The sequence below is a fragment of the Anolis sagrei genome, chromosome 5, assembly GCF_037176765.1.
Source record: "Anolis sagrei isolate rAnoSag1 chromosome 5, rAnoSag1.mat, whole genome shotgun sequence".
NCBI classification, from domain to species: Eukaryota; Metazoa; Chordata; class Lepidosauria; order Squamata; family Dactyloidae; genus Anolis; species Anolis sagrei.
Window position 1 is genome coordinate 197,965,503 of NC_090025.1, and position 220,098 is coordinate 198,185,600.

At 45.4% G+C, this 220,098-nt stretch overlaps 7 protein-coding genes across 11 annotated transcripts in view; 4 read left to right on the plus strand and 3 right to left on the minus strand.

The window, feature by feature from the left end:
* Positions 1-15,332: 15,332 nt before the first annotated feature.
* SCO2 (synthesis of cytochrome C oxidase 2) lies at positions 15,333-19,986 on the plus strand. 3 transcript variants are annotated; one of them, XM_060776341.2, is made up of 2 exons: positions 15,333-15,404; positions 19,000-19,986. In XM_060776341.2, exon 2 carries the CDS (start codon positions 19,015-19,017, stop codon positions 19,927-19,929), a length of 915 nt encoding a protein of 304 aa, XP_060632324.2. In that variant the 5' UTR covers positions 15,333-15,404; positions 19,000-19,014; the 3' UTR covers positions 19,930-19,986. The 3 variants fall into 3 exon arrangements, with proteins under 3 accessions (XP_060632324.2, XP_067325498.1, XP_067325499.1); XM_067469397.1 differs by having other exon boundaries at positions 15,334-15,430; XM_067469398.1 differs by having other exon boundaries at positions 15,334-15,426.
* A 6,377-nt stretch (positions 19,987-26,363) lies between these two features.
* Positions 26,364-62,243, minus strand: NCAPH2 (non-SMC condensin II complex subunit H2). Of its 2 annotated transcripts, none has more exons than XM_060776340.2 (21): positions 62,075-62,243; positions 59,600-59,796; positions 55,516-55,617; positions 55,199-55,254; positions 54,355-54,436; positions 53,618-53,689; positions 50,109-50,188; positions 49,864-50,009; positions 48,568-48,663; positions 45,426-45,544; positions 41,347-41,418; positions 37,700-37,766; positions 36,790-36,897; positions 35,029-35,082; positions 34,791-34,861; positions 32,714-32,822; positions 32,550-32,615; positions 29,623-29,678; positions 27,402-27,503; positions 26,945-27,094; positions 26,364-26,642 (listed from the first exon to the last, which is right to left on the minus strand). In XM_060776340.2, exons 2-21 carry the CDS (start codon positions 59,714-59,716, stop codon positions 26,502-26,504), a joined length of 1,866 nt encoding a protein of 621 aa, XP_060632323.2. In that variant the 5' UTR covers positions 59,717-59,796; positions 62,075-62,243; the 3' UTR covers positions 26,364-26,501. The 2 variants fall into 2 exon arrangements, with proteins under 2 accessions (XP_060632323.2, XP_067325500.1); XM_067469399.1 differs by lacking the exon at positions 62,075-62,243 and adding an exon at positions 61,413-62,061.
* Positions 62,244-63,681: 1,438 nt separating this feature from the next.
* LMF2 (lipase maturation factor 2) lies at positions 63,682-114,038 on the plus strand. The gene is made up of 14 exons (XM_060776338.2): positions 63,682-63,834; positions 80,597-80,850; positions 90,137-90,165; positions 92,975-93,171; positions 93,718-93,896; positions 95,495-95,633; positions 97,032-97,166; positions 100,023-100,128; positions 104,029-104,125; positions 104,383-104,565; positions 106,869-107,037; positions 108,373-108,484; positions 109,702-109,810; positions 111,803-114,038. Exons 1-14 carry the CDS (start codon positions 63,732-63,734, stop codon positions 112,187-112,189), a joined length of 2,199 nt encoding a protein of 732 aa, XP_060632321.2. The 5' UTR covers positions 63,682-63,731; the 3' UTR covers positions 112,190-114,038.
* A 1,518-nt stretch (positions 114,039-115,556) lies between these two features.
* On the minus strand, positions 115,557-132,707 carry MIOX (myo-inositol oxygenase). Of its 2 annotated transcripts, XM_060779668.2 has the most exons (10): positions 132,690-132,707; positions 130,378-130,458; positions 127,747-127,827; positions 125,483-125,645; positions 123,036-123,103; positions 121,546-121,655; positions 120,374-120,441; positions 119,656-119,705; positions 117,460-117,572; positions 115,557-115,775 (listed from the first exon to the last, which is right to left on the minus strand). In XM_060779668.2, exons 1-10 carry the CDS (start codon positions 132,705-132,707, stop codon positions 115,667-115,669), a joined length of 861 nt encoding a protein of 286 aa, XP_060635651.2. In that variant the 3' UTR covers positions 115,557-115,666. The 2 variants fall into 2 exon arrangements, with proteins under 2 accessions (XP_060635651.2, XP_067325503.1); XM_067469402.1 differs by lacking the exon at positions 132,690-132,707 and having other exon boundaries at positions 130,378-130,762.
* Positions 132,708-137,609: 4,902 nt separating this feature from the next.
* On the minus strand, positions 137,610-162,166 carry LOC132775610 (guanylyl cyclase-activating protein 1-like). The gene is made up of 4 exons (XM_067469401.1): positions 161,581-162,166; positions 153,949-154,098; positions 143,186-143,276; positions 137,610-140,008 (listed from the first exon to the last, which is right to left on the minus strand). Exons 1-4 carry the CDS (start codon positions 161,773-161,775, stop codon positions 139,875-139,877), a joined length of 570 nt encoding a protein of 189 aa, XP_067325502.1. The 5' UTR covers positions 161,776-162,166; the 3' UTR covers positions 137,610-139,874.
* Positions 162,167-168,771: 6,605 nt separating this feature from the next.
* On the plus strand, positions 168,772-188,941 carry LOC137097148 (golgin subfamily B member 1-like). The gene is made up of 5 exons (XM_067468532.1): positions 168,772-168,850; positions 179,502-179,598; positions 183,569-183,721; positions 185,756-185,896; positions 188,720-188,941. Exons 2-5 carry the CDS (start codon positions 179,509-179,511, stop codon positions 188,939-188,941), a joined length of 606 nt encoding a protein of 201 aa, XP_067324633.1. The 5' UTR covers positions 168,772-168,850; positions 179,502-179,508.
* Positions 188,942-191,039: 2,098 nt separating this feature from the next.
* GOLGB1 (golgin B1) overlaps positions 191,040-220,098 on the plus strand; it is a 34,188-nt gene continuing 5,129 nt past the window's right edge. Inside the window, exons 1-12 of the mRNA XM_060776336.2 lie at positions 191,040-191,228; positions 191,423-191,536; positions 193,697-194,078; positions 196,436-196,533; positions 196,644-196,737; positions 199,787-199,860; positions 204,437-209,379; positions 210,844-212,740; positions 214,341-214,498; positions 216,167-216,296; positions 216,434-216,583; positions 218,384-218,542. Coding sequence (XP_060632319.2) covers positions 191,055-191,228; positions 191,423-191,536; positions 193,697-194,078; positions 196,436-196,533; positions 196,644-196,737; positions 199,787-199,860; positions 204,437-209,379; positions 210,844-212,740; positions 214,341-214,498; positions 216,167-216,296; positions 216,434-216,583; positions 218,384-218,542 — 8,373 coding nt within the window. The 5' untranslated portion in view covers positions 191,040-191,054. The remainder of the gene's footprint in view (positions 191,229-191,422; positions 191,537-193,696; positions 194,079-196,435; positions 196,534-196,643; positions 196,738-199,786; positions 199,861-204,436; positions 209,380-210,843; positions 212,741-214,340; positions 214,499-216,166; positions 216,297-216,433; positions 216,584-218,383; positions 218,543-220,098) is intronic.

The window sequence follows — 220,098 nt, forward strand, 5'->3', positions numbered from 1 at the left end:
TCTTCCTCATGTTCAGATGGAATCTCCTCTCTTGTAGTTTGAAGCCATTGTTCCATTGCATCCTAGTCTCCAGGGAAGCAGAAAGGAAGCTTGCTCCCTCCTCCTCCCTGTGGCTTCCTCTCACATATTTATACATGGCTATCATCATGTCTCCTCTCAGCCTTCTCTTCTTCAGGCTGTGAATCCATGTGAAGCCTTAGCATTGAATGGTTGTGTAGTTAAAGTGGGAAGTATGGAACCCTGCACAGACGGTTGGTCAATGCGACTTAAGCAAGGTGCTGTCATTGAATTCTTGACAGCAGAAGGTGTCACCCCAAAGGAGATTCATCAGAGAATGCAAGCTCTTTATGGGGATTGTGTGGGTGTGAGTACTGTGCATCGTTGGGTGAGTAAGTTTAAAGATGTTGAGGTGGGAACATCTGACTTGCGTGACAAACAAAGAGCTGGACGTCTTGTGACAGCAACCACTGAGTTTCACAAGCAAAAAAATCCTAGAATCATAGAATCCTAGAGTTGGAAGAGACCTCCTGGGCCATCCAGTCCAACCCCATTCTGCCAAGAAGCAGGAATATTGCATTCAAATCACCCCTGACAGATGGCCATCCAGCCTCTGCTTAAAAGCTTCCAAAGAAGGAGCCTCCACCACACTCCCTCTGGGGCAGAGAGTTCCACTGCTGAACGGCTCTCACAGTCAGGAAGTTCTTCCTCATGTTCAGGTGGAATCTCCTCTCTTGTAGTTTGAAGCCATTGTTCCCTTGCGTCCTAGTCTCCAGGGAAGCAGAAAACAAGCTTGCTCCCTCCTCCTCCCTGTGGCTTCCTCTCACATATTTATACATGGCCATCATCATGTCTCCTCTCAGCCTTCTCTTCTTCAGGCTGTGAATCCATGTGAAGCCTTAGCATTGAATGGTTGTGTAGTTAAAGTGGGAAGTATGGAACCCTGCACAGACGGTCGGTCAATGCGGCTTAAGCAAGGTGCCGTCATTGAATTCTTGACAGCAGAAGGTGTCACCCCAAAGGAGATTCATCAGCGAATGCAAGCTGTTTATGGGGATTGTGTGGGTGTGAGTACTGTGCCTCGTTGGGTGAGTAAGTTTAAAGATGTTGAGGTGGGAACATCTGACTTGTGTGACAAACAAAGAGTTGGACGTCCTGTGACAGCAACCACCGAGTTTCACAAGCACAAGGTTGACAGATTGATTCACGACGATCGTTGTATCATTTGGAGAGAAATTTCTGGCATCATCGGCATTTCACAAGAACGTGTGGGTCACATTATTGCTTTGCTTGGCTATTGGAAGATCTGTGCACGATGGGTACCCAGGATGCTGACGCTGGTTGTGGAAACAGAATGTCGACTTCTTCCGTGACGGGTTCAGGAAACCTGTTCATCGTTGGCAGAAATGTATCTAATTGTCTGATGATTATGTGGAAAAGTAAATAGTGGGAGTTAAAGAGCACATTCTCAGGATTATTTCTGCGTTAGATGTATTAAAATATTCCCATCCAAACCCAAGTAACGAAGGTGGAGGGATTACTTTTCATTCAACCCTCGTATGAACCCCACTTGCTTAGTTTCCAGCCAACACCTCAGCCTCTGAGGATGCCTGCCATAGATGTGGGCGAAACCTCAGGAGAGAATGCTTCTGGAACATGGCCGGGCACCTCGGAAAATCTCACAGCAACCCAGTGATGTTTACCTGTTCTTTAATGCTTTTGGATGGAGTTTGCCTGGAAAAAAATGTCTGCTGGGAGATCCTAGATGGTGCCCTCATTCGCAGCAGAAGAGAAGCCATTGAAATCCACAAGCATGTGGACAATTTCAACAGAAAGGAGGAAACCATGAAAATGAACAAAATCTGGCTACCAGTATTAAAAAAAACTCTAAAATTACAAGAGCAAAACAACAGAGAGGAAACAAACAAGGACATCTAATCACCTCTCAACAAAAGATTGCCCTGGTCACTGCCAGGCCATCAAATGCTAATCAAGGTGGTCAGTTGAAACATTCACACCTAGCTCCAGCAGACAAGAGTCCTTTGTCCCACCCTGGTCTTTCCACAGATATATAAACCCTTTGTCCTAGTTCCAACAGACTTCAATACCTCTGAGGATGCTTGCCATAGATGCAGGCGAAATGTCAGGAGAGAATGCCTCTAGAACATGGCCATATAGCCCAAAAAAACCTACAACAACCCGCATTCACACCTAGCTCCATCAGACAAGAGTCCTTTGTCCCACCCTGGTCTTTCCACAGATATATAAACCCTTTGTCCTAGTTCCAACAGACCTCACGACCTCTGAGGATGCTTGCCATAGATGCAGGTGAAATGTCAGGAGAGAATGCCTCTAGAACATGGCCATATAGCCCGAAAAAACCTACAACAACCCGCATTCACACCTAGCTCCGGCAGACAAGAGTCCTTTGTCTCACCCTGGTCTTTCCACAGATATATAAACTCTTTTTCCTAGTTCCAACAGACCTCACTACCTCTGAGGGTGCTTGCCATAGATGCAGGCGAAATGTCAGGAGAGAATGCCTCTAGAACATGGCCATATAGCCCGAAAAAACCTACAACAACCCGCATTCACACCTAGCTCCGGCAGACAAGAGTCCTTTGTCCCACCCTGGTCTTTCCACAGATATATAAACCCTTTGTCCTAGTTCCAACAGACCTCACTACCTCTGAGGATGCTTGCCATAGATGCAGGCGAAATGTCAGGAGAGAATGCCTCTAGAACATGGCCATATAGCCCCAAAAAACCTACAACAACCCAGAAGAGAAAGCATTGGGGGGACCTTCCAGCTCTGGGATTGTATAATTCTACTGAATGTACCCAACTTCCAGACCGTCTCTGGAGCATCTAGTGGAAGTTCCTCCCCAACGTTGCCCAAGAACAGAGGAGCATCCTGGAAGGAAGAGGGTACAGATGGTGGTCATGGGATGGTTTTCCTCGTTAGCCCTGAAGCCCTGACCAATATCTTCATAGGAAACCTCTTTAGTCTATTTTTATCTTATCTCTGACCAGGAGAAGTGGAAGCTAAGCAAACAGTGACACCCTTCACTCTGTTTCTTGAGAGCATTCAAATTTTGGAGTCTGCAAACATTGGTGGCATCACAAAGGGCTTGGCCAGCTGCTTCTCAAGAAACAGGAGGAGCTCTGCAACACCCTGGAAGGGCACAGATGGCCACCGAGACCCTTCCCTTCTCGGTTCGCTTGCCATGCAAATGCAGACTCTTCACAAGGATCCCGCCTTGGCTGCCGCCTTTCCTTAGAATCATAGAACCACAGAAAACCAGCGTGCATCCTTCCTTTGACTTTGGTCTCCCTTCTCTCTTTCCCTTGTGCAACCCTGCAGGACTGAAGGACATAAATGAGGAGATTCCATCTGAACACGAGGAAGAAAGGGAAAGAAGGAGGGAAAGAAGGAGGGAAGGAGAGAAAGAAGGAAAGAAAGAAGGGTAGAGAAGGAAGGAAGGAGAGGAGGGAGAGAATGAAATAAAAAAGTGAAAGAGGGGAGGAAGGAGAGAAGGAACGAAAGAGAGAAAGAGGGAGGGAAGGAAGGAAGGAAAGAGACAAGGAAGGGTGGAACCAAAGAGCAAAGGAAGCGAGAAAAGAAACAAGTAGAGAAGGAAGGAAGAAGAAGAGAAAGAAAAAGAGGGAAGGAATGAAAGAGGGAGGGAGGGAAGGAAGGAGAGAGAGAAAGAAAGGAGAGAAAGAGGGAGGGATGGTTGGCCACAGCAACGTGTGGCGGGTACAGCTAGTCTATCTATCTATCTATCTATCTATCTATCTAATCTATCTATCTCTTTCTGTCTATCTATCTATCTATCTATCTAATCTATCTATCTATCTCTTTCTGTCTATCTATCTATCTATCTATCTAATCTATCTATCTCTCTCTGTCTATCTATCTATCTAATCTATCTATCTCTTTCTGTCTATCTATCTATCTAATCTATCTATCTCTCTCTGTCTATCTATCTATCTATCTAATCTATCTCTCTCTCTCTGTCTATCTATCTATCTATCTATCTAATCTATCTCCATCTATCTATCTATCTATCTAATCTATCTCTCTCTGTGTGTCTATCTATCTATCTATCTATCTATCTAATCTATCTCTCTCTGTGTGTCTATCTATCTATCTATCTATCTAATCTATCTCTCTCTCTCTCTGTCTATCTATCTATCTATCTATCTATCTAATCTATCTATCTCTTTCTGTCTATCTATCTATCTAATCTATCTATCTAATCTATCTCTTTCTGTCTATCTATCTATCTATCTAATCTATCTATCTAATCTATCTCTCTCTCTGTCTATCTATCTATCTATCTATCTAATCTATCTCTTTCTGTCTAACTATCTATCTATCTAATCTATCTATCTCTCTGTCTATCTATCTATCTAATCTATCTCTCTCTCTCTGTCTATCTATCTATCTATCTATCTAATCTATCTCTCTCTTTCTGTCTATCTATCTATCTATCTATCTATCTAATCTATCTCTCTCTTTCTGTCTATCTATCTATCTATCTATCTATAATCTATCTATCTATCTATCTATCTCTGTCTGTCTATCTATCTATCTATCTAATCTATCTCTCTCTTTCTGTCTATCTATCTATCTATCTAATCTATCTCTCTCTCTCTCTCTGTCTATCTATCTATCTATCTATCTAATCTATCTATCTCTTTCTGTCTATCTATCTATATATCTATCTATCTAATCTCTCTCTCTCTCTCTTTCTGTCTATCTATCTATCTATCTATCTATCTAATCTATCTATCTCTTTCTGTCTATCTATCTATCTATCTATCTAATCTATCTCTCTCTTTCTGTCTATCTATCTATCTATCTATCTATAATCTATCTATCTATCTATCTATCTCTGTCTGTCTATCTATCTATCTATCTATCTATCTATCTAATCTATCTCTCTCTTTCTGTCTATCTATCTATCTATCTATCTATCTAATCTATCTCTCTCTCTCTCTCTGTCTATCTATCTATCTATCTAATCTATCTATCTCTTTCTGTCTATCTATCTATCTATCTATCTATCTATCTAATCTATCTATCTAATCTATCTCTCCCTCTGTCTGTCTATCTATCTATCTATCTAATCTATCTCTCTCTCTCTGTCTATCTATCTATCTATCTATCTATCTAATCTATCTCTCTCTCTATCTATCTATCTATCTATCTAATCTATCTATCTCTTTCTGTCTATCTATCTATCTATCTATCTATCTATCTAATCTATCTCTCTCTCTGTCTATCTATCTATCTATCTATCTATCTAATCTATCTCTCTCTCTCTGTCTATCTATCTATCTATCTATCTAATCTATCTCTCTCTTTCTGTCTATCTATCTATCTATCTAATCTCTCTCTCTGTGTCTATCTATCTATCTATCTATCTATCTAATCTATCTCTCTCTTTCTGTCTGTCTATCTATCTATAATCTATCTCTCTATCTATCTATCTCTGTCTGTCTATCTATCTATCTATCTATCTAATCTATCTCTCTCTTTCTGTCTATCTATCTATCTATCTATCTAATCTCTCTCTCTCTCTCTCTCTGTGTCTATCTATCTATCTATCTATCTAATCTATCTATCTCTCTCTGTCTATCTATCTATCTATCTAATCTATCTATCTCTCTGTGTCTATCTATCTATCTATCTAATCTATCTCTCTCTTTCTGTCTATCTATCTATCTATCTATCTATCTAATCTATCTCTCTCTTTCTGTCTGTCTATCTATCTATAATCTATCTCTCTATCTATCTATCTCTGTCTGTCTATCTATCTATCTATCTAATCTATCTCTCTCTTTCTGTCTATCTATCTATCTATCTATCTATCTAATCTATCTCTCTCTCTGTCTATCTATCTATCTATCTATCTAATCTATCTCTCTCTCTCTGTCTATCTATCTATCTATCTAATCTATCTCTCTCTTTCTGTCTATCTATCTATCTATCTATCTAATCTCTCTCTCTGTGTCTATCTATCTATCTATCTATCTAATCTATCTCTCTCTTTCTGTCTGTCTATCTATCTATAATCTATCTCTCTATCTATCTATCTCTGTCTGTCTATCTATCTATCTATCTAATCTATCTCTCTCTTTCTGTCTATCTAACTATCTATCTATCTAATCTCTCTCTCTGTGTGTGTGTGTCTATCTATCTATCTATCTATCTATCTAATCTATCTATCTCTTTCTGTCTGTCTATCTATCTATCTATCTAATCTATCTATCTCTCTCTGTCTATCTATCTATCTATCTAATCTATCTCTCTCTGTGTGTCTATCTATCTATCTATCTATCTATCTAATCTATCTCTCTCTTTCTGTCTATCTATCTATCTATCTATCTATCTAATCTATCTCTCTCTCTGTCTATCTATCTATCTATCTATCTAATCTATCTCTCTCTTTCTGTCTATCTATCTATCTATCTAATCTCTCTCTCTGTGTCTATCTATCTGTCTGTCTGTCTGTCTGTCTATCTATCTATCTATCTAATCTATCTCTCTCTTTCTGTCTGTCTATCTATCTATAATCTATCTCTCTATCTATCTATCTATCTCTGTCTATCTATCTATCTATCTATCTAATCTATCTCTCTCTTTCTGTCTATCTATCTATCTATCTATCTATCTAATCTATCTCTCTCTCTCTGTCTATCTATCTATCTAATCTATCTCTCTCTTTCTGTCTGTCTATCTATCTATCTATCTATCTATCTAATCTATCTCTCTCTTTCTGTCTATCTATCTATCTATCTATCTATAATCTATCTATCTATCTATCTATCTCTGTCTGTCTATCTATCTATCTATCTATCTATCTAATCTATCTCTCTCTTTCTGTCTATCTATCTATCTATCTATCTAATCTATCTCTCTCTCTCTCTCTGTCTATCTATCTATCTATCTATCTAATCTATCTATCTCTTTCTGTCTATCTATCTATCTATCTATCTAATCTATCTCTCTCTCTGTGTGTGTCTATCTATCTATCTATCTATGTAATCTATCTCTCTCTTTCTGTCTATCTATCTATCTATCTATCTAATCTATCTCTCTCTCTCTGTGTGTCTATCTATCTAATCTATCTCTCTCTCTCTGTGTGTCTATCTATCTATCTATCTAATCTATCTCTCTCTCTCTGTGTGTCTATCTATCTATCTATCTATCTAATCTATCTCTCTCTCTCTGTCTATCTATCTATCTATCTAATCTATCTCTCTCTTTCTGTCTGTCTATCTATCTATCTATCTATCTATAATCTATCTCTCTATCTATCTATCTATCTATGTCTATCTATCTATCTATCTATCTATCTAATCTATCTCTCTCTCTGTCTATCTATCTATCTATCTAATCTATCTCTCTCTCTGTGTGTGTCTATCTATCTATCTATCTAATCTATCTATCTCTTTCTGTCTATCTATCTATCTATCTATCTAATCTATCTATCTCTCTCTGTCTATCTATCTATCTATCTATCTATCTATCTAATCTATCTCTCTCTCTGTGTCTATCTATCTATCTATCTAATCTATCTCTCTCTTTCTGTCTATCTATCTATCTATCTATCTATCTAATCTATCTATCTAATCTATCTCTCTCTCTGTCTATCTATCTATCTATCTATCTAATCTATCTCTCTCTTTCTGTCTATCTATCTATCTATCTATCTAATCTCTCTCTGTGTGTCTATCTATCTATCTATCTGTCTGTCTGTCTGTCTGTCTATCTATCTATCTATCTATCTATCTATAATCTATCTATCTATCTATCTCTGTCTATCTATCTATCTATCTATCTATCTAATCTATCTCTCTCTTTCTGTCTATCTATCTATCTATCTATCTAATCTATCTCTCTCTCTCTGTCTATCTATCTATCTATCTAATCTATCTATCTCTTTCTGTCTATCTATCTATCTATCTATCTAATCTATCTCTCTCTCTGTGTGTGTCTATCTATCTATCTATCTAATCTATCTCTCTCTTTCTGTCTATCTATCTATCTATCTATCTAATCTATCTCTCTCTCTGTGTGTGTCTATCTATCTATCTATCTATCTAATCTATCTCTCTCTCTCTGTGTGTGTCTATCTATCTATCTATCTAATCTATCTCTCTCTGTGTGTGTGTCTATCTATCTATCTATCTATCTAATCTATCTCTCTCTCTCTGTCTATCTATCTATCTATCTATCTATCTAATCTATCTATCTCTTTCTGTCTATCTATCTATCTATCTAATCTCTCTCTCTGTGTCTATCTATCTATCTATCTGTCTGTCTGTCTGTCTGTCTATCTATCTATCTATCTATCTATAATCTATCTATCTATCTATCTCTGTCTATCTATCTATCTATCTATCTATCTATCTATCTATCTAATCTATCTCTCTCTTTCTGTCTATCTATCTATCTATCTATCTAATCTATCTCTCTCTCTCTGTATATCTATCTATCTATCTATCTAATCTATCTATCTCTTTCTGTCTATCTATCTATCTATCTATCTATCTAATCTATCTCTCTCTCTCTGTGTGTCTATCTATCTATCTATCTAATCTATCTCTCTCTTTCTGTCTATCTATCTATCTAATCTCTCTCTGTGTGTCTATCTATCTATCTATCTGTCTGTCTGTCTGTCTATCTATCTATCTATCTATCTAATCTCTCTCTCTGTGTCTATCTATCTGTCTGTCTGTCTGTCTGTCTGTCTATCTATCTATCTATCTATCTATAATCTATCTATCTATCTATCTCTGTCTATCTATCTATCTATCTATCTATCTATCTATCTATCTAATCTATCTCTCTCTTTCTGTCTATCTATCTATCTATCTATCTAATCTATCTCTCTCTCTCTGTCTATCTATCTATCTATCTAATCTATCTATCTCTTTCTGTCTATCTATCTATCTATCTATCTATCTAACCTATCTCTCTCTCTCTGTGTGTCTATCTATCTATCTATCTAATCTATCTATCTCTTTCTGTCTATCTATCTATCTATCTATCTAATCTATCTCTCTCTCTGTGTGTGTCTATCTATCTATCTATCTATCTAATCTATCTCTCTCTCTCTGTGTGTCTATCTATCTATCTATCTAATCTATCTCTCTCTCTCTGTCTATCTATCTATCTATCTATCTAATCTATCTCTCTCTTTCTGTCTATCTATCTATCTATCTATCTAATCTCTCTCTCTGTGTCTATCTATCTATCTATCTGTCTGTCTGTCTGTCTGTCTGTCTATCTATCTATCTATCTATCTATCTATAATCTATCTATCTATCTATCTCTGTCTATCTATCTATCTATCTATCTATCTAATCTATCTCTCTCTTTCTGTCTATCTATCTATCTATCTATCTATCTATCTATCTATCTAATCTATCTCTCTCTCTCTGTCTATCTATCTATCTATCTATCTAATCTATCTATCTATCTATCTATCTATCTAATCTATCTCTCTCTTTCTGTCTATCTATCTATCTATCTATCTATCTAATCTATCTCTCTCTCTCTGTCTATCTATCTATCTATCTAATCTATCTATCTCTTTCTGTCTATCTATCTATCTATCTATCTATCTATCTAACCTATCTCTCTCTCTCTGTGTGTCTATCTATCTATCTATCTAATCTATCTCTCTCTTTCTGTCTATCTATCTATCTATCTATCTAATCTATCTCTCTCTCTCTGTGTGTCTATCTATCTATCTATCTATCTAATCTATCTCTCTCTCTCTGTGTGTCTATCTATCTATCTAATCTATCTCTCTCTCTGTCTATCTATCTATCTATCTATCTAATCTATCTCTCTCTTTCTGTCTATCTATCTATCTATCTATCTAATCTCTCTCTCTGTGTCTATCTATCTATCTATCTGTCTGTCTGTCTGTCTGTCTGTCTATCTATCTATCTATCTATCTATCTATAATCTATCTATCTATCTATCTCTGTCTATCTATCTATCTATCTATCTATCTATCTATCTATCTAATCTATCTCTCTCTTTCTGTCTATCTATCTGTCTATCTATCTATCTATCTAATCTATCTCTCTCTCTGTGTGTGTCTATCTATCTATCTATCTAATCTATCTCTCTCTTTCTGTCTATCTATCTATCTAATCTCTCTCTGTGTGTCTATCTATCTATCTATCTATCTGTCTGTCTGTCTGTCTATCTATCTATCTATCTATCTATCTATCTATCTAATCTCTCTCTTTCTGTCTATCTATCTATCTATCTATCTATCTATCTCTGTCTATCTATCTATCTATCTATCTATCTATCTATCTAATCTATCTCTCTCTTTTTGTCTATCTATCTATCTATCTATCTATCTATCTATCTAATCTATCTCTCTCTCTCTGTCTATCTATCTATCTATCTATCTAATCTATCTCTCTCTCTCTGTCTATCTATCTATCTATCTATCTATCTATCTATCTATCTAATCTATCTATCTCTTTCTGTCTATCTATCTATCTATCTATCTATCTATCTAATCTATCTCTCTCTCTCTCTGTGTCTATCTATCTATCTATCTATCTATCTATCTATCTATAAATGCTCTGTGCATAATGAGTACCTTAAAAACAAAAGAACCAATGAACGAAATCACACCAAATTTGGCAGCAAAACATCTCACAACACAAGGAGTGACCATCACTCAAAAAAATTATGATTTTGTCTTTGGGAGGTGTAGTTGCTGGGATTTATAGTTCACCTACAATCAAAGAGCATTCTTAACTCCACCAACGATGGAATTGAACCAAACTTGGCACACAGGACTCTCATGACCAACAGAAAATACTGGAAGGGTTTGGTGGGCATTCACCTTGAGTTTGGGAGTTGTAGTTCACCTACATCCGGAGAGCACTGTGGACTCAAACAATGATGGATCTGGACCAAACTTGGCACAAATATTCCATATGCCCAAATATGAACACAGATGGAGTTTGGGGGAAATAGAATCTTGACATTTGGGAGTTGTAGTTGCTGGGATTTATAGTTCACCTACAATCACAAAGCATTCTGAACCCCACCAACGATAGAATTGAGCAACCCACACAGAACCCCCATGACCAACAGAATATCCTGGAAGGGTTTGGTGGGCATTGACCTTGAGTTTGGGAGTTGTAGTTCACCTACATCCGGAGAGCACTGTGGACTCAAACAATGATGGATCTGGACCAAACTTGGCACAAACACTCAGAGAAAAAGTAGACACAGACTCCAGTACTGGGTTTTATAATAATTATATTGGTTACATAGACAAAGGGGGAATATTGCATCAACGTTTACACATATACTCTAACATTCAATCAGTCATTCATCATCCATTCATTCATCAAGCATTTTTACCATTCTTCTTGCTGAAGATGATCAGCTTCTTGAGAGGAGGCGGCTGTTCATGACGGTGTTCAGAAATGGTGTTTCTGAACTACAAGAGAGGAGATTCCATCTGAACATGAGGAAGAACTTCCTGACTGTGAGAGCCGTTCAGCAGTGGAACTCTCTGCCCCGGAGTGTGGTGGAGGCTCCTTCTTTGGAAGCTTTTAAGCAGAGGCTGGATGGCCATCTGTCAGGGGTGATTTGAATGCAATATTCCTGCTTCTTGGCAGAATGGGGTTGGACTGGATGGCCCATGAGGTCTCTTCCAACTCTTTGATTCTATGATTCTATGTTCGGTTGGTCTGACACACACTCTTGGAGAGAGAAGGGTCCCTTTATGTAGTATTTTCTGTTGACGTGGTTCTGAAAGTTGCAAATTACTGACAGACAGATTCCATCAGTTCCTGGACAGATGTTGATGTTGTTTAATTGGCTTTCCTTATCAAGGAGGCTTGTAAACATTTCTGTCAGGAGCCACAGGGTTGACTTCCTTACTTAAGAGAGCCATTGTCTTTGGCAATGTCAACAAGTTGTTTTTCCACCAAGAATCATAGAATCAAAGAGTTGGAAGGGACCTCCTGGGCCATCCAGTCCAACCCCCTTCTGCCAAGAAGCAGGAATATTGCATTCAAATCACCCCTGACAAAAGGCCATCCAGCCTCTACTTAAAAGCTTCCTAAGAAGGAGCCTCCACCACACTCCGGGGCAGAGAATTCCACTGCTGAACGGCTCTCACAGTCAGGAAGTTCTTCCCAATGTTCAGATGGAATCTCCTCTCTTGGAGTTTGAAGCCATTCTTCCATTGCGTCCTAGTCTCCAGGGAAGCAGAACACAAGCTTGCTCCCTCCTCCTCCCTGTGGCTTCCTCTTACGTATTTATACATGGCTATCATGTCTCCTCTCAGTCTTCTCTTCTTCAGGCTAAACATGCCCAGCTCCTTAAGCCGCTCCTCATAGGACTTGTTCTCTAGGCCCTTGATCATTTGAGTCGCCCACCTCTGGACACATTCCAGCTTGTGTTTATGTGTGTATTTATGTCTATATATGTCTGTTTGTGTGTATATGTGGTTTTGCACATGCGTTGTAATGCAATTTTTGTTTTTTGGCTTTTTAAGTCTCTTCTGCTGTGTTTTTTAGTGTTTTTATGAGCAATGATCCCTCATTGGCCAAATTTGTTGTCAATTTGCCCAGTGATTTTTGAGTTATGTTAATCTCACAAAGAAACATTACATTTTTATTTATATAGATTACATTATGTTGTTGTTCATTCGTTCAGTCGTCTCCGACTCTTTGTGACCTCATGGACCAGCCCACGCCAGAGCTCCCTGTCGGCCGTCACCACCCCCAGCTCATTCAAGGTCAGTCCAGTCACTTCAAGGATGCCATCCATCCATCTTGCCCTTGGTCGGCCCCTCTTCCTTTTGCCTTCCACTTTCCCCAGCATCATTCCCTTCTCTAGGCTTTGCTGTCTCCTCATGATGTGGCCAAAGGACTTCCGCTTTGTCTCTCGTCTCCTTTCCTCCAATGAGCAGCCGGGCTTTCTTTCCTGGAGGATGGACTGGTTGGATCTTCTCGCAGTCCAAGGCACTCTCAGCACTTTCCTCCAGCACCACAGCTCAAAAGCATCGATCTTCCTTGGCTCAGCCTTCCCGAAGGTCCAGCTCTCACATCCGTAGGTGACTACAGGGAAGATCATGGCTTGGACTAGGCAATGGATCTTGGTTGCCAGTCTGATGTCTCTACTCTTCACTCTTTGATCGAGACTGGACATTGCTCTCCTCCCAAAAAGGAAGCGTCTCCTGATTTCCTGGCCACAGTCTGCATCTGCAGTCATCTTTGCGTCTAGAAATACAAACCCTGTCACGGCCTCCACATTTTCTCCCTCTATTTCCCAGTTGTCAATCATTCTTGTTGCCATAATCTTGGTTTTTTTTATGTTTAGCTGCAACCCGGCTTTTGCGCTTTCTTCTTTCACCTTGATTAGAAGGCTCCTCAGCTCCTCCTCGCTTTTGGCCATCAGAGTGGTGTCATCTGCATATCTAAGGTTGTTAATGTTTCTTCCAGCAATTTTCACCCCAGCCTTGTATTCGTCACATTATATTATAGGATTCAGCATTAGTATATATTATTGTCAGTATTATATTGTATTTACATTATAGAATATATTCACAATTGATATGCATTGCATCGCATCACATCGCATTGTTTTGCATTACTGTATATTCAGCATCCTTGAACACTAACAGCAGTCTGCTTGGGTTGTTGTAGGTTTTTTCAAACTACAAGAGAGGAGATTCCACCTGAACATGAGGAAGAACTTCCTGACTGTGAGAGCCATTCAGCAGTGGAACTCTCTGCCCCGGAGTGTGGTGGAGGCTCCTTCTTTGGAAGCTTTTAAGCAGAGGCTAGATGGCCATCTGTCAGGGGTGATTTGAATGCAATATTCCTGCTTCTTGGCAGAATGGGGTTGGACTGGATGATGATTTTAAGAACTTCCTGACTGTGAGTGCCGTTCAGCACTGGAACTCTCTGCCCCGGAGTGTGGTGGAAGCTCCTTCTTTGGAAGCTTTTAAGCAGAGGCTGGGTGGCCATCTGTCGGGGGTGCTTTCATAGAATCATAGAATCATAGAATCCAAGAGTTGGAAGAGACCTCCTGGGCCATCATCCAGTCCAACTCCATTCTGCCAAGAAGCAGGAATATTGCATTCAAATCACCCCTGACAGATGGCCATCCAGCCTCTGCTTAAAAGCTTCCAAAGAAGGAGCCTCCACCACACTCCGGGGCAGAGAGTTCCACTGCTGAACGGCTCTCACAGTCAGGAAGTTCTTCCTCATGTTCAGATGGAATCTCCTCTCTTGAAGTTTGAAGCAATGGCTCCATTGCGTCCTAGTCTCCAAGGAAGCAGAAAACAAGCTTGCTCCCTCCTCCCTGTGGCTTCCTCTCACATATTTATACATGGCTATCATATCTCCTCTCAGCCTTCTCTTCTTCAGGCTAAACATGCCCAGTTCACTAAGCCGCTCCTCATAGGGCTTGTTCTCCAGACCCTTGATCATTTTAGTCGCCCTCCTCTGGACACATTCCAGCTTAGAGTCAATATCTCTCTTGAATTGTGGTGCCCAGAATTGGACACAATATTCCAGGTGTGGTCTAACTAAAGCAGAATAGAGGGGTAGCATTACTTCCTTAGATCTAGACACTAGGCTCCTATTGATGCAGGCCATTGAATGCAATGTTCCTGCTTCTTGGCAGAATGGGGTTGGACTGGATGGCTCAGGAGGTCTCTTCCAACTCTTGGATTCTATGATTCTATGACTGGGAGAGCCATTCAGCAGTGGAACTCTCTGCCCCGGAGGGAGTGTGCTGGAGGCTCCCTCTTTGGAAGCTTTTAAGCAGAGGCTGGATGGCCATCTGTCAGGGGTGATTTGAATGCAATATTCCTGCTTCTTGGCAGAATGGGGTTGGACTGGATGGCCCCGGAGGTCTCTTCCAACTCTTGGATTCTATGATTCTATATGGCCATGGTCTAGAGGCATTTTCTTCTGACGTTTCGCCTGCATCTATGGCAAGGATCCCCAGAGGTAGTGAGGTCTGTTGGAACTAGGAAAAAGGGTTTATATGTCTGTGGAATGACCAGGGTGGGACAAAGAACTCTTGCCTGCTGGAGCTAGGTGGGAATGTTTCAACTGACCACCTTGATTAGGATTTGATTGCCTGGCAGTGCCTGGAGCAAACTTTTGTTGAGAGGTGATTATTAGATGTCCTTGTTTGTTTCCTCTCTGTTGGTTCTCAAGAAAAAAGGCTCCCTCTGCTGGCCACCGCGAGTAACTGCATCCTCCTTCCCCCTGGGGCGGGGCGAGAGCAGCTGGAGCCGCCTGTCAGTGCGCATGCGCCACTCCGAGGCGGGCGGAACTATTGGCAGAGCCAGAGCGGGGGTGCGCGGAAGAACCCGGAAGTAAGCCTCAAGGGGGAACCACGTGGGTGAGGCTTTGTTTTGGGAAGGAGGGCTGGGGGTCATTTGGGGGGAAAGGTTTGAAAAGTTGCCTATTAGACTGCAAGTGATCTTCCTAGGCAGATGTATTGGCCTTGTTTGTAAATTCTCATGACGTATTCAGCCAGTGGTCCTCAACCTGGGATCCCCAGATGTTTTGGCTCATTTCTGCTTCCCTGGAGACTAGGACGTTGACTCTAAGCTGGGATGTGACTCAAATGATCAAGGGTCTGCAGAACAAGCCCTATGAGGAGCGGCTTAAGGAGCTGGGCATGTTTAGCCTGAAGAAGAGAAGGCTGAGAGGAGACATGATGAGAGCCATGTATAAATATGTGAGAGGAAGCCACAGGGAGGAGGGAGCAGATCAAGGGTCTGGAGGACAAGCCCTATGAGGAGCGGCTCAAGGAGCTGGGCATGTTTAGCTGAAGAAGAGAAGGCTGAGAGGAGATATGATGAGAGCCATGTATAAATATGTGAGAGGAAGCCACAGGGAGGAGGGAGCAGATCAAGGGTCTGGAGGACAAGCCCTATGAGGAGCGGCTCAAGGAGCTGGGCATGTTTAGCTGAAGAAGAGAAGGCTGAGAGGAGATATGATGAGAGCCATGTATAAATATGTGAGAGGAAGCCACAGGGAGGAGGGAGCAGATCAAGGGTCTGGAGGACAAGCCCTATGAGGAGCGGCTTAAGGAGCTGGGCATGTTTAGTTGAAGAAGAGAAGGCTGAGAGGAGATATGATGAGAGCCATGTATAAATATGTGAGAGGAAGCCACAGGGAGGAGGGAGCAGATCAAGGGTCTGGAGGACAAGCCCTATGAGGAGCGGCTTAAGGAGCTGGGCATGTTTAGCTGAAGAAGAGAAGGCTGAGAGGAGACATGATGATAGCCATGTATAAATATGTGAGAGGAAGCCACAGGGAGGAGGAGGGAGCAGATCAAGGGTCTGGGGAACAAGCCCTATGAGGAGTGGCTTAAGGAGCTGGGCATGTTTAGCCTGAAGAAGAGAAGGCTGAGAGGAGATATGATGAGGGCCATGTATAAATATGTGAGAGGAAGCCACAGGGAGGAGGGAGCAGATCAAGGGTCTGGGGAACAAGCCCTATGAGGAGCGGCTTAAGGAGCTGGGCATGTTTAGCCTGAAGAAGAGAAGGCTGAGAGGGGATATGATAGCCATGTATAAATATGTGAGAGGAAGCCACAGGGAGGAGGAGGGAGCAAGCTTGTTTTCTGCTTCCTTGGAGACTAGGACGCAATGGAGGAATGGCTGCAAACTACAAGAAAGGAGATTCCATCTGAACATGAGGAAGAACTTCCTGACTGTGAGAGCCGTTCAGCAGTGGAACTCTCTGCCTCAGAGTGTGGTGGAGGCTCCTTCTTTGGAAGCTTTTAAGCAGAGGCTGGATGGCCATCTGTCAGGGGTGCTTTGAATGCAATATTCCTGCTTCTTGGCAGAATGGGGTTGGACTGGATGATGGCCCAGGAGGTCTCTTCCCACTCTAGGATTCTATATGTGTTTGTATTTATATATGTGGTTTTGCACATGCGTTGTAATATAATTTTTACTTTTCGGCTTTTTAAGTCCCTTCTGTTGTGTTTTTCAGTATTTTTATGAGTGATGGTCACTCCTTGGCCTGATGGGTGTCTTGTGTCCAAATTTGGTGTCCATTCACCCAGTGGTTTTTGAGTTCTGATAATCCCACAAACAAATATTACATTTTTATTTATATAGATAGATAGATTATTATTATTATGTTAATCCTACCCTGAGCTGAAAGGAGAGGTAGGTATTTATTTATCGTGTCATCAGCAACCATACCATTGTATTACATTTCTAACAAAACGAAACAAACAAACAGATTAAAACAAACCACAAATTTTGCAAGCTTGGTAGTTGATTAAATGTCCTTTGAGCAGTATCTGGCCCCGTGGAGTGCCTGTGGTGTTGCCACAAGAAGGTCCTCCATTGTGCATCATGTGGCAGGGCTCAGGTTGCATTGCAGCAGGCGGTCAGTGGTTTGTTCTTCTCCACACTCGCATGTCGAGGATTCTACTTTGTGGCCCCATTTCTTGAGGTTGGCTCTGCATCTCGTGGTGCCAGAGCGCAGTCTGTTCAGCGCCTTCCAAGTCACCCAGTCTTCTGTGTGCCCAGGGGGGAGTCTCTCATTTGGTATCACCCACGTATTGAGGTGCTGGGTTTGAGCCTGCCACTTTTGGACTCCCGCTTGCTGAGGTGTTCCAGCGAGTGTCTCTGTAGATCTTAGAAAACTATTTCTTGATTTAAGTCATTAACGTGCTGGCTGATGCCCAAAGAGGGGATGAGCTGGAGATGTCTCTGCCTTGGTCCTTTCACTATTGGCTGCCACTTCCCGGCGGATGTCAGGTGGTGCAATACCGGCTAAACAGTGTAATTTCTCCAGTGGTGTAGGGCGCAGACACCCCGTGATAATGCGGCATGTCTCATTAAGAGCCACATCCACTGTTTTAGTGTGGTGAGATGTGCTCCACACTGGGCATGCGTACTCAGCAGCAGAGTAGCACAGCACAAGGGCAGATGTCTTCACTGTATCTGGTTGTGATCCCCAGGTTGTGCCAGTCAGCTTTCGCATGATATTGTTTCTAGCACCCACTTTTTGCTTGATGTTCAGGCAGTGCTTCTTGTAGGTAAGAGCACGGTCCAGGGTGACTCCCAGGTATTTGGGTGCGCTGCAATGCTCCAGTGGGATTCCTTCCTTCCCAGGGAATAATCCTCAGAGCTCGGGATGCTCGTCTGTTCTTGAGATGAAAGGCACATGTCTGTGTTTTAGATGGGTTGGGGATCAGCTGGTTTTTCCTGTAATAGGCAGGAAGAGCACCTAGAGCTTCGGAGAGCTTCTTTTCAACCATCTCAAAGCTCCCTGCTTGAGCGGTGATGGCACGATCATCAGCCTAGATGAAGCTCTCTGTCCCTTCTGGCAGTGGCTGGTCATTTGTGTAGATGTTGAACATGGATGGAGCAAGCACGCTCCCCTGAGGCAGGCCGTTCTTCTGTTCCCACATCTGCTTCTCTGGCCCTGGAACTCAACCAAAAAGCTCCTGTTTTGTAGCAGGTTTCCTATGAGGCGGGTGAGGTGGTCGTCCTTTGTGAGATTATACATTTTTCTCAGGAGGAGGAGAGGTAGGTAATACATGATGATGATGATGATTATGATTATGATTATTTGAAACATAACAAGATTATTGTTGTTGATTCGTTCAGTCGTCTCCGACTCTTCGTGACCTCATGGAGCAGCCCACGCCAGAGCTCCCTGTCTGCCGTCACCACCCCCAGCTCCTTCAAGGTCAGTCCAGTCGCTTCAAGGATGTCATCCATCCATCTTGCCCTTGGTCGGCCCCTCTTCCTTTTACCTTCCACTTTCATAACAAGATTAGTACACAGGAAACAAGATAACTCTGATAATGATGATGATGATTATGTTAATCCTGCCTTGAGCAAAACATGCATCTTACAATTGAGGAATCATAGTAATAACATTAAGATGCAGCAAAACTTTGAATGGACGCTGACCTCTTCTCTCTCCTTCCAGCTCAGTCTTGTGAAGATGCTCCATTCCTTCGGCTGTCGGGTCCCTCGCTTGACCCTTTGGAGAGGACACCATCCCATCATTGGCCAGAAGTCCATGTCCGAAGGCCACAACTGGTTTGCCATATTGGCCGGTGCTATGAGGAAGCGGCAACCCCCTTTGCAATTGGGCAGAGCCAACTTTTCCAACTCGACCAAGAGTGTCCTCCTTGGAACGAGATGGACTTTGAACTGTGACGGAAACCATTGCCGTTACTCACAGGGAAGCGCCAAGAGTCCTGAATCCGGCCCCCGATTTGCGCTGAGGACCCGCATCGCGATCACTTTCCTCATTGGGAGCGGGATCGTAGCCGCTGGGCTGTACGTCCGGTCCGAAAAGGCCGAGGCGGAGAAGCGGAGGCGCATAGAGGAGTTGCGCAAGCTGTCCATCGGTCAGGGAGACTTCCAGTTGGTGGACCACACTGGCCGTCCGCGCTCGAAATCCGACTTCCGTGGCCGCTGGGTCCTGCTCTACTTTGGCTTCACGCACTGCCCGGACATCTGCCCCGAGGAGCTGGAGAAGATGAGCCGCGCGGTGGAGATCCTCGACGGAGAGGCTGACCTGCCCCAGGTCCAGCCGGTCTTCGTCACGGTCGACCCCGAAAGGGACGACGTGGCTGCCGTGGCCAAGTACGTCAAGGAGTTCCACCCGCGGCTCCTGGGCTTGACGGGCACGGCCGAGCAGGTGAAGGAAGCCGGCAAAGCCTACCGCGTCTACTACAGTGCCGGCCCCAAAGACCAGGACCAGGACTACATTGTGGACCACACCATCATCATCTACTTGCTCAGCCCGGACGGGCTCTTCATGGACTACTACCAGCGTAACAAGTCGGAGGACAAGATCGCGGAGAGCGTCAAGAAGCACATGCAGACCTACCAGAGCCTCTTTGGATGAGCATGCCACACAGAATTGTCCTTCATTAGCGGACACTATAAAATCTATGATACTATATCTCTATGTGTGTGTGAATCATATATATCTATATCCATGGCTGGATGGCTCTCTGTCAGGAGGGCTTTGTTTACGTTTTCTTGCTCTGGTGAAGAGAGTTGGATTGGATGGACTGGATGGTCAATAGGGGTTCTGTGTTGGAAGTTTGCCCCAATTTTGGCGTTCGAGTGGTTCAAAATTCTCTTTTGATTGTAGGTGAACTATAAATCCCAGTAACTACAACTCCCAAATGTCAAGGTCTATTTCCCCCAAACTCCATCTGTGTTCATATTTGGGCGTATTGAGTATTCATGCCAAGTTTGCCCCAATTTTGGTGTTCGAGGGGTTCAAAATTCTCTTTTGATTGTAGGTGAACTATAAATCCCAGTAACTACAACTCCCAAATGTCAAGGTCCATTTCCCCCAAACTCCATCTGTGTTCATATTTGGGCGTATTGAGTATTCATGCCAAGTTTGCCCCATTTTTGGCGTTCGAGTGGTTCAAAATTCTCTTTTGATTGTAGGTGAACTATAAATCCCAGTAACTACAACTCCCAAATGTCAAGGTCCATTTCCCGCAAACTCCATCTGTGTTCATATTTGGGCGTATTGAGTATTCATGCCAAGTTTGCCCCAATTTTGGCGTTCGAGGGATTCAAAATTCTCTTTTGATTGTAGGTGAACTATAAATCCCAGTTAACTCCAATTCCCAAATGTCAAGGTCTATTTTCCCCAAACTCCATCTGTGTTCATATTTGGGCCTATTGAGTATCCGTGCCAAGTTTGGTCCAGATCCATCATTGTTTGAGTCCACAGTGCTCTCTGGATGTAAGCGAACTACAACTCTCAAACTCAAGGTCAAACTCAAGGTCCTCCCTTTTTCTCCCACCAAACCCTTCTAGTGTTTTCTCCTGGTCATGGGAGTCCTGTGTGCCACATTTGGTTCTATTCCATCATTGGTGGAGTTCAGAATGCTTTTTGATTGTAGGTGAGCTATAAATCCCAGTAACTACCACTCCCAAATGTCAAGATTCTATTTATCCCCAAACTCCCATCTGTGTTCATATTTGGGCCTATTGAGTATTTGTGTCAAGTTTGGGCCAGATCCATCATAGTTTGGGTCCACAGTGCTCTCTGGATGTAGGTGAACTACAACTCCCAAACTCAAGGTCAATGCCCACCAAACCCTTCTAGTGTTTTCTCTTGGTCATGGAACTCCTGTGTGCCAAGACTGGATCAATTCCATCGTTGATGGAGTTCAGAATGCTCTTTGATTGTAGGTGAACTATAAATCCCAGCAACTACAACTCCCAAATGACAAAATCATTTTTTGAGTGATGGTCACTCCTTAGGTTGTTAGGTGTCTTTGAATTCGGTGTCAATTTGTCCAGTGGTTTTTGAGTTTTGTTAATCCCACAAACATTATATTTTTATTTATATAGACTAGCTGTACCCACCACATGTTGCTGTGGCCAACCTTCCCTCCCTCTTTCTCTCCTTCTTTCCCCCTTTCCGTCACTCCCTCTTTCCTTTTCTTCCCTTTTCTCCTTCCTTCCTTCTCTACCGCTTTCCTTCCTCCATTTTTATTTTCCTTCCCTTTCTCTCCTTTATTCCTTCCCTTGCCTCTTTCCCTCCTTCCTTTTTGCTTCCATCTTTCCTTCTGTCTTTCCTTCCCTCCCTCTTTCTCTCCCTTCTTCCTTCTCTACCTCTTTCTCTCCTTTCTTCACTTCCTCTTTCCTTCATTTCTTTTTCTTTCCTTCTCCCCTTCCTTTCTTCTCTACCTCTTTCCTTCCCCTTTTTTCTTTTCCTCTTTCTTTCATAGAATCATAGAATCAAAGAGTTGGAAGAGACCTCCTGGGCCATCCAGTCCAACCCCATTCTGCCAAGAAGCAGGAATATTGCATTCAAAGCACCCCTGACAGATGGCCACCCAGCCTCTGTTTCAAAGCTTCCAAAGAAGGAGCCTCCACCACACTCCGGGGCAGAGAGTTCCACTGCTGAACGGCTCTCACAGTCAGGAAGTTCTTCCTCATGTTCAGATGGAATCTCCTCTCTTGTCGTTTGTAGTTTCCTTCTCTACCTTTCCTTCCTTCCTTTGCTTTTTGCTTCCATCCTTCCTCCTGTCTTTCCTTCCCTCTCTCTTACTTTCTTTCTCCTTTTCCTTTGCTCCCTTTTTCCTTTCCTTCTTTTTTCCTCTTTCTCTTTCTTCCTTCTCTAATTCTTTCCTTCCTTCCTTCCTTCCTTCTTTCTTTCTTTCCATCTTTCTTTCTCCACTTCCTTCCCTTTTTTCCTATATTGTCATTTCGCTTTTTGGGATTTTTATGTCCTTTCCACTCTTTTTGGGGGGTGGGCCAGGGTTATGAATGATGGTCACTTGTTGGCCTGAGAGGTGTCTTGTGTCCAAATTTGGGGTCAATTCCCCCAGTGGTTTTTGAGTTTTGTTAATCCCACAAACGAACATTACATTTTTATTTATATAGACTAGCTGTCTCCTGCCACGCGTTGCTGTGGGCCACATGGGGATTCTGTGTGGGAGGTTTGGCCCATTTCTATTGTTGGTGGGGTTCAGAATGCTCTGTGATTGTAGGTGAACTATAAATCCCAGCAACTACGACTCCCAAATGTCAAGATTCTATTTTCCCAAAACTCCATTTGGGTATATTGAGTATTCGTGTAGAGTTTGGTCCAGATCCATCATTGTTTGAGTCCACAGTGATCTCTGGATGTAGGTGAACTACAACTCCAAAACCAAAGGGCACTGCCCACCAAACCCTTTTAGTGTCTTCTCTTGGTCGTGGGAGTTTTGTGTGCCAAGCTTAGTTCAATTCTATCATTGGTGAAGTTCAGAATGCTCTTTGATTGTAGGTAAACTATAAATCCCAGCAACTACAACTCCCAAATGACAAAATCTTTTTTTTTTTCTGACTGAAGGAGATACATTGGGTTGTTAGGTGTCTTGTGTCCAAATTTGGTGTCAATTCATCCAGTGGTTTTTGAGTTCTGTTAATCCCACAAATGAACATTACATTTTTATTTATATAGATTGGTGTCCAACCTTTTGGACTCCCAACTCCCAAAAGCCCTGTCCAGCTTTTCCAATGGTCAAGAGGTCTGAGAGCTCCAAAACATCTAGAGGACAAACAATTGGACACGACTGATTGATACTATTGGGATGTTGTCTTGCACTGAAGTCACATTACTCCAAACTGGGATTCTATAGCAAGAGTGTCTTTCTTAGATGCGTTTTCAAATCAGAGGCCAAGATGGCTGAGAACACCAAGAGGCACATGGAGACTTTGGGTAAACAAATGGGTTGTTGGTTGGTTGGTTTGTCCAAGAGCCATCTGGTTCTTTACAGAAATACAAGATTGGAACATCTTTTTTAGTGATGAATGGAGGGATAAATAAATAGATCAATAGAGGGATGGATGGATGGATAGATAGCTTCCCTTGACTCCACGGTGCTGAATAACTACAGGCCGATCTCCAACCTCCCCTTTTTGGGTAAGGTGCTGGAGAGGGTGGTCGCCTCTCAGCTCCAGGGTTTCCTAGACGATACCAACTACCTAGATCAGTCACAGTCTGGTTTCAGGCCTGGTCATGGCACCGAGACAGCCTTGGTCGCCTTGGTGGATGACCTCCGCAGAGAGCTGGACAGGGGGAGTGTGACCCTGCTGGTTCTCTTGGACATCTCAGCGGCTTTCGATACCATCGATCATGGTATCCTTCTGGGTCGTCTCTCCGGGATGGGCCTTGGGGGCACGGTTTTGTCGTGGCTCCAGTCCTTCCTGGAGGGACGAACTCAGATGGTGAAGCTGGGAGACGCCTGCTCGGACCCCTGGCCTTTGACCTGTGGGGTCCCGCAAGGCTCTATTCTGTCTCCCATGCTTTTTAACATCTACATGAAACCGCTGGGAGAGGTCATCCGGAGTTTTGGAGTTGGGTGCCATCTCTACGCGGATGACACACAACTCTACTACTCTTTTCCACCTAACTCCAAGGAGGCCTCTCAGGTGCTAGACGAGTGCCTGGCCGCTGTGTCGATCTGGATGAGGAAGAACAAGCTGAAGATCAATCCCGACAAGACAGAGGTCCTCCTGGTCGATCGTAAACCGGATCGGGGTATAGGGTGGTCACCTGTGTTGGACGGGGTTACACTCCCCCTGAAGCCACAGGTCCGCAGTTTGGGCGTCCTCTTGGATTCTTCGCTTACACTTGAGGCTCAGGTGTCGGCGGTATCCGGGAGGGCCTTTGCGCAACTGAGACTTGCGCGCCAACTGCGACCATACCTCGTGAAGGCTGATCTGGCCGGGGTGGTCCATGCCTTGGTCACCTCTAGAATGGATTACTGCAATGCGCTCTACGTGGGGCTGCCCTTGAAGACGGCTCGGAAACTTCAATTGGTCCAGCGGGCAGCAGCCAGGATGCTAACCGGGGCTCATTATCAAGAGAGGTCTACCCCTCTGTTCAAGGAGCTCCACTGGCTGCCATTTATTTTCCGAGCCCAATTCAAGGTGCAGGTGCTTACCTACAAAGCCCTAAACGGTTTGGGACCACCCTACCTGCGTGACCGCATCACCATCTACGAACCCACACGCTCGCTTCGGTCATCTGGAGAGGCCCTGCTCGTGATCCCACCCACGTCGCAAGCGCGCTTGGTGGGGACACGGGACAGGGCCTTTTCTGTGGCGGCCCCCCGACTTTGGAACGCCCTCCCAAAAGATCTCAGACAGGCCCCCACCCTAGCCGTTTTCAGAAGGAATTTAAAAACTTGGCTGTTCCGTTGTGCCTTCTCAGACTAGGAATCCCCACCCCAAGTCCTAGTAACACCTTAGCATAACTAATTGTCGCTGCACACTGCACTTTTAATCCCACGTGCCTCCTGCCATTTCAGCACTTTTAACCCTTGTACCCCAGTGCGCCGGCCGAACCAGTTTTAATAATGTCTTGATGTACTGCTATTGTGGTTATTTTGCTTATTGTTTGATTTGCTTAGTTATTGTGGTGTTATGCTATTTTGTTTATTGCTGATTTGCTTGCTATTGTGATGTTATGCTCTCTATTGTATTGTTGTTTTGAGGCTTCGGCCTGTGTAAACCGCATCGAGTCCTTCGGGAGATGCTAGCGGGGTACAAATAAAGTTAATAATAATAATAATAATAATAATTAGATAGATAGATAGATAGATAGATAGATAGATAGATAGATAGATAGACAGACGAATGGATGGAAGGAAGGATGGATAGATGAATGGATTGCTGAATAAATGGATTAATAGATCAATAGATAGACAATGGATGGATAGATGAATGGATTGCTGAATAAATGGATGAATAGATCAATAGAGGGATGGATGGATGAATAGATAGATAGACAGACAGACAGACAAATGGATGGATGGATGGATGGATAGACGAATGGATGGATGAATAAATGGATGAATAGATCAATAGAGGGATGGATAAATGGAAGGAAAGAAGGATGGATAGATAGATGAATGGATGGATGGATGAATAAATGGATAAATAGATCAACAGAGGATGGATGGATGGAAAGATGAGTGGAGGGATGAATAAATGGATGAATAGATCAATAGAGGGATGGATGGATAGAAAGATAGACGAATGGATGGATAGACAGACGAATGGGTGGAAGGAAGGAACGATGGATGGATAGATGAATGGATGGCTGAATAAATGGATTAATAGATCAATAGAGCAGTGGTTCTCAACCTAGGGGTCCCCAGGTGTTTAGGCCTACAACTCCCAGAAATCCCAGCCAGTTTACCAGCTGTCAAGATTTCTGGGAGTTGAAGGCCAAAAACATCTGGGGACCCAAGATTGAGAACCACTGCAATAGAGGGATGGATGGATGGATGGATGGATGGGTGGGTGGGTGGGTGGGTGGGTGGATGAATGGATGGATAGATAGATAGATAGATAGATAGATAGATAGATAGATAGATGAATAGATCAATAGAGGGATGGATGGATGAATAAATGGATGAATACATGGATAAATAGCTCAATAGAGGATGGATGGATGGATGGATGGACGGACAGACAGATGAATGGAAGGATGGATGGATAGACAAATGGATGGCTGAATAAATGGATTAATAGATCAATAGATGGATGGATGGATAGATGAATGAATAAATGAAAAGATAGATGAATAGCTCAATAGAGAGATAAATGGATGAATAGAGGGATGTATGGATGGATAGTTGATAGATCTTGTGCATTTGCCCTGAAGTCACCTGTCCACTTGTGTGTGTGTGGTTGGAGTTACACTTCAAAATACACCTGTTCCAACTTACATACAAAATTCACCTTAAGAGCAGACCTTCAGAACCAACCTTGTTCATAACTTGGGAGACTTCTTGTACAAACATTTTTTTGTTTTATTGGGAGAAAAGGTGAAGCAGATAGAGTTGAGTCTGAGGAATACACGGGGGGGAGGGAGCGGGGATGAGCTGTACAGAGACCCTATATACAAACATGTACACGTGTGCGGAGCAGGCGGCCGAGAGGGGTTCACTGCTGGGCGAGGGAGGGGGCCGTATAGGTGCGGAAGCGCTCGTGGGCCTTCTCTTGGGTCAGCAGGCGCAGAGTCGTGGTGTCCACCCGCTCTTCCAAGCCGGGCTTTTGGGAGACCTCCACCGTGTAGTCGTTGGCCTGCGGGGGGGGGGGGGGGGATGCACAAGCATTTCAGGATGAGGAGACACACACACCAACCTCCAGGTGTTTTGGACTTACAACTCCCACAATTCCTAATAGCTATGATAGAGCAGGACAGTGTCTCCCACTCTTTGGTCCTCCAGGTGTTTTGGACTTCAACTCCCACAATTCCTAACAGCCTACCGGCTGTTAGGAATTGTGGGAGTTGAAGTCCAAAACACCTGGAGGACCAAAGAGTGGGAAACACTGTTCTGCTCTCTGACTGCTGGGCTGCTGACCTCCCCTGACCCGATACTCACCAACTGGAGGGAGGCCAGCATGTAGCGGCAGACCTCAAAGGCCGGCTCTCCGGCCACCAGGCGGGCAAAGGACTGCCACTCGCCCACGCGGCCCAAGCGGGACACTAAGCGGTCACCGTAACTGTGGATGTCGAAGGCGGCCCGGGCTTCCTGCGGAGAGGAAACACCTGACAGTTAGGGAAGCCATTCAGAGAATCCTAGAGTTGGAAGAGACCCGGTGGGCCATCCAGTCCAACCCCATTCTGCCATGCAAGAAAAACACATTCTGACAAATAATAATAATCTATATAAATAAAAATGAAATGTTCGTTTGTGGAATTCCCGGGCCGTCTTCAAGGGCAGCCCCACGTAGAGTGCATTACAGTAATCCAATCTGGAGGTGACTAAGGCATGGACCACCCTGGCCAGATCCGACACTGGCCATGTCCTGGAGCTCCAGGTGCCTCCTCCTCCTCACCTGTTCTTCCAGCTGCGGCCCCATCATCTCCTCCCAGTCCCTGACGCGCCGGGACAGCACCGTCTCTCTGGCGTACTTCTGGGAATGGGCAATGAAGAGCTCCTAGGGACAGGCAACATGAGAACGCATTCAGAGGGGAAGAAGTCCCATGCAGTTGAGAGGCATACTACGACTTGCTCATGGTTATTACTTTGTGACTTCAAGTGATCTCCAACTGAAGGTGAACCTGTCACAGAGGTTTCTTGGCAAACAATCAGGACAGAATGTAATCAATGGAATGTGTTATATGGGGTAAATCATCATCATCATCATATATCATTGTGCATATGTATTGTCGAAGGCTTTCATGGCTGGAATCACTGGCCTGTTGTAGGTTTTCCGGGCTGTCTGGCCATGTTCCAGAAGCATTCTCCCCTGATGTTTCACCTGCAACTATGGCAGGCATCCTCAGGGGTTGTGAGGTCTGCTGGAAACTAGAAAAATGAGGTTATGTGTAGGCATCGAATTGTGCCGGTTGTAAGCTGCCCTGAGTCACCCCTTGGGGCTTGAGAACGAAGAGGTGCAAATGTTTGAAATCTATATAAATAAAAATATAATGTTCAATGTATTGTTGAAGGCTTTTATGTCCGGAATCACTGGGTTGTTGTAGGTTTTCCGGGCTATATGGCCATGTTCTAGAGGCATTCTCTCCTGACATTTTGCCTACATCTATGGCAGGCATCCTCGCTACCTCACCTCACTACCTCTGAGGATGCTTGCCATAGATGCAGGCAAAACGTCAGGAGAAAATGGGCTAAATGGCCATGTTCTAGAGGCATTTTCTCCTGACATTTTGCCTGCATCTATGGCAAGCATCCTCACTACCTCACCTCACTACCTCTGAGGATGCTTGCCATAGATGCAGGTGAAACAACAGGAGAAAATGCCTCTGGACCATGGCCATATAGCCCAGAAAATCTACAACAACCCAATATAATGTTTGTTTGTGAGATTAACATAACTCAAAAACCACTGGACACATTGACACCAAATTTGGACACAAGACACCTAAAAACCCAGTGTATGTCCTTCACTCATCAAAACACTGAAAAACAAAGCAGAAGGGACTTTAAAAAGCCCCAAAAAAACAAAATGACGAAAAGCTAAATGACAATACAGGAAAAAAGGAAGAAAGAGGGAGAAAAGAAAGAAAGAAAGAAAGAAAGAGGAAAAGAAAGAAGGAAAGGGAGAAGGAAGGATGGAAGCAAAGAGAGAAGGAAGGAAAGAGGTAGAGAAGGAAGAAAGGAGAGAAAGAGGGAGGGAAAGAAAAGGGGAGGGAAGGAAAGTTAGAGAAGGAAGGAGAGAAGGAAAAAAGGGAAAGAAGGAAGGAAAGAGTGAGTGAAGGAAGGGGGAAGATGTAGAGAAAGAGGGAGGGAAGGAAAGAAGGAAAGGGAGAAGGAAGAAAAGAGAGACAGCAGAAGAGAAAGAAAAAGGGGGAAGGAAGGAAAGAGATAGAGAAGGAAGGAAGAAGAGATGGAAAGACAGGAAGAAAGGAAGGAAGGGGGAAGATGTAGAGAAAGAGGGAGGGAGGGAGGGAGGGAGGGAGGGAGGGAGGGAGGGAAGGAAGGAAGGAAGGAAGGAGAGAGAGAAGGAAGAAAAGAGAAACAGCAGAAGAGAAAGAAAAGGGAAAGAAGGAAAGAGCTAGAGAAGGAAGGAAGAAGAGAAGGAAAGACAGGAAGAAAGAAAAAGGGGGGAAGGAAGGAAAGAGATAGAGAAGGAAGGAAGAAGAGAAGGAAAGATGGGAAGGAAGGAAGGAAGGAAGGAAGGAAGGAAGGAAGGAAGGAAAGAAGGAGAGAAAAAGGGAAGGCTGGCCACAGCAACGCGTGGCGGGTACAGCTAGTCTATATGAAAAAAATATAATGTTCGTTTGTGGGATTAACAGAACTCAAAAACCACTGGACAAACTGACACCAAATTTGGACACAGCACACCTCTCAGGCCAACGAGTGACCATCACTCATAAAAACACTGAAAACCCCAGCAGAAGAGACTTAAAAAGCCAAAACATAAAAAATACATTACAACACATGTGCAAAAACAGGGTAGATACATACATATATACACAGAAAAAAAGAAAGAGAGAAAGAAAAAAGAAAGAAAGAAAGCTCAGTAAAGGTGTGGATCCCAGAACAGCCTGAAGCGATCCCTACAACATGCCATTTCTTGGGAGCAAAATACGTACCACGTTCTTCTGCACCAGCTCCTCGTAGCTGAGAGAGGCGGGGATCCCATCCAGGTCTGTAAAGCAAACGCAGGAATAAGAGCCCTGCCTGAGTCAATGGAAACAGCGTCCGAAAAAAGCTGTGACGCACACCACATCAATACGATACTAGGCTCCATCCATCCATCCAAGTGTAGTATCTAGACCAAGGGAAGTCCTAGTCCACTTGGTTCTGCTTTGGTCAAACCTCACCTGGAGTCATAACCCTGTGTCCAGTTCTGGGCAAAGCAATTCAAGGAGATGGACTAGATCAGTGATTCTCAACCTTGGGTCCCCAGATGGTTTTGGTCTTCAACTCCCAGAAATCCTGACAGCTGGTAAACTGGCTGGGATTTCTGGGGGTTGTAGGCCAAAAACATCTGGGGACCCCAGGTTGAGAACCACTGGAGTAGATGGAAGGTATCTAGAGAAAGAGAACCGAGATGGACAAAGGCCTGGAAACTATGAATCCCTTTGAGAAGCAGTTGAGGAAACTGAGGATAGTATGGCTGCTCACCTGTAACCATGTTTCTTTGAGTGGTCATCTGTGAAATCTACACTTATGTAGTTCAATGCACCTGTGTAGCATTTCGGAACCTCAAACAGCTGTTTGGATTTAGGCAATAGCCCCGCCCACCTTCCCCTGAAGGTATATATATTCCAGGTGGGACTATAGGCCCAGGTGGACTATATGGCTCCATAGAATCATAGAATCCTAGAGTTGGAAGACACCTCCTGGGCCATCCAGTCCAACCCCCTTCTGCCAAGAAGCAGGAATATTGCATTCAAATCACCCCTGACAGATGGCCATCCAGCCTCTGTTTCAAAGCTTCCAAAGAAGGAGCCTCCACCACACTCCGGGGCAGAGAGTTCCACTGCTGAATGGCTCTCACAGTCAGGAAGTTCTTCCTCATGTTCAGATGGAATCTCCTCTCTTGTAGTTTGAAGCCATTGTTCCATATCCCAGTCTCCAGGTCAGCAGAAAACCAGCTTGCTCCCTCCTCCGTGGCTTCCTCTCACATATTTATACCTGGCCCTCATCATGTTTCCTCTCAGCCTTCTCTTCTTCAGGCTAAACATGCCCAGCTCCTTAAGCCGCTCCTCACAGGGCTTGTTCTCCAGATCCTGGATCCTTTGAGTCACCCTCCTCTGGAAACATTCCAGCTTAGAGTCAACATCTCCCTTCAACTGCGGTGCCCGGAATTGGACACAGTGTGATACTAGGTGTGGTCTGATCAAGGCAGAATAGAACAGAGAGATAGCATGACTTCCCTGGATCTAGACACTAGACTCCTATTGACGCAGGCCAAAATTCCATTGGCTTTTTTAGCTGCTGCATGACATTCCTGGCTCATTGTATTGTCGAAGGCTTTCATGGCTGGAATCACTAGGTTCTTGTGGGTTTTTTCAGGCTATAGGGCCATGTTCTAGAGGCATTCTCTCCTGACGTTTCGCCTGCATCTATGGCAAGCATCCTCAGAGGTAGTGAGGTCTGTTGGAATTAGGAAAATGGGTTTATATATCTGTGGAATGACTGGGGTGGGGCAAAGAGCTCTGGCTCATGTTCAGCTTCTTCCCCACGAGGACTCCAAGATCTTTTCCACACATCCTGCTCTCGAGCCAGGCCTCATCGCCCCCCATTCTGTTTCTTTGCATTTCCTTTTTTTCTGCCTAAGTGGAGTCTCTTGCATTCATCCCTTTTGAACTTCATTTTGTTAGAAGATGCCGATAAAATAAATGTTATATGAAGTGAGATGTTTATCAGTCTAGGTGCCGATGGAAATGAAGTGAAGATAAAATGGTGCAAAGTGGAAACAATAATAAAAAATTAAAAATATTAAAATAAATGTTAAATGAAGTGAGATGTTTATCAGTATAGGAAACATAATCAATATAATGTATTATATGGAGTAAATAATAATAAATCATTCTGCATATGTATTGTCAAAGGCTTTCATGGCCACAATCACTGGGTTGTTGTGAGTTTTCCGGGCTGTCTGGCCATGTTCCAGAAGCATTCTCTCCTGACATTTCACCCACATCTACAGCTAAAGGCATCCTCAGAAATATGATGTCCAGGGTGAGAGAAAGAACTCTTGTCTGTTGGACTTGAGTGTGAATGTTTCAATTGGCCACCTTGATTAGCATTTAATGGTCTAGCAGTTTCAAGGCCTGGCGGGTTGCTGCCTGGGGGAATCTTTTGTTGGGAGGAGATTAGCTGGCCCTGATTGTTTCTTGTCTGGAATCCCCCCGTTTTTGTGTGTTGCTCTTTATTTCCAGTTATAATTTTAGAACTTCTTAATACTAATAGACAGATTTTGTTCATGTTCATGGTTTCCTCCTTGATAGATACCAAATCATCTGATAGACAGAGAGAAAGCGATACATAGATTGATTGATGGATAGATAGACAGATAGAGGCTACACTACACTCTACTATACTATAAGTACCAGATAGCGGCTACACTACACTCTACTCTACTAAAGGTACCGGATAGCGGCTACACTACACTCTACTCTACTAAAGGTACCAGATAGCGGCTACACTACACTCTACTCTACTCTAGGTACCAGATCAATTGACTGTTCTGTTTGCAACTTTGAGAAATAAATATCCTTTTTGATGTCCAGAACTTGTAATAGACTCGGTTGCTGAAAATCTCAATCTTCTCAAGAAAAGCACCAGCAGTTCGCCCAGACATAGGGAACAGCACATCGTAGTTTTGTTTTTATAAAAGCGTCTGGGTGTAACAGCACAGTCTAGGTGCCACTGGAAACCAAGTGTAGATAAAATGCTGCAAAGTTGAAACCATAATAAAAATATTTTAAAAATAAAACATTTTCCAGAGTACACTTCGATATGTTTTGGTCGTGGCTTCAAATCCTGCAGTGTCATGGCTTTTATTTACCTGTCTCTGGTACTCCTCCGGGGTCTTCTAGCGGGGCGCCATCGTCGTCTTCTAGAAAGTCATCATCTGCGGAAGGAGACAAAAAGACTCTGGTCACGACGGAAGCGCTAAGAAGGTCTCCCCAATTCTTTCAACCGCAATTCCCAGGCTGCGGGATGACATACCGGCTCCGATGCCGCCTTCAATGGGATTCTGCAAGGCGTCCTCCTCCTCCTCTTCTTCCTCACGTTCCTCCTCCCGGGCTTCCGGATCCTCAGAGGCCCTGGCCAGCGTCTTCAAGGGGAAAACAAAGGACAATCCCAGTGTGTCTTTGCTTTTGCATTAATTAAGCATGGATGCTGGAGACTCCTTTTTGACTATTCTGTTTGCAACTTTGAGAAATAAATTTCCTTTTTGATGTTCAGAACTTGTAATACACTGAGTTGCTGAAAATCTCAATCTTAAGAAAAGCACCGGCAGTTCGCCCAGACATAGGAAACAGCACATCATAGTTTTGTTTTTATGCCAGAAATGCCATAAAGGGAACGGCATGAAACCAGGAGTGAATATAGATTACTTGGGAGTCTAGTGGAGCCTATATTTATATGTATGTATGTATGTATGTAAATATTTTTATAAATGTGCTAATTTAAGAATTTTTAAAAAATGTTCCAAAGTGGAGATTCCACCTGAATATTAGGAATAAACCACCTTGGAGGGTAAGAATTCTCCCTTCTCTGGAGGTTCTTAAGCAGAGGCTGGATGATCATCTGCAGGGAGGGCTTGAATGGTGTTTTCCTCCAGTTGGAGGAGGCTGTGTTGGATGACCTTTGGGGGTCTTTTTCAAGTCTAACAGAATATCGATTACTTGGGAGCCTAGTGGAGCCTATATTTATATGTATGTATGTAAATATTTTTATAAATGTGCTAATTTAAGAATTTTAAAAAAATGTTCCAAAGTGGAGATTCCACCTGAATATTAGGAATGAACTACCTTGGAGGGTAAGAACTGTCAGGATTATTGAAAGTATGCATGTATGTTTTTCAATGTGTCTCAATACGTTTAACAATGGTGTTCATATGTATTCAAAATGGATTCCGTTATGTTCAATTGTATGCTGGAATTGTTGTTGCAAGAGGCAGAGAGAGTAAAGACCTTGACAAAAGTTAGATAACACATTTTTCCTGCCTGGGATGAAAAAGGGAGGATCCCGCCAGAGAGAAATGAGATAAGCAAATGTTCTGGAAACTGTTGTGTGCTGTGCTTTGTAGTCTTCACAGAATCATAGAATCAAAGAGTTGGGAGAGACCTCCTGGGCCATCATCCAGTCCAACCCTTCTTCCAAGAAGCAGGAATATTGCATTCAAATCACCCCTGACAGATGGCCATCCAGCCCCTGTTTAAAAGCTTCCAAAGAAGGAGCCTCCACCACACTCCGGGGCAGAGAGTTCCACTGCTGAACGGCTCTCCCAGTCAGGAAGTTCTTCCTCATGTTCAGATGGAATCTCCTCTCTTGTAGTTTGAGTCATGATGTAGCCCGCTTGGAGGTAGACCTGTCTTAAGATGTGCTAAGTAAACTTTGTTATTTTTGAAACTGAAAACTGCAGTGCGTCCTGTTTTGCGTCTGTGTGATCTGGTAACCTCAATTCCGCTGTGCATAGACCCCAAGGGTCTCACTCTTAGAATCATAGAATCAAAGAGTTGGAAGAGACCTCATGGGCCATCCAGTCCAACCCCATTCTGCCAAGAAGCAGGAATATTGCATTCAAATCACCCCTGACAGATGGCCATCCAGCCTCTGCTTAAAAGCTTCCAAAGAAGGAGCCTCCACCACACTCCGGGGCAGAGAGTTCCACTGCTGAACGGCTCTCACAGTCAGGAAGTTCTTCCTCATGTTCAGGTGGAATCTCCTCTTGACAAGAACTCTCCCTTCTCTGGAGATTCTTAAGCAGAGGCTGGATGGCCATCTGTAGGGAGGGCTTGAACGGTGTCTTCCTCCAGTGGGAGGAGGCTGGGCTGATGACCTCTAATGGAATATCAATTATTTGGGAGTCTAGAGGAGCCTCCTTCTCTGAAGGTTCTCAAAGAGGCTGGATGGCCACCTGTTAGGAGAGCTTGTGGTTTCCTTCATAGCAGAACAGGGTTGGCCTGGATGGCCTTTGGGGGTCTCTTCCAACTCTAAGGTTCTATTATTTGGGGGGAAAGTGTAGCCAAAGGGCCTCGTTTTCCCCATGCCAAAATAAATGACCCAATTTCCTCACCATCCTTCTCTGCAGCTTCTTTTGGGCAGCAAAGCGCTCCTTGACGTTCTTCCAGTAAAGGACGTCTAGATCTGCAAAGAAAGGTTTATGAGACCTTATGGAGCCAGAAATGAGATTCATGCCACACCTTCCAAGGCTGTTTGGATAATTCTGACCAAACGTTGTGCTTCCCAAGGAGAACTTCTACTTATATATATGTCTTATTTGTATGCTGTCTTCTTCCTGGAATGGGACTCACCTGCAAACGTTGGGCCTTTCCTCCTGCTCCGTGGGTTGCCGGCTCTGTCGTGCTCTGGGGAGGGAAGTCAAAGGGGCTTAGAAGGGGGAATCCCAGGCCCATTGGCCCCCCAAAATATATACCTAACAAGAAATTCATGGCGATAGGGGGAATCATACAGGACACACTTAGGGTCATCTAGTCCAACCCCTTTCTGCCAGTCAGGAGGACACAATCCAAACCCTCCTGACAAATGGCCATCCAGCCTCTGCTGAAAAAAAACTCCAGAGAAGGAAGGCCATATTTTCTGCTCTGGACAAGATTGAAAAGGTCCAGAGAAGGGCCACCAAAATGAGCAAAAGTCTAGAAAACATGAGTTTCCCTGAGGAATAGCTGAGGGAGATGGGCATGTTTCGCCTGGAGGAAAGAAGACTGAGAGAAGGGGACAAAAAGAGCCATGTTGGAATATTTGCAAAGAGGTCATATTGAGGAGGGAGCCATTGTTTTCTGCTGCACCAGGTTCAAGTTGCAGGAAAAGAGATTCCACCTCAACATGAGGAACAGCTGAACCAGGCTCTTCGACAATCTTGTAAAAGAGTCTGGTAGAGCCTCCTTCTATGGAGGTTTTTAAGCAGTAGCTGGATGGTCATCTATCAGGAGGGCTTGGATTGTGTCTTCCTTTATGGCAGAATGGAGTTGGATAACCATTGGGGACCACTTCCAACTGTAGGCTTCTATGATTCAAGTTTTCCTGGAGAGGCCTTTGGCCTGAGACACCACCTACAAGCCACTCTAAACTCCTTCGCAGAAGCATACGAGAAGCTCGGCCTGTCATTGAATATCGAGAAAACCAAAGTGCTCTTCCAGCAGTCACCAACCAACCCCTCTGCAATGCCAGAAAGACAGCTTAATGGTGTCACATTAGAAAATGTTGACCATTTCCGCTCCCTTGGCAGACACCTCTCCACCAAAGTCAACATCGACACCGAAATACAACACTGCCTGAGCTCTGAGAGTGCAGCATTTTTCTGAATGAAGCAGAGAGTGTTTGAGGACCAGGACATCCATAGGATACCAAAGTGCTTGTCTATAAAGCTATTGTCCTCCCAACCCTGCTACACGCCTGCGAAACGTGGACTGTCTACAGACATCACATGCAACTCCTGGAACAATTCCATCAGCGCTGCCTCCGGAAAATCCTGCAAATCTCTTGGGAAGACAAGTGGACAAACGTCAGTGTGCCGGAAGAAGCAAAGACCACCAGCATTGAAGCGATGGTCCTTCAACATCAACTCCGCCGGACCGGCCATGTTGTCTGGATGCCCAACCACCGTTGCTCTACTCCGAACTCCAGAACGGAAAACTGAATGTTGGTGGGCAGGAAAAGAGATTGAAAGATGGGCTCAAAGCCAACCTTAAAAACTCTGGCATAGACACCGAGAACTGGGAAGCCCTGGCCCTTGAGCACTCCAGCTGGAGGTCAGCTGTGACCAGCAGTGCTGCAGAATTTGAAGAGGTACGAATGGAGGGCGAAAGAGAGAAATGTGCCAAGAGGAAGGTGCGTCAAGCCAACCCCGACCGAGACCGCCTTCCACCTGGAAACCAATGCCCTCACGAAGGGAGAAGATGCAGGTCAAGAATAGGGATCCACCAGAAAACTGATCCTGGAAGGCTATCCTATTCAGCCAATGAGGGATCGCCTAAGTAAGTAATTAAGTAAGTACATCCCCATCTCTGCTTCCTTCTCTCCCGACTCCTTCCAGCCCAGTCCTTGGCTCTCACCTGTGGCCGAAAACCACGCTGTGAACTCCTGCAGCCTGCTGGACAGCCTCCTTCTCCGCTTGGTGCCGGGCACATCCTCCGTTCCTCGGGGCAACGAGAAGGGACGGCCTGGAGCAAGGAGACATGGGTGAGTTATGCTTTATTGACTTTGTAATGATCGTATGTTCATGCCGTTGTTTTTAATTGATTTAAATGTTTTATGATTTTTTGAGCATTGAATTTTTGCCACTATAAACCACTTTGAGTCGCCCGTGGGCTGAGAAAAGCGGTATATAAATACAGTAAATAAATAAATAGATAATACATGGTCAAGTGGTCCCTGGTCAAAAAAAAAAAAAAAGGTTGCGAACCACTGATTTACAAGAAGGTTTCCATAACACAAATAGCTTTACATGGAGCAGCCTTCACACTGGAGCTTTCTCACACGAGGCTTCTCTCACACTGAAGTTGACCTCATACTTCTCAGGACACCACTAGCTTTGGCCCACTCTTTCAATGGTTGACTCACACTTTGGTAATCAAAAATACCCAGTTAATTTTTAATATTTCTGGCAGGACATCCTGCTATAACACATTTTGCTCTAGTTTTTCAATGAATGTCTCATGGAGTCTCAACTGATTCAATGAAGTTTGTGGCAGCCACAAAAAAAGAAAAAACAAACAAAGTTCCTGGAGGAGAATGATGACTTTCAAAGTAAGGAGTGCACAATTAAACAAGAAATAACACTTTCCAACAAAAAAGAGAATTTTTTTCTGTGCCAGTAGGCTGCTAGGAATTGTGGGAGTTGAAGTCCAAAACACCTGGAGGGCCCAATTTTGCCCTTGCCTGCCCTAAGGCCTCTTTAGGAAGCCTTGCAATTTCCACCTGCTCCCCCAGCCTCTGACCCTCCTCCTCCTTCCCTCCGTGTACCTTTCTTGGAGGGCTTGTCCTCCGAAGAGCTGAAGGGGTCCAGGCTTTGCCAGGGGTCCCGCACCTCCTGAGGAAGAGGAAGAGACGCTGAGATGAGGAAAGCATGGCCACAAGTGTTGCAGCAACAAACAGAAGAGGAACAATATATTGTCGAAGGCTTTAATGGCCAGAATCACTGGGTTGTTGCAGGTTTTTCGGACTATAAGGCCATGTTCTAGAGGCATTTTCTCCTGACGTTTCGCCTGCATCTGTGGCAAGCATCCTCAGAGGTAGTGAGGTCTGTTGGAACTAGGAAATTGGGTTTATATACCTGTGGAATTATGTCCAGGCTGGGACAAAGAACTCTTGTCTGCTGGAGCTAGGTAGGAATGTTTCATCTGACCACCTTGATTAGCATTTGATGGCCTGGCAGTTATTCAGTGTGGCTTGTTAGTGCCTGGGGCAATCTTTTGTTTGGAGGTGATGAGATGTTTTAGATTGTTTCCTCTCTGTTGTTTTGCTGTTGTGATTTTAGAGCTTTTTAATACTGGTAGCCAGATTTTGTTCATTTTCATGATTTCCTCCTTTCTGTTGAAATTGTCCACATGCTTGTGGATTTCAGTGGCTTCTCTGTGTAGTCTGACATGGTGGTTGTTGGAGTGGCCCAGCATTTCTGTGCTCGATGCAGCTGTGGACAAGTCTACATAGGGACCACCAAACGCAGTGTTGCCCAAACACGCATCAAGGAACATGAAAGGCACTGCAGACTACTTCAACCAGAGAAGCCAGCCATAGCAGAGCACCTGATGAACCAGCCTGGACACAGCAGATTATTGGAGAACACAGAAATGCTGGACCACTCTCACAACCACCATGTCAGGCTACACAGAGAAGTCATTGAAATCCCTGGAGGCACAGCGGGTTAAACCGCTGAGCTGCTGAACTTGCTGACCAAAATGTTGGTGGTTCGACTCTGTGGAGTGGGGTGAGCTCCTGCTGTTAGCCCCAGCGTCTGCTAAACTAGCAGTTTGAAAACATGCAAATGTGAGTAGATCAATAGGCACCGGCCCTGCGGTAAGGTAAAGGTCCTCCATGCAGTCATGCTGGCCATATGACTTTGGAGGTGTCCATGGACCCACCATGAATAAATAATAAATAAATAATAAACATTTATTATGGTCAATGACCAGCATCAAAAAGGTACAAATGACAGTGTGTGCAAGTGTCAGAATATGCACACATGTACAAGCACATATACAGAAGTATACAAGCGTCAGGTTACACACACATCCGTATATCAGGAAACAATGTTAAAACAGAGTTTAAAACCCAATATTGAATCAGGTAATTAAAATGGTGTTAAACATTTAAATACTAAAATATCAATGGTAAAATATATGTTAAAACTTTCTAAGTCTGTGTCAGCCTCTTGGGGCGACAAGCCATAGCTGCTGCACAGAAGCTAGCCACCCTGACAGTGACCTTGGGGTGTTGGTCAGACAGGCCCTTGAGCGCTCCAGCTGGAGGACAGCTGTGACCAGCAGTGCTGCAGAATTTGAGGAGGCACGAGTGGAGGGTGAAAGAGAGAAACGTGCCAGGAGGAAGGCGCGTCAAGCCAACCCCGACCGGGACCGCCTTCCACCTGGAAACCAATGCCCTCACTGCGGAAGAAGATGCAGAGCAAGAATAGGGCTCCACAGCCACATACGGACCCACAAGGAAATCCATAATGGAAGACCATCTTACTCGTCCAACGAGGGATCGCCTAAGTAAGTAAGGTCAGACAGGAGATAATCTGTATAAAACCTTGCAGATCTTCCTGGTAGACTTTCTAAAATTGGATTTATAAAATGTTTACGAAGGTCACGGTAAAAAGAGATGTACAACAAAACGTGCTCCACAGTTTCCACTGTCTCGTCCTCACAGGGACATAGGCGCTCATTGTATGGTACTTTGTTGTATCTTCCCTCCAATACAGCAGAAGGGAGTACATTGTATTTAGCCAAAGAGAACGCCTTCCTATGTTTAGGGATAGTTAGATTGCCTAGATACTCTGCAGGTAGCAGTGCCCTTCCATTATCTTTAAAGACTGGAAGAAAAGAGGCTGCGCTTAGATAGTTTTGCAGCTCAGTGTCCCAGATACGCTGTCGTATGTTTTCTTTGGCTTTTGTATAGCCCATGGTCAGAATGGTATTAACTGAGAATCCAAGGTTTAGGATTTCCTCTTGAACTATCTTTTTCCACCTTGATTGGAATAGATCATCAAGGGTCAATGGAGCCAAACCTTTGGGCAAAAATATTAGTTTTAACCGAAGATTTAATTTATACAACCAGATGGGAGACTCAACAGAGATCTGACCTGTCTCCAAAAGTGAAATTACGTTACGCACACAGCTTGGGAGGCCAAGGATGCTTCTTATAATTTTTGTCTGGATGGTTTCTAAGGCCTTGACACTTTTAAGTGCACACAGTTGTGCTCCATATAACATTTGAGGCAGAATCTTAGCATTGAAAACTTGAATTGCTGAAAATACATGCTGGCCACCTTTTCCATAAAAAAAAAAAAATGATAAAAGTGAGTTGTAACTCCTATGGACCCACCAGAGTCAGACACAACTAGACTTAAATGTCAGGGGAAAACCTTTAATATATTTTTGTTGTGCTAGAATCATAGAATCATAGAATCAAAGAGTTGGAAGAGACCTCCTGGGCTATCCAGTCCAACCCCATTCTGCCAAGAAGCAGGAATATTGCATTCAAATCACCCCCGACAGATGGCCATCCAGCCTCTGCTTAAAAGCTTCCAAAGAAGGAGCCTCCACCACACTCCGGGGCAGAGAGTTCCACTGCTGAACGGCTCTCACAGTCAGGAAGTTCTTCCTCATGTTCAGATGGAATCTCCTCTCTTGTAGTTTGAAGCCATTGTTCCGCGTCCTAGTCTCCAAGGAAGCAGAAAACAAGCTTGCTCCCTCCTCCCTGTGGCTTCCTCTCACATATTTATACATGGCTATCATATCCCCTCTCAGCCTTCTCTTCTTCAGGCTAAACGTGCCCAGTTCCTTAAGCCGCTCCTCATAGGGCTTGTTCTCCAGACCCTTGATCATTTGAGTCGCCCTCCTCTGGACACATTCCAGCTTGTCAATATCTCTCTTGAATTGTGGTGCCCAGAATTGGACACAATATTCCAGATGTGGTCTAACCAAAGCAGAATAGAGCATGGGGAGCATTACTTCCCTGGATCTTGACACTAGGCTCCTCTTGATGCAGGCCAAAATCCCATTGGCTTTTTTTGCCGCCACATCACATTGTTGGCTCATGTTTAACTTGTTGTCCACGAGGACTCCAAGATCTTTTTCACACGTACTGCTCTCGAGCCAGGCATTGTCCCCCATTCTGTATCTTTGCATTTCATTTTTTCTGCCAAAGTGGAGTATCTTGCATTTGTCACTGTTGAACTTCATTTTGTTAAACATTTAAGAAGCAAATAGCGAGTACAGTTATAATGTATTTAAAAACACAAAGTTAAAAACCGGGCTCCCAGGGGGAGTCAGAACTCAAAAGGAAGGATTTAAAAGCACCAAAAAGGCTCAATGTTTTGTTTTTTTTTGAGGAAAACATCAGAAAACGAAAACACAGTTTCAAGTGTTTGTTGCTACTGCATTTCCTACCTTGATGCGCTCCCTGGCCTCCAGGGCCGGGGGTCTCTCCCGCAGCATGTACCCTTGTCTCTGGGGGGCGCTCTGGAAGAGAAGGGGAAGAGCAAGGATGTCACAAGAGCTAGGAAGACCCCCCTGGGAAGTAACAGCATTTTAGAAGTGAAGAGTCATCGACACTTGCATCTAGAGCAACGTTTCTCAACCTGGGGGTCGGGACCCCTGAGGGGGGGGGGGGTCGCGAGAAGGTGTCAGGAGGGGTCACCAAAGACCATCAGAAAACATTGATGGTTGGCCATGGGAGTTCTGTGTGGGAGGTTTGTCGCAATACTATTCTTTGGAATGCTCTTTGATTGTAGGTGAACTATAAATCCCAGCGACAGCAACTCCCAAAAGTCAAAGGTTTACTTTCCCCAAACGCCACCAGTGTTTACATTTGGGCATATGGAGTATTTATGCCAAGTTTGATTGAGTTCTATCATTGTTTGGGTCTACAGCAATCTCTGGATGTAGGTAAACTACAACTCCCAAATCCAAGGACAATGCCCTCCAAACCTGTCTAGTGTTTTCTGTTGGTCATGGGGGGTTCAGCGGGGAAGTTTGGCCCAATTCTATCGTTGGTGGGGCTCAGAATGCTCTTTGATTGTAGGTGAACTATAAATCCCAGTAACTACTCCCAAAATATCAAGGTCTATTTTCCCCAAACTCCACCAGTGTTTATTTATTTATTTATTTACTTTGCTTATATACCGCTATTGAGTATTTGTGCCAAGTTTGGTCCAGATTGTTTGAGTCCACAATGCTCTCTGGATGTAGGTGAACTACAACTCCCAAACTCAAGCTCAATGCCCACCAAACCCTTCCAGGCTTTTCTGTTGGTTGTTGGAGTTTTGTGTGCCAAGTTTGGTTCAGCTCCATCGTTGGTGGGGTTCAGAATGCTCTTTCATTGTAGGTGAACTATAAATCCCAGTAACTACTCCAAAATATCAAGGTCTATTTTCCCCAAACTCCACCAGTGTTTATATTTGGGCATATTGAGTATTGAACCCAAGCATTGAGCATTGAACCCAAGCTCAATGCTCATCAAACCCTTCTAGTATTTTCTGTTGGTCATGGGAGTTCAGTGTGCTAAAATTGTTTCCATTACATTATTGGTGGAGTTCAGAATGCTCTTTCATAGAATCATAGAATCATAGAATCAAAGAGTTGGAAGAGACCTCATGGGCCATCCAGTCCAACCCCCTGCCAAGAAGCAGGAATATTGCATTCAAATCACCCCTGACAGATGGCCATCCAGCCTCTGCTTAAAAGCTTCCAAAAAAGGAACCTCCACCACAGTCCGGGGCAGAGAGTTCCACTGCTGAACGGCTCTCACAGTCAGGAAGTTCATCCTAATGTTCAGATGGAATCTCCTCTCTTGTAGTTTGAAGCCATTGTTCCGTGTCCTAGTCTCCAAGGAAGCAGAAAACAAGCTTGCTCCCTCTTCCCTGTGGCTTCCTCTCACATATTTATCTTTGATTGTAGGTGGACTATAAATCCCAGCAACTACAACTCTCAAATGACAAAAATCAACTACAACTCCCAAATGCCAAATTTGGTCCAGTGGATGAAAATACATCCTGCATATCAGATATCTATATTACATTAGCAAAATTACAGTTATGAAGTAGCAACAAAAATAATGTAATGGTTGGGGGTCATCACAACAGGAGGAACTGTACTAAGGGGTCACGGCATTAGGAAGGTTGAGAACCACTGACCTAGAGAGCAATCAGGGACAGAAGGGACCCTGTGGGGAAAGCCTCCTGCCTTGTTTTCACCTTTTTCCTTGATCTATGGGACTCAAGGTGTTCTGCTTCCTGCCATTTTCCCCCTTCATCTCCTCCTTCTCCTTCTTCCCAAAATTATTTAGTATGCTTCCATTTCCCTTTGTTTGAAAAGGAGCATCATGAGATTCTCCTCTGCCTCAATATGGCTGACACATGGAGACAAGAGTCAGCAACATTAAAATCTGACCGAAAGGTCATGAGTTCAAGGCGAGCCCGAGTCGGAGTAAGCTCCCGACCATTTGTGTAGCTTGCTGTCGACCTTTGCAGCCTGAAAGACAGTTGAATCTGTCAAGCCCCCACCCTAGCTGGGTCTTTCTTAAAACCTGGCTCTTCCATTGTGCTTTTGGAGAATGACCACTCAACCCATCTGGAGCAATCTTTTGTTGAGAGGTAATTAGATGTCCTTGTTTGTTTCCTCATCTAATCACCTCTCAACAAAAGATTCCCCCAGGCACTGCCAGGCAATCAAATGCTAATCAAGGTGGTCAGTTGAAACATTCACACCTAGCTCCAGCAGACAAGAGTCCTTTGTCCCACCCTGGTCCTTCCACAGAGATATAAACCCTTTTTCCTAGTTCCAACAGACCTCACTACCTCTGAGGGTGCTTGCCATAGATGCAGGCGAAACGTCAGGAGAAAATGCCTCTAGAACATGGCCATATAGCCCGGAAAAACCTACAACAACCCTATATGTGCATTGTGATCCGACCTGAGTCCCCTGAGGGGTGAGAAGGGCAAAATATAAATACTGTAAATAAATAAATAAATAAATAAGTCGGAAGAGACCCCCAAGGGCCATCCAGTCCAACCCCCTTCTTTCTGCCGCACAGGAAAAGTGCACTCAAAGACCTCCCAGAAGATGGCCATCCAGTCTCTGCTTAAAAGCCTCCAAAGAAGGAGTCTCCATTGGACTTGGAAGCAGTGAGTTCCACTGCTGAACAGCTCAGGATGCTCTTCTCCGTGTTTTATGGATTTTAAATATATATATACATACATAGAAACATACAATCTTCCTAATTCAACAATCGAAATGCAAGTATTATTTCCCCAGTCCCACAACCTCCCCATTCTTACCTATGAACCCCCACCCTTGTACAATTGGTATCTGGAACCCCAGGTTTCGGCGGTGACCAGGGGAGCATTTGCACAGTTAAAGCTTGTGCGCCAGCTGCGCCCGTACCTTGGGAAGTCTGACTTGGCCACGGTAGTCCACGCTCTGGTTACATCCCGTCTAGACTACTGCAACGCTCTCTACGTGGGGTTGGCCTCGAAGACTGCCCGGAAGCTTCAATTGGTTCAATGTTCGGCAGCCATGATACTAACAGGAGTGGCACTCAGGGAGCATACAACTCCTCTGCTCAGCCAGCTCCACTGGCTACCAATTTGCTACCAGGCACAATTCAAAGTGCTGGCTTTGGCCTATAAAGCCCTAAACAGTTCTGGCCCAAGTTACCTATCCGAACGTATCTCCGCCTATGAACCCACCAGGACTCTAAGATCTTCTGGGGGGGCCCTGCTCTCAATCCCGCCTGCATCACAGGCACGTTTGGCGGGGACGAGAGACAGGGCCTTCTCAGTGGTGGCCCCTCGGCTGTGGAACGCCCTTCCCATGGACGTTAGATCTGCCCCCTCTTTAATGGTGTTTCGAAGAAAACTGAAAACCTGGCTATTTGAACAGGCGTTTGGATAAATAGTGCAATGAATACAATGAATATAGAAAAACGGAATTTATGGATGACGAGATGGATCATGATTCTAGTTACGAGATGTTAATGTGTTGTTATTGATATGTAAGTTCTTATTATATTGTGGTGTTAATTGTTTTTAAATAGTGTATGTTGTTAGCATTGAATTTTTGCTCTTGTTGTGAACCGCGTTGAGTCGCCTACGGGCTGAGAAACTGCGGTATACAAATAAAGTAAATAAATAAATAAATAAATAATCTGACTAAATACTATTTTCCCCACTGTAAATAATAATAATAATAATAATAATAATAATAATAATAATAATAGTTGGATCAGCACGTATTATTTGCCGATGCATGACACAGTCCTGGACACTTGGGAAGTGTTCAGTATGTGATCCAGTCAAAAGCCAGCATTGGGATCTTGTTTGCTGTGGACTCATCTTGTTGTGTATTGAATAATATCAATTTCCCCTCCGGTTTCCTCCCATGAGCCCCTGTACAGCCCTGCCTGCGCTGTGCTCTCCTCTGCCATAGAGACCAAACTATTCCTAGACGACAAGGCTTCCTTTCCATACCATCTGTCTGGCCACGTGCTCCTCGGCATCCTCGGGAGGGGCATCCAGGGATCGCTCCAGAAGGTCCGGCAGGACGCCATCGCAGCCGCCATCGTTCTCACAGAAAGCGTCGTCCCCTCCTGCGTTTGGAGAAGAAGGAAGAACAAGGTGAGCCCAGCCCTGCAAAGGAGCCCGGCCTTGCTCTGCATTTCCAAGCGCAGGAAAGCGTGCCAAAGCCAGTATTTGGCCTCGCAGGAAGTTAATGCTACGAGCCATTCTGAGAAGGTAGAGCCTAAATTAATCCTAATTCACAAGCTTCAAAGAATCTGTAAGGTTTGCATGTGTATGTGGAGAGAAATACACAAGCGCACTGATGTGAGCAGGTATAATATAGACTGCCACATTGTGAAAGGTGTATCAAAGCACTGGATACCGAATCTAACATAAAGGATACGGTCAATAAAAGTCTGTTGGAGCAGGTAAGAAATATGTCAGTGTGTGTGTCAACTGTAAAATAAGATACACAATTGAAGGGAGATGTTGCCTCTAAGCTGGAATGTGTCCAGAGGAAGGCAACTAAAAGGATCAAAGGTCTGGAGAACAAGCCCTATGAGGAGCGGCTTAAGGAGCTCGGCATGTTTCGCTTGCAGAAGAGAAGGCTGAGAGGAGATATGATAGCCATGTATAAATATGTGAGAGGAAGCCACAGAGAGGAGGAGGGAGCAAGCTTCCTTTCTGCTTCCTTGGAGACTAGGACACGGAACAATGGCTTCAAACTACAAGAGAGGAGATTCCATCTGAACATTAGGAAGAACTTCCTGACTGTGAGAGCCGTTCAGCAGTGGAACTCTCTGCCCCGGAGTGTAGTGGAGGCTCCTTCTTTGGAAGCTTTTAAGCAGAGGCTGGATGGCCATCTGTCAGGGGTGATTTGAATGCAACATTCCTGCTTCTTGGCAGAATGGGGTTGGACTGGATGGCCCATGAGGTCTCTTCCAACTCTTTGATTCTATGATTCTATGATTAAGATACACAAATGAAGGGGGAAGTTGCCTCTAAGCTGGAATGTGTCCAGAGGAAGGCAACTAAAAGGATCAAAGGTCTGGAGAACAAGCCCTATGAGGAACGGCTTAAGGAGCTAGGCATGTTTAGCTTCCAGAAGAGAAGACTGAGAGGAGATATGATAGCCATGTATAAATATGTGAGAGGAAGCCACAGGGAGGAGGAGGGAGCAAGCTTGTTTTCTGCTTCCTTGGAGAACTAGGACGCAATGGAACAATGGATTCAAACTACAACAACTTAAATCTAGAAATAGTTTTCTAAGATCTACAGAGACACTCGCTGGAACACCTCAGCAAACGAGAGTCCAAAAGTGGCAGGCTCAAACCCAGAACCTCAATCAATGGCTGATACCAAATGAGAGACTCCCCCCTGAGCACACAGAAGACAGGACGACTTGGAAGGCGCTGAACAGACTGCGCTCTGGCATCACGAGATGCAGAGCCAACCTCCAGAAATGGGGCCACAAAGTGGAATCCTCGATATGCAAATGTGGAGAGGAGAAAACCACTGACCACCTGCTGCAATGCCACCTGAGCCCTGCCACATGCACAAGGGAGGACCTTCTCACAGCAACACCGGAAGCACTCCAAGGGGCCAGATACTGGTCAAAAGACATTTAACCAACTACCAAACTCACAAATACTGTATTTTATCTGTTTGTTTGCTTTGTTCTGTTAGAAATGTAGTATAATTGACTGGTTGATCTGACACGACAAATAATTCAAACTACAAGAGAGGAGATTCCATCTGAGCATGAGGAAGAACTTCCTGACTGTGAGAGCCGTTCAGCAGTGGAACTCTCTGCCCCGGAGTGTGGTGGAGGCTCCTTCTTTGGAGGCTTTGAAACAGAGGCTGGGTGGCCATTTGTCAGGGGTGATTTGAATGCAATATTCCTGCTTCTTGGCAGAATGGGGTTGGACTGGATGATGGCCCAGGAGGTCTCTTCCAACTCTAGGATTCCTTGGATTCTATGACTAAAATGATCAATGGTCTGGAGAACAAGCCCTATGAGGAGCGGCTTAAGGAGCTGGGCATGTTTAGCCTGAAGAAGAGAAGGCTGAGAGGAGATATGATAGCCATGTAGAAATATGTGAGAGGAAGCCACAGGGAGGAGGAGGAGGGAGCAAGCTTGTTTTCTGCTTCCCTGGAGACTAGGACGCAATGGAACAATGGCTTCAAACTACAAGAGAGGAGATTCCATCTGAACATGAGGAAGAACTTCCTGAATGTGAGAGCTGTTCAGCAGTGGAACTCTCTGCCCTGAAGTATGGTGGAGGCTCCTTCTTTGGAGGCTTTGAAACAGAGGCTGGATGGCCATCTGTCAGGGGTGATTTGAATGCAATATTCCTGCTTCTTGGCAGAATGCGGTTGGACTGGATGATGGCCCAGGAGGTCTCTTCCAACTCTAGGATTCCTTGGATTCTATGACTAAAATGATCAAGGGTCTGGAGAACAAGCCCTATGAGGAGCGGCTTAAGGAGCTGGGCATGTTTAGCCTGAAGAAGAGAAGGCTGAGAGGAGATATGATAGCCATGTATAAATATGTGAGAGGAAGCCACAGGGAGGAGGAGGAGGGAGCAAGCTTGTTTTCTGCTTCCCTGGAGACTAGGACGCAATGGAACAATGGCTTCAAACTACAAGAGAGGAGATTCCATCTGAACATGAGGAAGAACTTCCTGACTGTGAGAGCCGTTCAGCAGTGGAACTCTCTGCCCTGGAGTGTGGTGGAGGCTCCTTCTTTGGAGGCTTTGAAACAGAGGCTGGATGGCCATCTGTCAGGGGTGCTTTGAATGCAATATTCCTGCTTCTTGGCAGAATGGGGTTGGACTGGATGGCCCATGAGGTCTCTTCCAACTCTAGAATTCTAGGATTCTATGAAATGGATTCAAATTTCAGGACAAGAGATTCCACCTGACTATTAGGAAGACCTTCCTGATGGTCAGAGCAGTTCAGCAGAGGTATATGCTGCAGCCTGGAAGCCTGGTGGAGTCTCTTCCTCTTGAAGTTTTAAAGAGGCTGGATGGCCATCTGCCAGGGGTGCTTTGATTCTATGTTCCTGCATAGCAAGGGGCTATTTGGTCAGGGATTTTGATCCAAAGCTCACCTCCATCATCAGAGAAGTCCAGGGCAAGGATGGGCGTGTTACATATGCTGCCTTCCAGAGGCGTGGCTCCTGTTGCAGGGACGAGGCTCTGGACTCCTGCAAGGAAGAAAGCCACGACTGAGAAATCCACTCAAAGGTAATCTTAGCACATACACACACCTTCCTTTTAACTATCAACATGGTTGCAAATAGAAGTCAGAGCCATAGCTGTGTCAGTCTGGAAAATCATATGCAAAGGCATCAGTTATTTCCTTAGAGCAGGCACGGGCCAACTTTGGCCCTCCTCCAGGTGTTTTGGAACTAGATCAAAATTCCAAAAGCAATACTATAAAAACCTGGAACCTGTTAGCATTTCACTAACCGTACTTGGAAACTAGAAGCCTCTGGGAATGCAGGCCATGGGAAACGGGAAACCTGCCAAGGTATTGCCTCAGTCTAAACAATGCTTGATCTAACGAGACAACCCGGGGGGAGACACTTTAAACTAAAGAAACTGTTTCGGGACACGCCTCCAGGCTTTGCAGCCTGTGCCTCCCTTTCCTTTAATCTGCTTGACCTTCGCAGACTCTGCGATTCACTCCTGTTTTTCCAAATCTGTCCTTTTCTATCCTCATTTTTTTAAAAAGGCAGGTGCTAGCTCCTCTGGAGAGCTTTCACCGCCTGAATCTGAAACATTCTCATCAGGATGTGCAGTTTCACTTTCCAAGCCACTGACCTCAGAATCAACCGTTTCCAAACCATCAGGGAAAAAATACATGTTCAGTATCCTGTTCAGTTGCATCAGGAAATACAATCAGAGAATCAGGTTCAGGTTCACACGCAGGCTGAACCCCAACACGCAGTCCAACCTAATCCAATAGTAAAGTGCATTTTGAGGACATATTTTCCTTATTCCAGGAAGGCACACTGGAACAGCCACGTTTTCAGGCTCCTCCTAAAGACTGCCAGTGTTGGGGCATGCCTGATGTCCTTGGGAAGTGAATTCCAGAGTTGGGGGGCCACCACCGAGAAGGCCCTTTCCCTCGTCCTCATCAATCGCGCCTGCGAAGGAGGCGGGAGCATGAGCAGGGCCTCTCCAGAAGATCGGAGATCAAAGATAAGACATAGTAAGAAAGACTAGATGTGTTGATAAGAACTTTGTACACTGCCAATTGTCCCTTCTCCCTCTCTTCAACTCCCTCCTTCCCTTGGCTGTTAGAAATTGTGGAAACTGAGGTTCAAAACACCTGGAGGAGGGCCAAAGTTTGGCCCGCGCCTGCCATAAGTGAACAAGGGCAGTGGGTGGGTGGTCCTTACCCATGGATTGGCACTCTCTGTCGCGCCTGGGTGGGCACTGGGTGGGCGAGAGGTCCGCCAGCTGCAGCATGAAGGTGCCGTTGACGTGCGGGGTGTAGGTGTTCATGCGGAAGTCCCTCCGGCTGGCCAGCATCTCCCCTTTCTGGCTGCGGGGGGAGAGAAGGGGGGCCAGGCAGAGATAAAGCAAGCAGCACACACCCTCAGCACACCTGGCAATGATCGCCACCTTCCTTCCTGATCCTTACCTGAAGAGAGGGTTGCCCTTCTTTTCGGCCTCCTCTGGTGGGACCAAGGCCATCGGCGTCAAAGGCACAATGTTGACTGACTAGAAAGACAAGGCAAAGTTGATGGAGAAAGGACATTTTTTTGCTTTTTAAGTCTCTTCTACTGTATTGTCGAAGGCTTTCATGGCCGGAATCACTGGGTTGTTGTAGGTTTTTTTGGGCTGTATGGCCATGGTCTAGAGGCATTCTCTCCTGATGTTTTGCCTGCATCTATGGCAAGCAACCTCACTACCTCTAGACTGGATTACTGCAATGCACTCTACGTGGGGCTGCCCTTAAAAACAGCCCGGAAATTTCAGATGATTCAACAGGCGGCAGCCAGGCTGTTAACTGGGGCTCCTTACAGGGAGCGGTCATCCCTCCTGTTCAAGGAGCTCCACTGGCTGCCGTTCATTTTCTGGTCCCAATTCAAGGTGCAGGTTCTTACCTACAAAGCTCTGAACGGTTTGGGACCTGCCTACCTGCGTGACCACATCTCTGTATACAAACCCACACGATCCCTTCGATCATGCGGAGAGGCCCTGCTCTCGATCCCACCTGCATCACAGGCGCGATTGGTGGGAACAAGAGAGAGGGCCTTTTCAGTGGTGGCCCCTCAACTCTGGAACTCACTCCCTAAAGACATCAAGACAGGCCGCAACCCTGGCAGTCTTCAGGGGGAGCTTGAAGACGTGGCTGTTCCAGTGTGCCTTCCGGAATAATGATCCCATAGCACTTTGTCCTCCAAAGCACTTTACATTTCTTTAGGTCTGCTCGTATGCCCTGCCACAAACACCGCTATCACCTTTCGTCCATGCCCCAGCATTATTTCCAATTTTAACTCTACATTTGGCCTTCTCACTGTTTTTAATTGTGTGTTGTCTTATTGATAATGTTGTGTATTTTATTGTCTATGTTTTTTAATTGCTTGTATTGTTGTAATTATTGCTTGTATTGTTGTGTAAGCTGCACCGAGTCCCTTGGGGAGATGGTGGCGGGGTACAAATAAAGTGTTATTATTATTATTATTATTATTATTATTATTATTATAGATGCATGCAAAATGTCAGGAGAGAATGCCTCTAGACCAGGGGTCCTCAAACTTTTTAAACAGAGGGCCAGGTCATAGTCAAACTGTTGGAGGGCGGATTATAATTTGAAAAACAAAAAGAATGAATTCCAATACACAGTGCACATATCTCATTTGTAGTGCAAAAAACCACTTAAAAATACAATAATTAAAATGAAGAACAATTTCAACAAATATAAAATTATTAGTATTTCAATGGGAAGTGTGGGCCTACTTTTGGCTGATGAGACAGGATTGTTGACGTTGTTGTGTGCTTTCAAGTCATTTCAGACTTAGGTTGACCCTGAGCGAGGGCCAGGTAAATGACCTTGGAGGGCCGCATCCGGCCCCCGGGCCATAGTTTGAGGACCCCTGCTCTAGACCATGGCCATACAGCCCGAAAAAACCTACAACAACCTCTTCTAATGTGTTTTTCAATATTTTTATGAGTGATGGTCACTCATTGGCCTGAGAGGTGTCTTGTGTCCAAATCTGGTGTCAATTCGTCCAGTGGTTTTTGAGTTACGTTAATCCCACAAACGAACATTACATTTTTATTTATATAGATTGTATAGCAGGCATAGACAAACTTTGGCCCTCCGGGTCTTTTGGACTTCAACTCCCACAATTCCTACTGGCTGTTAGGAATTGTGGGAATTGAAGTCCAGAAACACCTGGAGGATAAAGGTTTGTGCAGGCCTGCTGCATAGTGACAATAATAAAAATGCAAAACATGCTCCCCTTGCCATTTTTTGAGCATGAATTTTAAACTCAGTGTCCTGTGTTTTTAATCTCTGTCCTTTGTGTGTTGTGGTTCAGCCAGGTGAAGGTGAGGGGTTTGTGGGTTCTGTAGGTGACCAAACTGAGGAGGTTTCAGAACAAAAAAGGTTCTGTAAATGAGGGAACGGAGGGGGCTTTGGAGCAAGGTGCTGTTGCTGAGACAGAGTGTGAAAGTGGAACTGTTTTGGAATCCAACAGGCAGGGAGCGGAGGATAACATGAACTCATCCAAGGAAGCAGCCGGCTTAGAAAGAGATACCAGGCTGCTTCTTGGGGGGGGGGGGGGGGGGGGGGGGGGGAGAGATTCGGGTGCAGGAAATCAGGAGGAATCCGTGAGAATTTATTTATTTGGGTTGTTGTAGGTTTTTCCGGGCTATATGGCCATGTTCTAGAGGCATTTTCTCCTGACGTTTCACCTGCATCTATGGCAAGCATCCTCAGAGGTTGTGAGATCTGTTGGAAGTAGGAAAATGGGTTTATATATCTGTGGAAAGACCAGGGTGGGACAAAGGACTCTTGTTTGTTGGAGCTTGGTGGCCTTTTTCCTACTTAGAATCATAGAATCCAAGAGTTGGAAGAGACCTCCTGGGCCATCCAGTCCAACCCCATTCTGCCAAGAAGCAGGAATATTGCATTCAAATCATCCCTGACAGATGGCCATCCAGCCTCTGCTTAAAAGCTTCCAAAGAAGGAGCCCCCACCACACTCCGGGGCAGAGAGTTCCACTGCTGGACGGCTCTCACAGTCAGGAAGTTCTTCCTCGTGTTCAGGTGGAATCTCCTCTCTTGCAGTTTGAAGCCATGGCGCCATTGCGTCCTAGTCTCCAGGGAAGCAGAAAACAAGCTTGCTCCCTCCTCCTCCCTGTGGCTTCCTCTCACATATTTATACATGGCTATCATATCTCCTCTCAGCCTTCTCTTCTTCAGGCTAAACATGCCCAGTTCCCTAAGCCGCTCCTCATAGGGCTTGTTCTCCAGACCCTTGATCCTTTGAGTCGCCCTCCTCTGGACACATTCCAGCTTAGAGTCAATATCTCTCTTGAATTGTGGTGCCCAGAATTCCAACAGACTTCCCTACCTCTGAGGATGCTTGCCATAGATGCAGGCAAAACGTCAGGAGAGAATGCCTCTAGACGATGGCCATATAGCCCAAAAAAACTACAACAACCCTGTGTTTAATTCTGTTTTAATGTTTGCATATTTGTGTAAATGGCATAGTAATGCTTTCGTGTCAAGCTGCTTTGAGTCCCCTTTGGGGAGATAAAGCAGGGTATAAATACAAATATAATAATAGAAATAATTCAATATTGAACCATACAATGTGTTGTGCTTCCTAAGTCTTGGGATGTGGGAAGAAAGTTAGTGCTTGTTGTTACCTGCGGTCAAGCTTGCTTTGACAGATGGCAACCCTATGAACGAGAGGCCTCCACAAGTCCTGAGCATCCACTTATAGCCTTGATCGGGTCTTGCAAACATAGAAGAGCCTCTGCTTCACCCACCTGCACTATGACCTCCCTCTTTTCCTATTGTTTTCCATTGTAACCAACATTTACCATTGTCTACTGCACCAGAATTCTTGAACGTTCTCCCTAAACATGACAAATATCCCTTGAAAGCGAAGGCAAGAGTGCACAAATGACTCACACTGCGCTGCTGGTCATCCCGCAAGTCCATGCTGGCTCTGCTGGTTTCTTGGTTGTCGTCCAACGGGAGGAACTGCAAAGGCAGAAATTCCGTTAATGGCACACATTTTTGAGAGGAACAAACAGGCAGAAGAGAAGCTCAAGGCCACAGGGCATGGGTTGCAGGGACGGCTAGATCCCATATCTTCTGTTCGTTTACATTATTTCTGCTCATTGAATTTTGTTTCCAGTTCTAGGCACTACGGAGCCTGAAGGATGTTAAGTAAGAGTCCTGAACCGGTGCTTGGCAGCTGTGACGGTCTGGATGAGGGCTAAGAAACTGAAATTGAATCCAGACATTGAAACCAGGTCCTTCTGGTCAGTCGCAAGGTCAAACAGGGCATTGGGTTACAGCCTGTGCGGGATGGGGTGACACTCCCCCTGAAGGTCCAGTTCGCAGTTCTATGATTGTCAAGATCATTTTGAATTCTGCTCCAGTTCTTCTGGAGTATTGCCTCTCCCTCCCATCTCTTTAAACACAGGCTGGATGGCTATCTGTCAGGAGTGTTTTCATTAGGTATTCCTGCCTGGCAGAACTGGGGTTGGGATGGATGGCCCGGGAGGGTCCCTTCCAACTCTAGGAGCTTATGAACATGATTCCAATTGACCACTGATGCCGTGATGGGCATTCTCCACCACGGCTCTTCCACCAGGGAAGAAAACAACCCCGTCTCCAGCCCTTCCCTGCCCAGATCTCACCTCTTCCTTCTCATCAGCCGGTCCAGCACTGGCGTCCGCGTCGGCCCCATCCGCTCCCACTGACGTCGGCAGCTTATCGCGCCTGATTGGTTGGGAAGGAAAGTGAAAAACAAACAAGGAAAATGTATTGTCCAAGGATTTCATGGCCGGAATCACTGGGTTGTTGTAGGTTTTTTCGGGCTATATGGCCATGGTCTAGAGGCATTCTCTCCTAACGTTTCGCCTGCGTCTATGGCAAGCATCCTCAGAGGTAGTGAGGTCTGTTGGAACTAAGAAAGTGGGTTTATATATCTGTGGAATGACCAGGGTGGGACAAAGAACTCTTGTCTGTTGGAGCTAGGTGGGAATGTTTCAATTGACCACCTTGTTTAGAGAAAGAGGGAGGGAAGGAAAGGAGGAAAAAGAAAAGGAAGGATGGAAGCAAAAAGTGAAGGAAGGAAAGAGGTAGAGAAGGAAGGAGGGAAGGAAAGAAGAAAGGGGAAGGAAGGAAAGAGGGAGGGAAGGAAGGAGAGAAAGAGGGAGGGAAGGTTGGCCACAGCAATGCGTGTGTACAACTAAAAGTCCAATAGGACCCCTGTATCTACAGGAGATACATTCCCAGACTTTGCATGCATAGTGAAAATAGCAAACCCTGTGGAAATGCAGGATTTCCAGCCCAGGAACACCACAGAGTTACATTGAGGACCTACAAAATGCCTGGGGGTACCTTATCTTATCATAAGTGGATAAATGAAATTAAGGGATGCTTGTCCTGCAGATCCATGGAGGTTGTTCCATACAGGACCTTCCTTTCAGTTCAGAAATGAAAACTGATTTTCTTCCCGCCCCAAAAGCTTTCACTCACTTCTTGTTGGAGATGAAGTCGAGGGCCTGGTAGACCAAGGAGTAGAGGTACTCCACCTGAGAAAACAAAACAAAAGAGGATGCCAAAGGGGCAACTAATGCAGAACTGCTCCTACAGCCCAGATCCCACCATCTGGAGACAAACCCTGCAGAGAAGAAGCAAAAGACAAGCCAATGGAATCGGCCATGTTTTCTGAGAGGGAAGTCCCAGAGGGCCTGGCATCCGTATCTTTGGCTAAAGCCAATTCTCCTCGTAGTAGAAACGCTATTCCATTAGTTACACCCACATCCCTGTGCAACAGAATACCTCCTCCTCACCTTCTTACTGTAAATGCAGGCTGAACCTTGGATCAGCAGCGCCGCTTCGATAAAATTCATGGTGGTTTTGCCGCCATCAAAGGAAATACAGATCTGTTCCAGCTGCGGAATTAAAAAAATGCAAGGTCTTCACAAGGGAACCACAGAGACACATTATTATTATTATTACTATTATTATTATTATTTACAGCTTTTCTATTCCGCCCTTCTCCTCACCCCGCAGGGGACTCAGGGCGGATTACAGTGTACACATATATGGCAAACATTCAATGCCAATTTCTGACATACAAACATATACAGACATACACAGAGGCTATTGAACTTTTTCTGGCCACCAGGGGAGCTGTCGCTTTCCTCGTCCATCTGCGACGCTGATGAAGTACTTCCACATTCCCCACATGCTTTTGCTGGAGTCTTTTTTATGGCCTCATAAATTAGTTAATTTAGCCTCCCCACACTTTAAGGTGGTACCTTATTTTCCTACTTGACAGGGGCAACTGTCTTTCGGGTTGCAAAGGTCGACAACAGGCTACACAATAGTTGGAAACCCACTCCAACCCGGGCTGGCTTCGAACTCATGACCTTTTGGTCAGAGTGATCATAATGCAGCTGACACTCAGCCAGCTGCGCCTCAATCCCGGTGTCCCTCCACATTTGCAAGTTTTAGCTTTTGCAGATTCGATTATTTGCAGATTTGAGGATTAAAAAGGTTATTTCTAGAAATCCCTCCATCCTCCAAGGTGATCCTATGGTCAACTCCCTCCAGTCAGACCGGAAGGCCTAGAGATTTCTGGAGAGAAAACCTTTCTGGATCCTCCAGTTTGATTCTATGTTCAATTTCCAAGAGAAGTTGACTATTGAGTGATATGAGAAGACAAAGAAAATCCTAAAGAGGTGTTCCCTTAGTTACAAATACAGTCATTTATGTCTGCTTTTTCACTTTCGTGAAGGTTCTCCTCTGCTCCCAACCCCCAAAAATGTGGTTAGCTGACTGCATGACTCATATACTCTGAGCTGGATTGAAATTTACAATGAGTTGTGCTTTTCTGAGATGTCTCATTAGGAACTAGCTGTACTCACAATACATTGCTGTGGCCAACCTTCCCTCCCTCTTTCTCTTCTTTCTTTTTCTCCTTTCTTCCCTTTCTTTCCTTCCTTCATTCCCTTTTCTTTCTTTCTTTCTTTCTTTCTCCTTCCTTCCTTCTCTTCTTCCCTTCTATTCCCCCCCCCCCTTTTCTTTCCCTTCCTCTTTCTTCCTTCTCTACCTATTCTTGGACTGCATTTCCCAGCAGTTGGAGTTGAAGTCCAGAGGAGGGCGACTAAAATGATCAAGGGTCTGGAGAACAAGCCCTGTGAGGAGCGGCTTAAGGAGCTGGGCATGTTTAGCCTGAAGAAGAGAAGGCTGAGAGGAGATATGATGAGGGCCATGTATAAATATGTGAGAGGAAGCCACAGGGACGAGGGTGAAGATCAAGGGTCTGGAGAACAAGCCCTATGAGGAGTGGCTTAAGGAGCTGGGCATGTTTAGCCTGAAGAAGAGAAGGCTGAGAGGAGATATGATGAGGGCCATGTATAAATATGTGAGAGGAAGCCACAGGGATAAGGCTGAAGATCAAGGGTCTGGAGAACAAGCCCTATGAGGAGCGGCTTAAGGAGCTGGGCATGTTTAGCCTGAAGAAGAGAAGGCTGAGAGGAGATATGATGAGGGCCATGTATAAATATGTGAGAGGAAGCCACAGGGAGGAGGGTGAAGATCAAGGGTCTGGAGAACAAGCCCTATGAGGAGCGGCTTAAGGAGCTGGGCATGTTTAGCCTGAAGAAGAGAAGGCTGAGAGGAGATATGATGAGAGCCATGTATAAATATGTGAGAGGAAGCCACAGGGAGGAGGAGGGAGCAAGCTTGTTTTCTGCTTCCCTGGAGACTAGGACGCGGAACAATGGCTTCAAACTACAAGAGAGGAGATTCCATCTGAACATGAGGAAGAACTTCCTGACTGTGAGAGCCGTTCAGCAGTGGAACTCTCTGCCCCGGAGGGAGTGTGGTGGAGGCTCCTTCTTTGGAAGCTTTTAAGCAGAGGCTGGATGGCCATTTGTCAGGGGTGATTTGAATGCAATATTCCTGCTTCTTGGCAGAATGGGGTTGGACTGGATGGCCCATGAGGTCTCTTCCCACTCTAGGATTCTAGGATTCTATGATTCTAAGTCCAAAACACCTGGAGGGCTGAAGTTTGCTTTGTTGTCAAAAGCTTCTATGGTCGGAATCATTGGGTTGCTGTGAGTTTTCCAAATGTAATAATTAAAATTTAAAATGCTGGGCATGAATAAGGTAGGGTAAATGAAAGAAAGAGGAGGGCGCGCAGACAATCCTAATCAATATTAAAGCGCATTTGAGGACATATTGCTTAGAGTTTTCCTTATTCTGGGAAGGCACACTTGAACAACCACGTTTTCAGGCTCCTCCTAAAGACTGCCAGCGTTGGGGCATGTCTGATGTCCTTAGGGAGTGAATGAGTCGAGAGGCCACCACCGAGAAGGCTTCATGCACAAATTAAATTATTGTATACATTTTTTAAAAAAAACTCTGACATTATTTTCCATAGTGAACGGAGCAGCCACTTCTCAGGGCTGTTACAGGCATCCTGACAGTTAACACTTGGCCATGAGGCTAATAGGCTAATAGGGATTCCAAAATCTCCACACAGCTGCCAGGTCCCTGCTGTTATCAACAGACCGGATGGCACAGAGCTAACAAGGAAAGCCTTGTTAGCTCTATCAACAGAAGGGTTACAGCCTGTGTTAGACGGGGTGACACTCCCCCTGAAGACGCAGGTTCGCAGCTTGGGAGTGATCCTGGACTCATCGCTGAGCCTGGAACCCCAGGTCTCCGCAGTGGCCGGGAGAGCTTTTGCACAACTAAAACTTGTGCGCCAGCTGCGCCCGTACCTTGGGAAGTCGGAGTTGGCCACGGTGGTCCACGCTCTTGTTACATCCCGATTAGATTACTGCAACGCATTCTGCATGGGGTTGCCTTTGAAGACTGTTCGGAAACTCCAACTAGTCCAACGGGAGGCAGCCAGGCTGCTCACTGGAGCGTCATACAGGGAGCACACCACCCCCCTGTTGTGTCAGCTCCACTGGCTGCCGATCCAGTTCTGAGCACAATTCAAAGTGCTGGTTTTGACCTACAAAACCCTATACGGTTCTGGCCCAGTCTGATCAGATCTCCCTCTACGTCCCACCCCGGAGTCTAAGATCTTCTGTGGAGGCCCTGCTCTCGACCCTGCCTCTATCACAAGTGAGATTGGCGGGGACGAGGAGCAGGGCCTTCTCGGTGGTGGCCCCTCACCTGTGGAATTCACTCCCCGGGGAAATTAGATCTGCAACATCGCTCCTTTCCTTACGAAAAAACTGAAAACATGGATTTGGGACCAGGCATTCGGACAACTGGGCAGATAAAGAAAGGACTTTGACAATGGTCAGGAAATGATTAATGGAATAGAACTATGGAACTCTGAAAAACAAAACGCTGAGCATGAGAATAGTTTTTATATGATATGTTATATACTGATTGCTTTGATTGTTTTAACTGTGATAATTGTCTTAAATATGGAATTGTACATTATGTGTAATTTGTATAGGCATCGAATTGTGCCTTTTTTGTAAGCCGCCCTGAGTCCCCCCTCAGGGGTTGAGAAGGGCGGGGTAGAAGTACCCGGAATAAATAAAATAAATAAATTTGAGGCACCAATGGAGAGAGTCAGAACCCATCTGAAGGGAAGAGACCTGATGGCCTAAAAAGAAGGACTGACATGTTTTAGACTTCTTTGACATCCTCTGCTGCTTTTGTTTCTCCACCTCCTTTTTTGAGAGAGAAGCATCAACTTTCTACCTGCTTGAATCCATCAGGCTGAAATATACAAAACTGCAGGCTTTGGGGAACTCGAAAAACCTCACATTTGTTTTCCTTCCATTCAATCACAATGAAAACACCAGTGGGCTTGGAAACTCGTGTAAAAGCTTTGCATGCCTTCCGATCGGTTGAATGAAGCCGCCCCCAGTGTTTGTTTTGGGTTCTGAACCTCACCTCCTCCAGGTATTCTCCCAGCTGAGATGCCACATCGACCTCCCAGTTCTTGGTGAGGTCCCGAATGGGCTGCAGGAAGTGCATGAAGCGGGACTCGGCGTCTTCCATGGCGGCCATTCCCCACCAGGCCAGAAACGCAATCAAACACCATCAAACGAAGGCATTTGGGCCTTGGAGGGTTCCAGCTTGGACTACACCTGAAAGGTAAACATTCAGGTTAGGAGCACATCGAAACACGGGAGAATGGAGAAGGTCTGGAGAGCATGAATCTCTCTGACGAGCTGCCAAAGCAGGTCTGGGCAAACTTCGGCCCTCCCTCCAGGTGTTTTGGACTCCAACTCCCACAATTCCTAACAGCCGATAGGCTGTTAGGAATTGTGGGAGTTGAAGTCCAAAACACCTGGAGGGTTGAAGTTTGCTTTGTTGTCAAAAGCTTCTATGGTCGGAATCACTGGGTTGCTGTGAGTTTTCCAGGCTGTCCAGGCATGTTCCAGCAGCATTCTCTCCTGATGTTTCACCTCTTCAGAGATTCTGTTGGAAATGAGGCAAGTGGACTGTCTGTATCCCTGTGGAATAATGTCCAGAGTGGAAGAAAGAACCCTTGTCTGTTGAAGCAAGCATGAATGTTGTAATTGCCAAGCTTGATGAGCATTAAGTTGCCATGAAGCTGCAAAGTCAATCAGTGAGGATATCTGTATAGAGGTAGCCTGGCCTCTATTGCCTGGAGGCACCCTTTGGTTGGGAAGTGTTAACTGGCCCTTGATTGTTTGCAGTCTGGTGTCCTCCTTTTTCTGAGTGGTGTTCCTTATTTACTTTCTTGATTCTAGTGTTTTTTTAAATACCGGTAACCAGATTTTTAAATACTGCTAACCAGACTGATTGATAACTGACAAAGAGAGGGAGAAAACGTGGAGGCAGTGTTGTTGTTGTTTATTTGTTCAGTCTCTTCCGACACTTGGTGCCCTCCTGGACCAGCCCAGGGCAGAGCTCCCTATCAGCCGTGACCACCCCCTGAGGCTGCTTCAGAGTGATGCCAGTCACTTCAAGTACACCATCCACCCACCTTGCCCTTGGTCAGCCCCCCTTCCTTTTCCCTTCTATTTCCCCCAGCATCATTCTCTTCTCTAAGCTTTCCTGTTTTCTCATGATATGGCCCTTCATCTTTGTATTGTTGGAGGCTTTCTGGCTGGAATCACTGGGTTGTTGTAGGTTTTTCAGGCTATATGGCCATGTTCTAGAAGCATTCTCTCCTGACGTTTCGCCTGCATCTATGGCAGGCATCCTCAGAGGTTGTGAGGTTGTGACCTCACAAGCTCTGAGGATGCTTGCCATAGATGCAGGCGAAACGTCAGGAGAGAATGCTTCTAGAACATGGCCATATAGCCTGAAAAACCTACAACCCTCACAACCTCTGAGGATGCCTGTCATAGATGCAGGCGAAACGTCAGGAGAGAATGCTTCTAGAACATGGCCATATAGCCTGAAAAAACCTACAACCCTCACAACCTCTGAGGATGCCTGCCATAGATGCAGGCGAAACGTCAGGAGAGAATGCTTCTAGAACATGGCCATATAGCCCAAAAAACATACAACAACCCAGACTTCATCTTTGCCTCTACTATCCTTCCTTCCAGTGAGCAGTCGGGCTTTATTTCCTGGAGGATGGACTGGTTGGATCTTCTTGCGGTCCAAGGCACTCTCAGCACTTTCCTCCAACACCAGAGTTCCAAAGCATCTCTCTTCCTTTGCTCAGCCTTCCTTATGGAAGAGTGTGTTCAAGTAATCTATTCGGGATGTAACGAGATGTAATTACCAGTTGTCAATCACTCTGGTTACTAGTATTTACAGGAACCCCCGGTGGCGCAGTGGGTTAAACCCCTTTGACGGCAGGACTGACAGGTTGCTGGTTCGAATCCGGGGAGAGGCAGATGAGCTCCCTCCGTCAGCTCCAGCTCCTCATGCGGGAACATGAGAGTAGCCTCTCACAAGGATGATGAAAACATCAAAACATCAGAGTATCGTCCCCTGGGCAATGTCCTTGCAGACGGCCAATTCTCTCACACCAGAAGCGACTTGCAGTTTCTCAAAAAAAAAAAAAACCCCGCCGGAATCAAGACAGTAAATAAGGAACACCATTGAGAGACAGGAGAACACCAGACAGCAAGCAATCAAGGGCCAGTTAACCCCTCCCAAAGAGAGGGTGCCTCCAGGGCACAACAGCCAGGCTACCTCTATGCAGAGACGACCTCACTGGTTGACTTTGCAGCTTCATGGCTACTCAATGCTCATCAAGGACATTATTCCACAGGGATACAGACAATCCAACGGAATCTCTGAAGATAGCACTGGCAATAGATGCAGGCGAAACGTCAGGAGACAGTGCTGCTGGGTTTTGGAGTTGTAGTTCGCCTCACTGATGGGCCTGGCAGTCTTCGAGGCTTCTCAAGGCTATTCCAGCTGGAAAAGAGGCCTTACCTCGCTCGGCATTCCCTCTCAACGGAAGAAGGCTGGTTCTTTTCGTTTTTCCCGCCCGACGCGCCTCGTGACGCCATCCACAAGCGTCGACGGCGCCCAAAAGGTGACGTATAAGGAACGCGACGCAGAGTGACACCTCCCTCTTCCCTGCCTATTGTATCCACCTTGAAGCCACGCCCACAAGCTCGAAGCCACGCCTACAATGATGGAGGAACGTTGCCGCTTCAAGCCCCGCCCCCTTTTGGTTTCCAGGCCACGCCCCCTTCGGTGCTCCTCAGTCACTCTTTCTCGTCCCGCCCATCCCGCCCCTCATTGGTTAATTCTTCTCTCGGCGCCGCCTTTCTCGCGATTCTTAGCCAATCAGCGCCATCTTTGAGCGTTCTGAGCCCTACCCCGTGAAAGCGAGGCCAACGCCTTCTTGAGTCCCCGCCCCCTTCTCTGATTTGTTATTTCTTCCCTCAGTTGGAGACTCAGCCAATAAGCGTGCTGCTAACCGACGCCATGCCAGCCCTCCCCTTCGAGACGTAGCCAATCAGAGGCCAAAGCTTTGTAGAGTCCCCACCCCCTTCTCTGATTAGTTATTTCTTCCCTCGACTGGAGATTCAGCCAATCAGCGCGATAGCTTTCTGGAGCCCCGCCCCTTCGTTTGTCATTCGTTATTTCTTCCTTCAGTTGGAGATTCAGCCAATGAGCGTGCTGCTCACCGCCTCCGTGCCCGCCCTCTCCCTCGAGACGTAGCCAATCAGAGGCCAAAGCTTTGTAAAATCCCCGCCCTCTTCTCTGATTCGTTATTTCTTCCCTCAGTTGGAGATTCAACCAATAAGCGTGCTGCTCAATGCCTCTGTGCCCGCCCTCTCCCTCGAGACGTAGCCAATCAGGGCCCAAAGCTTTCTATTGTCCCCGCCCCCTTCTCCGATTCGTTATTTCTTCCCTCAGTTGGAGATTCAGCCAATGAGCTCGAGACGTAGCCAACCAGGGGCCAAAGCTTTGTAGAGTCCCCGCCCCCTTCTCTAATTCCTTATTTCTTCCCTCAGTTGGAGATTCAGCCAATGAGCGTGCTGCTCACAGCCTCCGTGCCCGCCTTCTCCTTCGAGACATAGCCAATCAGGGGCCAAAGCTTTGTATTATCCCCGCCCCCTTCTCTAATTCGTTATTTCTTCCCTCAGTTGGAGATTCAGCCAATGAGCGTGCTGCTCACCGCCTCCGTGCCCGCCTTCTCCTTCGAGACATAGCCAATCAGGGGGCAAAGCTTTGTATTATCCCCGCCCTCTTCTCTGATTCGTTATTTCTTCCCTCAGTTGGAGATTCAGCCAATGAGCGTGCTGCTCACCGCCTCCGTGCCCGCCCTTCCCTCGAGACGTAGCCAATCAGGGGTCAAAGCTCTGTAGAGTCCCCGCCCTCTTCTCTGATTCGTTATTTCTGGAGATTCATCCAATCAGCGCGACCCCCGGGCGTTCTGAGCTCTCTCTCCTCTGTCAAAGCAAGGCCCAAGCTTTCTGGAGCCACGCCCCTTCGTTTCCGATTGGTTACTTCTCCGTAGGCCACGCCCTCCCAGTGGAGCTGGACCAATGGGCGCTCTTCTGGGAGTTGGGATCCCACCCCCGCGGCCTGAGGGGATTTTTTGGGAAGCGGTGTGGAAGGAAGGACGGGAGTCGCCATGGCGGGCGCGGAGGGTCAGCGTCTCTCCCGGCAGCTCTTCCTGGCCGGCCTCGCCGCCGCCTTCCTCGCCGCCTTCGCCTCGCTCTACCTCCAGGCCCCCGGTGAGCAGACCTGCATCGATAGAGATATAGCTATACCAGGCCTGGGCCAACTTGGGCCTTCCTCCAGGGGTTTTGGACTCCAACTCCCACAATTCCTAACAGCCTAGCGGCTGTTAGGAATTGTGGGAGTTGGAGTCCAAAACCCCTGGAGGAAGGCCCAAGTTGGCCCAGGCCTGCAATAAAAATACAATACATGAATGAATTTCATACATAAAAGCAATATATAAATATATGATATATGTGTGTATATATATATATATATATATAATGAAAATATAGTGTATGTTCTTATCTATGAAAGTTAATTATTTATTGTGTTTTTGTTGTAAAATTACATTTGACTTTAAATACAATATATATATATATATAATAAATAAAATAAATATATAATAAAATGTATAATATGTATGTAATATATATATATTGATGAGCATTGAGTAGCCATGAAGCTGCAAAGTCAATCAGTGAGGGTCTCTGCATAGAGGTAGCCTGGCCTCTATTGCCTGGAGGCACCCTCTCTTTGGGAGAGTCCTTTTTTTAGGCTTATACTAAAGTCTCCCCTGGCTTATACTGGAGTCAATGTTATTTATTATTTTACTTTGTTGTTGTTATTATTATTATTATTGCATTTATTATTTATTATTGTTGTTATTACATTTATTACTTTAATCTATTATTATTATTATTATTTTACTCTATTTATTATTATTGGACATGTAAGCTTGGGTAACCACGGAAAAATTTGGTTCTAAACCCGTTTTGTTTTTAGGGGGCCCTTGCGTTTCGTTTTTTTTTTTTTTAAAGAATTCCAAAATTCGTGATTCGTGAATGGCGGACGCGATTGCGCAATATGCTAAAAAAAAACCCTCCAAATGGGACAGGGGGAACTTCTGAAGTTTCCCTCTCCCTCTGTTGTTGATTGTTGGTGTGATAAAACAAACAACAACTATAAAACTTGCACCAGACATGCGAAAATAATTATGAAATATTTATTTATTTATTTATTTACTGCGCTTATATACCGCAATTCTCAGCCCAGGGGCGACTCATTGCGGTGTACAACATAGAAAAACAGGTGCAAAATACAAGACATAGTGCAAATACAATCCATAATTCATCATTATCAAAAACCTCCTAATCAAAAACATCAACATTACTACAAAAGCCATTCCATGTCGTCTCATCGTCAAACCCACAATCCGATATCATTTCCATTGTTCCGTTCCTATGGTCAAATTATCAATCATTGCACTTCTTGTTCAAATGCCTTCTTAAACAGCCAGGTCTTTAATTTCCTGCGGAATATCAACAGGGAGGGAGCTAGCCTGATGTCCACAGGAAGGGTGTTCCACAGCCGTGGCACCACCACCGAGAAGGCCCTATTTTTACGAAATTAGGAAACAATTACGAAATAAATTGAAACAATTGTTTCGAATCTAATTTACTCCTCACACTATTCCTGCATGGCTCAATATTGGATCATAAGCTAATTTAAATACGAATTAATAACGAATTACGAAATTAACGAACGAAACCGCCCAAGCCTAGTAAGCATATTTATATTGATGAAGGTAATAATAATGGTTTAATCAGAGTTAGACAGTCTTATCTTGAATTACAGTTTTATGTAAATATTCAAAAACATTTAACCTACTAATGCCTAAATTAATATAATGTTATTGGTATCTATTTTTATTTTGAAATTTACTAGTAGCTGCTGCATTTCCCACCCTCGGCTTATATTCGAGTCAATACATTTTCCCAGTTTTTTGTGGTAAAATTAGATGCCTCAGCTTATATTCGGGTCGGTGTATACTCAAGTATATACGGTATTTATGATAATAACATACAATATATTTCCATGTGATAGCTGTCCCCTGCCATGCGTTGCTGTGGCCCAGTCTGGTGCTCTGGAAAATGAAGTAATGAGAAAGTGTTGGTTTCTAATATATGTAATTGTCTGTCTTCTTGTGGGTAAACAGAATTTCTTGCTGTTTCTTTGTCAGTGTAGATATGGAGAGTGTCTGGTTTGCCTACTCTGGAATATGCAACATATCATAGTCCTTCTTTAAGGGTCCCTTTCAAATCTATAATACTTTATCTGTGTGTGTGTGAATCATATATATCTATCTATATCTATTGCTGGATGGCTCTCTGTCAGGAGGGCTTTGATTACGTTTTCTTGCCCTGATGAAGGGAGTTGGATTGGATGGCCTTAAGTATTTTCTGTTCTCTGTGTGGGAAGTTTGCCCTGATTCTGTCGTTCGTGGAGTTGTAGGTGAACTGTGAATCCCAGTGACTACAACTCCCAAATGTCAAGGTCTGTTTTCCCCAAACTCCATCTGTGTTCATATTTGGGCGTATTGAGTGCTTGTGCCAAGTTTGTGCCAAACTCAAAGTCAATGCCCATCAATCCCTTCTAGTTTTCTGTTGGTCATGTGAGCCATGTTTGGCTCAATTTTATCACTGGTGGAGTTCAGAATGCTCTTTGATTGTAGATTAACTATAAATCCTGGCAACTACAACTCCCAAATGGCAAAATCAACTTTTTTGAGTGATGGTCACTCCTTGGGTTAGTAGGTGTCTTGTGGCCAATTTTGGCAGCAAATTGTCCAGTAGTTTTTGAATTATATTAATCCCACAAACAAACATTACAGTGTGTATATATATATATATATATATATATATATATATATACACACACACACACACATGCACACATACATACATACCCACACACACAAATAGATATGTGAATAATATTGTGTGTGTATAATCAAATGAAAATAGGGTTTACGATAAAAATAACAAATTACCAAATTTCTTAGGGAAAAGCATAATATTATTTGTATTATATATAATATATAAAATATTTATTATATATAATGTTACATATATGTATTATATGTGATTTTATCTGTGAAATGTAGTAATTTGTTGTATTTTTATGTTCGTGTTCAGGAGAGGTGGGTAATAAACAAAATGTATTATTACTAATGCTATGGTTCATCTTGTTTATTATCTAAACTTAATTTTACAATTTACATTTTATTGTTTTCAACCACTTACTGTATCATTTTAAACTTATGTTTTATAATAATAATAATAATAATAATAATAAACTTTATTTATACCCCGCCACCATCTCCCGACGGAGACTCGGGGTGGCTAACATGAGACCAAGCCCAAACAATTACAACAAATCAAAGAAAATACATACAGATGAAATATAAACAAAACAAATTAATACAAAATCAAATACAAAAATTAAATAAATAAAAAATCAAAATAATGTAAACTCTAAACTATAAACTTCCATTTATTATTGCTATTAATGGATGTTAAATTTAATATTAGTGTCGTTATTGTATTGTTTATATCTCTATATATGTATGTATAGACAGGCAGGCAGGCAGGCAGGCAGGCATACAGAGATACTAGCTTGGGGACGCAGGAGTGCCGAGGTTATTTGAAAAGGGCATAGTTTGTTTGCTTTGGGGTTATTTATTTGTCATGTCAGGGCAACCAGTCAATTATATTACATTTCTAAAAGAACAAAGCAAACAAACAGACAAATACAAAATTTGTGAGTTTGGTAGTTGATTAAATGTCCTTTGACCAGTATCTGGCCCCTTGGAGTGCCTCTGGTGTTGCCGCAAGAAAGTCCTCCATTGTGCATGTGGCAGGGCTCAGGTTGCATTTGCTCCTCTCCACACTCGCATGTCGTGGATTCCACTTTGTGGCCCCATTTCTTGAGGTTGGCTCTGCATCTTGTGGTGCCAGAGCGCAGTCTGTTCAGCGCCTTCCAAGTCGCCCAGTCCTCTGTGTGCCCAGGGGGGAGTCTCTCATTGGTATCAGCCATTGGTTGAGGTTCTGGGTTTGAGCCTGCCACTTTTGGACTCTCGCTTGCTGAGGTGTTCCAGCGAGTGTCTCTGTAGATCTTAGAAAACTATTTGTAGATTTAAGTCGTTGACGTGCTGGCTGATACCCAAACATGGGATGTTTTGGGGTGTCTGGCAATACCATTTAGTTAATTAGTAACACTATTTATTAGGAAAAAGCCAGTCTTCGATTTCAGTTTTTATAAATGCTTCCATTAGAAAATGCATAAATGATGTGGGTGAACTAGAATTCCCAGAATCGTGAGTCAATCATCCCCAAACCAGGCATGTATGCACAGTTGGCCATGTTGTGTATGTGTGCCAAGTTTGGTTCAGATCTTTCATTGGCTGGGTTCGTTGCCCCAGGATGTGGGGGGTCACAGTACTCTGCCATGATGCAGGGTGAACTATAACTTCCATCCTGTTGAGTCAGTCCCCCAAACCCCTCCAGTCTGTTCAGTTGCTGATCAATTCCTCTGTGTGCCATAGGAAAAGGTAGGAAAGGGTTAAGGGAGAGGTAGTGGGTGGGGTCATGCAAATTCCAAACAAGGAACCCTGGGATGCCTGCCTGTGGTGGAGGAAACGTCAAATCTAGGGTGAAATTGTCTCCAAAGGAAAGCATTATATGGCTCGTGGGCCGTTGTGCTTGGGAAGCATTATTTACATTTTGGGAAGCAAGGACCTTGGCAGCATTTGGACTACATGTTCATGTTGCTCGCTATAACCTGGAATGTCAATGGAGGGAGTGCCTTTGGAATTATTTTAATTATTGATTTTAATTGCGTCATTGTGTGTTGTTAATGTCATTGCTTTGTTTTTTGAGTTATTTTGTTGTTAGGTTCTTGTGGGTTTTTTTCGGGCTATAGAGCCATGTTCTAGAGGCATTTCTCCTGACGTTTCACCTGCATCTATGGCAAGCATCCTAAGAGGTTGAGAAGGTCTGTTGGAAGTAGGAAAAATGGGTTTATATATCTGTGGAATGGCTGGGGTGGGGCAAGGAGCTCTTCCCTGCTGCAGTTAGGTGTGAATGTTTAGCTGATCACCTTCATTAGCATTTGAAGGCCTGCCTGAGTCTGGGAAAATCTGTTGCTGGGAGGTGTTAATCTGTGCCTGGTTGTTTCCTCTCTGTTGTTTAGCTGTTATAATTTTAGAGTTTTTTTAATACTGGTAGCCAGATTTTGTTCATTTTCATGGTCTCTTCCTTTCTGTTGAAATTGTCCACATGCTTGTGGATTTCAATGGCTTCTCTGTGTAGCCTGACATGGTGGTTGTGAGAGTGGTCCAGCACTTCTGTGTTCTCAAATCATATGCTGTGTCCAGGCTGGTTCATCAGGTGCTCTGCTATGGCTGACTTCTCTGGTTGAAGTAGTCTGCAGTGCCTTTCATGTTCCTTGATGCGTGTCTGGGCAATGCTGCGTTTGGGGGTCCCTATGTAGACTTGTCCACAGCTGCATGGTATGCGGTAGACTCCTGCAGAGGTGAGAGGATCCCTCTTGTCCTTTGCTGAACGGAGCATTGGTTGGATTTTCTTGGTGGGTTTGTAGATTGTTTGTATGTTGTGTTTCCTCATCAGCTTCCCTATGCGATCAGTGGTTCCCTTGATGTCTGGCAGGAACACTTTTCCTCTGGGTGGATCTTCATCTTTACTCTCGTGGCTTGTTCTTGGTCTTGCAGCTCTTCTGATGTCTGAGGTGGAGTCTCCATTGGCCTGGAGAGCCCAGTTGAGGTGGTTCAGTCCATCTTGGAGGAGGTGGGCTTCCCAGATTCTTTTTGCACGGTCTGCCAAGGCTTTAATGGGGCTTCTTTTTTGACTTGAGTGATGGTTGGAGTTTTTATGTAGATATCTCTCTGTGTGTGTGGGTTTTCTGTAGACGGTGTGACCCAATTGTTGATCTGGTTTGCGGATGACTAGGACATCTAGAAAAGGCAGTCTTCCTTCCTTTTCTTTTTCCATGGTGAACGGGATGTTTGGGTGGATGCTGTTGAGATGGTCCAGGAACCTGTTGAGTTCTTCTTCTCCATGGCTCCAATTGGTGAAGGTGTCATCCACATATCTGAACCATATCGTGGGCTTTTTGGTTGCTGTTTTGTTGTTGTTGTTATTGTTTTTACTATTGTATTTGGGCTCGGCCTCTTGTAAGCCGCACCGAGTCCTTCGGGAGATGGTAGCAGGGTACAAATAATAATAATTATTATTATTATTAATTATAGCCTGTTTGTGGAGGCCAGAGGCTGTCTGTGTAAGCGGACACGTTCACCACATACACATATTTCACTTTTATTATGTTTATAGATAGATAATAGATAAGATATGGTCCTTTGTTTTATTATCTACATGTTTTAACAATTTACTTTATTATTTTAAGCTAATTAATTATTACTTGAACACTATATTTAAATTAATGTTGTTAGAATTGGTGTTTGAATCTTTGTTGTATTTTTAAAATAATATATTTTTATGGCCATTTGTTTTGTTACCCACATATTTAAGCTATGCTGTGCCCAAGCCTTGAGCTGTGAGAAAAGGTGGGTTGCAAAATGTAAATAATAATAATAGTAGTAGTAGTAGTAGTAGTAGCGACTTGCAGATTCTCAGGTCGCTCCTGGCATGACAAATAATAATAATAATAATAATAATAATAATAATAATAATAATTTCTTTCCTGACTCTCCTTGTGGCTCAAGGCAGGTTACAGCATAATTAAAACTCATAAACATTGCAAAAAATGCTATAAAGACACATATTAAAATGTATTTCTTTAAACGATATGTATTAAAACGTATTTCTATAAAATACATATTAAATACATATCATTTTTAATGAAATATTCTTATTAATATTATTGATATGTATTATTTTCTAGTGAATCTTTTGAAGGATGATTTTGGGGGATTGCAAGCACATCCTAAAATGATTCTTCTAAAAGAAAGGGGGAAAAAAACAATTGGGTAGGAGCCAGGGACGTGGCAGGAAGTCTACTTCTGCTTTTTGGAGAAATGTGTTTTTCAAACCTCTGTGCAAAGAGACGGTATAGATAATAGTATACAAGCAGTCTCCAAGTTATGAACAAGAGAGGTTCTTGTAGGATTGTTCTTAACCTGAATTAGTTTGGAATATGTATATTTTTGAAGTGTAACTCCAGCCAAATATAGACATTTATTAGCTTTGGGTTGTATAGGAAAGGTTGAACACTTATGTGGTGTTTCCTTTGCTGTTTGTGACCCTGTTCAGAAGATTCCTCCTTACTTGCTGTCCCTGTGAGAATTGGATTTTGGAAAATATGGCTTGTTGTGGAAACAAGGATTAGTTATTTATTTCTCGTGTCAGGGCAGCCAGTCAATTATATTACATTTCTAACAGAACAAAGCAAACAAACAGAGAAAATACAAAATGTGTGAGTTTGGTAGTTGATTCAATGTCCTTTGACCAGTATCTGGCCCCTTGGAGTGCCTCTGGTGTTGCTGCAAGAAGGTCCTCCATGGTGCATGTGGCAGGGCTCAGGTTGCATTGCAGCAGGTGGTCAGTGATTGGCTCTTCTCCCCACTCGCATGTTGTGGACTCCACTTTGTGGCCCCATTTCCTAAGCTTAGCTCTGCATCTCGTGGTGCCAGAGCGCAGTCTGTTCAGTGCCTTCCAATTTGCCCAGTCCTCTGTGTGCCCAGGGGGAGTCTCTCATTTGGTATCAGCCATTGGTTGAGGTTCTGGGTTTGAGCCTGCCACTTTTGGACTCTCGCTTGCTGAGGTGTTCCAGCGAGTGTCTCTGTAGATCTTAGAAAACTATGTATGGATTTAAGTCGTTGACGTGCTGGCTGATACCCAAACAGGGGATGAGCTGGAGATGACTCTGCCTTGGTCCTTTCACTATTGGCTGCTACTTCCCGGCGGATGTCAGGTGGTGCGATACTAGCTAGACAGTGTAATGTCTCCAGTGGTGTAGGGCGCAGACACCCCGTGATAATGCGGCATGTCTCATTAAGAGCCACATCCACTGTTTTAGTGTGGTGAGATGTGTTCCACACTGGGCATGCATACTCAGCAGCAGAGTAGCACAGCGCAAGGGCAGATGTCTTCACTGTGTCTGGTTGTGATCCCCAGGTTGTGCCAGTCAGCTTTCGTATGATATTGTTTCTAGCACCCACTTTTTGCTTGATGTTCAGGCAGTGCTTCTTGTAGGTAAGAGCACGGTCCAGAGTGACTCCCAGGTATTTGGGTGTGCTGCAATGCTCCCGTGGGATTCCTTCCCAGGTAATAATCCTCAGAGCTCGGGATGATTGTCTGTTCTTGAGATGAAAGGCACATGTCTGTGTTTTAGATGGGTTGGGGATCAGCTGGTGATAATCACAAGGATTGGTGATAAAGCTTCAGTGGAGGCACCTTTTCCCCCTGATAATAACTCTTCCATGAGTGGATTTTCCTTTCGAGGGGGAGATTTCACTCCCTGTTATCTCAGCCACGTTCTTAACTAGGAATCATTTGTTAGGTGGATATTTGTAACTTCGCGACTGCACACACGTATTTATATTATATTATATTATTTATTTATAGCATTTCTAGCCCGCCCTTCTCACCTCCGAGGGGTTGTGTGGTGTATCTTCTATATTTCTTTCCTGTGGTACTAAATGCAACTCTCAGTTTGAAACTACTAATAAAAAAAGTTAGAAATCATTACATAAATTACCATATCAAACAGTAATGCTCAAATGGTAGGAAAGGTCGTTCAGAACACAATTCAAAGCTATTAATAAAAAATTTATGAAACATTATAAAAATTATATCACAACATTAATACTGAAGTAGTATCAAAGATAGCTCGCAACATAATTCAAAGCTATTTATAAAAAGGTTAGAAAACCATTATAGAAATTACCTTGTCAAGACATGAATGCTTGTGCACCAAAGGTAGTTCACAGCATGATTCAAAACTACTGATAAATATGTTGCAAAACGATTGTATAAATTATCGTATCAAAATATTAATACTTTCATATTCAGATAATGGGGTGGGCTGTAATTTAGGGCCTGAAGGGATACCCAAAATAGGGATGCGTAGAGGATTATATTATATACACAACAAGATTACCGTATTTTCTGGTGTATAAGACTACTTTTTTACCCAAGAAAATCTTCTCAAAAGTCAGGGGTCATCTTATATGTGGGAGCCATCTTATATGCCAGGTGTCATCTTATAGAGCGGATGCTGAAACATCCAATCCGGATTGGAGAATCTGTGGTTGCTGCATATGGTGAGGGGAGCTCAAAAATGGCAGTGGCCACGTCCTTGCGGTATGCAGCGACTGTATGAAAGCATTAAGGGCAACGCTGTACAAGTATGGTAGAAGAAAATCTATTAATCAGGATTCGTGGTCTTCATGCGGTCCCGATGGTGAGGGGAAGGGGCTCCTCACCGGGAAGGTGTAAGTGAAGGGCAGAGCAAGCTGCAGGGGTCCGGGTGCCCGGGGTATGGAAAAAAGAGATAGAGTGGCTCTGGGCCCAGAAAAACACACCTCTTTTACCTGTCTGGCCCGCCCTTGTATCCTATTACCGTCCCTCCTCCTCTGCCTCTCAGATCTCTCTCCTGAAGACTGCAGTGAAGTGGTGCAGGTGCGCATGTGCGAGATCTGAGAGGCAGAGAAGGAGGGACAGCAATAGGAAATATTGAAATCAAATCTGATGCTTTTAAAAATTTTATTTGGTGTGCATTGGAAGAGGGGTAGTCTTATACGGCAGGTATATCCCAAACACTATATTTTAACTGGAAAAATTGGGGGTCTTATATGCCCAGTCTTCTTATATGTTGGAAAATACAGTAATACACAGCAAACAAAATCACTATGCTGGCTTTTGTATTCAATCACACATTTGACAGTCTAGGATTGTGTGATGTATCACTGAATAATGCATGCAGATCCGAGTAGGGTGACCCTTTGCAGCTGACATGTTAGTTTCGTCAGTGCCAATTGTTTTCAAGTGCAGGCCAAGGTCTTTAGGCGCTGCACCCAGTGTGCTGATTCCAACTGGGACCCCCTTGACAGGTCTTTGCAATTCGATCTTTAAATTCTTGTATCATGCCAGCTTTTCCAGTTGCTTCTCATCAATCTCAAAACCTAGCTTTTCCGTTACACTTTTGGAGAGTAGCCATACAACTATACACAGTTGCTCCCCCTCAACGTTTTGTTCCCAGAGTATATTTTCCCCGCTTGTATGAAGGCCTGTTTTTACGACCCTGTTCCTTTATATGTTTCTCCCTCACAAACAATCTGCTCCATTCCTATCTCACCCTGAGATTTTAGCATTTTATCTTGCACATGCGACCTGCTCATTGTCACTGTGATTGTGAATGATTTTGTTTTGCATTCTATATTGTTTATTGCATTCACATGTTTCATGTATTTCACTGTGTTGTTGTTGTGTTTTGGTTTCTATTTTATTGTAATATGCTTTTGGGCTTGGCCTCATGTAAGCCACCCCGAGTCCCCATTGGGGAGATGGTGGCGGGGTATTAAATAAAGATTATTATTATTATTATTATTATTATTATTATTTCAGCTGTCTCTTGGGATTACAACCTATTATTTATTTACTTACTTCATTTTTATCCCTTCTTTCCGCACTCAAGGTGGCTGACCATAAATATGACACCATGCAAACTAAAACACTGAAAGACATCTATATAAATAAAAATGTCATGTTCGTTTGTGGGATTCATAGAACTCAAAAACCACTGGGGGAATTGACACCAAATTTGGACACAAGACACCTAACAACCCAATGTATGTCCTTCACTAAAAAAAATTGATTTTGTCATTCGGGAGTTGTAGTTGCTGGGGTTTATAGTTCACCTACAATCAAAGAGCATTCTGAACCCCACCAATGATGGAATTGAACCAAACTTGGCACACAGTTCTCCCACGACCAACAGAAAATACTGGAAAGGTTTGGTGGGCAGTGTCCTTTGGGTTGTTGTGGGTTTTTCCGGCCTAGAGGCATTTTCTCCTGACGTTTCACCTGCATCTATGGCAAGCATCCTCAGAGATAGTGAGGTCTGTTGGAAGTAGGAAAAGGGGTTTATATATCTGTGGAATGACCAGGGTGGGACAAAGGACTCTTGTCCGCTGGAGCTAGGTGTGAATGTTTCAACTGACCACCTTGATTAGCATTTAATGGCTTGGAAGTGCCTGGGGGGAATATTTTGTTGAGAGTGATTTGATGTGCCTGATTGTTTACTCTCTGTTGTTTTGCTGTTGTAATTTTTGAGTGTCCTTTGGTTTCGGAGTTGTAGTTCACCTACATCCAGAGAGAACTGTGGACTCAAACAGTGATGGATCTGGACCAAACTCTACATGAATACTCAATATGTTCAAATGTGAACACTGGTGGAGTTTGGGGGGAAATAGAATCTTGACATTCGGGAGTTGTAGTTGCTGGGATTTATAGTTCACCTGCAATCACAGAGCATTCTGAATCCCACCAACGATAGAATTGGGCCAAACTTCCTACACAGAACCCCCATGTGGGCCACAGCAATGCGTGGCAGGGGACGGCTAGTTTAAAATAAATATACAAATTAAAAATAACAAAACCAAAATGCATTAATTCAAAGATGTAGAAGGTAGGCGCAAGAACCCCCCTTCCAGACAGCGTAGAGGGCATTTCATTGTCTTGCAAGCTGCCTTGCTGGGTGAGTCATAAACATTTCAATAATTGAATGAATGAATGATCCAAGATAAAAGGAAGTTGGTTTTTCTCCCTCCCCGTGCTCTATGCTGCAAGCTTTAAAATGTGGCCCAGTTAAGTCGGAGGATGTTCCTCATTCCAGAGTGTTGGCACCGATTAACATTTTGGCATGTGGTCCCATGGTTGAATGCCCAAACCAGGGCTCAAGATTATTCCCTCCTTTGCTGACTTTTGATTTTGAGAGCAGAGCGGCCAAGAGCAAAATTTGCAGAATCATAGAATCAAAGAGTTGGAAGAGACCTCCTGGGCCATCCAGTCCAACCCCATTCTGCCAAGAAGCAGGAATATTGCATTCAAATCACCCCTGACAAATGGCCATCCAGCCTCTGCTTAAAAGCTTCCAAAGAAGGCGCCTCCACCACACTCCGGGGCAGAGAGTTCCACTGCTGAACGGCTCTCACAGTCAGTTCTTCCTCATGTTCAGATGGAATCTCCTCTCTTGTAGTTTGAAGCCATTGTTCCGCGTCCTAGTCTCCAAGGAAGCAGAAAACAAGCTTGCTCCCTCCTCCTCCCTGTGGCTTCCTCTCATATATTTATCCATGGCTATCATATCTCCTCTCAGCCTTCTCTTCTTCAGGCTAAACATGCCCAGTTCCCTAAGCCGCTCCTCATAGGGCTTGTTCTCCAGACCCTTGATCATTTTAGTCACCCTCCTCTGGACACATTCCAGCTTGTCAATATCTCTCTTGAATTGTGGTGCCCAGAATTGGACACAATATTCCAGATGTGGTCTAACCAAAGCAGAATAGAGGGGTAGCATTACTTCCTTAGATCTAGACACTATGCTCCTCTTGATGCAGGCCAAAATCCCATTGGCTTTTTTTGCCGCCACATCACATTCCTGGCTCATGTTTAACTTGTTGTCCACGAGAACTCCAAGATCTTTTTCACACGTACTGCTCTCGAGCCAGGCGTCCCCCATTCTGTATCTTTGCATTTCATTTTTTCTGCCAAAGTGGAGTATCTTGCATTTGTCACTGTTGAACTTCGAAATTGTTGCTTTGCCCCATGAGTAGAAGCGTACAGGATCCCATAGCCATATAAATAAGCATAATTGAGCCAAGACAGTTCAAGTAGAGTCAATCAACCTTCCTTCCTTTCGCAGTGTTGATACACCCTTGTGATGGAGGGTCTAAGAATCTCTGAAGTCCCATAAAATCAAGATTCAGTTTTGGGATGTTTTGATTTCCAAATAATTTTGAGCTGCGATTGGTTCAGTCTGTGGATACGGAGGGCCGACTGCACATTCTGTTGCTTGTTTATAACCTTCCAAAGGCACAGAGGATTTGTCTGAGCTGCAGTGTACCAGACTGAACGTTACGTGTGAGAAATGCAGCTTTTGTACAGAGCTGTGGCTTGTGTTTGTGGACGGAGCCTGTGTTGAAGGAATGAACACCTCGTGTTCAATTATAAATGTGGGAAAAGAGCTTTTGTACAGATGAGTCATCCATATATACAAATAGATTACCTTCAACACAACTGCCTTGAATGTTATGCTTGAAAAACCTTGGCAGAGATGAACAGTTGGTGTGTCTGCAATAGGGTGTGTATACACTGTAAAGTTAATGCAGTTTGGCACCACATTAACTCCCATGGGCCAATGCTAGGGAATGCTGGGAGTTAAAATTTTACAAGGTCTTTAGTAATTTGGGTACAAGTATACATGAGTTGTTGGGTTTCCCGTTTGTGTCCCCTTTGGAAAGATAAAGTGGGCTATTACTACTAATAATGATAATAGTAGTAGTAGTAGTAGTAGTAGTAATAGGTGGTCCCAGTGGTGATAGGCACACTGGGTGCAGTGCCTAAAGACCTTGGCCTGCACTTAAACACAATCGGCACTGGCGAGATTACCATCTGCCAGCTGCAAAAGGCCATCTTACTGGAATCTGCACACATTATTGCCAATACATCACACAGTCCTAGACACTTGGGAAGTGTCCAACGTGTGATCCAATACAACAGCCAGCGGATTGTCTGCTGTGGACTCATCTTGTTGTGTTTCAGATATTAATAATAATAGTTTTTACACCTTTGCCCATTCTGGTTAAGTTTCTCTGGACACCTTCCATCGTGTCTATCTTCTTGAATTGCTTTGGCCAGAATACTGGACACAGGGTTATTATTCCAGGTGAGGTCTGACCAAAGCAGAAAAGAGTTGGGACTATGACCTCCCTCAGTTTCGACACTATTTTTGTCTGGATACAGCTTAGAATCTCATTGGCTTTTTTATCTCCTCCATCACACTGTTGACATGTTTAGCTTGTGGTCTGCTAAGACTCCAATGTTTCCAAGCCAGTGTCCTATATCTAGACATTTCATTTTTAATGCCTAAGTGTAGTATTCATATATGCTTTTATGGATTTAATCTGAATTTTTTTTATAACTAATGATGTTTAATACTGTTTTAATATTGTATATTTGTATATTTTAAATTGCATTGTAATGTTTTTAATGTCAGTCGTTTTGAGAAAAAATGGGATTATTATGATTAATTCTATTATTTTACTGAAGCACAGTATGTCACAGCAAACGAGATCTCTATGCTGGATTTCGTCTCACAAAATCACAAGTCAAACACTTCTCAAGCATCTAGGATTGTGTGATGTATTTTTGAATGATACGCGCAGATCCAAGTCAGGTGGCCTTTTGCAGTTGACAGATTGAGACTTTCTCGATGTTTATTGTTTCCAAATGCCGGCTGAGATCTTTTGGCATGACACCCAGTATGCCAATGACCACTGGGACCACCTGGACTGGTTGATGCCAGAGCCTTTGCAGTTCGATTTCGAGGTCTTGATAGAAGCTGAATTTTTCCTTTTGTGTTTCCTCAATGCGACTGTTACCCGGTATGACAACATCAATAATCCAGACTTTTTTCTTTTCCACAGTTGTGATGTCTGGGGAATTGTGTTCCAAAACTTTGTCAGTCTGGATTCAAAAGTCCCACAGTATTTTTGCATGTTCGTTTTCCATGCATGACCTTTGTGGGTTTATGATCCCACCATTTCTTTACTGCTGACAGGTGGTCCTCGTGACATAAGTTCCAGTGAGTCATCTGGGCCACAGAGTTGTGCCTCTGTTTGTAGTCCGTCTGTGCGATTTTCTTGTAACATCTGAGGAGATGGTCCATGGTTTCAATAGCTTCCTTGCACAGTCTGCATTTTGGGTCATCCGCTGATTTTTCAATCCTGGCCTTAATGGCATTGGTTCTGATGGCTTGCACCTGGGCTGCAAGAATCAGGCTTTCTTCTGTCTCCTTCTTCAGGGATCCATTTGTGAGCCATCACCAGGTCTTCTCCTTGTCAACTTTTCCTTCAATCTTCTCAAGGAACTGCCCATGTAAGGCTTTGTTGTGCCAGCTGTCAGCTCTGGTTTGGAGTGCAGTTTTCTTGTACTGACTCTTTGTCTGCTGTGCTTTGAGAAGTTGCCTATTATTGCTATTATTATTATTATTATTATTATTGCATGCCAGCCTGTGATTGTGTGTGATGTTAATGTTGATGTTCATGATGGGAATTATGTCCATGTTGTGAATTATGTGAATGTTGATATTCATGATGGGAATGGAGATGGTGTTCCTCATGATTGGCCTGGGCTTCAGGGTTTGTTCAGCCCTGAGTTAAGTTCAGAAGAGAGGCCTGAGCAAGGCCACATTCCTGGGAGTGACCTTTCACTGCTTTTTTCAGAACAACTGTCTGAAAATGATGCTGAGATTTATTTGCCAGGTGCAGGAGTTAATGAGGGAGAGGATAGTGAAACTTTGGACAGAAAGCAAAGTTTTAGTAAACAGGTAGAACTTTCAGAGACTGAGGCGATCAGAAAGACAAACTTATCTGGTAGGAAAGTCAAGAAGAATGCTTTCCTTTCAGTTTTGGGTTCTGGAAAAGATTTATGATTTATGGAAGACAATTGCCTCAGTCGAGTCAATGTTGTTACGTTATCACGGTTTTGCTTTCAAGGGCTCTGAGTTTCATGTACCAAGTTTTTGCCAAGCTTAAGTTTTGCCTATGGGATTTTCCTGCTGTTTTGTTTCATGGTTTCAAGTGACTTGCTTCATGCATTTCTATGTACTCCTGGATCTTGCTTCCCTTTGAAGCTTATGGACTATCTTAGATTTTGGACTTTTATTGTTTTGCTGGTTTTTTTATAGCTTTCCCTACATATATTCTACAATAAACTTCTTGCTTATTTTAGCAAGCTGGTGTGGTGTTTAAGGTCAGAGGTGTTCCTGCTCTGCTGTAAGACAAATAATATAGTACATTTCTACCTGTTGAAATCAATTTTGTTAGTCTTGGCGCAGCTCTGTACTTTGATAAGGTCATTTGGAATCTTGATTCTCTCCTCAAGGTGTCCCATTTGGGTCCCATTTGCACATTTGATAAGCACGCCTTCTATTCCGAGGTCATGCAGGTGACACTTTTCCAACAGAAAAGTGTTGGAGCCCTTTCTGCTCAAGACATTTTTAGGTATATAAGTATATAAAATAGGTATACAAAACAAACATTTACAAACATTTACTGATAACGTATTAGCATTTCCAAGGCTTGCTAAACAGGCTGGTTTTCCTATTTGTGGAGTACAGTTTAAGCATTTTCTGCAGAGTCCAGTAGAAACGCTGCATGTTGTTGCTAGCAGATTTGTGTAAATGAATGGCATTTAGAAACCTTTTATGGTTGCCAAATTTTTCATGACACCAACACTGAGCTAAAGGTTTAAGAAACTGTGATATACATGACGAAGTGGAAACGAGATCCAAATTTTAATGTGTTCAATAGTCACTGAATGTTGATACCCAGACCTGGACACAGTCATATTCCAGGTGAGATCTGACACAGAATCCAGTGTGACTATTACTTCCTTCTATCTCCAGGTATAGGCAACCTTTGGTCCTCCAGGTGTTTTGGACTTCAACTCCCACCATTCCTAACAACCGACCGGCTGTTAGGAATTGTGGGAGTTGAAGTCCAAAACACCTGGAGGGCTGAAGTTTGCTCATGCCTGAGCTAGACATTATCCTCCTATTGATGCAGCACAGCATGAATCCCACCTGAGTGATGGGACAGTGTTTTTGTTCTGAGGTGATGAGGCCTCTTCCCCTGAAGACAGGCATTCCTCTCTGACCACTGCATCTCTCTTCTCTTTCCAGGTCTGTATGGCAAAGATGGGATCCTTCCTGCCCGGAAGATGCTCCGATTCACTGGCAAGAGCTTTTGGGAGCAGGTGCGGGATGCGCCCACCCTCCTGTGGCTTGCGCCTCACGTGGGGCTGGACGTGGAGCAAGGCATGGAGCTGCTCTGCCTCCTGGGGACCCTCCTCTCCTTCGGGGCCCTGATCCTGGAACCCCTGCGTGACAGCCTGGTCTTCCTGGCGCTCTGGGCCCTCTACTTCTCCCTCTACCAGGTATGAGCTGTGTTGCATGCAAGAATCTGTTGCAAACCCCTTCTCTTGAGGTTTTTAGGGGGTTGAGAAGGGCGAGGTAAAAATAGCCGAAATAAATAAATAAAAATAAATAAATTTTAATCAGAGGCTGGATGCCCATCTGTCAGGAGGGCTTAGATAATAATATAATAACATTTATATTCCACCATATCTTCCCAAGGGGACTCGGTGCTGATCACAGTACACATACAAGACAAACATTAATTGCCATTTTGGATAGACAGGACAGAGACTGACAGAACAGAAAGGAGGTATGTTGTGTCAACGTCCAGCTTTTTGGCACCATGGAGGTTGTGCTCAAATCCAACCACAGGGGGTGCTGTCGCTCCATCCTCTATAACAAAGACCCATCAGGACTTCTTCCTTCCTTTTGGTCTCCGGGCATTTTCTGATCTTTTTCTTTTTATGGTGTCGTAAAATACCTGCCCTGCTTGTTTTAGGGGTACCTAATTTCTCTACTTACAGCTCAAGCTGTTTTTGAACTGCTCAGGTCAACAGTAAGCAGGGCTGACAGTCAGGAGCTCACGCAAACCTGGGGCTTCGAACTGGCAACCTTTCGTTTGGTAGATCTTCTCATTGCTGGTGATTTACCAGCTTTGCTAAAGTCTGGCCCATCAGGTATGGGGCAAACTCTGGCTCTCCAGGACTTCAACTCCCACAATTCCTAACAGTTGAAATCCAAAACACCTGGAGGGTCCAATGTGATTTTGCACAAGCAGTTGCAAAACTCTACCAGTGCACCCAGAATTCTGCAGCCTTGATCCATGGCAGTTAAAGTGGTGTCAAACTGCATTAATTGTATAGTAAAGATGCAGCCCTAGTCAGTGTTTGGTTAGTAATGTTGATAAATTAATGTCGGTTAATCTGTTGCAAAGTAAGGCATGCGTACAGATGGGCATGCTTTGGAAGGGTCCACCTGTCCAATTTTCACCTTCCAAAGAAGGATTTGAATTCCCCCGAAATAGAAAGAATTACCTTTGGGTAATTTGAGAGCTTGCTTGCATCCAGTGCAGTTGTGTTAGGCTGAAGTTAAAGGAATATACAGCAACCACATACCTGTGAAAACGGTTTCCTTAGGAATTTGCTAGATCCTCCAGGTGCTTCTATAGTATGTGTCACCTGGAAATTATCTTTTACGATTTTTAAGGTGATTTTTTAAAATTATGTTTTAGTTTTTATTGCATGCATCCCTGCAATCTTTACCTATAGAGAAGGCCGTAAGTATTGTAATAAATACATCCAGGTTATGGTGAAAGAGCAACATTGACCTTAATGCAGATCTGAATTCAAACTCTGTTCAAGTGGTTGAGAGGGCAGCAGCGGAACAGTTGCAGCAATTCCTTAATGACACAGCCAGACTCGATCCCTTCCAGTCCGGCTTCCATAGTGGGCACGGGATGGAGACTGTGCTAGTTGCCATCACAGATCAGCTCCGCTGCCAGATGGATCAAGCGCTGCTTGTATTATTGGACCTCACAGAAGCATTTGATACGGTCGACCACAATCTATTGACCCACTGCCTAGCCATGACTGGGGTGAGGGGGATACCCCTTAAATGGGTGTCCTCCTTCCTCCAGAATCGGGGGCAGCGTGTGGTGAGGGGAGGGATGGTTTCCGAGAGGTATCCGCTAACTTGCGGGGTCCCGCAGGGAGCTATTCTCTCTCCTCTGTTATTTAACATCTATATGCGACCGCTTGCTCGACTGGTGCGGAGCTTTGGGCTTGAGTGCCACCAGTACACTGATGACACTCAGCTCATTCTGAGGATGGAGGGCCGGCTGGACTCCGTACCCGAAAATTTCCATCAGTGCCTTGAGGCCGTTACTGGATGGTTGTGTGCCAGCAGGTTGAGGGTGAACCCAGCGAAGACGGGGATCCTTTGGCTGGGCCGGCCGGGTGGGAGGGAGATCCAGCAGCCTACCCTGGATGGAGAGACACTACGTCCGTCACCTTCTATCAAAAGCCTTGGTGTCTTATTGGACCCTCTGCTGTTCACAATGGAGGCCCAGGTCTCTGCTGTTTTTCCATCTACGTCAGGCTAGGTGACTGGCTCCCTTCCTATCTAGGAACGACCTGGCTACGGTGATCCAGGCGACGGTCATCTCAAGGCTTGACTACTGTAACGCCCTCTACATTGGCCTTCCTTTGTCAGTGATCCGGAAACTGAAGCTGGTGCAAAATGCGGCGGCTCGTCTTCTTGCCGGGGTGCCGGCCAGGTGTCATATCACCCCAATTCTCCAACAGCTGCACTGGCTTCCGATTGAGTACCGGATTACTTTCAAGGTGCTGGCACTAACCTTTAAGGCCTTATATGGTCTGGGGCCGGCGTACCTGAGGGCCCACTTATCCCCCTACCAACCCCAGAGATTACTTCGGTCCAAGGACCAAAATTTGCTTGAAGTCCCCAACATCCGCTCTTATCCTCTGTCCTCTACTAGGCAGAGGGCCTTCTCGATTGTGGCCCCTTATTTACGGAATGCCTTGCCAGTTGAAACCCGAACCATCCAAGAGCTACTTGCTTTTTGGAAAACCTGTAAGACGTTTCTTTTCTGACAAGCTTTCGATGGATGAATATCTCGACTACGTTGGTTCTCGTTTTTATTGTATTTTAAAGTTGGTTGTATTGTTTTAATCTACTGCTGTAAACCGCTCCGAGCCAAATTGGGAGTGGCGGTATACAAGTCTAACAAACAAATCTATATATATAAATTTGTTAGGGGCATCCAACGAGGAAACAAAACTCAAAAACCCCCCAACGAAACTTAACCAAAATTCCCATGCCCATAACACAACCCACAAGGTACAAACTTATCTACTCAAAATGAAAAACAACACAACAACACACTCACAAAACGGCAAAACAACAAAACTAAAAAAAAACCCCAACGAAACGTAACCAAAATCCCCGTGCCCATAACACAACCCACAAGGTACAAACATATCTACTCAAAATGAAAAACAACACAGCAACACACTAACAAAACGGCAAAAGAACAAAACTCAAAAAAACCCCAACGAAACTTAACCAAAATTCCCATACCCATAACACAAACCACAAGGTACAAACATATCTACTCAAAATGAAAAACAACACAACAACACACTCACAAAACGGCAAAACAACTGAGCATGCGCATTGGCGCCCAGCCGCAAGTTCCCTGGTGTGCGCACATGGCCTTCCGGCCAACGTTCCCTCTGCGGAAACCATGCCCACTCCAAGCCCCGCCGCACCGCTTCCCGCACACACACACCCCCTGCCGCATACACACATGCAACCCCACTCCCCCCGCCGCCACACACACACACGCAACCCAGCGCTCCATCACTCCCCCCACCGCCGCACACACACACGCAACCCCACGCTCCATCACTCCCCCCGCTGCCGCACACACACACGCAACCCCACGCTCCATCACTCCCCCCGCCGCCGCACACACACACGCAACCCCACGCTCCATCACTCCCCCCGCTGCCGCACACACACACGCAACCCCACGCTCCATCACTCCCCTGCCCCAATCTTACCTCCTTTTACTTCAGGCCACCTCCAAACCCCACCCCGCCCCTTCCCGCCCTGTCAAAATCTAGGAAAGACAGGAAGGAAGGAAAGAAGGAAGAAAGAGAAAGGGAGGTAAAGAAAAAGGGGGAAGGAAGGAAAGTTAGAGGAAGAAGAAAAGGAAAGAAAAGGAAAGATGGAAGAAAAGAAAAGAGAGACAGCAGAAGAGAAAGAAAAAGGGGGAAGGAAGGAAAGAGATAGAGAAAGAAGAGGAGAAGGAAAGATGGGAAGGAAGGAAGGGAGGGAGGGAGGGAGGGAGGGAGGGAGGGAGGGGGGAGGGAGGGAGGGAGGGAGGGAGGGAAAGAAGGAGAGAAAGAGGGAAGATTGGCCACAGCAACACGTGGCGGGTAAAGGTTGTTATTTCTATTATTATGATGATGCTATTGTTCCTCTGAGACCCTTTTAGGGGGAATGGGAGAGGTGTCAGGTCCCGGAGGCAATGCATTGCATTATTGTTATTGTTATGGTGGTGGTGAAATAAAAGGAAATAAAAAGTGAAAGAAGGAAGCAAACAGGGAGGGAAGAAAGGCAAAGGAAGAAAGGGGGAGGGAATGAAGGAAAGAGAGAAGGATGAAACCAAGTTGTGAAAGAAGGAAAGAAAGAAAGAAAGAGGTAGAGAAGGAAGAAAGGAGAGAAAGGGGGAGGAAAAGGGGGAAGGAATAGGTAGGGACCTCTCTTTCATAATAGTCCAGATATCTACCTCAACTTTGATAAGTTTTACTATAGGCCAGAGCAACGCGTGGCAGGGCACAGCTAGTAAATAAATAAATAAATAAATAAAAGTCATCCAAAAATGTTCCCAAACTTGGGCTTTTTGGGATCACTGCAATACTGAAATTTGTTTTTGCAAATGACTGCAAAAACTCTATGCAGAAGATTGGGTTTTGTTTAAAGTTAGAGAAGGAGAAAAGGAGACTACAAAAGGGTTTCCCTCTCTGGAGTCATATTATTAGCCTTCTGCCTGCCCTTGATTCCCTTTCCTTCCCTTTTAAGGCCAAGCCAGAGTTACAAGGATTTCTCAGGCCTGCCTTGCCGAATTCCATCCACTAAACAAAATGGTCACCTCTCTTTGGGGGATTCTTTTCCCATAGACAAACTAGTGCTTCTCCGTCTGCCTCTGTCGAATATTGATTCTTTCCTCTCTCTCTTTCTGAACACGCTCCAATTCATGGCCGTGAACGAGAGAACCTTTGACAAGGGCTTTTGGGGGCAGGATGCCCAGAAATTTACATAGGGTTCCTCTTTGTAAGGTTATTTTAAAGCCATCCTGAGATCGTTTTGTTTTGTTAAGAGTATTTTAATACTTGGCTGGATGACTCCCCCTTTTGAGCAAACCTCTGGCTTCTTTTTGCATAGATATGGTTGTCAGTTAGACTTGGAATAGCTCCCCAAGGGTCATCTAGTCCACGGCTGCAAGAGTTCCACAGCTGTTTTATATTTTAGTTTCAAATTTGCTTTACTTGTTCTTTCCCTTGTGTGTATGTGTACATACGCTTGGAAGGCAATCATACTCAGCCACGATGATGGCCTATGATGATGACAATACAACACACTTGTATTGTACACAATACATGCCATAGTTTTGTAGCTGTATACTGCAATACAGACACAAATTGTTGTGACTCAGCTGGAACCACAGAGTACCTCTGATGAGGATGATGGGATTCAGGTTCACAATCTGGTTCAAAATGTCTGTTATAGTCAATGAGGGACAGGGTGTGGAAGTTCAGTTTCCCACAGCAAGAAATGAGCTTGTTGATACTGAAACTAGCCAGGTGCAGGTGCAAATTGACTCAAAGAAGGAGGACAGTTCTCAGCCTGATAATGAGCAGGAAGACAAACTGGATAACACTAACGAACAGACTGACCTTGATGAAACGGGAACCTTAGATCGAGCTGACCATTTGGAATTCAGAATTGAAAGGAGTGTGAGAATAGCTAACAAGAAGGAGGTCAGAGGCCAACTCAGTTTTCTAAGCACATCTAAAACACATCCATCTACAGTGAGCGACACACAGGAACAACACAGAAAACTGAAAGTCAAAACAGTTCTTTGCAGCTGCTTAGCTCTGCTGCTCCAAACGGTTAACTCCCTAAATTTTCTCAGCAGCAGCAGCGAGCTTATCTTAAGGTCACTCAATCACAGCCTCAGCATAAACATTTCAGCATAGCATTACATTCTAAGTGGCATCCATATTGGCAATACAAGAATTACATTCAAAACACACAATATACCTCAACATATTCTGACATCTAGACGAGGGGTCCTCAAACTATGGCCCGGGGGCCTGATACGGCCCTCCAAGTCATTTACCCTCGCTCAGGGTTAACCTAAGTCTGAAATGACTTGAAAGCACACAACAACAATAATTCTATCTCATCAGCCAAAAGCAGGCCCACACTTGCCATTAAAATACTAATAAGTTTATATTTCTTAAAATTGTTCTTCATTTTAATTATTGTATTGTTTTAAAGTGTTTTTTGCACTAATGAGATATGTGCAGTGTGCATAGCAATTCATTCATGAATTTTTTTTTCAAATTATAATCCGGCCCTCCAACAGTTTGAGGGATTGTGACCTGACCCTCTGTTTAAAAATAATATTATAATAATAATAAACCTTTATTTATAACCCACTACCATCTCCCGAATGACTCAGTGTGGCGTACAAGAGGCCGAGACCCCATACATCAATAAACAACAACAAACAATACATCAATAAATAACTCAAGCAATAAACATAAAAAAAAAGTTTGAGGACCCCTGATCTAGACACTGGAGCAAGGCTGAATGGATCCCTGGGGCTTGGAGTGGATCGCATAGCAATCCGGCTGGCTCCAGGCCCAGGCAGTGGGTCTTCATGAAGTGTTGCAGGAAGGAAGGAGAGGAAAGGTGCTGTCATGTGCTCTCCTTGAAGAGTGTTCAGATGCAGCAGTTTGTTCATAATGCGGCAGGAAGACCGGTGTCAGGTGTGCATTTTGGAGACCCAAGAGTTGCATTGCTTGCTTCCAAGCTCAATTCAAGGTGCTGCTCTTGACCTTCAAAGTCCTAAATGACTTCCCACCACGATATCAAGAAGAACTATGTTTCATTTAATGATTGGAAGGGACCCCAAAGGCCACACAGTCCAGCCCCCTTCTGCCGGGCAGGACAGCACAATCCAAGCCCTACCAAAAGACAGCCATCCAGACTCTGCTTCAAAACCTCTCTAGGCTCTCCCAGACCAGTGTTTCTCAACCTTCCTAATGCCATAACCTCCTAATACAGTTATTCATGTTGTGGTGACCCTCAACCATAAAATTATTTTCATTGCTACTTCATAATTGTAATTTTGCTACTGTTGTGAATCGTAATCTAAATATCTAATATGCAGGATGTATTTTCATTCACTGGACCAAATTTGGCACATGTTGGGGTTCAGCCTGTGTGTGAACCTGAACCTGATTCTCTGATTGTATTTCCTGATGCCAATGTAGATGTCAATGTGAATTCTGAGGCCAATTTAGATGATGATGGCTTGAAATCCTGTGAAAATCCTACAGCCTTGGAAAGTGAAAGTCAGAATTCCCATGAGAACATGCATTCCGAGCCAAGCGGAGACGTTTCACTCCCTTTTCCTCCCAGTCTTAGTCCTCCAGAGAATCTGACACCTGGTCTCCCTAATGAGGATTGGTGGGGGCAGATTTGGCACAGCCGGGGTGAAGCACAAAGTTTACATAGGTCAGCCAGATTGAAAGAAATGCAAACAAAATCTTAAGGCGTGTCTCGCAATAGATTTTTCGGCCTTAAATATGCCTGGCCTGAATGCAGCATCAGACCAGGCATTGTTCCAGATTCATGTGCCAGCTTTTCCAGGTCTCCTGATTCAAGCGGCCTTGTTCCTCAGAGGTTTTCTAGTTGTTCCAAGTATGGTTAATGGATTGCTTACAGGTTCCAGGATTCAGCAGTTTTGCTGTGGATTTCATAATCTTGTTTGTGGACATTTCTTGTTCCTGATTTTTACTGTGACTTTTTACCTTTGCACATTTCTTCTATTTTGTATTCATATTTCATCAGTAAAAAAGGATTGTTTTCCTGATGCCAAGTGCGGTGGATTGTTGTCTGAGGGTCCAGTTTCCTTCTCTGGGTTGCAACAATACAAATACTTGATATGGCGGAATTGGGGTGGGGTTGATTTTGTCATTTGGGAATTGTAGTTGTTGGGAATTATAGTTAACCTACAATCAAAGAGCATTCTGAGCTCCACCAACGATGGAATCGAACCAAACACGGCACACAGAACTCCCATGACCAACAGAAAATACTGGAAGGGTTTGGTGGGCGTTGACCTTGAGTTTTGGATTTGTAGTTCACCTACATCCAGAGAGCACTGTGGACTCAAACAATGATGGATCTGGACCAAACTTGGCACGAAAATTCAATATTCCTCAAATGTGAACACTGATGGAGTTTGGGGGAAATAGACCTTGACATTTGGGAGTTGTAGTCGCTGAGATTTATAGTTCACCTAGAATTCAAGAGCCCCTTGAACCCCACCAACGATAGAATTGGGCCAAACTTCCCACACAGAACCCCCATGACCAACAGACAGTACTGGAGGGATTTGGGACGAATTGGCAGTGATTTAGGGGAGAGCACACCTGTTTTCCCCTCCTCGCTTGGAGTCTCAGCCCTCTCCTTGACTGAGAGGCCGGCCAATCACAGCGGAGGAGGGCTTTTTGTGCGAGGATTTGCCCTCTGTTTCCATAAAGGAAGAGAAGGACAGGTGGAGAGCTCTTCAGCCTTCTCTGCCAAAGGGATTCCTAAGACCATCAGGAATATGTGTTTTCTGGTGGTCTTTGGCGACCCCTTTGAAGTCTCCTTGTGCCCTCCCCCCCCCCCCCGAGTCCCGACCCCCAGGTTAAGAAACACTGCCCTAGACTCAAAGGCAGAATTACCGTATATACTTGAGTATAAGCCGACCCAAATATAAGCCAAGGCACCCAATTTTCCGACAAAAAACTGGGAAAACTGATTGACTCGAGTATAAGCCGAGGGTGAGAAATGCAGCAGCTACGGGTAAATTTCAGAATAAAAATAGATACCAATAAAATTACATTAATTGAGAATTAGTAGGTTAAATGTTTTTAAATATTTACATAAAACTGAAAGTTAAGATAAGACTGTCCAACTCTGATTAAACCGTTATTCTAAGCTTCTTTGATGTAAATGTGCTTAAGTATCCTTCCAATTATTTATTTTATTTATTTACAACATTTGTATCCTGTCCATATCAGCCCGAAGGCGACTCATAATAATAATAAATAAGAGAGGAAAATCATAAATGTTATAATAATAATAATAATAATAATAATAATAATAATAATAATAGAGTAAAATAAGGGAAATGTAATAACAGTAATAATAGAGTAAAATAATAAATGTAAAATGATAACAATAACAGAGTAAAATAATAAATAACCTTGACTCGAGTATAAGCCGAGGCAGACTTTTTCAGCCTACAAAAAGGGATGAAAAATTGGCTTATACTTGAGTATATAAAGTAATTAATCCTAAGATTGGAAAAGATTAGACTCATAGGATTTGCATCCTACTAAAACGGATGACCTAACGACTGTCTTAAACTCTGTTCTGCGACTTGTTTCCTGGAGATCCCCTTTTAATATGCTTTATTCTTTCCTCCCATTGTAGGTGGGGCAGGTATTCCTGTATTTCCAGTGGTAAGTAACCTTCAGCTGTTCCAAGCTTTCAAGTCATGTCTGCTTTATGAGACAGAATAAATTTATCTTTGCTTTGTGGGCTGCATGCCTAATAATAATGATGATTATAATATAATAACAACAATCTGCCAGCTGAAGAAGGCCGCCCTACTGGGATCTGTACGCATTTTTTGCCAATACACCACATAGCCCTAGACACTTGGGAAGTGTCCGACGTGTGATCCAATACAACAGCCAGCAGAGTGTCTGCTGTGGACTCATCTTGTGGTGTTTCAAATAATAATAATAATAATAATAATAATAATAATAATAACAACAATGGCTTATTTCTTACCTGCCTCTCCTCAAGGTGGGATACATCTCGGAGAGATGGAGCGGTATATAAATAAAGTTTTATTATTTTATTATATAGAGCAACTTCTTTCAAAGTAAGGACCACACAATTAAACAGGAAATAACACTTCTAAATCAGGAACACATTTTTTTTTCAAATTTTGTTACATAGCGTAATAGTCCTAACAGTAGCAATAGATCCAAAAGTACTAATATAGTTCCAATGGGAATAGTTTCATGGGTAGTAACAAGGGTAGTAATATAGTTCCAATAGTATCAATATAAACGGTTCTGGCCCAACTTACCTATCCAAACACATCTCACCTTACGAACATGCTAAGACTTTAAGATCGTCCAGGGAGGCCCTGCTCTCAATCCCGCCTGCGTTACAAATACGTTTGACGGGGACAAGAGACAGGGCCTTCTCAGTGGTGGCCCCTCGGCTATGAAACTCCCTTCTTAGAGACATTAGATTGCCCCCTCCCTCTTAACATTCCGGAAAAGAGTCAAGACCTGGCTGTTCGAGCAAGCGTTTGAAAATGCAGTGTAAAAAACATAGAAACTTGGAACGACCGGATGACGAGATGGATCATGTTTTTAATTAGGAGACGCAAATGGCTTGTGTTTTTATTTCTTTTGTTTGATTTTAAAAATAAATTTTAAACTATTACATTTGGCCCGGCCATAGTTTTTTATATCCTTGTGTGTTATTGTTTATTGGTTATTGTTTATATGTGATTTATATTAATTGTATTGTATTTATTGTTATTGTTTATTGCTTTTTGTTTTTATTGATGTGTTGCTGGGCTCGGCCTTATGTAAGCCGCTCCGAATCCATTGGGGAGATGGTGGCGGGATATAAATAAAGTTATTATTATTATTATTATTATTATTATTATTATTATGGATGAATAGATGGATGGATGAATAGATGGATGGATGGATCAATAGATGGATGGGTGCATGAATAGATAGATGGATGGATGAATAAATGGAAGGATGGATGGATGCATGAACAGATGGATAGATGGGTGGATGGATGAATAGATGGATTAATGGATGGATGCATAGATTGATGAATAGATGGTTAAATAGATGAATGGGTGGATAACTTGATAGTCGCTTTGGGTCCTGTTTCAGGAGAAAAGCAGGGTTTAATAAAGAATTATTATTATTGTTGTTATTATTATTATTATTATTATTATTATTATTATTATTTTGAATAGATGAATGGATAGAGAGATAGATCAATCGATTGATCTTGTGCATTTGCCCTGAAGTCACCTGTCTACTCATAGTGACCCTACAGATTTCATAGGGTTTTCTTAGGCAAGGAACACTCCTGTGGTGGTTTCTTCTGAAACAGAATCTGCAACCTATTGATATGTTGTTGGGCTTAGCCTCATGTAAGCCGCTCCGAATCCCTTAAGGAGATGGTGACAGGGTATAAATAAAGTTTTATTATTATTATTATTATTATTTATACTATGTATTAATGTGTTAAATGTTTTATGATGGTCTTGGGTATCGAATCGTTGCCTCTGTAAATCGCCCTGAGGGCTGAGAATATAGTACAAATATAGTAAATAATAAATAAATAAATATAATTCCAACAGCAGTAGTACTTCCAACAGTAGCAATATTAATCCAGTGATAATAGTTCCAGCAACAATAGCTTCAACAATAGTAACAGTTCAAACAATAACAGTTCCCCTGATAATATTCCAACTGTGCTTGTTCCAGTAGTAGTTATGGGTTCAGCGATTGCATTCCTGTAGTAATAATATGATTCCAACAGCAGTAACAGTATTCCAATGGTATTCATACTCTTCTGATGGTAATAATGATAATAATAGATCTATATAAATAAAAATGTAATGTTCGTTTGTGGGATTAACATAACTCAAAAACCACTGGATGAATTGACACCAAATTTGGACACAAGGCACCTAACAACCCAATGTATGTCCTTCACTCAAAAAAATTGATTTTGTCATTTGGGAGTTGTAGTTGCTGGGATTTATAGTTCACCTACAACCAAAGAGCATTCTGAACCCCACCAACGATGGAATTGAACCAAACTTGACACACAGTTCTCCCATGACCAACAGAAAATACTGGAAGGGTTTGGTGGGCAGTGTCCTTTGGTTTTGGAGTTGTAGTTCACCTATATCCATAGATCACTGTGGACTCAAACAATGATGGATCTGGACCAAATTTGGCACAAATACACAATATGCCAATATGTGAAAACTGGTGGAGTTTGGGGAAAATGGACCTTGGCATTTGGGAGTTGTAGTTGCTGGGATTTATAGTTCACCTACAATCACCCACCAACAACAGAATAAGGCCAAACCTCCCACACAGAACAGCCATGTGGGCCACAGCAACGCATGGCAGGGGAGAGCTAGTAATCTAATAAGAAGTAGACCTCAGGGCGGTTGCATTTTGACCCCGTTCCCTTCTGTCCTTCCAGGGACAGCCTTCTGCTGGAGGTGGGCTTCCTGGGGGTGCTGGTGGCCCCACTGCACCTGCTCAAGTGGCGCTCCACGGCCTGGAGACCCCACGATGGAGTGACCTTCTGGCTGGTCCGCTGGCTGCTCTTCCGCCTTATGTTCGCCTCCGGAGTGGTCAAGCTGACCAGCCGCTGCCCCACCTGGTGGGGCCTCACCGGTGAGTCCTCCTGGCAGCTCAAGCCGGGATAATATTGGCTTCACATGAGAGGAGTGGGCCTCCAGGTATGGCTGGACTGCAACTCTCAGCAGACAGGGAGGCAAAGCTTTGCAGGTGCAGAATTGTGAGTTATGGCTTAGGATGCTGATTCTCAAATTCAAGTCCTTTGGGTATTTTGTGAGTTATGGTTTTGGATAACACTATGTAATGCAATTTTTGTTTGTGGGTTATAAATGTCATTTCCTAATTGGTTCCATCATGAAAACATGGAAAAGGTGTATTAGACTGCAAAACCTTTCTTTCCTGCATGAGGGACATCCTTCCATATAGTTTACTTTTGTTATTGGGTATAGATATCTGTGTTTCTTTGGCATTGAATGAATGCCTGTTGTGAAGCTGCCCTGACTCCCCTCCAGGGGTGAGAAGGACGGGATACAAATATGCAAAATAAATAAATAAATTGTTTGAAGAGCCTGTCTGATACAGGAACATATACTGGGGTGCTGTGCCATTTTCTGCAACTTTTCCCTTCCTATTTCCCCTCAGCTTTGACCTACCACTATGAGACCCAGTGCATTCCCACTCCGGCCGCTTGGTTCTTCCACCAGCTCCCTGTCTGGTTCCAGAAGTTCAGTGTGGTGGGCACTTACGTGATTGAGATTGCCATTCCGCCCCTCTTCTTTGTGCCACTTCGCCGCCTGCGCCTCTTCGCCTTCTACAGCCAGGTATTTGCCCAGTTTTCTCCTGCAGATCAAGCTATTTATTTATTTATCGTGTCAGGGATAGACCAAACAGTTGCATTGCTTTTTTAAACAGACAGACAGACAGACAGACACAAAGTTTGCAAGCTTGGTAGTTGATTAAATGTCCTTTGACCAGTATCTGGCCACTTGGAGTGCCTCTGGTGTTGCTGCAAGGAGGTCCTCCCTGGTGCATGTGGCAGAGCTCAGGTTGCATTGCAGCAGGTGGTCAGTGGTTTGCTCTTCTCCCCACTCGCATGTCGTGGATTCCACTTTGTGGCCCCATTTCTGAAGGTTGGCTCTGCATCTCGTGGTGCCAGAGCGCAGTCTGTTCAGCACCTTCCAAGTTGCCCAGTCTTCTCTGTGCCCAGGGGGGAGTCTCTCTTTGGGTATCAGCCATGGATTTGAACCTGCCACTTTTGGACTCTTGCTTGCTGAGGTGTTCCAGCAAGTGTCTCTGTAGATCTTAGAAAACTATTTCTTGATTTAAGTCGTTGATCAAGCTAGAGGACCATAAGTAACCATACTGCATGCCCCTATTCCACCACAGACTACTGAAGTTCTAATTAGCAGTTAAATAGTTAGTTTTAATCTGTATTTAAGGGATTTGTGGTTTGTGTTCTTCGGTGTTGCTTTGGGAATCCTGGTAAGCAGTGAGGCAGTAAGTGAATAGAGTATCTAATGGCAATTAGGAAGCCACAAGGAGGAGGGAGCAAGCTTGTTTTCTTCTTCCTTGGAGACTAGGACGCAATGGAACAATGGCTTCAAACTACAAGAAAGGAGATTCCACCTGAACATGAGGAAGAACTTCCTGACTGTGAGAGCCGTTCAGCAGTGGAACTCTCTGCCCCGGAGTGTGGTGGAGGCTCCTTCTTTGGAAGCTTTTAAACAGGCTGGATGGCCATCTGTCAGGGGTGATTTGAATGCAATATTCCTGCTTCTTGGCAGAATGGGGTTGGGCTGGATGGCCCATGAGGTCTCTTCCAACTCTTTGATTCTATGAATGTCTTGGAAGTTAAATAGGCTCAGTCCTGGTTTGGACTTGAATGGGAGACTGTCATCAAATTCTGGGTGCTGGAGGGTGTATTTCAGAGGAAGGAAATTTGGAGTCTCCCACTTCCAAGAAAACCCTTTGAGATTCATGAGGTTGCTATAGGTTGGCAAGTGATTTGAAGGCGTCGAAGGCTTTCTTGGCCAGAATCATTGGGTTGTTGTAGGTTTTTCGGGCTGTATGGCCACGTTCTAGAACAGTGGTTCTCAGCCTGGGGTCCCCAGATATTTTTGGCCTTCAACTCCCAGAAATCCTAACAGCTGGTAAACTGGCTGGGATGTGGCCTTCAGACAGAGACCGCTCAAGTTCAGAGCTTGAAATCTCTTGCTGGCTCTCCCGCTGGCTTGCAGACTCAGGATCCCCAGTGAGATCAGGTGCAGGCATGATCAAAGGTTGGACTACAACACCTTGCTCATATGCATCCGCCATGAAACAGAGAGAAGAAAGGGGAAACCTGTGTGCTAACATCTGTGCTGTGATCCTTAGGCATCCAGATATTGATATGTAATATAATGTTGCTCTATTTTTCCAGATACTCCTGCAAGTCCTGATCACCCTCACGGGGAACTACAACTTCTTCAACCTCTTGACCGTCGTGCTGTGCTTCTCCCTGCTGGACGACGAACACCTGGGACTCTGGCTGGGCCAAGGACGGAAGAAGGTGGCCAGCAGTGAGTGACCCAGCAAGCTCTGTAGGGCCAGGCTGGGTTGGGAGATGGGTGGGAGGCCACCAGAGAAGGGTACCCCTAGAGGGCATCAAGTCTGACCCCCTTCTGCCAGGCTGGAAAATACAGACAAAACCCTCCCAACAGACAGCCATCCAGCCTCAGTTCAAAAACCCCCAGAGAAGGAGACTATTGAAATCTGAAGTAGTCTGTACTTCATTAGGGTTTGAAGAGACCCCCAAAGGGCATGTAGTCCACCCCCTCAGCTAGGCAGGAATGCACAATTAAAGCAGCCTCTGTTTAAAAACCTCCAGAGAGGTTTAATACTTATAGAAGTGGAGTACTGCTAATAATTTTTATAATTTGCACAGTGTGTTGATTGAGTTGTAATAATTGTTTATACAGTGAAAGCTACATGAAACTTATATATATATATATATATATATATATATATATATATATATATATATATTATACACACACACACAATATAATATATATAAATATATACAATATAATGGTATAGTATAATATAGTAATATTTAATACTGATATTGTACTATGCTAATAATATATTGTATGTATGTATATATATCTTGTAAGCCGCTCTGAGTCCCCTTTGGGGGAGAAAGGCGGCATATAAATGTTGTGTATATATATGTGTGTGTGTGTGTTACATTACATTATATATAGAATCATAGAGTTGGAAGAGACCTCCTGGGCCGCATTCTGCCAAGAAGCAGGAATATTGCATTCAAAGCACCCCCCGACAGATGGCCATCCAGCCTCTGTTTAAAAGCTTCCAAAGAAGGAGCCTCCACCACACTCCGGGGCAGAGAGTTCCACTGCTGAACAGCTCTCACAGTCAGGAAGTTCTTCCTCATGTTCAGATGGACTCTCCTTTCCTGTAGTTTGAAGCCTTCCTCTGACATATTTATACATGGCTATCATGTCTCCTCTCATCCTTCTCTTCTTCAGGCTAAACATGCCCAGCTCTTTAAGCTGCTCCTCATAGGGTTTGTTCTCCAAACCCTTGATCATTTTAGTCGCCCTCCTCTGGACACATTCCAACTCTTTTAAGGGGATATTTTAACCTCCAGTTTGTTGTTAAACTGATTTACTGTGTTGCAAAAAAGGAACCATGAGCAAACTTAAGCTTAAGCAGCTGAGGGGGGAAAGGAAAGGGCCTGAGGGTGTTAGGAATTGTGGGAGTTGGTCCAAAACACCTGGAGGAGGGCTCAAGTCTCCCCATGCCTGATCTAAAGTGTATAAACATGGGTTTTGTAGGTTTTTTTCAGGCTGTATGGCCATGTTCTAGAGAGGCATTCTCTCCTGACGCTGTGTAAACATGACTGTCAATGTGTTGTTTCCATGTGCCTTCAAGTCACCTTCCTTTTTCTACAGCCGGACCCCGGAGCCTGGCGTCAATCCTATCCTTTCTGGCCGAACTGGGTGCCTACGGCCTCCTGCTCTACTGGACCAGGCTCTACTTTGGGCTGGAGGTCAACTGGGAGAAGAAGGCCCTCGAATCCAAGACCGGTAAGTACGGCCACAGAGGGAGCAGGTGCTGGACATAGTGGACAGTCAACAAACTGCAGCCTTCAAAAGCCTTGCAATAGCCACTTTCCACACAAGCCTAGCCCTTGCATGTAGAGAACTGTAAATTCCAATGGACTATGATGTTGTCTTGGTCATCATCTCCACTTGCATGCTGCTTTTTAATTTTACTTCTGAATATGAAATGACCACGTTGTAAATCAAGTAATGGAAACAGGTTGAGTGTTGCTTGGATCTAGAATAATCTTTCAGGTTTTGCAATACCTGTATTTGCATATAGGTGCAGACAAACTGACGTGGATGCATGGAGCCTTCAAATACCTTGATCATATTTGTTTATATCCTGTTTTAATCCTCCCAAAGGAGGCTCAAAGTGACTTAGCATAAAAGCATTAGCATACTATTTAAAATATACGGATGTGCAAACATTAAAACAGAATTAAATATAAACAGTATTAAAAATTGACAGTTAAAATCCATAAAAATACAAATGCTGCCTTATAATGGAGTGGAAATCATCTATCGGACCAATGGCAAGCTATTTAACCTCAGCAGACTGAAAGCCAAAACCAAGGTTACAACAACTTCTTATAGAATTCCAATATGCCGATGATAACGTAGGCTGTGTTCATTACGAAGAAGACTTTCAAGCCACTAGTAGAAGCTTACAAGAAGCTCGGCCTCTCATAGAACATCGAGAAAACCACAAAAGTCAACATTGACACTGAAATACAACACCGCCTGAGCTCTGCGAGTGCAGCATTTTCTCAAAGGAATCAGAGAGTGTTTGAGGATTGAGACATCCGTAGGGAGACCAAGATGCTTGTTTATAACGCTGTTGTCCTCCCAACCCAGCTATATGCCTGCAAAACGTGAACTATCTACCGCTTTGAGTCTCCCTAGGGGTGAGAAAAGTGGTATAGAAATACTGTAAATAAATAGATAATAAATACAGACGTCACATGCAACTCCTGGAATGATTCCATCAGCGCTGCCTCCAGAAAATCCTTCAAATCTCTTGGGAAGATAGGCAGACAAACGTCAGCGTGCTGGAAGAAGCAAAGACCACCAGCACTGAAGCGATGCTTCTCCACCATCAACTCCGCTAGACTGGCCACATTGTCCGAATGCCCAAAGATCACCATCTCCCAAAACAGTTACTCTCCTCTCAAGTCAAGAATGGAAAATGGAATGTTGGTGGACAGGAAAAGAGATTTAAAGATGGGCTTAAAGCTCATCTTAAAAACTATGGCAGGGGCTCTGAGAACTGGGAAGCCCTGGCTCTTGAGCACTCTAACTGGAGGTCAGCTGTGACCAGCAGTGCTGCAGAATTCGAAGAGGCGTGAATGGAGAGCAAAAGGGAGAAATGTGCCAAGAGGAAAGTGCATCAAGCTGACCGTGACCACCTTCCACCTGGAAATTGATGTACTCACTTCGGGAGAAGATGTGGATCAAGAATAGAGCTCAGCAGTCAGCCATGGACCCTCCCCCTAGACACTGTGCTTGGAGGGCCATCATCCTTGGACTCTGAGGGGTCACCTAAGTAAGTAAATATAATGGAGGTTGGGTATCCAGAATTCCCATAGCATCCAAAATTCAAAATTGTCCACTTGGACAATTGAGACTTGCTTTCTGATGCTTAACTTACATTTATTTATTATTTATTTATTATTTATTTAAAACTTTAATATCCTGATCTTCTCTACCTCTACAGAGGGACTCAGACCAGCTAACAGCAAAGACTCAATGCTAACACTGAAAATCTAAAACATAATACACAACATTAAGTTACCAATTACATTACATAAAATTACATAAAAGCCGTTCGCCTGGATAAAATTGTGTCCAACTCAGTCCGTATGTCCAGTCCATATATTGTGATCAGTACCATTAGTCAATTGCCAGTCTCAGACATTATTCTGCAGAAGCTTTGTTGCACAGCCAGGTTTTCACTAGCTTCCTAAAGGTCAGGAGGGAGGGGGCAGACCTAATTTCATTTGAGAGAGAATTTCATAGTCGACGGGCCACCACAGAAAAGGCCCTGTCTCTCGTCCCCACCGGACGCACCTGTGAAGATGGCGGGACCGAGAGCAGGGCCTCTCCAGATGATCTTAACACTCTTGATGGTTCATAGGGGAGAATACGTTCAGACAGGTAAACTGGGCTGGAACCGTATAGGGTTTTATAGGTTAAGACCAGCACTTTGAATTGTGTTCGGAAGCTAATTGGCAGCCAGTGGAGCTGGCGCAGCAAGGGAGTTGTACACTCCCTGTACCCCGCACCTGTTAGTAACCTGGCTGCCAAGCGTTGGACTAATTAAAGCTTCTGGGCAGTCTTCATAGGCAACCTCACGTAGAGAGCATTGCAGTAGTCTATACGGGATGTAACCAGAGCATGGACCACTGTGGCCAAGTCCAACTTACCAAGGTACGGGCGCAGCTGGCGCACCAGCTTTAACTGTGCAAAAAACTCTGCATTCACTTCATTTCATACATGAAACTATTTAAAATATTCCTGATATTTTGAATTTTTAGATAAAAGATGCTCAACTTGTATTGTAAGTCTGCTTCCTTCCTCTTTATTTATTTTGACAGAAGGGGAAGAGCCAAGGAGAAGCGGTCTTGCTTTCATTGAATCCAAACACTGCTCTTTCTTTTTTTTTAAAATATACAGTATATTTTATTTGGGGTAGGGGAAGGGGAAGAGAGAATATTGTTTTATGTATACATGCAAAGTGGTGGAACAATGATATCAAGAGAAAATAGGAAAAAGGAAAGAAAAAGATATTGAGAGGGAGAGAAAAACCACTGCTCTTTCTTGTTGATCCTATTTCCACAGCCTTCACATACCACGAGTTCATGCAGTGGTTGCGGATGGTGACTCTTCCCCTGGTGGGCTTTGGGCTCCTCTCCCTGGTTTGGGAGATCCTCCAAGCGGGATACAGGTGAGTGAATAGAGAGCAGCTTCCCAGGTGCTTGTTTTGTGTGGGTTAAATAAATATTACAAGACCTCTGTCTCAGCACACGATTGTCCTCAACTACGCATCTTGCGCTTTGCATGTCTCATTCTGTGGTTAGCCATCAGAAGCGGAAACCTGTTGGAAGTGAAGAAGCAACAACACTTGTGTATACAGAACTGAGAGGGGCAAGGGAACCTTATGTGTGGTGCATATGTCTTGCTTTTCACCTCTGTTTCCTAGAACTATGTTGCTCAAGGTGCTTTTGCTTCTTGCCTGCATTAAAAGGTCACTTCCCCCTTCTTTTTCTCAAAAGTATTTAGTGTGGGGGTTGTAGGTTCTAGAACAGTTTTTCTCAACCTTCCTAATGCCGCGACCCCTTAATACTTAGAATCATAGAATCCTAGAATCAAAGAGTTGGAAGAGACCTCCTGGGCCATCCAGTCCAACCCCATTCTGCCAAGAAGCAGGAATATTGCATTCAAATCACCCCTGACAGATGGCCATCCAGCCTCTGTTTAAAAGCTTCCAAAGAAGGAGCCTCCACCACACTCCGGGGCAGAGAGTTCCACTGCTGAACGGCTCTCACAGTCAGGAAATTCTTCCTCATGTTCAGATGGAATCTCTTCTCTTGTAGTTTGAAGCCATTGTTCCCTTGCGTCCTAGTCTCCAGGGAAGCAGGAAATAAGCTTGCTCTCTCCTCCTCCCTGTGGCTTCCTCTCACATATTTATACATGGCTATCATATCACCTCAGCCTTCTCTTCTTCAGGCTAAACATGCCCAGCTCCTTAAGCCGCTCCTCATAGGGCTTTTATCATTTTAGTCGCCCTCCTCTGGACACATTCCAGCTTGTCAACATCTCTCTTGAATTGCGGTGCCCAGAATTGGACACAATATTCCAGGTGTGGTCTAACCAAAGCAGAATAGAGGGGTAGCATTACTTCCCTAGATCTAGACACTATGCTTAATATTTAATAATAAATTCTTTTCTGAGTATAAATTGTTTGTTTATTTATTTAGTATAAATGTATTTGTATATAATAAGGGAGATTGGTCTATAGCTTTTTGGACCATTACGGTCTTAGCCTGGCTTCAAGATGGCGATGACTCTTGCTTTCCTCCAGATTTTGGGGATCTGACAGGATGCAGTGCAGTTGTTCATCAGCTCCAGCAGCCAGCGCCTTGCTTTTGGGCCAAAGTTCTTGATTTGTTCCATCCGTAGATCATCCAGGCCAGCTGCTTTGCCATTTTTACATTTATTATGAAATCACATTTATTTATTCGATTGCTGTGAGATTGTGGGAGTTGTAGTTTGTAGTTTGCACTCTTAGGCAGAGAAAGCTAAAGACCTTGTGAAACTACAGCTCTTGTGATGTCAAAGTGGGGGCAAACTCCATTGATTCTACAGCATAGATTAGTGCTTCTCACTCTTCCTGATGCAGTGACCCCTTAATACAGTTTCTCATGTTGTGGTGACCCCCAACCATCACATTACAACTTGTAGTTGCTGGGATTTATAGTTTACCTACAATCAAAAGAGCATTCTGAATCCCACCAATGATAGAATTGGGCCAAACTTCCCACACAGAACCCCCATGACCAACACAAATACTGTGTTTACTGATGGTCTTTAGTGACCCCTCTGACACCCCCTCATGACCCCCTCAGGGGTCCCGACCCCCAGGTTGAGAAGTGCTGTTCTAGAAGCATTCTTTCCTGACATTTTGCCTGCATCTGTGGCAAGCATCCTCAGAGGTTGTGAGGATGCTTGCCACAGATGCAGGCAAAACTTCAGGAGAGAATACTTCTAGAACATGGCCATACAGCCCGAAAAACCTACAACAACCCAGTGATTCCGGCCATGAAAGCCTTCAACAATACACATTTAGTGTGTCTTTATGACACTTTGGTTTGAGAAGGGATCATGATGAAGTAGAATCAAAGAGTTGGAAGAGACCTCCTGGGCCATCCAGTCCCACCCCATTCTGCCAAGAAGCAGGAATATTGCATTCAAAGCATCCTCAACAGATGGCCATCCAGCCTCTGTTTAAATGCTTCCAAAGAAGGAGCCTCCACCACACTCCCTCCGGGGCAGAGAGTTCCACTGCTGAACGGCTCTCACAGTCAGGAAGTTCTTCCTCATGTTCAGATGGAATCTCCTCTCTTGTAGTTTGAAGCCATTCCTCCATTGCGTCCTAGTCTCCAGGGCTCTTTTATACCCAGACCTAAGAGTCAACTTCTATCTAACTTTTTTCCCATCTACCCTTTTACCTGGTGCATTGTCCGCAACAATAAAAGTAAATGTTTACTTTTTAAATAACCTTACCTGTGTATTTGCTCTTCTCTTTCCTACCTTAAGCTCAATGTAGCACTGTGCTCTTCGATAGATATCAAATATCTCTACCAAATATGAGTTTCATTTTCAATTCTATTTTTCTCGGCCTCTAATTCTGTGGTGGAAAAGAAAAATGAGTTAATTTTATGGAAAATGCATTCCCCTTAAAGCCTAGTTTCATCCTATGTCGCTTGGGCAGGTTTTTTATTTATTTATTTATTTATTTGCTTCATTTATATACCGCTTTTCTCAGCCCTTGAGCAACTCGAAGCGGTTAACAATAGCAAAATTCAATGCTCAACATCATAAAAAGAGTTTAAAAACAGTTAAAAACAATGATATAATATGTATTGTCGAAGGCGTTCATGGCTGGAATCACTAGATTCTTGTGGGGTTTTTTGGGCTATAGGGCCATGTTCTAGAGGCATTTCTCCTGACGTTTTGCCTGCATCTATGGCAAGCATCCTCAGAGGTAGTGAGGTCTGTTGGAATTAGGACAATGGGTTTATATATCTGTGGAATGGCTGGGGTGGGGGCAAGGAGCTCTTTTCTGCTGGAGCTAGGTGTGAATGTTTCAACTGACCATCTTCATTAGCATTTGAAGGCCTGGCTGAGCCTGGGAAATTCTTTTGTTGAGAGGTGTTAAGATGTGCCTAATGATATAATAAACAATCAGTTAAACATAACTATAACATCTCATTAGCGTCTCATAGGTAGAATCAAGATCCAATCTCATAATCTGTTGTTCCATGTTCCTATATTCAATACATTAGTATTGTCATTCTAGTCCATGTCCTTTAAACTCTACAAACATCTACTGTCCGAAGACCTGGTCCCAAAGCCATGATTTTAATTTCTTTCTGAAAGCCAGGAGGGAGGGAGCAGATCTTGTTGCGGTTTGTTAGTTTATATGTTGAAATTACACAGCAGCCTTCCCAGCTCCAGATCCCAAATTGAATTACACAGAGTATAAAGGAAAAATGTCTTTACTCTGGAGTAGTTAATACATGTAGTTTTATAAAGAAAAATACAGCAGCGTTGAAAACACATTGTCCATCGCAGGAGAAAACAAACTTACAAAACAATGTATTAATCTGCTTCTTTCCAGCAATCTTTGTGAAGTAGTCCCATCTCTGATCACTCCATCTCACCCACTACTTGCATCAAGAAAACCTTCACCTGATATACATTCACCTTAACTTGATTGCTACATTGTCCATGTGTTCTTCCTCAACACACATATAAGCAAGAGATGATTCTTGTCAAGACTTACAAAATCATATACTGTAACAGATCTTACCTCATTTGGGAGTGTGTTCCATAGGCGAGGGGCCACCGCCGAGAAGGCCCTGTCTCTCGTCCCCGCCAAACGCATTTGCGCAATTGACGGGAGCGAGAGCAGGGCCAGATGATCTTATATTATGAGATGGGATGTAGGGGTGGATGCGTTCGGACAAGTAAGGTTTCATGGTGGGAAAGTGATGATGTCCTTTTGGAAACAGACAATTGTGTTTCATGTGCACCTTACATCTTCCTCCCTTCCTCTCTCTAGGAGTGCCTGCGTACGAGGCTTCTTCTGGAAACTGTGGGCAACCTGCCAGTGGGCCATCTTTGCCACGGCAGCTTTGGGGATGTTCACCATCAGCCTGGTGAGTGTGCAGGCACAGAGAAGTAGAAAGGTCCTTGAGAGAGCGGGGCCAAATTCCCCAAAATGGGTAACAAAAGGAAGAAATGTCAGGTGTCATGCGTAGGCAATAAAAATGCAATGCACAGTTTTGATATGAGCAATAGCTGGCACAGCTTTTATTCAATGTTTTAGTGGGGATTTGAGCCAGGCTTTTCCCTACCGTGCCATTGCCGGTTCTTTGCAGAAGATGCTGACCTTCCCAATGTCCTCTCCTTCCAGGTGCCCTTCACCTACATCGAGTATGAGTCCAACGGGAAGCTCTGGCCCAGCGTGCACCAGCTTTTCAGCGCCGTGGACCGGTACCAGCTGGCCAACTCCTACGGCCTCTTCCGGCGCATGACAGGGGTCGGAGGGCGGCCAGAGGTCGTGGTGGAAGGCAGCTACGACAAGAAATCCTGGACGGTGAGGAACATCTCAGAGGGGAGGCATTGGGTCCATTTGCAAAGCAGAGCTGATGCACAATTCCTGCATGTTTTACTCTCCTTGCAAGGCCTGGACTTCCTTTTGTTTCTCTATTTTTAAATCAATTTTACCAGGGGTGCTGTGCTGTCACACCCAAGCTGCTTTCAATGTCTCTTTAGCATTAGTGTGTCCTAACTTTCTGTCAGCTTGGGGAATGCTAGATTGCGTTCCTGTTTGAGCAAGGAACCCCACAGAACCAATGTCCATGCTGTTGCTTTCATGAAATAGTAACGATTTATTGACTGGTCTTGGGTCTATCTCCACCCAGGCACTAACTTCATAGAATCAAAGAGTTGGAAGAGACCTCCTGGGCCATCATCCAGTCCAACCCCTTTCTGCCAAGAAGCAGGAATATTGCATTCAAAGCACCCCTGACAGATGGCCATCCAGCCTCTGTTTAAAAGCTTCCAAAGAAGGAGCCTCCACCACACTCCCTCCGGGGCAGAGAGTTCCACTGCTGAACGGCTCTCACAGTCAGGAAGTTCTTCCTCATGTTCAGATGGAATCTCCTCCCTTGTAGTTTGAAGCCATTGTTCCATTGCGTCCTAGTCTCCAGGGAAGCAGAAAGGAAGCTTGCTCCCTCCTCCTCCCTGTGGCTTCCTCTCACATATTTATATATGGCTATCATGTCTCCTCTCAGCCTCTCTTCTTCAGGCTAAACATGCCCAGTTCCCTAAGCCACTCCTCATAGGGCTTGTTCTCCAGACCCTTGATCATTTGAGTCGCCCTCCTCTGGACACATTCCAGCTTGTCAATATCTCTCTTGAATTGTGGTGCCCAGAATTGGACACAATATTCCAGATGTGGTCTAACCAAAGCAGAATAGAGGGGTAGCATCACTTCCCTAGATCTATACACTAGGCTCCTCTTGATGCAGGCCAAAATCCCATTGGCTTTTTTTGCCGCCACATCACTTTCCTGGCTCATGTTTAACTTGTTGTCCACGAGGACTCCAAGATCTTTTTCACATGTACTGCTCTCGAGCCAGGCATCCCCCATTCTGTATCTTTGCATTTCATTTTTTCTGCCAAACATCTCAGAGGGGAGGCATTGGGTCCCTTTGCAAAGCAGAGCTGATGCACATTTCCTGCATGTTTTACTCTCCTTGCAAGGCCTTCTTCATTTTTAAATCAATTTTTAACAGGGCAGGAAAAGAACAAAGTAAAAGATGGCCCGGATGATCTCTTCCAACTCCATTATTCTGTGATTCTGAACTAACAACAACATAAGCAGACTGGAACAATTGCATAACTCACTACACAATTTCTCTCACTAACATACAACTCTAATGACATGCAAACCTAATAACACAAACTAGAAGTCCTTAATATGGAGTCAGTCTGCATGGCTTCATATAGGATGCTTATAAAATCTGTGGGTATGGATCATAAAACGAATAAGTTAAAACTTCATTTACTAAAATCATCCACAAACTGCTTCCTTATTTTTATAGCTAATTAGTTTGACTGGGACCCTGGCATTGCCCGGGTTAGTAGAAAAAAAGTCTTTATTATTATTATTATTATTCTTATTATTATTTTACAAAATGCATTACTTGCAGGTGAACTACAACTCACATCACACCAGGTTAACCCCCTGAAACTCTATCAATACTTAAAATTCGTCATGTTGGGCAAGTATGCTCTAGATGCATCATCAGTGGGGTTCATTATGCAGGTTTAATTAACAATTCCCACCATGGTGGGTCACTCCCATCAAATCCCTTCAGTACGTTCCGTTGGTCATGGGGGTTAGGTCCAGGTCATTCAATGGTGGGGTGTAGAGTGCTCTTCGATTGCAGTTGAACCATACATCCCAGTACCTACAACGGCTATAAATCAAGGTGAATCCCGCCCCCTCCAAACCTCTCCAGTATTTTTCTTTGGTCATGCGACCCCTCTGACTCCCCCTTGTGACCCCCCAGGGGTCCCAACACCCAGGTTGAGAAACCCTGGTCTACAGTGCAGATCAGGCATGGGCAAACTTCAGCCTTCCTCCAGGTGTTTTGGACTTCAAGTCCCGCAATTTCTAACAGCCTCAGGCCCTTTCCTTTCCCCCCTCAGCCACTTAAGCAGAAAGGAAAGGGAAAAGGAAAAGGAAGGGGCCTGAGGCTGTTAGGAATTGTGGGACTTGTAGTCCAAAACACCTGAAGTTTGCCCATGGCTGCCTTATGGCCGTATTGGAAAGGTGTTGTTTCTTGTGGCCAGCAAGATGTATGAAGTGCACCTTTCCTCCCTGCGCAGGAGATCGAGTTCATGTACAAGCCAGGCAACGTCAGTGGGCCACCCCCCATTGTGGCCCCGCACCAGCCCCGCTTGGACTGGCAGATGTGGTTTGCCGCCCTGGGACACCACACCCACAGCCCCTGGTTCACCAGCTTCGTCTACCGGCTCCTGCAAGGAAAGGAGGAAGGTGAGTTGTCCGCAAGCGGAACGTGAGTCTAGAGCCAAAAAGGCCAATGCTGTATCCAGAGTAGTGTCGATGAAGGGAAGTCCTCGGCCCACTCTCTTCTGCTTTGGCCAGACTTCCTCACCTGGAGTCAGAGCCCTGTGTCCAGTTTTGGGCAAAGCAATTCAAGAAGGAGATAGACAAGAAGGAAGAGGTCCTGAGACCAAAATGGTGGAAGTCCTGGCAACTATGAATCCCTCTGAGGAGTGGTTTGAGGAGCTAGATCTGTTTAGCTTTGATAGAAGAAGATTGAGAGGAGACATGAGAGCCATGTTCCAATATTTGAAGGGATATTCCATTGGGAAGGTGGAAAGCTTGTTTTCTGCAGCTCTGGAGACTCGGGAACCTTCCAGACAGGCCCTAAAAGCCTAGAATCAAAGAGTTGGAAGAGACCTCCTGGGCCATCCAGTCCAACCCCATTCTGCCAAGAAGCAGGAATATTACATTCAAATCACCCCTGACAGATGGCCATCCAGCCTCTGTTTCAAAGCTTCCAAAGAAGGAGCCTCCACCACACTCCGGGGCAGAGAGTTCCACTGCTGAACGGCTCTCACCGTCAGGAAGTTCTTCCTCATGTTCAGGTGGACTCTCCTTTCTTGTAGTTTGAAGCCATTGTTCCATTGCGTCCTAGTCTCCAGGGAAGCAGAAAACAAGCTTGCTCCCTCCTCTTCCCTGTGGCTTCCTCTCACATATTTATACATGGCTCTCATATCTCCTCTCAGCCTTCTCTTCTTCAGGCTAAACATGCTCAGCTCCTTAAGCCACTCCTCATAGGGCTTGTTCTCCAGACCCTTGATCCTTTGAGTCGCCCTCCTCTGGACACATTCCAGCTTGTCAATATCTCTCTTGAGGCCCTGTATCTCTGGATCTGATCCCAGGTTTTCTGTTTATCCCAAATTATCTGGCAGTGTGGATTCATATAATTCTGATTAAAGCAGAAAACAACTGTTATAGCATTTTTTTCTGGGTTGTTGTGAGTTTTCCAAGCTACATGGCAAGGGTCAAAAAGCTTCTGGAACATGGCCAGCCCAGAAAACTTACAACAGCCCAGTGATTCCAGCCATGAAAGCCTCCTACAATGTTTTTGCTTATTGATGACCTCATTTGCCAGTCCCAACAAAAATATTTCTGGGAAAAACTGTATATTCTGTTGTATTGCTTCCTTGACAGCTGTCCAAAAGGCATAGACTCTGTGATGCTTGGTTATTGGTGGATGCAAGCGCTGGGTTTGCTGCTTTTGGTGGCCATGTGGCATTTAGATGCTGTGTTGATGGCGCTGCCTTCTTCCTTCCGCTGCAGTGATCCACCTGGTACAGGTAGACAGCTCCAAGTACCCCTTCAGCTCCAACCCGCCTTCCTACATCCGGGCCCAGCTCTACAAGTACTGGTTCACGGAGGGCGCAGAGGACGGGTGAGTAAGGGGAGGGGCAGCAGACCTGAGGGGAAGTCATTCAGGAGGGAGTCCAAGCCTCCCATCCACTCCTAGTTGGTTTCCTGTTTGCCTGAGAAGCTGCTCAGAGACATTCATATTTGCAGGATCGGCGTGCCCAGTTTCCTTTTTTAAATACATTTATTACCATCAGCAGATTGGATTAAAAACAAACAAATAAGTAGAACCGAACAAATAATATTAATAGATAGATAGATAGATAGATAGTTAGATAGATAGATAGATAGATAGATAGCTATTAATATTATTTGTTTGAACATATATATATAGAGCCCCCGGTGGCGCAGTGGGTTAAAGCACTGAGCTGCTGAGCTTGTTGATTGAAAGGTCGCAGGTTCGATTCCGGGGAGCAGCGTGAGCTTCCGCTGTCAGCCCTAGCTTCTGCCAACCTAGCAGTTCGAAAACATACAAATGTGAGTAGATCAATAGGTACCGCTCCGGCGGGAAGGCAGTGGCGCTCCATGCAGTCATGCCGGCCACATGACCTTGGAAGTGTCTACGGACAACGCTGGCTCTTCGGCTTAGAAATGGAGATGAGCACCACACCCCAGAGTCAGACATGACTGGACTTAATGTCAGGGGACTACCTTTACCTTTACATATATATATATATATATATATATATATATATATATATGTATGTATATATATGTCATGTTCGTTTGTGGGATTAACATGGGTGGGAGGAAGAATCCCTATGAGGAGCGTCTTAAAGAACTGGGCATGTTTAACCTGCAGGAGAACGCCGAGAGGAGACATAAGAGCCCTGTATAAATATGTGAAAGGGTGTCATAAGGAGGAGGGAGCAGGCTTGTCTTCTGCTGACCTTAAAACGAGGATTCAGAGCCATGGGTTCAAATGGCAGGAAAGGAGATTCCACTTGGACATTAGGACGAACTTCCTGACCATACGACCTGTTCAGAAGTGGAACTCTTCTGACTCGGAGTCTGGTGGAGGCTCCATTCTTGGAAACTTTTAAACATAGGCTGGATGTCCATCTGTCAAGGGAGCTTTGATTGTGCTTTTCCGGCATGGCAGAATAGGGTTGGACTAGATGGCTCATGTGGTCTCTTCCAAGTCCATGATTCTATGTTTCCACACTGACGTGGCATTAAGGGCTGTGCAAGAGTGATTAGAATGTGGAAGGATGGGTGTTTTGTTTTTGCATTTCCCCGCAGGTCCCTTCCTCGTCAGTGGTGGAGGCGGCAGCGGATTGAGGAGTTCTACCCCACAGTCTTCCTGGGGGACCCCAACCTGGAGGCCCTGTTAGCCCAGCATGGGCTCAAGGTGAGGAAGGGGCCCACCTGAAGGAGGGGGGTGGGGTTGGGTTGCCAGTGGGTGAGGAGGGGAAGCAGGAGCCCTTTCAGGGATGCAGTGAATCTGCCACCAGACTTCCCACACTTCTTCTCCAGCTTCTCTAAATGACATGGCAGCTTTTCTAGTGCTAAAGCTCTGACCAGATTGGATGGAGCAAAACAAGGAAGGAAATTAGCAGCCAACAAGTCCCAAAGACTCAGGAGATAACAAATAGAGCTTTTTTATTTTGTGTACATACATATATTCAAACCCTTACTTACCTGGATGAATGACAGATAGATGGGCCCGTAGACTGATGGACAGACTGACTTTTACATGGCTGGATGGGTGGATAATGTCAGGATTTGGAAATTACCTGGCATTTCCTAATTAGCAGAAAATAACAAATATCTGATAGTAGAGTTAATACCTCTGGACTAACCACCTGCAAAAAAGTTAGTAAAGGTAAAGGTTTTCCCTTGACATGAAAAAACCTACAACAACCCAGAGAAAGAAAAGCTTTCCTGATTCAATGTCTTGTCGAAGGCTTTCATGGTCGGAATCACTGGGTTGTTGTAGGTTTTTTCGGGCTATATGGCCATGTTCTAGAGGCATGTCCTGACGTTTCGCCTGCATCTATGGCAAGCATCCTCAAAGGTTGTGAGTTCCTGATTCTTTGGGAAAGAACAAAAGTCTGTTAAGAACAAAACACCCGTTTACAGAAAACCCACACATACAGATAGATATCTCCAGAAAAACTCCAACCATCACCCAAGTCAAAAAAGAAGCCCCATTAAAGCCTTGGCAGACCGTGCAAAAAGAATCTGCGAAGCCCACCTCCTCCAAGGTGAACTGAACCACCTCAACTGGGCTCTCCAGGCCAATGGAGACTCCACCTCAGACATCAGAAGAGCTGCAAGACCACCGAGAAGAAGCCACGAGAGTCAAAACGAAGATCCACCCAGAGGAAAAGCGTTCCTGCCAGACATCAAGGGAACCACTGACCGCAGAGGGAAGCTGATGAGGAAACACAACATACAAAGAATCTACAAACCCACCAAGAAAATCCAACATATGCTCCGTTCAGCAAAGGATAAGAGGGATCCTCTCACCTCTGCAGGAGTCTACCATTGTATATCATGCAGCTGTGGACAAGTCTACATAGGGACCACCAAACGCAGCAGCATTGCCCAGACACGCATCAAGGAACATGAAAGGCACTGCAGACTACTTCAACCAGAGAAGTCAGCCATAGCAGAGCACCTGATGAACCAGCCTGGACACAGCATATTATTTGAGAACACAGAAATGCTGGAACACAACAACAACCACCATGTCAGACTACACAGAGAAGCCATTGAAATCCACAAACATGTGGACAATTTCAACAGAAAGGAGGAAACCATGAAAATGAACAAGATCTGGCTACCAGTATTAAAAAACTCTAAAATTGCAACAGCAAAAACAGCAGAGAGGAAACAGGCAGGGACATCTAATTACCTTTCAAGAAGAGTTTGCTCCAGGCACAGACAGCCCATTGTATGCTAATCAAGGTGGTCAGTTGATAGATTCACACCTAGCCCAACTTACAAAAGTCCTTTGTCTCACCTTGGTCTTTCCACAGATATATAAACCCCTTTTTTCCCAGTTCCAACAGACCTCACTCCCTCTGAGGATGCTTGCCATAGATGCAGGCGAAACGTCAGGAGAAATGCCTCTAGAACATGGCCATATAACCTGGAAAAACCCACAAGAACTTAGTGATTCCAGCCATGAAAGCCTTCAACAATACATAGTCTGTTAAGAATTGTCCGAGTTGAAGTCCAAAACACCTGGAGGGCCCAAGTTTGCCCATGCCATATAAAGACGATATCCCTTTGGCAGCTTATTTTTGCGACAACCAAGAGGCCACAGTACAGAAGGCCCTTCCCAGATGCCTTCTGACATTTATCTGTTCCTCTTCACGCTTGTCTTCCTTTTTAGGACAAGGGACCCCTGAAGCGCACCTCGTCTTCCTTCCTGCCGACGGCCCTCCAGTGGGCCAGGGACTTTGTCCACCCGCACACCGGCCCTGCGGTCATCTGGTCCCTGTACCTCACCGCGGCCACCATTTCCGTCCTGCGGGCGATGGCGGGGTGGTTCCTATCCGGAAGAGGAGGGGTGCCCCCGGCCGCAGGGAAGCCCAAGGGCACCCGGAGGGCAGAGCCACCAGCCGTGGACGCCGGCGGAGGAGGGGACCACGCCGGCAACGAGAAGAACGGACAGGTGAGGAAGAGGGAGGCGGGCCTGGCCCCCGAAAAGTCCCGGGGTCCCCCTTCCGCAGCGGAGCCCCCCACAGACGGGCTGAGGAGCGTCAGGAAGAAGAAGTAGCCGCCGCCTCGCCATCCGCGTCTTCCACTGGAACTCAAGCCACCAAAACTACGTCTCCCCTCGGAGCAGGGCCTCTTTTTATCGCGGGTGGGAGGCCGCCCCTCCCGTTCCGTGGCTGGTCTTGGGGAAGGGGGTGGGGGCCTTGCTCCGAGCCTCCTTGATGCCGCCTCCCTTTCTCCATTCCTCTTTCTCCTCCATTCATTGCGCTCCCACACTTCTTCCTTCCCTTTCACCCCCATTTCCTCTTGGTCTTCATAGCCTCTCTTTCCCCGCTTTCTTTCTCCATCCTTCCTCACTTTCTCTCCTTTTCCCCCTTTCTCTCCCCTTCTGCTCATTTCCTTTTCTCTCCCCTTTCCTCTTTCTCTCTTTTCTTTCCTGATCCTTTTCCCCTTTCTCTCCTCTTTCACTTTTCTTCTTTCTTTCTCTCCCCTTTCTTTTCTTTCTCTTCTCTTTTCCTCCCTTTCTCACCTTCCTCTTCTCCCTTTCCTTTCATTCTTTCCTCTTTCTCTCTTTTCCTTCCTGCTCCTTTCCCCCTTTCTTTCTCCTCTCTTCCTCTTTTCTCCCCTTTCTCTCCTCATTCACCTCTCTCGTTCCCATTTTCCACCTTTCTTTCTCTCCCTTTTCTTTTCTTTCTCTTCTCTTTTCCTCCTTTCCCCCTTTCTCTCCTTCCTCCCCCCTTCCTTTCTTTCCTCTTTCTCTTTTCTTTCCTGCTCCTTTCCCCCTTTCTTTCTCCACTCTTCTTTTTTTTCTCCCCTTTCTCTCTTCTTTTCCCCTTCTTTGTCTTTCCCCCTTTGTTGCTTTTCTATTCTTCCTCTTTTTCTCTCCTTTTCTCCCTTTCTCCTTCTTCTATCCCCTTTCTTTTCTTTCTCTCCTTTTTCTCTCTCCCTTCTTTCACTCTCCTTTCCCCATTTCTTTGCCCTTCCTCTTTTCCTCACCTTTCTCTCTCCTTCCCATTCCCCCTTTTCTCTTCTCTTTTGCTCCCCTTCCCCCCTTTCTCTTCTTCTTCTTCCCCTTTCCTTTCTTTGTCTCCTTTTTCCTTCTCCTTCCTCTTTCCCCCTTGCTTTCTCTCTTTCTCTCCCTTCTCTTTCTCCATCCTTCCATTCTTTCTCTTCTCTTTTCCCCCTTTCTCTCCCTTTTCTGCCCTTTCTCTTCCCTTTCTCCACCCTTCCTCTTTTTCTCTCTGTTTCTCCCTCCTTCCTCTTTTCCTTCCTTCTCTCCTCTTTCTCTCTCCCTTCTTTCCCTCTCCTTTCCCCCTTCTTTCTTCACCCTTTCTTTTTTTCTTCCCTTTCTCTCTTTCACATTTCCATTTTCTTTCTCTCTCCTTACTTTTCTCCCTCCACCCTTCTCTTTCTCCTTTGCTCCTCTTCCCCTTTCCCTTCTTTCTCTCCCCTTTCTTCTTTTTCTCCAACCTTCCTCGCTTTCTCTTTTTCACCTTTCTCTCCTTCTTCCCCATTTCTTCTCATTCTTTGTCCTTTCCTCTTTCTCCCCTCCTCTCCCCCATTCCAATTTGAGGGGGTCTGCTTCATATAAACAAAGCTTTGGGGGGGGGGCTACTTAATGGACTGCGTCCCCCATTCCACCCTTGTCCTTTCCTCTCAGACCGTTCCTCACCTGGTATCCCAGAGTGGGACCCCCCTCCCTAGAGGACGGTGGCCACCCGAGACCCCTCCATGCCAAGGATCCCTATGTGGCCATAGGACAAAGGGGGCACCTAGAAAGGGGGCCAGACACAGACCCTGGGGCATTCCCACCCCCAAATGCCTCCTTCCTCGTGGCTGCAATTTGATCTCTGACTCCACCAAAAGTGGACACTGCGATTCCACTCTTGGCTTAGTTTTTTTTTTTTTTTTCATTTCAATATGTATCAATATGACGGTTTGAGTGGGGCCTATTTTTGGCTGGGAAACAAGCCAATTTTAACCTTTTAGGGTCTTCGGGATCCGCATGTGGCCCTTAACCAAGACACGCTTTTGGGGGTAGAACCTCAATTGCCATTTCAAGCCTCCCCGCCCCCCCCCCCCCCCCCCCCTACAACCTTTTCTTCCCATTAGGAAAACTTCCCCACCCCAAACGTCCGGCAGATTTGCTGAGAGCAGGGAGTAAAGGGTTTTTTTTTTCTGCACATATTTTTTATGGAAAAAGTACAACCCCAAAGAGTCCCTTTCCTTTCCCTTCCCTTCCCCTTCCCCTTCCCTTTTTCCCTTCCCTTCCCCTTCCCCTTCCGTTTTTCCCTTTCCGTTCCCCTTTTTTCTCTTTCTTTTCCCTTTCCTTCCCCTTTCCCTTCCCTTTTCCCTTCCCGTTCCCCTCGCCTTTCCTTTTCCCTTCCCTTTCCCTTTCCCCTCCTTTCCCTTTCCTTTCTCCTTCCCTTCCCTTTCCCTTCCCTTTCCCTTTCCTTTCCATTTCCTTTCCCTTTCCCATTCCTTTCCTCTTCCTTTCCCTTCCTTTCCCTTTCCCCTTCCCTTTCCCTTTCCTTTCCATTTCCTTCATTTCCCTTCCCTTTCCCCTTTCCTTCCCTTTTTATCTTCCCTTTCCGCTTTCCTTTCCCTTTCCCTTGTTTTTCCCTTTCCTTTCCATTTCCTTCATTTCCCTTCCCTTTCCCCTTTCCTTCCCTTTTTATCTTCCCTTTCCCCTTTCCATCCCTTTCCGCTTTCCTTTCCCTTTCCCTTGTTTTTCCCTTTCCTTTCCATTTCCTTCCCTTTTCCCTTCCTTTCCCTTTCCTTTGCTTTACCTTTTCCTTCCCTTCCTTTCCCTTTCCTTTCCATTTCCTTTTCCTTCCCTTTCCTTTCTCCTTCCCCTTCCTTTCCCTTCCCTTTCCCCTTTCCTTCCCTTTTTCTCTTCTGCTTCCCTTTCCCCTTCCCTTTCCCCATCCCTTCCTTTCCCTTTCCTGCATTAGAAGAGGCCGCTCTTTCCTCCTTTTGCATCCAAACCCTCTCCCCATTTTAGGGCTGAGGAGGGCAGTGTCTTTGTGGGGTGGTGCTCTTGTGGTCTTCCTGTTCCCCCAAAGAACCCTGTATCCAAACCCTCCAGCCCAACCAAACCCTCCCTCCCTCTCCCCTCTATCGGTCCCCTTGCCCTTGCCTTGGCCCCCCATTTGTGCCTCAGTGCGCCCAAGAGAGAGAGGGGGGAAGAGGGGTGCGCATGTCTGTGTTTGGGGGGAGACCATTGCAATCATGTGTGCTGTGTCCATTGAGGAGGGGGCAAGGGACCCCTCCGCTTCGCCCCTTGAGCTGAGCAGAGCTGCGCTTCTCCGCAGAAAAAGAACAAGAGAGTTATCTATAATTTTTTTCTAAATAAAGCCTTTACATTCCACTTGCGTGACAATGAATATTTATTAGAATTGAGACACACTTAACTTTGTAGACCTTTCTCAGCCCTCCCATCTGGATTGCACCAAAGTTAAGTCCCAAAAGGATCAGTTCATTTCCAGTCCAAGTTCAACTGGGTCAAACGGGGGATTGGCAAGCGTAACCAGTTCCTTCACCAGCATAGCTGACCTGGACAGTATTTGTCTATGAGGCTCTGGTAGTAAGGCTTGAGAGACTGGGGGTCAGGCAGGTCTTCACATTTGGTGTAGAGGTCGAATTTGCTGCAGGAAGGAAAGTGCAGAGTTAGGATTTGCTATCAGAGAGATCCTCAATACTAGTTGAGCAACCCTATATCTCGGAAATTCAAAACTCAAAGTGGCCATTTAGGATTAATGCTATTTGGTACTTCCATGGCTCAATGCTATGGAATGGCCTTCATGAAACATCAGTTAATTACATTCTTTAGATTTGAGTGTCATCTCCAAGAGTGCATCTCCATTGTAGAATGGATGTACTTTGGCACTGCTTTGATTGTCATGGCTCAGTGTTATGGAATCTTGACGTTTGCAGTTGGGTGAGACACTGGTACCCATTAGCATCCACCAAAGTCAACATCGACACCGAAATACAACACTGCCTGAGCTCTGCGAGCGCAGCATTTTTCCGAATGAAGCAGAGAGTGTTTGAGTACTGGGACATCCGTAGGGATACCAAGGTACTTGTCTATAAAGCTGTTGTCCTCCCAACCCTGCTATATGCCTGTGAAACGTAGACTGTCTACAGACGTCACATGCAACTCCTGGAACGATTCCATCAGCGCTGCCTCCGGAAAATCCTGCAAATCTCTTGGGAAGACAGGCGGACAAACATCAGCGTGCTGGAAGAAGCAAAGACCACCAGCATTGAAGCGATGCTCCTCCGCCATCAACTCCGCTGGACCAGCCACGTTGTCCGGATGCCCGACCACCGTCTCCCAAAGCAGTTGCTCTACTCCGAGTTCAAGAACGGAAAACGGAATGTTGTTGGGCAGGAAAAGAGATTGAAAGATGGGCTCAAAGCCAACCTTAAAAACTCCGGCAGAGACACTGAGAACTGGGAAGCCCTGGCCCTTGACCGCTCCAGCTTGAGGTCAGCTGTGACCAGCAGTGCTGCAGAATTTGAGGAGGCACGAGTGGAGGGTGAAAAAGAGAAACGTGCCAAGAGGAAGGCGCGTCAAGCCAACCCCGGCCGAGACTGCCTTCCACCTGGAAACCAATGCCCTCACTGCGGAAGAAGATGCAGAGCAAGAATAGGGCTCCACAGCCACATACGGACCCACAAGAATACTGGAAGACAATCCTCGGAAAAAGAGGGATCACCTAAGTAAGTAAGTAACCCATTAGCAGATAAGGTTTTGTGAAACTACAACTCCCAGGATCTCATTGCAGTGAGCCATGACAGTTCAAGTGGTGCCAAACTGCATTCATTCTATAGTGTAGATGCACCCTAATATGCCTCGTTATGTACATATGAGTATCTGTATCCGAAATGCTTGTGGTCCTAAGCATTTTGGATAAGTTACTCAACTTGTAGCTCTCAGAGGCAACTATCCAACAGTCTTGAATACAGATAAAAGTGGAGGAAGACAGAAGCTGAGTTACAATTAGCACTCTTTATCCACAGACTCCACCATCCACAACTTGAAAATATTCCACACACACATATATATTGGCATATATACTCAGCATTCCCAGTTTTGGTGTGGCACTTGTTCACCCGGCAGGATGATTTGGTCAAATAAACCTGTTGAATGATCTCCTTGCTTCCAGCATCTGAATGGATAAAAGGACCCTGAAGGCACTGGGTTATTGGAAGACGAGGGACACGGCAGTGAGTCCCAATATACTCCTCAAGGAAGCAAGTCCTGTACAAAGGAGGGTTCTAGCTGGTATTTTCCCACTTGGGTGTCCTTTCAGGAAGGCTTACTTGAATTCCTTGACCCACGGCAACATCCGGAGGTCCTCCTCATTGCAGAGGTGCATGTAGTCCCCTCCTGTGTGCCACGGGTAGAAGGAGTGGAAGCGGACCACGTAGAAAGCCTATGGAGAAACCAAGTCTCATGGTGATAGGTAAAAGAATCGCTGGACTTCTTCTCCCTCCTTATTTTGCAAGGATGCTCTTTCTGCTTTGGGGACCCACAAGATCTCGTGTTATTCAGCTCTGCTCCCCAAGGAAGGAATCATAGAGTCATAGTGATGGAAGGGATCAACCAAGGTCATCCAGCCCAACTCCTTTCTCTGCGGGAACACTCAAAGCCTTCCTGACAGATGGTCATCCAGCCTCTGTTTAAGCCTCCAGAGAAAGAAGGAGACTTCACCAGACTCCCAGGTAGCACCAAATTCCACTGCTGAACAACTCTTAGCATCAGGAGGTCTTCCTAATAAAGTAAACTCTCCGTTAACTGTTACAGATGGGGATTGCTATAAGTAAATAAGTATGGTCGAAGGCTTTCATGGCCGGAATCCATGGGTTGTTGTAGGTTTTTCTGGGCTGTATGGCCATGTTCTGGAGGCAATTTTTCTCCTTGCTTTACGTTTCCCTGAAAAATTGGAGAAAAAATTCCTCCAGAACATGGCCATACAGCCCGGAAAAACCTACAACAACCCAGTAAATAAGTAGTTGCGTGAGAGTTACTAGTAAATATAGGCCTAACTCATACTAGGCTACATGCATATAATATTATACCATACACCCTGTATTGACTGGAGCAAAATGTGCTATAGAAGGATGTCCCTCCCACAAAGTTTTTGCAGTTTAATAAACTTTTCCCATGTTTTATGATATAATAATAATAATAATAATAATAATAATAATAATAATGGGTTGTTGTAGGTTTTTCTGGGTTATATGGCCATGTTCTAGAGGCATTTTCTCCTGACGTTTCACCTGCATCTATGGCAAGCATCCTCAGAGGTAGTGAGGTCATTACCATTGAGGAGGCTTGCCATAGATGCAGGCGAAACGTCAGGAGAAAATGCCTCTAGAACATGGCCATATAACCCGGAAAAAACTACAATAACCCAGTGATTCTGGCCATGAAAGCCTTCGACAATAATAATGATGATGATGATGATGGCACAAGTCAATCAAGGTGGTCCCAGCGGTGATCGGCACACTGGGTGCAGTGCCTAAAGACCTTGGCCTGCACTTAAACACAATCAGCACTGAAAAGATTACCACCTGCCAGCTGCAAAAAGCCACGTTACTGGGATCTGCACGCATTATTTGCCGATACATCACACAGTCCTAGACACTTGGGAAGTGTCCGACGTGTGATCCACTACAACAGCCAGTAGAGTGACCTTGTCTGCTGTGGACTCATCTTGTTGTGTTTCAAATAATAATAATAATACTTTATTTATATTCTGCCCTTCTCGCCGAACGGGACTCAGGGTGGATCACAGTACACATACACGGCAAACATCCAATGCCACTTTGTATAGACAATATGGAGACAGACAGAACAGAAGGAGGTGTGTTGTTTCGACTCAATGTCCAGCTTTTTGGTGCCATGGAAGGTTGGGCTCGAATCCAGCCAAGGGGGGGTGTTGTCGCTCCATCTTCTATGATGAAGAGCCGTCAGGACTTCCTTTTGGTCATCCTGCATTTTCTACTTTTTTTATGGCGTTGTAAAATACCTTCCCCACTTTTAGCGGTACCAAATTTCTCTAATTACAGCTTAAGCTGTTTTCGAACTGGTTAGGTCAACAGTAAGCTGGGCTGACATTCGGGAGCTGATGCCGACCTGGGGCTTCAAACTGGAAACATTTCGGTTGATAGATCATGGCATTATAAAATACCTCCCCCATTTTTAGTGGTATCTAATTTCTCTAATTACAGCTAAAGCTGCTTTCGAACTGGTTAGGTCAACAGTAAGCTGGGCTGAAAGTTGGGAGTTGATGGCAACCTGGGGCTTCGAACTGGCAACCTTTTGGTTGATAGATCTTATAATTGCTAGTGATTTACCAAACTAATTAGGAAATGACATTTCTAACCTAGGAACAAACATCACTTTAAATAGTGTAATGCTTTGCTTCTTCCTTTTGAACCAAAGAGAAATTGGAGATCAATGGGAAGGATGGGGTCCTAGTGATCTCATACGAATGAAGCGGACTGACTTACCTCTTGCGGGAGGCTGAATTGGTTGTATTTCATGACTTTGTACATGTACTCTGGAAAAGTAAGAGAAACACAAGACACACATTGCCTTATATTGATCCTGGTAAGTTTGCATTTTGGCTCCTTCCCTAAAGAGACCCTAACCCTGAACCCCAAAATATCCTCCAGCTTTGCAGAAAAGGAGGGAGATCAAGCAAAGCAAATCTGGATTCTTACTCAGGAAGTCTAGTAACATAACAGGATTTTTCTTCACTTGCTTATAGAGGAAGCGGTGAAAGGATTTCCAGATCTTAGCAGCCACTAAGAGTGCATCTACACTGAAGAATAAATCCAGTTCAACGCCACTTTCCCTTCTATGCGTCAATACTACAGAATCAGAGGAGTTATAGTTTAGCAATTTTTGGCAGAGAGGGCCAAGAACTCACCAAACTACAGCTCCCAGGACCCCATAGTATTCAGGCACAGCTATCAAAGTGGTGTCAAACTGTGTTAAGTACACAGTGTAGATGGACCCCAAGTTGTGCAGCCTATTTGAGTGGGATGGGGGCAGCAAGCTGAATCATTTAAGGACCACGCTCAAACATGGCAGTGGAATTCCTACCCACTGACAAGGGATTAAATCTGGAGTTTTCAAAAGTTCGGAGTAAAATCCGGAGTGGATTCATGTCTCATGGCCACAGAAGCTATTGTATTTCCTACCATACAATGTGAGATGGCTTACCATCATGTCCCCATGACATCAGGACGTTCTCCAAGCCGCAGTTGGGATGATACATGCCGTGCCTGGTGCTAAGAAGCAAGAAGAGATTCAGAGATTCACATTCAGATATGGTCAAAGACTTGAACGTGGGATTGGAGTCTCTTTCACTGCAAATGGCAGCACTGTGGAGCCATTCAACTTGTTGCAACTCAGAGTAAGCTTCGCCTTGCTTCCAAACACCACCACACAAGAGCTGTAGCTTTATAGTTTATTGAGGAAAAAGTCCAAGTCAAAATAAAGAATAAGCATTGCAAAGTTCCAAAGATTTAGGTTAAATGCAGAATATAGTTCCAAAGATCTTCAGGTAAAAACAAGAGGCGCAATCCTATAGGCAAAGTTCAAAACAGAGTCCATGGTACAAGCAATAAAACAATTGCCCCAAGAATCACAAGGTAAGAAATCCCAAGCACGCTGCTTTCCAGGCTAAGGTTATTCCATGAAGCTTTCAGGCTAACAAGCTACGTTGAACTGACTCTTTCTCTTAGTTTGCAAGAAGCCGAAATACCTTTCTAACATGAAAACATGCTCTCACCAACATGAAAGCATTGCGATGACCTTTCCCCAAGCTGGCTTCTCGTCTGCCAGCCAGGCGAGAACTCCACCTGACCCGCAAATCAAGACGAGCTTGCCGGGTCAGGTCACTATCAAGGCTTTCTGCACTTCCATTATCAGCTTGGGAAGGAGGCAAAGGCCTTCCCACCTGTTCGCTATCTCCTTCGTTAAAATTCTTTTCTTCTGAGAACCGCTGTGTTGACTCTGCACTGTCTGTGGGAGCCTCAGAAAAAGACCTAGAAGCAGGCCCAGAGATCTGAGGCACAGAAAAAGAGCCAGGAATCCGAATCCCATCATCCTCATCGTCAGAGAACATCTCAGCCACAACACAACTGCAACAGATGCATCCTATGTCACATCCTATGTCAACTTAGCAGCCAAATCATCACTTTTCCTGGTCCTGTACCAGCCAAATCACTTTTCTATAGGAAGAAGCCACTGGGAAGCGCCCTTTCAGTTCAGTGCTCTATTTCATCCACCAAGTCATGGGTAAACCCTGAAAGGCTGAGGGCTAGTACCTCGTGGTACCCCAATATTTGCCTCAACCAACGCAAGGGGAAGGGGTACAGGCAGGTGCTTACTTGTACAAAGGGTTCTTCGTGTCCGGATTATTGTGGAACGTGGAGTCATGGAAGACGACTGAGCTTTGGACCTGGCAGCCCACTGGAAAGGTATCTCCCACTACAGCCCACTGGAAAGGAAAGAAGGAAGAAGGAGAGAGTGAAGGAGGGAGGAAGAAAAGGAAGGCCCAGAGAGACAGGAAGGAAGGAAAGAAAAAGAAAGGGGAAGAGGAGGAGGAAAACAGGCAGGCAGAGAGAGGAAGGAAGGAAAGAAAAAAGGAATTGAGAAAGAAGGAAGGAAGGACAGAGAAAGAGGGAGAGGAAGGAGGGAAAGAAAGAAATGGAGGGAGGAGGGAGGAAAGGAAGGATGACAAGCAGAAAGGAAGGAAGGGAAGAAAGTGGGAGAGAGAGGAAGGAGGAAGGAAGGACAGAGAAAGAGGAAGGAGGGAAAGAAAGAAATGGAGGGAAGAGGGAGGAAAGGAAGGATGACAGGCAGAAAGGAAGGAAGGGAAGAAAGTGGGAGAGAGAGGAAGGAGGCAGGAAGGAAGTAAAGAAAGAAAGGCAGGGAGAGAGGATTTAAGGCCAGGAAAGAGGGAGAGAGGAAGGGAAGAAAGGGAGGACAGAGAGAGGGGGGAAAGGCAGTGGGAGTGAGGAAGGAAGGAAGGAAGGAGGAAAGAAGGAGAAAGAAAGGCAAGAAAGAAAGTTAGAAGAAGGAAGGTAGAGAGAGGAAAGAAGACAGAGGGAGGGAGGGGAGGAGGAAAGAAATAAAGAAAAAGGAAGGCAGAGAGAGAGGAAAGGAATGGAGGGAAGAAAGGAAGAAAAAATAAGGCAGAGAGAAAGGAAAGAAAGAAAAAGAGAGAAAGAGAGAGGGGGCAAAAAGGAAGGAAGGAAGGAGGAAAGAAATAAAGAAAAAGGAAGGCAGAGAGAAAGGAAAGAAAGAAAGAAAAAGAGGGCAAGAAGGAAGGAAGGAAGGAAGGAAGGAAGGAAGGAAGGAAGGAAGAAAAAGGAAGGCAGAGAGAAAGGAAAGAAAGAAAGAAAGAAAGAAAGAAAGAAAGAAAGAAAGAAAAAGAGGGGGCAAGAAGGAAGGAAGGAAGAAATAAAGAAAAAGGACGGCAGAGAGAAAGGAAAGAAAGAAAGAAAAAGAGAGAGTGAAAGAGGGCAGGAAGGAAGGAAGGAAGGAAGGAGGGAGGGAGGGAAGGAAGGAAGGAAGGAAGGAAGGAAGGAAGGAAGGAAGGGCGGGCCAGAAGAGAGAGAGGGGAATAAGTGAAGGAAGGAAGATAGGAAGGAAGAAGAAAGAAATGAAAAGGGGAGGGAAGGAGGGAGGGAGGGCAGAGAGAGAGAGAGAAAAGAAGAAAAGAAAGAAAGATATTAGAACCAAGTGGCAGGTCCATGATCATCCTTATTGACACCCCCCCCCCCTTTGCTCTCCAGTGTGGCTATTAAGAGGCCACACTTGGATCTGCTTGATGCAGATTCATGCCCAAATGCATGGTCTGGAACGGCCTTCTCACTTGGGGTTCTCCAACCAGCGCCAGGATCTTCCCCATGTCGTGCAGCAGTCCAACCAAGTGGAACCAATCTGTGGCAAAGAGAGAGGAAAACCACATGCATTTGTGTATGTTTTTGGATACTCTGGTGTTCATAAGAATCAGGAGGCACTGGGGACATTCTCTGTAGTTTTTCCAAGAGAAGGTGGATGGCCATCTGTTGGGAGGGCTTGGATTGTGTTTTCCTGAATGAGAAATGGAGTTGGACTAGATGTCCTTTGGGTGCCCCTTCCAACTATAGGAATTTCTGAGTTCAGTAGTGAGTTTCCTTCTTATTTGAGTTCAGAAACTATCCAACATGCTGATCTCCAGAAAAGATTCAGCACCTTGGACAGCTCAGAGCCAAACCCATAGTACCCTTTAGGGACAGCAACCACTAAAAGTGCATTACTCTAGTCTACACTGTAGAGTCAATGCAGTTTAACCCCATTTGGAGTGCCATTATACAGTGTTGGCTCACGTTGAGCTTGTGATGCACTAAAACAGAATATTTTTCCAGGTTAGGTCTAATCAAAGCAGACTAAAGTGGGACTATGACTTTCCCGGATTGAGACACTACGCTCCACTAAATGCAGCCTAGCATGTTGTCGAAGGCTTTCGTGGCTGGAATCACTAGGTGGCCATGTTCCAGCAATATTCTCTCCAACGTTTGGCCTGCATCTGTGGCTAAAGGCATCTTTAGAGGCCTGTTGGCAATGAGGAAAATGGAGTGTATATATATATATCCATGGAATAATGTCCAGAATGGGAGTAAGAACCCCTGTATGTTTGGAGCAAGTGTGAATGCTGCAATTAGCCAGCTTGAATAGGATTGTGTAGCCATGAAATGTGCAAAGCCAATCAGTAAGGGTCTCTGCATAGAGGCAGCCTGGCTGTTGTTGCCTAGAGGCAGTCTCTGTTTGGGAGGTGTTTACTGGCACTCGATTGCTTGCTGTATGGTGTTCCCATGTTTCTGAGTAGTGTTCCTTATTTACTGTCTTGATTCTGGTGTTTATTTTAATACTAGTCACCAGATTGTGTTCATTATCATAGTTTTTGTTGAAATTGTCCTTTTTTGTTGAAATTGTTCACATGCTTCTTGTGGATTTCAGTGGTTTCTCTATGTTGTCTGACATGATGGTTTGCCAGAAGCTCAACATGATCCAACACTGTATAATGGCACTCCAAATTGGGTTAAACTACATTGACTCTATAGTGTACTTTTAATAGTTGCTGTCCATAAAGTGGACTATGGATTTGACTCTGAGCTGTCCAAGGTACTGAATATCTCCACAAAAGTCAAAATTGACACTGAAATACAACACCACCTGAGCTCTGCAAGTGCAGCATTCTCCCGAATGAAGCAGAGAGTGTTTGAGGACCGGGACATCCGTAGGGATACCAAGGAGCTTGTCTATAAAGCTATTGTCCTCCCAACCCTGCTCTATGCCTGTGAGACGTGGACTGTCTACAGATGTCACATGCAACTCCTGGAACGATTCCAGCAGCACTGCCTCCGGAAAATCCTGCAAATCTCTTGGGAAGACAGGCAGACAAACATCAGCGTGCTGGGAGAGGCAAAGACCACCAGCACTGAAGCAATGGTCCTCCGCCATCAACTCCGCTGGACCAGCCATGTTGTCCGAATGCCCAACCACCGTCTCCCAAAGCAGTTGCTGTATTCCAAACTCAAGAACGGAAAACAGAATGTTGGTGGACAGGAAAAGAGATTGAAATATGAGCTTAAATCCAACCTCAAAAACTGTGGCATAGACACCGAGAACTGGGAAGCCGTGGCCCTTGAGCCCTCCAGCTGGAGGTCAGCTGTGACCAGCAGTGCTGTAGAATTTGAAGAGGCATGAATGGAGGGCGAAAGAGAAAGAGAAACGTGCCAAGAGGAAGGTGCATCAAGCCAACCCCAACTAGGACCACCTTCCACCTGGAAACCAATGCCCTCACTGCGGGAGAAGATGCAGGTCAAGAATAGGGCTCCGCAGTCACCTAGAGACCCACCACCAGGACACCGTCCTTGGAGACTACGAGGGATCGCCTAAGTAAATAGTTCCTCCATTTTGTTGAAATTGTCCACATGCTTCTTGTGGATTTCAATGGTTTCTCTGTGTCATCTGACATGACGGTTGCCAGAACGGTCTGGCATTTCTGAGACCAGGTTGGTTCATCAAGTGCACTGCTATAGCTGACTTCTCTGGTTGGATTAGTCTGCAGAAGGGTGAACCAAGCTGAACCAACCTGGGCACAGAATCCCCCTGCCTCATTTCCAACAGACCTCTGAACAAACCTCTGAGGATGCCAGCGACAGATGCAAGTGAAACGTCAGGAGAGAATGCTGCTGGAACACAGCCAGACAACTCAAACAACTCACAGCAACCCAATGAAGCCTATGATCATGTTGACCCTTATAGATGGCTGACCTTTGTCTGGGTGGGCCTTCCGGATGCCCTCGGCCGTCTGATAGGCGTGGAAGGAGTTGGGGAAGTCTACGTCGGGATCTGACTCGTCCACTACGTTGTCCAGCAGATCCAAGGCCTCCATGATGGTCATCCGGCGGAGGCCGCAGCCCCCGTATTCCTCATTCTAAAGAGAGGGAACTGTGAGGAGACTGTCATTGAACAGAGCCCTCCAGCAACCACTTGAAATATATTCAACATCAAAAGACCCAGATATTTGAGAGGAAAGGTATTTGAGATATCCTATGCAGATATGGAGAAGTTACATTCTGAAAACTTAATAAAAAGGAATTGCAAAAATATTTCAGAAGTGCTCCCTCTAGTGGTGAAAGTCTTCTGTCACGGTCTCCACTTTTCCTCTCTTTGCAAGCTAAAATGATAAAAGGTCTGGAGAACAAGCCCTATGAGGAGCGGCTTAAGGAGCTGGGCATGTTTAGCCTGAAGAAGAGAAGGCGGAGAGGAGACATGACGAGGGCCATGTATAAATACGTGAGAGGAAGCCACAGGGAGGAGGAGGGAGCAAGCTTGTTTTCTGCTTCCCTAGGACGCGGAACAATGGCTTCAAACTACAAGAGAGGAGATTCCATCTGAACTCGAGGAAGAACTTCCTGACTGTGAGAGCCGTTCAGCAGTGGAACTCTCTGCCCCGGAGTGTGGTGGAAGCTCCTTCTTTGGAAGCTTTTAAGCAGAGGCTGGATGGCCATCTGTCAGGGGTGATTTGAATGCAATATTCCTGCTTCTTGGCAGGGGGTTGGACTGGATGGCCCATGAGGTCTCTTCCAACTCTTTGATTCTATGATTCTATGATTCTAAGCTATGTTTTATTACATTGTATCAAAACATTCGCCTGTCAGCAGCTTATGATACCATAAACCACCGCCTCCTCCTGAGAAAAATGTATAATATCACAAAGGACGACCACCTCCCCCGCCTCATAGGAAACCTGCTACAAAACAGGAGCTTCTTTGTTGAGTTCCAGGGCCAGAGAAGCAGATGGCGGAAACAGAAGAACGGCCTGCCTCAGGGGAGCGTGCTTGCTCCATCCATGTTCAACATCTACACAAATGACCAGCCACTGCCAGAAGGGACAGAGAACTTCATACTCAGCATTCCTAGTTTTGGTGTGGCACTTGTTCACTCGGCAGGGTGATTTGGTCAAATAAACCTGTTGTATGCCAGAACGGACAGAGTTTCATCTATGCTGATGATCGTGCCATGACTGCTCAAGCAGGGAGCTTTGAAATGGTATAACAGAAGCTCTCCGAAGCTCTAGGTGCCCTTACTGCCTATGACAGGGAAAACCAACTGATCCCGAATCCATCTAAAACACAGACATGTGCCTTTCACCTTAAGAACAGACAAGTATCCCGAGCTCTGAGGATTATTTCCTGGGAAGGAATCCCACTGGAGCATTGCAGCGCACCCAAATACCTGGGAGTTACCCTGGACTGTGTTCAGATCTACAAGAAGCACTGCCTGAACATCAAGCAAAAAGTGGGTGCCAGAAACAATATAATACGAAAGCTGACTGGCACAACCTGGGGATCACAACCAGACACAGTGAAGACATTTGCCCTTGCGCTGTGCTACTCTGCTGCTGAGTACGCATGCCCAGTGTGGAACACATCTCACCACGCTAAAACAGTGGATGTTGCTCTTAATGAGACATGGAGTGTCTGCGCCCTACACCAGTGGAGAAATTACACTGCTTAGCCGGTACTGCACCACCTGACATCCGCCGGGAAGTAGCAGCCAACAGTGAAAGGACCAAGGCAGAGACATCTCCAGCTCATCCCCTGTTTGGGTATCAGCCAGCACGTCAACGACTTAAATCAAGAAATAGTTTCCTAAGATCTACAGAGACACTCGCTGGAATACCTCAGCAAGCGAGAGTCCAAAAGTGGCAGGCTCAAACCCAGAAACTGATACCAAATGAGAGACTCCCCCCGGGCACACAGAAGACTGGGCGACTTGGAAGGCGCTGAACAGACTGCGCTCTGGCACCACGAGGTGCAGAGCCAACCTTCAGAAATGGGGCCACAAAGTGGAATCCTCGACATGCGAGTGCGGAGAAGAGCAAACCACTGACCAACTGCTCAATGCAACCTGAGCCCTGCCACATGATGCACAATGGAGGACCTTCTTGCGGCAACACCAGAGGCACTCCAAGGGGCCAGAGACTGGTCAAAGGACATTTAACCAACTACCAAGCTACTAAATGAACTCACCTTCTTCCGCACGAACTCCACCGTCTGGTTCGTGTGCATCTGCAGGTACGTCTTGAAGACTCGCTCCATCAGCGGACCGTCCTATGAAAGCAGGACCCAAGGAGCAAGCTTAGCGTACCTTGATGCAACCTGCGTCTACATTGAGGAATTAGTGCAGTTTGGCCCCACTTGGGCTGCTGCGGCTCAATGCTGTGGAACCCTGGGAGTTACAGTTTGCAGGACAAAGTATAGAAACTACAACTCCCAGGATTCCATAGCATTGAGCCATGGCTTGAAGGCACATGGAGACAACATTGACGGTCATGTTTACACACTTTGGATCAGTCATGGGCAAACTTCAGCCCTCCTTCCAGGTGTTTTGGACTCCAACTCCCACAATTCCTAACAGCCTACCGGCTGTTAGGAATTGTGGGAGTTGAAGTCCAAAACACCTGGAAGGAGGGCTGAAGTTTGCCCATGCCTGGTGCAGAGAAAAGCCCATATGCTAAGGACAATTACCCACAAACCACACCTGTATACACTGTTGGCCATGTTGGATCTTTGTACCAAATGTGGTCCAGATCCATCATCTGCTGGGTTCAGTGGTCCCTGAATACGGGTGAACTATAACTCCCAGGTTTCAAGGTCAATCATCTCCAAAGTCCACCAGTATTCAAGGTTGGCCATGTTGGTTCTGCGTGCCAAGTGTGGTCCAGATCCATCATCTGCTGGGTTCAGTGTTCCCTGAATACGGGTGAACTATAACTCCCAGGTTTCAAGGTCAATCATCTCCAAAGTCCACCAGTATTCAAGGTTGTCCATGTTGGGTCTGTGTGCCAAGTGTGGTCCAGATCCATCATCTGCTGGGTTCAGTGTTCCCTGAATACGGGTGAACTATAACTCCCAGGTTTCAAGGTCAATCATCTCCAAAGTCCACCAGTATTCAAGGTTGTCCATGTTGGGTCTGTGTGCCAAGTGTGGTCCAGATCCATCATCTGTTGGGTCCAGTGTTCCCTGAATACAGGTGAACTATAACTCCCAGGTTTCAAGGTCAATCATCTCCAAAGTCCACCAATATTCAAAGTTGGCCATGTTGGGTCTGCGTGCCAAGTTTGGTCCAGATCCATCACCTGCTGGGGTCAGATTGCTCTTAGATTGCAAGTGAACTATACATTCCAGTCCTTACAACTCCTATAAATCATGGTGAATTCTCCCCAAACCCTTCTCTCCAGATGTTCAGTTGCTGTGTGCCGTAGGAAAGGGTAGGAAAGGGTTAAGGGAGAGACAGTGGGAGGGGTCATGCAAATTCCACACCAATGGGGAGAGAAAGGAACCCTGGGATGTGGAGAAAGAATGGAAACCCAGGATGTGGAGAAAGAATTGAACTCCGGGAGGTGGAGAGAGAATTCAACCCTGGAATGTGGAGAGGGAATGAAACCCCAGGATGTGGAGAGAGAATGGAACCCCAGGATGTGGAGAGAGAATGGAACCCTGGGATGTGAAGAGGGAATGAAACCCTGGGATGTGGAGAGAGAATGGAATCGTGGGATGTGGAGAAAGAATGGAATCCTGGGATGTGGAGAGAGAATGGAATCCCGGGATGTGGAGAAAGAATGGAACCCCGGGATGTGGAGAAGGAATGGAATCCTGGGATGTGGAGAAAGAATGGAGCCCTGGGATGTGGAGAGGGAATGGAACCCTGGGATGTGGAGAGAAAATGGAACCCCGGGATGTGAAGAGAGAATGGAACCTGAGGATGTGGAGAGAGAATGGAACCCTGGAATTGGAGAAAGAATGGAACCCTGGGATATGGAGAAAGTATGGAATCCCGGGATGTTGAGAAAGAATGGAACCCTAGGGTGTGGAGAGAGAATGGAACCTTGGGATGTGGAGAGGCAATGAAACCCTGGGATGTGGAGAAAGAATGGAACCCTGAGATGTGGAGAAAGAATGGAACCCTGGGATGTGGAGAAAGAATGGAACCCTAGGGTGTGGAGAGAGAATGGAACCTTGGGATGTGGAGAGAGAATGGAACCCTGGGATGTTGAGAGAGAATGGAACCCCGGGATGTGGAGAGAGAATAGAACCCTAGAATGTGGAGAAAGAACGGAACCCTAGGATGTGGAGAGAGAATGGAACCCCGGGATGTGGAGCGGGAATGAAACCCTGGGATGTGGAGAAAGAATGGAACCCTGGGATGTGGAGAAAGACTGGAACCCTGGGATGTAGAGAAAGAATGGAACCCTGGAATTTAGAGAGAGACTGGAACTCTGGGATGTGGAGAGAGAATCGAACCCTGGGATGTTGAGAGAGAATGGAACCCTGGGATATGGCTCGCTGTAACCTGTAATGTCCTTGGAGGAAGGGCTTTGGTGGCTCCTTAGCACTGGGCGTCAAAGCAGTTTTTGGCAGTGGGAACTTGTCTGTGTAAGTGGGCACTCCTGCCACATACACACATACAGATTTTCACTTTTATCATGTGTATAGATAGATAGAATAGATATGTGTGTGTGTAACTCCAGCCACACACACCCACACCCACACACACACACACACACACCTATATATATGGCTGGAGTGACATGATTTCGGGGTTGCATGTATATCCCATGCAAACATGAGGTTCGGACCGTTTCCAGACCGTGCCCTGACCTTGAAATTGCGGAAGTCCTCCTTGGGCTTTCCATTCTCCTCCTGGACATCTGGACGGTAGATTTCGGACGGGTCATATCCCTGCAGAAAGAAGGGTCGTGAGGACCAGAAATAGCCAATCCAGCCCCAAAGGGACGGAAAATGCAAGAACATATGTTACCCAAAATCACCAACCAGCTTCTCAATGCAGAACAAGTCCAGGGATGGCATCCTACAACTCTCTTAGGTTGCTCAAGAGCAACCATGGGCCAACTTCAGCCCTCCAGTTGTTTTGGACTTGTGGGAGTTGAAGTCCAAAACAACTGGAGGGCCGAAGTTCGCCCTTGTTTGGGTATCAGCCAGCCCGTCAACGACTTAAATCCTGGGGATCACAACCAGACACAGTGAAGACACCTGCACTTTAGGACTTTAGAGCATAGGAAGCTCTTACCTACAAGCATTGCCTGAACATCAAGCAAAAAGTGGGTGCCAGAAACAATATCATACGAAAGCTGACTGGCACAACCTGGGGATCACAACCGGACACAGTGAAGGCATCTGCCCTTGCGCTGTGCTACTCTGCTGCTGAATACACATGCCCAGTGTGGAACACATCTCACCACACTAAAACAGTGGATGTGGCTCTCAATGAGACATGCTGCATTATCACGGGGTGTCTGCGCCCTACACCACTGGAGACATTACACTGTTTAGCCGGTATTGTACCACCTGACGTCCGCCAGGAAGTAGCAGCCAATAGTGAAAGGACCAAGGCAGAGACATCACAAATTCATCCCTTGTTTGGGTATCAGCCAGCATGTCAACGACTTAAATCTAGAAATAGTTTTCTAAGATCTACAGAGACACTTGCTGGGACACAACAGCAAGCGAGAGTCCAAAAGTGGCAGGCTCAAACCCAGCACCTCAATCCATGGCTGATACCAGATGAGAGACTCCCCCCTGGGCACACAGAACACTGGGTGACTTGGAAGGCATTGAACAGACTGCGCTCTGGCACCACGAGATGCAGAGCCAACCTCAAGAAATGGGGCCACAAAGTGGAATCCACGACATGCGAGTGTGGAGAGGAGCAAACCACTGCAATGCAACCTGAGCCCTGCCACATGCACAATGGAGAACCTTCTTGCAGCAACACCAGAGGGACTCCAAGGGGCCAGATACTGGTCAAAGGACATCTAATCAACTACCAAGCTTGCAAATGTTGTGTTTTGTCTGTCTGTCTGTTTGTTTTGTTCTATTAGAAATGTAATACAATTGACTGGTTGCCCTGACACGACAAATAAATAAATGGAGAACCTCCTTGCAGCAACACCAGAGGTGCTCCAAGTGGCCAGTTTCTGCTCAAAGGACATTTAATATCATGTCAAGCTTGCAAACTTTGTGCTTTTAAATACATCCCAACTGTACTCTTGGTTCGCTCCGGATACGATAAATAAACAAATCAGTAAATCATAGAATCCTAGAATCAAAGAGTTAGAAGAGACCTCCTGGGCCATCCAGTCCAACCCCATTCTGCCAAGAAGCAGGAATATTGCATTCAAATCACCCCTGACAAATGGCCATCCAGCCTCTGCTTAAAAGCTTCCAAGGAAGGAGCCTCCACCACACTCCGGGGCAGAGAGTTCCACTGCTGAACGGCTCTCACAGTCAGGGAGTTCTTCCTCATGTTCAGGTGGAATCTCCTCTCTTGTAGTTTGAAGCCATTGTTCCATTGCGTCCTAGTCTCCAAGGAAGCAGAAAGGAAGCTTGCTCCCTCCTCCTCCCTGTGGCTTCCTCTCACATATTTATACATGGCCCTCATCATATCTCCTCTCAGCCTTCTCTTCTTCAGGCTAAACATGCCCAGCTCCTTAAGCCGCTCCTCATAGGGCTTGTTCTCCAGACCCTTGATTATTTGAGTCGCCCTCCTCTGCACACATTCAAGCTTGTCCATATCTCTCTTCAATTGTGTTGCCCAGAACTGGACACGATATTCCAGGTGTGGTCTAGCCGAAGCGGAATAGAGCATGGGGAGCATGACTTCCTTAGATCTGGACACTATGCTCCTCTTGATGCAGGCCAAAATCCCATTGGCTTTTTTTGCCGCCACATCACATTCCTGGCTCATGTTTAACTTCTTGTCCACGAGGACTCCAAGATCTTTTCCACACGTCCTGCTCTCAAGCCAGGCTTCGTCCCCCATTCTGTCTCTTTGCATTTCGTTTTTCCAACGAGAGTACAGGCCATCCCCGAGTTACAAAATCCTTATTTTCCTCCGTCTCCTCCAATTGAGGAAGGTTCTTCCTCCCTCCAGACCAGTTTGGGATACTCACCACGTTCACCACCTTCATCCCGTCCACTCTTGGAGAGCAAAACGATGCCTCTCTCTCCTGCTTGGCTCTTCCTTTATAGCCTTCCGTCTTATGCAAGGAGAGCCAGCAAGAACCCGACCCAGGCCAATAAGTCACCCGTTAACCCAGTCGGGGCCAAATTCCTTCTGCCAAACAAACCATGAATGCACCGAGCGAGCATCCTTTTGCGAGGAGGTGGGGAACCCCTCTGCATCCCAGAGGACCAGCAAAGGAGCCACCCACAAAAGCAGGGCGTCAACAAGGACCCAGTGTCCCCAGTCAACAACGCAACGGTGGGCAACTGGTCAACTGGGCCAGGAAGGAGCGTGTCCTGCGCAGGAGCGTGACTGGGAACAGAGCGTGAAGCTGGGACCGGGCCAGAAGATGTTCTGGGGCAAGGGGAAACAGGTAAGGAAACGGGGTTCGGAATGCCCTTTGATTGTAGACTAACTGTAAATCCCAGCAACTACAACTCCCAAATGTCAAGGTCTCTTTCCCGCAAACTCCACCAGTGTTCACATTTGGGCATATTGAGTATTGGTGCCAAGTTTAGTCCAGATCTATCATTGTTTGAGCCCACAGTGCTCTCTGGATGTAAGTGAACTATAACTCCCAAATGCAAGGTCAATGCCCATCAAACCCTTCCAGTATGTTCTGCTGGTCATGGGAGTTCTGTGTGCCAAGTTTGGTTCAATTCCATTGTTGGTGGAGTTCGGAATGCTCTTTGATTGTAGGCGAACTATAAATCCCAGTAACTACAACTCCCAAATCTCAAGGTCTATTTTCCCCAAACTCCACCAGTGTTCACATTTGGGCATATTGAGTATTGGTGCCAAGTTTAGTCCAGATCTATCATTGTTTGAGCCCACAGTGCTCTCTGGATGTAAGTGAACTACAACTCCCAAATGCAAGGTCAATTCCCATCAAACCCTTCCAGTATGTTCTGCTGGTCATGGGAGTTCTGTGTGCCAAGTTTGGTTCAATTCCATTGCTGGTGAAGTTCAGAATGCTCTTTGATTGTAGGCGAACTATAAATCCCAGTAACTACAACTCCCAAATCTCAAGGTCTATTTTCCCCAAACTCCACCAGTGTTCACATTTGGGCATATTGAGTATCTGTGCCAAGTCTGGTCCAGACCCATCATTGTTTGAGTCCACAGTGCTCTCTGGATGTAGGTGAACTACAACTCCAAAACTCAAGGTCAATGCCCACTAAACCCTTCTAGTGTTTCTGTTGGTCATGGGAGTCCTGTGTGCCAAGTTTGGCTCAATTCCATTGTTGGTGAAGTTCAGAATGCTCTTTGAGCTGGTCATGGGAGTTCTGTGTGCCAAGTTTGGTTCCATTCCATCGTTGGTGGGGCTCAGAATGCTCTTTGATTGTAGGTGAACTGTAAATCCCAGCAACTACAACTTCCAAATGACAAAATCAATCCCTCCCCTCAAGTATTCAGATTTGGGCGTATGGGGTATCTGTGCCAAATTGGGTCCAGTGAATGAAAATACATCCTGCATATCAGATATTGACATTACGATTCATAACAGGAGCAAAATGACAGTTATGAAGTTGCAAGGGAAATAACGTTATGGTTGGGGGTCACCACCACATGAGGAACTGTGTTGCGGCATTAGGAAGGTTGAGAAACACTGCTGTAGACCTTATGCAGACTGGCACTACTTGCACTGCCTTCCATCAATATGGAGGCATTGGGATTTGTAGCTTGGTGAGGTGCCACCACTCTTTGGAAGCAAAGGCTGAAGAGCTCGTTACACTACAACTTCCATGCATGGCGAAGGCTGAGAAACACTGTGTAGACCCATTGAATCAGTGGTGGAAAAGCCAGGGAACACTTTGTCTCTTCCAAACCTCACAACTTAGAAATCTAGAGCTATAAATCAGTTAATTTAGCCTCCCCACACTTTAAGGTGGTACCTAATTTTCCTACTTGACAGATGCAACTGTCTTTCGGGTTGCAAAGGTCGACAACAGGCTACACAATTGGTTAGAAACCCACTCCAACCCGGGCTGGTTTCGAACTAATTGTTGGGGTTCAGCCTGCGTGTGAACCTGAACCTGATTCTCTGATTGCTGAACGTGAACCTGATTCTCTGATTGTATTTCTTGATGTATTTTTCCCTGATGATAATGAAAATGTTGATTCCGAGGTCAGTGGCTTGGAAAGTGAAACTACACATTCTGATGAGAATGTTGCAGAGCCAAGTGGTAATAGCTCTCCAGAGGAGTTAGCACCTGGGTTCCTTAATGAGGATAGAAAAAGACAAGATTTGGAAAAACAGGAGTGAATCGCAGAGTCTGCGAAGGTCAAGCAGATTAAGGGAAAAGGAAACACAGGCTTCAAAGCCTGGAGGCGTGTCACGAAACAATTTCTTCAGTTTTAAGTGCCTCTCGCCGGGTTGTCTCGTTAGATCAGGCATCGTTTAGACTGAGGCATTACCTTGGCAGATTTCCCGTTTCCCGTGGCCTACATCCCAAGAGGTTTCTAGTGCTCCAAGTACGGTTAGTGGATTGCTAACAGGTTCCAGGTTTTTACAGTGTTGCTTTTGGATATTGATGTAGTTCATGGATCTTCTTGACTGCTGAATTTTACTGTGGCTTTTTGACTTTGCATTTTCTTCTATTTTGTAACCATTTTTCATCAATAAAAAGGGATTGTTGTTCCCACAGTCAAGTGTGGTGGATTGTTATCTTATGGTCTCGTTTCCTGATCTGGGTTGCAACACTCATGACCTTTTGGTCAGAGTGATCTTAATGCAGCTGACACTCAGCCAGCTGCGCCACAATCCCGGTGCAATAAAGGAAGACACAACCAAAGTGCTCCCAACAGACGAACAGTGATAAGCCTGTCCCAGTGGCAACAGACTGGTACAACTAGGCTCTAAAAGGAGCCCCCCTCTCCCTCCTGACAGGTCAAAGTTAGGCCCCTTGATTGATGAATGTAAGCTGCATGCTTGCTCTTTAGAAAGACACAGAGACATGCCTTTCGCATGTTGGAAGGTAGAACTTGATATTCTTATGATGCTAAGATGACGCAGTGAATGATGTCAATGTATGTAGAAGCATGTTCTTTGTTTGCCTGCATTTGAAGGCTATAAAAGCCACAGTCAACGCCTATATCATTGCTCTGGCTTGCTTTTGGACGCAGATCCACACCAGAGCCCCAGCTGGAAATAAAATCCGTTCTTTTGAGACCTCTGGACCTCTCCTTGTCTCTTTTCCTGAAACCTTCTCCCTGCCATTTCATTATCAGCACCAGGTGGTCATGACTCAAGAGATCAATGTGGAAAGGAGGCCTACCTAATCATCCTGTGCATTGAATTCAGGCCTCTTCTGGAGTCCTTCTTCCTCCTTCAAGGGCACATGGAGTCAAGCACAAGAGGTCCTCAGCTTGGAACTCACTCCATGGAAGTTGGGAGGAAGTGTTTCAGGAAGGCCCTACTTGTAAACAAACTTTCTGGCCTCTTTAAAGACGGAACCTTGCATCTTTGCCAGCTAAGCTCCAAATTCTTTTGCAGCCACACACAACACTTCACCTACTGCTTGCTGTAAGCTTGGCCACGGTAGTCCATGCTCTGGTTACATCCCGTATAGATTACTGCAACGCGTTCTACGTGGGGTTGCCTTTGAAGACGGCCCGGAAGCTCCAGATGGTCCAACGTGCAGCAGCCAGGTTGCTAACAGGAGCGGCGCTCAGGGAGCATACAACTCTGCTGAACCAGCTCCACTGGCTGCCAGTTTGCTACCGGGCTCCATTTAAAGTGCTGGCTTTAGCCTATAAAGCCCTAAACGGTTCCGGTCTAGCTTATCTATCCGAACGCACCTCTTCCTACCAACCCTCCAGGAATTTGAGATCGTCTGGGGAGGCCCTGCTCTTGATACCGCCTGCTTCGCAAGCATGTCTGGCGGGGACAAGAGACAGGGCCTTCTCTGTGGTGGCCCCTCGGCTGTGGAACTCCCTACCTAGGGACATTAGATCAGCTCCCTCCCTCCCGACCTTTCGGAAAAGAGTAAAAACTTGGCTCTTCGAGCAAGCATTTGGAACCTCCGAATAAATAGACAAACTTGAATTGCAAAATGACCCAGGAACGGCCCAAGACGATGGAACGGATAAGTACGTGAATGAGAGGATATCATTTTTAGCTTTAAATATTGTTATTATGCACTGTCTTATGTCTTGACTCCAGTCACTGCCAGGCCATCAAATGTTAATCAAGGCAGTCAGTTGAAACATTCACAGCTAGCCCCAGCAGACAAGAGTCCTTTGTCCCACCCTGGCCATTCCACAGATATATAAACCCATTTTTCCTAATTCCAACAGACCTCACTACCTCTGAGGATGCTTGCCATAGATGCAGGCGAAACGTCAGGAGAAAAATTGCCTCCAGAACATGGCCATATAGCCCGGAAAAACCTACAACAACCCAGTGATCCCGGCCATGAAAGCCTTCGACAATACATTGAACACTTCAAATCTTCCAAACCTCACAACTTATAGAATCCTAGAGTTGAAAGGAGCCTCTAAAGGCCATCCAGCTCAACCCCCTTCTGCAGTAAAGGAAGACACAACCAAAGTCCTCCCAATAGATGAACAGTGAAAAGCCTCCAGAGAAGGAGACTCCACCAGACTCCCAGCTGCAACATCGTCTACCATCAAACAACTCTTACTCTCGGGAGATTCTTCCTGTGGAATTTCCTCCGGGAGTTTGGATCCGTTGCTCCATCATGTCCTAGTCTCGGTCTTGACACTAGTCTCCTAGGGACGCAGCCTAGAACCGCATTGGCCTATTTAGCTTGACTCATGCTGAGTGTCCGCTCTCCTAAGACTCCCAGATTCCTTTTACACAGAACTGTTCTCAAGCCAGAAAAAAACACAAACAATCAGGGTCTTGGTTTTTTGTGGTTTTAATTGCAAAATGTACAAAGAGCATTAAATCAACCAAAGTCTTGTATCCAAAGGTTTTCTCTCCATTGGGCTCAAAGGTGCGCGCAAAGGAATTTATCCCGGGAGGCCGTCAAAGCGCAAGGACAGCAGGACCAATGCAATATTCCTGCTTCTTGGCAGGGGGTTGGACTGGATGGCCCATGAGGTCTCTTCCAACTCTTTGATTCTATGATTCTATGATTCTATGATCTATGCCTGTCACTTTTCGCATGATGTTGTGTCTGTCCCATTGCTGCTTCAAAGGATATAAGAATGGAAATGGGGAAATCAAGGGCTGGCAGAGGAGAGGCAAAGCGAAGAATGAGTGTGCAATGGTGCAATAGCATACACGTGGGATAATAATTGTTTGCAAACTTGTACGTTGTTGGTGTTTTCTCATTTGCTTCAAGAGAGATAAAAGATAAAACAGAAACAAGAAGACTGAAAGAGAAGCAAAGCAAAGAATGAGAGTGCAATAGTGAAATTGCACACCCATGAGATAATGATTGTCTTCAAATTGGTAAGTCATTGGTCTGTTCCCATTTGCTTCAGGGAAGATAGGATGCGAAATAAGAAAATAGAGGATAAAGTGAGAACCATGCAAAGCCAAGCTCTGGTGTTAAATAGCACAATTGCACAATAGCAGGATAGCAAAGTGATAAGTTTTTTTATATGTTCCCGTTTACTTCAGGGAAGATAAAACAGAAAAACAAAGAACCAGGTGAGAATAATGCAAAGCAAAGATGAGTGTGTAATAGCATAATCGTGCAACAGGGTGCGGTAGTGAACTGATAAGTTATTGACATGTTCCCATTTGCTTCAGGGAATATAAAACAGAAAAACGTAGGCTCAGGAGAAGAGGGTGCAAAGCAAAGAATGAGTGTGAAATAGCACAATTGTGAAACAGGGTGCAATAATGAACTGGTAAGTTATTGATATGTTCCTATTTTTCTTTGAGGGAGATAAAACCGGAAAATAGAGGACCAGGAGAGGAGAGTGCAAAGCAAAGAATGAGTGTGCAATAGCACAATTGTGAAACAGAGTGCAATAGTGAACTGGTAAGTTATTGATATGTTCCTATTTTTCTTCAAGGGAGATAAAACAGAAAAAGAGGGCCAAGAGAGGAGGGTGCAACGCAAAACATGAGTGTGAAATAGCACAATTGTGTAACAGGGTGTGATAGTGAACTGGTAAATTATTGATATTTTTTTCGGGGGAGATAAAACAGAAAAATAGAGGACCAGGAGAGGAGGGTGAAATGCAGAGAATGACCGTGAAATAGCACAATGTGCAACAGGGTGCAATAGTGAACTGGTAAGTTATTGATATGTTCCCATTTTTCTTTGAGGGAGATAAAACAGAAAAATAGAGAACCAGGAGAGGAGGGTGCAACGCAAAGAATGAGTGTACAATAGCACAATTGTGAAACAGGGTGAAATAGTGAACTGGTAAGTTATTGATATGTTCCTATTTTACTTTGAGGAAGATAAAACAGAAAAATGGAGGACCAGGAGAGGAGGGTGCAATGCAAAGAATGAGTGTGCAATAGCACAAATGCACACAGGAGGGAATAGCGATTGCTTTCAAACCAGTAAGTAGTTACAATATTCCAGTGTGTAGGCCAGGAGGAGTCACTTAGTGGCAGGGACACTTAGGGAGAAATAGGGATGCCATGTGGAGAGGGGAAATCAAGGACTTCTCCAACCTTGCAACAGTTGGACCCATTTTCTAACCATCGTGCGATAATGTCCAAAGTTTCCCGGGAGACATAGCATTAAAGAAAGGGAGCCATACTTAAGAGCGGCACATTGCAAGCCAGCCCTAACTACGACTGTCCTGGTTCTAGATGAACTTACGGCTTGAAATGCCACCCACAATCTCCCGGGGGTTTTTCGCGCATTTCCCCAAAGACATCTAAAAGCCGTTCTTCCCCATTTAGGAAATCCTATTGCGCACAGCGTGGGCAAATAGCATGTACAGCATGTGCAAATAGAATGTGCAAATATCACAAAGAGAGTGGGAAGCGCCTGTCATGTGAAGGGTGTCTTGTCCTCCAAGTCAAGGGCTCCGAGTCCAGATCTTGGGAGAAAGCAGTTAGTTGTATCGCAATTGCGGGTTTCGCTCTGCCCGGGTCCGCCTTGGCGTCTCCGCATTTCCTTCTCCTTGGAAGCCCACCCCACACAGAGACGCTTCCCTATGTATCTCCCACCATCCCCAACCGGGTCCGCTCCTAGACGCTGTTGCGCCGGCTGCTGCTGTTGATCATGGAGACGATGTGGTCCAGGTCCAAGCTCTTCATCATCACCTCCATGAATTCCTCGTCTTTCCGGGCACCTTCCACAAACTCATCCAGCGAGAGTTCACCTGAAGGAAGAGAGGAGAGAAGAGCATTGAGCGAAAGGGAAGAGGATCCATCTTTTGAGAGCGAGAAGGAAAGGCGCCTGTCCTTTTGCACATCAGAGAGCATAGGAAGGAGGACCCTTTAAAACTGCTTTTCTCAACCTGGGGGTCAGGACCCCCTGGGGGGGTCGCAAGGGGGTGTCAGAAGGGTCGCCAAAGACCACCAGAAAACACAGTGTTTTGTGCTGTTCATGGGGGTTCTGTGTGAGAAGTTTGAACCAATTCTATCATTGGTGGGGTTCAGAATGCTCTTTGATTTAGGTGAACTATACATCCCAGCAACTATGTATAAATATGTGAGAGGAAGCCACAGGGAGGAGGAGGGAGCAAGCTTGTTTTCTGCTTCCTTGGAGACTAGGACGCAATGGAACAATGGCTTCAAACTACAAGAGAGGAGATTCCATCTGAACATGAGGAAGAACTTCCTGACTGTGAGAGCCGTTCAGCAGTGGAACTCTCTGCCCTGGAGTGTGGTGGAGGCTCCTTCTTTGGAAGCTTTTAAGCAGAGGCTGGATGGCCATCTGTCAAGGGTGATTTGAATGCAATATTCCTGCTTCTTGGCAGAATGGGGTTGGACTGGATGGCCCAGGAGGTCTCTTCCAACTCTTTGATTCTATGATTCTATGATTCTATGAACTACAACTCCCAAATGTCAAGGTCTATTTTTCCCAAACTCCACCATTCTTCATATTTGGGCACATTGAATATTTGTGCCAAGTTTGGTCCAGATCCATCATTGTTTGAGTCCACAGTGCTCTCTGGATATAGGTGAACTACAACTCCAAAACTCAAGGCCAATGCCCACCAAACCCTTTGAATATTTTTAGTTGGTCATGGGAGATCTGTGGGTCAAGTTTGGTTCAATTCCATTGCTGGTGTGGGAAAAGAATGCTCTGTGATTTGAGGTGAACTATAAATCCCAGAAACTATAACTCCCAAATGTCAAGGTCTATTTTGCCCAAACTCCACCAGTGTTCATATTTGGGCATATTTAGTATTTCTGACAAGTTTGCTCCAGATCCATCATTGTTTGAGTCCACAGTGCTCTCTGGATGTAGGTGAACTACAACTCCAAAACTCAACGTCAATGCCCAGCCAACCCTTCCAGTATTTTCGGTTGGTCATGAGAGGTCTGTGGGCCAAGTTTGGTTCAATTCCATCATTGGTGGAAGAAAGAATGAGCTTTGATTTTAGGTGAACTACAAATCCCAGCAATTACAAATCCCCGTGCAACCCCACCAAATTTGGGCATATTGGGATTTGTGCCAATTTTGGTCAGGTGAATGAAAATCCATCCTGCATATCAGATATTTACATGATGATTCAGAACAGTAGCAAAATTACAGTTGTGAAGTAGCAACACAAATAATGTTATGGTTGTGGGTCAACACAACATGAGGAAGTGGATTAAGGGGTCGCAGCATTAGGAAGGTGGAGAAACACTGCCTTAAAAGTCCTGGGACTCTTGCAGAACAACGATTCCATTGCATCCTATGGAGACCTGAGATTCTGCAGTTTAGAGAGCAAGCATGCCACCCCAATGTATGAAAGCATGTTTTAAATAGAGCTGAAAAATGGGAAGACAAAGGATTAATAGAGACTTCTCCCTGACACTTTTGGGTCCAAACCAACAGTGGTATCGACATCAACTGGAACCAGCTTTTCAGAGACTGGGAGTCACATTTGGAAGCTTTTGGGGCCCCTTTGGGGGCGGAAACGGCATTTTTGGAGCACGACCAGAAGGGATTTATGGATTTAAAATATTGGCCATCTATTGGGAAGGTTTTAATTGTGTCTTCCTGTCTGGCAGAATGGAGTTGGACTGGATGGCCCCTGAGGTCATTTGAGCTCTAATATTATATTTTATATTATTATTATTATTATTATTATTATTATTATTATTATTATTTATACCGAGACTGGATGGCCATCTGACAGGAGGGCTTTGATTGTGTCTTTATGGCAGAATGGGGTTGGACTGGATGGCCCTTGGATTAATTTCAGCTCGAAGACTATATTATTATTATTATTATTATTACTACTACTACTGCTGCTGCTGCTGCAATTGCTATTACTATTGTTATTAAGCCAAGACTCGATGGCCATCTGACAGGAGGGCTTTAATTGTGTCTTCCTGTCTGGCGGAATGGAGTTGGACTGGATGGCCCCTGAGGTTATTTGAGCTTTAATATTATTATTATTATTATTATTATTATTATTATTATTATTATTACCGAGACTGGATGGCCATCTGACAGGAGGGCTTTGATTGTGTCTTTATGGCAGAATGGGGTTGGACTGGATGGCCCTTGGATTAATTTCAGCTCGAAGACTATATTATTATTATTACTCTTATTACTACTACTACTACTATTGCTATTATTATTATTATTATTAAGTCGAGACTGGATGGCCATCTGCTGGGAGGGCTTTAATTGTGTCTTCCTGCCTGGAAGAAGGGGGTTGGACTGGATGGCCCCTGAGGCCATTCCAGCTCTAATATTATATCATCATAGAACCATAGAATCCAAGAGTTGGAAGAGACCTCCTGGGCCATCATCCAGTCCAACCCCATTCTGCCAAGAAGCAGGAATATTGCATTCAAATCACCCTTGACAGATGGCCATCCAGCCTCTGCTTAAAAGCTTCCAAAGAAGGAGCCTCCACCACACTCCGGGGCAGAGAGTTCCACTGCTGAATGGCTCTCACAGTCAGGAAGTTCTTCCTCATGTTCATCATCATCATCATCATCATCAAGCCAAGACTGGATGGCCATCTGACAGGAGGGCTTTGATTGTGTCTTCCTGCCTGGCAGAATGGAGTTGGACTGGATGACCCCTGAGGTCATTCCAGTTCTAAGATTATATTATTCTATTATTATTATTATTATTATTATTAAATAATAATAATAATAATAATAATAATAATAATAATAATAACTGGGATCCTACGAGTTTATGCACAGCAAAAATGGTTCCTTCCAAACCGGTTCCAAACCGACCTAAGTGGTCAGTGTAGATCAGCTGTTGTCTTCCTTCAATGACCTTGGAGCCGGACAGGGTGGGAAGCAATGGATGCCCACCACCCAAAGAGCACAACACAAGGTGTGTAGGTGTGAGTATCTTGCGCAAGGGGCCTCACCGTCTCCGTTGACATCGATCCGGTCGAAGACACGGTTGGTGAACTCCTCGGCGCTGGTCTCGTGGTTGCAGCCATTGATGGCACGGATGGCCTGCAAAAGACAATTATTCATCCGGATTAATCATCACCCAACTTTCCTAGAAGGAACCAAAACAGATCGCAGGCCAACAGAAACTCCATCGTGCACAACAATTGCAAAAGCCAGCAAATAGATTGAGCAATTTAGTCCATTTTAAACAACAAGGGAAACGAACGGCATTTTCTGCAAACACTGACTTTTGACCTTTTTGATGACCGAGGTCTCTTTCTGGGAAGCTACGGAGCAAAACCAAAAAGCTTGTGGTGCAGACTCAGCGTTTACTTTTGCAAAACAACACTTAAGCTGGAGGGCAAATTTGCAAGGATTCGTTTTCCTCCGCAGAAGAAAGGCAAGGTCCAGAGCTTCCAATCTAGAATCTCGGGTGCATCTAGATTGCGGAATTAATGCAGTTTGTGTTGCAACCCAGAGCAGGAAACTGGACCCTCAGACAACAATCCACCACACTTCACTTCAGGAAAAACAATCCTTTTTATTGATGAAAGATGAATACAAAATAGAGGAAATATGCAAAAATATGTAAAAAGCCACAGTAAAAATCAGCAACAAGAAATGTCCATAAACAAGATCATAAAACCCGCAGCAAAACTGCTGAATCCTGGAACCTGTTAGCAATCCACTAACCGTACTTGGAAGAACTAGAAAACCTCCGAGGAACAAGGCCACGTGAATCAGGAGACCTGCAAAAGCTTGCACGTGAATCTGGAACAATGCCTGGTCTGAACTGGCATTCAGGCCAAGCATATTTAAGGGAGAGAAATCTATTACGAGACACGCCTGAGGTTTTTGTTTGCATTTCTCTCAATCTAGCTGACCTACGTAAACTTTGAGCTTCTCCCCGGCTCTGCCAAATCTGCCCCCGCCTATCCTCATTAGGCAGACCAGGTGTCAGATTCTCTGGAGAACTAAGACTGGGAGGAAAAGGGAGTGAAACATCTCCGCTCGGCTTGGAATGCATGTTCTCATGACTTTCACTTTCCAAGGCTGTGGGATTTTCACTACTCAAACCATCATCATCTATGTTGGCCTCAGAATTCACATTGACATCTACATTGGCATCAGGAAATACAATCAGAGAATCAGGTTCAGGTTCACACCCAGGCTGAACCCCAACAGTTTGACACCACTTTAACTGCCCTGGCTCCATGAGTTGTGGTTTTGCAAAGGCATTTTAGCCTACTTTGCCAAAGAGCTCCGAACTACATATCCCGGAGTCCATAGCATTGAACGGTGGCAGTTGAAGTGGTGTCAAACTGCAATCAACGTACAACGTAGATGCACCTGGAGTTAAGATATATAAATAATGTTGCTCAGCCTGTGATTGTGTTCCAGAATCAGGGTGCTTTGCATGTGGGGAGTGATGTCGATGAGTTTCAAGATGAGTTTCAAGACGGCAATGGTTTGGTCAGTGATCTTGATGCAGAGAATGACCAGGAGATCCCTGTGCAAAGTGTAGTTTCCCATGAGAATGTCCCTGAGGGGCGTGGAATGATGGTGTGCTCTCTGAATTGTTATCAGAGAGTTCCCATGTTAGGGAACATGAAAACAGTTTGGCACCTGGCCCAGCTGCAGAAATTAATGAGCAAACAAATAATAATATTATTGATTTTATTTACAGTTTTTATATTCCGCCCTTCTTCTCACCCCGCAGGGGACTTAGGGCGGATTACAGTGTACACATATATGGCAAACATTCAATGCCAATTTTTGACATACAAACATATACAGACATAGACAGAGGCTATTGAACTTTTTCTGGCTGCCAGGGAAGCTGTCGCTTTCACTGTCCATCTGTGACGCTGATTAAGCACTTCTGCATTCCCCGCATGCTTCCCCGCTGGAATGCTTTGCTGGAGTCTTCTTTATGGCCTCATAAATCAGTTAATTTCGCCTCCCCACACTTTAAGGTGGTACCTTGTTTTCCTACTTGACAGATGCAACTGTCTTTTGGGTTCAAAGGTCGACAACAGGCTACACACAATTGGTTGGAAACCCACGCCAACCCGGGCTGACTTCGAACTCATGACCTTTTGGTCAGAGTGATCTTAATGCAGCTGACACTCAGTCAGCTGCGCCACAATCCCGGTGCCATTAAGCAAATAGATAGACGTGAGGAGATTAGTCAAAACAGGAGAGCCGAACAGTGGCTTCGGCATTCTGCCAGGCTCCAAGAGAAAAAGATAAGAAATTCTCAATTAAAACGAAACCAATTTCTGAATGCTAGAGACTTAGCTTGAAGTCCTTTGGCCACATCATGAGGAGACAGCCAAGCCTAGAGAAGACAATGATGCTGGGGAAAGTGGAAGGCAAAAGGAAGAGGGGGCGACCAAGGGCAAGATGGATGGATGGCATCCTTGAAGTGACTGGACTGACCTTGAAGGAGCTGGGGGTGGTGACGGCCGACAGGGAGCTCTGGCGTGGGCTGGTCCATGAGGTCACGAAGAGTCGGAGACGACTGAACGAATGAACAACAAAAGACTTAGCTGACGAGGAGATAAAAGTCCCAAGTACAGGATGTGTAGTCAGATGAAGCATCGTTTGGAATCAAGTCAAGATCTCGTTCTTGCTCATGGAAGTTTCGTTTGGGAAATTCATATTTTAAGTGCCTTGTTTCATGGTTTTGATTCTTGGATTTTATGTTCTATATTCATGCCTTGGGTTCATGTTTCCTGATTCCTTGCATTTTATTTGGGAAATTTTGCCTTTGTTTTTATGCACTTCGCTGGACTATTACCCTGGACTACTTTGTTCCTGCTTATCTTCCTACCTAATTTGATTTACCTATTTATTTACAGTGTTTTTTTAACTTATTGCTTTTTAATCATCTTCAATAAAAGGATTGTTTTCCATCCAATGGTGTGGTCTTTAAAGTCAGAGGGCTTTTCCTGTCCTGGTGTGCAACGAATAAATACAAACACAAAGCTTGGAAGAATATTGCAATATTTGGGCCTCGGCCTGCCCGGTCCTTGGCTGTGTCTAGACACTGTTTGGATCCATCAGGTGATTCTTTTAATTCAGTTAAGCGGCTTTGCGCATTTAAGGGACGGGAAAGCAGGACAAGACTAATAAATCTAATCTAATGTAATCTGATCTAATCTATTAGGCCGGGTGCAATTCCACCAAGATTAAATGAACGGACACAAATGAGAGATAGGCGTCTTCATAGTCACCTTTCAAGGGCACTTTGGAGTTGGACTAGATGACGTTCGGGGCCCTTTCCAACCCAATGCAAAATCAAGCATTTGATTTAGATACGTGCATTCAGTGTTTTGAAAGTGAGCAGAATGGGAAAGTTACATCAGTGCAAAAGCAATATAAAGTTACTGGGCACTATCCATTGGAAAGGGTCCTCAGAGGTTATCTAACCTGACCATGCAAAAAGCCTTGCACTCGCGTCTTGTGCAACCGCCACATCCCTTGGAAGGATTTGACCCTGGGATAAATAGGCCTTCAGTTCACCGTAAGTCAGAAAACAACTCGAAGGTGCCCACCCAGCTACAACTGTTCTGGAACAGGTGTACCAGGAGCTCCAATTTTATTTGCTTTGAATTAAATGTTGGTTTGCAATCCCAGGCTTGGGATTTTGCAGCAGGGTGGCTTCCTGTTATAGTTTGCAATCATAGGGCAAGCTACCTGTCTATTATAGTTAGAATCCCTGGTCCCGCCCCTCTCTGTTTTTTGGAGGGAAGAGGCCATTTTTCAGTTAGTCTCAAAAAGGAAGTCTATGCAGAGGATGTATACAGACGTCCTCCTGTGCAAAGGCTTAGTCCCTTAAGACTTTCCGGGGGAGAACAGTCTTGAGAGCCTCTGAAGATTCCCAAAGGTTCCGGGGAAACAGCCTTACAGCCCTGAGGAATTCCGGAGGGAATCACAGCTCTAACCATCAAAGCAGCTAAGTGATTACAAGCCTTTTGATAGGTTCGCTCGGCATTGAGATGTAGTTCAGCCCGGTAGTGAATCCACATCAATAAGGTTTAGGTTCACAGCAGCCTGGGAGTAGCTAGAAAAGGGAATTTTCCTTTAAACAAGGTTTTTGAAGATAGTGCCTGTTCCCTGTGAACAAGATTGCAAGAGCCAAGAGATTGTTAAGAAAGTTTTACAATTCCTGTTTGTTCATCAAACAGGAATGTGTCCAGAGGAGGGCGACTAAAATGATCAAGGGTCTGGAGAACAAGCCCTATGAGGAGCGGCTTAGGGAACTGGGCATGTTTAGCCTGAAGAAGAGACGGCTGAGAGGAGATATGATAGCCATGTATAAATATGTGAGAGGAAGCCACAGGGAGGAGGAGGGAGCAAGCTTGTTTTCTGCTTCCTTGGAGACGCATTGGAACAATGACGCATTGGAACAATGGCTTCAGAGAGGAGATTCCATCTGAACATTAGGAAGAACTTCCTGACTGTGAGAGCCGTTCAGCAGTGGAACTCTCTGCCCCGGAGTGTAGTGGAGGCTCCTTCTTTGGAAGCTTTTAAGCAGAGGCTGGATGGCCATTTGTCAGGGGTGATTTGAATGCAATATTCCTGCTTCTTGGCAGAATGGGGTTGGACTGGATGGCCCAGGAGGTCTCTTCCAACTCTTTGATTCTATGATTCTATGATTCTATGATTCTATCAATAAAAGACTGTTATATTTAAGCTCAAGCCTCAAAAAGACTGTTTAATAAGGGAAATTTCTCTAAAGGCTTCTTTTCGGGCCCCCTGGCTTCCCGCTGGATCCAAGCCATACATCCTCTCTTAAAGGCACTTCATTTCAGGTCCAGTGGCGACAGAACAACAACCAAAGCATCAATGTAATTAATGTTAATTAGTCGCTATCCTCGGTTATGGTACACGGTGCCTCGCACTCGCTTCTTGCGCAACCGCCACATCCCTTGGAATTGCCGGCCTTATGCAATCTGTTGCAAAGTGCACCCGCTTACGTAACGCTGCTTGTTACACCAGCCAAAACGTTGCCAACCATTTTCATGTCATGACATAGCCTGAATCTACAGGCACGGAACGACTTGAACAATGCAAATGGATAAGGAGTTGAACTGGAAGACACTGATTTTTATAGTTTTAATGGTGTTTATATGGATTTTATGATGTGACTCAATTGTTTTTAACTGCTATGTGGATGTATGTTGTGGTGTCTAATTGTTGCCAGTCTGAACGCTGCCTTGAGTCGCCTTTGGGCTGAAAAGGGCAGAATAAAAGTGACGATAATAATAATAATAATAATCTCCTTTATCCAAAATGCTTGGAACCAGAAGCATTTTGGAATATTTGCACATGCATATGCATGCAACGGGACCCAATTCTCAATACGATAGTCATTCATGTTTCATATACACCTTATACACAAAGCATGAAGGACACCTTTACATACCATATCTTACACGCTTTTGTGCATGAAGGAACACTGCACCCTATAACATAATACACACACACACACAATTCATATATATATATATATATATATATACACACACACACACACACATGTAATCAGGTACGTAACCCACAAATACATGTACATATACATGTAATCAGATACGTAACCCACAAATAGCATTATGCATTATATATATATATATATATATATATATATATATATACACATACATATACATATACATACATGTAATCAGGTACGTAACCCACAAATAGCATTATGCATTATATATATATATATATATATATATATAATATGCATAATGCTATATATCCCCACAATTCATACACACACACAGTGTGTATGTGTGTCCAGCACAACTCTATAACATAATCCTAAAAATATGTGTTTGTGTGTACATATATACATACATATACTATGTGTGTGTGTGTGTTTGTATGTGTGTGTGTATATATGTGCGTGTATATATGTGTGTGTGTGTATTATGTTATAGAGTGGTGCTGGAGGACCTTCACACCTGCATATATACATATATACATATACATGTATGCAGATATATATATATATATATATATATATATATATATATGAATTGTGTGTGTGTGTGTGTATTATGTTATAGAGTGGTGCTGGAGGACCTACACATGTGTATATATACATATTTACATTTACATGTATGCAGATATATGAATTGTGTATGTGTGTATATGTGTGTGTGTGTGTGTGTGTAAGCATACTATAGAATAGAGTAGTGCTGGAGAACTTAGAAAATGACTACAGAGGACATATTTGTGGATACCGGTCCTGCAGATACAGGGATCGTATTGCATTTTGCCAGTTCCTTTGCTTATTGGTTACTATAGAAGAGTAATAACTATATATGAACACTATAACACAATGGAGCATAAGCAAACAACAACAACAACAACACCAACAGTAGAAAACAAAAGGATGCAGAAGGATCCAGGAGCCATTGACGTTCCAAGCTAATGTACTTCCCCAGGTCCCTATAATATTATAGGACTTCGGGATTTGTAGTTTGGTTGGGGAACTACAGTGGATATGACCAAGGGCTCAATGCAATTCTTAGGAACCCCTGAACTGCAAATCCCAGAATTTCCTGGCACTTCTTTCCAAATTATCCCATTGTGAAGAAACCTCGTTTCCTGCTTCTCCGGAGGATGGAACCCAAGCCAATGGATTCAAGTGGCAAGAAAGGAGTTATATATCTGAATATATATATATATATCCAGAACATCTTCCCAATGATAAAAGATACCCAAGGAAGGTTTCATTAGAAGTTTTCTAGCATGTGTGAGATAGTGATTGGGATAGGGATTTCCCTTGCATTGGTTGGGGTGTTTGGTCTAGATGACCTTTGGGGTCCCCTTCCAGTTCAATGATTTCTACAACCAAGAAGTGCAAGTTGACTCAGATCATGGGCATTTATTTGAGGGACAAGGTCCAACAGAAAGGGTAAGATATTAACAGGCAGAAGATGGGGAAAGCAAGCCAGGAATAGCTCTTTGCAAGGCGTTTTGTTTCTATTTGTTGAAATGCCTCCTCTGCTGAAGCAATGGAGGGAAACAAAGGCTTTCGTTGGTATAAAACCAAATAGGAACCGGCTCTGGAAGGGACTGGTAAATGATATTATCAACAAGGACTGTGGGAAGACACAATCAAAGCCCTCCTTGTTGTTGAGCAATTTAAAAGGGCTGTGGATAGTGAGATCCAAGCCATTGTGGGTTTAGTCTGGTGAGAAAAAGAAGCCAGTATTCCAGAATAAATCTCACCAAGTAGAAGAGAAATCTACCGAGATGTTTATTTCATTCCGGCTGGAAATGATGACGATTGCAGTAGCCTGCCAACAAATTGACATAACCCTATGGGCACAGATACAAAATATATAGCCTTCAGATTCAGATTCATGCCCACCCCACCTTGAGCTGGCTTTGTTATGATTTATTGTCGAAGGCTTTCATGGCCAGAATCACTCAGTTCTTGTGGGTTTTTTCGGGCTATAGGGCCATGTTCTAGAGGCATTTCTCCTGACGTTTCGCCTGCATCTATGGCAAGCATCCTCAGAGGTGAGATGCTTGCCATAGATGCAGGCGAAACGTCAGGAGAAATGCCTCTAGAACATGGCCATATAGCCCGAAAAAACCCACAAGAACTGAGTGATTCTGGCCATGAAAGCCTTCGACAATACTTTGTTATGATTGCCTATGACATCAACAAGCCAGGAGGAGACCCAATGAGGGTTCTGGCCCTGCTTTTGGCCACCCAGCTAATGATATGGAAAGGAGGCGGGCAACAGAGAAACAATCAAGAAATGTCTAGTTGACTGGATTAAGAATGGCCAGTTTTTGCCAAATGGCTGGGCGATAGCTTTAGGCTCTCAAGCCTGGCCAAGGTTATTATTTGATTCCTTGAATTAATATTCTTATCTAGCCCCGAGAGGCCAGGTCCTTTGTCACACTATCCTGTGATATGGAGTTCATTGATGATGTCTGGTGTAAAAGGTTTAGCCCTGAAATGGTTCAATACGTTCCTCCGGGACTGGAGACAGAGGGTGGAGTGATGAGGCCAAAGCTCTGAGAGCTTCTGCCTTTATGTGGAGTTCACCAGGGTGCCATCCTCTCGCCCCTGTTATTTCACATCTACGTCGGGCCACTTGCTGGACTGGTGTGGAGCTTTGGCCTAGAGTGCTACCAGTATGCAGATGATACCCAACTACTCTTGCGTCTCGAACTTGGGACAACCACCACGATTCCTGAGAACTTTAGGCTGTGTTTGGATGCCGTGATGAGTTGGCTGCGAGCGAGCAGACTCGAAGTGAATCCTGCAAAAACTGAGATCCTCTGGCCCGGCCAGCTGCCAGAATTAATCCCGTCTCTGCCTGATTTCGATGGGGAAGCTCTGGTTCCGCCTGCCACTGTTCAAAGCCTTAAAGGGGTTGTGTTGGACTCACCGCTGACGACGGAGGCCCAGATCACGGCCATAAGGAAGCAGGCCTTTTCTCATCTTGGCCAGGCAAGGAAATTGGCATCCTACCTTTCGGTAGAAGCATTGGCAACAGTAATCCACACCACAGTCACCACGAGGTTGGACTATTGCAACGCCTTCTATGCCGGCTTTCCGAAGTCAACGACCCAGAAGATTCGGATGCAGCAGCCAGGCTGCTAGCGGGAACATCTATAAGATCCCATATCACACCAATTCTGCAACAACTGCATTGGCTACCAAGAGAGCATCGGATCTCTTACAAGATACTGATCCTGACATTGAGAGCTCAAAATGGCCAAGGACCTTGATATCTTAGGGACCGCCTCATTCCTTTTCCCCATCAGTGGTTACCTCGATCCACCCAGGAAAATCTCCTATACATCCCGGGCCCTAGGGAGCTACCAAGCATCGTAGAGCTTTTTCGACCGATGCTCCAATTCTGTGGAACTCATTGCCTCCATACGTTAGAGCAATGTGGGAGTTGCGACCTTTTGTAAAGGCACTCAAGACTTCGCTGTTTAGTTGTGCATTTAAGTAAAGTGATCAGATCTAATTTACCAAATAGTCACTGTTGTATGTTTTTATGTTGATAGTTTTTATATTGTGTAAATGCTATTTTAAATTGTAAGTCGCTCGGAGCACCTTGGTGGAGAGCGGCTAATTAAGAAATAAAGTGAAGTGAAGTGAAGTGAAGTAGATGCTAGTTTCGGGAGATCAGGATGTGGCCCAGCAGGAAGGCGGATGACAAATCCCAGGTCCCTCGCAGATGTAGCGATGCCCTTTGTGTTGGGTGATCCAAAGTGTCCATAGACCCCATCATTCTGGATGGCCTGGCTATTACCCTCTGAGGTCCGGTCAGACAGAGCCATTTACTTATTGTCCATGCAAATAGGCTTGGTGAAATCCTTTGTTAGGGGATTATTGACTCGAAGAATTTGGAAACGCCAAGAGCCATGAGTTGCTGGTTCATGAAAAGGTTGTTTTCCTTCGTATTTTCTTATATAGACATACATACATGCATACATGGAATGAGGAATGGGGCAAGGGAGCATACACAGAGTTCATAGGAAAAGGGGGAATCATGCAGGGTCTAAGGGGAAGTCACATCAGCACCCCCCCCCCAAGTTTCATAAAAACAGGAGGGAATTATGGGATCAATTCAGCCTGGTGTCCTTGGCAAAACTATGAATTCCTTGATTTTGAGCTATATTTTACAGAGCCCTGGAAGGGGGGGCGGTCACCTCCGATCACATATTGTTGCATCTGTAAACAAATGGCTGATCAAACTTTGCAAAACTTTGCAGAATTTGATCAATGAACTCGTCTCCTTAGAAATAAAACAATGCAATGTTTTCGAATTAATTGGAAGGTACCTCAAGGGTCTGGAGAACAAGCCCTATGAGGAGCGGCTTAAGGAGCTGGGCATGTTTAGCCTGAAGAAGAGAAGGATGAGATGAGATATGAGAGCCATGTATAAATATGTGAGAGGAAGCCACAGGGAGGAGGGAGCAGATCAGGGGTCTGGAGAACAAGCCCTATGAGGAGCGGCTTAAGGAGCTGGGCATGTTTAGCCTGAAGAAGAGAAGGCTGAGAGGAGATATGATAGCCATGTATAAATATGTGAGAGGAAGCCACGGGGAGGAGGGAGCAGATCAGGGGTCTGGAGAACAAGCCCTATGAGGAGCGGCTTAAGGAGCTGGGCATGTTTAGCCTAAGGAAGAGAAGGCTGAGAGGAGATATGAGAGCCATGTATAAATATGTGAGAGGAAGCCACGGGGAGGAGGAGGGAGCAAGATTGTGTTCTGCTTCCCTGGAGACTAGGACGCAATGGAACAATGGCTTCAAACTACAAGAGAGGAGATTCCACCTGAACATGAGGAAGAACTTCCTGACTGTGAGAGCCGTTCAGCAGTGGAACTCTCTGCCCCGGAGTGTGGTGGTGGAGGCTCCTTCTTTGGAAGCTTTTAAATGGGCTGGATGGCCATCTGTCAGGGGTGATTTGAATGCAATATTCCTGCTTCTTGGCAGAATGGGGTTGGACTGGATGACCCATGAGGTCTCTTCCAACTCTTTGATTCTAGGATTCTAGGATTCTATGATTCAAGAGATCATCCAGACCAAGCCCATTCTATCACGCGGGAAGACACACTCAATGCCCTCAAACTCTGCTCCAAAGCCTCTCAGACAGTCTATATTCCAAAGTTTGGAAGGGGAAACCAAAGGTCATCTGGTCCAACCCCATTTAGATCCTCAAAGCACCCTCCTCACCTGGATGATGTTGAGGAGCTCACTGCGGTCGATGCACCCGTTGCCGTCCACGTCGTAGAGCTTGAAGTACCACCGCAGCTTCTGCTCCATCTTGCCCTTCAGGATCAGGCTGAGGGCCGCCACGTACTCCATGAAGTCGATGTAGCCGTCCTGCGGAGTTAAAGGGGAGGAAACGTGGTGCATCAGTGATGGGAGATGCAGTCCAGCCACACCTGGGCTGCATCTCCATCCTTGCAAATCTCTATCCTTTTCTCCCTGCAGATTTGAAGGAGAAATACATCTTTTGCAGATAAAACCAAATGAGGAGGGAGAGCAAAGCCTCCAGAGGAAAGGATCAGGATCCAAAAGGACCTCAACAGATTAGAGAGTTGAAACAGATTAGAGAGGCCAAAACTATTTCATCATTGCTGGGGTTCAGAATATTCTTTGATTGTTGGTGAACTATAAATCCCAGCAACTACCACTCCCAAATGTCGAGGTCTATTTTCTCCAAACTTCACCAGTGTTTACATTTGGGTATAGTGAGTATCCATGCCAAGTTTGGTCCAGATCCATCATTGTTTGAGTCCACAGTGCTCTCTGGATGTAAGTGAACTACAATTCCCAAACTCAAGGTCAATGCCCACCAAAGCCTTCCAGTATTTTACATTGGTCATGGGAGTTCTGTGTGCCAAGTTTGTTTCAATTTCATTGTTGATGAATGCTCTTTGATTGTAGGTGAACTATAAATCCCAGCAACTACAACTCCCAAACGTCAAGGTCTGTTTTCTCCAAACTTCACCAGTGTTTACATTTGGGCATAGTGAGTATCCATGCCAAGTTTGGTCCAGATCCATCATTGTTTGACTCCACAGTAGTCTCTGGATGTAGGTGAACTACAACTCCAAAACTCAAGGTCAATGCCCACCAAACCCTTCTAGTGTTTTCTGTTGATCATGGGAGTTCTGTGTGCCAAGTTTGTTTCCATTTCATTGTTGGTGAATGCTCTTTGATTGTAGGTGAACTATAAATCCCAGCAACTACAACTCCCAAATGTCAAGGTCTATTTTCCCCAAACTCCACCAGTGTTCACATTGGGGCATATTGAGTATTCGTGCCAAGTTTGGTCCAGACCCATCATTGTTTGAGTCCACAATGCTCTTTGGATGTAGGTGAACTACAACTCCAAAACTCAAGGTCAATGCCCACCAAGCCCTTCCAGTATTTTCTGTTGGTCATGGGAGTTCTGTGTACCAAGTTTGTTTCAATTTCATTGTTGGTGAATGCTCTTTGATTGTAGGTGAACTATAAATCCCAGCAACTACAACTCCCAAATGTCAAGGTCTGTTTTCCCCAAACTCCACCAGTGTTCACATGCTCTCTGGATATAGGTGAACTACAACTCCAAAACGCAAGGTCAATGCCCACCAAGCTCTTCCAGTATTTTCTCTTGGTCAAGGGAGTTCTGTATGCCAAGTTTGGTCCAATTCAGTCGTTGGTGGAGTTCAGAATGCTCTTTGATTGTAGGTGAACTATAAATCCCAACAACCACAACTCCAATATTTTTTTTGTCATGTCAGGAGCGACTTGAGAAACTGCAAGTCGCTTCTGGTGTGAGAGAATTGGCCGTCTGCAAGGACGTTGCCCAGGGGACGCCCGAATGATTTGATGTTTTTATCATCCTTGTGGGAGGCTTCTCTCATGTCCCTGCATGAGGAGCTGGAGCTGACAGAGGGAGCTCATCCACCTCTCCCCGGATTTGAACCTGCGACCTGCCGGCACAGGGGTTTAACCCACTGCGCCACCGGAGGCTCAACTCCCAATAGAGTTGGAAGGGACCCCCAAAGGCCATCCAGTCCATCCCATTTCTGTCAGGCAGGAAAAGCACAATCAAAGCCTCCCCAACAGATGGCCATCCAGCCTCTGCATTAAAACTCACAGGGAAGGAAAAGGCTCCATTTAATTCCCATCGAGGTAAAGTCTGTCGCCAAGCAGCTCTTACCCAAGCCATGCCTAAGTGTTAATCTTCCTCCCAGGCATACACCTGGTTTGGAGCAGGTGGCATCACAGGTAAGGAGGAGCTACCTTTGCGTGCCAAAGCGCTGGCCGTTTAAGGGCTTTGCTGGCCAATGGCACGCACAGAGGCAACAGGTGCTTCTTCAGACTGGATTTTCGGCAGGTGGGACTGCTGAGTCACACAGGTGATCCATGCCCAGGGGGCATCTACACCTTGGAATTAATGCAGTTCAGCCCCACTTGAACATCCGTGGCTCAATGCTATGGGGTCCTGGGTTCGAACCCTCACTCATCCACGGAAACACACCTTATGGCCTTTGGGAATAGAATAATTCAGTCAGAAAAATCACCAGAATCAAGAGAGGAAGCAATGAACACCACCCAGGGACAGGAAGTCTCCAGACAGCAAACAATCAAGGGCTAGTGAACGCCACCCAGGCTAAGGAGGTCTCCAAGGAATAAACAATTCAAAGTGAACAAAGGCCAGGCTGGGTTGCTGTGAGTTTTTTGGACAGTATGGCCAATGTGTTCCAGCAGCATCCTCTCCTGACATTTCACCTGTATCTATGGCAAGCATCCTCAGAGGTCTGTTCACGGAGAGGCAAGTGGAGTGTATACATAATGTCCAGGGTGGGAAAAAGAACCCTTGTCTGTTTGAAGAAAGTGCCAATGTTGCAATTAGCAAGCTTGATTTGCACTGAGTAGCCTTGCAGCTTCAAAGTCAATTAGTGAGGGTATCTGCATAGAGGTAGCCTGGCTGTTGTTGCCTGGAGGCACCCTCTTCTTGGGTGGTGTTCACTGGCACTTGATTATACACTGTGGAATAATGTATAGGGCGGGAGAAAGAACCCTTGTCTGTCTGAGGCAAGTGCAAATGTTGCAATTGACCAACTTGAATAGCATTGAGTAGCCCTGAAGCTACAAAGTCAATGAGTGAGGGTGACTGCATAGAGGTAGCATGGTTGTTGTGGAGGCATCCTTTGGTTGAGAGGTGTTAACTGGCCCTTGGTTATTTCCTGCCTGGAGTTCCCCTGTTTCTGAGTGGTGTTCTTTATTTACTGTCTTGACTCAAATAAACTATGAAAAGGGGGAATTTCTGTGCAGAACACGTGCTCCAGTTTGCAACATACAAAACTGTCTGAGCTCTGCGAGTGCAGCTTTTTTTCTGAATGAAGCAGAGTGTGTTTGAGGGGTGGGACATCCGTAGGTGTTCGTTTATAAAGCCATTGTCCTCCCAACCCTGTTATATGCCTGTGAAACGTGGACTGTCTACATACGTCAACATTGAGACTGAAATGCAACACCACCTGAGCTCTGCAAGTGCAGCTTTTTTTCTGAATGAAGCAGAGAGTGTTTGAGGGCTGGGACATCCGTAGGTGTTTGTTCATAAAGCCATTCCCCTCCCAACCCTGCTATACGCCTGCGAAATGTGGACTGTCTACAGACGTCAACATTGAGACTGAAGTGCAACACCACCTGAGCTCTGCGAGTGCAGCTTTTTTCTGAATGAAGCAGAGAGTGTTTGAGGGCTGGGATATCCGTAGGTGTTTGTTTATAAAGCCATTGTCCTCCCAACCCTGTTATATGCCTGCGAAACGTGGACTGTCTACAGACGTCAACATTGAGACTGAAATGCAACACTACCTGAGCTCTGCGAGTGCAGCTTTTTTTCTGAATGAAGCAGAGAGTGTTTGAGGACCGGGACATCCGTAGGGAGACCAAGGGGCTTGTTCATAAAGCTATTGTCCTCCCAACCCTGCTATACGCCTGCGAAACGTGGACTGTCTACAGATGTCAACATTGAGACTGAAATGCAACACTATCTGAGCTCTGCGAGTGCAGCTTTTTTTCTGAATGAAGCAGAGAGTGTTTGAGGACCGGGACATCCATAGGGAGACCAAGGGGCTTGTTCATAAAGCTATTGTCCTCCCAACCCTGCTATACGCCTGTGAAACGTGGACTGTCTATAGACATCAGATGCAACTCCTGGAACAATTCCATCAGTATTGCCTCCAAAAAATCCTGCAAATCTCTTGGGAAGACAAGCTGACAAGTGTTGTCATGCTGGAAGAAGCAAAGACCACCAGCACTGAAGCGATGCTCCTCCGCCACCAACTCCGCTGGACTGGCCACGTTGTCCAGATGCCCGACCACCGTCTCCCAAATCAGTTACTCCCAAATCAAGAAGGGAAAAGGGAATGTTGGTGGGCAGGAAAAGAGATTGAAAGATGGGGTCGAAACTCTGGCATAGACACTTAGAACTGGGAAGCCCTGGCCCTTGAGCACTCCAGCTGGAAGTCAGCTGTGACCAGCAGTGCTGTAGAATTTGAAGAGGGCGAAAGAGAGAAATATCCCAAGAGGAAGGCGTATCAAACCAACCCCGACCAGGACTGCCTTCCACCTGGAAACCGATGCCCTCACTGTGGGAGAACATGCAGGTCAAGAATAGGGCTCCACAGTCACCTAGGGATCCACCGCCAGGAGACCGATCTTGAAAGACTTATGGTTAATAGAGTTGCACACGTTGAGCCTGGAGAAGAGCAGAAGACTCAGAAAAGATGTGATATCACTAATATTCCAATATTTGAAGGGGCTGCTATTGACATTATTGGCTTGGGTATTGGTTTGGGTATTGAATCCCTTCGTGACCATGGAAATCCATAGGGGAGACTTTGGGTGAGTCGCTGTGAGTGTTGGTGAGTTGCTGTGGCCCTGTTCCAGCAGCATTCTCTCTTGACGTTTTGCCCACATCTATAGCCAAGATTGATTAAGATCAATAATAATAAATAATCAGGCACATCAAATCACCTCTCAAAGAAAGATTCCCCCAGGCACTTCCAAGCCATTAAATGCTAATCAAGGTGGTCAGTTGAAACATTCACACCTAGCTCCAGTGGACAAGAGTCCTTTGTCCCACCCTGGTCTTTCCACAGATATATAAACCCATTTTCCTACTTCCAACAGACCTCACAACCTCTGAGGATGCTTGCCATAGATGCAGGCGAAACGTCAGGAGAAAATGCCTCTAGAACATGGTCATATAGCCTGGAAAACCTACAACAACCCATTGATTAAGATTGTTTGGAGAGGCAATAACTGTGGATTCCTATTTGGCTGAGAGTTGGACTAGAGGCTCCTTAGGCTCCCTTTCAACACAATGTAGTTCTATTTAAGGTGCCATCAAAAGCTCCCATCGATGGTCCTCCAAAGCTAGATGGTCGCCTCTAATACAGTTGTTTGTAAGTTGGATGTTTGTAGCTCCAACTGTGAGAAGGGGGAATAAAACATCCCAACCAGATGAAGTCAACCATTCTTGTGTTGCATGAGAGGTGTGCGGATGCACATTGTCATGAAGGAGACAGACTCCCGCCATCAGTAGCCCACAACGTTTGTTTTGGATGGCTCTGCAAAGTTTCTTCCTGGTCTCACAATATATTCCATACCCATTTTGTCACATGCTGTCTTGACCTTACATTCTCTCCATAAACTGAAAAGATTTTTCAATTAATTGCAGCGGTGTTCATGCCCTTAGCATTTAGGTAGCGTATTGTAGCTCGAAATGCCCTTAGCATTTAGGTAGCGCATTACAGCGCAAAGAACTTCACAATTGGAGAGTTGGTGAGCTACTGACGACTGGCACTGCTCATTCGCTTCTTACTGGCTTCCCGCTACACAGTAGTGATACCAACTTCCCCCAAGAAAATTCCATGCGAAAGCTATGTGCCTTGTAACCTTACTATCCAGATATCCCTCATACAGTGTGAATTTCGCATTTGACTCTCCTTTCCGCAGCTGATTGAATGGGTCTGCAGGCAGTCCCCAAGTTACAAACAAGAGAAGTTCTGTAGGTTTGTTCTTAAGTTGAATTTGTATGTAAGATGGAACAGGGACATTTTTAAAGTCATAAATATATATACACATACACACACTTCATACACACACACACACACACACACACACACATATATATATATATATATATATACACACACACTAGCCGTCCCACACAGAACCCCCATGACCACCAAAGTGGACCACAGCAAGGTGTGGAAGGGGACAGCTAGGGTGGTTGACTTCATTTGGTTGGGATGTTTTAAGCCACCCCTCTCACAGTCGGAGCTACAAACATCCAAGTTAGAGGCGACCATCTAGCTTTGGAGGACCATCAATGGGAGCTTTTGATGGCACCTTAACTAGAACTGCATTGTGTTGAAAGGGAGCTCAAGGAGCTCAAGTCTGGCCCAATTCTATCAGTGGTGGGGTTCAGAGTGCTCTTTGATTGTAGGTGAACTATAAATCCCAGCAGCTACAACTCCCAAATGTCAAGATTCTAGTTTCCCCAAATTCCACCAATGTTCACATTTGGGCATCTTGAGTATTCCTACCACTGATAGAACATTGAGAAAACCAAGGTGCTTTTCCAGCAGGCACCAGCCATCCCCTCCCCAATGCCAGAGATACAGCTTAATGGTGTAACATTAGAAAATGATGACCATTTCCGCTCCCTTGGCAGCCACCTCTCCACCAAAGTCAACATCGACACCGAAATACAACACCGCCTGAGCTCTGCAAGCGCAGCATTTTTCCGAATGAAGCAGAGAGTGTTTGAGGACCGGGACATCCATACGGAGACCAAGGCGCTTGTTTAAAAAGCTATTGTCCTCCCAACCCTGCTTTATGCCTGTGAGACGTGGACTGTCTACAGACGTCACATGCAACTCCTGGAAAGATTCCATCAGCGCTGCCTCTGGAAAATCCTGCAAATATCTTGGGAAGACAAGTCGACAAACGTCAGCGTGATGGAAGAAGCAAAGACCACCAGCACTGAAGCTATGCTCCTCCGCCACCAACTCCGCTGGACCAGCCATGTTGTCCGGATGCCTGACCACCGTCTCCCAAAGCAGCTGCTCTACTCCGAACTCAAGAACGGAAAACGGAATGTTGGAGGGCAAGAAAAGAGATTGAAAGATGGGCTCAAAGCCAACCTTAAAAACTCTGGCATAGACACTGAGAACTGGGAAGCCCTCGCTCTTGACCGCTCCAGCTGGAGGTCAGCTGTGACCAGCAGTGCTGCAGAATTTGAGGAGGCACGAGTGGAGGGTGAAAAAGAGAAACGTGCCAAGAGGAAGGCGCGTCAAGCCAACCCCGGCCGAGACCGCCTTCCACCTGGAAACCAATGCCCTCACTGCGGGAGAACATGCAGGTCAAGAATAGGGCTCCACAGCCACATACGGACCCACAAGAATGTTGGAAGACACTCCTCCTCGGAAAGCGAGGGATCGCCTAAGTAAAGTAAGTAAGAATGCAATATTCCTGCTTCTTGGCAGAATGGGGTTGGACTGGATGGCCCACCAGGTCTCTTCCAACTCTAGGATTCTATGATTCTATGTTCTGCAGAAGCTAGATGATCACAGAATCATAGAATTGGAAGAGAACTGGTGGACAGTCCAGTCCAATCCTTGGCCAAGAAGCAGGAAAATTGCATTCAGAGCACTCTCACGTACTCCCTTCCAATGCAATAGTTCTATTGAAGGTACCACCCAGTTGGTGTCCAGATCTGCCCTCACTTTTGGAACCAACCATTGAACCTTTGAGGACTGAACTGGTTTCGCTGGAGGAGCCTTATTATCTGCTTACCTTGTTCATGTCGAAGGTGTGGAACATCTGCTCAATGTACTTGTTGGCTTCAGGGTCCAGACCTCGGAGCCCGAAGAAGTGCTTGAACTCGTGTTCGGTCAGCTGCCCGGAGGGGCATTCGGACATGAACTTCTTGTACCAGTGGTGGATCTCCAAGGTCTGCAGGTCGTCCAAGGTGCTGTTTTCGTTCCCCATGTCCCCGGGTGCGAGGGAGCTCTGCCTTCCGTACCAGCTCCTGCCTGGACTGGTCCTCCGCTGCCTTCTTCCACTGGGTCCCAGCCTGTGGAGCTGGAGGCGGGCGGCTTCCTTGAGCCAATTACAATCCCCTTAATCTGGCCTGAGACCCATTGAGCGGCCTGAGCGGCTTCAACGATATAAAGAGGGAATGGAAAGCAGGAGGGAGGCTAATCCCAGGAGAGCAGCCCTGTTATTTTGGGGAGCAAAACACCACAAAGGGTGAGCGGGTTAAGCGCCGATTGGCACCAAAAGCCGACCTCGGAGGGCTCCAGACATTGTTTTCCTCCGCATGCGATGGCTATTTCCGTCCAGGGCTTGCGTGGCAGGCAGAGCTGGGGCCATTCTCTGGACTGAACTGTTACATCACCCAGAAATGACCGCGCTTAAGGCTCTCTGAAAGCAACGGAGGAGAAAGAGGGAGGAAGCCTGTCCCCAATGACTCACCATGACCTCTTGGGGATATTTTGAGACCACCCGCTGACCATTCTATGCCTTGATTCCATGTCAATGTTTACATGTCACGTTATAATTTGTATAGTTTTTGAGAGGAAAGCATGATGAGGATAACAGCAACAATGACAATAATAAGAAGTCATAAGAAGCCTTTTGGAGAGATTGTCCACATTCTGTAGAGAGCAAAAGCAGCATATCAGTACTTACTTACTTACTTACTTACTTACTTAGGCAATACCTCACTGTCCGAGTAAGATTGTCCTCCAAGGGGTTGTTGTAGGTTTTTTGTCCAACTTGTCGAAGGCTTTCATGGCCAGAATCACTGGGTTGTTGTACGTTTTTTTGGGCTATATGGCCATGGTCTAGAGGCATTCTCTCCTGACGTTTCGCCTGCATCTACCAACAGACCTCACTACCTCTGAGGAAGCTTGCCATAGATGCAGGTGAAACGTCAGGAGAGAATGCCTCTAGACCATGGCCATATAGCCCAAAAAAACCTACAACAACCCAGTGATTCTGGCCATGAAAGAGTTCGATAAGTTGGGTGTCCTGGCGGTGGGTCCATAGGTGGCTGTGGGGCTATTCTTGACCTGCATGTTCGCCCGCAGTGAGGGCATCGCTTTCCAGATGGAAGGTGGTCTCAGTCAGGGTTGACTTGGTGCCTCTTCCTTTCTCTCTTTTGCTCTCTATTCGTGCCTATTCAAATTCTACAGCACTGCTGGTCACAGCTGACCTCCAGTTAGAGTGCTCAAGGGCCAGGGCTTCCCAGTTCTCAGTATCAATGCCAGAGTTTTTAAGGTTGGCTTCGAGCCCATCTTTTTTCAATCTTTTTTCCTGTCCAACATTCCGTTTTCCATTCTTGAGTTTGGAGTAGAGTAACTGCTTTGGGAGATGGTGGTTGGGCATCCGGACAACCTGGCCAATCCAGCAGAGTTAATGGTGCAGGACAGGCATTAGTGTCCCTACTACGGATGTCTCAGTCCTCAAACACGGTGATGGCAACCAGACTGGTTGACAACTCACAAATAGAGGGAGAAAACGTAGAGGCAGTGAAAGACTTTGTATTTCATAGAATCATAGAATCAAAGAGTTGGAAGAGACGTCATGGGCCATCCAGTCCAACCCCCTGCCATTTCTAGGTGCAAAGATGACTGGAGACGAAGAGTGCAGCCAGGAAATCAGAAGACGTTACTTTCTTGGGAGGAGAGCAAGGATCAATCTCGATAAAATAGTGAAGAGTACGCACCCAAATACCTGGGAGTCACTTTGGACCGTGCTCTGACCTACAAGAAGCACTGCCTGAACAGCAAGCAAAAAGTGGGTGCTAGAAACAACATCATACGAAAGCTGACTGGCACAACCTGGGGATCACAACCAGACACAGTGAAGACATCTGCCCTTGCGCTGTGCTACTCTGCTGCTGAGTACGGATACCCAGTGTGGAACACATCTCACCACGCTAAAACAGTGGATGTGGCTCTTAATGAGACATGCCACATTATCAGGGGGTGTCTGCGCCCTACACCACCGGAGAAATTACACTGTCTAGCCGGTATTGCACCACCTGACATCCGCCGGGAAGTAGCAGCCAATAGTGAAAGAACCAAGGCAGAGACATCTCCAGCTCATCCCTTGTTTGGGTATCAGCCAGCACATCAACGACTTAAATCAAGACATAGTTTTCTAAGATCTACAGAGACACTCGCTGGAACACCTCAGCAAGCGAGAGTCCAAAAGTGGCAGGCTCAAACCCAGCACCGCAACCAATGGCTGATACCAAATGAGAGACTCCCTCCTGGGCGCACAGAAGACTGGGCAACTTGGAAGGCGCTGAACAGACTGCGCTCTGGCACCACGAGATGCAGAGCCAACCTTCAGAAATGGGGCTACAAAGTAGAATCCTCGACATGCGAGTGTGGAGAGGAGCAAACCACTGACCACCTGCTGCAATGCAACTGGAGTCCTGCCACATGCACAATGGAGGACCTTCTTGCGGCAACACCGGAAGCACTCCCAGTGGCCAGATACTGGGCAAAGGACATTTAACCAGCTACCAAACTCACAAGTTGTGTATTCTTCTGTTTGTTTGCTTCGTTCTGTTAGAAATGTAATATAATGGACTACTCTGACACGACAAATAAAATAAATAAACATAACAACAACGACGTCTGGCTCTGCAGCTAATCCGTTCCTACCTGGACAGGTGTGCCATCCAATTCGAAATCCCAAATGCTATTCAGCTTTGTTGTGAAGTTATGGGATGGAGATGTTATCTGAAAGACCCTAAAAGTTGGAGCCATGAAAATGGGGCCCGTTTGGATGACCTCCTAATGCCCCACTTGACTTTAGAATCATAGAATCATAGAGTTGGAAGAGACCTCCTGGGCCATCCAGTCCAACCCCACTCTGCCAAGAAGCAGGAATATTGCATTCAAATCACCCCTCGTTTAAAAGCTTCCAAAGAAGGAGCCTCCACCACACTCCGGGGCAGAGAGTTCCACTGCTGAACGCCTCTCACAGTCATAGAATCATAGAATCAAAGAGTTGGAAGAGACCTCCTGGGCCATCATCCAGTCCAACCCCATTCTGCCAAGAAGCAGGAATATTGCATTCAAAGCACCCCTGACAGATGGCCATCCAGCCTCTGTTTCAAAGCCTCCAAAGAAGGAGCTTCCACCGCACTCCGGGGCAGAGAGTTCCACTGCTGAACGCCTCTCACAGTCATAGAATCATAGAATCAAAGAGTTGGAAGAGACCTCCTGGGCCATCATCCAGTCCAACCCCATTCTGCCAAGAAGCAGGAATATTGCATTCAAAGCACCCCTGAGAGATGGCCATCCAGCCTCTGTTTCAAAGTTTCCAAAGAAGGAGCCTCCACCGCACTCCGGGGCAGAGAGTTCCACTGCTGAACGCCTCTCACAGTCATAGAATCATAGAATCATAGAATCAAAGAGTTGGAAGAGACCTCCTGGGCCATCATCCAGTCCAATCACATTCTGCCAAGAAGCAGGAATATTGCATTCAAATCACCCCTGACAGATGGCCATCCAGCCCCTGTTTAAAAGCTTCCAAAGAAGGAGCCTCCACCACACTCCGGGGCAGAGAGTTCCACTGCTGAACGGCTCTCACCGAAACCCCTTGCTAATAAGCCAGTAGTTTCAAGTAGGGCAGTTAGATCTGATTTAGACTGAATCAACAATCTAAAACAGGTAGTTTGGCACCACTTTGACTGTCATGGCGCAATGGGAGTTGTAGTTTTATGAAGTCTGGGGTCTTCTGTGCCAAAGAGGTCTGGTGTGCAATTAAATGAAAATAATGTGTAGTTCACGTCTTTACCAATCAACACACTGTCTTGCTAGCGAAAAGATATGCCATGGAGATGATCAGGACATCAGTTTCCAGATAGAAAGCAGTCCCAATTAGGGTTGGCTGATTTCGCCTTCTTCCTCTTTGCATGTTTCTCCCTTTTGCCCTCCATTTGTGCCTCGTCAAATTTTACAGCACTGCTGGTCACAGCTGATCTCCAGCTAGAGCGCTCAAAGTCCAGGGCTTCCCAGTTCTAAGTGTCTATGCCAAAGTTTGCTGATTACGTTGGCTTTGAGCCCATCTTTCAATCTCTTTTCTTGTCCTCCAACATTATGTTTTCCGTTCTTGAGTTTGGAGTAGAGCAACTGCTTTGGGAGACGGTGGTCGGGCATCCGGACAACGTGACCGGCCCAGTGGAATTGATGGCAGAGGAACATCACTTCAATGCTGGTGGTCTTTGCTTCTTCCAGCACGCTGACATTTGTCTGCCTGTCTTCCGCAGCGCTGATGGAATCGTTCCAGGAGTTGCATGTGATGTCTGTAGACAGTCCACGTTTCGCAGGCATATAGCAGGGTTGGGAGAATAATAGCTTTATTAACAAGCTCCTTGGTATCCCTATGGATGTCCCGATCCTCAAACACTCTCTGCTTCATTTGGAAAAATGCTGCACTCACAGAGCTAAGGCAGTGTTGTATTTCAGTGTCGATGTTGACTTTGGTCAAGAGGTGGCTGCCAAGGGAGTGGAAATGGTCAACATGTTCTAATGTTACACCATTAAGCTATATCTCTGGCATTGGAGAGGGATTGGCTGATGACTACTGGAAGAGCACTTTGGTTTTCTTGATGTTTAATGACAGGCTGAGCTTCTCGTCTGCTTCTGCGAAGGTGTTTAGAGTGGCTTGTAGATCTTCTTCTGACTGTGCACAGACGACGTTGTCCTCAGCATACTGGAGTTCTATAACAGATGTTGTTGTAACCTTGGTTTTGGCTTTCAGTCTGCAGATGTTATATAGCTTGGCATCTGTCCAATAGTTGATTTCCACTCCGGTAGGAAGCTTCCCATCAACAAGGTGAAGTATCATAGCGACTAAGATGGAAAAATAAACATAACAACAACGTCTAGCTCTGCAGCAAATGCACTCCTACCTGGACAGGTGTGCCATCCAATTCTAAATCCCAAATGCTATTCAGCTTTGTTGTGAAGTTATGGGATGGAGATGTCTGAAACCTTATTCTCCATCTTCATTGCTATGATACTTCACCTTGTTGATGGGAAGCTTCCCACCGGAGTGGAAACATCTCTCAGACGGATGGCAAGCTATTTAACCTCTGCAGATTGAAAGCCAAAACCAAGGTCACAACAACATCTGTTATAGAATTCCAGTATGCCGATGACGACATTGTCTGTACGCATTCAGAAGATCTACAAGCCACTCTAAACACTTTCGCAGAAGCATACGAGAAGCTCAGCCTCTCAATGAACATTGAGAAAACCAAAGTGCTCTTCCAGCAGACACCAGCCATCCCCTCCCCAATGCCAGAGATACAGCTTAATGGTGTAACATTAGAAAACGTTGACCATTTCCACTCCCTTGGCAGCCACCTCTCCACAAAGGTCAACATTGACACTCAAATGCAACACCGCCTGAGCTCTGCGAGCGCAGCATTTTTCTGAATGAAGCAGAGAGTGTTTGAGGACCGGGACATCCGTAGGAAGACCAAGGAGCTTGCTTATAAAGCCATTGTCCTCCCAACCCTGCTATACTCCTGTGAGGCATGGACTGTCAACAGACATCAACATTGAGACTGAAATACCACACCACCTGAGCTCTGCGAGTGCAGCATTCTTCCGAATGAAGCAGAGAGTATTTGAGGACCAGGACATCCGTAGGAAGACCAAGGAGCTTGCTTATAAAGCTATTGTCCTCCCAACCCTGCTCTATGCCTGTGAAACATGGACTGTCTACAGACGTCACATGCAACTCCTGGAAAGATTCCATCAGCGCTGCCTCTGGAAAATCCTGCAAATCTCTTGGGAAGACAAGCAGACAAATGTCAGCGTGCTAGAAGAAGCAAAGACCACCAGCATTGAAGCGATGGTCCTCCGCCATCAAGTCCGCTGGACCGGCCATGTTATCTGGATGCCCGACCACCGTCTCCCAAAGCAGTTGCTCTACTCCGAACTCAAGAACGGAAAACGAAATGTTGGAGGACAGGAAAAGAGATTGAAAGATGGCCTCAAAGCCAACCTCAAAAACTCTGGCATAGACACTGAGAACTGGGAAGCCTTGGTCCTTGAGCGTTCCAGCTGGAGGTCAGCTGTGACCAGCAGTGCTGCAGAATTTGATCCTGACTCACAGTTTTCAAGAACGGAAAATGGAATGTCGATGGGGAGGAAAAGAGATTGAAAGATGGCTCAAAGCCAACCTCAAAAACTCTGGCATAGACACTGAGAACTGGGAAGCCCTGGCCCTTGAGCACTCCAGTTGGAAGTCAGCTGTGACCAGCAGTGCTGCGGAGTTTGATCCTGACTCACAGTTTTCAAGAACGGAAAACGGAATGTTGTTGGGCAGGAAAAGAGATTGAAAGATGTGCTCAATGCCAGCCTCAAAAACTCTGGCATAGACACTGAGAACTTGGAAGCCCTGGCCCTTGAGCGCTCCAGCTGGAGGTCAGCTGTGACCAGCAGTGCTGCAGAATTAGACTCAGCACTGAGAAGATGGCTTTGAGAGGCAGCAGATCCCATGAGTTGTCTCTATAGACCTGTCAGCAGCTTATGACAATGTCAATCATCTCCTTCTCCTGAGGAAAATTAGTCACAATAGAAATAATAGGTTATTAGTCCCACCTTCAGCATGGGAATAAGCAAAGAAGAGTCCCCGCCCCTTTGTGGGCGGAGCCTTACCCAATCGGCCACGCCCCCTCCAACCTCTCTCTCTCTCTTCATCACATCTCGCCTTCCTATTGGTTCCCAAGCCATGTCCTGGTTTTTGATTGGCCCGCTCGACGAGGCGGGGCTCAAACCCCGCCAGTCCATTGGGCCAATGCTGACGTGACGTCACGACGCTTCCTGGCGTGGTCGCCACGGCAACCGCCCAAGCCGTGCGTTCTGATTGGACGCCTGTCTTGCGCTATCCCGCTGCCTGATTGGTCCATCGCGGGGAGAAGGAGGCGGGAGCTGCGCCGGAAGTCCCTGCTGAGGGAAGCAGAGGGCGCTTCCGGTGCTGATGTGGCCGGAACCCAGAGAAGGAAGCAGCTGAGGAGGAGGAGAAGGTGAGTCCACGAAAGGGGAGAGGCACCACCACAATCACAACATATGTATATATAGTATGTTATATTATAGTATTGATTATTATATCTCTACGTCTAAGCCAAAGAGCCGGCGTTGTCCGTAGACGCCTCCTAGGGCTGCTTAATCTATTACATTTGGCCCAGGCATTGGTTTTGAAATGCTAGTGTGTTACTGTTGATTGTTGATAGTTTATTTTGTTGTATTGTTTTGTATTTTGTATTGTAATCACCTCTCAACAAAAGATTTCTCCAGGCACTGCCAGGCCATCCAATGCTAATCAAGGTGGTCAGTTGAAACATTCCCACCTAGCTCCAGCAGACAAGAGTCCTTTGTCCCACCCTGGTCATTCCACAGATATATAAACCCTCTGTCCTAGTTCCAACAGACCTCACTACCTCTGAGGATGCTTGCCATAGCTGCAGGCGAAAAGTCAGGAGAAAATGCCTCTAGAATCCTAGAGTTGGAAGAGACCTCCTGGGCCATCCAGTCCAACCCCATTCTGCCAAGAAGCAGGAATATTGCATTCAAAGCACCCCAACAGATGGCCATCCAGCCTCTGTTTAAAAGCCTCCAAAGAAGGAGCCTCCACCACACTCTGCGGCAGAGAGTTCCACTGCTGAACGAAGTCAGGAACTTCTTCCTCATGTTCAGATGGAATCTCCTCTCTTGTAGTTTGAAGCCATGGCTCCATTGCATCGGTAAATGGAACATAGGAATGGCACAAGGATTATGAGAACGGATCTGATTTCAACTGAGGCATTATGTTATGTCTGTTTTGTTGATCTGTCTTGTTGATTGTTAACTGTTGTGGATTGATGCTGTTGATCCTGTTTGTTGCATTGTTATGTTTTAATTGCAATGACACTGTTTGATAATTGTCCCATGTAAACCGCATTGAGTCGCCTGTTAAGGGCTGAAAAATGCGGTATAGAAATAAAGCAAATAAATAAATAAATAAATAATAGTCTCCTGGGAAGCAGAAAGGAAGATTGCTCCCTCCTCCTCCCTGTGGCTTCCTCTCACATATTTATCCATGGCTCTTATATCTCCTCTCAGCCTTCTCTTCTTCAGGCTAAACATGCCCAGCTCCTTAAGCCGCTCCTCATAGGGCTTGTTCTCCAGACCCTTGATCATTTTAGTCGCCCTCCTCTGGACACATTCCAGCTTGTCAATATCTCTCTTGAATTGTGGTGCCCAGAATTGGACACAATATTCCAGGTAAAGTGGTCTAACCAAAGCAGAATAGAGCATGGGGAGCATGACTTCCCTAGGCTCCTCTTGGTGCAGGCCAAAATCTCATTGGCTTTTTTTGCCGCCACATCACATTGTTGGCTCATGTTCAACTTGTTGTCCACGAGGACTCCAAGATCATGTCATTAGCCACAGATGCAGGTGAAACGTCAGGAAGAACTGTTACTGGAACATGGCCGTACAGCCTGAAAAAAACTCATAACAACCCAATAATAATAATCTATGTAAATTAATATGTAATGTTCGTTTGTGGGATTAATATAACTCAAAAACCACTGGGTGAATTGACACCAGATTTGGACACAAGACACCTGTCAGGCCAACGAGTGACCATCACTCATAAAAGCATGAACATATTGGTGCACACATATCATGTGTCTTCTGTCCAAAATGCTTGGGCACACAACTGTTTTCAATCTCAGTTTTTTTCCAGATTTTTTTTTGAATACTTGAGATAATGCGGATATGGAGTATTAATCTGAATTACTACATTCCAGCTGCAAATTTCTATAACCTCTATGTCTTATAGTTGCCAGCGTTATGATCCTGTTTCCTGTGTCTTTAACAGCATTTTGGTTCGCAAGCAATAATTATCCTTTCTTGCCTGGACTTTTTGGCTTTTGGCCCCATCTCCATAGACCGTTGAATGCAGTGCGAAGCTAGCTCCAAACTGCAGCAGCCAGAGAACAAACTTCCACAGAAACTTGAGAAAGAAAGTCCTTAATGTGCATCATTGCGCTGTGATTTGTCCAGTCACCACCTGGACCTCAAACAGGTTCCAAGATTTCCTATAAAATCATTTGCACAGCAAAAGCACTTTCTACAGTAATGGTGTGAAACTGCATTACATGGTCGGTGTAGATGGGGTCTCATATTCAGTACTTCCTACCGTTGGTCCATTTGCCAACCACTCTTCCCACTCCAGGGGCTCAGCTTCAAACATTCAAACACATCCCAGCCTTCCAGTCCTTCCTTGTTCTTACACAGTCCTCGTGGACAACAAGTTAAACATGAGCCAACAATGTGATGTGGCGGCAAAAAAAGCCAATGGGATTTTGGCCTGCATCAAGAGGAGCATAGTGTCTAGATCTAAGGAAGTAATGCTCCCCATGCTCTATTCTGCTTTGGTTAGACCACACCTGGAATATTGTGTCCAATTCTGGGCACCACAATTCAAGAGAGATATTGACAAGCTGGAATGTGTCCAGAGGAGGGCGACTCAAATGATCAAGGATCTGGAGAACAAGCCCTATGAGGAGCGGCTTAGGGAACTGGGCATGTTTAGCCTGAAGAAGAGAAGGCTGAGAGGAGATATGATAGCCATGTATAAATATGTGAGAGGAAGCCACAGGGAAGAGGAGGGAGCAAGCTTCCTTTCTGCTTCCCTGGAGACTAGGACGCAATGGAACAATGGCTTCAAACTACAAGAGAGGAGATTCCATCTGAACATGAGGAAGAACTTCCTGACTGTGAGAGCCATTCAGCAGTGGAACTCTCTGCCCCGGAGTGTGGTGGAGGCTCCTTCTTTGGAAGCTTTTAAGCAGAGGCTGGATGGCCATCTGTCAGGGGTGATTTGAATGCAATATTCCTGCTTCTTGGCAGAATGGGGTTGGACTGGATGGCCCAAGAGGTCTCTTCCAACTCTTTGATTCTATGTTTCTATGAAATCTTGTGCAGATTATGAACTCCCTTCTTCTTCTTGCTCTCATGCTGGCTGATAGTACGATGTCTACATCTCATTGTCTATGTGATGTAACGCTCCAAAAATGCTGCCCTTGCTGTTGGTTCCTACCTGAGTGAAGTGTGAGTAAGTTTTCATTCTTTCTTTGCCTGCCTAGTGCATAAATGCGTGGAAGATGCACCTGACAGCTGAACCGAGCTGAGATCTTACATGTTTTGACACTGGAATGAGGCCGAGTGTGGTGACACAAGTCTTAGAAGTGGATGCCTCAGGGTTATGAGACAATCTTTTGCAGATGAGACTCCTGCCAAAGCTGAGTGCCCCAAGGAGGCCTTGCTTGGGTTGCCACCCAGCTGTTCTTATGATTCATCCTTGCTATTTACGTGGCCGCAAGAAAGATGACTTTTTGTATAGGCGGTTGTCTTTGGGTGTGCTGGGAAAGCCACATGTTGTTGCCGGCTGAAACAGAGAAGCGTTTGTTTCTTTATGCATAATGCTAACTCTGAGAAGATACTTCAGGATTTCCATGCAGGTTTTCCAGCTAAAGCACCTCCTGCAGGAAGCCATCCAGCCTGCTTTAAAGGTATCTAGAGAAAGAGACTCTGCTTTTCTGTCTAAGCAGTTGCTTTCATTGCTGGACCACATTCACTAACAGGAAGTTCCTTCTAATGTTTACTCTTAGACTGGCCTACTATCTCGGTATTTAGGTATTTAAAGAGTGTCTTTATAGGTAAATTATTACCTATAAATTATTTGATTGAGAACATAAAAGGCACTGCAGACTCCTTCAACCAGAGAAGTCAGCCATAGCAGGGCACCTGATGAACCAGCCTGGACACAGCATATTATTTGAGAACACAGAAATGCTGGACCACTCTCACAACCACCACGTCAGACTACACAGAGAAGCTAATGAAATCCACAAGCATGTGGACAATTTCAACAGAAAGGAGGAAACCATGAAAATGAACAAAATCTGGCTACCAGTATTAAAAAAACTCTAAAATTGCAACAGCACAACAACAGAGAGGAAACAAACAAGGACATCTAATCACCTCTCAACAAAAGATTGCCCCAGGCACTGCCAGGCCATCAAATGTTAATCAGGGTGGTCAGTTGAAACATTCACACCTATCTCCAGCAGACAAGAGTCCTTTGTCCCACCCTGGTCATTCCATAGAGATATAAACCCCTTTTCCTAGTTCCAGCAGACCTCACTACCTCTGAGGATGCTTGCCATAGGTGTAGGTGAAACGTCAGGAGAGAATGCCTCTAGAACATGGCCATAGAGCCTGAAAATCCTACAACAACCCAGTGTTTCTGGCCATGAAAGCCTTCGACAATATATTTGATTGAGATGTTCAAAGAATGCAGTCAATCATGGATTGGCAGCCCTGATAATAATAAAGCAACTTCAGCCAGATACTACTGTAGTTCCATGCCTTGTTGATGGATTCTCACAATAATCTATCTTTCCCTGCTTCACATTCATGGCAGGTAAATACTGTCAGCTCCAGCAAAGGATCGCTGCCTTGTCGTGGCACTGGAGCTTGAGCACCACAACGGGATCCCAGCCGAACTGTTCAAAATCTTGAAAGATGATGCTGTCGAGGTGATGCATGCCATATGCCAGCAAATATGGAAAACACAAGAATGGCCATCAGACTGGAAAAAAATCAACTTCTATCCCCATACCGAAAAAGGGGAATGCTAAAGACTGCTCAAACTTCCATACAGTGGCCCTTATTTCTCATCATGCCAGGAAGGGAATGCTCAAGATCCTGCAAGGAAGACTCCAGCAAGACATGGAGAGAGAGTGGCCAGATGTTCAAGCTGGGTTTAGAAAAGGCAGAGGAACGAGAGGCCAGATTGCCAATATCCAGGTGCTGGAGAATGGAGAAAGGCAGGGAGTTCCAGAAAAACATCTACTTCTGCTTCATTGACTCTTCTAAAGCCTTGGACTGTGTGGATCATCATAAATTGTGGCAAGTTCTTGGTGGGATGGGCATCCCAAGCTCCCTTCCCTCTCTCCTGAGGAATCTGGACAAGGACCAAGGAGCCACAGTCAGGACTGACCACGGAACAGGAGACTGGATCAAGGTTGGGAAAGGCGTACGGCAGGGTTGTCTACTCTCACCCGACCTATTCAACTTGTATGCAGAACACATCATGTAATGTGTGGGGCTTGATGAATGTAAGGCTGGGGTGAAAATTGCTGGGAGAAACATTAACAACTTCAGATATGCATATTTATTTATTTATTTATTTATCGTGTCAGAGCAACCAGTCGATTATATTACATTTCTAACAGAACAAAGAAGTTCTTCCTCATGTTCAGATGGAATCTCCTCTCTTGTAGTTTGAAGCCATTGCTCCATTGCATCCTAGTCTCCAGGGAAGCAGAAAACAAGCTTGCTCCCTCCTCCTCCCTGTGGCTTCCCCTCACATATTTATACATGGCTATCATATCTCCTCTCAGCCTTCTCTTCTTCAGGCTAAACATGCCCAGCTCCTTAAGCCGCTCCTCATAGGGCTTGTTCTCCAGACCCTTGATCATTTTAGTCGCCCTCCTTTGGACACATTCCAGCTTAGAGTCAATATCTCCCTTCAGTTGTGGTGCCCAGAATTGGACACAATTACATCCTAGTGCGGTTTGGGAGAGGAAAAACCATGTATGATGGGAATTGCAGTATCTTCACTGACTTCTTTAGACCATTCCTACCCACACTAATGACTGAACAAGATCAAACTTGTCATACAGAGCCCCCCATGACCCACTCAACATCCTGGTGTGTTTTGTAGGACAATGGACCATGATGGGACTTGCAGTACCTTCACTCACTTTCTGAGACTACTGCGACACACACCAAAGACTGATCAAGGCCAAACTTGGCACATAGAGCCCCCATGACCCACTCTGCATCCTGGTGCAGTTTGGAGGAGAAGGGGTCGTAGATGATGGGAGTTGTAGTTCACCTACACTCACTGAACCCAGGTGCCATTGGATCTAGATTCAATTTGGATCACGGACAAACAACGCCTTTCTCAAATAACCCAGGCACTGCCTGATCCCCAAGCTAGTATACAAATATAATACTACCAGCAACAACAACAACAATAGATTGGTAACCACCATTCGAGTTCTTTAGTGGTTCAAAACCCTTTGTCAACATTACGGTATCAGTTGTGTGTAGTTAGTCAGTTCTTCTAACTTTTTAATGGTTACTAGCTGTCCCCTGCCATGTGTTGCTGTGACCCAGTCTGTGTATATGTGTTTTGTGTGTATATATATTTGAGTATATGTATTTTACATGTATATATGTAGTTTTGTGCATGTTTTGTTATGTTTGTTTTGTTTTTTAAGTCCCTTCTGCTGTGTTTGTCATTGTTTATATGAGTGATGGTCATCCTTGGTCCGAGAGTTGTCTTGTGTCCAAATTAGGTGTCAATTCATCCAGTAGTTTTTGAGTTATGTTCATCCCACAAACGAACATTACATTTTTATTTATATAGATAATGGTTGAATTGGAGAAATGCCATGGTTTAAGAAAGCAATTCAGAGTGGGTTTGTCACAAAGTTCTGGACTGAGGGACTTGCAGATTCATGGCAGGAGACTCTCTCGTCCAGTGAAGTGGAACATGATTGGCAGATTCAGACCTGAGCCTGTTACCTCTAAGAATAGCATTGTGCCGAAATGCCAGAAGAGATTGAGCTGGAAGCTCTTATCAGGAGGCCTTGGATGGAGTTCCGGCTGATAATGCAAAGCGGAACTCCACTACAAACAAGCCTGCCTCATATCTTTGAACAGGACAAGGAAAACTCTTTTCTGCTTACATAGGTATTTATTTAGGTGCAAAGCCTTGGGACCACACATGAGGTGTCAAGTGTTGGCAAGCCCCTGATTTGTGTCTGCTGCCTGTTCTGAAAATGGTTTGTGTGTCTAATGTATTGTCGAAGGCTTTCATAGAATCCTAGAATCAAAGAGTTGGAAGAGACCTCCTGGGCCATCCAGTCCAACCCCATTCTGCCAAGAAGCAGGAATATTGCATTCAAATCACCCCTGACAGATGGCCATCCAGCCTCTGTTGAAAAGCTTCCAAAGAAGGAGCCTCCACCACACTCCGGGGCAGAGAGTTCCACTGCTGAACGGCTCTCACAGTCAGGAAGTTCTTCCTAATGTTCAGATGGAATCTCCTCTCTTGTAGTTTGAAGCCATTGTTCCATTGTGTTCTGGTCTCCAAGGAAGCAGAAAACAAGCTTGCTCCCTCCTCCCTGTGGCTTCCTCTCACATATTTATACATGGCTATCATATCTCCTCTCAGCCTTCTCTTCTTCAGGCTAAACATGCCCAGTTCCCTAAGCCGCTCCTCATAGGGCTTGTTCTCCAGACCCTTGATCATTTTAGTCGCCCTCCTCTGGACACATTCCAGCTTGTCAATATCTCTCATGGCCGGAACCACTGGGTTGTTGTAGGCTTGTTCGGGCTATATGTCCATGTTCTAGAGGCATATTCTCCTGATGTTTAGCCTGCATCTATGGCAAGCATCCTCAGAGTTAGTGAGGTCTGTTGGAACTAGGAAAATGGGTTTATGTATCTGTGGAAAGAACACAGAAATGCTGGACCACTCTAACAACCACCATGTCAGACTACACAGAGAAGCCATTGAAATCCACAAGCATGTGGACAGTTTCAACAGAAAGTAGGAAAGGAGGAAACCATGAAAGTTGAAGCATTCCAGCAGACAAGAGTCCTTTGTCCCACCCTGGTCATTCCACAGATATATAAACCCTTTTTCCTAGTTCCAACAGATCTCACAACCTCTGAGGATGCTTGCCATAGATGCAGGCGAAACATCAGGAGAAAATGCCTCTAGAACATGGCCAATTTCAACAGAAAGGAGGAAACAATGAAAGTGAACAAAATCTGGCTACCAGTATTTAAAAAAAAACTCTAAAATTACAACAGCAAAACAACAGAGAGGAAACAATCATGGACAGCTAATCACCTCTCAACAAAGGATTGCCCCAGGCACTGCCAGGCCATCCAATGCTAATCAAGGTGATCAGTTGAAGCATTCCAGCAGACAAGAGTCCTTTGTCCCACCCTGGTCATTCCACAGATATATAAACCCTTTTTCCTAGTTCCAACAGATCTCACAACCTCTGAGGATGCTTGCCATAGATGCAGGCGAAATGTCAGGAGAAAATGCCTCTAGAACATGGCCAATTTCAACAGAAAGGAGGAAACCATGAAAGTGAACAAAATCTGGCTACCAGTATTAAAAAAAACTCTCCCAGGCCATCAAATGCTAATCAAGGTGGTCAGTTGAAACATTCACACCTAGCTCCAGCAGACAAGAGTTCTTTGTCCCACCCTGGCCATCATTCCACAGATATATAAACCAATTTTCCTCGTTCCAACACTCCTCACTACCTCTGAGGCTGCTTGCCATAGATGCAGGGGAAACGTCAGGAGAGAATGCCTCTAGAACATGGCCATATAGCCCGAAAAAACCTACAACAACCCAGTTTGTGTGTGTCTTCATATGAAGAGACCCGGCTTCCTATTCACTCTCTTATTTGCCCCTCTTGCTCTTCCTTCTTTCTGAAGAATCTCCAAGTTCCTGGACAGAGATGCCGTTTCTTTCTGTGTGTTTGGTGCAGATGCAACATTTATTTGCAGGCACACCTATCAACGATCCCAATTCATAAAAGTCTGTACTCTGAAAAATGCTTATAGCTCCACCCATATGCATAATGCAGTACAAAAATAAACAATAAAACAAACACCCACACCCAAGGTATGTAGTTCTTCTTGCAGGAACTTGCTGCTGGAGTCATGTGTTCAAGATTATTGTCTGCAAACGGAAGTAAAAGAACTGCAGTAGACCCTCCACATTTGCTGGAATGGGGCACAGCTTCCCTGAAAAGGGGGAAAACACCAACGTAAAAACATTTTTTGCTTGAGATAACATTGCTCTAGGAATTCCCAGGTCCTTCAGTGCAATTATGTGATCCACTTCCAAGAGATAACAAATCAACCACATCTGGGATTCTTTTGCTGGAAGTTGACCTAGAATTGCACTGGAGACATGAGATATCTTAGAACAAATTAATTAAATCTGTGGATAATAAAATACGCAAAAGTTGAACCTCAAATGTGGAGTATGTACATTTATATATCTGTTTCTTGCGTACTCTAGTCATTCCCCGTGGCCTTCCAGGGAAGGATCTGTTAGGAAGGTGGTTTTAAGATTATGCACGAGTTAAGAATTGTCCCACTTAACGTACCTTGGGATGCATTCCAGATTCTGGACTCAGCAAAATGGAAATTCTTGTTTTTCACAGGCTAGGGGCTACCTTTTGAGCTTGGTGTGTCAAAATTTGCCAAAAACCTGAGCATAACTTGGGCGAAGTATCACTTTGAGAAAAAAATCCGTAATTTTGCAAAATTTATAGTTTAAATAAGAAAAATGTATAATCCATGCTGATTTATGGAGTGAACAATGCTCTAATGTACAGATGTTAAATGTGTAGAGCCTTTTACAAATTTAAGGATGGAATTAGATTGGCTCTTATAAGGTGTATTCCTCTGTATGTGGCCGCATGTGTCTGTGTGTCATCAAAAATAGCCATGCGTGTCAGTGCTGACACGCATGTCATAGGTTCACCATCATGGGCCTAGGCAAGCATGTGGCTTCATTTTTTTGTATCTTATTTCCCTGCCTGGAGCGCCAGACTTTCTCTAATTGAGAAGGGCAGGGCATTGGATCCTATAATGTGATGTGGCGGCAAAAAAAGCCCATGGGATTTTGGCCTGCATCAATAGGAGTCTAGTGTCTTGATCCAGGGAAGTCATGCTCCCCATGCTCTATTCTACCTTGGTTAGACCACACCTGGAATACTGTGTCCAATTCTGGGCACCACAATTGAAGAGAGATGTTGAGAAGCTTGAATATGTCCAGGGGAGGGCGACCAAAATGATCCAGCGTCTGGAGAACAAGCCCTATGAGGAGCGGCTTAAAGAGCTGGGCATGTTTAGCTGAAGAAGAGAAGTCTGAGAGGAGACATGATAGCCATGTATAAATACGTGAGAGGAAGTCATAGGGAGGAGGGAGCAAGCTTCCTTTCTGCTGCACTGGAGACTAGGACACAATGGAGCAATGGCTTCAAACTACAAGAGAGGAGATTCCATCTGAACATGAGGAAGAACTTCCTGACTGTGAGAGCCGTTCAGCAGTGGAACTCTCTACCCTTGAGTGTGGTGGAGGTTCCTTCTTTGGAGGCTTATAAACAGAGGCTGGATGGCCATCTGTCGGGAGTGCTTTGAATGCAATATTCCTGCTTCTTGGCAGAATGGGGCTGGACTGGATGGCCCAGGAGATCTCTTCCAACTCTAGGATTCTATGATTCTACACCAGGCATGGGCAAACTTGGGCCCTTCAGGTGTTTTGGATCTGTTTTGAAGTCCAAAACACCTGGAGGGCCCAAGTTTGCCCGAATACCTGCTATACACCATTGTGCACAGTTACTTGTTTTGGTAAGTTGAGGGCAGTTTTTGGGACCAAAATTACAGGTGCTGATACAATCTGTGGATAAGCCAAGAGTCATTCTCTGAAGAAGGGAAAGCACACATTTACAAATGTGTCTTTGTTAACATCTGCATTTCTCTCTCTTCTTCCCTGCTGTCCTCCTGAAGGCTCAAGATGCTGAGCCGTTTGTCAGGCCTCGCAAACACCGTCCTCCACGAGCTCTCAGGGGACGGAGAAGATGACGGTGCTTCTACTTTGCCCACTGTAAGTACTGTCTCCTGTCTCAGAGTTGTTGCATGTTGTTGCGTGTTGCTTCTTCTTTCCCTCTGAATTGCCTTCTTTGTCCTGTTAGCTACGAAAACCTCAAGGCGCCCTGTAACTGTACTGTACTACTAAGCTTCTGCCATCATGTTTACTTTCATGCAAGCATTGGCACAGATCCGGTCCAGTAGACTGCTCCAAAAAATCACAAAAGCGGCGATTGCAGTGATTTCTTTACGCACACATTCATCCATATCCTGCTTTTTCTTCAGTTCCAGGACTCAACGCAGCTTGCGGTGTTAAAACAAATATAGATAAGCTGCCAAATCATTAAAACATACAAATGTTATGATACAGTTCAAAGATATGGTTGTGTTAGCCTGGAATATCAGTCGACAAACTATCATGGATATCAGGGAAGCTGATGAGGAAACACAACATACAAACAATCTACAGACCCACCAAGAAAATCCAACCAATGCTCCGTTCAGCAAAGGACAAGAGGGATCCCCTCACCTCTGCAGGAGTCTACCATTGTATACCATGCAGCTGTGGACAAGTCTACAGAGGGACCACCAAACGCAGCATTGCCCAAACACGCATCAAGGAACACGAAAGGCACTGCAGACTACTTCAACCAGAGAAGTCAGCCAGAGCAGAGCACCTGATGAACCATCCTTGACACAGCAGATTATCTGAGAACACAGAAATGCTGGACCACTCCAACAACCACCATGTCAGACTACACAGAGAAGCCATTGAAATCCACAAGAAGGATGTGGACAATTTCAACAGAAAGGAGGAGACCATGAAAATGAACAAAATCTGGCTCCCAGTATTAAAAAACTCCAAAATTACAACAGCAAAACAACAGAGAGGAAACAACCAGGCACATCTTAACACCTCTCAACAAAATATTTTCCCAGGCTCAGCCAGGCCTTCAAATGCTAATGAAGGTGGTCAGCTAAAACATTCACACTTAGCTCCAACAGACAAGAGTCCTTTGCCCCACCCCAGTCATTCCACAGATATATAAACCCATTGTCCTAATTCCAACAGACCTCACTACCTCTGAGGATGCTTGCCATAGATGCAGGCGAAACGTCAGGAGAAATACTTCTAGAACATGGCCATATACTTCAATGATTTCAATGGCTTCTAGAGAAATACTTCTAGAACTGGGCATGTTTAGCCTGAAGAAGAGAAGGCTGAGAGGAGACATGATAGCCATGTATAAATATGTGAGAGGAAGCCACAGGGAGGAGGAGGGAGCAAGCTTGTTTTCTGCTTCCTTGGAGACTAAGACGTGGAACAATGGCTTCAAACTACAAGAGAGGAGATTCCATCTGAACATTAGGAAGAACTTCCTGACTGTGAGAGCCGTTCAGCAGTGGAACTCTCTGCCCCGGAGTGTGGTGGAGGCTCCTTCTTTGGAAGCTTTTAAGCAGAGGCTGGATGTCCATCTGTCAGGGGTGATTTGAATGCAATATTCCTGCTTCTTGGCAGGGGGTTGGACTGGATGGCCCATGAGGTCTCTTCCAACTCTTTGATTCTATGATTCTATGATTCTATATAGCTCGAAAAAACCCACAAGAACCTAGTGATTCCGGCCATGAAAGCCTTCGACAATACATTATCATGGATATTAACTGAGAGAAAGAAGATGTTAGCATAAGCTTTCATAGGTTCAAGGTGTATTTTTACTGTAGGATTAATACAGCCTTATGCCAGTTTAACGGCATAGCTTAATGGGATCCTGGGATTTGTAGTTTTGCAAGGTCTTTAGCTTTCACTGCCCAAGAGCGCTGTTCCCTCCCCAAACTACAGTTCCCAGGATTCCATAGCATTGAACCAAGACAGTTCAAGTGGTGGCAAACTTCATTATTTTTACTATTTTAATGCACTCTGGCTTGGCTTGTGTTTATTATTCCGGCATAAACATTTCCTTTTCTCGTCCAGAGTTTTATGTAGTACATGTGTTCTGCACATTGTGATTGATTTTTCATTGCATTATCCTGTTTTGTTTTATTTTGCTTTGTTTTATTGTCTTCCTATGTATTGTCGAAGGCTTTCAAGGCCGGAATCACTGGATTGTTGTAGGTTTCTTCAGGCTATATGGCCATGTTCTAGAGGCATTCTCTCCTGACGTTTCGCCTGCATCTATGGCAAGCATCCTCAGAGGTTGTGATGTCTCATAGATGCAGGCGAAACGTCAGGAGAGAATGCCTCTAGAACATGGCCATATAGCCTGAAAAAACCTACAACAACCCTGTATATTCCTACGTTTTTTTCTATTTTATTGTGTTGTTGGTTCTGTTGGTTTGTTTTACAGTATTTTGCTGCAATGTATTTCTGGGCTCGGCCTCGTGTAAGTCACCCCGAGTCCCCTTTGGGGAGATGGTGGCGGGGTATAAATATAGATTATTATTATTATTATTATTATTATTATTATTTATTTCAGACTTTTAGTATTATGTTTTACTTTTAGTTCAGCCTCAGTTCTAGCTATATACCTGTAAGTATTCTTTACATGGATATTTCTTTCTTTTTTTGCCGCCCCCCCCCCCCCCCAATGTTTATTATTTTGGTTGTGAATCAGAATGCTTGCAAAAAAGTAACAAATAAATAATTGGGAGGAAAGGGGGAGGTCAAATCATCTGCCTGCTGTCCTTGGTTTGTGTTGGATAATTATTCCACTGCACAAATACATCAGAGCATGAAGAGTAGTTCTTGCTTAGAACCGTTGTTCCAATTATAATTTCCTGGGACTAGCATACATTTGGTGTTTCAGAGAGGAGAGAGGAGGCAGATGGTTTTTGGCATTGAGAGCCTTGGGTTGTTGTAGTTTTTTCAGGCTATATGGCCATGGTCTAGAGCAGTGGTTCTCAACCTTCCTAATGCCGCGACCCCTTAATCCAGTTCCTCATGTTGTGGTGACCCACAACCATATACATTATTTTCATTGCTACGTCATAACTGTAATTTTGCTACTGTGATGAATGGTCATGTAAATAGGATATATTTTCATTTACTGGACCAAATTTAGCATAAATACCCATTATGACCAAGTTGGAATACTGGTGGGGTTTGGGGGGGGGGGAGGATTGATTTTTGTCATTTGGGAGTTGTGGTTGTTGGGATTTATAGTTAACTAACAATATAAGAGCATTCTGAACTACAACAACAATGGACTTGAACCAAACTTGGCACACAGAACTCCCATGACCAACAGAAAATACTGGAAGGGTTTGGTGGGCATTGACCTTGAGTTTGGGAGTTGTAGTTCACCTACATCCAGAGAGCACTGTCGATTCAGACAATGATGGACCTAGCTTGGCACAGATACTTCATTTCACTTCACTTCATTTCTTAATTAGTCGCTCTCCACCAAGATGCTCCGAGTGACTTACAGTCTAAAATAGCATTTACACAATATAAAAACATTAAACATAAAAACATTCAACAGTGACTATTTGGGTACTCAATATGCCCAAATGTGAACACTGGTGGAGTTTGGGGAAAATAGACCTTGACATTTGGGAGTTGTGGTTGCTGGGATTTATTGTGCACCTACAATCATAGTTCAGCAGCAATCAAAGAGCATTCTGAACCCCATCAACAATAGAATTGGGCCAAACTCCCCACACAGAACCCCCATGACCAACAGACAATACTGTGTTTTCTGATGGTCTTTGGTGACCTCTCTGACACCCCCTGGCGACTCCCCCAGGGGTCCCGACCCCCAGGTTGAGAAACACTGGTCTAGAGGCATTCTCTCCTGACATTTCGCCTGCATCTATGGCAAGCATCCTCACCTCTGACGATGCTTGCCATAGATGCAGGCGAAACGTCAGGAGAGAATACCTCTAGACCATGGCCATATAGCCTGAAAAAACTACAACAACCCAGTGACTCCAGCCATGAAAGCTTTTGACAATACATTGAGAGCCTTGTTTCTCTTGTGTTGCTGCAGGGCCCAGACTTGGAGCCATCACAGCAGAACGGAGAGGAGGCCCCGGAGGACTTGTTGGAGCGGCTGGCCCACACGGAGAGGCTGGTGGTCCAGTTGAAGGACCTGGTCCGGGAGAAAGACGCCCAGCTCCAGAAGAAGGAAGCCTTTCTCCAGGTGACCATATGCAATGTTCTCTCACATATCTTGGGCTGTGTCAGAAGGAGTCTAGATCAGTTTTTCCCAACCTTCCTAATACCGTGACTCCTTAATACATTACCTCATGTTGTGGTGACCCCCAACCATAAAATCATTTGTGTTGCTACTTCATGACTCTAATTTTGCTACTGTTATGAATTGTAATGTAAATATCCGATATGCAGGATCTTTTTTCATTCACTGGACCAAATTTGGCACAAATACCTGATACACCCAAATTTGAATACTGGATGGGGGGGGGGGGTTGTTGATTTTGCCATTTGTGAATTGTAGTTGCTGGGATTTCTAGTTCACCTACGATCAAAGAGCATTCTGAACTCCACCAACGATGGAATTGAACCAAACTTGGCTCACAGAACTCCCATGACCAACAGAAAATAATGGAAGGGTTTGGTGGGCATTGACCTTGAGTTTGGGAGTTGTAGTTCACGTACATCCAGAGAACACTGTGGACTCAAGCTATGATAGATCTGGACCAAACTTGGCATGAATCCTCAATATGCCCAAATGTGAAATGTGGATTTGGGGGAAATATACGTAGATATTTGGGAGTTGTAGTTGCTGGTATAGAATCATAGAATCAAAGAGTTGAAAGAGACCTCATGGGCCATCCAGTCCAACCCCCTGCCAAGAAGCAGGAATATTACATTCAATATGTATAGTTCACCTACAGTTGAAGAGCCCCTTGAAGCCCACCAACAATAGAATTGGGCCAAACTTCCCACACAGAATCCACATGACCAACACTCAATACTGTGTTTTCTGATGGTCTTTGGCGGCCCCTGTTCAATGTTCCAATGTTCTCTCTTGCTAAGGAGGCTTTTCCTTGTAATAAAATAATATGGTTGCACTATTTACAAAAGCAAGGTTTCCATAACACAAATAAAGTTCTTTATACTTCCTTCTTTGCTTCCGCTCTGGGCTTCTTTCTCATGTAGATAAACAGCTTCGCTCTCACAGAGCTTCCTCTCTCACCGAACTTACACAGTAGCTTTTGACACACAGCAGCCTTCACACTGGAGCTTCACATATGAGGCCTCCAACCTGGGGTTTCTCACACCAGGCCTTCCTCATACTGAGGTCTACTAACACTCTCTCACACTGAGGCCTACTAACACCGTGGCCTCTCTCACACGGAGACCTTCTCATACTGAGGCCTCTCTCACACTCAGACCTTCTCATACCGAGGCCTCTCTCACACGGAGACCTTCTCATACCGAGGCTTCTCTCACACTGAGCCCTTCTCATACTGAGGCCTCCCTCACACTGAGACCTTCTCATTCTGAGGCCTCTCTTACACTGAGACCTCATTCTGAGGCCTCTCTTACACTGAGACCTTATCATTCTGAGGCCTCTCTCACACTGAGACCTTCTCATTCTGAGGCCTCTCTCATACTGAGGCCTCTCTCACTCTGAGACCTCATTCTGAGGCCTCTCTTACACTGAGACCTTCTCATTCTGAGGCCTCTCTTACACTGAGACCTTCTCATACTGAGGCCTCTCTCACTCTGAGACCTCATTCTGAGGCCTCTCTTTCACTGAGACCTTCTCATTCTGAGGCCTCTTACACTGAGACCTCATTCTGAGGCCTCTCTCACACTGAGACCTTCTCATTCTGAGGCCTGTCTTACACTGAGACCTTCTCATACTGAGGCCTCTCTCACTCTGAGTGCTGCTAAGCTACAGGCACAGCTGCCTATATTGAACTACAGCTTTTGCTGAGTCACTACATCCACTTAACTCTTGCAGTGCTTGACTCACATTTTTGTAATTAAGCATGCCTTGTTAATTTTTAATACTTCTGATACTCTTCACCTGGAGTAATAACCCAGTTCTGGGAAAAGCAATTCAAGAGGGATATTGACAAGATGTGTCATTTCTCGCATAGGTGTTTAGGAGGGCACTCCTTTGCCTGCTAATGTAGAGGCCTTGTGTGTTGTGTTGCTTCGCTGTGAGCATTTTGTCATGTGCCTTTTGCGTTCCCTCCTCCAGGAAGAAAGGCAGGCTGCAGATGCCAAGCTGCTGAAGCTGAAATTGCAGGCCAAGGCAAAGCTGGCGTCTCTGAACAAGCGCATTGAAGAGCTGACAGAAAAGGGGGGAGCGTCGCTGGGAGAGCCTCCCCCTCCTGCTAAGGTAGGCCCAAACCCCAGATTGAGTATGGCCTCAGTACTCTTTTCCTTGAGGCTGAGCCCCAGGTGTACTGGCAGACCCACTTCAAAGGATATTGAATTAAGCATTTTGAATGGCCTCCATCCAGACCAAGCATGGGCAAACTTTGGCCCTCCCTCCAGGTGTTTTGGACTTCAACTCCCACAATTCCTAACATCCTACTGGCTGTTAGGAATTGTGGGAGTTGAAATCCAAAACATTTTTGGGGTGCAGAAATTGTCCTGGGCCCTTCTGCATTTGCTTACCTCAACCAAAGCAAATGGAGGCACTTCTGCTTATTGGGTTGTTGTAGGTTTTTTCGAGCTATTTATGGCCATGTTCTAGAGGCATTCTCTCCTGACGTTTTGCCTGCATCTATGGCAAGCATCCTCAGAGGTAATGAGGTCTGATGGAACTAGGAATTTATTTTATTTATTTATTTCAAAGTTTTCTATACCGACCTTCTCACCTCATTGAGGGACGCAGCCCGGTTTCCAACCATAAAAACACATACAATCAGTAAAATATCATAGTTCACAATTACAGTAACACATTAAAAATAACAATATATTTAAAACTACGGTGGTCAGTCGTCATATTAAAATCAAATATACATCATCTTCCATCCAAAATCCTAGGGTGTTGTCTCATTCATCGAAAGCCTGTCTCCACAACAGGAAAAAGGGTTTATATATCTGTGGAATGTCCAGCGTGGGACAAAGAACTCTTGTCTGCTGGAGCTAGGTGTGAATGTTTCAACTGACCACCTTGATTAGCATTTGATGGCCTGGCAGTGCCTGGGGCAATCTTTTGTTGAGAGGTGATTAGATGTCCCAGATTGTTTCCTCTCTGTTGTTTTGCTGTTGTAATTTTAGAGTTTTTTTTTAATACTGGTAGCCAGATTTTGTTCATTTTCATGGTTTCCTCCTTTCTGTTGAAACTGTCCACATGCTTGTGTATTTCAATGGCTTCTCTGTGTCGCCTGACATGGTGGTTGTGAGAGTGGTCCAGCACTTCCGTGTTCTCAAATAATCTGCTGTGTCCAGGCTGGTTCCTCAGGTGCTCTGCTCTGGCTGACTTCTCTGGTTGAGTGAGTCTGCAGTGCCTTTCATGTTCCCTGATTCGTGTCTGGGCAATGCTGCTGCGTTTGGTGGTCCCTCTGGAGACTTGTCCACAGCTGCATGGTCTATGGTAGAGTCCTGTAGAAGCTTCTGCTTATTTCCGCTGATTTCCCACATGCCTTTTCTCTCATTCTATTTGCTAAGCGGTTTGAAATTAATGTATTGTCAAAGGCTTTCCTGGCCGGAATCACAGAGTTGTTGTAGGTTTTTTGGGCTGTATAACCATTGTTCCCAAAGCATTCTCTCCTGACGTTTCACCTGCATCTATGGCAGGCATCCTCAGAGGTTGTGAGGTCTGTTGGAAACTAGGAAAATTGGGTTTATATATCTGTGGAAAGTCCAGGGTGGAACAAAAAACTCTTGTCTGTTGGAACTAAGTGTAGATGTTTCAATTGGCCACCTTGATTAACATTTGATGGCCTGGCAGTTTTTAGTTGTGTCTTGTTACTGCCTGAGGGAATCTTTTGTTGAGAGGTGATTAGCTGTCCCTGATTGTTTCTTGTCTGAAGTTGCCCAGTGTCAGAGTGCTGTTCTTTATTTACATTTATAAGTTTTCAAATTATTTTGCTTCTCTTCAACCTCTCCAGGGTCTTTCAGAGTTGCAGAACAATTCCTGAAACAGTAAAGAGAATAATAGAATCAAAGAGTTGGAAGAGACCTCATGGGCCATCCAGTCCAACCCCCTGCCAAGAAGCAGGAATATTGCATTCAGAGATTTTGCAAAATATACTCTTGATGTATAGATTAGAGATTATAGAGTATAGATTATGGATTAGAGAGATGGGCCAAAACTAAGAAAATGAAGTTCAACAGTGACAAATGCAAGATACTCCACTTTGGCAGAAAAAATGAAATGCAAAGATACAGAATGGGTGACGCCTGGCTCGAGAGCAGTACGTGTGAAAAAGATCTTGGAGTCCTCGTGGACAACAAGTTAAACATGAGCCAACAATGTGATGTGGCAGCAAAAAAAGCCAATGGGATTTTGGCCTGCATCAATAGGAGCATAGTGTCTAGATCTAAGGAAGTAATGCTACCCCTCTATTCTGCTTTAGTTAGACCACATCTGGAATATTGTGTCCAATTCTGGGCACCACAATTCAAGAGAGATATTGAGAAGCTGGAATGTGTCCAGAGGAGGGCGACTCAAATGATCAAGGGTCTGGAGAACAAGCCCTATGAGGAGCGGCTTAGGGAACTGGGCATGTTTAGCCTGAAGAAGAGAAGGCTGAGAGGAGATATGATAGCCATGTATAAATATGTGAGAGGAAGCCACAGGGAGGAGGAGGGAGCAAGCTTGTTTTCTGCTTCCTTGGAGACTAGGACGCAAGGGAACAATGGCTTCAAACTACAAGAGAGGAGATTCCATCTGAACATTAGGAAGAACTTCCTGACTGTGAGAGCCGTTCAGCAGTGGAACTCTCTGCCCCGGAGTGTGGTGGAGGCTCCTTCTTTGGAAGCTTTTAAGCAGAGGCTGGATGGCCATCTGTCAGGGGTGATTTGAATGCAATATTCCTGCTTCTTGGCAGGATGGGGTTGGACTGGATGGCCCATGAGGTCTCTTCCAACTCTTTGATTCTATGATTCTATGTCCGTGCTTGCAAAAGGGCACCACTGTGCAGAGCCCCTTTTTTCATTGCTTCGGATAGATGTTCACTTTGAGTTTCCTTCTGCTTTCTGCCTCCAGGATGAAAATGATCAGAGAACACACAGCAAAGCAGAAGGGGAGACAGAAGGACTACAGAGGCAGCTTCAGGAACGGGATGAATTGGTGGCGAAGCTCCAAGAACAGCTGGAGGCAGCGACAGGAAGCCTGGCAGAGGCACAGGCCCAGGTAAGGGACCCCTGTTCTTTTTTTCCCTTTGTTATCATGGGCCTGTATGATGGCACAAAGTTCCAGCTTGCCTAAAGGAGGCAGTTGTGAGATCTATATTTGAAAAGCCATCCTTGGACCCCTCTATAATGGACAACTAGCAGCCAGTGTCCAACTTTCCTTTTCTGAGAAAGGTCTTGGAGTGTTTGGTGGCCTCCCAACTACAGGGATTTCTGGATGAAATGGATTGTTGTTGTTCGTTCGTTCAGTCGTCTCCGACTCTTCGTGACCTCATGGACCAGTCCACGCCAGAGCTCCCTGTCGGCTGTCACCACTCCCAGCTCCTTCAAGGTCAGTCCAGTCACTTCAAGGATGCCATCCATCCACCTTGCCCTTGGTCGGCCCCTCTTCCTTTTGCCTTCCACTTTCCCCAGCATAATTGTCTTCTCTAGGCTTGGCTGTCTCCTCATGATGTGGCCAAAGGACTTCAACTTTGTCTCTAGTATCCTTCCCTCCAGTGAGCAGCCGGGCTTTCTTTCCTGGAGGATGGACTGGTTGGATCTTCTCGCAGCCCAAGGCACTCTCAGGACTTTCCTCCAACACCACAGCTCAAAAGCATCTCTCTTCCTTGGCTCAGCCTTCCCTAAGAAGGTCCAGCTCTCACATCCGTAGGTGACTCCAGGGAAGACCATGGCTTGGACTAGGCAATGGATCTTGGTTGCCAGTCTGATGTCTCTACTCTTTACTCTTTTATCAAAACTAGACATTGCTCTCCTCCCAAGGAGGAAGCGTCTTCTGATTTCCTGGCCACAGTCTGCATCTGCACTCATCTTTGCGCCTAGAAATACAAACCCTGTCACGCCCTCCACGTTTTCTCCCTCTATTTTCCAGTTGTCAATCATTCTTGTTGCCATAATCTTGGTTTTTTTGATGTTTAGCTGCAACCCAGCTTTTGCGCTTTCTTCTTTCACCTTGATTAGAAGGCTCCTCAGCTCCTCCTCGCTTTCGGCCATCAGAGTGGTGTCATCTGCATATCTGAGGTTGTTCATGTTTCTTCCAGCCATTTCCACCCCAGCTTTGCATTCCTCAAGCCCCGCACATCCTCGCATGATGTGTTCTGCATACAAGTTAAAAAGGTTGGGTGAGAGTCTGCAGCCTTGCCGGACGCCTTTCCCAATCTTGAACCCGTCTCCTGTTCCGTGGTCAGTTCTGACTGTTGCGACTTGGTCCTTGTACAGATTCCTCAGGAGAGAGGGAAGGGGGCTTGGGATGCCCATCCCACCAAGAACTTGCCACAGTTTATTATGATCCACACAGTCAAAGGCTTTAGAATAGTCAATGAAGCAGAAATAGATGTTTTTCTGAAACTCCCTGCCTTTCTCCATTATCCAGTGGATATTGAAATGGATTACCTAGATACATTTCAATCTGGTTTCAGGCCTGGCCATGGAACAGAGGCAGCTTTGGTCGCCTTGGTGGATGACCTGCAAAGAGAGCTAGAGAGGGGGAGGGTGTCTTGATGGTAAGACTGAATTAATGACTAGACAAGATCATTTACAATTAAGAGTTCGTAGAAGTTCACGTCTGGCCAGCAAGTGTGGAACCAAAGGTCAACGCAATGCTTTTATGTTTGGGAAAACTATTTAATGATGCAGCCGACAGGCAATCCCTGTCAGTCCAATGTTACTCTTCCCATGTTAACTTCTGTGGATTTACCTTGGCTTTTGGCAGCATGCCTCTGGCTTCTTGAGACTTGGATCTTGTTCCTGTTTGTACCTGTTTACCATGGACTCCTGTCTGACCGTTGCTAAGGGATTATGCTTCATGGTTTTGCTTTTGAATCTTGGGAACTTTGCCTTTACTTTTAAGACTCTGTTTTGCCTATGGAACTTTTGCATTTCTATTTCTCTGGTTTGATTTTGCTTTTTTGCAATAAACTACAAAACCTACAGCCTTGGTGTGAGTTGGTGTCTTGAGCAAGGTGAAAAGTACCCTGAGTTGCAACAAGTAGTAGAGTTGGGTGTCACCTGCATATATGTGTCGCTGCATTCCAAAACTCCGGATGATCTCACCCAGAAGTTTCATGTATATGTTGAACATCATGGGAGACAAAATGGAACCTTGAGGAATTTGACAGGACAATGGCCAGGGGTTCAAACAGGAGTCCCCCATCACCACCTTCTGGGTCCGGTCTGTGTTATATTGTGACATGCACGGTGGTTCCTTTGATGGCCGGTTAGCATCTCCGTTCTCTTGGCAGCTCAGAACTTTGGAAGAGGAAGTCCAGCGGAAGGACTTGCTCCTTGAGGATCAGGCCCATCGGCACCAAGCTGAATTGCAGCGCCTTGCCGCCCAGTCAGCCCTGGAGGCGGAAATGCAGCAGGTGAGATCCAATTGGGTGAGGGCCCCCCAAGCAGAGCTCCTGGGTGAGGACACCAGGTGGATTTTTCTTCTCAAGAGGGCAGGACAGGTGCAGAGATCTTGGGCTTTCCTGAGCCAGAGAGCACCACAAACTAATAGTCTGCTCTGTGATCCTGGAAATTCCTCACCGGTAACCGAGCTGTTTCTTTGTCTCAGAATCTCAGGCTCTTGCAACGGAAGTTGGAGGAGCAAGAGGCTGCTTTGATGGGGCGAACCCAAGTGGTGGAGCTGCTGCAACAGGAGCTGGATGCGGCCGAGGAGCAGAAGCAGGTACCTTATGCCTAGAGAATCGTTGGTTGCCCTTTCTCCCCCTCTTTGGAAGTCGCGCAACCTTAAGAAAGCTCAGAGCATTCTTAAGGGCCCATCTCACACAGGATATTCTTTTTATCAAATGGCAGATGCTACATGGTGACAAAGACAAGGACAAACAGACTGAGAGAGAGCTTTTATCCTAGTGCCTGCTCTCTCTTCCACATGACAGCCTCTCACATATTTATTAGGCATTCGCTGTATCCGCCATGCGTTTCTGTGGCCAACCTTCCCTCCCTCTTTCTTTCACTTTCTTTCTCTCCTTCCTTCCTTCCTTCCCTCCCTCCCTCTTTCCTTCCTTCCCTCTTTTTCTTTCCCTTATCCTTTTCCTTCTTCCTTCTCTGTTTCATTTCTCGCTTCCTTTGCTCTTTGGTTTCATCCTTCTCTCTTTCCTTCTTTCCTTCCCTCCTTCTCTCTTTCGTTCCTTCTCTCCTTCCTTCCCCCTTTCCCTTTTGTATTTCCTTCTCTCCTTCCTTCCTTCTCTGTTCCTTTTCTCACTTCCTTTGTTCTTTGGTTGCATCCTTCCTTCTCTCTTTCCTTCCCTTCCTCTCTCTTTCGTTCCTTCTCTCCTTCCTTCCCCCTTTCCCTTTTGTATTTCCTTCTTTCCTTCCTTCTCTGTTCCTTTTCTCACTTCCTTTGCTCTTTGGTTGCATCCTTCTCTCTTTCCTTCCTTCCCTCACTCTCTCTTTTGCTCCTTCTCTCCTTTCTTCCCCCTTTCACTTTTGTATTTCCTTCTCTCCTTCCTTCCTTCTCTACCTTTCTTTCTTCCCTTCTCTCCTTCCCTCCTTCTTTCCTTCCTTCCCCCTTTCTGTGTATGTGTTTTGTGTGTGCATATATGTGTGTATTTATTTCTGTATATATTTGTGTATGTGTGTGTTTGTGTACATACGTGGTTTTCCGCATGCGTTGTAATGTTGTTGTTTTTTTGCTTTTTAAGTCTCTTCTGCTGTATTTTTCAGTGTTTTTATGAGTGATGGTCACTCGTTGGCCTGAGAGGTGTCTTGTGTCCAAATTTGGTGTCAATTCCTCCAGTGGTTTTTGAGTTATATTCATCCCACAAACAAACATGACATTTTTGTTTATATAGATAGGCAATCCATGGCTCTAAATGATTCTAAAGTATTTACAAAACCAAAGTTCTGGTGGTGAAAACTAGGGGGCACTGGTGCTTTGCTTCTACAGTGTTGCTAAAGTTCTGGTGGTGAAAATTTCAGAACTCTAACAAAGCTTTCAAAATTTCATTATAAATGGCAGTTCCTAATTGATTCTGTCATAAAAAAATCACCAAAAATGATATAATAATGAAATTTAGAAAATTTTGTTAGAGTTCTGAAATTTTAACCATACCTGTGGAATGTCCTGTGGAATGTCCAGGGTGGGAGAAAGAACTCTTGTCTGTTGGAGGGAGGTGTGAATGTTTTAACTGACCACCTTGATTAGCGTTTGATGGCCTGGTAGTTGTTTGCTGTGGCTTGTTAGTGCCTGGGGCAATCTTTTGTTGAGAGGTGATTAGTTATCCCTGATTGTTTCCTCTCTGTTGTTTTGCTGTTGTAATTTTATTTTTAATACTGAAGCCACTGAAATCCACAAGCATGTAGACAATTTCAACAGAAAGCAATAAACCATGAAAATTAACAAAATCTGGCTACCAGTATTAAAAAACTCCAGAATTACAACAGCAAAACAACAGAGAGGAAACAATCAGGGACATCTAATCATCTCTCAACAAAAGATTGCCCCAGGCACCAACAAGCCACACCAAACAACTGCCAGGCCATCAAATGCTAATCAAGGTGGTCAGTTGAAACATTCACACCTAGCTCCAACAGACAAGAGTCTTTTGTCCCACCCTGCACATTCCACAGATATATAAACCCATTTTCCTATTTCCAGCAGACTTCACTACCTCTGAGGATGCTTGCCATAGATGCAGGTGAAATGTCAGGAGAGAATGTCTCTAGAACATGGCCATATAGCCCGAAAAACCTACAACAACCCAGTAATTACAGATCCTCCCAATAGGAGCATTGCCTAGCATACATTGGACTACTTTGCTTGCGAGTAGGTCATGGGGGACTTTGTCAAGTTCAAAAGCTCTGTGTTTCCCTCCTTTTCCCCCAGGTTCTTTTGGGGAAATTCCAGGAGGCTGACACCGAGCGGGAGTCCCTGAGGGACGCCTTGGCTGTCCAGCGGCAGGAGTCCCAAGTCCTGGTGGAGCGGCTGGAGCTGGAGCTGGCCGAGAAGAAGATGGACTCCCACCGGCTGCAGGAGGAGGCCCACCGGCTCTCCCAGGAAGTGGCCCTTGCCGGAGCCGCCCAGCAACGCCAAGAGCAGAGGCACGCGGAGGAGTTGGCAGAGAAGGCCCAGGAAGTGGCCCGACTCCAGAGCACGGAGCAGCATTGGCGCTCCAGCTACGAGGCCCTCCGAGCCGAAAACGCCCGGCTGCAGCAGGAGGGAGAGCAGCCGCAGGAGGGATCCGCTGAGGAGTCTTCCGTCCTGCAAGGTCAGAAGCCAGATTTCTTAATTGTGTGGGGATTGTCTTGGGTTGAATTAATGAAATTTGGCACTGCTTTTAGCCGGATCCTGAGAATGGTCGCTTGGTGAGATGTTGTCTGGGGTACCTTTTGTCATCTGCTGGGCTCCAACTTGTGATCCAGCCAGTTTTAAACTTGTGTCTTGTGTTGAATTTCTGTTCTGTGTATTTTAATATGTGTTTTATAGAAATACATTTCAGTATGTGTATTTATAGAATGTTTATTTATTTTGTATTGTCGAAGGCTTTCATGGCTGGAATCACTAGGTTCTTGTGGGTTTTTTCAGGCTATAGGGCCATGTTCTAGAGCAGGGGTCAGGAACCTTCGGCCCTCCAGGTGTGGTGGACTTCAACTCCCACAATTCCTTGAGGCTCGGCATTCGCCCCAAAGGCTTACCTTGGCCTCAAGGAATTGTGGGAGTTGAAGTCCACCACACCTGGAGGGCCGAAGGTTCCCCATGCCTGTTCTAGAGGCATTTTCTCCTGACGTTTCGCCTGCATCTATGGCAAGCATCCTCAGAGGTAGTGAGGTCTGTTGGAAGTAGGAAAAATGGGTTTATATATCTGTGGAATGACCAGGATGGGACATTCACACCTAACTCCAACAGACAAGAGTCCTTTGTCCCACCCTGGTGATTCCACAGATATATAAACCCATTTTCCTAGTCCCAACACACCTCACTACCTCTGAGGATGCTTGCCATAGATGCAGGCGAAACGTCAGGAGAAAATGCCTTTAGAACATGGCCCTATAGCCCGAAAAAACCCAAAAGAACCTAGTTTATTTATTTATTTACTTGTTTATTTACTTTATTTATATACCGCTTTTCTCAGCCCTCAGGTGACTCAAAGCGGTGAACACATCAATACAAAACATCACGAGACAAGTATAGGGCAATTAAAAACAATTGTAACATAAATCATTAAACATCCGTATAACAATCATTAGCACCTCAACAGTAAAATCAGAATCCGGTCTCATCATCCATTATAGTGTTATAGTGTTATAGTTTATATTGTTTATGTCTTTTAATTATACTGTAACCCACCTTGAGCCACAAGGTGGGTAAGAAATAATAATAATAATAATAATAATAATAATAATAATAATAATAACAACAACAACAATTATTTATTTATTTATCGTGTCATCAGCAACCATACCATTGTATTACATTTCTAATACAGCAAAACAAACACACAGATTAAAAAAAAACACACACAGATTTTGCAAACTTGTTGGTTGGTTAAATGTCCTTTGACCAATATCTGGCCACTTGGAGTGCCCCTGGTGTTGCCGCAAGACGGTCCTCCCTGGTGCATCATGTGGCAGGGCTCAGGGTGCATTGCAGCAGGTGGTCAGTGGTTTGCTCCTCTCTTCACTCACATGTCGTGGATTCCACTTTGTGGCCCCATTTCTGAAGGTTGGCTCGGCATCTCGTGGTGCCAGAGCGCAGTCTGTTCAGCGCCTTCCAAGTCGCCCAGTCTTCTGTGTGCCCAAGGGGGAGTCTCTCATCTGGTATCAGCCATGGATTGAGGTGCTGGGTTTGAGCCTGCCACTTTTGGACTCTCGCTTGCTGAGGTGTTCCAGCGAGTGTCTCTGTAGATCTAAGAAAACTATTTCGTGATTTAAGTCGTTGACATGCTGGCTGATACCCAAACAAGGGATGAGCTGGACATGTCGCTGCCTTTGTCCTTTCACTAATAATAATAATAATGTTTACATCAACACTCAAACATTCTTAAGTATCGGAATCTCAGGATATTTATATGGGATAGTAAGCAGGCTCTGAACATCAGGAAGAACTTCCTAACAGTGTGAGAGAGCAGTTCTGCAGTGGAACTCTCTGTCCCTTTTTCTGCCCCAGAGTGTGGTGGAGGCTCCTCCTTTGGAGTCTTTGAAACAGAGGAGGGATGGCCATATGTCGGGTTGGGGGGGGGGGGGGGGGCTTTGAAGGCAATTTTCCTGCTTCTTGACAGAATGAGGTTGGACTGGATGGCCCACCAGGTCTCTTCCAACTCTATGATTCTATAAGATGTTATACCTTTACATCATTTGCAGCTTTTCAGCAGTTAAATGTCACAGGTATGTATGGCATGCTGGATGGTATTATAGCCCAAGTTTATCTTTTTTTTCTTGGCACCAGGCAGTAGATACAACTTTGAGTGGATCTACACTGTAGAATGAATGCAGCTTGAAACCACTTTGGATGCCAACATTATTGTGCAAAGCCTCTAACACAAACTGCATTAATTCGACAGTGCAGATGCACTCTTAAATGCGCTAGATAGGGCTGGGGAAATAACTGTAGTGTTTTATGCCCTAGGGGAAGCTCCTGAGAAGCCCAAGGAATCTGACCATTCACCGGCTGAATCGGAAGCACTTCCATCCCAAGATACAGGGCAGGATGCTGCAGTGAGTGAGGTATTATTATTTCATTTATTTATACCCCGCTTTTCTCTCCATAAGGAGACTCAAAGGTAACAGCTTTCCCCAAAAGCCCAAGGCTCAGGTACCTGCTCTTATCTCTGCAGTCAGTTGCTGAACAGGAGGCAGCCATCTTGCTAGCCGTGAATGCCGGGCAGCCGGAAGAACAAGAGTACAAAACCACCGCAGAGGCCACAACAGGTACCTTGCTCCTTCTTGCCTGCCTCTTTCCATTCCCTAAATTTCCTTTCTAAGCTTATTTCTCCCTTAAGCGTTGTGTCTACACTACAGAATTTGGTCAGATTTGGGGCACTTCAAAACAGTGGTTTTTGTTCTGTGGAGTCCAGGGATTTGTAGTTTAGTGAGGCACTTTAGAACTCCTTATTGAAGAGCAACCTGTACCTGCAGCATTAAGAGTCCAAAAATTGTGGCAGTCCAAGCACTTCCCGGACTGCAAAAGCCAAAATCGTGATCTTGTTTGCTGTGTACTAATCTTGTTGTGTATCTTCTCCTCCTCCTCCTCCTCCTAATAATAATAATAATAAAACTGTATATAGCTTGGATTGATTACATTGCCACATTGTTGGATTATCAAATGTCTAGATGTCATCGGGGTTTGGGAAAATATTAGAAAGTTCACCAAACATGCAATGAAACAATGGAAAACTGAGTGGTTTGTGGGCAACGAAAGCTATGGAACTGATAACATCAAGAGCAGAATTTTCCAGAGTGACTCACTGTCACCACTGCTGTTCAACATTGCAATGGTCCCTCTGTCAGTAATTCTACGGAAAACAAACCTAGGCTACCAAACAGCAAGAAATTCACCCAAAATTTCCCACTTACTGTACATGGTTGATTTAAAGCTTTATGGAAAATCAGAAACAGAAATCCAGTCACTGACCAACACAGTCAGAATCTTCAGGACTGACATCAGTATGGAGTTTAGCCTAGACAAATATGCCACGGTGGCATTAAAGAAAGGGAAAATTACACACAGCGCGGGCATAGAGATGCCAAACGGACAAACCATAAAGTGCAATCAGTTTGAAGCCTATAAATATCTGGGCACACTACAGTTGGACAATATCAAGCATGGATATGTGAAAAATGGAGTCCTCATGGACAACAAGTTAAACATGAGCCAACAATGTGATGTGGCGGCAAAAAAAGCCAATGGGATTTTGGCCTGCATCAAGAGGAGCATAGTGTCTAGATCTAGGGAAGTCATGCTCCCCATGCTCTATTCTGCCTTGGTCAGACTACACCTGGAATCACACCGTGTCTCCATCTGGGCCCCACAATTGAAGGGAGATGTTGGCAAGCTGGAATGTGTCCAGAGGAGGGCAACTAAAATGATCAAGGGTCTGGAGAACAAGCCCTATGAGGAGCGGCTTAAGGAGATGGGCATGTTTAGCCTGAAGAAGAGAAGGCTGGGAGGAGATATGATAGCCATGTATAAATATGTGAGAGGAAGCCACAGGGAGGAGGGAGCAAGCTTGTTTTCTGCTTCCTTGGAGACTAGGACGCAAGGGAACGGTGGCATCAAACTACAAGAGAGGAGATTCCATGAGGAAGAACTTCCTGACTGTGAGAGCCGTTCAGCAGTGGAACTCTCTGCCCCGGAGTGTGGTGGAGGCTCCTTCTTTGGAAGCTTTTAAGCAGAGGCTGGATGGCCATTTGTCAGGGGTGATTTGAATGCAATATTCCTGCTTCTTGGCAGAATGGGGTTGGACTGGATGGCCCATGAGGTCTCTTCCAACTCTTTGATTCTAGGATTCTATGATTCTGTGGACTCATCTTGTGTTTCAAATAATAATAATAATAATAATAATAATAATAATAATAATTGCATGTCTTCGAGTCCAGTATTTCTGGCCCTTTTTGCAAGGCAACCACATACAGCAAAATGTTCCAACATCATCCTCTTTTCCAACGTTTACTCGAACTGCTGCCCTTTTACATCTTAGAAAGCCTTTCTGGCATCAGATACAATCTGTAGAAATGTATTGTCGAAGGCTTTCATGGCTGGAATCACTAGGTTCCTGTGGGTTTTTTCGGGCTATAGAGCCATGTTCTAGAGGCATTTCTCCTGACATTTCGCCTGCATCTATGGCAAGCATCCTCAGAGGTTGTGAGGTCTGTTGGAAGTAGGAAAAATGGGTTTATATATCTGTGGAATGGCTGGGGTGGGGCAAGGAGCTCTTCCCTGCTGCAGTTAGGTGTGAATGTTTAGCTGATCACCTTCATTAGCATTTGAAGGCCTGCCTGAGCCTGGGGAAATCTCTTGCTGGGAGGTGTTAATCTGTGCCTGGTTTTTTCCTCTCTGTTGTTTAGCTGTTATAATTTTTGAGTTTTTTAATACTGGTAGCCAGATTTTGTTCATTTTCAAGGTCTCTTCCTTTCTGTTGAAATTGTCCACCTGCTTCTTGTGGATTTCAATGGCTTCTCTGTGTAGCCTGACATGGTGGTTGTTGGAGTGGTCCAGCATTTCTGTGTTCTCAAATAATCTGCTGTGTCCAGGCTGGTTCATCAGGTGCTCTGCTATGGCTGACTTCTCTGGTTGAAGTAGTCTGCAGTGCCTTTCATGTTCCTTGATGCGTGTCTGGGCAATGCTGCTGTGTTTGGTGGTCCCTCCGTAGACTTGTCCACAGCTGCATGGTACACGGTAGACTCCTGCAGAGGTGAGAGGATCCCTCTTGTCCTTTGCTGAACGGAGCATTTGTTGGATTTTCTTGGTGGGTTTGTAGATTGTTTGTATGTTGTGTTTCCTCATCAGCTTCCCTATGTGATCAGTGGTTCCCTTGATGTCTGGCAGGAACACTTTTCTAAAATTAAAATTATAACACTCTAAAATTATAACAGCTAAACAACAGAGAGGAAAAAACCAGGCACAGATTAACACCTCCCAGCAAGAGATTTCCCCAGGCTCAGGCAGGCCTTCAAATGCTAATGAAGGTGATCAGCTAAACATTCACACCTAACTGCAGCAGGGAAGAGCTCCTTGCCCCACCCCAGCCATTCCACAGATATATAAACCCATTTTTCCTACTTCCAACAGACCTCACAACCTCTGAGGATGCTTGCCATAGATGCAGGCGAAACGTCAGGAGAAATGCCTCTAGAACATGGCTCTATAGCCCGAAAAAACCCACAAGAACCTAATCTGTAGAAAATTTATTTCCAGCCCTTACTCAAAGGAAACCCGCTGTCCTTGCGTCTCACTGCCTTTTATTTCTGCTTTTCCCAGAGACAGACACTTCCAAGCGCGATGTTTCGGAAACGAGGCCCGACTCCATGGGAAGCCCAGCAGAGTCAAGCCAGGTAACCTCTGAGCATCAAAGAAAGTGGAGGCAAAGCGTTTGTCTTGAGAGCGGCTTCTCTGTCTCGGGTCCTTTGCAGCCAATCCTCTTTACTCCGCTATTATTAGGCAGCTTAAAGGCAAGAGAGATTCTCAAATTAACTCAGAGCTTTTGCTGCTCGGCCAGGTTTTCACTATTGTGCTCTGCACGAACCTCTTAAGAGGAAAAGCAAGGATTTCCATCTCCATAAATATTGTTTACATGTTTTTTCCATTTTTGCCAACTGCAAGATAGTTTCAAAGCCATAGTTTTCAGTATCTTAACTTTGGAAGGATGTTTTATGTGTATTGTTTTTATGCTTTGATTTTTCCCTTTATTATTATGTTGTTTATTTCATTTTCTTGTAATTTTGTATTGTTATATTGTAATTCTTGTTCGGGCTTGGCCCCATGTAAGCCGCTCCGAGTCCCCATTGGGGGAGATGGTGGCAGGGTGTAAATAAAGATTATTATTATTGGGTTGTTGTAGGTTTTTTCGGGCTATATGGCCATGGTCTAGAAGCATTCTCTCCTGATGTTTCGCCTGCATCTATGGCAAGCATCCTCAGAGGTAGTGAGGTCTGTTGGAACTAGGAAAAAGGGTTTATATATCCGTGGAATAATGACCAGGGTGGGACAAAGGACTCTTGTCTGTTGGAGGGAGGTGTGAATGTTTCAACTGACCACCTTGATTAGCATATAATGGCCTGGCAGTGCCTACAGCAAACTTTTGTTGAGAGGTGATTAGATGTCCTTGCTTGTTTCCTCTCTGCTGTTGTGTTGTTGAAATTTTAGAGTTTTTTAATAGTGGTAGCCAGATTTTGTTCATTTTCATGGTTTCCCCCTTTCTGTTGAAATTGTCCACACGCTGAAATTTGAAACATTCACACCTACCTCCAGCAGACAAGAGTCCTTTGTCCCACCCTGGTCATTCCACAATTATATAAACCCTTTTTCCTAGTTGCCACTTTTGGACTCTCGCTTGCTGGGGTGTTCCAGCGAGTGTCTCTGTATTATTATTATCATTATCATTATTATTATTATTATTATTATTATTATTATTAAACTTTATTTTTACCCCGCTAGCATCTCCCGAAGGACTCAATGCGGCTTACAAAGGCCAAGGCCTCAACACAACAACAGCAAAACAATAACAATACAATTCAAAGCAAATTAAAAACATAAGCAATAGCAAAACATTACATCATTACGCAATAAAACCAGGGCCTGTAGATCTTTTGGACTCTCGCTTGCTGAGGTGTTCCAGCGAGTGTCTCTGTAGATCTAAGAAAACTATTTCTTGATTTAAGTTGTTGACGTGCTGGCTGATACGCAAACAGGGGAAGAGCTGGAGATGTCTCTGCCTTGGTCCTTTCACTATTGGCTGCTTCTTCCCGGCGGATGTCAGGTGGTGCAATACCGGCTAAGCAGTGTCATTTCTCCAGTGGTGTAGGGCGCAGACACCCCGTGATAATGTGGCATGTCTCATTAAGAGCCACATCCACTGTTTTAGTGTGGTGAGATGTGTTCCACACTGGGCATGCATACTCAGCAGCAGAGTAGCACAGCGCAAGGGCAGATGTCTTCACTGTGTCTGGTTGTGATCCCCAGGTTGTGCCAGTCAGCTTTCATATGATATTATTTCTAGCGCCCACTTTTTGCTTGATGTTCAGGCAGTGCTTCTTCTAGGTCAGAGCACGGTCCAGAGTGACTCCCAGGGATTTGTTTGCGCTGCAATGTTCCAGTGGGATTCCTTCCCAGGTGATTCTCAGAGCTTGGGATGCTTGTCTGTTCTTGAGATGAAAACCACATGTCTGTGTTTTAGATGGGTTAGGGATCAGCTGGTTTTCCCTGTAATAGGCAGTAAGGGATAGAATCATAGAATCATAGAATCATAGAGTTGGAAGAGACCTCATGGGCCATCCAGTCCAACCCCCTGCCAAGAAGCAGGAATATTGCATTCAAAGCACCCCTGACAGATGGCCATCCAGCCTCCGTTTAAAAGCTTCCAAAGAAGGAGAGCTTCGGAGAGCTTCTGTTCCACCATCTCAAAGCTCCCTGCTTGAGCGGTGATGGCACAATCATCAGCATAGATGAAACTCTCTGTCCCTTCTGGCAGTGGCTGGTCATTTGTGTAGATGTTGAACATGGAAGGAGCAAGCACGCTCCCCTGAGCCAGGCCGTTCTTCTGTTTCCGCCATCTGCTTCTCTGGCCCTGGAACTCAACAAAAAAGCTCCTATTTGGTAGCAGGTTTCCTCTGAGGCGGGTGAGGTGGTCGTCCTTTGTGATATTATACATTTTTCTCAGGAGGAGGCAATGGTGGTTCACAGTCTCATAGGCTGCTGACAGGTCTATGAAGACAGCTCCTGTGATCTGCTGCCTTTCAAAGCCATCTTCTATGTGCTGAGTCAGGTTCAGCACTTGCGATGTGCAGCTTTTGCCTTTTCTGAAGCCAGCTTGCTGTGGGATCAGGCAGGGGTCTATTTTTTCCATAATTCTATGCAAATTAAGTCTCTCCAGAACTTTGTATTTACACTGAGATGCAGATATTCATAAACCTTTCGTACAGACAATACTAACAATAGGATTTGCAAATGTCTGTACAATAATTTTATTAACATCTGCATCTAAGTGTAAATAATATGTTGAAAATGTTTTTAAAAGCAGCCATTTGAAAACAAAAACACAAACATTTTGTCCACAACATTTTCCAAATTTCATGAGAGAGCAAGGACATTCTCTTTGGGTTGTTGTAGGTTTTTTCGGGTTGTATGGCCATGGTCTAGAGGCATTCTCTCCTGACGTTTCGCCTTCATCTATGGCAAGCATCCTCTGAAGATGCTTGCCATAGATGCAGGCAAAAGGTCAGGAGAGAATGCCTCTAGACCATGGCCATACAGCCCGAAAAAACCTACAACAACCCAGTGATTCCGGCCATGAAAGCCTTCGAGAAGACATTCTCTTTTCCTTTAGCTACCTTGCAAAAGAGACATGGTTTCCTGTAGTAACTTCCTTCTTCTCCATCTGCTGGATTTGCCTCCTTGCTCATCCATCTGAAGGTTGTAACCTTGCCAGGCCGCTTCTCATGCCATTGACAGGACCGCTTAGCAGAAGGCTAGTTTAGCCTTTAAGACCCAAGCCTCAGACAAGGAGATTTGAAATCGGAATGACAACAGATCCGTGGGCAGAGTTGATTGTGTCGACTCAGAAACACTAATCCTGGGGATTATGTCCTTTGCTTGGGCAGTCGCTTTCAGGGGGGGGGAAATGTAGCTACTGTATTGTCAAAGGCTTTGATGGCCAGAATCACTGGGTTGTTGTAGGTTTTTTCGGGCTATATGGCCATGTTCTAGAGGCATTCTCTCCTGACGTTTCGCCTACATCTATAGCAAGCATCCTCAGAGGTTGTGAGGTTTGTTGGAAAGGATTTTCACTTTTCGCTGGTGGTCCTGGAACGTAACACCCTCGATAAGTGAAGGAACACTGTATATGGTTCTGAACAACTGGGAAGTTTTCACACATTTGTGGTTTGGGAGTAAATGGGGGCGGGGTCAGGACCCCTGAAAGTGATGCCCAGTGGCCCCATGCAAAGATACAGAATGGGGGATGCCTGGCTCGAGAGCAGTACGTGTGAAAAAGATCTTGGAGTCCTCGTGGACAACAAGTTAAACATGAGCCAACAATGTGATGTGGCGGCAAAAAAAGCCAATGGGATTTTGGCCTGCATCAAGAGGAGCCTAGTGTCTAGATCTAGGGAAGTAATGCTACCCCTCTATTCTGTTTTGGTCAGACCACATCTGGAATATTGTGTCCAGTTCTGGGCACCACAATTCAAGAGAGATATTGACAAGCTGGAATGTGTCCAGAGGAGGGCGACTAAAATGATAAAAGGTCTGGAGAACAAGCCCTATGAGGAGCGGCTTAGGGAACTGGGCATGTTTAGCCTGAAGAAGAGAAGGCTGAGAGGGGATATGATAGCCATGTATAAATATGTGAGAGGAAGCCACAGGGAGGAGGAGGGAGCAAGCTTCCTTTCTGCTTCCATGGAGACTAGGACGTGGAACAATGGCTTCAAACTACAAGAGAGGAGATTCCATCTGAACATGAGGAAGAACTTCCTGACTGTGAGAGCCGTTCAGCAGTGGAACTCTTTGCCCCGGAGTGTGGTGGAGGCTCCTTCTTTGGAAGCTTTTAAACAAAGGCGGGATGGCCATCTGTCAGGGGTGATTTGAATGCAGTATTCCTTCTTCTTGGCAGGGGGTTGGACTGGATGGCCCATGACGTCTCTTCCAACTCTTTGATTCTATGATTCTATGATTCATGCAGGCTTTGCTTTGCCCCCTGTTCCTCTACAGCAGGCATGGGCAAACTTTGGCCCTCCAGATGTTTTGAACCTCACAATAAGTTAAACGTGACCCTTTCCCTGAGAAGTACAGAAATAGGTTTGCTGTAGAAAAGAAAGTCACACCAAATAATCCCAACTATTCTTAATGATGTGCTTGTTGTGTATTGAGAGATGTTTGTCTGCAGGGACTGATGCTTTTCTTGCCTCCTTTCAGGCCCATCTGCTCAGCAGCCCTGAGGATCCACCGCTTGCCACCGAGAATGGGCAGCCTGACGTCTTGGAATACCTCACTGCAAAGAAGCAGAGGGACCTCTCGGTGCTGCTGGTGGAGCTCCAAGAGGCCCAAGAGGAAATAGCCTTTCTGAAGGGGCAGCTCCAGGACCCTCAACATCTGGACCCAGATGGGGCTGAGGAGGCAATGGGACGGTCTCAGGCTGAGGAAGAGGAGGACAGAGGGGTTGAAGGGGCTGTGGGGCCCACCCAGAGCGATTCCAGTAGTAGTTCGCTGGTTACGGTAGACATCCAGGAAGATGGCCTCTGCACGGAAGGGAGGGAAGCAGCCCAGGAACTTACATCTGCCTCAGCTTTGCACATTGAAATTGTTGAGCTGCAGAGAAGGCAGCAGGAGGTAGAAGAACAGCACAAGAGGTCATTGGAAGAGAAACTGGAGGAGATCCAGAGGTTGCAGCAGCAATTGGAAGCAGAAGAGCAGCACAAGATAGCCTTGGAAGAGAAAGAGGAGGAAATCCGGAGGCTGAAGCAGCAGATAGAGGACTCTGGCGGGGCTTTGCAAGATCTTCACGCAGAGAAAGGCAAAATGGAGGAGCAAATGAAGCAGCTGGAGGGTGACTTGGCCGATTCCGAGAAGCGGAGGTTCTCCGACTATGAGAGCGGGGTCTCCCGGCTGGGCATGCTGACGGAGGAAATCCAGAGCCTGCAAAACGAGGCCAGCTCCAAAGAGGTGAAAATCGCCGCTCTGCAGAAGGACCTGGACGAGGCCCAGCGCCTCCTCACAGAACAGGACCTGCTCACGAAAAGCTTGAAGGACCAACTCGAGAGGCAGGAGCAGGAAAGGCAGGCGTTGGCAGGGCAGCTGCAGGAGAGGGAAAGGAAGGCCGAGGAGCTCTCCGAAAGCCTCACCTCGAAGGGACAGGAGGTCTCCAGGTTGGAGGGGCTCCTCTCTGAAAACTCTGCAGAGGTTGAGCGTCTCCGGCAGGACGTGGTGAAGCGGGAGGAGCGCATGGAGGAAGTCAGCCGTGGCATGTCAGACCGGATGGTCCAGTTGAATGAGGAGAAGTTCATGTTGGGGAAAGAGTTGAAGAGCTTGACGGAGAGACTGAGCCTGTACATGCAAGAAAAGGTGACCAGAGACCAGGGCGTAGGGACGGAGGAAGAAGAGAAGGAAGAAGAAGAGGAACCTCTTGAGCAACATCCTGAGGAGCTCCCATCTGCCAGCCAGGAGGTAGCAAAACTGAGGAAGGAGAATAAGCTGGTGAAGAAGAAGCTCCAAGCTGCCCTCCTCAGCAGGAAGGAGCTACTTGGTAAAGTCCGTCTACTGGAGAAGGAGCTGGAAGTCAAGAGGGAAGCACAAGCAGAGCCTGGGACCAAATCCCCAGCAGTCCAGGAGAACAAAGAGCACAAGGATCCCAATGAGAGTAGTGGAAATGCAGAAGGAGATGCACATCCTTCAAGGCAAGTCAGGTCTGCCTCTGTCGGCCAGTTGACCCCCACAAAGGAGTCTGAGTTGCAAGACATCCTGAAGGAGAAAGAGTCCGAAGTGATGGGGCTGCAAGCGGTGGTTGCAGAGCTGCAGCTGAGTTTGCGGGAGAAGGACCTCCTTGTTGTCACTCTGCGGGATGAACTTGAGGGCCGCAGTTTGGCCTCCAAGGAGCAGACCGCTCTGGATCAAGAGCGAGATGGCACAGCTGACTTTCCGCTACCTGAGGTTGGTGGCGCTGCGGTCACTGCAGGACCACAGGAGGGTGAGCTGAGGGTCAGTCTAGAAGAGAAGATCTGTGCTCTGGAACAGGAGAGAGAACAGTTGCAGAAGAAGCTCCAGGAGGTCCTGGCCTCCCGCAAGGACACCCTCAAGAAGGCCCAGGAGAAGGACCGTCACCACCGGGAGCAGATAAAGCAGCACAAGGATGACTACAGTCTCCTCCGGGAACAGTTTGAGCTGCAAGAAAAGGAGAAGGAGAACCTTCAGGATCAGATCCAGGCCCTGCGCAAGGCTCTGGAGGACTCAATTCCTCCTCAAAGCGAACCAACATCTGACGCCATCCAAGAGTCTGGCTGGGAGGTTCCTGAAGTGCCTGAAAGGCACTGCTCAGCAGATGAAGATTCAGCCACAGAGCAGCTCAAGGCAGAGCTTGAGCAATTCAGGGCTGAGAAAGGAGAGCTGGAGGCCCATATTCACCTCCTAGAAGGAGAGCTGAAAAGCAAGTCGGAGGCAATTCTGCAGCTCCAGGAAGAGGCCAAGCAGTTGCTTGCTGAGGTGGAGGTAGCAAAGGCAGACTGCCGTCGAGCAGAAGACGCCATGGAGCATCTCCAACTGGAGCTGAAGGAGAGCCAGGCAGAGGCAGCCCAGCAGGAGAGGCTGAGGATGCAAGAGATTGATCTCAAGGAGCAAAAGGCCATTGCCAGCAAGGAAGAAATTACGGCACTGAACTCCCAGCTGGCAGAGAAAGAGGAATCTCTGTGTCAGCTCCAGTCAGAGCTGCAGGAAAAAGAGGGCACTATCCAAGTCCTGCAAGGGCAGCTGGAGAGGCAGAGGAAAGAACTAGCCCAACGACTAAAAGTCGAATCAGCCGAAGCGCAGCAAAAAGCGGCGGAAGAAGCTGCTGAGAGCCAGTCCATTGCTCAGCTGCAACGGAAGCTACAGGCGGCTCTCATTTCTAGAAAAGACATCTTGAAGGAGAGCAAGTTGCTAAAGGAGGAGCTGAGCAGCACCAAGGCTGCTCTGGAAAGTGCCTCTCTCCGCTTGTCAGGGGCAGAGGGCCAGGCTGCCGAGCTGGCAAAGGAGAAGAAGACACTTCTGGAGAAGCTGTCAGCCCTTGGAGAAGAGCGAGAGAAACTCATAGTGGAGGTGGACAAGGCCTTGGTAGAGAACCAGAACCTCTCTGGGTCTTGCGAGAGCCTGAAGCTGGCCCTGGAGGGGTTGACCCAGGAGAAGACACGGTTGGAGGAAACAGTGAACTCTCAACAGTGCTCCCTCAACAGTGAGCTGTCCGAATGGCAGGAGAAACACCGAGAGCTTCAGAAGGAGTACGAGACCCTACTGCAATCTTATGAAAACATCAGTGATGAGGCTGAGAGGATCCGGCGGGTGGTGGAGAGTGTCCGTCAGGAGAAGCAGGAGATATTCATCAAACTGAAGGCTGCAGAGGCAGAGAAGAAGGAGGTGGAAGAGCGCCTGCAGGGGACCGAGCAGGAAGTGGAAGGGATGAGGGAGAAGATGAGGAAGTTTGCAAAGTCTAAGCAGCAGAAGATCCTGGAGCTGGAAGAGGAGAACGAGCGCTTGAGGGCAGAGGTCCATCCCATGGAAGGTGACCAAGGAAAGGCAGAAGAAGCAAGTACTTTGATCAGGAAAGAGCTGGAGAACTCCAAGCAGACCTGCGAGTCCCTCTCTGTTCAGCTGAAAATGTTGACGGCTGAGAAAGATGCTCTGGAGCAGCAGGTCCAAGACTTGAAGTATTTGCAAAGTGAGGCGAAGGCAGTGAGAAAGTCCAGCAGAGAAGAGGAGCCATTGACAGCCAGTGAGGGAGTAAGTTCTACCATGATGATGGTAGCACCTTCAGAGGCAACTTTGGCACCTCCAGAGTCCAGCACTGTGAACCTTGAGACTAAGCAAGAAGCTAGTCCACCAAGCGATGAGATCAACAAGGCCATACAACGGATTGCACAGCTTGAGGAGCAGGTTGCAGAACTGGAGGAGAAGAGGAAGACAGGGGCTGAGGAGCTGAGCAGCGTCCTGTGTGATTTGGAGGCCTTAGGAGAAGAGAAAAAGAACCTGGAGGACTCTCTGGCCACAAAAAGCCAGGAGCTGGAAGCTCTGCAGGAGAAGGTGGGCCAGGTGGAACAAGCCAGCCAGGAAATGGAGGAGCGGCTTGATGCAGCTTTGAAGCTGAAAGAAGCTCTGGGAGCCGAGAAGGACGACCTAGAGGAGCGGCTGATGAACCAACTGGCAGAGCTGAATGGGAGCATCGGGAACTACCAGCAAGATGTGGTGGACTTGCAGAACAAGAACCAGCTGCTGGAGAGCGAAATGGAGGGCCTTCGAGGCGACCTGATCCGGTTGGAGGAGGAGAAGAGGCACCTGCTCAGGGAGAAAACCCAGGTGGAGTCAGACCGGAGGGAGAATGCAGAGAAGCTGAAGAGCGCCTGGAAGGGCAACAGCGGCCGGACTCAGGTGAAGGAGCTCCAGGAGCTGCTGAAGGAGAAGCAGGAGGAGGTGAGGAAACTCCAGAGGGACTGCATCAAGAGCCAGGAGAAAATCAGCAGCTTGGAGAGGACTGTCAAAGCTCTGGAGTTTGTACACAGCGAGTCCCGGAAGGAGCTGGAAGCCAGTGGGAAAAGCTTGGCCCAGGCGAGAGAGGAGACTCGTGCCGCTCAGGCTGAACTGGCCTCCTGTAGAGTCCTGTTGGATGACACCCAGAGTGAGACCGCCCGACTCCTGGCCGAAAGCCTCGGGGTGAAGGAGGAGCTGCGGACAAGCAAGGCAGAGGCCAAAGTGCAGTTGAAGCAGAAGGAGACAGAGCTGGAGAGGCAGCTGGAGCAGGAGAAGGGCAAGCATGCCAAGGAGATGAGCAACATGGAGGAGCGGCTGGAGGCCCTGAGAAGGGATCAGGAGCGTTCAGAAGGGGAGGCTCAGGCCTTCCGGGACACTCTGCGCCGGAAGGACCTGGACGCCCAACAACTCCAAGGCAGCCTGAACCACACGCTGGCCCAGCTGGCTGCCTTCACTCGCAGCATGTCCTCCCTACAGGACGATCGGGACCGGGTCATCGACGAGTCCCGGCAGTGGGAGAAGAAGTTCAGCGAGGCCATTGAGAAGAAGGAGCAAGAGCTGCGTGTCAAGGAGGAAGCTTGTGCGAACTTGGAGGAACAGATGAAGAGAGCGGGCGCCCAGGTGGAAGACCTACAGAGACGCCTGGCCAGGTGAGAGACAGGCCAGGGATAAGTAGAGAGGGGGGCAGTTTTCACATCCTAGGGTGAACTGCAAGACTATAGAGTTTGCTAAAGAAGTGTTCTCTCTAAGTACAACATCCAGCAGAAGTTGTCCATAGACTTGACCTAGAACTTCCTATAGAGACCTGCTTCTTAAACTATGGGCCCCAACTCAAATGGGGTCTTCTTAGTTCAGTGTTGTGGTCACAACAATGATTTCACATCGCCACCTAGTGGCTGTTGTAGAATTTACACAATTCTGTTAGCAATGTGCAGTTTACAGTGGACTCTGCAGGAAATGCTTCAGCTATACTCCACAAAAAGGAAAACCAGACTCTTTAGGAGGATTTGCTGATTTATTATCAGAAAATGCTTGATTTTTTATCCTGAGTTTATGCACATAACGGCATCGCATAAACATTTCTCAGGCAGACAGGGGCCTCAAGTGGAAGAAGTCCTATAATGGTGAACACATTACTCAAATCCGAATAACCAAATCCAGAAAAGTTAGCTCTATAGGTGCAGAGAGATGACTGTAGCCTTTGTTGCCCAATGAAGCTATGGTTAGATGCAGATATGTCCGAGTATTGACGTTTGCCAGCGGAAGGATTGCTAGATCAGCAGACACTGTTCAAAATGAGGACTCTGCAAGCTTTCAGTTACAACAGAAAACTAAGTTTTACTAAGTACGTCTACACACGTCTATTCACAGCAAGCAACAGACAGGAACTACTAGGCACAAAAAACAGTCTCTGAACATCTGCTTATCTGACTTCTGGCTGAGACCAGATCCTCCCTCTTCTTCCCAGCCAGAGAACACGTTATCTCATTTCTGTCAAATTACATCTTCACTGCCTCAGCATAATATTTTCTTATACACAATAGAGCAGAATAGAATCCATCTTGAATTACATAGAAGCACATTGAAAAACACACATACATAACTAAATAATTCTGACAAGATACGTGCAAATTGATAATCTGAAACCAGTAAATGTGGTTGTCAGTTTTCTAGCTATAGATGATAAACACTACTGTTGGAAAAAGGAGACATTTAAGGGAATTAGGTCTATGTGTGTTCAGCAGATGTTGTTACGACACCATTGCTGAAGATGTTGTTATGAATTCGATCAACAGTGTAGCTCATGAATGTTTACTATTTCAATGTCTAATTAAGTTATTAATACTTTGGAAGTGATGGGAAAGGGTTGGTAACCATCTGCATCCTTTAATACTGTGAAGAGGGAGTGGGGAGCCAGTTTGAGTTGGGCAGCCACTGGATTCCCAGCCCATTAGTGGAGCCTTGTGTGGCATTCACCAGGGTTTCCATGGAGGCCCTTACATTTTGGACATGTTCCTGTGAGAGGAGTCCATCTTTCAAGGTGGGTCAGGTTGGTTGGGAGTGAAAGGGAATGGAACTGGTCTTGGGGCTGATTCTCCTTCTTCTGCTTGCAGTTTGGAGGACAGCAAATTGGCCCAAGAGTCCAGTGCCCAGGAGGAGCGCCAGCGTCACCACAAAGAGGCCGAGTCACTCCTGGAGGAGAAAGGGCGGCTTGCGTCCCAGCTTGAGGAGTCTCAGAAACTGCTGAGCAGCTCCCAAAGCCAGGTCCAGAAGCAAGAGCAAGAGCTTCGGGGTCTGAATGAGCAGCTTTCCTGCCTGCAGGATTCTCTGGCAAAGTTGAAGGAAGACCAGGAAGAAATGGTGAGGACAATCAAAAGCCAGGAGGCCAGTCTCCAAGAGAGCCGGTTTAGACAGGAGCAACTGGAGGCAGACCTACAAGCTTCGAAAGAGCTGACAGAGAGGCTCCAGGAAGAAATGAGTGGCAAGGACCAGAAAATCGTCAGCCTCTTGTCCGCCAAAGACGAGGCAGTTTCTGCAGCTGTGTCAGAATGGCAGCAACGGCATGCAGAGGAGCTGAAGGAGTTGGAAGATCGCGTGGACAAAGCAGGAGAAGAGAAGGCGGCCCTAGAAATGGAGCAGAGGAAAGTTCTGGAGAAAGTGGATCTCCTCACTGGGAAGCTGAAGGACGCCCGGGAGGAGAGCCGGCAGCACAAGACCCAGCTGGACTCGTTCACCCGCTCCATGTCCTCTCTGCAGGACGACCGCGACCGCATCCTGGCAGACTACCGTCAGTTGGAGCAACGGCATCTGGCTGCCATCTTGGAGAAGGACCAATTGATCCAGGAAGCCGCCACCGAGAACAATACTTTGAAGGAGGAACTCCGGAGCCTCCACGGCCAGATGGACGACCTAAATGCGGAGAATGCCAAGCTTGGGGCCGAGCTGGTCCGCTACCGCCAGGACCTGAACCAGGTCATCTCCATCAAGGACTGCCAGCAGAAGCAGCTACTCAACACCCAGCTGGAGCGCATCCAGGCACTGGAGAAGGAGAAAGAGGGTTTGGAGGGGCAGTTGAGGGACTCCGAGCACGTTTCGTCTGAGCTTCGCTCATCCCTGGAGGCCCTGCGGCAGGAGAAGGAAGACCTGGCAGCCTCTCTGTCCCAGCTGCAAAGTGAGATGGCAGCTTTGCATGAAGGCGGACCCATGTTGGAGCTGCAGGTGCAGCTCCAGAGCAAAGAGGAGGAAGCACAGGAGCTGAGTGGGCAGCTCTCGATTGCACAGCAACAAGTGGCGGAGCTGAAGGAGGAGCTGCAAAAGGCAGAGGACAAGATGAAGAAGGAACTGAAGAGTCTCCACCATGATGCTGGACTCATGCGGAATGAGACTGAAACGGCTGAGGAGCGGGTGGCTGAGCTGGCCAAGGACCTCCTTGAAATGGAGCAGAGGTTGCTTGCTGTCACGGAGGAGAACCAGGACTTAAAGGCCCAATTGGAGTCCTTCAAGAAGGCCATGAGCTCCCTCCAGGACAGTTGGGACCAGGCAAATGAGGAGTTGCAGGCCATGGAGAAGAAGTATTCATTGGAACTGGAAGAGCAGCGGTTGCTGGTCCAGAGGCTCCAGGAGGAGAAGGCCCACTTTCAAGAGGAAGCGGAAAACCTGGCAAAGCACCGGGACCAGATGGCATCCAATCTGGAAGCGCTCCGGGAATCGGCTGAGAAAAAGGGCCTTCTAGCCCGGCTGGAGAAGCTCGACCAGCAGCTGCAGGCCAAAGACGGGGAGCTCCTCCGCCTGGCCTCGGAGTTGGAGGGGGCCTCTGCCCAAGTGAGCTCCTTCTCCAAGGCCATGGCCAGCCTTCAGGGGGAGAGGGACCGGCTGCTGAGTGAGCTGGACCGGGCCCGGAAAGCGGAGGAAGTCAAGCTGCAGTCGGACGCTGGAGTTTCCGCCAGTCTGGCCGAAGCATCCAGCCTCAAGAAGGCCTTGTCTTCCCTGCAAAATGACCGAGATCGGCTGGTGAGTCAGCCCTGGGCAGCGGTGGGTGGGACGGGGTGGAGCAGAGAGCAGCAGAGGCATACTGGACTGTAGCAATCTTGGTCTCTGTATCAACATGCAGCTTATCCAGTACTATATCTGATCTTATGGAAGGAAACAAAAGAGAAAGTGCATTGGTTGCTTTGGTGAGGTTGAAAAAAAGCAAAATCATTCCTTTTTTGGTATACATCTCATAAAGGGGAAGATAGAGAAGAATTCTATAATATATAGGGACTCTTAAGTATAAATCCCACCAAGCTGTACACCACTAATAAAGGAATGTAGCTTAAGTAATTAGAAATAAAAGCTGTAATAAGCTGGAACTATCTTCTGGCCGGAAAACCTTTTGAAAGAACACTGGCTACCACCACCCTTAAAAGAAATGCTTAGCCATTGGCTTACTTTTATCTTTAAGCTAGAATGTGCTGGATTTGCACTCAGGCTTTGTGCTCTGAGGTAACAATGAAGAGATTCCTTTCTCAATTATACGCTGCCACCATTAGACTTTTGATTTCTTCAGTAAATTGCTTTAAAAAACAGAGGTACACGTAAGGCAGATGTTGTGAACAAATAACAATGTTGTTTGTTTGAGAGTACTTGAACAAAACAGGCATTAAGCTTAGCTGTTTTGAACTATTGACATAAAAGCGTATGGTTTCCTTAAGCAGTTCAAAACTTAGTTGCACATAACACTCCTCTCTCCCTCCAGAATTTACTTACAGGATTCCTCTCTGCCCAGTAATCCTAAACTCCCCCACAGACAGTCTACCAACTACCCAATAGCTGTAAACCTTCTCACTATCTATCTCTGCTAGCTAACTGACCAACTTCAGGCTTCCCTAACTCTTCTCTTCTTCACACCAAACTGTTTCTTCTTTGACACCCAGACTCAATCTGAGCTGTCAGAGTTTTAATACATCCCCTTAAAGTCATTTTTTTCCTTTTCTCAAGTTAAGCTCCGCCCACTCTCTCCCAGCCAATCACAAACTCCCCTCATTTCCCTCCAAGCTGCTCCTAAGAACGCCCATTCAGGAAATGAGATTCTAAGTTGAATGCCCCCAGGCACCCTTCTAAAATGGCTGCTGAACTTCCTGAGCCTACTTTTCTGAGCTTTTCCTAGCCTTACAGGTAGGGAATTCATCACAAATTCCTATTACTGACTGTGTGTAGGCTACTTGAGGCAGAGAGAGGCTTCACGATTCTTCTTCCTCAATCAAGGGGTCATCAAGTCACATGCTAAAACTTTCTGAAGAAGGGAGGAAGTGAATGTGTAGGCAGGGAACAAAACCTCCTTGAGTTACATAGATCTAGGAAACAGGGGTGAAAAGAATCCACCACAGGACAGGGGTCTTTGTCTGCTGGCAGGAGGAATCATTGAGTCAAAAAGGGGGAGGAGAGTCCAAAGGTCTTCTAATCCAACACAAGAAGACACCACCCAACCCCTCCTGGGAGATGGCCATTCAGGCTCTGCTTCAAACCCTCCTGAGTGGGACTGTGACTTCCCTCAATCCAGACACTATTCTGCTATTGATGCAGACCGGAATCACATAATCCTAAACCGTAATCTTGCTTTGTTCTCCAGCTGGTGGAGTTAAAGAACCTGCAGCAGCAGTACATCCAGGTTGGGGTGGACACAGCTGAGATGGAGTGCCTCAAAGCCCAGCTGGAGGCCCAGAGGCAAGAGGCGGAGGAGCGGAAGGAGCAAGGGGCTTCCTTGCAATACGAGCTCCAGCAGCTCAGGTGAGAATATCCTTTTAGTTGTTTATATTAAATAATCTAAATTATTATTATTATTATTATTATTATTATTATTATTATAACGAGATATAATGAAATCCAGCATATAGATCTCGTAATAATAATAATAATAATAATAATAATAATAATAACAACTACTACTACTATATTTTTATACCCCGCCAACCACCTCCCCAAGGGGACTCGGGGCGGCTTACAAGGGACTAGCCCAAAAATTACAATGAAACACAACAGATTAGAACATCAAATATGAAAATATAAAAACAGTCACAATTTGTTTTTAAACTATCTATCCACCAAAGTAACATATTACCCACAAATACAACAGTATGTATAGGTCAATAATCAATAAACAGGTACAAATTAATTGATTATTGACCTATACATTCTGTTGTATTTGTGAGTATAGATTACTTTGGTGGATAATCAAGAATTTAATTTATATGTCTATCTATCCATACATCCATTCATCCATCCATTTATTCAGCAATTCATCCATCTATCCAGCCATTCATTTATCCATTCATCCATCCATTCATCTGTCTGTCTGTCTGTCTATCCATCCATTCATTCATTGATCCATTCATTCAACTATTCACCTATCCATCCATCCATAAATATATGCATACATACATACATACATACATTCTTCTATTCATCCATCTATCCATTCATCCAGCTATCCATCCATCCATTCATCTATCTATCCATCCATCTATCCATCCATCCTTCTACTCATCCATCCATCGATCCATTCATTGATCCATTCATTCATCCATCCATCCATCCATCTATTCATCCAGCCATCCTTCTACTCATCCATCCATCGATCCATTCATTGATCCATTCATTCATCCATCCATCCATCCATCTATCCATCCAGCCATCCTTCTATTCATCCATCCATCGATCCATTCATTGATCCATTCATTCAACTATTCACCCATCCATTCATTCATTCATAAATTCATTCATTCATACATACATACATACATACATACATTCTTCTATTCATCCAGCTATCCATCCATCCATCCATTCATCTATCCATCCAGCCATCCTTCTATTCATCCATCCATCGATCCATTCATTGATCCATTCATTCAACTATTCACCCATCCATCCATTCATTCATTCATCTATCTATCCATTCATCTATCTATCCTTCCTTCCTTCCTTCCTTCCTTCCTTCCTTCTATTCATCCATCCATCGATCCATTCATTGATCCATTCATTCAACTATTCATCCATCCATCCATAAATTCATACATACATTCTTCTATTCACCCAGCTATCCATTCATCCATCTATTCATCTGCTTGGATGGGAGTTGGAGTAGATCTGGCATGGGCAAACTTCGTCCTCCCTCCAGGTGTTTTGGACCTCAACTCCCACAATTCCTAACAGCCAGTAGGAAACACCTGGAGGGCCCAAGTTTGCTCATGCCTGTGATGTAGCCACCTTGCAGAGATACTTTAACTCTTGATATCCTGCACTGGAAAAAAGTGGGACTAGATGGCCTTTAGGGGATGCCTAAAACGCTTATGGTTTTCTCAGAGTAGAAATGGGGAGATATGTCTCAGTGGCTTGCTCTGCTTCTCTCCATGCCTTCCCACCACCACGGTTCCTTTTCCTCTGGTGTTTTGGCAGGGAGGAGAAGGCAGCCTGGGAACTGGAGGCCGCGTCGCTCAGAGAACAGCCTCGGAGGCTCCTGGCGAGAGATGTGCAGGAGGCAGCGATGGTCGGCGGCCGCATCGTGGAAGAGCAGCACCAAAGACAGGTGAGGCTGGGAGGCAGGAGCCCCCACAACCCTAGGATGTTATGGAAGTGAAGCAGAGAAGTGCGGTTGGACTTTGCAGAGCGGGCTTCCAGCTACAGCTGAGAAGGAGAGAGCTCTGAGCAAGCCTTTCCTTGCAGGCTGCAGCAGAGGTCGCTGGATCCAGGCAGACTCCTGCAAGAGATGGATCCGGGCCAAAACCCGATCTAGATGACCTCCAGGCCCAATTGAAAGGAAGCCTGAAAGAGCTGCACCAGAAGGAACTGCGCATCCAGCAGCTCAACAACAAGGTAACCTATCCATTTGCCTCTTGTGTCAGCAACAAATGCTAAAGGTATCAATACAATTTGCTGACCAACTTGCTTCTTATCATCCAAATAACTGACTTCAGACAGTTGTTTCTGCTTCAGTAGCGGCTCTTGTCTTTATTTACATTTCATTCATTGCAATAACACTCGTTAGCATAGTCGTGATGCAAGAGAGAAGAGCAAAGAGATAGAACAAATGGCATCCGCTATATTTATACCCCACTGTTATCAGCTCATTAATTCAGTGTCCAGCCTCCTAGTCTATTGCAACATCTTCCTTGTCTGTTCCATGCATGCTACAGCATGGACATTTTAAACTCGAATGAAAAATAATGCCTCCACTTTCGTAATTCCTCAACAGATGGCAGTACTAGTATGTGGCATGTACTGGCTTGTTCAGTAGACTCTCCTCTACAGTTCCACAGGCTGACCACAGAGAACATAGTTGCCCCATAGCTTCTTGGAACAACAGCTAACCACAGGTTACAAGGTTGCTACATGTTTACTGGTAACTCACCACAGGGTTGACCACAAGGGTACAAGGGGCGTGTTATGTTACTGGAATATGGTTGCTAAATGCATTGTTGAAGGTATATAAGCTCAGTGGTCGTGCCATTAGGCACGGCAGCTTAGAATCATAGAATCATAGAATCTAAGAGTTGGAAGAGACCTCATGGGCCATCCAGTCCAACCCCATTCTGCCAAGAAGCAGGAACATCGCATTCAAATCACCCCCGACAGATGGCCATCCAGCCTCTGTTTAAAAGCTTCCAAAGAAGGAGCCTCCACCACACTCTGAGGCAGAGAGTTCCACTGCTGAACGGCTCTCACAGTCAGGAAGTTCTTCCTCATGTTCAGATGGAATCTCCTCTCTTGTAGTTTGAAGCCATGGCTCCATTGCGTCCTAGTCTCCAAGGAAGCAGAAAACAAGCTTGCTCCCTCCTCCTCCCTGTGGCTTCTTCTCACATATTTATACATGGCTATCATATCCCCTCTCAGTCTTCTCTTCTTCAGGCTAAACATGCCCAGCTCCTTAAGCCGTTCCTCATAGGGCTTGTTCTCCAGACCCTTGATCATTTTAGTCGCCCTCCTCTGGACACATTCCAGCTTGTCAATATCTCTCTTGAATTGTGGGGCCCAGAATTGGACACAATATTCCAGATGTGGTCTAACCAAAGCGGAATAGAGGGGTAGCATTACTTCCTTAGATCTAGACACTATGCTCCTATTGATGCATGGTATCAGCACTACTCTACGTATGCTTTCTGTCTGCTTTTTCTACTGCAGTCTGAAATAAACTGTGTTTTGCTCTAACCGTTTGGACTCCGGTGTGATCCATAGCGACCTGACAAGTTCCCGGAGAGTCTAGGGACGGCATTCCCTTACAGCTTCAAACTAGAGGAAAGGAGATTCCTCCTGAACATAAAGAATAACTTCCTGGCTATGAGAGCTGTTCAGCAGTGGAACTCTCTGCCCCGGAGTGTGGTGGAGGCTCCTTCTTTGGAAGCTTTGAAACAGGCTGGATGGCCATCTGTCAGGGGTGCTTTGAATGTGATTTTCCTGCTTCTTGGCAGAATGGGGTTGGGCTGGATGATAGCCCAGGAGGTCTCTTCCAACTCTAGGATTCTAGGATTCTATTAATTCAACCCCTCTCAAAAAATTTTCCTGGCTACGGGCCTGATGGGAGACATCTTTCTTTGATATAATTTTTGTTGTATCTCTATGACCTAGTTCATTATGTGCCATATAATATGACTGTTCCCTTGTGGTGCTTCTGCCCAGCTTTCTCAGGTCTTTGAGGAGAAGAACTCTCTGGCGCTGCAGCTTCGAGGGAGCAGCCACAGCCTGCGCGAGAGCCAGCAGCGCTGCAGCGAAGCCCTTTCCCGGTGTGAGGCATTCGAGAAGCAGTTGCAGGAGGCGCGGATTCCGTCGAGGACACGGGTAAGCAGCAGATTCTGGGAAAATGTTAAGGGAATTCCACAAAGTTGGAAGGGGTCAAGAGAAAGGAGGAGGAAGCAAAGAGCAAAGAAGGAGCAAGAAGGAATGTGGATGGAGAAGGTGGTGCTAAGATGGAGTGTGTCTATTTGGGTGAGAGGTGGAAAGATGACCTGGAAGAAGACGGGAAGGGGAAGAACAATGAGCAGGGATTGTTTACAGAACATAAAGAGAACACTAAAACATGTTGAAGGAACAGGAAATGAGACACAGAGGTGCTGAGGCGAGAGAAGGAAAATTACAGTCTTGATTTCTTGGCCAGTGCACATTTGCGTGTTTGCATCCATTTGAGACTATAAAACCCATGCTACAGAGACAGTCAGATGTGGCACTTTTCTTGATGCTACCTACTACTACTACTATTATTATTATTATTATTATTATTATTATTAGTCGCCCTAGGGCTGAGAGCAGCGGTTAATAAATGCAAGAAATAAATAAATAGCTGTACCCTCCACGCGTTGCTGTGGCCAACCTTCCCTCCTTTTTCTTTCCTGCTTTCCTTCCTTCCTTTGCTCCCTCTTTCCTTCTTCCCTTTTCTTCATTCCTTCTCTCCTTCCTTCCTTATCTACCTCTTTCCTTCCTCCCCCCTTTTTCTTTTCCTCCCTCTTTCTCTCCTTCCTTCCTCTTTTATCTATTTCCTTCCTCCCCCCTTTTTCTTTTCCTACTTCTTTCTCTCCTTCCTTCCTTTGCTCTTTGCTTCCATCCTTCCTTCTCTCTTTCCTTCTTTCTTCCCCCCTTTCTTTCTTTCTTTCTTTCTTTCTTCCTTCTCTACCTCTTTCCTTCCTTCCTTTGCTCTTTTGCTTCCATCCTTCCTTCTCTCTTTCCTTCTTTCTTCCCCCCTCTCTTTCTTTCTTTCTCTTCTTCCTTCCTTCTCTATCTCTTTCCTTCCTTCCTTTGCTTCCATCCTTCCTTCTCTCTTTCCTTCTTTCTCCCCCCTTTCTTTCTTTCTTTCTTTCTTTCTTCCTTCTCTACCTCTTTCCTTCCTTCCTTTGCTCTTTTGCTTCCACCCTTCCTTCTCTCTTTCCTTCTTTCTTCCCCCCTCTCTTTCTTTCTTTCACTTCTTCCTTCCTTCTCTACCTCTTTCCTTCTTTCCTTTGCTTCCATCCTTCCTTCTCTCTTTCCTTCTTTCTCCCCTCTTTCTTTCTTTCTTTCTTTCTTTCTCTTCGTTCTTCCTTCTCTACCTCTTTCCTTCCTTCCTTTGCTCTTTGCTTCCATCCTCCCTTCTCTCTTTCCTTCTTTCTTCCCTCCCCCCTCTTTCTTTCTTTCTTTCCTTCCTTTCTTCCCTCTCTACCCTCCCTACCTCTTTCCTTCCTTCCTTTGCTCTTCGCTTCCATCCTTCCTTCTCTCTTTCTTTCCCTCCCTCTTTCTTTCTTTCTTTCTTTCTTTCTTTAGTCCTTTCTGCTATTTTTGGGTTTTTTTAATGAGTGATGCTCACTCGTTGGCCCGATATGTGTCTTGTGTCCAAATTTAATGTCAATTTGTCCGGTGGTTTTTGAGTT

Bases quoted from the DNA above. Each gene is read 5' to 3' on its own strand.
- SCO2 (XM_060776341.2), top strand. From the start codon at position 19,015: ATGCTCCATTCCTTCGGCTGTCGGGTCCCTCGCTTGACCCTTTGGAGA.
- NCAPH2 (XM_060776340.2), bottom strand. From the start codon at position 59,716: ATGGCCGCCATGGAAGACGCCGAGTCCCGCTTCATGCACTTCCTGCAG. The intron at 55,618-59,599 runs GTGAGGTTCAGA...TTAATTCCGCAG, and splicing joins TGGGAGAATACCTGGAGGAG to CTGGAACAGATCTGTATTTC. The intron at 53,690-54,354 runs GTGAGATCTGGG...CTGCCTTTGCAG, and splicing joins CGGCTGATGAGAAGGAAGAG to TTCCTCCCGTTGGACGACAA.
- LMF2 (XM_060776338.2), top strand. From the start codon at position 63,732: ATGGCGGGCGCGGAGGGTCAGCGTCTCTCCCGGCAGCTCTTCCTGGCC. The intron at 100,129-104,028 runs GTGAGTGAATAG...TCCTCTCTCTAG, and splicing joins ATCCTCCAAGCGGGATACAG to GAGTGCCTGCGTACGAGGCT. The intron at 104,126-104,382 runs GTGAGTGTGCAG...CTCTCCTTCCAG, and splicing joins GGATGTTCACCATCAGCCTG to GTGCCCTTCACCTACATCGA.
- MIOX (XM_067469402.1), bottom strand. From the start codon at position 130,530: ATGTTCTTGCATTTTCCGTCCCTTTGGGGCTGGATTGGCTATTTCTGG. The intron at 120,442-121,545 runs GTAAGCACCTGC...CTTGCTTCTTAG, and splicing joins ACGAAGAACCCTTTGTACAA to CACCAGGCACGGCATGTATC. The intron at 119,706-120,373 runs GTAAGCCATCTC...TTACTTTTCCAG, and splicing joins GATGTCATGGGGACATGATG to AGTACATGTACAAAGTCATG.
- LOC132775610 (XM_067469401.1), bottom strand. From the start codon at position 161,775: ATGGGGAACGAAAACAGCACCTTGGACGACCTGCAGACCTTGGAGATC. The intron at 154,099-161,580 runs GTAAGCAGATAA...TTAACTCCGCAG, and splicing joins ACACCTTCGACATGAACAAG to GACGGCTACATCGACTTCAT. The intron at 143,277-153,948 runs GTGAGGAGGGTG...TGTCTTTTGCAG, and splicing joins AGCTCCTCAACATCATCCAG to GCCATCCGTGCCATCAATGG.
- LOC137097148 (XM_067468532.1), top strand. From the start codon at position 179,509: ATGCTGAGCCGTTTGTCAGGCCTCGCAAACACCGTCCTCCACGAGCTC. The intron at 179,599-183,568 runs GTAAGTACTGTC...GTGTTGCTGCAG, and splicing joins GTGCTTCTACTTTGCCCACT to GGCCCAGACTTGGAGCCATC. The intron at 185,897-188,719 runs GTAGGCCCAAAC...TTCTGCCTCCAG, and splicing joins AGCCTCCCCCTCCTGCTAAG to GATGAAAATGATCAGAGAAC.